This window comes from Struthio camelus, chromosome 4 (genome assembly GCF_040807025.1).
Source record: "Struthio camelus isolate bStrCam1 chromosome 4, bStrCam1.hap1, whole genome shotgun sequence".
Lineage (NCBI taxonomy): Eukaryota > Metazoa > Chordata > Aves > Struthioniformes > Struthionidae > Struthio > Struthio camelus.
Genome location: NC_090945.1, coordinates 77918969 through 78207326, shown reverse-complemented (window position 1 = coordinate 78207326; position 288358 = coordinate 77918969). Strand labels below are relative to the sequence as shown.

Genomic DNA, 288358 nt, shown 5'->3' with positions numbered 1-288358 from the left:
GGATTGAGAACTGGCTGGATGGCCGAGCTCAGAGAGCTGTGGTCAGTGGTGCGGAGTCAAGATGTTGTCTCCCTGATGGAGGCCTGTAGGTAGCGGTGTCCCCCAGGGGTCAGTGCTGGGTCCAGTCTTGTTCAATATGTTCATCAATGACCTGGAGGAAGGGACAGAGTGCACCCTCAGCAAGTTTGCTGATGATACTAAACTGGGGGGAGTGGCTGGCACACCAGAAGACTGTGCTGCCCTTCAGAGGGACCTGGACAGGCTGGAGAGGTGGGCGGAGAGGAACCTCCTGAAGTTCAGTAAAGGCAAGTGCAGGGTCCTGCACCTGGGGAGGAATAACCCCGTGCACCAGTACAGGCTGGGGGTTGACCTGCTGGAAAGCAGCTCTGCCGAGAAGGACCTGGGAGTGCTGGTGGACAACAAAAGTGAAGCATGAGGCAGCAATGTGGCCTTGTGGCCAAGAAGGCCAATGGTATGCTGGGGTGCATGAGGCAGAGTGTTGCCAGCAGGTCGAGGGAGGTGATCCTGCCCCTCTGCTGAGCCCTGCTGAGGCCTCCCCTGGAGTACTGTGTCCAATTCTGGGCTCCCCAGTACAAGAGAGACATGGTGCTACTGGAGAGAGTCCAGCAGAGGGCTACAAAGATGATTAGAGGACTGGAGCATCTCTCCTATGAAGAAAGACTGTGAGAGCTGGGCCTGTTCAGTCTGGAGAAGAGGAGACTGAGAGGCGATCTCATCAATGGGTACAAGTATCTGAAGGGGGAGTGTCAAGAGGATGAGGCCAGTCTCTTCTCCGTGGTGCCCAGTGACAGGACAAGAGGCAATGGGCAGAAACGGAACCACAGGAAGTTCCACCTGAACCTGAGAAAAAACTTCTTGACTGTGAGGGTGACAGAGCATTGGAACAGGTTGCCCAGAGAGGTAGTGGAGTCTCCTTCCCTGGAGATATTCAAAAGCCGTCCGGATGTGATCCTGTGCAATGTGCTCTAGATGATCCTGCTTGAGCAGGGAGGTTGGACGAGATGATCTCCAGAGGTCCCTTCCAACCTCAACCATTCTGTGATTCTGTGTTACATCTGTGCAGACGGATGAAACATGGGCAAGGATGACAACACCAAAGCCCATCCCTACCAAGCTTCACGAGCTCAGCTCTTTTTGAGCACAGTGCGAATGCTCTGAGCATGGTTGGCTGCTCTTACCTCCTGCACTAGTTTAGCATGGCCTGGGAGTCTGAAATGTGCTGAACGTATTCTCGGTAAGAGATAACTCCTGTTTCTAAGGAGTTTATAGCCCAGATGCACCATACAAAGGGTGAGCTTCATACCAGCATGCACAGCAGGTCCATGATGGGAGGTTACATTAGTCAAGCCACAGACCAGACTCCATCCTTGAGGTCACACTGGTTCTCCAGAAGTGCAGTAACTCGAGTAGATGAGATCTTCATCCCTGGGGCAAACAGATCTTCTAAGCCGAGATCTTCATCCCTGGGGCAAACAGATCTTCTAAGCCATCTAGGGACAGATTTAGATATATGGAAGAGGCAAGGTCAAATGTAGTAAATCAATGTACCATTTGTGTGGCTATGAGTCAAAGCAAAGCAGCTCGTTCTCCAAGCTGGGATATGCAAAGTGACAAACCTACCGTTACACCCAGCTATCCTGGGTGTGAGATGAGCCCTACATACGATATTACTGAGCAAGCCCTTCAGACACTGTGTGCTGTGTGTGGCTTAGTCCTCTCCAGTCTCTTTGTGCTGGGGCCAGAGCAGGTATGTTGAGGAGGTAGTCACTAAGGAAGCAAAGGAAACTCTGGGGGTTTGAATGAGGAAAGTGATAGAGTATGAGCTATTTACAGCAAGCATCATCTTTTTCCTTTGTATTTGTACAGAATAGGGGACTCTGATTCCTGACTGGCAAATGTAACCATTTGTACAAAAGAATGAGTGTAATAACAACAGGTTATAGCCATTTTAAGGAAACTGAATGAAATTTAGTACGTTTAGGTTGAGTATCAGCCCCAGTTTCTGCAGTTCCATTCATAATGGAATAATTTGTCAAAGGAAATGTGAAAATACATTTCAGAAGTTTTTATGGAACACTGGATGAAAGAGGACAAAATATATTCTTAGAGACAATCCTACATTAATAGGAGAGATTAATGAGAAATTTTCTCATTTCTAGTTTCTGTGCGTGCTCAGTCTTGTGCAGGTGGATCCAGGTAGATTCTCTCTCTCCTCACATGTTCACATTAAGACTGCACACTTCTCTGAAAGATACAATTCAGTCAAGCTTAATAGAAAAGTAAATGGGTGAAATTGTGTGACCTCTATATTTTTTAAGGGGTGAGACTGGATGACCTAATGGACCTAATGGACCTTTCCACTCTTACTGTCTGGAATTCCATCAATGAATGACTTTTTGGAAGTGTGGGTTTTTTTTTGTTTTTGGATCTTATGCAATTGTTTTTGCATCTTTACAAGGAGATAGAGAGGTTTAGGGAGATCAAGTTGAATTAAAGGTCCATATATATGAAAACAAATAAATAAACATGCAATGTTTTTCTGGACAGATTGAGGGTATCATGGATCGGCAATTTTATTATCGTCTCATAGAGAAAAGATCAAAAGGCGGAGCAATGCATAAGCTTTTAGTTGCTTTTGGACGGTACTCTAAGGGATTAAAAACTCAAAGGATTTCCCTTCCAATCTCAGAGAGTTTCCAGAACATGTAACCGTTTTAGGTCAAATTATAATAATTAACTTGAGATAGCGTGTTGACTGGAGAGGAACTTTGCCAAAAATAATTTTGCACATCGCTAGATACTGACATTTGAATTCAGAAAGGAAACTCACTTTAGCTCACCCACAAGTTTATACAGGTTCAACTATTAAAAGGGAGGTGGGTCTTTGCAGAAAACAAGAACTGAAAGTTGTAACGTTTTCAAAATCAGATGGGGAGTAGTCCCAAGAGCAAGATGTATAAGGCAACAGAAAGAATTTTAAAGATACATGAGATTATGCTGCCGTGCAGATGGATATGGCCTCTTAAAACTCCTGCAATTAATCAGCAACAGGACCATTAATCAGCAGTTCTAAGTTCTTAAGAGATCCCTTGGAAAAGGGTAAATGTAAATGCGAGGGCTTATTTTCAGTAGGCAACTCCTCTGTGATAATGAATGGATGGACGCTTGGCAAGAAAAGAAAACACAGTCCCAGTCCAAAGTCGAAATTTTACATTTTCTTTAAGCAGCTGCTGTATCTCAGCTAGGTATGATAGCCTTGCTGCAGAAACCCTTGTGTGATACCACACAGCCTGCATTAGATAGTGAGCAAAGCTATGTTAAGAGAAGAAATAATTGGTTTTAAGGCCACGAGTAGCTTTTTTAAATAGAAAATGTGCATCCCCTGTCACTTCATATCTTAAGCAAGTCAACAGAGGTGAACTCAAATATCTATGCTGGACAGGCTTAAGTTGTGTTCAATGTGATTTCAACCCACATTCCTCTAACTTCAAATTGTCATTACTTTCTATCGTCCCTGTTGGCTGCTTTCCCCCTTTAGAGGAGATGAGGCAGCTGGAGAAGTCATTTCATTTAAAAAAAAAAAGCAGGCATCTAGGCTGCAGCTTGAAGAATTAGACAGTCTAACAATTGCTGGATCAATTCACATTAAGCTGAACAAAGACCAGACTGCAACAAGAAGATGAACTAAATGACTTGGTAGCTCCTGCCTATTCCTAATTCTCTGTTGACTTTAGGGAGAGCCTTGTCAGAGAAGGACGGTAGCATTTGACCCTCTGTTTCCAGGCACAGGGAGGGAGCTGGGGACACATGCAGCAGCATTAAATAAGCAACTTCTTTCCCGCGTGCCCCGGCCCTGCCATGGGTGACTGATCTTCCAAGTTAGCCTATCAGGGATTTATTGCCTCTTCTCCATTACCCGGCAAAGAAACTGTCACACAGATGTTGGCATTGTAACTCATTCAGTGTCACCGTGGGGTTCTCCTCCATTGTGTCCCCGCACAATGGGGCAGCATTCAGCGAAGGGCACGGCGGGGTTGTCGAGGTAGCCCAGGGCCGAGGCCATGCTGACTCGTTCTTTGTTACCGCCCCTTCTCCGAGGGTATCAACTGCCCTTGTCCTCCCGTGCACCGGAGGAAAGGGCTGGAGAGGAGCTGGCAGGAAGGAAGGATTTTCTGCCTTTTGTGGGCTCTTTCTGTGTTATTTTTGTTCTCCAGGCCTGCTTTTGTTGCCCAAGGTAATGATCCTTGGCCCTTATTCATATCTCTGCTTTTGTCCCAGGGCCTTCCTCGGCAATGCATCGCGGGTAAAAGCCGCCCGAGGCAGACAAGGGCCGGCCCCTCTGATGAGTTAGATCCCACAAAATAATCATCGCCAGAGCACCAGCAACAGCTGTCAGCACGGCTGCAAAACGCAGGGGAGCTACCAGGAAACGTCCCTGCTGAAGTCCTCACGGAGGACTTGCTCTGCGAATGCACAAGGAGGAGACCTGCCCAGAGCATCTCAGCAAGGTGACACAGCCCTGAGCTCCTGGGAGAAGAGCTGACACGGACCCCCGCACGCCCGATGAGATCTGCAGTTTGGGCAAAGGGTCTCACGGATACCTGGCGGCTGCAGCCCTGAGACAGCCACGCCGAGGTGTCCCCAGGTAACGCACCCTGCAGAGGGTCGGGGTGACCAGGAGTGTCCAAAAGCCTGGTGAGCACAGCCTTGCGTTTTCACAGGCCATCCCACAGCCATGTATTGTGGTCCCTGGTGGTTTTCTTTTGAAGTGTGCTCACACACCTACTCGTAGGCACTGCCAAGAAAATGGGCTTCCAGAAGTGATATAAAGCAAAGCCAAACTTTCCCCTTTGACTCTCTGTCTAACCTCCCGGGATGATCCTCTTGCCCTGCTGCGCGCTCCTGGCACGGGCGAGGAGACACGCCAACAGGGAGCACGAGGCATGCTGCTTTTCAGGCGCATGCATGGATATAAAAAACAGCTACTGCTCATAAGAGAAGAGCGTGCTCCAAGGCAACATCTGCCCTTCCCGCTAGCTCTGCCTCCCCGCCAGTACGGCAAGCGCTGGCGCCTTCCTCACCCTACTCAGGTCAGGAAAGCCAAACCTGGGTCCCTCAGATGGGAGCAGCCCGCGCTGGCACCGCACCACATTTAAGTCTCTCCCGAAGCCCCACTCAAGCCTTGCTCTGGCTCCGCGCGCCGAGCTGCACCCCTAGGCTCCAGACCAGCAAATGCTTCTGCAGGTTCCCACATGCATCATATTAAGCATGTTTTTGTCTTTTCAGGTTCAAGGCCTCAGAGTGTAAGCTCTGGAGGGTAAGGAGGCTCTGCTGTTCAGACATCTGAGGCACCACACCCAGCCACGAGGAGGAGGATTTTTTAAATATATATGTATATATACATATATATATTTTTTTAACTCCCATCCATCAGCTCAGCAGCAACAATGGTGCCAAACGGAGTCCTTTCACTCTTACAGTCTTTGTGGTCTAAAATTCACCATGTGTTTAACCATAACTCCTTGGCCCGTCCCTGCAGCACCCAGGTTCCCAGGTGGTCCCCTACCCCAGCACCAGCCAAGCCTGCAACTGTTTAGTTTCTAAGCTCAGGGCAGTCAGGCCAGTGTGGATATAAGCCAAATACAATAAAGACACACACAAGCCTATATTATGTAAAATACATACACACACTTACACATATTTTATATGTGTATATTTATATATACATATATATATATAAAAGTATATAAACTCACACACAATGTGTGTGTTTAAAATAGAACCCCCTCAACCAGAAAATAAAATATTTTACTGTAAAGTGAATGGATTTTTTTTAATGCTTAAAAAATGTATTAAAATAAAACTAGAGCATTAATGAATCCTTGTTCAAATACTGATGAAATATAGTGCTTCACATTGACTGTACAGAAATTTTTTTAGTGTTTATATATATCACTGCTAATAGGAAAATCTCATTCTGAGTGAAATACTACACTTGGTACAGAAGGGGCCTAAGTCTTCATTTCCCACCAAGCTGTCCTCAGCGGCAAACCCATGGTACAGAGGGTCTGAAAACCCCGTGGCCTTGCTGAAACAAGCTTTGAAATCAAAACTGAAATGCTAAACATAAAGTTCACCCTCCTGGTGGGGTCCTTCTGCCCTCTGCAGACTGAGATTGCCCTCACGAGACTCCTGAGCTCCCATTTTCTCTGAATTTCAGCTAGGGGAAAGTTTGCCAGTTGTTCTGGCCCGTTTTTAGCTTTCCACTCAAATGGGAGCCTGCTGCTGCAGACAGCTTCCCGGGGTCCCCAGGGGCCGGGTAGCCTCCCCGGATAAAGCTGGACCTAATGTACTGTTGGGGATGCTTGTGTTTGGAAAGAGGAGCATCTCCACTTAACGCACCCCCAGTTAGGGTCTCACGCAGCACAGAGAGGGTTTCGTGGTGGAGCTACGCTTTGAGCGTTCATACCTTCAAACAGAAGCCACGAACTGTGTGGGCAGATTTCCCAAATCGTTACACCCTGTTATTAGGGTATCAGCTGGAAAGGGGAGAGACCTGGACTGCTCCAATGGCAATTTAATTATTTTATACAAATGGGAACATCCTTAAAAGTTTTAGAGCCTGGAAGAGGCCTTGAGAGCTGGGTTTGGACATTTCTTTGAGCAAAGGGATTTCAAGTCCCATCAAGCAGAGGAAAATCACTTACATGGGAGTCTCTCATATCCCAGATGAATAGGTTAATTATTGGCCTGGGCACAGGGAGGAGGGAGAAAAAGCACAGCAGTACCTCTGTCTCTAGTTCTTCTGCTGAAAGAAGTGATTAACCCTTCTTGGGCACAAATTAAGTCCAAGCTTTTGGCCTTCAGTCATAAGAGGACCTCTAGTCCATACAGAGCTAACATCCAAAGCCAACCTGAGATACTTATCTGAGGTGGTGAGGCTGGGATAGGAGCCACATTAAGTAACTCCCGTGGTCAGTGGACACAGAGGGGCATCTCCAGAGGGCAAACACAACCACTAAAGATGCCAATTCCCCTCTAGAGGGGTCTGTCTCTGCTGAAGGTAGAGGGGTCCCATGCAACAAGGGTCCTAATGCAAGCACTTTCTCCGGCACTGAAAGGAAGTGGGATGAAGCCAGGCACAAAACCTCAGCGTTTCCTCAGGAGTTCCCCTCCTGGAATTCATTAATCCCATCCCGATAGACTGCACGGGTGCTCAGTTATCCCACATGAAGATTATTCCTGCAGTGGCCTATAACTTCAGCTAGATGAAAGAGCTAACATATATATAGGCCTGAGCCAAGCCCTTAGAAGCTAATGGGAAGGAAAAGGAACTAATGTGCTGACATGGTATGCCATAATATGGAGTAATCAGGAATAAAAGCAACGCTATCACAACTTAACCAATATGCTAATTAACTTAATACTGACATTGAAATACCCAGAAAAACTGTGGGAGGAAGCCCTTTTCCTCTCAGCTGAGAAGGAACCAGAACATGGTGCCCTGGACTAGCTCAGAGCTGCAGCGGGCCAGAACAGGACAGTGGACCCCTTCCAAGACCAGTGGGTGACTGGTTTTCACTAGGTTTAATGAAGAAAGCTTTTATCATGTAGATATAACAATGGCACAAACCAAAGAGATAAAAGGAGAGGGCCAAGGCAGGCTGGTCTGAATCAGTTGCTTATGGTGGATGTATCTACGCTCAATCAAATATGATTTTGAGACTCTTCAGCTAATCCTGTGCTAAGCATCAGCAAAGCTACCTAATGGCTGTTTTTGTGTAAGATGTGGTTCATAACCACCATCTTATCTTGAGGAAAAAAAACATTAAAACTCATTTTGCCCTTATACACGCTAGTTTAGAACAACAACAACGAAAATACTAAGGGTGCTCAGGGAAAAGCAAAATTATCCAACACTGCCTGCATTGATTAAGCAACTCCAAACCCCAACAAAAAGTCTAGGGGAGCAGCTCAGGACTGTAGGTACCACTGCTTCTTACCAACAGCTCTTACCCAGAACTGTCCTGCAACCAAGGTTCGCTCAAGGGGTGTAAGAAGAGCAGAGGATGCCCAACCATGATGTGAGAGACAGTCCTGAAACTCTCCATCCATGACCAGATTAAATATCGACTGAGTTGGTGGAAAGAATCTCACTCTCTGCAGTGGTCTTTGGATCCTGTCCCAAAGGGGAAAGCAATTTCCGTCACAGAAATATGCCTACCACCTTTCCCATTTATTGCTGCTTTGTTAAATGTACTATAAAGAATCACACAATAAAATTGCAGAAATCATCCAATATCAACAGGTCTCAGCTGGAGTTATTAACCAAAGCCCAGGAACTTGGAGAGCAAGCATATTAATGTCTCCTGGCCACTAAATCTTTCTTGCCAAGCAATAAAAGAGCCAAAAAAAGCTAAGTAATTAGGAAGTTAGCATAATAACTCCAAATCCCAAAGTGGGTTCACTAACTGTTTACAGAAGATAGACTGCAACGAAGGGATGATTAGAAATACGTCAGCTGCAGGACTCTGATAGCAGCAAATATGTCTTAGGGGAGGGGTGGGAGGAACAGGCAACCAAGAGCAGTTGTAGTCAAATAAGTAGAGTGCAAACCACTAGCAGCTCGGCCTCTGATATTTATCAGTCCTGAAAATGTCTAGTAGGTCAGCCTAAACCTAGGATGGCCTTGAACGTCATGCAGGGTTGTCATTTTGCAGGATGGGAACAAGTTCAGCATCCAGGGCCTTTGCTCAGCATCATCTGCAAATACAGTGAAGTGAATTCTGCATATAACCATTTCTTTATGTTTGGGACTGGACGATATATCCAGACTGAAGCTTCACAGCCCTGCCGCTTGCATGGCTGCAGCCCAGTGGTAAGCGTATATTAATGCCTACAGCTTTGTCCCACATTGTACGAACTGGAGCACAGGAGAGGCCTATGGGAGCGGGTAGAGAATCTAGGGCCACTTCACCTGTACATGTAGGGCAAAGAAAAGCCGAGAGCAGTGATCGTTAGTCACCCGTTGGCCTCGGCTGTCCCCAGCCCCTGCACATGGAAGCTCCAGGAGTCCATCCATTTGCGCAGCCGAGCAACTGCATACACGCAAACTTTCCTGCACAGAGAGGCTGATAAAGCTCCCTATTTATCTCCCTTCCACAGCCTCCAGGGCAGATTGGCTCTGTTTCTGTGAGATACTTCATTTTCCTAATTGTCAACACTGCAAACTCTGCCTAGAGCCCATGAAACTGTGCTCTTACACCCCTGGACTCCGGGCTGTTCCTAGCAGTGAGGCATGGGCCCTCAAGGGAGGAAGGAAATAGGGATCGGTTGTAACGAACACTAACACGACACTGCATTGAGGCCCCTGGGCACAGGTCACTGAAGCACTCTGCATCTCAGCCACGCTGACAGTCCGTGTCCCCTCGACCAAGCAGTCTCTGGACCTCCAGTTAGCTGTCAAACTGGTCGGCCGAACACAGGAAACTTTGCTTTTCTCTAGCTCCTTCAGATGCACGGAGCTCGTGCTGCTGCCTGGAATTTCTGCCAATGACTTCAAAGAGGGCAGGATCCAACTCATCTTTTGAAACCCAGCCCCGTTCCCTGTCCTTAGGCAAGCAGAGCCATGAGAACAGCTCACAAACCTCAGCATCTTCAAAGTGCTTTGGCCTCCCTTGGGAATTAAGAAGCGCCCTAAAAACACACCTCTCCTATGCACCTGCAAAACGCTGGCTACCAGTTCTCATTCATTGACTGAGAAGAGACAAACCCCTCTGCCCTAATTACTAAATGCACAGTCCTAAAATGTCTCAGTCCCACTTACTTCAGATCTTACTTCAGTTCCAGCTCTTCCCACTACGTATTGCCACAAAAGCTGGGCTAGCCCAAAGCCTTCGCCTAAGTTGAAAACCCCTTCACGAACAAGTAAAGACAGACTTCTGTCTCAGTATACTGGCTGGAGGGTTCACTTCCCCTGAAAGCAGTCACAAAAAGGCAGCATAGATATGTTTTGTAGCATCATGACAATCTATTTCTTAATTAATACTTTACTGCACTAAGCCATCCAGCTCTGCTGCTTAGAGTTCACGAGTATGAAATCACTCATTCTCAAAGGTATGCATTATTCAGATGTTTTCCCACGGTGCTACATCCCCCTCATCCTGTCCCACCCGAGGGTGAGGACAAGCAAAGTGCCCACCTCCCCAGGAAGCCGACATGGGCACTTTGCAAGTGGAGTGATAGGGTGCCTGGACAGCCAAATACAACAGGGCAAAGGGCCACTGTCCAGGGATGGGGCACACAGAACAGGCTGGTAGAGCGCACGCTCTCCCCATCCCAAAGGCATGAGCTATTGGACATAGTTCCGGGCTCACATGTTCCCCTGAACAGTGCTAGAACGTCAGCTAGTAGAGTGCAACTAGCGCCATCCAAACTGGTACCAAGGAGCTTGCTAAAAATTAAACTATGTAGATGATCAAAGATCGTGCCCTGGCCATGTGTGTTTAGTAATGGCCACGGAGCCCAGAACCTCGGGGCCCTGCCCACGCTGACCTTGTGCTGCCAGGTCAGTGCCTAGCCTCGTTTAGAAAAGAAAAAGCATCAAATTTTCTCTATAGAAAAGCCCAAAGGAAAATTTAAAGCTCTGAAGGAAGCTCGAGACACCTGATGACTCTTTAGAAGAGCTGTGCTCAAGATGACACTGCATGACAAAGCACATAATCTTTGGAAAACGACTTTTCTTCTCTGGGCCTTGGTTACCTGTCTACCAAATGGGAATAACAGGATGTTCTTTTCTCACAGGGCTGTTGTTAGAGTTCATATATCAAAGAGCACAGGGTGCCCAGATACTAGGGGGATGGCAACCACAGGAGCACCCAACCTGAGATGAAAACAAAAGAAGAAAAGCATTTTCAAACAGAAGTAATAAAAGTAAAGTCATTTTGTCATCTCCAACTTCAAAGATACATGCTCTAAATGTCTACTGTCTGTTATTTTTACCGCTCGGGAAATTTTCTTGTCCAATACAGACTTGTGCCGACAGCAGCCGAAATTTTGGCCTATTGAATTAATTAACATCATTTTTAATTGAGGTTCCAGATTTCACCCAGCCTGGCTTAGGGCATGTCTGCGCAGATAGGTGCAGACACATGCAGGCTTCTCTGTCTGCATTTCAAGCCAGCTTGACACAAGCTGGCTTCAGCATCGCGCCATGCTCACATGAGCTATCTGGCTACTTGATGAGAGCTAATAAGTGCTCCTAAGATAGAGGCTGTATTTTCATCCCCAGCACGGCATGAATATGGCTTCATGGCTTCTGTATGAAGCTGGCTAGTACCCAGTTGGCTTGGTGTGCAAGAGAGGAGCTCACATCTGGTGTATCCATCCATGCAGACATGTTCTTATATGCCAGTTTTCATGTTTACTAAATATCTTTTTATTGGGCCACCCACTAATGGGAGTATTTTCATGACAGCTTTTAGAAGCTATACAGCTTTCCATTTTACTGTTTCCTCATACTGTGCAAAGCCAAAATGTTGTGATGTTCATGATAATCAGCAAAATCAGGAATAGAAACATACATACTTATGACAGCATCAAATAGCAACAAACTAATTACATTTGTAAAATGTTTTTGTTTCTGATAATCACAGGTGCTATTTGCAACACAGGTTTTATTTTGCACGTGGGTGGGTGTGTGCAGTGATCTATTACTTTGGCAGATTCTTTGAAAAAACACATTCATAAATTCTTACTTCAATAAAATACTCAACTAGAGTAAAATCTACTAGACATGGAAGTATCCATGGAGCGGATGCAGTCACAGGAAAACAAATCATCCCCATTTCATCTGTCTTAAGGTTCAGCTAAGCTCATAATAAATACACACACAGAGCCACAGCTGAAATAATCTCAGAGTATTTACAATAGTCAGTTTTTGTCATATGCCACAGATACATTTTGACTGAACCCAGTCACTGGAAAGAAATTCTCTGGAAATGGAAGAATAGGAAGTTTCGCTGAGTGCACAGAGGAAAATCTTTTTCACAGAAACACAAATAATTCAGAATGCACAGGGACATAATTTACAATGAATGCAGCAATTTACTTGGGGAAAGGGGGAAACTTGCAATAATTCATTTGAAATGGCTTTCTTTGTGTAAACATTGACCAAGATAAAGCTTATCAGAGGCATTCTTATAGCTGTTGTATGCAATTGTAGTGGTCCATGGAGCATTAGTTATTTGGCAGTTAACGTGTGTTATTCAGCTATAAAGCACACACAACCCAATTAAGAATATTTAATCATTTACTATCAACTGCTGGAAAAAATGTCAGCCCTCAAAGTCTTTGCTCATGACATTGGTATCACTATCATGCTGCCAAGAAACACAACAAGGGAGGTTCCTAAAAAGGAAGGTTCCTTTTTGGAAGGTTCCAAAAAATTATAGTCATTGGAGAAATGAACTATACTGGGAGACTTGCATAGTTTCACCTGTTGAAAAAAGCCCAGAAACAAAAAAAGAACACTGAGAGTTTCTTCTGAGCAGCAGAAGGTTTCATCCCCTGAACCACAGACAAGCTTTAGGTGGAAGCAGGAGGTGTTCCTGCTGCGTGCAACCCTGCCATGGATCTCAGCCTTTGCAAGAAGAGGAGCAGAAAGGCATTGTGTTTAGTCTTCTTACATGTTTGTTATGGGCCATGTTCACTGCAGAACAGAATCAGTCAAAATTTTGGGCATCCCATCACCTCCCTGCCCCCAAGAGTTGCACATCCTCGTTTGTGTGGGATTGATTTGCCCTCTCCATGCTTTCTCCAGCAAGGTGAGGGAGTCTCTCTCACCCAGAAGACCACTGTGTATCCTGCAAACCCCGCTGCAGCTGACCTGAGCGAATATGGCAAAAGTTGACCCTGAGACATATGAGCAGCTATCAGGCTGGTGATGTCGAGTCCCTAAAGGCAACACATGTATATCCAGACCACTTCTTGGCATTTAATCAAAGCTCTTCAAAGCCCAGAAATAAAAAAAATTAACAAGACTGGATGCTGCAGCTGTCCAGCTAAAAGATTGTTCTATGGTTATGAGCATTAAAAGTTAAGAGTCCTTCTAAGTTTAGCCAAAACGTCTTTTAAGGGGCATAGATTTTCTGAACATCTTTCAGAGAAGAAAATACCCCATTCTCACTGTTAATTGTTTGCTACTGCTTGTTATAAAAGGGTAGAGGAAGATCATAAGCCAAGGAAATAGCAGGCTCTGGTTAACCAGGGAGTCACGTTTGACTTCAAGGGTTTAGCCTGAAGAGATCATTGATTTCTTGCTTATAGGTGTCTTGCAGAACTGAGGGTTTGAAGAGCTATGGGGCAATGCAGGCAAGAAGACTGTGAGACAGTTAAACCAATAAGATGACTGTGGGAACAGTTTTCCTCTCCAAAGTTTAAAGTTAAGTATTGCCTCTAACTTCCATGAGATATCTAGTAGGTCTGATGAATTTAGACTTCTGACCTTAGGCCCAAAATGTTAGAGTTTACGTGCAAGATGAATGAGGAGACATTAAACAAACTTCTCCTCTGAGGGTCTATCCCATGGGTCTTTCCCAAGCACACTGGTGTCAGTGGTATCTTGTCAGTGGTTAGTTTAACTGATCTTTTAATCAGGTCCCACATCTATGTTTCGGCAGGATATCAAGCAAGGGATGAAGCCCACACAAGCCCAAGCTCCTACCTGTCTTCATTTCACTGACTCCAGCTCACTTTCAGGTTCAAGATAGGCTTGGCAAGATGAGGCTCCAGCGCGCAACCGCTGTGTGAACAAACTGGCCACAGTGTGCTGTACTACCTGCCAGCTTTTACCTCTGCAATGAAATCATTTGGCCTCAAGGGTCTCCACATTACCTCTTACTTGGGCAGCTGAAAAATGTAAGTTGATCTGCCCTTATACAACTTGAGCGCTCACATTCACATTGCAGGCCCTGTAGCTGCAATATGGAGGCGCAGAGTCAGGCAAAAAAACAATCCAGGCTTTGCTCATAACTTGGTCCTTTCCCAAAAGGATAGTACAGCCTATCCTGCCTGCTCAAGGACCACACATTTATTGAGGATATCTTCAGTGCTGGCAGATGTTTCCTGCTCCTTAAACTTGCTACTCAGGCATAAGCAAGGGAGACTGATACAAACGGAAACATCATCTGGACTCCTTTTCTTCATGGAGGGAGACAAAAACAGAAGAATAGATAACGCTGTCAATACGGCATTCCCACACACTTTTGCAACAAAATACTGTAAGTGATTGTTAGTTTGGATTAATTCTTCAAATAAACCTTTGTGAGATGAACACTCTTTGTGTATCAATAGCAGGTGGCAAGAGGAAGATTATTTGGATGTTGCATTTCTCTTTGAGCTTGATGTTTATCGCATATGAGTACCTAAGAACGGCGTGAGCTATACCAGGTTCTGCAGGTTTTCCCACTCAATAGGTGGGTGAGGAGAGAGATGATGTCAACACCCAACCCGTAATTGCCTTACTTTACTGTCTCGCAATAAAAAATAGCCATGCCTTGTCTCCTAAAGGATCTTGCAGGAGTATATCTGACATGCACAAGTTATTACACAGTAGAAATAACTCCCTCCTTTCTGGCACTGAATACAACTCTACACTCCCTGTTAGAGTCTACCCAAATCTTCCACTGGGATTAATTCCACTTAGAAAAAGTAGTCTGCAATTTTCTGTCTGCTGTCAAACTGGACTGGGCATCTAAGAAAGTTTTCCCTTGGTTTTAGCAGGAAAATCTTGTCCTTTCTTCTATGGATTCCATCCATCGCTTTCACCAAACAGAAGGAAAAGGCCTGGATTGAGTTCTCAGGAAAATGATCCGGTACTATCCCATCCAGGCAGCTCTCTCCAGATCAGGAAAGATATGCAATATTTACAACTGGAACATTCGTTTTCTCTTCACGCTCCACAGTTGCCAAAATAAACTCTCCACAAGATAGAGGCAAAAAAAGTCATTAACAGAGTGAGCTTATGCCCTGATTGCTGCATTCCTCGCAGCATTCCCTGGGGGCTTGCTAGCTGCACAGCCCGGCTAGGAAGTGTGCTGCATGCTGGGTTTGTTTGTATATCCCTTTCAGGATTTAACTCTATCAACACCTTCAGGCAGTTCATGAATGAACGAGTGAATTAATGAATACAAAACATGAGCCACCAAAGTGCACTCAGTGCAGCCCCTGACCTGCTTTATCCTGCGCTCACTGGGCTATACTGAGAGGCAGACGTGTTTATGGTTCATCCAACGATGCTGGCCCCCCACTTGTTCAGCGATCCCTCCTCACTTGTACTACCCCTTTGCTCCCTCCTGGAGGGAACAGGTTGTTGAGAGAGATGGTGCAAATCGGAAGTCTTGTGGTAACATGCAGTCTGGATGCATCCAGGGCACTCACGCATGGACTAAGCCTGAGGGAGCCGGAGGTAGCTGCCCTGGGGTGTACGATCAGCCTCACTCTTCTTACCCAGACCCGAGGTTGTTCAGCTGTGTTTCTTATCTGGAACACCTCCAGACAAGAGAGGAACCAGGGAGCTCTGCTGAGCACGGAGCAGGGTACAGGCGACCTCCTGTCTCAGACTGCGCCAGCTCCTTGGCATGAGCCGGAAGCGCTTTCCAGTACATGGCAACAGGACAACCTGCCTCTCACATTATAAGTCTCTGCATCTCAAGCAGTTAGACTGACCTCAGCCCTGAAGCAGGAGATTTAAGGACCCATCTCCCCAATTATATCCCTTCCAAATCAATTATATCAACTATGGAGATTTTTTTTTAACGAAAATCCGATCCTTTTTTGAAGCAGAGTCGATTCTTGGTCATCCCGGGGCTGCAGCTCCATGGGCTTTCTCTGCGCTGCAGAAGAACAACCCCTTTCCTGTTGGTTTTGAATGCCTCACTGTTTAATTTTACTAAATCCATCCTTATTTCTCTTTGCCTGCACTGAAAGGAAAAACAAAAGCTCTCTCATGGCCCTGAGGTACCCAACCACCTTCTCATTCCTCCTTCTTCTTAGCAGGGTAACTTACCTCGGTCTCCTCTCCGAGGTGCACGGCCAGTACCACGGGCTCTGCGGTATGTGAGGCCGTGCTGTTCATCATAACAAGCTATGCAGTATTCTCCTGTTAGTCTTCACCTCGCTCCTTTATGTCTCTTCTGTTTGTTTTCTCAACTGATGAAATGCATGGAGTAAAGTTTTTGCTTGCCTGCAACCCTTTCCTGGTTAAAGTAGTTAATTTAAGCCTTTTTTATGACCTACACAAACCAGACCTTCTCATATCATCATACTCAGCTGTTTCATTACTGTGTCTTTAGTCACTTTTTCAATCTTGCTGTTTTGCTGCTTTGCACATGCAGAGACTTGGCTGACTGGTTCGTACATTCCCAAACCATCCTTACGGTCTTTTTACACAGCAGTAAAATTTGGGCCTCACATCAGTCCTCTGGGGTGGCATATTTAAGGACAGACTACAGGTGCATTGCAGTTGGCATCTCACTCTCAGCTGCCCTGAAAGCTTCCAGGCCGCCCAAGAACCTTTCGGTTAATCAGTTTAAAACTCCAATGGCTTGAAAGGCTGCCCAGATGTTTGTGGGATATCAGCATGTAGAGATGTCCCAGGTGTATCTCCCTTCCAGTGACCAAACCTTCTGCTCTGAACAAATCTTCTTATGTCTAGATTCACTGTATTTTATGGAATCTCCTACTAAGAACATAATTCAGACCCTCTAAAGACCTAATCCCTACAGCCATCACTCCTCTGTGAGCAGCAAGTTCACTGCATGTTCAAAAAAGGTCAATACAGGCAATTCACTACTATCAAACAAATACTAAAATCTACTTAATACTGGGCAAGAACAGAGTCCTACCGCCCGGATGCGACAATCAGTCCCTTGCCACAGTGACATAATATCTTTGGCACATTCATGGCTACACCTATAAATAATGCAGTTCTTCTACAAACATCTGTGAGAAACCAAATGGAAAAGCACATGCTTTGCACTCCCCTTCTGCTCTGTTGTCATTTCTCCATGCTGCACAATCCAGTCCCAGGCTGTTGTCACAAGGTGCTGGCTTGGGACAGACTGAAGCAAAGATGGGATACTGGGAGGCCTTTAACTGAACTTTAGAGACCATGGCTTGGGAATACTCACGCCTGTATGCCTCAGGGCTGCTGACTGCAAGGAAGTTATTTCTGATCTCTTGTATTGTGAAAACTTGCACCCCTCCATCAGTTGACCTCATCCCCTCCCTCTCACTCTTGCTTCCAGCTACTTATTCACCCCAAACAACTTTGATGGGTGGCAGGGAGAGGGCAGCCTGCCAGGGAAAGCAAATCATCCTATGCGTGCCATGTGCTGGGTGCAGGTCACCCCTGGAGCACTCACTGCAGCAGAGCCATGGTTGGAGAAATCTGGGCAGAGGCACAGGGATCAGGAGAAAGGATCCAACCCCTCAGAGCCACGCTCAGCTTCAGAGTGGGTCTACAGGGTACACACAAGGGACACGGTCTGGAGAAAAGCATCGGTGCACGCTCCCCACCCAAAGCCTGCCCATGTCTTAACCAAAAACTTTGCTCTCTGGAAAGTGCTTGCTTCCCAGCTGGGAAGAGTGGCCACGTCCATCCCGTGCGAGCCCCCTGCTGCCCCGCTCCCCGCAGAGCCCGGCTCCCCAAACTCGGGATGGCTGCTAGGACAGGTGAGCTGCATCCTTCATCATTTGACCCGTGCTAAGAAAGAGATTGTAGCTCACGCAAATATCTTCACAAATGTTTTTAAGGGACGAATTCTCCTTCCCCTGTAAAACACACACACCTTGAACAGAGGGTCAGCTGCTTTAAAGGGGAAAACAGTTGCTTGCTTTTAACTTTGCATCAAAACAGTTTATTTATTTCCTCTATAGTACTATTATACCTGTAACCTTCCAGAATGACACATTAGTTTTTTATTTGATAAATTTAAGGTAATTTTAAGGAATGGATGGCACGATCTATATGAAATCTTAACCTACATCAATAAGTTCCAGGGTGGGAAGGGGGCAAGTTTTTGAGCTGGCCGAAAACAGCAGAGCTGAATTAAATGGAAAGTCGTCAGAGCATACAAGCACATGGAGATATCTTTGCTGCTCAAGATATTCCTTGATATTATGTCATATCAATGTAGACACAAGTAGGAACCAAAATCAGCTTCATCTGGTCCATAAAGACCCATCGTACAAACTTCTCTGGTAATTTTTGGGTTTTGAACAGAAAATACTTACAGCAGAAGCCCATATTTTATTTCTCAAGGCTCATTTTCTTCTGCCAACAGAGCTTCTAAGTGCAGGCGTACGGCTGCACCTGCAACGTGTCAGTGGCTTCACTGATAGATTATGACGTGATAAACGGGGGTTAAGAATCCATTTCTAGAGCCAACAGAATAAAAATGAAGCTGTTAAAAAATTCCTGCTTCTAAAAAAAACCACCTTCAGTAGTAGCAAAAGAAATGCCAAAGATTAGAATGTAGACGTAATGGTACGGTAGTAGTGCTAGTAGTAGTAGTAGCATTTCTAGTAGCATAATTTGTGCTGCAGGAGCTTTTTGAGTCATCCAAGGATTTCAAGAGTTTTGCAAGGCTGAGCTAAATGAGATATTTCACAGTGTGAAGAGACAAATCACTGTTAGTCTAAATGGGCATGTGAAACTCCTGCAACAGTCACTGCCAGAAGCAATACAGTTTCCAGCACTGCGTTTTCTACTCAAGGCATTAAATAGAGCACTCAGGCTATTACCCCAGTTCTACCTAGTGTGATAGCTGGGCTATGATATTTGCTAGCTGATCTGATTTCAAGATGAAGAAATATCCTGAGTTTCCAGTGAAGACAGCTGTTGAACACTTCCATGCCTGGGATCTGTGTAGGTCTAGTTTGGAGAAGCATCCTCCTACAAGCCAAGCACAAGCAAAAATGTTCCCATTTAATCAGTATGCAGAGACTGTATAAATTAGAAAACTTAACCAGGGCAAACAAAATGAATGGGAGACAGCAAATAAAAACAAATACAAAGTTCAGCTTCTATAGTTCACTGGAAAATTCCACCAGCTCAGATGTCAGGATCCAAATTTAAATATAATTTAAGTAAAAAGGGTCCAATTTTCAAATCTGCATTCACTGCTTTTACCATGTGAACATTTCACTTGATTTAAATTACGTTGCTAAGAGCAGAATAAGGCCCATGAGGTAAATTCTAATTGGCTTTGATATACTGGGAAAACCACCAAGTGCACAACTAAGTCTATTGCACTGTAGCAGAATAATGGCATTAACTTTATATTAATGCCTCACACCTCCTCAGTGCCTGGCTGAGCCCCAGTGCAGGAGATCACTGTTAAGCTGCACCTAGGGACACCAGCAATCCAGAAATGCAATCTAATCACTTGGTTGGGAGGCAGAGGGGTGGGTCCCAAAACTGTCAGACAAGAGATTAACTCATAAAACTGTTTCTTACAAAAACTGTGTGCTTAAAAAAATACGAAATGCGCGGGTCATTATTAGCAACAAGCCTTTGTTGAGGGTGCAGCACAGAAGGCCATGACAAGCCCTTGAGCACCAGTCGCCCCCCCCCCCAGCTCGTACTCCATAGCAATTACTAAAATAAATCTTCCATATGAAATCAGCCGATAATCCCCCCAAAATATCTAAGTGTTCAAAGAGTCAACTTTGCAGGCCTGCAAAAAAAAAAAAAAAAAAAGACTCCAAAACGGCAACAAAGAATCCTTGAACTGAGAAGAGCAGCAGCAGCTTGTACGAAAGCAGCATCCGCAAGTGGGACGTGTTTGGCCACGCTGCTGGAACAACCCCTCCACACAGGGGTTACCTCATACGGCAGCGAACGACCCTCTCGAGACCATTTTGGGGGATGAGAAAATGTTCTCCTTATCTTGCAGGCTGCGGAAGGCACTCGATGCAGAGGCTCGTGCAGGGACTTTGGCACTGGCCTGAGGTACCCGATGTAAAGCCAAAGGCACGGCACAAAGCAAGTTATCTCTTACTTTTGCTCTACACAGAATTATTCTGTGCATACCTTTAAGGAAGGAGCTGTACTCCAGAAGTCATTTGCGGCTCAGCTCGGGAACTTTCCTATGCCTGCAAACGTACAATGTTATAACAGATTCACAGCACTCTTCTAACAAAAAAAGACACTTCTTTGCAAGGGCTATTCCCAGACCGCATTTCAACTTGTAAAACCATCTGTTTCAGCCTCAAAGAAGGAATTCTAAAAAATAACAATAGCAGAAATATTTCCTATCTCTCCTTAGATGCAAAGACAACCTAGTACACTTTGGCTTAAATATACGTACATACGTATGCTTTCTTCCATGTGGAAAACAAGCACAAGAAATTTCAGCCCAAAAGCTGAAAAACTCAACAAATTGCTAACTGAAAATGAATCGGAATGGAAACCATTGTGCAACTTTATCTTTGTTATGCTAATTTACAGTTACTATTCCCTTAGGCCTAGAATAATGCCAAACTCTAGTTTCTTATCAATTTCTCCCTAGGACAAGAGCATCATGTGGTGTCTCATATTAAAACATTACGCAAAGAAGGTGCTGTGTATTTTAGTTCAATTTTGCAACCCTGTGTCTTCTACTCCTGTTTCTGTACCGTGTTTCAGAAGAGCAAGAGACTGTGCTGGGAATGATCTTCCACAATAATTGTCTTTCCCTGAATTCATGAGTCTTAAATAAAGGCACACGTGGGTATACTGTGTGGGTCTGCATACAGAGAGGAAATATTGTAAAGGTCGGAAGCATGCAGCATGCCACATTCTTACCGTATATTTTGTATTAACATTTTGGTAGCTCATTCTCGTGACAGAAATTGCAACGAGAAGGAGAGGAGTAAGCGGAAGCCCCTTGAGATGGCACACGCAGAGAAACTGAAGAAAAACAAATCCTCTTTTGTCACAGCTGTGCTGGTGCCAACCCAAAGGCCCATCCGTGGTACCCTCCCACAGCACCTTCCCCCACCTGGGCTCCTTTCCCGCCAGCCCAGTGCTGAGGATGCAGAACACCTCTCCCGTCCCTCCGCTCCCTTGCATGGGCAGAAGCACTCTCCATCAAAGCAAACGCTATTTGCTCTAGCGGATGAGTTAACAGGACACGGAGCACCCACCATGGCTCTCAGCCCCATGCTCCAAGCGTACGCATGGAGCGTATGCTGGTACGCAATGGGGCAGAAGATGCTCCAAGCTGAGCTTCCTGAGGGGGTTCCTGCTATGACAGCAACCATCAGGTTTTTCTAAGCTCTATCTTCTATTGCCAAATATATAGTTGTGTGCATGGAGTTGTATTTATGAAAAATGAGTGAAAGGTAGAGTGCCCGTATCAAGCTCAGAAGAGGTGAGGAGCACCATGCTGGCAGCCTCATCATCCGAGGAAGCAGAGAGTGAGTGCAAACGTGAACGTCTGCCACTCAGGAACGTGGCTTCCTCCTGAATCAGCGAGTTTGCCTGACGATCTGTGGGAATGCCCACAGGACATGGTTTGGAAGGGCTGGTTAACAAGTGTGAGCAGCTGTACACTCTCTTTGAAAGCACAGCCTTTCCTTTCCAGGACTTTATACATATCAAGATTTAGCTCCATCTCATAATCCACTTAACGGCTCTGAGGACATCCCCCACTGGCCTTTAAAATAACCATTTGCTATTGTATAAACACCATGTTGATTCATTGCAAGGGATTTAACTTGTTTTCCACTCTTTTTTCTGCCTGTTGAACACGAGAGAGTTATTTCCTACTCATAGCTGCACAGCTGGTGAGTTATCAGCAATGTCCGACCCCATCTGTTTGGAAACCCACATGCATAAAATCCAGTTCACATGCGTCCAGCAGAGCTCCATTCAACAGCGCCCTCACTGTGTACGCTGAATATGACTTCCAGGGGCTCATCTCTTCCCTTAACTGAAGCTTCTTTTTTTCTTTTTTTTTTACCCTCGCATGTGCACTTCAGGCCTACAGTGGCTCATCACACATCTGATTTCTCTTGCTAGCGGTGGTCGCTCGATAATCCTACTGCCAAAATTGCAGCCCGCTGTTGCTTGGCAATGCCACATCTCCCTAATTAAATCACTTGAGTATATAGACGCCTGTGAAAGGCCTTTAAATAAAGCTTCCTTCACTCAGTATTGAGTGCCCGACCAACTATAACTCGCTCCAGTTGTTCTACGCCACTATAAAAGTGGAACAGGGGAGACACGTGAGTGCTTCCAGGGAGGGCCAGTGGAGGAAGGGACCTCAGGCACTTCTCTGCTGCAGCCTGGATGCCATCCCTGCAGCCCCTTCGGCGGCCCGCCCAGCTTCCTCAGCTTTCCTCTTTACCTGGCTCTGGTGGAGGGCATGTGGAGGCGAGCCGCTCTGGGAGTCAGAGCAGCGGCATCAGGTCAGCTCTGGCGCAGGAAGCCACCTCGCAGGTAAGTGCTGTCCTCCGGGTCTGCTGCTCCCTCCCACTCAAAATCTCCTCTTGTTGCAAGTCTCAGAAAGATGCTGAAACGTATCACCCTTGCTGGCATCTATACGCTTGTGCTTTGGGGGAACAGCAGCATGGGTTTACCAAAATATACCAATATTACCAAATCCCAGAGAACTGTTTGTAGTGTTTTATTTTCCCTTTAAAGCCATCTGCACGTACCTTAGCAAAAACCATAGCGCTATGCTACCGGCTATAACACCTTTGTCCAATACTTCACAGCTCTGCTCAGGTCCATTAAAATCCCTGAGGCTGGAGCATGCTCTGTGCCCGCAGGGGACTCTCTGTGGGACTAGATTTCTATATTTAAACCTCTGAAGACAGAAAGCTGGTCACAAATTGTCTCCTAGAGGACCCCAGCCTGCCCGAGTGTTATTCAAAACGCTGACAGCGCTGAGCTCGTCTGATGGGCCCCACCAGTCAGTTGTGTCTATAGATCTTCTCTATAATTGTTACCCCAGCATTGGTAGATATTGCAAATTTTAGCTATAGGTGCAACAGCTATTTCACTAGCCACATAAAGAGCAGTGTCAATTTGGGCTCTGTATTGTGTTTGTGGACCAGCAAATGCTGTTTTACAGGAATTATGGAAGGTGGGGCCGTGGTGGAAGATCATCAGGCCGCAGGGGCACACGCGTAACTCAGAGGGCGAGTCATAAACTGAAGGACATTTCTCCAGATCTGGATGGGCCCTCTGATACCATGTGGAGGTCAGAGCTCATGAAACGCTGTAGCACCAGGACCTGCCTAGCACATCCAAGCTCCCGTACAAGCCCGTTCCTGCTTGCCTGGGGCATGGAGAGCGATGCTTTGCCTGGAGGACATCCCGTTCCCGCAGCGCTCCTGGGAGCATCTGACACTGAGGACTTCTGACAGGGCACAGCTGTTTGCACAGCCAGAGCTGGGGGACCGTCCGCGCCTGCAACCCATTATGTAATGTGATATAAACAGGTTGTAATCACAATAATCCTGGGAATTGCTATTGATTTATTCACACGGATGATCCTGCTGCACTTCCACACAGGCAGCTGCTCCCTGTGAGTCTCCATAACTGCCAAGGATTTGTCGCACACCAGAATCTGATCTCTTTTAATAAGACAGGGACTCCAAACCCAACCTGTGAACGACACTACTTGTTAGTCTTTAATTTATACATGACCCACCGACATGTAGCACGAGGAAGGGAACTGAATCAGAGAAGCTGCCTGACCTTGCGGGAAAGATTTACCTTGCTAAGGACTACCAGAGATACGGCTGGTATCCTTTCCTTTTTAATCCTTTTTTTTTTTTAATATGATGTGATTAGAGAGGCCTCTCTGAATAACCTCGAATTTCTAAATAAACCAATCCCATCTCCCTCACACAAACCTCTTATCACTCTACCTAATTCCTGCAATTTTTTTCTCCCCTAAAAAGTCAAATCAGACTAGAAAGTCATAGAAAGATAGGGTTTTTTTTTTTCTTAAGAAACCAGGTTTGCATCATTTCCTAGCCTATATTCTTTCCTTTCTCTCTCACATTTCAAAAAAAGTCACTTTATTATCCCTGCTGCTGCCAACCTCCTACTTACAAGAGAATGAATCCAAAATAAACCCATTAATTTCAGCAAAGATGCTTCGGAATTATTTCATTATAACTCCAAGTATAATTTTTTCCCGATCTCTTTAATCACTGCGCAGATTCCTGTTATGCACTCAGATTTCATTCTGTGTCTAGCACTCTTAATAATTCAATTAACATCACAAAAACACAATTAGACTATCATTTAAGGCAGAAACAGAGGCATCACCAGGTCTGGCCAGGCCACAGTTTCTTATCTTGGCTCAGGCAACAGCTGGCGTTCAACTGGAGGAAGGTGCAAGACCTCTTTTTTCTTTTTCTTTTTAAGAGGCACTTATGAAATAAGTCATCTAATGAAAAAAAGAAGATTCTGCATAACTGCCCTTAGATCTGAGGTTTTCCTCTGAATCATGGCAAAGTGACCCGGGGAGACTCAGACAAACAGACCGTGCTGATGTCAGGTTGGTATTAGTGGAAGAAATACCCTTTGGAGGTGGGGGCTGCACATTTCTGTGTCCCAGCTCTGGAAATACAGCTAGCAAAGGGAAATATTTAAAAATGACCCCTATCCCCAGCCAAGGGGTTTTTAACTAGACTATTTCATTCATTGGTTTTATTTTTACTGTGAAAAGACGTTAAAAAATCAGGCGAAGGTAACAATCCATAAGGCCTTTCAGTTCAACGTATTTAACTTATATTGTCCTGAAATTTCCTCTAAGAAAAGCCAGACACATTATTCATTCCTGTATTGGCAGGGGACTCTGAAACGCTTGTTCAGTTCTGTTGTGTAAAATGATTAGGAACTGAAATTCATCTTAATTTTCTTTAAGAGCACAATATACTGCAATGCATGCAGAATATCCAATACCTACCACTCTCAGCCACGTGGTCTCTATGGAAAATGGGATTGCTTAAAAGGAGGACATGTACGAACATAAAGTCAACAGCATTTTTTCTACCTAATTATCCACCCGTATGCAGGGTGTGTATATCGGTACATCTCTGAAGTTTGGCGAAGAGGTAATACCCAGGATTAAAATCATTATAGGCACGTTATTTCTTGCCATACAACATGGAAATATCAGAGTTCACACCCAGCTATTCTGAAGGATCAAACCAGGTGTGGATGGCAGAACCTGTCTGGCCAAAAAGAGCCCCGGCCCATCGGAGGCTCACGCTAACCGTTCCGAAGCACCTGGATGGGTTTTTTTGCCCAGTTTTTATTCTTTCAACTTATTTCCATGATGTGCACTAAAATGCAAGAAACTGCAAGGTATGTTACTGCGGTGCCTGCAACTCAGTCTCAAGGTCAGACATTTAGTTCAATTTTTATAGCTATTTGCCCTTTGCAGGCTCAGAGGTCCTGCTCAGCCTGCCCGGAGCGACGATCCCGACGTCTCCCGGGCGGACGCAGCGGGACGCCAGCCCGCGGCTCGCACCGCCGCCGTGCCCAGGGCTTGTGCCAGCTTCGCTCGTGGCCGCTCTCAGGGGAAAGGCCAGCAGGGGAGAGCTCGATACCCCTCACTCCCCGCTGAGGGACCCCTGGAAAACAAATCTAAAAAGACAGAAAAAGGGGAGGAAGCAAGGGTGACGAACGCGCACGCTCGGGGAGAGTCGAACGCAGTGCACGGCATTTCTGTTTGAGACTGCGCAGCCCGTCCACAGCTTCGGGAAGAGTTTTATTGCCTCCTTGCAGGCTCTCCTTTCCCACCGAGAGCAGGTCTGACCTCACCCCTTCCTCGCTGCTCGGGTGATTGAGACCAGCTGCACTCGCCTCAGCTGCTCAGCGCCTTCCTCGCTCCTAAGCAATAACATCCTCTCGAATTCCCCCGCGCCGATCTTCCCGTGGGCCCTGCAGCTTCTGTGCGCTCATCCAAAAACAGCCAGATAATAAGGGTGAATCGCTCTTGCTGGCAGAGAGCAAGGGATGATTCTTTTCCCTCCTGCTCCTTCCTTAATGGATTATTTAAATCATCCTAATCAAGCGATGGCAAGCCTTCACTCAGTGAGAGCGATTTTCCAGTTTCCCACTTTCCCTGCTTCCACTTTCTGAAGCTCAGCACATTCTGCATGAGGGTTCAAAAGGGTTTCTGTGTCAGTGCTTGCTTCCCTGCCATGCAGCAGGCAAGAGAGACACCCGTATGGCCAAGTTAAACACAATTAGTGACTCCTGCGGTGAAAGTGCCAGCACTCTGTACACGTGCTCTGTTTCCGGCACCTAACAGGGAGAACACCTTTTCTACTCATATGGCATTTTTTTCTGTCAGCTATGATAAAAGTTCAAGTTGGAGACAAGCTACGAAGATTGGGCTGGGTAGTTCAAGTGCTGATAGTCAGGTTGGTGGAGATGCTTCTCCTGGGAGGAACCTGGGAGACACCTGTCAGAAATAACCGTTCCCTGGTGCCTTCTTGGTAGTTTTGCTCTCGTTTCTCCCAGTGCAACACCTGTGTCTCTACCTGGATTCACCCCAGCCAGAGGAAGAGGTGGATCTGAGGAGAGAAGCCGCAGGAACACTGGTGGACATCATACATTCTCCAGTGCTGCGAGCTGGAAAAGAAGTTTCTAGCCTTTTTTGGATTGTTGACCCTGACCAGGTTTGCACTGGAGTTGTGCAGTCCTGCAGAGAAAAATGAAGTCTCATGAGCCTTCAGAAATAACCCGTGAGTGTGCTGATGGCCACCAGCTCTAAAGGATAAGCTGTAGCTCCAGCAGCAGTTGTGGCTGCAGGCAAGGCTTTTTGTCAGCGTCAGGCTTGTTGCGGCAGTTTTTTCTGCCTTAAAAGTCTATAAATCTCCTTTTCTCTTTTGCATTCCTCCCAAAACACCAGTACCAGTGTTGCCTATTAGACCCTTGCAAGCATGCAGCCAGGCTGCTGAGCCTGTCTGTCCAGCAGCAACCGCAGCCATGTTCCTTTCCGCAAACTGAGGAGAGCTCCCTGAGCAGTCTGCACGGACGTTGACAAACGGCACTTTGCAACTTAAGGAAAAAACAGTGTTTTTCAGAAGCAAATAGGAAGCCCCCTGCCAGGTGCCTGGGGAGCCTTATTGTTTTATTGCCTGTCTAATCCTTTTATCTGCCCTGGAAAAATAAAATCTCCCATCACAATCGGAAAGGTGCCCAAGTGGAGCAAGATGGGCAGGCCAGCAGCAAGCCCTGGGCAGCTCCAAGAGCTGCCCCTCTTTCCCATCCCACATCCATGGGCTCTCTGGCACCCCTCCAAGAAATTTTCCAAACTGTGGCATGGCCTGCCCTGCCAGGGACTGCAGTAGAAATGCTCTTGCAGGTGGAGGCATGTCAGGAAAACTACCAGGCAAGGTGTTAAACACAAAATTACAAGCAAACTAGAGCCCAACATGCCCACCAGCTGCAGGCGTGAGTGGTGCCAAGTAGCTAGTGGTGCTCTGCTTGCCCCTGCATGTCTCTCTGACCCATCTGTTAAGCTGCGTCTTAGATTTTGGTGTCCTAGAGGCAGGATTACCTTCTCGTTTTGTCCTGGTGTGACATCCCAAGGTCCTGGAAACATTAGAGAGTGAACAACGGCCGATTCCCCTCATCCCAGCCGAACACGTGGCTCGCAGACAGCGTGACGGCACGCGGGCTCGAGGGGAGCAGCCGCAACATCCGCAGTGAGGCTCCCCATCCGAATCAAATAATCCTGAGAAACAAATTGTTTTAATTAGGAGAAGCTTATCATGTCAGTAAGAGCTTTCCATAAGGAGCAAAAAGGAAACAGTGCTCCCGGCTCCTCTCCTTCCTGGGGGGACACCCGGCATGGAAGGTCAATGTGGACGGTGGCTTCTCCCCAGGCGACCAAGAAGGAAAGGTGTCCAGCCACAAGGGAAGAGATGCTGTGATTTTAATGGGACATATACAAACACAGTTACTGATGCCTTATCACAGCCTCTTCCTTTAGCCAAAATCCCAGTGCAGACAAAGCTACTGGGTGGAGAGCATGGCAGCATCTCAAACACCAGCTGCAAGGCCTTTTGCACCCCTCTGTGGATGAAAGGCCACCGGCTGCCCCAGGCAGGCCCAACAGTGCGGCTGCAACACCACTTTGCTCTCCAAATCCCCCATTGCCCAGTGATCCTCAAGGAGCACCAGCTAGGCTAACCTGAAGTAGAGCAGCCCAGAGGCTGCTCTAATCTGTGTTCAGCGCTGAAGCAAGGACTGAGCAAGATTCCGTTGCTCCCACCGGCTCTCTTCAACCCTTGTGTTTGTAGCCTGCTGGCCCACTCCAACAGTAAAAGGGAAAGGGGAGCCCAATTTCATCCTGACTCGCAGACATAGCGACTCACAGCTGGCCCTGCCTTGAGCAGGAGGCTGGACACTAACCTCCTGAAGTCCCTTCCCACCTGAATTACTCCATGGCCCTCTGAACTCCCTTATAGGCTTTCCACCCTCTGCTGCAACCTCCAGCACAAAAAGCCCGTCCAAACAAGGATGGCGACACATGAGGCCCTTTTCTCTACACCTTCATCATGTAAGGCAGCGCCTTCATCACACCCCTGGCTTTTAGAAGCCTCATACCTTTCTATTAAACGCTAATAGTTTAATCCCTGCTCATATGTGGTGAAACTGCCATTAGTAAGAGCTTTTGGGGGGGAGCTGTTTTGTTTCTTTTTAATTTTATAAGGACTTTAATTTTATATGCTCATAAATCAACTCTTCTTCCTCGCTCTGCCCCATGCCTCATGTCTGGGAGTGGCTGTAAGCAAATAAGACCACTGAATGAAAAAATAATTTTTTTTATTTTTTTGCTGCAGAATTGCTCATGTCTCCTCGCAGCCTCAAATATTTCATGCAGGTTGTGCCATGTATTTCATAAGCTACGCCAAGCAAAACACCGCCTTCCATATACATGGCAAAAATGTTTTCCAGGGCTCAAAGCATTTCTGTCTTTGGCAGAATCTTTTCTCAAAGCATACTGAGGGGAAAGTATGGAAATGAAATACAAAGAGTGGTTAAAACAATATTTTGGGTAGAGATGAGCCCAAACTAAACCCTGCATTAGAAGGCCAGATACCCCCATAGATACCGATCCCCAGATGAGGAGGGTTTGTTATGATACCTTGAGAACAAGTGGGAAACTTTGTAGGTCTCCCACTAAGTTTAATTTATTAATTGAACTCATAAATTTTAACCCTTAACTGTACCTTCTGTTAACATAAATCCTACATTACAAAGGCTGGGGAGCCCAAGGGCCTGGAGGCACCTTACCAGCCACCATGGAGAAAATCCATCTGCTGCTCCAGCCACATGCCCAAGACAGAGGGCAAGGGGAAGATGAGATACTCTTTCTTTTCTGGTATCAGATATTTGGATTATAGTCAGCGAGACCGGCATCCCGGTGGGTTAGGCCAGGGTCCCACACGGGGCTGTTTCTCACGGGCAATCGCAGCCCACCAGCACTTGGCACTGGGGCGGGAGAGCCAGAGTCCCTCCAGGTTCAGTGCGGTGCTATTTGCCATTCAGATCCAGCCTATCGTTGAAACAGGCTCCAGCTGTGGTATAATTTGGGGTTTCAGATCCAGGGTTTAGGATTGGCTCCACACTCAAATGGAAGAAATTTGGGAAAGAGAGTTTTAAGAGTTTAATTTGAAACAGAGAGCCTGTGAATCTATTTTTGCCCTGGTCTTTAATTGAACTTTTTTTTTTTTAATCTTCTAGTATGTCTGGGCTGTTCAGTCATCCAACAGCAACTTCTCAATATTAAATAGGAGGCTTTATACTATATGAATGATGAGCGTATGACAGACTCAGCTCCGTGTGTACCCACTGCTAACAAACAGCATGTTACGGCTCAGTGCGTTTACTCAACAGCAGCCAAAAGGAAAGCTAACTTTAAACAAAGCACATCCTGACGACAGATTTCAAGGGGATAATTGCACCTACTAATTCATAAGTATTCTCAGATACTGCGAACGTAAGTCTTGGACTTAGAGGAGCCTTTACTTCTTGTATCCCAGCAAAGAGTCTCTGTGTGTGACTCTGCAAAATGAATATAGTTTAATCACATAAAGTACATTTTACTCTCTAGTTTAATGGTTTTTTTGATTTTTTGTGTTTTTTATAAGCCTTAAATACCCTCAAAAATACTCACCTGAACACTTGACAGGATTTGGTTTTGTTTTTCCATTGACTTAGTGGTTGTAATGCAGGTCTAGAGATAGAGAACCCGGGGGAGGGAGAGTGATTTTTTGCTCCAGAAACAGAGTAATTAGGCAAATACCCAGAAACTTAGTGTAGGCCCAGCCGGGTGGTGCAGTCCATGCGGTATGCACCATGGCTCGGGCAGAGCTCAGCCCACGCCCCACCGGCGAAGGGCAGAGGTGCCCCGGGCCCCAGGACCGCTCTGCTCCATCCTGCTGCTGCAGTGCCACGTTGGTGCCCACAATGCAAACCAGAAAGGGGCCAAACCTCCTTGGTGCTTGATTAGGGCAATTAGCTACTCCTCCACTTCCCCGTTTGGAAAACAAGGGCAAAGATTCACTGAAGGGCTAGGCCCTTGGCAAAGCACGCTAAATAAGGGGAAGCCACTCACTCTTAGGCAAAATGAAATGTTTCAAGCATGACGGGTTTACGTGGCAGAAGAGCCAACTCCTTAAAAATCCTTCTTTTCATGAGAAGTGGCATGCTTTCTTAAAGTTTCAAATTATTAATTCCTGGTCCAGCATGGCTGGACATGCAACCAAGCACTTTTCTGCCCATCGGGGTCTTGCCTCTTCATCGAGCTGAACCTCTCTCCAGCACCATACATTGGCAACCGTAGCCTTCTGCCAGCATCCCCCTGGTGCTGTCCCCACATGCATGCCAGGCCCCTGCCCCTCTCAGCCTTCCCAAGCAGTTTTGGGGACCGTTCTCAAGAGCGAGCACCGGAAGCCTTGCAGCAAGCGGCTTTCGCCAACTCGATCAGCTGCATCTTCAAACTCTGTCACCTAAAAAAAAAAAAAAAAAAAAACACACAACGAGCACCACTTTCGCATACGTACATGTGCGCGCAGAAACACTTATTAGCTTAATAGGGTGAGTATCAAAATGTAACATTAAATTATCTGACATCTTTATTGCTTAGAATGACAGATTCAAACAAAGCTAACCCTTTAATTATGTTTATATAATGTAATTTGGCATAAGTCATAAAGCACCCCTTTGGCAATGCCAGATTAAATATTTTACATTTGCTTGGGCAGCACATTACAAGATTGTAAGCGGTACTTTTATGCGATGCTCCAGAGCAAGGACTACACTACCATGAATGGGAACAAAACCCAGCACACGGGGCTTTCCCAAGCGGGAGCTCTGCTGCAGGAGCCGTGCCCCACTTGCAGGGACCTGTGGCCGCGCAGCACCCTGGCCACGACACCTTGCTTTGCAGTGATGCCCTTGCCAAGCTCTCACCCAGGACATCAGCATTGCTGGCATTTGCTAAGAGTGAAACGATATGCCCTGCTGACGCTTATGCCAGTGGCACCACAGATGCCTCCCTCGCCACTGGCGGCGCTTCTTAGGGCAGTTACCGTTCTGCCTGCACCGAGTCAGGCTGGGGCTTCTCCAAGTCCTCCTTTCGTGTATGCCCGAGGAGAGAGACACTTTGACAGAAAGAGCTGACTTGGCTTGTGGGCTTTGAGAGAGTTCACATCTGAGGTTTCGGGGAGAGGATGAGGCACCTCATGCTGCGCAATAGGGCTCCAACACCTAGCTTCCTTTTCTCCTCACGGTCCAACTTTCCCCTTGCTCTTAGGTGTTTTTCTAGGGCAAGGTGAGTTCCCCATGCCAGATTTGGTATCTGGGTTGCCCAATACGAAGCTCCTACCTCTAGTCTCCGTGGCTTCAGCCTTCACAGTGAGCTAGATACTCGCCTATTTCAAAGGGATGCTGAAAGATAAACATAGCACTTGCTCCTGGAAGAGGTCCCCTGAGACCACCGCTCTATCATCAGCACTTCTGGCAGGTAGATCCGGTTGAAGTGTAGGATAAGGTCCTTGGATATTCAGGATGACCATTTCACTGGCCTCCATAGATTGGTTGCCTTTCCCAAGGGTCTGTGTTTTCTGCTCATCACCATCAAAACTCTGGGGACCTCAAGCCACTCTCAGGCCTCTGATACACACCTGCTCTGACCATAACCATCTGCTCCAGTAAATTCACCACTTCCAAGGACTTGTTCACTTGAACACTTGTTCAGCCTGACCGCAAGAGTCCTCCAGGGAGGGTTTTCCGGCCCAGTTCCACTACTAGAATTGCACGGTAGCACAAAACCAATGTTCATAAGCAAGTGCAATGTAGCAGGATCTAGGAAGTCAAGGAAAAACATGGCTGTCCTTGGTAGATGCTTGACTGTGTCTATTATATTGTGTTCTGCATTCTCCTAGTAGCTTTCTTCTAACCTACATGCTTCAATGGGTTATTTACTCAATAAAAATTGGAGCTTGAAAGCATGCATGCTCATGCTAAACACACTGTCAAACTCCAAATCTTAACAGAACTCATTCAAATTTGTGTACAAGACAGACAACATCACACACCAAACATGGATGTGTTCCAGGCCTGCACATCCATACTACACAAGACTTCTTCCATGTTAAAAGAAGGGATGCCACAGGCACCCTGCCTTTGTTAGCCCATAAGCCTGCTCTTCGCTGATCTAGTCAGTTAACCGCACAGGCAGCTTAACTGCTTTTTCAGGTGGTATGTGCATTTCTTACTTCTGACCTATAACATCAGGTTGTGGTTGAGACGGTTCTGCTTCCCATTGCCCTAGCCTGCCTACCTGACCCACTCCTTCATATCTCAGCTTTGACCTGTATAGTACTGCTCAGCCTCTGCCTTCTGCCCTACCATGAACCCTTAAGTTATTGCTGTCCAGATAGACCGAGGCTTCACGTCATTACCTCTGCAGGTAAAAGTAACGGAGGAGGCAAGGCAACAGTCTTAACCCATTCTTTTGGGAGCCCAGTGACTCCTTCAAAACTCCATAGAAATGCAAAAAGTTGGGGAGGAAAGACTTTACCCAGCCTCCATTCTAATCTCATATGAAGTAAGTAAAGTCTTTCTAATGTAAAAGCACAGCGATCAAGCTTCATAGAGGAGGGCCAAAGACTTTTTTCACTGACATCTATGCAACATGAGACTGCACTAGCCCTCTGAGGATCTGCATCTTTCTCAAGCTGCCATCAATATGCATAAAAGAGATGCTGCATTACTGAGGGAGAAAGAGAAAAAACAAAGCCAAAACACAAACGTGCCAGTGTTCAGCCCTGCAAAGAACTATCTGCAGACCTGGAGATGGAAAGCCACATCCACATAGTCTGCCGAAGCACCTAGCATGAACTCAGGGTAGCCCTACTACTTTGCTTAAGTTCCGACCTTGCTGCTCTGAGCTGTGACATTGGTTACACACACACAGACATACCTAGACAGTCATTGCATAATGTAAAGTAGGCAGCTTTTGAACCGTTCATTGCCCGCATAAATTCAGATCCTGCACGTAAGTACTTCTTCATTGTTATAATAAGTGATATCTGTAGAGACATCAAGAATAAATGAGTTTATGGCACAGGCAGGAGCCTGAATTTCTATTACAGTAGCATCTGGAGACAAATGGTGAAGACAACATCAAAATCTTAAAAAAAAAAAAAAAAAAATCGAGCTGTCCCAGAACTAATCCACAATGTACAATTCAGGGCAGAACATTGACTAATAGAAAGAGAAGAGATCATCAAAGCATCAGGCAGAGCAGTGATTTATAGATTCTGGAGTATGCATGTCTGTATCAAAGTGTTTTAGTTATAAAGTGAATAAGCCTACCCAGGCAAAGTTTCCTTGGCTTCTGCAAAGACTGTATTGACTATTTTGTCAGATTATTTTCCCTTTTCACCTTCAGACATATTACAGTGTGCAAAAAGAAAAGTCAGTGAAGAGAGAACATGAGCTATGAAAAATATCCCTGTGCATAAGCATAAAGGCTTGCAAATCTCATTGAAATTCTGTTCAGTTGTATTGACCACACAGCATGCAAACTTAGTGAAAGCCACACAAAAGGCTTTCATCCCTATTATTTACATAAGCATTTTGGAAACAGGGTATATTTTGCTACACAGAAGACAGAGACAGGAATGAGATGTAGTTTGTTGAGCTAATAAAACAGCAAGACTTCGATTTGTTTCTTTAGTCCTATAGAGCCATTTCTGTTTAAGAATATGCACTCTGGTGTTAGTCAAACTGGTGACAAGCACTTGCACTGCAAATTGTTAAAGTGTGTGGGCTGGTTTAGTTTTAACTATGAGACTATTTCCCAGCTATTCTGAATGCTATTGCCTCAATTCATGATTTAAGTTGAGATATAACAACAAAGGGGAAGACAGCCCTAGAAAGAATGGCTATGCCATTAGCCAGTGAGGTTAAACTCATCTAAAGACTTCAGCAACCCTAGAAAAATGTATATTAATGTCAGTTCTGGGGCTTCTGATGTTTGCAATGAACTTGGCTGAAAATAATCAAACTATTTTCATATTCCTTTACATAAAGTTACCCATACTGACTAATTACATGAGTAATAACAGACAACAAAGCATCCTTTTCGTATGTTCAGAACTGTGGAAACACTCTTTCATGCAGGAGGGAACTGTATATATAAAAATAATTAAGATGGACATCAATGAAAACAAGAAGGGGCACGAGCTTCAGAAAATCTGCCAAACCACTGGGGCTTCTGGCAGAACATCCTGAACGTCTATGATCTGCTCTTTCAAATGTGGGTGCCAAATATCTCCTTAGCTGAGACACCTAGCACAGGTCAGTGTCACACAAGCTCAGGGGACGCCAGCCACCTCCTGCTGCCCTTACCGGTCAGCTTGCCTGCCACAGCAGGAGAGGAAAGGCACGGTGGCTTGGTCTTCCGAACCAGAGGCATTTCAGCTCTAGGACAACGATAGCGAAGGAAATGAGAATCAGTAAGACAAGTTTTGTAGCAAAAAACTCTGAAATCTGTCAGAGATGCCCTTTCCTGCACCCTGGCCTTTGTGCTGCACATTTGCTCTGGCTCCATCCCTACGTCTCTGGAAGGCATCGTTTTTGAAGACACCGGCAAACACAGACATGAAGAAAAGCCCATGTGCCCAAGAATTTGCTGGGTTTTTTCCTCCAAATATTCAGGTAAAATGAATGAGGAAAATTACTCACCCTACAAACCTTGCTTTCCTTGTACCCTTAGACCATCATGGCTGCAGCACCCACGTATTGTTCTGCGTGCTTGGTTGCTGTGGCTGTACACAGTCCTAAAGGCAGGCAGATCTGGGCAGACAGAGCTGGCCTGCAATACATAGCTTGAACAGGGAGGGAAGTTTCCAGCCCTGCAGACCCTGAACAGCGACATGCAGGAGATCCACCAAGCAGAGCAGCTGCACCATCTGCAGCACGGACAAGCAGGGGTGAGAAAAGCAACCTCTGTGCTCAGTCCAAAATTATGGATGAGAATTTGACTCTTCATCTGTAGGGTTTCATGCTTTCACACTCTCAGTTCTCAGACAAGTCAGCCGGGTCAGGACAGACAGCAGCAGCCACAGCACAGACCATCTCTGCAAAGCAAACAGGGTGCTGGGCAGCGAGCAAAGCATGACGCACAGAGCTGACAGGTCTCCTCTGGGAGGCCCTCTCCTTCCCAGCCAGGCCCACAGGCACAGCAGTAAAAGGACCATCCCAAAGTCAGTGCAGCTCCAGCTTGAGGCACATCTGCCTTGGACTGAGACTACTGCCTCACAGCAGGGCAAAGCCAGCTTACCTAAAGCAGCTGAAGAGACTCACCAGGGAGCCAAAAACACATGCAAGAGATGTGGAGAGGCCACCTAGAAGGTTTGCCTGGGTAGAACACGGAGCTCTCCAAAACCAGAGGGAAGATTTCATCCTTCAGCACACGTTTTTCTGGTGTTTGGCTCCCATACGGCTCTGGAGGAGTCACGCCCAAAGACCAGCCCCAGCTGGGGGCACCTTCTTAAAAAAGCAGTGGTCGCTGTGCCTCAGCTTCTAACAGTAAACCTTCACTGACCTGTGACAGGGTCACAAGGTGTCCTCCTGTTGAGTGGAGAGGGCTGAGGGCTAGGTGCCAAACTATTTCTTTTGCCCCTCGAAAAGACCACTTTGTCTCTTCACTGCTGAAGGAGGGGGAAGGCATAAATGGTTTGATCTAGATCTTTAGTTGACTTCCGTAGGGTTGTGACCATCTACAATAAGGCACAGTGTCAGCAACAGGTAAACTCGCGACTTTGCTGATTTATAACAGCCAAGGATGAGATTCACTAGTAATATCAGAGCCATCAGGATGTGGATGAGGCCATTTCCAAGTAAGCTTTTCAGTGTGATGAACACACATGAAAAGTCTGCAGCTGAGCTGGTGAAGGTCATTAGGGGTTAACTTTACAGGCACATAGACCGTGGAGCACGACTCGGCAGCCCTCATCAGGAGCCATTTTTCTTTGGTGTGCTGGTGCAGACTGCCCGTCGCTATCTTCATGCTCCTAGAGCTTCATGCCAGGCACAACCCACACAGAACTGGGTGTCTGAAGGAACAAATCTTTTTTGCTCAGTCCTTGTTTTTCTCACCGTGACTCAAGAGTCAAACCTCCGCTCTCATGCTGCCTTTCTCACACATTCACACGGTGTTCCCCAGGGGTTTGCGCTGAGGTTTGGCCACGGTGATCTCACACGAACGGTCACCTCCTGTTTGCCGCAGACCGCGAGCTCCCATGCCTGCAGCCCTTTGAGTTTCTCGTTTTCTGGCCCGCGCGCCAGGCACGGGCTGCTCAGCCAGCTCAGAGGCTATCGGTGAACTTGCAAACCCGAGCGATGAACTGCACAGACTCCCTGGGGAAAGCACTTTTGGCACATGCACACTTACGCAGCTGGAATTAAAATCAGGTCTCATTCCCCTCTTGGTGTCACTCCGAGTAAATCATCGTTTGCCCTATAAATAAATAGCCTGGGATAGCCACTTCCCCAAGACCCCGGAACAAGCCTTAGTGACAGAAATACATAGGTAACTGTAGTGGAAGAGCTTCTTTCAGTTACAGCATAAGTGTTTTAACTTGGCCCTTCTTCCCCAGCCACTGCATGTTTCTGCTTCTAACAGCTACTTGCTTCATAGCTGAAGGCAGGATTTAATCCTGCAAGCAGAAATTCACGCATACAGTGATGTGATCAGTGAAGTTTGCAGGATTAAGTCCTCGGGTCCAGCAAAAATTTTCACAGAGCCATAATTATAAGCAGATGTGCAGCTGCGTGTGCACTTGAGCACACGCATAATTGCTTGCAGGAGCAGGGTCTGAAAGGACCAGTCTTTTGGAGCAGGAGCTGTAGGGTGATTTGCTGCTTCCTTGTTAGGACAGTCCCAGGGAGGGCAGAGGAGCCGCATGGGGATATATGCTGTAACCAGAAAAAATACTCCACATCATATCGATGTAGGAAGCCTGGACAGACATATACAGCACAGAGCTGATCAAAGAATAGCCTTTTTAGGGATCCTATTGTGGGTTCTTTGCCTTGTCCTTCCTCCGTTCCCAAATCCTTTCCCACCTGGTGGCTTTCTCCCCTCCAGGCAGGACTGGCCACGGAGATACAAATAACCAGCTCCCATTGCCTACAGCAACGGGGGCCATGTCCCACAGGCCTGCCCCTTGCATAGCAGCACTAACGCTTCTCTGTCTCTATTGGAAGATCTGTGACGTCCCCTAGACCATATGTCCTTTTCCACAGCATAGCTGGGGTTCACTCCCCCCATACTCTCTGGGTGCCTCATCTTCTCCTCCTCAGAAACTCTCAGGTGACTATTTCCCAGAATTTTGAACCGTTTTAGTTACTACGCAAAGTACTCCAGACCACAAACGCTTGAATTTCATCCAATTTCTGGTGCACCAGCATATTCATCTCTCAGCTACCTAGTTCTCCTGCTGTGATACACCAGTTCGCTCGGAGGCTGCTGATGCTGCCACCCTCACACAAGGAATTCCCACTAACAAACTGCAGCTTTTCATGCCAAAAAATTTCACTAATAAAATCATTTATAAAAGCCCCATCCCCTGAGCAGCTCCTTTTGCAAAGCCTCCTCAGCCAGACCCTTTCCCTCGTCGTTCCCGGCTGCTGCAGTCCCATCAGCTGGGTCCTCATGGGCTCCACAGCTCTGCCACCAAATCCATCTTTCACTTCTTAAACTTCCCACGTCCCTGTCGTAACTCGCATGCTTGCAAGCCCGCATCAGTGCCAGCCCACGCCTGGGCAGCCGCGTGGCAGCTGCGCCGTCCCCCATGGGCTTTCCACCCGCATTCGCTAACCAGCACGTTCAGTTCGCAGCAGCTTCAGGGCTTTTCCCGTTAAAGGTTGCACCACAGAGGCAACCTGGCCCTACTAAACCCTGTTAGGGCTCTGGGTTCAGAGTTGAGCTTTTTCCCCCCGAAGCCTGGGTGCAATTTGGAGGGCGGATAAGCAGTTTCAGCTGAGTACCCAGCTGCATGACACTACTCTTAGGTCAAATTCTCGCTGATTGATGAGTGACGTAACGCCCTAACTATTGCGAGAGACATCTGCCGGGTGGGACGGACTGAATAAAAGGCATAAAAACAAATCTTAAGGTCCTTTTCTCCAGCCCTCCCCCCCTCCCACTCAGCCCCACGCTTGCGCTTCGGACCAGCTTGCTGTTCACCCCCACCTCGTATGCATGCACAAATAAAACAGCGGTCCTGCCAACAAACGAAAGCTGTCACGGATATAAGAAAAAAAAAAATTCACCAAACCATGCAAATCAGCCTGCCTCAGATTTGGTCCCCTGCTGACGGTACCAGTCATCAGTCTGTTTCATGGACTGCGGCTAAAATCTTTAAATCACAGAAGGAGCAAACTGAGTTCAATTTCACATCAAGCAGTTTGCTTAATTAAACAGAGTGCCAAATAGGGAAACATTACTTAGTCCCCTTACTAAAAATATAATGCTAATTAAAGCAAGGGTAATGAAAGAGGAAAACACATATTTAAATTTTCTCCATCAGTCTGAACAAAAACGGTACACTGTTTTATACCTTTCTAGAGATATTTGCTCCCTTCGGAATGTGCACGCTGGGTTTTGAATGCAAATGGACTGAGATGATCAGTTAAACCTCTATCCAGAAGGTTTAATGCCAAATAAACAAGACGACCCTTAAATATTACCTCTGCAGGTATGCACTGCACAGAATTAGTGCTTTTTTTAAAACTGGAAGTATTAACTTCCGTGCTGAACGACAGCTGCCTGAGCAGTGGTTTGTAGTGAGAATTTGTGCTTGGTCCAGGCAGAGGAAAGAGCCTGGAACTGAACCCTTGCTTGGTGCTACCATTAATTACCTTTGGGTCAGCATAGCACAGACCAGGTGTAGCGCATCCGGCAGGGCTCTGCCATTGGAGGCGATAGCATAAATCACCATGTGACAGCATGAAGGGACAAATAAATCAACAGGAGAGAGATGACATGAGGAAGGATAAGAGCTATAAGCAATGCAAACAGATGAGTATATGGCCAAGGCCGGTCGTGCTAGAGCTATTTTGGGTGGCACCAACTGAACATCTGGAGCTGAGCTTGGTTTATGGTAGTATCTCTGCTCTAGAGGTAGGACAAGTGAAATACAGAGAAGTTCAGCTTGGAGTTTTCCAATATTTTGCAGGAGCGCAAGGCACCCTCTCCAGTTATAGGGGCCTATCTAAATAAAGTTGCTATGGTAAGTTAGTGCCAGAGTTCAAAATAGCATGCAGTTTCCCAGACTCTCCTCTTTTAACTTCAGCATAACATATGTATTTCTTCTGTTACTATTCAAATATATTACAAGCACTTGTATAGAAAATGAGCAGCAAAAAATACCTGATGTAAGATGCATGGCAGATATCAATAAGATGTCTAACAGAAATTCTTTCTCAGAAAGTAGTATATAGAATTTAATGGGAAGAAGCTCTTCTTAAAACTATATATCAGAGTCGGGGGCATAAAAAGGAAATTTATTTTTATATTTTGTTTTGTTTTTAAGGAAGAGAGAATGAGCAGGAGAGAAGGATTTGGTTTTTTACTCCAGATGTGACAGTTACAAGCAGGAGGCAAGGGCATCTGTATTCCCAACGCACGCTCAATGAGATGCCGTGGTCAGAAGGAAAGTGAAATACATGCAGAAGTTTCCCAGAAATCAGTTCCCAAGGTTTTATCTTTAATCTCTTTCCCCTCACCCCTAGTGTGGACTATATTGAGAAAACCCTGAGCTCAGCAAAGCAGCCTGTGCACGAAGCTGGAGCGTGTAACCACGGCCTGGCCCAGCTCGGCAGAAATGATAGCAAACATCTAATTTCCTACATGAGCTTGAACGGGCTCCCGGCTTTTGTTACATCTTCATCAGAGCGGAGCCACAGACGCTGCGCGCAGAAATATCTGCTTTAGGTTGCGGTCCCCTGGACGGGGAGGATCCGAAGGGCAAAGCTGGAGCCTCTCCACCGCAATTCAGCCAGGGAATTGGGCCGGCACACGCAGCATTACATACGTGATCAAATACCTTGATGCACGGGGAGCTTTCCCAGAGGACTCTTCGCTCTCTTAGGCCTCCCCCTTTGAACTGTTTGGACCTCTCTATCCTGGCCCTGTCCATCGCCATCGTGGTGGGACAGCTCCCGCGAGGCCTGGCACCATGGCCAGGCTGTGCTGACGCATCCCGGCCCTCAATAAAACCCCGGTGACTCAGTAACTGCTTTAGTAAATTCACTGCTTCTGATGTCCTTTTCTTTATGCTAAGCAGTTGTATATTTTAGTGGGAAAGTGCAACTTCCAGCCAACTTTGTAGTTAGCAAAGAGAACTTTTTTCTTTACCAGAAAAAGTGAATATAAGGGAATGAGCTTGCTCAGCTCCTGTTCTCTTATCCTAGTGAGGGAATTAACTGACTAGTTTTTGTATTATGAAGACCTTCGTTTTTGTTCCTGGTTGGGTCTTTAATCATGAACCTGAAGACCAGGACACACTTATATATGGAAATCAGCTAAGACAAAAGATCGTTACAAAGCTAGGAGCCACATAACCGGGATGAGAAATACAATAACTGCAGAGTGAAGAGAGACCATTAAATAGCTGGAGGACATCAGAACCAGGAGCCCTTAGGAGGCCAACAGGCAGTCAATGCCATTCAAACTGCAAAAAAAGAGCATATAACATTTTATGCAAGATTTACCCTTTGGTCTGTGTCCCATGGTGCTAATGAGGTCAACAGCTTAGAAGGGTCCTAAAAAGCATCCAGTGCTTGTAGCAGTGTTAGATCTCCGGAAGTTCTTGTTAATCAGGACTGGGAGGACAAGGTGGGGGAGAAGTTATTTCAAATGTGTTTAAGGAGCTATTGCCAGCTGATCTGAAAACGATAAATGCCAACACCACCTACAGTCAACCCTTACAGGCATTTATCGGGGATTCCTCAACACCAGGAAGGAGTAGATTGCCCTCTAGACGTGGAGGGATGGTAGGGTAACCGTAAAAGGTGCATTGTGCTGAAAGGTGTAGGGCTGGTGGATCTATAAAGCCACATTGCTTCAGCTCAGATCCTCAAAGGTTTGGGTTTTTTGTTTTTTCTCCACCTCCCCCCCTCCCCCCCCTTTTTTTTTTTTTTTACACCTAACTACTTTGAAGAAAGAATTCAGCCATTAGGAAAGAAAAGTCCCTTTGGAAGCCAATAGGATTTAAGAGCATAGCAGACAAAATCGTCAGGTGCTGCAGAAGATATTACATGAGCCGTGAGGGGCATAAATCCTTGTGCTTCAGGGAACAAGCCAATCATTAATGACGGAAAAAAGGGACATACAACGGTAACGAGAGAAGTTCATGTTATAGGCTGCTTGTTTCATCCCTGCTGTGATTCTTGCACCTTCTCTTGAAGCAATGAGGACCGGACAGCCTAAAAAACAGGGAAATCAGCCGTACTGAATTCCTAACCTGCTCCAGGGAAGCACCTCCTCCTACTTTCCCTCCAACTAGCATTTGATTTTGTAGAACGAAGTATTTGTCCAACTAGCTTTTTTTGTCCTCCCTCCCAATTTTCTAGGAGAAATTACAAAATGATAGGGTTAACAGAACACAGAGCAGCTGTAATATATTTGGATTTTACTGAAGGACTCAATACTGTCTCCTGAAATCTTAGGCTCCAAATTAATTCGAGTTGACTTGGGCAGGAAAACACTGTCATGCCGACTGAAAACTGCCTGGAAAGACTGTAAACACAGGGTAATGATACATGGCGATGTGTCTCGCTGTTGGGAGAGCCTCGCGGAGCACCGCAAGGCTGGAGAGCAGGCCTGCTCTGATTCAACCACATCGGTGATCGGGGAAGGGGGGAAGCAATCAAAGCAGCATTTACAGAAATTCACAGATGAAGTTAAAACAAAATGGGGTTGCAAACATCCATTTGAATAGAGGAATAAATCCCACAAGGTCCAGAGAGTTAAGAAACGCTGATAAAACATGACAAAACTCAACTTTTCGGCAGGAGGGAAAAGGGGAGAAGGGCTGAGCAACCTCACATATCTGTGCAGAGGTAACACCTAACAGGAACGAAAAATCAAGGAGGCAGCGGTGTTAACAGAGATCTAGAAGTGTTTTCTTTCTTCTTCACAAGCATGACAACAGCATGATTGGATTCATGAGCTCGCAGCCACATACCAGTCCCTAAAGCCAGGGGCTGTGCACGCTGGGTGTGTTCCCGCTCTGTACTACAGCAGGGATTTAAGGCTTGCCGATGCAGGGAGCTCGACCAGAATAGCTATTGCAGAATAAGCTATTCCACAATAACAGCTTTGGAAGAGCTCCCTGTACAGACCACTCTATTCCACAATAAGAGTCGTTTTACAGTGGAATAATTAATGCTGTCTTCCAAAGCAAAATAATTTCTCTGGAATATGCCCCCTTTGATTCCCAAATAGAGCTCACAGGAGCAGCGAATTCCTGAATAACTCTTGCAGAATAGATTATTCTGGTCCATTTTCCCCGGTAGGCAAGACCCTAAAATCAGAAGGCTCCTGATCCGTAGGCAGAAAATCAATGCGGTGACTGAGGAAGGAGTCTTGTAGCTCATGCAATCAGGAGTCCGCTGCCCTGGTGACCATCAAAGTCTGCTGAGTGCCTGCTCCAGAGCGACTGCATACAGGGGATTTGATTATGGCCAGCTGAATTGTTTTCAAGGAAAAATGGCTTTTTATTGAAATTTTTCCCTCACTTTCAGGTTTACTTGTGGATTTCTTTTTCCATTTTATGTCAACAAAATGAAAGCACCTCAGCTTTTAGAAGGGAAGAAAATGTGAACTGAAAGATAATTGAGAAGAATTAGGAAAAATTTTGTAGGGGTAAATTTAAAGAAATACAGCTGTGGAAAAATAGCTGGCACCTTCCGAGCAGTTTTTATCCTTTCTGCCATCTTTGCAGGCCCTGCTTCTTCACAGTCAAAAACGAAGTTCTCCAAGACCGTTCCCCGTACCTTCTGGCCAGCACTCTCCCTGCCACGAGCACTGAGCTCGCCTTTGGACTTCAGTCCAAAGTTTTACAATGCCTATGTGAGACCCTTTAACATCCTCAACCTCCTCACTGACTTCCAGGAGGAAACCAGTGCTGTTCTGGAGAAATCGGTACCTTTTCTTGCTCCCGCTTTGAAATATTCAGGCACTGCGGTGAAGGGCCTTTCCCAAAGCATCATGGGTGGCTGGCAATGCCGATCATTCAAATTGCTTTAAAAATTGATTTGGCATTTAGATGTTCATGTCCCTAAGGCTCCTCTCTCTTGTGCCTCCCAAGTTGTCACCTCCTTCCTCACCACCTTCCCAAGAAGCGGGGCACGGCTCTTATTTCTATTTTGCAAGGAAGAAACTGAGGCATGGAGCACCTACCTTCTCCTAAATGGCACAAAGTGGGTGGGAGGTTGCATCTGGATATCCAGACTAGCACCTTTCCCTCCAACCATCACGGATCCCTTCACAGCTAGGCTTCTGGTGCAAGACCTAAAAACACAAGCAGCCCTTCCTGCATCTTGCTGTTCCCCGTGCTCACCGGAAAAGCCACCACGAAACAGAGCAACCCCCCAGTTCCCCACACGCCAGGAACGCCAGTGACCAAATGGGGTGGAGGAGGGAGGGAAAAAATCACAAAACTCCAACAGATAAGCCCGATTTCACTGCTTTTCCTCAACGGCAGCTGTTTCTTGATTGTAGATATGACTCGGATTTGGCTGGCAGAGCATCAGGAACGAGCAGGCTGCTAGTGCCACCTCCTCCTCAGAGCAGGGAGCATTTCCTACCGCGGGCACCCACTGTGGGAAGCTGCTCCCACCCAGACCTCAAAGCCCAGGCTTAGGCCTGACCGCATTTACTGAAGGGGAACGAGTCTGGTTTCTCCTTCAAATACCCAGGGCAGAAACCTCTTTCCCATTTCTGCCCACATCAACCATAGGCATTTCAACACGACAGACGCACGGCGCAGAGCGGGGCAGATGAGCTCCACGCAGCGGAGCTGGGAAACTTCCCAGGCACCTTCCCGGGGCTCCATCATGCCCCGTTTCACTACTACCTTTCACCGTAGCTCAGCTCCCTCTACTCAGGCACCTCCAGGGATTAAAAACAACCTTAAAATAAAGTTTGATTTCTAGTTTAGTGTTGACTCTTGTTAATAAGGGTCACTAGGGACATGAGATTCAGCCTTCTTCACCTGTCCCTGCTTAATGTGAAGCAGAAATCTTCTATTAATGAACTAATTGCTAATTAGTAACCACTTCGTTTCTCTTCCATCAGTTTTCTTCTTTACACAGAGAGGGCGGGCTATGTGAAATAAGTCAGTCCCCATAGAAATGCATTGCACATAATGCAGTCTGAAGGCAGCAAGGTAGAGGATGAGCAAGGCAGTGTCTCTTGCTAGACAGGCCACCAGACGGGGACTGGGAACACTCGCTTTAGCACTTGACACTTCTGTTGACTTGCCAAGTTGCTTAACCCCTCCGCACCTCGGTATCCCTCTCAAGCCCTCACATGCCTTGTCTATTCGGATTATAAACTCTAAACAAGGGACAACCCTTCTCTGATTTCAGCGCTTAGCAGAAAGGGGTCTTGATATTTCCCAGCATCTTGAGAGACTATAATAGCGCAAAATATTAGAGCGGCCACAAGCGCGCACAGGTCAAGCCGACCCTGCGCTCCTTAACTTGTGCACAAAGCTCACCTTGCACCAAATGGCCAGGCGCAGCCCGCATTTGACTGCAGCTGTGCTCACACCGGGACTTTTGCTAGCACAGTTTTATCAATGAAAATAGAGTTGCACCGCTACTTGGAGCCAGGCTCTCAAAACTTAAAAAGCAGAGACCACCTAGGCTTTACTTCATCACCCATGGGACACTTTGTGGGGTGCCATGAAGGTAAGTACATGAATGCCTTTGCAGTCCTTCTGCGGTCCAGCAGCCGAGCGTCACGCAAGCGTCACAGATGTGGGATTACGTCACTCCTGATAGCCAGATGGGATGTCCCCTCTATTCTTTATTCACCTTGAATTTTCACAGGAAATTCAAATATCACAGAATCCCAGAATGGCCGAGGTCGGAAGGGACCTCTGGAGATCTAGTCCAACCTCCCTGCTCAAGCAGGGTCATCTAAAGCATGTTGCCCAGGACCATGTCCAGACGGCTTCTGAATACTTCCAAGGATGGAAACATCAGCCCTAAAGCTTTCTGTTACAGTTACGTCACTCTAAGACAACACAGACACAACTCTGTGAGTTCAGCTCTAGTCAGTAAATACTCCACTCACTGTACAGAGACTAAAAATTATCCATGGCAGAATGTCTCCAGCTTTCCTGCTGGGTGTGGAAATATGCCTGGGACAACCCTGGAGGCCACGGCCCTCCAACATGCATCTTGCTGCAGCTCCTGAGATGCCTCCTGCTCCCGAGCGGGGGCTCACGCAGTGGCCCGAAGACTCACCCTCAGGGGACCCCGAGCTTGGGACTCTCAAATTCCAGTCCACAGAGTTACGTCTCGGTTCAATCAAGAGAGATTATTTCCCTCTGGGCTCTGCATTCAAAAATCCAGTGAAGCTTATGCATTATTTATAGAAAAGGGATGACATTCAAATTCTGTCTGGGTCCCGGCCACCACATTGCATCTTTCTAATGGTTTCCCAACAGAGAAAGATTCCTGTTCTGGCGGCCTGGTTCTCCTCTCCCCTTTCCCCCAGATACTAAGAGATCTTAAAAGCTTAGAAAGTTATAGCCATGCTAATTTTGTAATACACTGGAACTCTCCTTTTACATTGTCCTAAGGGGCACTTACTGTAATTTGGTTCTTGGAAATAATTTCTCCCCTCATAAAACACCCCAAATTGTAAACCTTCCAATGAACTCCCTCCACGAAGAGTTTTTAAAGTTTTATTTCAGTAATCATAATAATAAACAACTCCAGCCTGTACAGAGCCTTTCACCCCAAAGGATTCCCGAGCACTTTCAACCACTGCACACCAACTATATACGGGGATGAATTTATCCTCCTGCACACATGCAGCTGCTTCTGGGACAGCAGCTAGCAGCACATAGCAAAGCTCTACCAAAGCGTTACTAGCGGGAAGGGAAGAACAACATCTCAGCCGCTCAACGGGTCCAACCACGCTGGTATGAAGTTTGAACCTGGATAAAGCGAAAATGGCCCATATCCTCCTCTTTTGCAAAGTGTTGTGAAATTAAAAGGCCAGTAGCAGGTTACAGAGAAACATACTGTGCTTTTAACGTTAATCTAGGGCCTTAGTTAATTAATAATTAAGATTACCGATTGTACAGTGATAGGGCAAGAGGCAACAGACACAAGTTGCAACACAGGAAATTCCAGTTAGATATAAGGACAAATTTTTCACCATAAGGGTGAAAGAGGTTGCCTAGAGAAGCTGTGGCATCTCCATCCTTGGAGAAACTAAAAATTTAACTGGACAACGCCTTGAGCAACCTGACCTAATCTAGACCTGCACTGAGTCGAGGGTTGGACGAGAGACATTAAGGTCCCTTCCGTGCTGAATTTTTCTATGTTATAATCAGGCACAATAACGTAAAGCATGAGTTGTATCACACGCTAACTTCTGAACTGCAGAATCTGTCATAGACTGGTATTCACTGTTAGTTATAGGCCTGGTAACTTCCAGTTGACAACCAGAAACTGTAATGCCTCAAACAGCACCAGCAAGATTCTGCAGAAACTCCACTGTTTCAATACTCCAAAAACTTCACTGAATACTGATTTTTTTTCTTCTCATCCTGTCCCTGCCTCTGGCAGTTGTGGAAAAGAGCAGATCACTGGACCTTGTGTACCAAACGTTTCCATACCGTGTGTTCCCCCCCTACAGGGAGAAAATATAGCTGTTATTTTCTAGATTAAACCAATGTAATTCTGTTAACTGTTCCTCGTTGCAACCGATTGTCTGTTATTCTGGTTATCCCTGCCCCTCTCCAGGTCACCAATATTAGTGAAGTGCAACAAACCTGGAGTCAATATATTCTAATTAACACCTCAACGCCAGTGTAACCACCTCTCTCTTCTTACATACCGCATTCCTATCACAACGGCCCAGAAAGCTCTTACAAAGCAGACAAATGGCGTCCCACCTGAGTTACAGTCTACTGTAGCTCCAGACCTTTTCCGTGGCACAGCAGCCTCACCTGTTGTTTCTCCCTTTTCGTGAATTTGTGCACTGGATTGCACCTTCTGCAGCACGGCACTGCTTGCATCTTCGCTGAAATTTGCCTTGCTGATCCCAGGTTCGTGGTTAACTCCTCCTGAAAAAGCATTTTTTTTTCCCCAAGGACTCATGCACATAACGCAAGCAACAACACCTAGAGCTTGTCTTCTCAGAAAAGCATACAAGTCCTGATTTGAAGACAACTAGACAGGAAGACTCTGTCCTGATGCTTATTTCTATAGTTAACTTTCAGCTATTCATTTTTCAGCTTGTATTGGATGCTCAAAAGGAGTTAATATGCAGGCAAAGACTGCAGTACTACATAAAGACGTGGTAGCTAGACAGTCAGCAGCTACAGGCAAAGTCACTGCACAAACAAAGCCTCCCGAGACAGGGGGCCAGGGAAGTTTGAGTATGGAAGATATCATTCCTTTTTTTGTTGTTGTTATCATTACATTTTATATTCTACTTCTTTATAATCTGAAAATATTTGGTAATCCCCCCAACGCCGTTCTCACTGTGATTGGCAGTCATCCTGTTATCTCCTGACACTGATTCCACTCCGTGACACTGTGCCTGGATTCAGGCTGAACTTGGACATGGAAACAAGCAGACAATTCAGGTTGTTAACCTATTTTGGTATAGCCCTTAGATAATGTTGTGAAAGAAACAGCCCGACAGTCCATATAACCACACAGCACTTTTAAACAAAAAATAACTGAACTATAAAGGCAGCATTTTTCTTGCTGCTGCAGGGCAGGGAGACCTGGGGCAAAATAGCATAGATATCTATAGCCCAAACAAAGACCACATGACTCATTGACTTTGGACAGAGATCTAGCGAGTTCCAGTTCTGCTACATAGCAGCTTTTAAGCTGCAGCTACAAGCAATGGTAAATATGTTGAAAGATTCTGTACTGCTATTATATAGCTTAAATCTAGAAGACATGCAGGTCAGAAAACATGCAGCGCACGGGTGACTCAAAGAATTTTTTGTTTTAAGTTTTAGTCCCACGGAGTTTTAGCAAACAAGTCATTTATAACCTGTAAGTTCAGTATGTATGGTATCACATAAACTTTTTAAATTATAATGTTTCACAGTGGTAGGAATTCATTATTCTATTCATCACAGCAACTGAACACACGTAACTGCTTAAAAGAAGTGGAGGAAAATAGAAAGAAAACTTCCCACCAGAAAGTAATGAAGACAGGTAATTGCAGTACTTCTGAAAAAAATAGTGGTTGGGCATCAGCCAAAAAGTATTCTATTTAGACCTGGTTAAGTCTTCCTAAGGGAAGCATTATTTTTTTGATGCAGAGGTTCAAGTCTCTATTTTTAGAGCACATCGCAGTCAATGAGTTTAGCACTTTCCCATTTGAATCAACAATCTATTAATTTTTTTCAGATCTTCTGTAACACCACATGGTACCTTGCTCGCTTTATAACAATTAAGTAAACCATCATCGAGTCCATGGCTGTCGTTAAACTGTTTTACCCCGCATAACCTCTTGAATTTGGAAAGTGAGACTTAACTCTTCTACCCTGTGTGTTAACCGTACGACCTTCCTGTTTGCATTTCAGTCCTTCCTTCGTACCCTTCAGAGCAGTGAGTACGAGGAAGTGCAGGGCTGCTGCGCACAGGAGCACGGCAGCCCAGAGAAACAGGCTGATGAACCTGGACACAGTCCTGCACTTGGGGAGCAACAGCCCCATGCCCCAGTACAGGACAGCTATCAACCAGCTAGAAAACAGCTTGCAGAAGAGGACCCAGGAGTCCTGCTGGACAAGCTGAACACGAGACAGCAACACGCTCTCGCAGCAAGAATGGCCAACAGGATCCTGGGCTGCAATGGGAAGCGCGTTGCCAGTAGGTCAAGGGAGGTGATCCTTCCCCTCTCCTCAGCACTGGTGAGACACATCTGGAGCCCTGGGTCCGGTGCTGGTCTCCACAGGACAAGAGAGATATGGACACACTGGAGCAAGTCCAGCCAATGGCTGCAGAGATGAAGGAGGGCTTGGAGCATCTGACATACGAGGAGAGGCTGAGAGAGCTGGAGAAGAGAAAGCTTCAGGGAGAACCTTATTGCTGTCTGCAACTACCAGATGAGAGGGTGTGGAAAAGACAGAGCCAAACTCTCCTTGGAGGTGAACAGCAATAGGAGAAGAGGCAGCAAACACAAGTAGCAACACAGGAATACCTACTAGATTTTAGCAAAGAAACTTCACGTCGAGGCAGTCAAACACAGAACAGGGCTCCAGGGAATTTGTTTAATCTCCATACTTGGAGACATGCAAAAACACGACTGGACAAGGCCATGAGCAACCTGATCTAAACTTGCTCTGAGCGGGAGTTTGGACTAGATGACCTCCAGGACTCCCTTCCAACATAAATTATTCTATGATTTTATGCCTCAGATCTTTTCACCAAGCTATTTTTCTTTTTTTTTTTTTTTTTTAAACTCGCACAACGCATGTGAAGCTTCACATCCAAACCTCTGAATCACATGTGACTAATCCTCTCTTAGCTGACCTAGCATTTGATCCTAAAAACGGTTCATACCAAAGAAATTAGAATGGACTTCCAGTTTTTGTTAACTAAGTGTTCATAGTACTGAGTACTATGTCTGATAAGCCCTTGAGGCTGGAGATGAATATGCCTTTCTCTTCACAGCGCAGCTCACTGTCACTACAGTTTTTACAGCAGTCAGAAAGTGATGGGCTCTGCGAACAGATACAAGTCAAGATTTTAAGGCAGTTCACGCGATTGCAAAAGCATGATGTGCTCAGAGCTGTTTAGCACTGACCTGTAGAAATGGAGCCAGACTGACTTCTCTGGAGCCACACGTGAAAAACCACAATGCACCCTCAAACGCCTTGGTCCAGGTGTCTACACCGAAGAGCTTATAAGCAAATGTTACACAAAACCAACCCAAACGGAAGGGCTCCGAGTCAAGGAGGATACTGGTCAGTAACAACAGAATCTGGAAACTCTTGGAAAAAGCAAGCAACTTCAGAGTTACACACACGTCGACGCATCCCACAAGCAGCAGGACAAATAAAGTGTCAGGTGAGCTTTTTCACCTAGCAAACTGAAGTCAAATGACTAGAAATTGACAAATGTCACTAGAAGCAGCTTAGGGTTTTGTTACTTCATTTTTCAGGTTGGGGAGTTACTTTATCATCATCACCACCTTTTTTGTTAAAAAAAAAAAAAGAAAAAAAAAAAGAAAGATTATTTCCCCTGCTTCCTTCCTCCGCAAGAAAACCCCCACATCCCAGAGAGCGATAGTAATACACCAGTGTGAGAGCTCAGAGGACTGAGGTAGATTCTCTTTCGCTATCAATTTTCAAATCAAGATTGGAGAACTTCCTAGAAACAATGCTCTCTTTTAAAGAGGAATTAATTTCGAGGAGTCCAATGCCACTTCCACTAGGTCAGTGGGACCTAGCGGCAGAGGTCTGCAAGCCAGCGCTGTCAGGTCAGCAAGCGGAGAGGAGCCCAAGTCCGAGACACGGGGAGGGAGAGCCTGGGGAGATCCAGCACCCAGCTGGGAGCGCGGAAACGGCCACACATTGCCTTGAATGTTACAGCAGCCTTACTGGAAGAAAAGCAAGGCACGACAGGCAAAGAGCTGGGAAATCGCCTGTGAACGCAGGACAAGAAGCTGGCTAAAAATATAAGCCAGGGAAAATCAGGAAGAGGATCAAATGAGGGAAGCAAGGTGCTGCAAATACGCAGAGGGGGATGTTAGCAGCAGTGTTTTAGCTAGATGGCGGCACATGAGATGGCTAAAGACCACAAAGCAGCCACCCCGATAGACACATTTAATAATTTCGCAAGCGGGCCAGGGACAAAGTATCAGGCCCTGGCTGTGACAGAGGATGGAGCAGGGTGGTGGGGAGCGAGGGGAACGGGCTGTTCGAGCCAGGGACCTCACGCGCCTTGGGCAACGCCGGTCCCAGCCCCACATCTGCGTGCAGACATGCAGCGTGATTTGCTTGAAGCACCCAGATTTGGGCTGGCCTGGCCGAGCTCTCGGAGCGGTCGGGGCACGCCATCTAGTGCAAGGCGAACGCTCGCTCACTCGCTCGCGGCCAGCTCCGGCGCAGGGGCGCTCGGCGAGGCTCGAACCCCCCCACCCAGGCCAGGGCTGGCCTCCACCTGCTGAACCCCCCTTCAGCTTCATAGGCACGGACTTGAAATAAGGAGTGTAATCCCTTGACCACAGTATCAAACTCAAGGGCAAATTACAGGAGAGGAAAAAAAAAGAAAAAGGCATATCCAAAGCAACCCCATCAGATCTACCCACCTGCACAAGGTGCTTTCGTTCTTGACACTACTACAGATCTTCTGTACGATCGTGGGCAGTTTATCTGTTTTTCACCCCTAGAGCTCTCTTGTCACAAAGATATTAAGAAGTCCAAAGGTAGTTAGTCTGGGGTGGGGGAGATTGCTAATGTTTTCTCCCCTTGCAATTTATTTCAAGAGTTTTTTTCTGGACTGATCTCAGTTTAATTCTTGCAGTCGTAAATGTGAAATACCCTACAGGATCTCATTTTCAGATTGAGTACGCGGCATTTTTTTGGGGGGGGGGGGAGGGAGGAATCCCCCAAAAGGTTTAGAGGTACCCCTGAAATCGTGCCAAGTCACGATGGACCACAGTGTCACATTTATCACAGGATTTGGATGCATAACTCTGCCTGCGGATGGTAGGGCTAAAGATAGGGATGTGCATGTCTTCCCTCCCAGTGTCACTCTCATTTTGAAGGCTAATCCTAAGAGCATAATTTGTCCTGAAATTGTGCGGCTAGGGAAAGGGCATATAATTTCCTGTGGTAAGGGCACGCTACATTCAAAGGGAATGATAAAAGCATTCTGCTCGTATGAGCCCGACATACAGACGGCACTGGGGGCAAGGGTGGACCTGGCATAATTATCACAGAGAAATGCGTTCAGCCTGGTGCAGGCTACTAATGACTGAGTTCATATAGACCAAGCGCTGAAAAATGTCTAGCGAGGAGATGTTCTTTGGGAAGATTAATGGTCATTAATGATTTCAAGTCTACTTTCACCAGTGCAAAGCAAGGTACTGGGAAACTAAAGGGTAACATGGTGTCCAGACATCTTGTGTCCTTAATCCTGCCTATTTAACTAGGAAGAGAGAAAAGGGAATGGTGGGGGGAGAAAAAGGAGAGGGGAAGAAAAACATGCTGCCTTTCTTCCTTCTTTAGGATGTATTACCTGATTAAACCTGGGGGAAACAAAAAACTTACATTTTAAAGCCTGAAGTAGGCTGCAGAGATTCCCAGCTTTTCTGCATAACAGGCTGTAATTCCCCTCTTATTTTGGTAAGACACCACTCAAGACCTTTTTTTTTTTTTTTTTTTTAAATGTTGTTGCTTATCTCCAAGTTGCAATTCAACTCCTTCCAGCAGCTCTCCTTAGGACAGATTCTGAAGATCTCGCTTAACCAACAATCTGAAAAATGTGGTTAGAAAATACTTTGAAGGAACTCTTGATTACTCTCATGCTGGAGTTAAGACAAGAGGGGGAGGGAGGGAGGGAGGGAGAATCCACAGACTCTCCTAATGCGCACAAGAGACTTGACATCTTGAACTGCTGGCTGCAGCATCCACCAAGACATAAATCAGGCCATTCATGAAGGGGTCTGGTCTGCCAATATACATAAAGAGAAATACTAGACGGAAAGAGGCAAATCTGAATTAGATCCATCTCTTGCATAGCAGAAATCCTTTACGCCAGCTAGATGAGAGAAACTGATGTTTGCAAACCACAGAAGGCTTGGCAAGTGTAAAATTTTACATGCTAATGAGCCCCCAAAGAATTTTGACCTGTGAAGGATATTCAACTACTGAGAAAGATTTATATCCAATATTACAAAAAAAATGGAAGTGAGCAGAGAGTACAGGGAATTAGAAACATACTACAAACATCCTCCTGTTCACATCAGCGTTGGAAAAAAAAAAAAATTAAGAAAATACTAAAAACACTTTTCAGTACATAACCAATGAGAAATGTAAGATTCCCCAGCCAGGGAAATTGTTAAGTATGGTCTGTCGCTGTTTGTATTAAGCATCTAAAAGCTTCATCACTACAAAATACTGTAATAGGCTTTGTACAAAGAGACTCTTTGCCCTGGAGGACTTGTAATCTACCTAGTCAATGTCAGGGAAGTTTTATGTAACTGTAACTGCGACACAAGAGCCATCCAATCTTATTAAAAGGAGAGCCATTAACCAAACACAGATACCTTTCTCAAGCCTTGTGTCAATGACACAGTCACAAGACTATCCATCTTTTCTCCCTGCAGGTAGAAGAATCTCAATGCATGCCTACACAGCATTTATATATCACCTCACTGAAATAGTTTGCAACAAAACTCCTTCTGTATTAATAAAGATCTGTATTTCATGGAGTCTAAAATCACAAGAGTGGATCCACAGAACTATACACGTGCCCAAAACCTATTCAAACGCGGCCAGGAGACTAAATACTTCTGTGAGCGTAAGCCTCTGCAATACGATCTCCAGATCTTTTGGGCACGGATCATCTCTGCTATGCGTTTCTGTAAGTGTTCAACACAGCTGGGCCAAGACTGGTGTTGAAGCTTCTGAAAACAACTGCAATACAAATTACATTTGAGATAGTTCAATTATTTCCAAGGGATGACACGTGTATTAAAATACCTTTTTGACTTGGACTTCTGTCTTCCCATCCCAGGCTGCCAGAGCTTCTAGAGGAGAGACAACAAATCACTAAGAGCTTAAAAAAATAGTAATAATAGAAAAAGCATATATTTAGGTTTACTCAAGACTTACAAAAAAATCTCACATACTCAAAAAAACACCTTCCCTCCTCACATACACATTCTAAAGATTTAACTTGTCCTCTTCCAACCCGAAAATGTCAGTTAGGATACTCAGCCCATCACTGACCAGCTCTGTGCCTGGCTTGTCATTTGAACGTTGCTGAACGGGCAACACTAAATAATCAAAAGCAACAGGAAAGCAGACAGACAGATTAGGTTTCAAAATAATACATTTATTCAAACCAAACAGAGGACACAAACTCCAATTAGCTTAAAATTTTATACGACATTATGGCAAACACAGGACCAGGATGCTCAGAGCACAGACATATGATTTACAACTTAAAATGGTAACATAGGCTGAAATTCTTAAACTGAAAAGCAAAACTTAAATACATATCAAGAATAGAATAGGGGATTTTTAATTAAGTGTACCCAATAATTTGATATAAACAATTAAAAAGTATTTCAATACATGCTAACGTAGCTAAAAGTGTAAATGATTAGCAAGATATGTAGATATAAAATTACAAGAAGTACTTTGGAGTGCTATAAAAGATGCAACTTTGTCCCCAGACAAAGTCTACAATATAAGGTACTAATCTTGTCAAGAGAATATTTTCTACCAACACGCAGTCCAGCTGACAAACTACCTATTAAATTAGCTCTCTGGTATTTTAACTCGCAGACAGATTTACTTACATAGCATGCATTCAGTAATTAAAATCTCAGTAAAACCACCTTTTGGGATAACATGAATTGCAAAGAAGTTCTTCAATAAAATAGGTCTTTTAACCTGATTGTTTTGAAGGGATGATACAAAAGGACATCCTATTTTACTTCTCTTCCGTTAAACGGAGTTTTATTACTAAGCTTTCTCTTTATTTCTCCCCTGAACAGTTTATCATCAAAAAGCTGATATTTATGCAAATCTGAAACAACCCCAACGATGGTCTTGCTGGTTACCTAACTCTGAGCTTAGAGGTTTTGCCTGTGTAAGTCACAAGGTCATCCAAATTTCACACATCCTTTAATTATTGTAATAAATATTTACATCTCCTGACTAAATATTCATTCCGGAATAAGTTCTGACCAGTTACTGTACACCTGGACATCTTCATTTCTCTGAAAGTACTGCAGCTTCACCATTTTTGGTCAACGCAAAAGACAAAGCACTTGACTTGGAGCTAGTCCGCAAGCCAGTGATTCGCTTAGGTTGTCTTTATCACCTGTATAGAGCTGCTCAGGAAAGGTCCAAACCTGGGTGAACGAATCACTGAGTGTCCTAATCTTTTTAAGTTTGCAGAACATATGTTGTTAAAGTCCAGCTGTCGTGGGTTTGCCTACTTTCCACATGAGAAGGCAGATACTTCCCGCTAAAATACTTTGCGTGGTTGACACATAGCTAATTTAGATCCTTAGGTAACAGGGGGAAACGGAATTTGCAATTAAAAGCCATATAGTTAAGTGTATTTCATATAGCCTATCCAATTTGCACAATATACTAAGTTTCAGGCAAACTGAAAAGCTAAAAATGGTCAATAAACATACAACAATTACTTTAATCAGGGCATTCTTCATAAAAAAAACAGCTATTTTTGGCTCCCTTCTTATTTATTCCACAGAAAAATTCACATGAACAGTAAACACTATAAAACAGCAGCAGCAAAGTCACAGATAATACAATCAGATCCTTTACTGTCAGGCCAGTTAAAGCTGTATAGAGCTTAAATCAGTAAATCTTTGAAAACGGCTTCTTCTGATATTTCCCTGTTCTAAAACTAAATGCATTCAAGCCCACTCCATTCTCAGACTTCTGATATTGCATGAAAGCTAGAGGACAATTTTAGTTAGAATACCTTTATCACATTTCAGCCAGCTGACCTTATCTCTGCACTAAAGATCAAGGAATGTCAAGTAAGACTGTTATACTTTTTTTCCCCAAAGTGAAGATATTTTAGTAATGCAAGATTGAGTGTACTTCAGAGTCCACATCATACAATGTAATCATACAATGGCAAATTAGTTTTAAAATTGTATTCTAGTGAAATTAGTTTTATTCTTGCATTTTCATCTAAGGTAAGTTTTGGCCTAAAAAGCTTATAGTGAAGTCCTGTTTTTTAAAATCCACAAACTGATTTTCCATGCTGAAATCTCCAAGTTTATCTCAACTTACAAGAAAGAAAACAATCCCCTAGGACTATGTTAACTGCAAAGATCATACTGATTTGAAATTTCAGCTTCGTCACAGCAATTTTACTCATAAAATTACAGTAACTCTCTGGAGGATCAGTAACGTAACAGTTTGCAAAGCAAGCTGCTTACAGTACAAACTCAACACTTGAACTAAACACTGACCCTTTTTCTAAAATTGATTTTACTGTACAGCTTGCTTTGGAATAACTAAATGCCATGGTCCATCATGCAAGCCATGAGACTGTCCAAACTCTTTTTTGTTCCACTAACTTCAAATGAGTTTTTACAAATAATTTAGCCAATCCATATTAATATTGGGCATAAAATTATGCTGAAATACACTTGAGGGTCAACATTTTCTAGGATAATACGCAATTATTACCATAAACATTAGGTACTAACTGCCCACCTCAACATCGCTGTGCACAGCACCATCATAAAATGTGCTCTCTGTAGAGTACATAAAATCAAGAAGGTTCATATACTGGGAATTATGGAACATTCTACAGTTGATATCGTTAAGTCTTAAAACTGGAAAATTTACTGCTGAAGACAGACTTTAATGAGTAAACCTAGACTGTTACTATTTAATTGCATGGTTAAAGACAGTCATGATAACAAATTATCTAGAAAACCAAGGATGTAATCAAAACATTAGCTGTATCAGGTGTTACTTGGTGACTGCACAGTCAGCAAGGCCATGAGATGAAAGTATTTATGTACTCCAACTGTACTTAGTTAATGAATTTTATACCTGAGATGAAAATTGAGAGGTAAGAGACTCTGTGGTGTAAATAGCCATCAGGTGAACAAGAAGAAACACGCCTTCATAACTGTTTTTTTTTTTTTAAATAAATACAAAAAAGATCACAACTGACATTTTCCCCTTACAACAATTAGTTTCATTTTACTTTCTAGACAAACACAAACTCATTTTATTGTGTGACAGATTGTGCTCTGAAACTATTGTAAAGGCTCCTGTGTTTCCAATACTTTAGTAATTCAAATGGAATTTTAAGTAGAAGCAACATCCTCTAATCCCCAGTCTTATGAAATTTAAGGCACCCATAAGAAGCAAACTTCATGGGAAGTTTCCATTCTAGGGAAAAATAAGCCTCATTTTCCCCTCAGCAGAAAAAATTCACGGATTAAAAAAAGTAATCAGAATGCCACATTCTCTGTCAGTGAGGCAACAACTTTATGACATTAAGCTTAAATAAAAGCAAACTTAAAGAGCTGCTACTGAAGCCACAGAATCTTTACAAATGTCACAGAAACGTAATATTTTGACGGAAGGGAAAGTTTGCATTAAATTCTGGAAAAGCTAAAAAGTAGAAGCAGAGCAAAGTTGGGCCCTATGTAAAGATGAAAGAAAATAAACGAGAAACATTCTTCCATGACAGATACACTTAATTTATACAGCAAACTCTTAATTTAATGAATCACTGTACCACAACAATGAGTGCAAATACATGATTTTGTGGGCAGGAACACTGATAAAGAAGCCTATTTTGTTTTCATCTGTATGGAATGACAGTAAATCACTTGTTTGATGAATGGAAATTTCATTCCATGTGTCAGAAAACATATCTATGATTTATTACTAGAATCAGCTCAAAACGCTTTCCATAATCACAAGAGCTCGACTAATATGAAGCCATTAGACACAGAAAGATATATACGGTTTTGGTTAAATAAAGTCGGGCTTTTCTTCAAATTACGAAGTTTAATTCTTTGCTTCTGCAGCTCCTTTATCCAGTTTTTCCTTTGCTTTCTCTTTCTCTTCCAGTTTTTCTTCTTTCTGAAGCAGTGCCATAATCTCAGCAACCTGACTGGTTCCAATATCAATGTCTTCTTTGTCAATCAATTCTACTACCTACATGAACATAAAATGAAACAAGAGAGCAACATGTAATTTCTGAAGCATTTTAACAACTTCCTGCTCAAGAAGATGAGAAAAAATTTATTTAGCAGCACACAGGAAACCTTTTTAAAAATGAACATGAAGCTGACAGAGGAAAGATGAGTTTGTTTGTTTGTTTGTTTTAACCTTGGCATTTTTTTTCCCCCTACATGAAACAAATTCAAACCATAACCAATGCCTCAGGCATACTTGGAGTACTTAAGAAAAAAAAAGGTTAAATTTTAAAACAAATAATTTAAAACTTTTGACCTCTGAACACAGAGAGTCCCATTTTAAAGCATTTAATAAAACAAATCCATTTATTGTTTCTGTTTCAATGGAAAGCTCAGATTCAGCATATAATACTGCTGAAATAGTATATATAACAATACCTAAGTCATAGGCTTCTTTTTATTGAAAAATCCTACTGCACTAAATACAGGGCATAAAATTACAAAAAGTTTAAGTGAGGGGAGATGCCTTTTTGAAAGCAAAGTGGGGGAAAAAAAGTTAGCAGACGCTTCCAAATTCCTTTTTGCAGCTTACTGTACAAATGTGTTCTCAATATAAGTCAGTTCCTAGAACTAAAGCACTATACACAGAACTAATTCAGTAATATATTTTATCTATGTTGATAAATAAAACTGAATATCACAGCTGTTCAGAGCAGCAGTGAAGATGAGTGAAAACGTGTTTCAAAAGGCCAATACCATATTCGCCAGCTGGCCACCGTGTCCTATTTTACTTACATTATTATGTCCATATTGGGAAGAAAACTTATTTGCAAGGGAGTTTCATGGCATTTCTAAGTTTACCTTGTAGAACACAGGCAAGAAAAGAAGAAACGCAGGGGAAGCCTGAAAAAAATCTGCAAAATGAGAAGACAGGACAAAGCAGGCAAAGAACAGGTGCCTGAAGGGACAGTGTAACACAGGCAACAATAATCCCTAAGCAGCAAATGCCTCTGAAAAGCATTGAGAGGGAGCAGAAAGGCAGCAGAAAGAGAGAATGGCCAAATTATCAGAGGCCCTTCATGTCTACTAGCAGAGAACGCTTAAAACTTACAGGAGCTGAGCTTTCACACTCAATCAGTCATTTGCCTAAACACCTGAAGAACACCTGACGGTCTAATGTCTTTCAAGCTTAGGAAATATAGGTCACAATGAAACATCTACGGTCTACTGGTGGGCAAAGTAGTTATTCCTTTGTATTGACATAAAGTGTGCATATATACATACATATACACACACACACACACACATATATATATAGTCAAGATTTTGGCTAAATACTGGCATTCCTCCAGTTCCTTTTCCAAAGCTCCTTTCCCCATCTTCCCTCCCATCTATAAGTAGCATAACGAAATTACTGTATTTTACAGCATTCGATGTATGCATGAAGGAGAATCTACGGCTTGAAAGATAACATGGATAACAGACATGGGATTAAAAACACCAAAAAACAAAAAACAATTTTTCCCCCAAAATAGGCACAGAAATTCTGAAGATGCTAAAGTGTATTACAACCTCTGTTTACAGTCCTTTCCCAAAAAATCTCATCCTTATATCAAATAAAGACCCTGTGAAAAAGAAAGTAATATGAAATTGTGTCAAAATAGGGAAAATATTTGAAGTCTGGAATATTTAAACCAAATACGGCTAGCCAGACTTACCTTAACAACATTATCTATATCAATTTTGCCATCCTTGTTTTCATCTAGTGCCTCTGCAATCCTAGTTAGCTTCTCCTCTGGAATCTTCTGAATTTGTTTCATCACGTTAATAAGCTCAGCAATACTGATGAGATTCTCCCTAAAGAGGAAACACAACCTGTATATGGCAAGCAGTTACTCCAAAGGAGCAAAGGCGATAGTACTGAAACAGACAGTACTGACCGTCACCACATTGCAGGTCATTTATGAAACATTAATAATTTTATTTATAACCCTGAACAGAAAGCAAAAAAGCAAAAATGAGTTACTGATCAGCAAGCAGGTTTCAAGTGATCTTTTCTCTTTCCATAGAATCTCATATTTCAGGTTTCCACATGCTTTACTGCACAAAAGTAGCTAGCGGCTTCTGAAATGATGTTTGGCACAGTTTCTGCCATATATCCAATGCCCTTTCCCCTCCCCTGTTTATCCAGGGTGCACTGCCAAGCCCCAGTCCTTCTTTTGGATTTAGAGAGGCTGGCCTATAGAAAATAAAGCAAGCAGACTAAAAAATATAGATACGAAAGTCAAAAGGTAAGAGCTAATCTCTTTAGCCACTTAGCTACTTTTTTAAATAAAAAGAAGCTTTATTTGCTCAAATCGAGGAATATACTTTGTAGAAGAAAGGCCTAAACTTCACACTGTGACTAGCAGATTTCAGAAACTGCCCATTTCCACTGTCTGCTTACTGATATCACAAAGCTAACACTGTATTTTCTGCACGCTGAAGACTGCTTGCCTACAAAACTTCCTTAATTCAGTTTTATTTTTGAAGAACCACCTTCCAGCACAGGTCAAGCTGAAATGCAGGAGACTGTGAACTCAATAAATACTAAATAGAAGGGCTTTATTAATATAGTCCTAACTTCATACCTGCCTAACCTCTGGATACAGACTGACTTTTTTTCAGGGAGCATTTCTCAGACTGCTACTAAATGTCCTGGACTTCTGCTGTTCCTACGACTCTTGCTTTGATGGCTTGGCAATGACTGCATCGACCAGACTGAAATGGTAAAAGTAACTTGAATAGAAAAGAGGGGGGGGAAAAAAAAAAAAAAAAAACAGGCATCATTACATAAAGCTTGAACACTTCTCCTTAAGCCACTGAAAATATAATGCACCTTATACAGTAATTACATGGCATAAGAATCCAAAGTAAACCTAACATTTTCATGCAGTAGCTTGAAAATTCAACTAGTGACCAGCAGGATTTATGCAAGAAGCAGACAGGAAAAGTTGTTTCAGTCTTCCCAAGGCAGGGAAACGTACGCTCACATACGCAGAGACAATTGACAGAATCTGACCAGAAGTTTCAAGGCATCCTGGATTACTCTGTGCGCACTGAAGCTCAGCTGTAGGTCAGTGGTAACTGCCCACTGAATAACATCTATGGCGGATTGCTGACAGGCCTGTTAAGCATTGTCAGTGCAATTCATGCCAACATATGGTAATTTCTTCCCACCTGATCCAGGTCTGCCTCCTTTTGCTGATGGCTATATCACTGCCACACATCACTTCGATAAGCTGCTTTCCCAGTGGAGCAAAGATAAAGACTTCTGACAGACCAAAGGGAGGGCTGAAGATCACCCATTTGGAACATCAGTTTAAAGATATTGAGGAAAAAAATCTTGTTCAAAGAAACCTTTTCCATCTTTCACTGAAGATAACAGGGATCTTCCAATACATTTCAGTCGAAATCAGGTTTCCATACAACAGCAACTTCTAAACTAAACTTCTGAATGAAAGCCTAGTGCAAAGGGTCTCAGGACTGATATGGGCCTCTGAATTATGGTAATGTAACGTGAAGGTTAAAAAAATAAAAAAAAAAAGGGACAAACCTTTGATAATTAAACACTGTTTAACTAATTAATTCCAATCATTTGCTATCACCTACAAAAATTAGAATTTTTTTCCACAAAAGCCATTTTTTACATATCGTATAGCTACCTTCAAAAGAAGCAGAAGCAATATTGTGTTTTAGTTTACACATTTGGATGGCCATGATCAACAACTTACTTTCTCTGTAGCATCTTTCACGTGTCCTTCTTAATCTTATTATACAAAACTTGAAACAAATGACTATTTGCCATGGGGGACACGAAAAAAACCAAAAAACTTAAAAGCAACAGAAGCAGAATGCTTATTTTTGTTCAGATTATGTTCTTTAGGAGGTAGGAAACTCTCAATGAATCAGACAATAAAGTGGTGTAAGCACAAACTAGATTAATACTGTATTCATAATTACAAGCTGTGATAATTCCAGTCAGAGTTTATAGGCAACTCAGTGCCTATAATGCACAATGCAGGATTGTGTGAAAGATTCGCCAGTAACATCAAGATCTAGAGAAGTGCTGGTAAGTGATTTTGGCAAAAAAAAAAAATTGTTAAGAAAAAACTTTCTTTGGAAATCTGCAAGCTTGCTAAAACTAAAATGGAGCAAAATTTTGGAACAGGTCATGTAGAATTATCTGCTTATTTCCATTAGATCTGTGCACCTATTTCTCTCCAAAAAAGTATCTGTTTACAGCAGAGACAAAAATAGATTTTACTGCAATTTTTCTCTCAGACACCCACACTACTAAAACAGAACAAACGTGAATATGCTCATAATCCTGTTCTGCAGCTTGACAATGACACAGGGCAAACCTACTGCCTGAGGATCATGACTAAAGGCATGATTTCACCTGCATCACCTTCAGTGCTACAAGTGTGAAAAAGAGGCTGTGATAATAACGGACAACTTGACTCGCAGAACCACATCAGGACTTGCATCTGAGAAAGTCATACCCCTCTCTACCCCCACCATATTTAACAAATCTCAGAAGACACAAAAATCTATAGTACAATTTTGTTAATTTTGTTTTTAAATATATAAATTAAGATTCCTAAAAAACCCCTTACTTGCTAAATCTTTTATAAGTTACTTAAGGAAAGAAATCATACCTCAGATAAAAGACTAAAGGTGAGCAGTTTGAGGGAGATATTCACTGCTCTCAAGTCACTTACCCAGCAGGAGGGCTATCACCACCTTCGGGCTTGACATCCACCATCTTTTGACTTGTCTCTAACTCATTAATAATCTTGTCTATTTGACCAATCATTCGGTTCACCCTTTTGGTCAATCGCTTGCTTGCCTTCGACTCTTCCACTACCTCTTCTTGCCCAGTTTTAGATAGCTCCTTTATTTCTTGCAAATCCTAAAAGAAATAGTCATGAGAAAGAAAATCTTTTGTGGGACTGAATTCTCAGCAACAGGACATTACTGACTTAAGAGAACAGCATTTCCAGACAGGAGTCATTAGCAAATGAAGAGACATATAAAGCCATACTGACATTAGAACAACTTGCCACTGCCGCTATATTTATGCGCCTCTAAAATGTTACTTTCCACATCTTTCACCTATAACCACCTTGGCTGAGATTCATTTTTATCTAACTTGAGTTGTCTATAACATTGACATCTAGGTAAACATAAATTTAGTCACTCTGGGTTAAATAAAGCCAGCATTCTCACCTGGTGGGAACTACACCAATGATTTTAACTAGGTTTTAAATGTGTTATACAAACGAGGCCTGTATTGTCACATACAGCAGCATAAAGCCCAGCTTTTTAACTTCCAAACACAAGCTAACAGCCATTCAAATAAGATTATCTTTAACTGTGCGATTTGTTTATGCTAAGATTACACATGAACAGAAGTTAAAAAAATAAATAAATAAACAAACAACCATTCTTCACCTCATTATAGTCTTGGACATCACCCTTCAGCTCCTCAAGCTCCTCCTTTTCCTTTGTTAGTGACTTTTTCTGCTCCTGCAGCTTCGTGCAAGCATCGCTCAGCATGTCAATCTCCTCCTTAGTTATTTCCTCACCCTGTAAAGGAAATTATATACCAATCAGCGACAGATACATTCGTGATCTCTTCCTCAGATTGAGTCTTCTACCAAAAAAGACAGACTCAAGATTCTACGTCCAGAATCAGTATCACAGACTGGCATTTTGAGGCTAATAGAGATCTTAGGAGTGCTAAGGCAATTAGTTTCGTATGGTATGTGTTTTTAAGGGCATTAGTATCAAGTTCAGGTGATTCATTATGTGGGTTTTGGCTTTTTGAAAATCTGTACCTAATTTTCTCATTTTAAAATGTTTTACCTCCTTCTTTGCTGTGTAAAAAACTTAAAACAACTCAGAAATGATTCATTATATATGAAAAACAAATTAATTATATAAAAAATTTGCAGAGCAAAGTTTAAGAAGCTGAGCTGGAGGGAAGTGACCTTCAGCAACTCTTAATTAAGTGGATGAACGTTCCCAGCTCGTTAGCTATTTTTGCTTCTTGAAACATCCAGCTTGGAATAAAAATCTAATCCTCAACCGAATGCACCAAAAATAAGATTACTAGAATGATTCCTTGAAAAATACTAACACCAGCAGATGCTAGTGACAACTGATGAGTTACACTAATCTTACACATACAGCAGCTTTTATTTTGAATGGTAAACTCTGAACAGTCACATAAGCACCGTATAAAAAGATACACGCAAAAAAGTATGCCACAAAGAGGAGGACACTATGCTTCCAATAAACAACCATAGAAGAGTTCACAAACCAAGCATTCGGTCTCTGTCATCTCAAAAAGTTTCAGATTACTATTAGTATCTAGGCATTAACCTCTCCTCATATTTGAATGCACTATATCTCAACTTAGTCAAATAAATACACAGAAACAAACAACATCCGATAGCAACTCCATTCAAAAGTAAATTCCTCTGCCTTATAAATCAAACTGGTCATCTTCAGGAAGTCAGTAGGATTACATTTTTTTCCTAACAGGCAGTATTGCACATTAATGCAGAAAAAAAGTTTCAAAGAAATATTTAGTTCCCTTTATTATTTTACATTTAGCCATCTTTTACCAGTCCTGAAATAAATCTCTCTTAAACGGTTTGTTGTCCTCGTCTCTTGAAAACCGCCAAAAAAAACCAAAAAAACTTGCTGAGTAATACCAGTGCAGCTTATTCCCCGTTTCAATTTTCTGAAAAAGTATTCCATAGCATTTAAAGCCTGCACAAAACGTGAACAAGCATTTTAAAGAGCATAAGCTATGCTGCAACCCATGCTGCAGAAATAAGGCTGCACTAACTTTATTTCTCATTTCTCACATTACAGATTCCCACATCAAGATTGTTTAAAGAGCCCTACTTGTGGCCCGGTGTAATACATTCTCACGGTGTTGGTGACGCAGCAAGGCAGCAGTGCAAACTCTATTCCAGACATGGCAGCTTAAGCTGCAGTATCCCACGTCCTTGTCGTTTCCAAAAGAGATCATCCCAACCTTGCCTGCCTCTCTCCCAAGACATTCCTCGTGGCAGCACTACCACGAATCCAGCTACGCTGTCAGCCAAATCAGCTAACTCAACACACACAAAAATTTATGATTTCAGTGTGGATTAGTTTGTTCTGCTATTATCACTAAAACTTGTTTGGCAGCATTCTAAATTAAACAAAGGAGATTATAATAATAGCAGGTAGATAATGATGCTGTCTAGGAAACTAAAAAAGCATTTTTCCTACTGAAAACACGCATTTCAAATTAATGTTACTCTGCAGAATAACAATGGGATTTAGAAAAATTCAGATACAAGAATAAAGTGTTCAGCTATGAAAACTCAAGTTACAATTCAAACATAAAAGCACAGAAAAGGTGGAAGCAGGGCCAGATCACCCAGGCCCTGTCTGAGCACGCAGGCATGGGGTTAGGTAAGCCAAAGCCCACCTGGGATTGAATGCGGCAAGGGATGTGAAGGGCAATGGGATGAGGCTTCTACGAGTACATCAGCAGCGGAAGACAGACAAGGGAAAACACGGGCCCACGGCTGAACGGGGCAGAGGACCTGGTGATACAGGTCATGGAAAAGGCAGAGGTACTTAATGTCTTCTTCATCTTGGTCTTTACTTGTAGGACCAGCTTTCAGGAACCCCAGGCCCCTGAGACCAGTGAGAAAGACTGCAGCAAGAAAGACTTACCCTCAGTAAGAAGGAGTATCAGGTTAGGAAACATTTAAATAAACTGGACACACACAGGGCTGTGGAACCTCACAGAATACAACCACAAGTGCTGAGGGAGCTGGCCAAGATCACTGCAAGGCCCTCCTCAATTATCTTTGAATGGTCATGGCACCCGGGCGAGGTTCCAGAGGACTGGATAAAAGCAAGTACCATTCCCATCTTCAAGAAGCAGCAGGATCAGGGGAACTACAGGTCAGTCAGCCTCACCTCTGTCCCTGGAGAGGCGACAGAGCAAATCCTCCTGGAAACCATTTCCAAACACATGAAGGACAGGAAGGTCATCAGAAGTGGCGCATGGATTTAAAAAAAAGCAAATCCTGCTTAACCAACCTGACAGCCTTCTACAATGAGATGACTGGCTTGGTGGATGAGGGAAGAGCAGTGACTGTTGTTTATCTCAACTTTAGTAAAGCATTCAACACTGTCGCCCATAAGAACCTTACAGACATGCTGATGAAGTATGGGCCAGATAAGTGGACAGTGAGGTGGACTGCAGATCAGCTGAATTGCTGGGCTCAAAGAGTTGTCATCAGCAGCACAAAGTCCTGCTGGAGGCCAGTCACTAGTGGAGTATCCCAGGGGTCAATACAGGGGCCAATACTGTATATCATCATTATTAGTGACCTAGATAACGAGACAGAGCAGACCTTCAGCGAGTTTGTGGATAAGACTAGTTGTGAGGAGTGGGTGATACCACCAGATGGTTTTGCTACCGTTCCGAGGGACCTCAACATGCTGGAGAAATGAGCTGACAGGAAACTCATGAAGTCTAGCAAAGGGAAGTACAAAGTCCTGCACCACCACATGTAGGGGACCAACCATCTGGAAAGCAGCTTTGGAGAAAAAGACCTGGGGGTCCTAGTGGACAAGTTGAAGACAAGCCAGCAACATGCCCCTGTGTGAAAGAAGGCCAACAGCATTCCGGGCTGCATTAGGAGAAGCGTTGCCAGCAGGTCAAGGGAGGTTATCCTTCCCCTCTACTCAGTACTGGTGAGACACCCCTGTAGTGCTGTGTCCAGTTCTGGGCTCCCCAGAACAAGACAGACATGGGCATGCTGGAGCGAGTCCAGGCAAGGGCCGCAAAAAATGATTAAAGGGACTGGAGCATCTGACATACAAGCAGAGGCTGAGAGAGTCTTCTCAGTAGTATCCAGGGACAGGACAAAAGGCAATGGGCACAACTGAAATATAAGAAACTACATTTAAACTTAAGAAAAAGCTTTTTACTGTAACAGTGAAGAAATACCAGAACAGGCTGCCAAAGGGTTGGAAGAGTCTCCATCCCTGAAGATGGTCAAAGCCTGACTGGACATGGTCCTGGGCAGCCTGCTTTAGCTGACTGTGCTTTGAGCAGGGTTGGTTGGACTAGAGAGTCTCCAGAAGCCCCTTCCTACCTCAACTAGTCTATGAATCTAGTTCTAGACAGAAAAATATGCTATTTTACTGTAAAAGTGGCACAACAATAAAATGAACATAAAAACGAACCTCCTTGATCTTCAATAGCAATATTCTAAGTAATAATTAATACATTCAATTTTAAAACGCTAGAGAGGTAGAACACATTCCAGACCTGAATACACAGGTACTTGTGCCACGTTTCAAACTGTGCAGCATGAAAGAAAATAGCGACAGCTAATAATAAGACGTTTCAAAACAACAACAAAAAAAGCTGCTACTAAGCAAGATGCAAAGCAGGTACTTAACAATCATCTAAAAACAAAACTACGAAACACACGCAACAGACATGCTCATGCAGGAACTGTTATTAGGAATATATCACTTTCTTTATTATGAGACTTTCCAGGCAGAAGGAGAACAAAACTCCAAGGACAACAAAATAAAGAAAATCTAAAGAGGAAAATACACATCAGGAAGTCCCATTTCTGGTATCCTCAAGAAAAAAGTCTACAGAAAAGTTCCCTCATCTCTTAAGTTCCCTTATATGTGACAATATTACTAGTAGCTTGTATTTTCAAAACACCTGTTTCACACAACATTATTGTCAATAATGGCAAGATTAAATACAAAGTCTAGTCACTTGTGAAATACTCATTTCACAATCTTAATTTCTAAACTGCTAAAAAATAAGTACCTTGATTTGGTTTTCATGTCTAGTGCTGAAAGAGCAACTCTTTCAAATAATTTTTTGAACTCGTTCTGAACCTATTTTGTTCTCGAATATATGCATAACTGTTCTGGCGCGCTATTTTATGGCAGCTTTCAACATCTACTTTGTGGAGCCACTGATATATATGAATACAAGCCCCCCCAGAATTTGTATTTCAAAATAACTTCAAATTAAGATTATGACAACAATAGCAAGGGGTTTTGTCAGTCATAATGGAAAACATTAATTTCTGTTTTTGAATTTAGCTTTTTCCTTTAAGTTATCTAAAGACTTCACAGTCTTTTGTAAATATTTGTTTCGGATCCTGATCCGGGGAAGAAAATTTAAATCCCTTGAAAAGTGATGTGCTTTAAACAACCTGCTACCTTGATGTCTAACCTGTTTTCCGATCATACACTACGTACCCCAGAGTATGGTCATGCTAACCTGGAAACGGAGGGAGATCTCTTGGAACGTATTTCCAGGCATTTGAAGGAGAAGGCTGTGATTGGGAAGAGTGAGCAGACTTGCCCAAGATTTATTCATCATGCCTTGCCAGCCTGTGTGCCCTCTAAGATAAGATAACTGGATTTACAGGCTAGGAAAGAGCAATGGATGTCATTTACCTCAACTGCAGCAAGGCTTCTGACACTGTCTCACAGGATACTCTTGGACACAAACTGTGATGCTATGGTCTGCAGGTAGACAATTAGATAGGTAAATAAAGAGCTGGGCTCAGAAGGTGATGATTAATGGGTCATGTTCTAGCCGAAGACTGGTAACAAGTGAAGTACTGCAGGGTTAAGCAGGTACTAGGACCTGTCCTGCTTAACATCTTTATCAGAGAGCTGGAAGAAGTGAATGAAGTGCGCTCTCAAGTTTTCAAGTGACACCAAACTGAGGGTAACAGATATGCCTGACAGCACGACTGTCATTCAGAGAGGCATAGGATGAAGCACAGGGCCAACAGCAACCTTATGAAATTCAACAAGGACAAACGCAAAGGCCTTTGCCTCAGAAAGAAGAGTCCTACGCATTGATGCAGGCTAGGCACTGACCAGCTGGGGAGCAGCTCTGCTGGAAAGGGTTTGACAGCCAGACAGCACGGTGAGCACGAGCCAACAGCATGCCCTGGCAGTAAAGGCGGCTAATGGCAACCTGGGCTACAATCAACAGGAGCATAGTCAGTAGACCAAGTGGAGTGATTATCCCCCTTTACTTGAGGCTTGTTAGACCACATCTGAAGACTATGTCCCTCAGTTTTCGGCACTCCCAGTACAGGAAAGAGATCAGTAAACCAAAGTTAGTTCAGCAGAGAACCATCAAAAGGGACAAGGGGCTGGAGCAATTGCCCTGTGAGTTGAGGCTGAGGGAACCGGGCTTGCTCAGCGTCAAAAAGAGGGGCTTCAGGAGAAACTTAACAGCAGCCTGCCAGTACTTACGAGGCAGTCAGTAAGACTGATTACAGTGCATGGTAGGAGGACAAGAGACGAAAAACACGAATGGAAACGCGAAAGGTTCCAAATGGATGTATGGAAAAACCTTTTCACTGCTGGGAGAGTCAAGTGTTGGAACACGCTGTCCAGAGAGCCTGTGGGATCTCCACCTTTGGGGGTTTTCAAGTCTCAAATGCACACAGCTCTGAGTAACCCGGTCTGATCTCATAGTTGACCCCGCTTTGAGCAGAAGATTGGACTAGAGACCTCCTAAGGTCCTTTCCCACCTGAAATAACCTATGAACCTAACAACCCCTGGGTAGATAAGGCACGATATGAATTGCCTGCAAGACTGAGAATCACGCATTCAATTCTCGTAAGTATTTGTAAGAGTCAGTAGTTCAAAGCTAGAGAAATGCATTTAAGAAGAAAGACTACAAAAACATTCAGCTAAATTCAAATGTTTCTTTGTTCTTGCATGAGCTACTTTTGGACAATTTCTCCAGCCCAAACCAAGCCAGCTAACAAATGGTTAAACAGAGCATGCTTTGACTGTGACAAAAGTATGCTAATCCTGCAAATTAACCTGTTACTTTAACTGTGGGATAAATTACGTTCACCATTAAACTAAAGAAACAGCTAGAGCGTACATAAAAGTTGCTGTAGGATATATATGCTTCCCATATAAGTAGGAAAGAAGTCAATACAAATCTAGTAGTCTAGTACAAACCTAGAAAAGTCTAGTTCCACAGTAATCCTTTGGTCTTAGTTTAATCCTTCGGTCTTAGCTTAATCCTTCAAAATAAAAATGTATCTTTTATCTATTCTTGCCCTCTCCCCTCCTCAAATGTTATTTTTATGCAAATAAGCATAGATCCACAAAGAGTCTACAAAGAGTGCACATACCCCCCTCCCCAGCTAGGCATATCAGTTTCAATAATAAAGACAGATAAAGTAGATCCTCATACTTTTTTTGTGCTGACCTCAATTTCTATTTTGAAGGTTAAGAAAATGAATTTAAGCCTGCTAATTATTTATAAGTGCTAGAACGTGGTGAGAAGGTTAAAACTGAAGGACAGCCCAGGCAACTTATCATTCTTATATGGATGTTTTGAATCTTTATGTTGAAAAGCATAAAAACAATTACACAAATTACCTTAATGCCTTCCAACACTGGTGCTGTATCTTTTAGTGTCTCCAAGTGCATTGCCATATCCACCCTTGCCAGTTCTTGTTCAGTACCCACAGCTAGATGACTTTTAACTTGCAGACGAGCTGCCTCAAGATCCACTGCGGATTCCGCTTCTTTCTAAATTTCAAAGCCGCAAGCAGTTTAATTAAAACAAAGATAACATTATTTGTATTAACATCAGTAAAGAATAGCCTCTTAAAATAGAAACTTTTCTGACAAAGTAGATGTGTAGATTTTATTAGAAGACAATATTTAAAAGCTCGCAACATATTGAGCAATTTCATATTAAAATAACCAGTTCCACTTAATGAACTATGCCTGTTAACATTTGAAGCTTAAATCACTGGTAAAGCAGGTCAGCTTTTACATTCAGTGTTACACCAATGGCATCACAAGGTAATGATAAGTGAAAATGGCCAAATACAAAAATAATTACAGAGAACATTTTAAATAAGGAAAAACTGAAAAAAAACCCACCAACAACAAAAACACACCCCCCAAAAAAATTCCCTTGGTGGAGAAATAAAGTTTCTCTTATTACTCTAATTAAGGAAAAAGAAGAGAAATCAGAGATTATATGAGCTACAGAAGGGTTCACTGCGATACATAAAAGACTGTATTTTAGCCCGCTCTGAGGTCTTCCAAGATTATCCATGTGGATTTAAAGTCCAGTTTCTTGCAGACAGTACCCAGAATGGAGGCAATAATTACCAAAGGAAACAAGCATTCATAACATGCTAATGTTTACACTCCTGACACACTTATTTCTCAATAACTACAAATAGAACTTACCATGGCTGCAACCTGAAGGGTTTCTCTGGCTTTCTCTGCAGCTTCGGACATCCTTTCCATCTCCTTTTCTTGATTTTCTTTTCGGATGGCTTCTTCTTCCTGAAGCGTTGCTTCCAGACGTGCTTTATTATCTACTTTTTCACCTTCAACTTCTGCCACTTTGACCTGAGCTTCTTTGGCCTAAACATAACATAAGAAATCTGCTTGTTATCTTATTGAGTTGGTACAGGCATGCCAGCGAATACACTCAAAAACCCTAAAACTACCACACTTTGGCATATCTCAGGAAGAAATGATTCTCTTTCTTTGAAAATCAGAACTTTCCACTTTTAAATGGCAAACATTCTTCATTCTCTTTCTCTCAAGATCATGAAGCTGCTATTCAAATCATTTCACTCTCAACATCACAACATTAACATTTGCAAGACAAAATAGTGAAAGAAATGGCGAAATTTCAAGACAAAAGGGTGAAAGAACGAACCTTAAGAGGATAACGCAATTTTATCTACACCTTCTAACTTTGGCCACAGTAAAACTCATATCAGAAAATCTACAGGATAAAAAAAGGAGTTGCTTTGGAGACTCAGTTAGAGGACCTTCATACAAGTAATTAAGTCCAACAATGGCAACTTCCAGGGCCAAAGAGAAATCAGTAGGTCAAGAGACACGTCACAACCTGTCTCACAGTCAATTTTCAATGGATGATTTTGAATACAGCGTGGACTTAAAAGACTAAACAAGTAGGTTGATTTCCACTTCTCTTGTCACAACAATGTAACACACTCTCCAATTTAATACAGAATTTCAGTCATGACAAAAATCTCATGAACTCTTCATGAAGGGGGGAAATCTGATCAGCAGTTTCTCCTGTCGTTCTGAACCATGGACTGAGAAATTCCATTTACAGGTGAAAAAAAGAATCTAAATTCATCTAGAATTTAGATGAATCATCTAAAATCATCAATATCTAGAGAAAAATAATGTCGATAAAGTAGCGCAGACTTCAGCCCCATCTGATATCAATCACAATTAATATAGCAACACAGTCTGTAAAGACTGCATACCTTAGCATCTTTATCTTGCTTGAGGTGTAGTTCATTTTTTATTTTCTAAACGGGTATAATTTCATAACAAAAGCACTTGCACTCTACCATCAAGAACTAAACCGTGTTAATGAGATTCTGCAAACACATACAGCAGGCCTAAAACACATTCAATACTTTAAATATCAGCTTCTTCCACGTTTAAGGTCACTCAACTAAGCCTATCCATGTTTGACCTTTTCAAGGGCAAGAAAAGGACTAGCAAGATCAACTGCACTGAACAAGTTTTCAGTGATAACATTGAAAGTTAGTTATAGACTATATAAATCGATACTTACAACACTCTCCGGTAGTGTCTGAAGTGTTGTTTTAAGCTGATCAGCTGGAGAAAGAGTATCTGGAAGATACATGGCTCTGGATAGAATAAGCAATGAAGTAGGGATTTCCTGGTTCAGGTGCAGATCTAGCCACTATAAATTCAACAGATAAAATAAAAATCTTCAATTTTTGGAATTCTTTTTCTTTTTATGGTTCAAGTTAGGCGCACACACAATGTAAAACACTAGCTTTTTCTTAAAAAAAAAAAAAAAAAAAAAAAAAAAGAATCAACTGCTTACCAATCACTATCCTAGCACAGGAACTACATACAGGTATAACAGGCAAAGAATTACAGTGATTGCAGTCATTCCTAGCTAGAGTTCGATTCTACAAAGTACTGCTCTACTGTGATCCCCTATTGCAACTGCTCCTTTGAATATTTCCATTGCCTGTCTTCCAAGAAAAAGGCCTCAGCCACAGTGACCCATGTGATACTGACAGAGATTAGGCAACTTACACAGTTATGATCTGTGAGGCTAAATGGGCTCAGTCTACTTTTGAGGAGGAACTGAAGAAGCAGTCATGCTTTGTTTCACATGCATTTTCCTCTAAACCAGGCAACACCAAAACACAAGAAACTGACTTACTAGGAGGAAAGTTCCTTACAGAGTAATTCAGTTCAATAATTAAGACGACAAATAGCCAACAACCAAAACCCCAAACATATTTTAGCTGTGTTTAAGTATTTACTTGCTCCATCAAAACACCATAGCCCAGTCAAAAAACAGAAATCCATTGTCACTATGTATTTGTACAGTACACGTAACAAAAGCTTTTTAAGGAGAAATACTATTTTATGAAAAAATTTGGATAAGAACAGAAGCAAGAAGGACTTGATCAGAATCATAGTAGAAGACAGAGTTGGCAATTGAATTTAGGTCTGTGTATTTGGTCTTGCAAAAACACACCTGTTTAAGCTGTTCCTTGAGACGCTCCTCTGTTACACCAAGAGCTCTCATACCTCGTGCACGACACGCTGCCTGCAGTTCTTTAACAGTCAGGCTATCAACTCCTTCTTCAGCAATCAGCTGTACGAAATATAAAATAACCTTTAAGGTGTAACAGCTCAAAAACACAAGAACAACTACGTATGCACACCCAGAAATCTGTATTTTTACAACGGCCACTAGAGGCTGCTGGGGTAACACAAAATAGCCTCCACTTTTTAAACAACAGTGAACATGATACTGCAGTTTTCAACAGCTCTATAATTGTCATGTCAACCTCTCTGTAAATTTATAAGTTAGATCAACTCTGACAAATTGTAGTGTCACAGAAACATTTTTCTTTTTAAGGTAATTACTTCCATTGCAATTAATGGTAGATAAAAGGGTTGGCTTTTTCTTTATAAATAAGACAATTTCTGATTTTAAGCTTTTCAAGCCTTTTTATGATTAATTAACACTTAATTAATAGTTAATTTTAATTAAGACAAATAAAAGGAAAGTGCCTGGAAAATAATTATATGTACGCATTACTCTTACATATAGGCATTATTAATAAAGTTCATTATTTGGAATGACTCACTTTGTCATCCGCTTTTATGCTTCTCAACCTCATAGTCAGCTGGAAGCGGAGAAAGTTATTTGTCCCAATTGACTGAAGTTCCAACAATTTACAAAGTGCCACCAACTGAGGCCTGGTTAGATTGTCCAGAGTCAACTCATCTTCAAATAGCTTAGAGAACCTTAAGATCTCCTCGTTACTGGGTCTTTCACCAGTTTCCCTGATCTGTAAGGAAAAGAAAAAAAAAAAAAGCCTCTCAAAGCAAGCGTGATGGTTGAACATTATTTTGAACAATAAATATTATTCTCCTCATTTGTAAAGTACCTTGCATCAATTCCGATAATAGGAAACAGAACCCAAGGAAGTTAAGGAAGGAGGTGGTGGTGTGGGGGGTACTGTTCAAGAAATTGTATGTATTTAGTATAAAAGACCAAGGTCTTGATAGTGTTGACAGCTGCCGAGTACACTGCGTAATATACTTCGGATAAAAACAATTAAAACAAATTAGATGCATCTGTGTTGCTATGAGAGACCTCAAAAAAACATCAGAGAGAAAAAATAGTTGCTCTAGAAGTGACACTGGCAAATATTCTTTCTGGTACGGTACTCACTAAACATAGAAGCATGCTAAAAGCATCATCCTGTCAAAATAGAGTGAAAAGTACATCCTCAGTTCCAATGGCAAAAATTTTGCAACATGGGTGTCCCTAGGAATAGCCAACTTGGACACCTGCATACCTCAGTTCTCTCCACAACCGCTTTTGTTACAATACTGTTTTGTTTGCAGTTCCTAACTATTCTGCAGCACCTCAGTGCAAATGCCCTTGTACATAAAACCAAAATTATTCCAAAGTATAAATCACTATTTAGGAAAGTACTCTGAATCCTTCCTGATGACAAATTCTATGCAATTGCTTATACCAATGAAAAGTTAAAACTTTCATGTTCCGCAAAACAGCATTTCACAGTAATTAAACCCAAATACCAGAAATGAAAATAACAGTTCCAAGAAGAAAAAAAAATTAGTCTTTAGTCTCATCAGGGCATAGTAGAACGTTATTTTTCATATAAATGTTGATTTTTCTATTTTAAGTACTACATCAAATCCTTATTAGTGATATTACTGAATCCAAAACCTACAGAACCTAATAATCAAATACTAACTTCCAGTCACTTAACACCCTCAGTCTAAATACTAAGTACGTAGATATCCAGAAAAGCACTTTTTCCAATCCCTCTATCTTTTTTAAGCCTTGAAAAGAAAATATAAGCTAAGTGATATCAAGTACAGTCTGAAATCCTAATATAATCTATATAACCTGATTTATTATGACTACCTGCTCTACTTGCCAAGTCAAGTCTTTCAGGCAACACCTATTTAGTAAAGGGGGAAAAAAAAAAAACAAAAAAAAACCACGAGACAAGATGGTCTCTTGAGTCTATTAACCTCCCGGGTACCCCTGTAGCAGAGAAACTAAAACTCAGAGAAACAAAGGTCAAAGACCTAGCTGTTCCACTTCATCAGCTCCTTCACTACATGAGGCAGAAGTAGAACTTTAAAAATAAAGAAAGCATTTTCTTCTTTATTAAAGCCAAATTTTGGCAGAGTCAAACATTTGCAGAGAAAAAAGAAAAAGAAAATCTTAATGTTAGCAGTTGTTTCCTTGAGAGCGTGAATCGCAGCTATTCTCATGTACAAAGCAAGACAGATTAAATTCTGGAATTCTGAAGCACGCCTCTTAAGCCCATAATCAATAACTCCCATAACATCAAATACGTCATTGCAGAAGCAGCTATAAGAACGACGAAAAAAGGTGGGACTCATTTAAGCTTCTTTTTGCTCTGATGTTTATTTTCTACTACGCCTCAATGAGACCAATAACTTTTGTCTATATGGCACAAGTGAGAAAGCCATAGCTGTAAAAAGCACACCCATACATAATGAAGGCAGGGCTTGAAACTTCTTTTAGTCATCACAGGAACTGGAGACTTCCTCTAGTGAATGTGAAGTGATACGTCATTATCTTCTGTGGAAATTAACCCCTGAATTTAAATTCTTACTAGGTTCTGTCAGTTGAAAATGAAATGTTCCAAACATGAATCACGGCAGCGGCACGCTCCCAGAGTCTGCAGACAGAGAAGCACCAGTGCTTCAGCTACTAACTGTTACAACTAGCCTTTTGATTTTTTTCTGCAAATGAAAAAGAATAGAAACTGATGGATGCATAGCAGCTTCAAAGTATATGCGACTTTGCAAGCAGATACTGACTGGCAAAACTTGCCAACAGCCAATACCATTATCTGAGGTAACTTACTGCCATCACCACGCTCCTCAGTACCCCACTCTTTTAATCTCTATGCTCAGCACTCACAAGCAGGAAAAGCTCAAGATAGCTAACAGGAGATGTAAACTTCAGGTCTGAAATCCCAAGGCTTACAAGCCTTTTCTCTTTGCGAAAGGCAAAGGCCTCCCTTCGGTTAAAGGGGAGCCATATACGCTCCTCCTTTCAAAAAAGCACCTGGAAGTGAAATACGATGGTGGTTGGTTTCCATCTCTTATTCAAGATCTCCACAACCAGAGAAGCCAGAAATGTGCGAGGACCAAGTTAAATCCTACCCCAGGAAGACTGAAATAGATATTCTCTAGAGAGATGAAAAATACCTTAGCTACAACTTCCTGGAAGGAAACCCTCAATCTTCTTGTTAAAACTGTGCAAACATGCACGTTTACTGACTATTCAAACCAAGACGAAGAGGAATAACAGAGAACGCAGTATCTAGCCTAACCGGCACTTTCTTTGGAGGCAGATATTTGTGATCTAGTCTCTGCTCCCGTATCTGCCTGTGAGTAGAAGAATTTCATACCAAACTCAGTACTTGCATACTAGCAAAACCCCGTATCATATCATATTCTAGTCAGTATCCCAAAGGATTTAAACAGTACAGAGATTGTAGGTTAAAAAAGTTATTTTTATATGCAGAATTAAGTTTGACAAAAGAAGCAAATAATTCACATTTTACATTCCCCCTCAATGTAAGTGACTTTTCATCAGTTAACGAGAAAAGAACTTACATTTCTCTGACTTCTTTTAACCAGTGTTTATAAAAACAGGGAAACAACTATACACACGTAATCTTTTTGATGTTAGAATCAACTCATGAACAAAATAAGAGAATGAGACAAAAATGAGCAGAAATATACTATTTCTATATTAAATAGAAAGTGCCAGCAGGAATACCAAACCTAAGAACAGTAAAACTTCAGCACACTGAAGTACTATTCATAAAAAACATGAAATCTATCCTAAACAAAATATTATATCCTGCCCCTTCAAATCCAGCAGAATAAAGATAACTGATAATTACCGCAGATCAAATAAAATAACTCAAGCTGTATTTTTTCCTGTAGGAACAGAAAGCGTTTTCTGAATTTTTACCTTTTGAAAGAATGTTGAAAAGTCTTTTGTGACGTTTCCTTTGGCTGCTTTATTTTTTAAGGCCATCTCCTCAATTGTATCTTGAAGAAACTTAGCCAATTCAAGCTTTACTCTCAACTGTTTCTTCAGTCTTTCCTCCTGTTAAAGAAAATACTTGGTTTAAAGAGTCTTTTCCAGAAATATGTGCACTAACACTGCTTTTGCTGCCCTCAGACAAGTTATCTGCATTACTTCTGAACTTCCGTTCCTACACACAGATCATAAGGTGACATTCGCTCTTACAGATTATCAAATCACACCAAAGAAGAGGATGATCAACTCAAAGCTCCATGCAGCATAAGGTGCAATGCTAACAAAGAGAAGTACAACATGAATGGCCTCACCTGCTAATACTAATGCTCATCTCCTGAATTAGTAAAAACAAAACAAAGACAACAAAAACACAAACAAACCACAAACAACTGCCAAAGTCTTATATCCTGCACATATAAATTCTGTTTTAAAATCTTAGCCTAATAAAGAGGAATTCATCATAGAACTAAAATTTACAGTTATCAGATGCAAGTATGTAATTGTGATTTGATTATACCTGTGACTGACTGGGAGCTCAATATGTATAAACTGCATACAAAACTATTTTGTGCTCTGTGAAAGTTTTTCCAAAACTCTAAACAACGCTGAAAAAAAATCAACTAAAAGAGTACAGTTTAAACAGAACAACGTATACAAACTCTTTAAAATAGTCAGTACACACACAAAAACCTCACATTAAGAATAAGGACTACAAATGTTAAAACAGTCCGCTCATCTCAGTGCAAACTGGAGAAAGGAGGTTTCACAGCTTTCCTTTGTGTTTTGTAAAAGTTACAGAAATTGGGCATCAGGAAAGCAAAAAAGTCAGGAGAAACTTTCAGGGCTGAGAGCTGAAATACTTATACATACAAAAAGGAAAATCAGAGTGGCACTGGCTCATTATTAGAAGTTAACAGCAAAAATCATCAAAACAGTATAAAGGAAGGGGGAAAACATTCCCCAAATACAGAAGAAAAATATTTTTTGACAGCACAGAGGATGCAAGTCATCCTAGGTGATTACAAAAAAATTTTGGCCAAGTAGCAAGATCTATACTGTGATTATCTGGACTGACCACCATAAAAATCCCCTTCAGCCTTAAATAAATGCATTTCAAGTTTTGACGCCCCTACGCAAATTTGGAGCACTATTTTCCATTTCATTTTCATTTTTCAAATAGAAGTTTTTTTGCTGTATTTATTTACTAAAATAAAGGAGTTCTCTGGCCTACATATGATAAAAGAAGAAACAAAAATGCTATTCTGTAAGCATTGCAACACTGTTTCCTTCAAATTACTGACAGCCCAACCCTACTTAAATGTGTAGCTACAAAAATCTTTAGGTGGACTTCTCCATTCTTAATCTATTGATACTTTGTATATCAAAGTATAAAGCATCAAGTTTAACTCTGGCTTTAAAAAATATCATCTAGTAATAGTATGTTATCAATTTATAAGGCAATATAAGTCTTTGTGAATCATGAAAACAACCTAGTGTCTGTAAACCGTCCTATACTCTTGCTGAAATTGTTATCAAACAAAATAATCTGTAAATTAAAACATCACCTGGACTAGCAAGATAAATGAGGTCAGTAAATACAAAAACAAAAGTATTACAACTTTTTTTCTGAACAGGTATAATTTTATAACAAACCGAAGCACCTGCACTCTACCATCAAGAACTAAATCATGACTTTTAATGAGATTTGCAAACACGTACAGCAGGCCTAAAACACATTCAAGTAATATTTTAAATATTGGCTTTGAATTTTTCCAAAACATCTGACTGGACTATAAATTCAAACTTACCTTTTTAGATTTTGTCTCAAATGTAGAGGGAAGCATATTAGGGAACAACTTAAGAGCTACTGGAAGCAGAAACTCCATAAATGGGACCACAAGAAAAACTAGGAAAGGGACCAAGCGGAAGAGATCAGCACAAATTCGAAGGAACTGAAAGAAAAAATATATAATCAGATGTATTGATAAGCAACACTTTAGACATTTAAAAAATACTTGATGTGAACATTCACACTACAGTTTAAGGACACACACATTCTCTCTCTCTCTCTCTCTGTATAAAAACTACAAAGGAAATTTAAAGTAATAGGGACAAAAAGGATGTGACAAAGTCAGTTTTCATTATCTTTTCTTAAAGTTGCCATACACTACAGAGTGCCAGAGTTTCACCAGTTTTCAACACTACAGAAAGTATTTCAAAAGCCTCACTGTGTCTCAATAAGATAATTGAGCAAGTATCCTATTTAAACCTCTTAAAAGCACCTGAAAACAGGAGGTGGTCGTTTGTTGCGGTTAAAGCTGCTTAACTTCTTTTATTCATCTTTATTTGCGCTCCGTCACTTCTTACATGCATGAGCTACTACGGACGAAGTAATCAAGAATAAAATGAAAGATCCCTCCTCCTCTGCCTTGCAACAATTGCAACATACATTGAAATCCAGTGTAATGTGCCCAGCTTGGGTTTTGGTTTTTTGGTTTTGGGTTTTTTTTTTTTTTTAATCACAGCTTTTCTAGAGCAGTAATCCTTTGAAGCAGGCAAATGCATTTGCTACTGGATCTTGAACTGCATGAACTAGTCTTTCTAATTTCTATACACTCACAAACATATGTATTACACAGTTCAGACTATAGTCAAATCTTTCAGCGCTAGCTGGAAGCTTAATAACTTCGTTTATATCAGGGAGCGGAGATTTTGCTTCACTCTACCTCATTTTACTAAGCAAATAACGAGGTATTAGGAATAATGTCAGTTTGCAAATCAGAGACCGAAGGCCAGATGTACACTACAGTCGGTTTTGCCACAGCACTGTCAATCAACATCATGACCTAATACACACAGTTATGATTGGCAAGAACTGGCTACATAAATGCTATTACCCAAGTAAAAGCATACCACCCCCTCCATTCCCTCCCCACAAAGCTCATGCCAATCCAGGGGAACAGAAGCAAAAGCCAGTATAAATTGCATGTCCTCTAGAACTGCTTTGCTAGAATATGAAACCAGTAAAACTTTAACTACAGAGTTTTCTTAGCATAAAACCAACCAAAGTCTAAAATGTAGTCTGGGAAAAGCACAAACTCCACTGTTCTAAAGTTAGTATTTTTCTTTGTATATACAAAATTCAATTTCACAGAAAGGAAATGTTCGTCCACTGTTTACAGACTCAAAGATGTTCTCATTCACCTAACAACAGAAGATAAACAACTATGAGATTTCAAAAGGATGCAAGAACGACTTGGAAGAAAATTCCAATGCCAATGCACAAAGAAGAACAGGAAGGTTCTCTCCCACTCTCCCCATTCAAAATTTATATAGAGCATAATACAGCGTTCGTATCTCTATACGTACAGAATGAGTGTGAAAGCACTTGTATGAGGTGAAATCCAAGTCTAAACAAGCAGTTTTACAACCAGATTAAGCCAACCTAGTGCTAACCTAAGATAACGTACAGAGAGTCATTAATGTGCATGAGCAGTCACACATCCTCAAGGTACATTACTGATCCAACTAAAACTAACCCATAAATATGTACACAGACACACAAAAGAAGAATTAGTGCCAGCCAAAAGGAGGGATGGAAAACTTGCATTTAGACACTGAGTAGGACTGGCCTTTTTCGCAGCAGCAGCGTCTTGATCTGCTTACACAAACCATGGAACTGCCGCTACGCTAACCCAAGAAAAACAGCTTTGTACAGGAACTTCATACAACAGTGCGTGATCACACACAAATTATTCGGAAGCACAGCATGAAAAGCTTGTGACTACTCGGTATCTCCTGCTACAGTTAGCATACCATAACATCCCGCTTTTTCCTCCTCCTCAAAGCAGGGAGTTTGTGGCAAGCGTACGAGCACTACAAGGTTAGCAGTATTTGCCATCTCGCTTCAACGTCCCAAACTATCCTGCTACAGAAAGCAGCACTCAAGCAATTGGTCTTTGACAGCAAGTATCATATTTTGCACGTTTTATTTCTTCCTGACTTATCTCCTAACTGCAGACCTGTGACCCTTCCGAATCCAAACCAACCAGCAATTGTACAAGCAGAATTTGGGAACTGATTTTTGGTTTACAAAAGTAATAGCTGACTTGCCCTAGCCATGTTACTCTTACTTGTGATGTGGTTAGATTACTCGGATATCTTTTCGTTATTGCCTCCAAAGAGGAAGGAAAGGGCAAGCAGAAATAACTCATTTCTCAGTCTGTGTAAAGATAAGATTTTTCCCAGGGACTGTCAGCTCATATAAAGTTTAAAACATTTAAAGCAGTATGCATTCCAGATTAATTAATTCTTTTTTTTTTTTTAAAAGAAGTTCAGCAGTAATCTTACTAAATTATGTCTATCTGGAGTAAAAATTTTAAGACTTCTTTAAATCAGTCTCAATACTACACTTTAAGGCTGAACTGATAAACACTGCACTGAAATAGACTTAAAATAACGTTTAAAATAAGCATCTATAAAGGGTTTTGTTCAGTTGTGAGCTGGTTTGCTTTCAAATGACCCTAGGTTCTAAGCCTATCATGACTCCATTCAAGAGATAAGACACACTCAACCTCCATATAAAGAAAACACATAACCTAGTACTAGATGGAGCGAGTGACAGGATAGCAGATGTTACAATTTTTTTTTTCCAAAATTACTACACTAGACTGCACATACACACGCATACACAAATCTAACCATTAAATAAGAGACATGCTACATCAGTGTAAAACACTAGTTTACATCTGTGCAAAAAAAATTCTCTTTTATTTAAGACAAGGGAATTGATATTAGAATCATACATTTGCAAACAAAAATAAAATTCAGGAAGGCCAAATGCCAGGCCACTAAGCCGCTATGAGAAAGATAGCTTTATTATCCCCAGATGGCAGTACTAAAAAACAAGCAAATGAACAAATTCATCTATTGATTGAATAGTGCACGCCTGTCCAAAGATAATGCAAATACTACTTCTAAAGGTTCGTGCATTCTAGAACACAGTACTGATCTTTCAGCAGAAAGACATAATTTCTCATTAGTATGGTTCAGTGAATACAAGACAGGCATGAAAACCAATGGTTCCATTCCTGCCCTGTGAGGAGCTTCTGACTTTGCTTTAAAAGACAAATTAATTTTTCTTACTTAGTTTTCCTAGTTTTTCAAAGCTGTTAAGTCAGCCAGCACAAGCTCTAACTGCTTCTTCAAAAAGTGCTGCCAACTTCTTGCCCTCTTTCCTGGCCCTATGTAACATCCTCTCTTACACCACTATAGGTTTATTTTTTGCTGGACATCTTTCCGGCTGGATCAACTGTCAAACAAACTTGTAAATCAGCATAAAAAAGAGTGCCAAAATAAGTATCATGAGGACACTAAGATCAAACACCATCAACCAGCACTGTTGTAGAAAAAGTTCAAATATCAAAACATGCCACATGAGAAATAACACAACATTTGCTCTTGTTAATCTTGTAAAGATAGTAAAAGAGTTGTGCCTGAACGTTGGCCACGATGTGATGTTCTTAAACTAACCATAAAAATGTTCAGTTATGTACTTAATTTGATCAAGAAATGATTAAAATGGTGAGCAAATACTCTTATTTTTGAACATTTTACATAATTTTTTTTAAAAAGATGCACATGTGAATCTAGCATACTGCCTGTCACAATTTGCAGAGACTGGACCCTGATTACAAGCAGCATTATTCACTCTTGCTGCCAAAACACAAAGACTTTCCCCTCTCTTATACTTTTTCCAGCAATAACCAGAAGAAAAAAAGAGAGGCAGAGACAGACTTGAATATTTCATGCGTGTAAACTACTTAAAACATCTTGTCTTTGAAAACAGTAAAATGAGAACTATTAAATCAGCACATTTAAATGAATACAAATAAACTGGCAAAGTTGAATACCAATGCATTCTTTCATAAACTGCTTTGGTTTGGGTTTTTTTTTTTTGTTAGACTATGCCAATTTTAAAACAGCTAACATTATTTTACAACCTTTCCATATAAAAACACTTGACAGATCAAGTCTTAACATATACAAGTATTTTTTAATTCTAGTTGAATAAACATATTTACCTCATGCAGGAACTGAAAGTACTACTGAAAAAATGTTCAAGTATTTCTGTCCTAGTAAGAAAGCACTCTTATTTTGCCCGCCAAGTTTTATTTCCACCCCCTCTTCCCTCTCCCTTAGAATTATCAGTAGCATTCCTACAGTAGCATTTCAGAGAATGTAAACTAGATGCCATAAGGAGAAGCAAAAGTATAAAACTAAGAATTTTCTCAACTCTTCTTTTTCGGAATAAGGTTATCTGACAAATGCTTTTATAAATGAAACAGCAATAAAATCTCCATATCAATCACACAGTTGAGTCTGCAGCTTTTCTTCTGTTGAAGAAATGAAACAAAACAAAACAGAATTCACATAAATCCAACCCTTATTAGAAGTGATTTCCCTCTATTTTTCCAGCTAAAGTTAAAAAACAGAGACAGTAACCATGTACACACACGTAGAAGGACAGCAACTTGAGAACAAATCACAATTGATGACCACTCCCCAAACAAGAAGAATTCTCTACTTTTCCGTGAAGCGTTCTGTGAACTAATCTATGTCAACTTTTTAAAAAAAGATTAGGTGTAATTATAAGCAATAAAAATATATATGATCATGTATCATTTACAAACAGATTAGTCACATAACTAAAGAAAATACTCTATTATTTTAATTACAGGTTCCTAGATTAATAATGGGAAACAAGAGTTAAAAATGGTTTGGAGTCCAACCCAAAACTTTTAGTGTCCACGTGACAGGGGCAGAAAGACACATAGCAACTTTAATTCTAGGAACAATAAACTGAGAGAACCAATTCAGATGAAATAAAAATGGAACAATCACTCATGATAGTAAATTAAATTGATACTTATTCAGTACCTGCCTACGTTCTCGACGAGACAGAGCATGCCCATGAAGTATTCGCCAGAGCATCCTTGCAGCTATTTTTGTGTCAATCCACAGTAATCGAAAACCATGATAATAATGCTTCATCTCATCCACAATCCTCTGTCCAAGAGATTTTTTAACAATTTCCACTTCTGTTGGACTATATATAGGACCTCCTTCTTCCAACTTCTTGTTTTTGTCCTTCAAGGACTTCAGTGATTTTTCAATCATGGAGTCATCTTGAAGAGGATGAGAAGAATGCCACCATCTAACTGGAAGATACCGGGGACCTAAAACAGCCACAGCTGAAAGCGGTGTCCATGAGCCAGAGGAGCTCGTAACAGAAAAGTACATTCGTTCAGACCCTTTAGTCCAACAACAGTAGTGATCTTTCTTGGAGTATGCGTAAAGAGGAGGCACACTAGCGCAATGTTTAAAGCGTACAGTCCTTTAAAAGAAAAAAAAAAAAGCATTCAAAAATTAGCAATAGATGCTGCATCATTTGAGAAACATCTAGCACGTATCTAAGGAAAAAACTAATGAAGCTCCAGACCAAGAAGTCTACTCCTGAAAAGGCTGATTAGCTTTACTTCATGACAAAAATAACCTGTTTGGTATTTTCTTTTAAATTATCTGTAAGAAGTAGCTTATTTTGCCTGACTTAAAGACTACCATCCAAAAGTACGTTCCACTTAGAAAGCTAAATATAAAAATAAATCTGTAAATCCGTGAGTAACAAATACCTTTCTATTAATTCTCCTATTTGGACAAGATACTTAAAGAAAGCACAGGTTACAAATTTGGGAAAGGTGCTGGGTAAGGGGAAAGATAACTTGTGTCAGAGAAATCCCCTTTGATTATAGTTCCTCCTCTGTTATCTCACTGCCTCTAGTTCTCCTCTTTCAACAGAAAACTTATGCTCAAACTTCCATCACGGTATTGAGTTGATGCATATAGGGTCCACAGACTTCTACCTTATTCTGTTCTTTAATTAAATGTAAACCAAAGTTAGAAGGAAAGCATTACTCAAAGGCTAGCTAGGGTCTTTGTTCATCGAGCCCTTGTACTAGCAAAAAAGAAATAAACACTTGAAGCCGAAAGTGTACTTTTCTTCAGTGAGTAAAAAAACAGGTTAAAAGTAGTTCTATAGTTCTGAAGAATACTGTAAAGAAAATAAAAGCTTATTGCACACTTGTAAGCACTACCCTCACTCACTAAACTTTCACTTCTAAATACTTCCTAAACTTAATTTTTCCCTTTTATTCAATTAATCTTTAGTTTCTAAAAGAATTTTTCTAGCAGTTTTATCCATTTAATGTCTTTCAAACAGAGCTTTGAACAAACAGAAAATACTGATTAAATTAGTACTATAAGCTAGAAAAGAATGAATAATGTTTTTCTTTTAAAAGTAAAACTAAGTATCTGACCATCCAATGGTCAGATAAAAACACACACAACTTAACTGGTTTTGCAGCTGTGTATGTTTTCCTAATTCGCTGTAAGTTCTACCAAACTACACGCTTGAACCGATATTAACTAGCGAGAATTACAATTAAAAAAAAAAAAAACCACACATTCAAAACCAGATTAACACCCGTATAGATCAATCCACTCTGTCTCTATATAAAGGAATTTTCCAACAGCAGAGCTCCAGATCCACAGACTAAGTTCCACCTATAAATTCTGGAAGCGGAGAGGAGAGGAGCTCTGCAGCACAGGTTCAGAATATGCAGTAAAATATATTCGCAAGAAATGCCTGTCTCTGAACACACTGAAACTCTCACTAGCAGCATGTAGCACATAAAACTCGTATCCCAAGCCTCTGAGAGTTGTGAAGGCGGGTTTCTTTCCCCGTCTCTTCCAAACTGTACAAAGATGAACCTTAATAACGGCCTGTCTGCAGATGGGACAAAGGACAGGCAACATTTAGACTTTACTAAGTACTTTTTAAAGACAAAATAACATTTTTATTGTAGCACCAAAAGAGGAGCTATTAGGGCACAAAGAGACGTCCATGCAATAGAACTACCCCACATCACAAGTATATTCAAATATTTTGTGTCAGAGTGAGTATCTCATAAGTAATTATGGATTAGTTATTCATTTACATTACACTATCTTCTTCACCAGTTACTTTTGGGCACAAAAATATTAAGTACTATTTTTTCTCCTGATTTTTTGTTTTAAAATAGCATGCCAAAGAAAATTTAAGAGCATAGTTCAGCAACAGAGGAGAAAGAGCAGGAGTAGTTCTTGTAAGCAGAGAAATAGAAAGGTCAAGTTTCCTCTTTAAAAATGGAAAAATAAACAAAAGAAAAAAACCGCTGCTGTCCTCAGTATCCTTAGAGCCCCTTGCTTTTGGATCTGGGTTAGGTGGCGACACTAGTTTGCTATAGTTAAAGCAACAACGTTATGTTAACAACAGCTTTTGGCTAAAGAACTTCTCATAAAAATAACAAAGGTTTCTATCTCAACATTTTTCTCGTGTTACATACACTTAAAACACTAACTTCCTATTTCTCCAAGAGTGAGGCCCAATACAATAACCTAGTTTAAAAAAGTAAACCATAATTTGAAAATGCTTTATACAAGCTAGCTTCACTACACATACACTAAGTTATAAAAGACTGAAAAAGAAAGGAATTACTTTTATGTTCCGTATCAAAAGGTGATCTCTAGAGACACATCCTTACGTTAAAGCAGAAGCTTAGGAAATCTGAGAACTGCTTCCTGCGCAGTTAGACTGTAAACAGACTAGAGAATGCAGATTTTAATATTCCAAGGACGGGTTTTAGGAAGTTTGTATCCACACACACGCCTTTTTGAGCCCAGTGTCAGAATGGATTCTGTCAATATTCAACTGCGTAAGTTTCACAAAGCATGCAGCAGCTGGACTTATTTTCAGAAAAGGATATCATCTTCTAGGATAACCTCATCCAAGGCTGTAACATACAGTAATCTCCCTTGGAATATTAGTGATACAGCTCAAACGATATACCCTTAACTGTCAGTTATGTTCAATACCGGTTTTGATCAAATGTTTACGCTACCATGGAACTCTAAGCAGAAAGCATGCAAAATTCCCACGATTTCCCATGATGTCATGTGGAATCACTCAAGAACAAAAGATTAACGCACTATCGCTTTCAGATCAGAAATAAGACAAAAAAAGGAGAAAGTGGGGAAAAAAAAGAAATAATCCACTTTCCTTCTCCCAGATAACCACCAAGCAGATGAGCAGAGTTATACTCAGACTTCCTTTCATCTGTCAATAACACAAGCTGAAGCTAACATTTTCATGTTTTGTCTGGAAGACTGAGAAATTAAAAAACATAGTGGACTGTTTAGTACACTTCTGAGTTCAGAAAAAAGTTCATATTTACTTACATACTGTTTGACAATCTCAGAGATGTACAGGTAAGACAAGCTCGATCCCCCAAGTTACCTAGGGAGGAAAACAAAAAAAAATAAGAATTAGCATTCACTCTGAAATGCAGGAAAAGAATTCTCTTTATAGTGATTTATACACTGATATATATGACTGGTTTTAAAAGGCTGATCTTTTCTTAGAAATGTCTGCTACTGAAAGTGCAAAAAAGAAGCTCCTTAACCAAAAACAGAGTTCCCGAAGATGCATTTTTTGTATGCACACTCACATCTGGATGATTGCACATCTTAACCATCCAACATTGGAGGGTTTTTTTTTTTTGCCTTAGTAGTAACCATGTGAATTACTCACGCCCAAATACGTCATCCTATTCCAGTATAATAAAGCAATGCCATATTCTACTCATTTATCCCAATCTGTAATCCTCTGACTCACAGGATAAAAAGGAGAAGGGTGGGAAACAATTTGGTAACAGCCAACATTTCCAAGAATTCCATATACGCAGGCACACCTTCAGATAAGTGACTATCTCAGAAAAACTGCACTCAGAGCAATATAATTTCTGAATGGTTCCATGATAACATGCTATTACATGATCCAAATGGAGCACCAACCAAGTGTCTAGGAGAGAGATGTTCTTTTGCAGGACAACAGAGGAAGTTTGAGTACAAATCTGAACACGCATCACCAGAGAGGTGGAACCACAACGACATTCTAATACATTACTGTCCATTTGGATTATCACCAGGTAAAAATAGCCATACCTCTGGATCTCTCTGCAAAGGATACAAATTGTCTTAAAGAACAAGAGACTGATCCAATAAATATAAATAGTTGACTTTCTCAGCAAGCAGGATGTGCCACCAAATGAATTCTAACTGAAACAGTAACTCAGATGCCATTATAATAATAACCAGGATTAGCACCAAAGTCCACAAGGAGGACTCAGATCTAAATGGGCACCTTTGTCCAGGTACAGACCCAAGGAGCACCGATCCTGGCAATAAACCGAGGAGATCACCAAATGATAAAATCTCTAACTTGGATCACGTGCCCCAGAAAAGGGTCAAGTCTGAAAGAAATATAAGTTTGAGAAATACTACATCAAAGCACCATCAGCCACATAAAATGCTACCTAACCACCGCACCCAATCTACAACTGCTGTAAATCATCCACAAGTCCACTAGAAAAGAATCCAAACCACCAAACAAACTCACCAAAACAATTAAAAAGACTTGTACTGATACCTTGTTGCTAAGACTCAACAGCTGGCCAATACTAAGTGCAAAAAGAAAAGACTCTTACACAGAACTGAAGATGGCCCCATCAGCAGGACTCCAAACGCCTATGCCCTTTTTTTGCCAATTTTTTCAGAATTTGCTGTAACCACAACAAAAATGGCAGGCTGAAGCAAGCATACTGCAATTATATTTCTCCCATCTGAAACCTACTATTTCTGATTAATCCTAAGACACAGCAAGGTACATGGTACTGGCAATGTTTTCCATCATCAAAGCTAGGGTATAAGCTACGACAAAACCTTAAGTAGCTGTTTCTGAGAAAAATGCATCACCAAAACCACTTGACAAAAACCCTCCCCAGCAAAATAACCTATTAGAGGAAAAGAGACATCTCCAAATCACAAGGGGCAATCAGAAGGTATTGTGGAGAGGAGGGGAGGGGAAGACAAGAAGTTAGACTGCCAAAGAAACATCTCAATAACAAAAGGAGGCCTCCCCCCCCCACCAAAGCGGGCAGGAAGCCTACACAACCTAACCTGTATGAAAGATTCCAGTGCTAAAAATGCAAGTCCTACCCGGTAGGGAACATTACCTGCTACAGACAGGTAGAACAAAGATGGAAGATCAGGAAAAGGTAAAAGCTGGCTTAGAGCTCCTTAGGTAAAATCCCACAGCAACAAGAGCCTTTCTCTTCACTTATCTCTGCTTTACAAGCAGGACTCATTCACGCTGAAGAAGGGGCCAAAGAACAGAACTCCACGGTTGCCATAAGGAAGAAAACATGCTGACTCAAACATTTATTGTCATACTGCCACTCTGAGTGTGAACGGGCACACAGAAATACAGGTTTTGTTGAAAGATTCCACAGGGTAACTACTAATTTCATCTGTGTTAGTTCTGAAGACAAGTACTTTTTATGTTTTGCGGGGTCTACGTTATATCCGTGTACGTAAGAGCAAGCCAGTGCTAGATTAAAGTATGTATTCCCTTTAGAAAGATGAGGAGGAGAAAAGTGCACAGTTCTTGCTTCTAGGATAAGACTGATATCCAAAAGCGTCTGAACAAGATGAACGCACCTTATCATACTCAACACTGTCCATTTAAGAAACTTGCATCAGGATGACTTGTTTTGGAAGTAAGAAAGGCAATAGTGCCAGAAACGCTATAGGTAAACATATGTTTCATGGAAAGTAAGTCATGAGAGTCTTTATTTATAAACATAACAAAGCATCGAAACCAAAAATTTAAATATAAAACAGCCGTGTAGTGTTACTACTTTTAAAGTTCTTAAAAATAAAGGGCTAACATGAAACAACTCCTTCCAGGAGCATAAGCATGCAGTACTTAATAGCTTGATCTTTACTGGAAGAACATTTAGGATTCTCAGAAGCACTTAGCATTAACTTAATCTTAGACTACTTACACGTAAAGCAAAGAAGATGAGTTAAGTAATGTAAAAACTTTATTTAACAGTATAAATTCTTGTATAATTGGTTAATAATGGAGGCATATTCTAATTAAAAGCACTGATTATACCATAAGCAGTGTATTACACCACACAAGTGTGTTGATTTTATCACAGTCTTTCAGGAAACGAAAATTTTCATTTGGGGTAAGGTTTACAAAATGCAAGAACGTAGCAGTCGGAAGCATTTCTTCTTACATCATGCCACAAGAAGAGTCAAAGTTCCCATTTAAGGTACATGAAGGCCTTTGTTCACTATTTGAATAAGCTGGATGGCTAAAATATGCCAACTTTTTGTTCAGGCCACCATACAAGTTCAGCTTAAATAAATGTCTCGATAAGAGCGGCAAGAAAGCCCACCACAAGTCAGTGATCATCTGTAACCAAGAAGCTAGCCGAGTTATCAGAATGAACGAGCATCCACGTGGTCGACACTCAGGTAGTGGCAGACACCCTGCTCTGCCCTGTGGCACTTCAGCAACAAAAGTCAAATCTGAGCGTCAGGGACAAACCACTGGCAAAAAGGCCCTGTTAAGCCTCCCCTCACGGCACAGCTACAGCCCTCACCGTTCGGGATCCCCGGGGCCCAAAGCAGCCACAGGGCCTCACTTATGTCACCAGTTATCAGCTGCTTCATGTCATTAAATGCCACTGCCCGAAGACAGCGTAAAGGGCCAAATTCTCTCGACGACTGATGGAAACGCTCCCGTGCGCTGGATTTCCTTGTGTCCCCGAGTTTTGAAACCTCGGGCCACGCGCGAGAAGTCAAAAGCTGGCTTTCTTCATAGTAGATCGGCTGGGTAAGTAAACAGCCTCCCGCACCTTCTCAAAGGATACCGAGGAGGGCACGGCTCGCCGGCGCCCAGCTCCGCGGCCCGGCCCAGCCCGGCCCGGCCGCCGCGCCTCAGCGGCCCCCTCGCTCCGCCCGCAGCCCTCCACAGGCACCGAGGCGGCTCCCCCCGCCCACGGCGGGAGCCCCCGCATGCGGCCGCCTCCTCCCTCCCTCCCTCCTGCCGGCAGCGGAGGCCTCGCCGGCCGGGCGGCACCGCCGGGGCCGAGCCGCGGGCGGCGCCCCCCGCTCCCCTCCCCACAGAGCGGCCGCGCAGCCCGCGGCGGGCCTCACCCGGCGGCTGGGGCGCGCGGCGCAGCGAGGGCGGCAGGCGGCAGACGCGCCGGCCGCAGGTCTGCAGCAGCATGGACGCCATCTTGGCGCGGGCGCGCGGCTGGCCGGCGGCGGCGGGTTAACGGCGGCGGCGGCTGCTGCTGCTGCGGCGGAGGCAGCGGCGGGCTGCCGGCCTCGTCATGTCCCGTCGCCCAGGCCGCACGCTGCGCTCCCCAGACACCCAGAAGCGCTGAGCCGCGGCTACCGGCCGCGTTTGCATAGCGCCGCCTTCCTAGAGCCGGGCACGCCGGGAATTGTAGTCCTCAGCGGCGCACGGTAAGCCGCCGCGGCCGGGCGCGCGGAGCACGCCGGGATCTGTAGTCCTAGGTGGTGTCAGCTGACGTGATGGGGCGGTACCGGCGGGGAAGTGACGAAGGGCTGGGACGCGGTGCGTCCTGGGAGCTGTAGTCTTCCCTGAGGCGCGGCGACCGTTTAACCGTTTCGCCTCTCCGGCAGCCGTGGTGCACGCAGGGAGGGGTCCTGCGGGGGGGGGGGGGGGGAGCTCTCAGAAACCTGCCAGCAAACCCTGGATTAGAGCAGCAGTTCCTGAGCTTTGGGGGCTCCAAAGGGGGCCTGTGAACCGCCATGCGGGCAGAGCAGGGGCGTTTACCTGAGGGGAGAGCAGCAGCGGCCCGCGCTCGCAGCCTCATAATCCCCAGCAATGCTGAGGGCAGCGGAGCCGCTGGCAAAGAGAAGGTCAAGGAGGGCGTCTGCCCTGACAGATCTGTTTTCCAGAGTGGACCGTACTATCACCCTTCATAAAAGTGCCCTAAGAAATTAAGGCCAATACATAGGGCCAATGAGTACCTCAAACCTTAAGTACCATATCAATAACAAGACCTATGTATAATGATGTTCTGCAAGTAGCAGCTGTTTACAGGAAGATTTGGGGCCAAAATCTGGCATATATGCTAGCATTTAGCGCTGTTTAGCAGCCCTTCGAGCATGGTCTGTTTTCTGCCTGCATGCATACTGCTTGCTGTTTTCACAGGACATGACAGAAAAGAACCCTTTTATCCTGGACCTTTCAGATAGATATTTTAGATATAAAATTGTACATAAATTATTCAATCAGCAGCATATCCTTTGGTGGTACTGGATATTAGTTTGCCTACCAGTAGCATGTTATACTTCAAATATCAGTCTGCTCCTGACCAGCATTATGATCTTTTATCAAATAAGCGCTCAGTTAATACAGTATCAAATACTACGATTTATTTTGCTTAGCTTTTAATCGTATAGACAGACACAGGGAATAACCAAGGTCAAACTGCAAAAAACATAATTTCATCTGAGAATAGTGATTTTAAAAAGCGCATTTAGGTACATGAGATTTGGGTGACAGTGAATGCCTGCCTTCTTCTAAAAAATGGGGGAAAAGCTGCTGCGAATATTTTTCCACAAGATGGCTGACACCCACTTTCAACAAGATGGCTGCCTCAAGAACAGTGCTAAAACCACAATTAAAGAGACTGTGGTTTTAGACCGCTTAAATTTCACAGGCTGTTTATAATGCTGGGCATTTCATCGCCTATGCACCCACCTCAGTCCGAAAGAAAAAAGGTGCTGTTTTAATTTGTCTTTGAAGGGGAGCACAATCTTCAGGTTTGACCCAAAGCATGAACGACTGAAGCAGCGTCTTATATAGCAGGGAAAACCACACTTGTTTCTTCAGTCATTCTTTCACGCTTGATACTTGGCAAATGCAGAAAATTAATTATTAACCTTTTGAAGTTCTTTTATGTATTTAAAGAATATTCTCAGGTATCTTCTAAGTATGAAAAATCTAGGATAAATTTATACTACCTTTATTTTTTATTCGAAAGAATACGTGAAGATGGGGTATTCAGTTGACCAAATTCTCAGTAAAATCAAGATACTACATTTTTTCACCTATGTCTTTAGATAATCATGGCTACGAAAAGACTACTGCTTTTTAAATTTAGTGCTTATAACAATTTAATTGGTATTATTACTTACGTGCTTATTAGAACTTGTTCTAAAATATTAAGCTCCCAAATGTATCGCAAAATGTTTAGATAGCTCTGTTTGCTTTATAGTGCTTAAATATGTAATACATTCAAGTGGTTAAAACTGTTTAAAATATGTAGTTTAACAGTGGTGCTTTATGTTAATATGGCAATCTTTACAAAAAAAAAAACAAAAAAAAACCCAGTATCTTCCCAATCTGCACATTTCTCTCACTAGGCTGAGTTTGTATCCTTCTCTTGTTATTCTTTTTTCTTTATGGTTGGCTGACAACTAAACCAAATGAAGTGGGGCAACTAATGGCAGATCCTTTAACAAAGCTGCTTAATTATGTAGAAACGTTATAAGAAGTCTATACAACATGGATAACGTGCTCTGAAGTCATTAAACTAGTGACAAGAGATATCAGACAGCAAAGACGTGATTACAGAGGACTCAGTACATTTAAGCATGCAAGTAACCAGACTTTGAATAGTTTCATTAATTTCAGTAGTATTCAGTGTGCCAGACAATGGGCATACATGAGCCTTTGCAGAACTGAATCAGTTATGTTTTTATACATCCTTTTGTTCCAGGTTTGTTTATTTCTGGAAATTATAGTTTTGTATCGTAGAAGGAATCGTGCATTCTGTGAAAATTCACTAAACAGATGTACAGTTTCAAACTACTAATTGGTTTTGTACGCTTACCAAGTATGGTGGAGTAATGCTTAAAAAAATTAAGTAATAATGATTTTAAAGTAATTCAATTAATTGTTGCCATATGAAAAAGCCTAGTGACTGTAGGTTATACGTAAGCCTTCCATGCAGGTCAGTTTTTGTTTTAAAGAAAAACATCTTCCAGTCTGCTCGGACCAACAGTCTTAAGAGTTCACACAGAAAACACTCACTCCAGGAATAAAACGTGATACACATAGTTCCTATAGTTTGATTTTGAAAACCTTTAAGTTGTTACAGCCATCTTAGACCTAATTCTTGGAGCAACCATCTTGTTTGAAAAAGTTGTCAGCCATCTTGCCAAAAATGGTGTGTTTTGTAGCAAGAATAGGCTGTGAATCTAAAAGCAAGAAATACAAGCCCTTCTTTCCAGCCAGATTCAGTATGGGTCTGAGAATGATGAAAGTTAATGCAGTATTTAACAAAAGCAAGATTATTATTTCAATTACACATCTTTTTCTTTCTGAATGTTAAATAGAAACAAAAGCAAGTTGAGAGCTGTCTAAACAGGTACAAAACAAACAAGCCCCAAACAACAGCAAAATTATGATGCCTGTAATAATCAACTGGAATATCAAAACATGTTTCACTGATACATGAACAAAGCCCAGTGATAGGGAAAAAAATGTATTTCTCTAAGAGGAATGTGTGCATAAGACCTCTCTCTAAAAGCACAGAATAGGCCTATACTTGTATATTGCTTGTACAGAAATGAAAAAGGAGCAGGTGAACATAAAACTCTCTTCGAGGAAGTTAGAGATCCGTCCAGACTTGAGGGGCAAATGTTAGTGTGAACAGGGTGCAAAACTGTAAGGTAGCTAGCTAAACCTGCCCTACTTTCTTTCAGAAAACCTCCCATCTCCTATTGCAACGGACTTGCAGTAGTAAATAATTCTAAAATACTCTTAACTGCCATTGTCTCTTACTCCTTCCCACTTCACAACAACCCCTAACGGGTGGTAGGCAAACGCATATGGGGAAGACGAAGAATCTGGGAGGCTAAAATTGGAGTCCCTTGTGGCCTGCCAAATACCTGTGCAGTTAGAGAGGGCATCCCTCCATTCTCACCGTGGTTGTTGCCTCTTCCTCAAACGCTTCCTAGATCATTTTCCTGTTGATTTTTTGGAGGATGGATACCAGGATCCTCACTCCCAACTTCAGATACACTGTTAATTGCCCTGTAACTTGTGACAATGGCTGTGTAGCAACCAAGCTCCTTACACTCGGGCCAGAGCCATCACAGTCATTACACAAACAAGGCCTAGGTTCCCCATTACACCCAAATGACAAACCGAGCTGGCAGCGGAGGCAGCAAGGGATCAGGGAGATAAGACTCAGTGGGTGGAGGGGAAGGAGGTGACAACACATGATGCTTTGGTCTGTGAGAAGAAAGAGGTGGGAGCGTTGGCGGGAGATAGGTTTGCTACTGCTCTGCTACAGCATCATGTTCACATGCACAATTGTGACTCTAAGCTGTGGAGTGGTACAGGTCCATATACAGTGTTTAGAGGTAGGATTAAGCTTTTAGTCTTTAAAATCTGTTTCCATGGCAATCCCCATATTGTCTCTTTGAATAGCGTTAACTATATGGGATTAACCTCATCCTTATTCACCACTATCCAGTGCAAGTTTGAAAAAAAATGACATTACTGTGTAGGAAGTTGCACTGTTACCACACAAAACGGAGGAGAAAAATGATAGATTATTAGTAGTTCTTTAAAAAATACTCCCATTCCTAATCACAGATTTTTGGAGGCGATGCCCAGGAAACTAAGCGTGTTGCACAAAGGTAAAAGTTCAAGTGGGAGCTGCATTACAGACTTGCTCTCTGTGTATGACCTTGTCGCAAGTTCAGTCCTGCCTGTTTATGTGCTAAATCCAAGTGGCAGTGCCTACACATTAGCAACGGCACAGAAACAGTCTGTATTGGGTGCCTTTTCCAATAACATAAAAGCTATTCAGAGATTTCCATGGCACTAGCAATGTGCAGTAAACAGTCATTCCAGACTTAAGCAGAATTACCTGTTCAAGTTGAAAAGCAATACCTCTAAGAGATTGCATAGGTTTGACCCAGATTTGCCCCATGAATTAATTGAGTAGGTTGCCAGTAATCAAATTTGACATTTAGGCAGATCAGGAGAACACAGCTGAGGGAGTGCAAACAGATAAGGTATAAAATCTTCCAAATTGAGGACAGAGTATTGGCAGTTCACAGGGAAAAATCGTACAGATGCTAGTTTTAACCAGCAGATGGAGCTTATGTGAAACAAACAAGAGGAAAAGCTGCCTAATCATTGCACAAAGCAGTCTTTTTGGGTGCCGCTGTCTACAGGACTGGAGGAGGAGGACAGGGGGAAAAAGCTAGAAGGTTCTGGCTAAGGTAGGACAGAACAGAGGAGGGAGGGCAGGCAGCGTACCGGCTAAACGCAGAGCAAGAAAGGAAGAACGTAGCTATAACGATAAACTGATTTAGACCTTGAAAAATCGAGGGGAAAAAAAAGACGAAAAGAGCCTCTAGTGTTTAAAACGCACCTGTTAATTCCAGATGATATGAGAAAGTCTGATGCTACAACAGTGTTGCCAATGCTATATTTCAAATCACCTATCATGTCTCCGAAGTCATCAGTTTGATTTTATGAATGATGGGCTTTAAAAATACATATTTTGAGTTATTCTTTGCCTCCAGGATTTTTGGAATCTTTAAGGTTTGCAAGTTCCTCTCCGCAATTAGAAACACAGAAAGCTGACAGTCTCATGCCATCATCTGCCTCTCGGAGTTAGGTCTTTGAGAAAACACCAAATGTTGTGTTACTGTCAATAAAAGCCTGAAATCTGCCACCTCTGCTTTCATAAACCCACCATGAAACAAGACAAGAAAAGCATGCAGGCACAGGAGCACCCCCCTTCCTCCTGGATCTAGTAGACCTGATCCTGCACCCCTGCACCTCAAAACTCCCATTGAATCAGCCTGTATAACAGGAGTGCAGGAAAAAGAGGAGGATTCCTGCAAGCTAGAGGGACGCCACCAAGCTTGTCCTGGTTAAAGAAACAGCAGTGGGTCAGCACACCATTTTAGGACAATTTTTACCTCTGTATTCTAAAAGACAGGGAGAAAAATGGGCTACTTCCAAGGGCTGTTTTAGTGGTGATAACTTAAGGCAAGAACTTTCTCTAGCAGTTTGGCACGTCTTAGGCTGGTTGTGATAAGCCCTGATTTAGAGGGGAAAGGCAAGACGATTCTGGCCAGTCCAAGTACATGCCCCAGTCGTACGACAGTGGAGCAGGCACAAAGCTTCATAGTCCCATTGTCCCCTAGCTGTCCTGGGGCTTTGTCTGCCTCTAAAGACGGGAGTATTTCTGTTAAAAGAACAAATGAGAGAGATATTAAAGATGGATGAGTTGATTTACTGAAGTCTGATACTTAAATTTTCTGTGCAGAATTTAGCCCTCTTGGGTCTTAACTATTGTTACCGCTTTCTTGCTGGCTTTGCTGATGATATTATCACTTCTGGCCCGTATCTTTTCATAGCAAGCATCCGAAATGACCCTTGTTACCTGACAGAATATGTCTTTCCAACCTTTGAATCACTCTCGTTTACCTTTTCAGATTTAAACTTTCTATCTCGTATAGTCCAGACCAAGCCTGTAACATAGATCTCACACTTTTTTATCCTGTTCTCCTTGACCTGACTAACATTCCTGTCCTCCGTGCTGCCATACAATGACCTCCCATTCCAGCCTGCAAGCCCACAACCCCTCCTTTATTCAAGTCAAAGAGCTGCTTTTCTCAAGAGGCCTCCCCACAGAGATAATGAAAAGCAGATTAAGAGATTTTTAAAAAGGAGTTCGTTCCTTTGGAATGGTCAGTGTGCTTTCCCTTTCTACAACTGTCTCCCAAACTGTAAATTTTCTAAGTTAGTGTTTGCCGGGAAGTTTGTGCCTTGTGCTCAGGAGGACCTGAGCTGTTGGGCCCCAGTCCTACAAATGCATATGCATGTATATCCTTTTGCTGTTGCTGACATTAATGGACCTAGAGTGGTAAAGGAATATGCCTGACTGTGTATTTGTAGAACCAAATCTTGGTGCTTGCCAGATAATATCATAAAGCATTAGAAAGGGTTGAAAACAAACATCTGTATTTTTGATCTTGTAGCACAGACAGAATGGCAGCCTCCAAGGCAAGAGAAGCTGTAGCTCTATTGACAGCACTTGGTTTGGAATGATATGTAGGTATATGAGAGTATCGAGGGGGAAATACCTGGTAAAATCTGATGTGAAACTATGGAAAAATAACAGAGAGTGATGAGCACAAGCACATGCCAGTGGTGCTTTGCCAATACCCTTCCTTTTTCTTATGTGGCTGGATTTCAGGCATCAGAAACAGAGGATGCTTTGTCTGGGCTTTCCCCTGTAATCAGCAACCTCTCTCCTGCCTGTCTTAGGCCTCTATTCACTTTATTACTATTATAGTATCCCTTAGAGACAGGCTTAGGAGGCAGTCACCCCCAAACATCCTGTTACCTTAAAGCGATTACTTACTTTCTCAGTAATGCATTACATGCTTTAATCCTGGTTATGTGATTGTATGAAGCGTAGCTAGCAAGTTATATGCTTGTATGAAAATACAAAGTTGACATAAAAGAGCTTTACTCTTGGGTTTGAACATTATCCAGGGGAAGTAAAGTCCCCCAAACCAGGCACTCTTCCCTGAATGCAACTTCAGGAGAGAGCTCTGTGCGAAGCCTCCGCTGGGAGATTGCAAACACCTAGCAGTTTGTCGGCTGCGCTGGGCACAGCAAGAGTAACAGTTAGACTACTGTAAGTGATAGGTAAAAGGAAGCCATCCAGAACACTTGGCAGTCAGGATGACAAGTACCACAGCCCTTCCAATACCATATATATTGATCATTTTCTTCTTTAATCACTAATCCAACAGATACCAACAGGAAAACTCCACTCTCTTTCAGCTCAGGCAACAGTGTTTTCCTGTCATACTAATGAAACCACCTCCTCCCCTTTCCGAGGCCTCTCCTCCCGAGGAACAGACATCTAACTCTCTTGGAGCTGGAAGCCTGTTTCAGTGTGCCAGCTGGGAATCAGGGCCCTGGGCTGAATCCCAGCACCTGTGCCTAGCTTTCTTACGGAGTGTGGCCAGCTGCTCTTCCAGGTCCTTAGCTGTCCTGTACACCCTATTTCTTCTCATTTCTGTGGATTGCTTTGGATGGGCAATGCAAATGTGTTGTTTATATTTGGATTTTTGTGAGTACGCTGTCTTCCATTCACCTTAGCCTGGTTTATGTTAAGGATCCTGTCAGGGCACACACACAGAGCCATTCTGTGTTTTTGATAATCCTTAAAACCAGAGTTGTTAAAGGACTCTGCTAGTACCCAGAAACTCTCTACTATTTTGGAGGAGAATTTGGAGGTGAGCGGGATATAACTACAGACCGTTTGGGAAACTAGTAACAGAGTTGGAAAGGAAGAAGTGTTTTTGATGGCTGGTGTTTGTCAGAGAACTTTTCTGGCATTCGGCATGGTAGTAGAGAGTTTAGTTGACCCTGAGGGTTCATGGGCCTAAGATAATTGCTTTGGCTCTGACTTAGTTCACAGCGCGTTGGACTAGTCATTTCTATCTGTGACACCGGACTATCAACTGCAAACTTCCTGTGTTTCTTTCTTGCAGCGTGTGTGGAAATAGTTATGCATCTTTTCTGAGTTTGTGTTACGTACTTATTTATCCGGCAGTTCTAATGCAGAGAGGCAAGGTTAGAGTTGAGAGAAGACTGTTATCACCGCTAATAGCTTGCCTCTGAAAAGCCCTCATATCCTTCAAGAATCCTCGTGTAAACTGGGGCCAGACTGGGGCCTGCGTTCTGTACCACAACAGGAGGGGAAACACAGAGGTCTGGAAAATAATGAAGGTGGGTGGAAAGTGAACAGAGAATGGTTATTATCACTGCTCATAATACCACAATAATTCAATCAGTTTATCAGGGAGCAGGGCTTAAAACAAACAGAAGGAAATACGTTTTCATGGAAGCTCGTTGCCACAGGATGTTATAAAGCTCGTAAGGATAAATAAATACATTCAGAAAGAAAACAGGTAAATTCATGGGAGCTGGGCTTAACAACGTCTCTTGACAGATGCTCATCTAGATACAATATCTGGTTCTGGAAGCCCCTAAACTACTGATTTCCACAATATCACAGTATTCCACAGACACAGCAATGGAAGAGCTGCTTTTCCTTTGCCTTATTTCTGATACTAAGCATCCATTGCTACTGTCCTTCCTGGTTTCCTTTGAGGATAGGACATGCCAAAGCCTGCTTTGAAGTCTGGGAGCCTTCTCCAGTCTGACAATAAAGAGAGGTGAAAATAAGGGAGGGTAAGTGAATGCCCAAGGGCAGCTAATGAAAACTGGAGGATGCAGGGTCCTAAACTGGGACCAGAAAGAAGGTGTTTGAGGTGGCATGAAGGGTCATTGTAGGTGGGTTCCAGGCCACTTGACTTCAGGTGGGTCTCAGGCTACTTGCCTTCAGGCATGCATGGCTAGCCCTACGCTGGGGGGCTATGAAAGTTTAGGCAGTCCCAGATTGCATGGTGACAAGCACAACACTGTTTCTGCCATCCTTACTACTCCAGGGATTGCTATCATCAACAAAAGAACAAATACATTGACAAAGATGGAGATTTTTTGAAAAAGTGCAACAAAAGCTAGGCCAGAAAGGGGAAGGATTGTCAGTCCAGTTCAATTAAAGTAAAGTAGGTAAATAAGTCAGTAAAATCCAGTTAAGTTCAATCCAACTTACATACACAGAATTTTGCAGCATGAAACTCTGCCAGGGTACGGAACTTGTATCTTCTTTGGCTTTCTTACTACAGTGCTTTCTCCTTTGAGATCTTTACAAAGTCCAACTTCTGCTATAATCCTCCTGGCAACAAGTTACAGTCTATCTCCCTCTAGTGGGTTAGGGAACCCATGAAAGCCATGAGGAGACATGTATTAGAAATTTGCCTTGCACTTGCTTCCCGTTGTCTTCTTTCTTCAATCTGTTTCTTCTTTGTTGTGTGATCTCCCTCCCAAATCCATTCAGTGTTTTCTTGATACGCTCTTAACGTCATGTCTCCTCTTCACAGAATCATAGAATAGTTGGGGTTGGAAGGGACCTCTGGAGATCATCTAGTCCAATGCCCCTGCTCAAAGCAGGGTCACTTAGAGCACATTGCCCAGGGCAACCTGTTCCAGTGTTCAACCACCCTCAAAATAAACACGTTTTTTATTATGTTCAGATGGAATTTCCTGTATTTCAGTTTGTGCCCAAATTTTTGCCCTCTTCCCCCATGCTTATGCTATGTCAGGATTTGGGTTATTTGGGTTTTCTGTTAATATAACTCTGATGTTAGTGGAAATGAAAGTAAAGAAGCTCCCCAAGAATGAATTTTAAATAAAATGTTCCAGAGATCATTGGTCTTCACATAGAGGCATGTGTGCATCCCCTAATACTCCAGAGATTTAGAAATCTTGATAAAAGAAAACCCTAAGACCCAACTTGAATTGGTTCCTGAGGTTTATCATTGATTTTTCTATCTGGAGTCAGTCAAAAGAATTTTAACACTCAGATTTTCCTATCCTTAAAACTGATTTATTTGGGTGGAAGATCTGCATTCTGCCTAGTAGTTTGTTTGCTTAACATTTGTTGTTCCGTTACCAAAAAAATTAACAGCAAAATACATAAGCCAGCTGTGTTATATCTAAAGTTAGCTCTCTAACAGCAACAGTTAAACACCAAAGAGTATTCCCAGAGCAGAGCTGACATTAATTGAGAAAGATAGTGCTCTCAAATATGTCGAGACAAGATTCTATAGAAACTGATTTAACCAGAGCGTGCCTTTTGTCAATGGAACTGCATTTCTATCCTTGCAGTCCATGTAGGCTGGATGCTATTGCCGTTACTCCATTGAGATTAATGGAAATATATTAGGGATGAATCTCAAACGTGTTTCCTTTCTCGGACTACTCTGAATTTTTGTCTGTTTAAGCACATTTCAAAGAAAAAGATGAACAAGCCAATATTTTCCAAATGGAAAATGACAGATCTAGGTGGGGAAGATTTTTGTGTCGGGCATTGATAAGAATACATTTCTCCAGAGGTAGTAGACTTTTTATTAATCATTATCTATTATCTTTCTGTTTAAAATTTTGAATTATCTGAATAAACCAACAGGAAAGACATTTTTCTCAGATCCAAGTACTTTCCCAGAGTGCTTGAGGCGCTGACCTTCTTCTCAATTCACTGTTGTAATGGTGTTTCTCAGAAACCACTGATTAGAGCCCCAGTAGAGTCTTTATTATGACACACTTAAGTATCACAAGGAGAATCATTAAATGGAGATAAGATAGAAATTAACTGAAACAAGGTAACATCATGGATTATTTATGCTGAGCAAATTCTGCTCCTACTGACACCTAGGCAATCCATATATTTACATTATTTTGCGGAACAGAAAGCATCGTACGAAAATAATTTTGGTGCATAACATAATCACGATTATCCACAGAGTCATTTTACTTACATCAGTAAAAAATATTATAGCTTTTGTTCCCTTTATTACTGAGATGTCAACATAACTAATTTCATATTGCCATAATAAAGATGAAATGAATTCCAATCCCTCTCATGTATCAGTAACAACATATTTAATTCAGTTGAGACATTTCATAAACCTGTTGGAGCAAAGAGTTGCAGATGCTGCCGAGACAAGATGTGAAGGTAAGGGGAAGGTACTGCAGGAGAAAATTGCAGCCGCTGCCTCTAGAGCTTTACGAACTCGTGTTGAGGTACAGGAAAGTAGGACTCCAACTTGAGTCTCAGCTTTGAAGATGAGCTTGTAGCGCTGACAGCAAGCATATGTTCCTTTGCTTCCAAATTGAGTACGTTTGTTCTGGAATTTATGAAGACACTGTAAACAAAGAAACTTACAGTGCCACAGCCTGTTCTTTATTTAGGTTGGATGAGGGCTCAACTTGGCATTAAGGAAACTAGAGCAACTGTACTAGGCTAGACCAAAGGCCCGCTTGTCCCTTTATCCAGTCTCTGATCACAGCCAGTAATGGGTGCTTAGGGAAAAAGTATGAGAAACAGGGCAAGCATAGAGTGTTGTGGCCATTAGCCTACTCCGCCTGCAGCAGTGAGTGTTGTGTTTCATCACTGCAGATAAAGAAAGGTAGAAGGTAGTCTAGTGGTCTGAGCACAGAGCTGGGAGCTATGAATTTGCATGTTTCAATCTTGGCTCTGTCACCAAGGTTACATTGCTGCATCCCAGCTCATGTGCATAAGTGCTTGTGGCAAACCTGTCTTCAAGCCTCCACAGTGTCAAGGCACACTGAACCCACACTCCTGTAGCCACATTCGAATTCACACTGTAGTTGACTAGTTTTGGTATTAGGATTTGGAGAGACTTGTGCCTGCCTAATGAGCTGCTTAACATCTGTGTGTGTTTCCTGGAGAGCTGCATAATATGCCAGTGCACTTCTTATTGGGCCTCTTTATCTCTCCCCCATTGCTTCTGGTTCCTGTATTTTTCATCATATATGGTCTTTGTGGTCCTCGTGCTTTGTCTTAAGCTTGTCATCCCTCAGTTCTTATGCTCCAGAACAACAGGCTCTGAGCAATGTAAAAACGGCGCAAATGTTCTCCCTGGACGGCTTAGTCCTAGTCAAGGTCGGTCAGTCTGGTAGTGTGGAGAGGGTGTCTCTTTCAAATGTCCCAGCTGAAGCTGCTGATAAAAAGGTGATACTGTTAGATTTCCAGTACAACCAGAAAGGTAATGTTTAAGGCCCCCTTAAAACTTACCATCAAAAATTTTGTTTAAAAACTATGCTGAAGCAGGCCACCTTGCTTCAGGAGTACTTTGCAGTTCCCAGCACCATGAGATCATTCCTGAACAGATCCTTAGAAACTGCGTCCATCAGCCGTAGGCCCACTTCTGGGCTTACAACATCACAGTCTGTTACTGAAACTCTGCCTCTTCCATCTCCTCAGCTGTCTTCTCCAGCGCAAGTGTTGTTCCCACCTCCTCTGGCCTACTTAAAGCTATCTTTCCGAGAAACATGATCATAGAGGACTGCAAGCTCCACGCTCAGGTCACTGCCCTGAGCATCGTGAACAAGGCAGGTAGATGGAGAGTTGCTAGAATTATTGTTTCCATCCTTAACCTTGCAGCGGAGAACCTTTAGCAATTCAGTGCATGACTTGCCCCATATAGCCACGGGGCATGGCCCCATCTCTACAAGCTGGATGGATCAAAGGGCAGATGGGAGGTATTTCTCCCCAAATCCTGGTCCTCCCAAATTCTTGCACCTGAGGTTAAGCAGAACCCTGGAGAGCTCCTCCTCCTTGCGGTGGCCTCCAGCTGTCAGTCAGTGCTGGGCAGGGGTGCACAGAAACTGGAGTAAGCCACATGCAAATCAAGGTTGCTGTGCATCAACCAGCGGAAAGCTGATGGGAAGTGCAGAGTCAGTAAAAAGGAAGTGAGCTACTAGACAGGCTGGAACATGCAGGCCCTGGTATATTAGCATGTCAGTGGAGGGCTGTGTAAATGTATAATAAAAAAAAATACAGGTACACATGTTCTGGCTATTTCCCTAGGGTAAAGTGTGAGTAGGACACTCCTTTGCTTTACACTGTCCTGTGAGCAATATGCACAGTAGCAAGTATTTAAGAGTTGTACATATAGATGATGGAGGAATTTAGACAACAACATGAATAACATACATGAATAATACACACCAGATCCCACCACTCTGATCCTAATCCCGAGTCCCTTAACTTCTCAGCATTACAGTTCCACAAGCCATTAAAATAGCTACTATGTTATGTTATCGTAAGAAACAGCGTTTGTCAGGTAGTTTGAGTATGAAAAATGATGTTAATTGTTAGCATTACTACCTAATGTAAAAATTACATGCCAATGTTAAGAATTCACAATGATTTACTCTTAACTTGTTTAATAAGATAGCTTTGAAAGAGTGATATGTTATTCTTTTACATTTCTACTACAAGAGTTTCGTTATTACTTTGATTATTAAAATTCCTCCTGCAATAAAGGTGATTCAGTGGTTCTGCAAACCAACCTCATCTCTAGAATGCTATAATTTGACAATTTCAAGGTATTTCAACACAGACCCTTATACATATGTCATATATCGCATTGCAGATTTCATCCAATAGCAGAAAATGTACTCTGAATGCAATATCATCTTATCAGTATTCTAGCACCATAAGCTTTCTCACTGCAAGCAGGGTACTGTTCATTACAGTGAAACTGAAAATGGAATAACTGAAGGATTGATTTATATGACCTTCATTCAGGAATGTTCTAATTCTGACATAATCTCTCTGACTGAAATCCTAAACGCTGTATAATTTCTATTTATTACCCTTGACGGAAGGAGCTTAGATTTAAAGATCAACAGAATACCTAGCATGAAAAAGAGTGGTGCAACAGCTCAGGAATACTGCAAGAAAATGCAGATTGATCATGTGACTCTACTCCAAACATTGTCTCAGCCAGCAAATCCAACAACAGGGCTGAGAGCAAGTGGGAAAACGTTATGCGGATATTTTCACAAATCCGCTCTCGCTCAGAAATATCTCTTGGCTCTATACATTTTTACAACAACAAGAAGAGCATCTTAGTACGTTAAACTATGGACCAGTCTGTTTACTAAGAGTTGCAGGAGGTGTTTAGTGAAACAATGAATTTATGGCAAAACAGGGTCAGATCCTGATTCCCGATACACTCTCCAAAAGGCTGAAAAGCTGCTTTAGCAGGCAGCTCCTCCCACACAGCACTATAACCTATTCTGTGCTATTCTGTCCTAACATCAGCTTGTCACAGGGATCTGGAGAAGGTTTACCTATGGTGGGAAGGCAGGTTGGACATGTCCCTGGCTGCTAGGAGGGGAAAGTTAGAACGAGAAGCCAAAACAATGTGCTTCATAGAAATAATAACTGATATCTTTAAAGCAAAGTAATTAAGTCTGAAATGAAGTAGAACTCCTGTTGGACTGACAGGTGAAACAGGTTGGGTTTGTTATCTAGTGGGTTTTTTTTGGAGCGATAAAGAGAGCAACTGAAAGCAAGCATAGATATGAACTATTGACAACGAGAAGACAAACAGTTGATGAGTCAGCATTAAAAGCCTAATGAACACAGCTCTTCTACCTTACAGAATAAAAACTGATGGATCGTTTAATTTTAAGCAGACTGAGAAACAGAAATCTGAAATCCGTCCCCCCAACCTTTTTTCTTGTCTTTCAGTTCGGTGAAATGAATGCTTGCCTCCTTCCCTCCCACATGCTCCGCTCACAGTTCCCACTTAGCCGTTTCCTAGTCCTGTTTTGGGCAAATCTTTATCTTATCCTTCTCTTCCGAATCCTTCTTCTCTAGAGCACTTAGCAGCCTCCTCTTTCACAAATTCCACCTTTGCTCATCAATCTTACTTTATCCTATCTGGAAAATTAACGGGTTTATTTTAGAAATAATTCTTTTTATTCAATGCATTTTGCAGCTGGTATGAATACTTTGTCTAATTCTAACAGATGGTAGTCTTCTCTTAGTGGGAACATTGCCTGCTCCAGTGTATTGCACAATGCTAGTCCAAGTATATTATTCTCACCTATGAATGGGCTTGTTCATTATTCCTCCCAAAGATCAAACATTGCACAATTCCTCCAGCACTTGTCCCTTATGGACAATCTGAGCTACAGCTACTGCAGCCAATGTGAAAACACAACAGCCTCAAAGAGATTTTTCCTTCCTTCCTGAATACGTTAGAGTGGATATACCAGGAACTAAATTTGTGCCTAAGGCATAGCAGGAAGTGCCTGATTCTTTTTATGTATTTGTAGAAAGGAAAGAGGAAAAAAAGAAAAGGGGGGGGATCAAATTTACGACGTTTGTTCCCTTTAGCTATAAGGACATGGTTTTCAAGCGTAATAAAAGAAATTTTTATATGACAGTGTTTTCTACTAGGACAATATTAAGACCTGTTAGCACTGGATAAAGGAGAAAAAACAGTGCATATTACTTTTATAATTAATTATCACCATAATTGCATGCGGTACATAACAACATATATGAATACGATACAGACAGCAGTTGATTCTTTGGCCTAGAGAACTTAATGTAAAGCCCAGTTCTGCAAAAAAATCCTGGCACGCTTGAATTTCAGCATGAGTTGTTTATTGAATTCTCAGATGAATGCATTTATCATTAGGAAAATCAAAACAGCAGAGGAAGCAATATAGTCCTAGATTTCCCAATATGAATTCATTAGCGGAGTCAATTCTGAACTCGGCTTGGCATCTTATCCACCAGACAGCACTCCCTTTCCAGCAAGATGACAGATGATCGTAAAAGCTTAACAGTGTTTTGCTATGCTGATAGAGCAAATAGGGATGCGACTGAAGAGGAAGATGGTACTTCTTCAACCAACAACAAACCATTAAGCATGAGAGATTAGGACTAGACTTTATTATGGTGACTGTTATCATCACATTCAACAGCAACTATAAAAAGCTCAAAGTCAAATGGTTCTGACTCATTTGCTGAAGCGTGCTAGCATCTGCGGAGGAAATTTGGGGCATGGGCTGCTGTTGGTGGCTAATCCCTGCAGAACAGGTGCAAAGCAGTTTGCCAGTCCCGCTTCATAGCAGGGCTGGGAGCCAGGGGATGCGGCTCATAAAAGGGATGCCCGTTTGGAAAAGAGCTGGACCCAAACAAGAAAGGGCACTGCCTGTTTTGGCATGTCTTCTGAGTGGCTTCCGCTGGTGAAGTTATGGTGACTCAGGAGAATTTGGAAGTCTTGCTTCCCTCAGCGCACCTCAGTGGTGATACCCTACTTGTCTGTGCCCAGGATCAACTTCTCCTGTGGTACAGTAGCAATTCTTGGGTGAAGTAGTTTTGCAGCCAATATGTTTGTAATTGTAAATTTGGTTGATTTTCTATAAACTGGTGACTGTTAGCATTTTAGAAAATCGCTAGAATGCTCAAGTCAACGCTCAATGATCAGTCTAACCTAAGATCAAAGAATGTTTACGGGGCCCTTTCAGCCCGGAAGGGAGAAATATTGCAAAATTGACTTTCAAATGAATGACCAAGGAATATAGACTCAAAATCTCAACTTTGGCAGATGCTCAACCCACAGTCATTTCATCTGCGGTGGCATTTGGGTGTCTGAGTAGATCAATTCAAGCAGAAGGAAACCCATCCAAAAAATTACTGCTCCTGCTCAACTAGTCCAAATTGGCTTCTGAATGGGAGAATAACATGCTTTTTACGTTAAAATTCTTTTTACTGCTTCAGATATACCTATACAAATGTACATATTTTAGAGCTAGAGAGGACCTGCTAGTCAGACCTGCACCAGACAGGCCAAAAGACTTTTCTGAAGGGAATTTTTATTTGAAGTAGAACATACTTTTCAGTACAATATTCCTGCCTGATTAAAATATTTCCATTGATGGAGACTCTACCAAGCACAATTTTATTATGATCACAAAAAAAAAAAAAACCTATTTCTGTGTGTTCATTATCAACCTGAGCTGTAAAATGTTAATATTAGTGATTATGAAACTTGAGAACAATACCAAAAAAGATAAAGAAAATAGGAGGGAAACAGAGCTGCTGAAATGCCTGGTTCCCATTGATTGTCAATAGCTGCTAGTGTTAAATTAAGAGGTTATTTCATTGTCCCCTGCATTCTCCAGCTCAGCCATACTCCATTCAATAACCAATAATTTAGGTCTATGAGTTAATAATAATTACAATAAAAGTATTCCCCATTTCCTGGCATGCTGTGTTTATTTTAGGATGTTAACACAGCAATCCAAACACAACACATAAGACTCCCTCAGGGCTTTGTCTCACATCCCAGACCTTCTGTTTCTTCATCAGCTTTAACAACCACAGTTATAAGAGATATAAATAGTCCGAAGCACAAGAGAATCTCTTTTCCGTGACAGACTCTTTATTTACAAGCTGTACCAACCTAAACAGGTCAAATAGTCCCTTGCTGGCAGGTTGGTAAGGCCCACCTGCCAAATAAACCCACCACTGAACTCCATAGGGCCTGCATAAATCCAAAAACTCTGGACAAGACAAGAGTTTCTCCCGAGGAACCAGGCTGAGAGGCGATACTTATCGTTCAAGAGGGATTCATCTTATGAATTCCAGAATGCTTGTACACCTGGTGCATGCTCATGAAAACAGGGAAATGCAGGGTTCCTCCCTTCAGAAGACACCATTATTTAACATTTATATTTCATTATTGCTTACAGGCCACCACCACATTGAGAGCTATTCTACTGGTGCCATACGAACACGGAGGACTGCTAAGTCCCTGCCCTTGAGAATTTTTAAAGTACAAGTATAGCTGTGTCATAAATCAAATGTTTAAAATGATGTGAAGACTTAACATACAATTAATTTGCCTACAATGCCATGAAAGGGAAATGGAAGAATAGGATAACCGATCATTTACACTGGCCTGGAAATTAATTGTTACAAGCCACAGCGCATTTTTAAATTAATATTGACTACTGTCAAAGTGGAATTCTGTTCCAAGACCGTAATTGTTCAAATGTTTAGTCACAGCTAAGTGTTCCCCACTAAACTGATGGCTTTTAACGTGTACCTTCTTAAACCAGCTAAGCCCAGCCCTAGCAACTGTCCCAGCGTGGGCATATCCACAGATCTCTCTGGAGGCATAGTCAGTATGTTTATATTACATTGCAAAAAGCACTCCCAGAGTGTCCTTCAGAATCGTTATTTGTTGCTTGTAGGGGCAGCAAAGCTGTAAATTATGAGAGCATGCCTCATAATTTACTACACTTTTAGGATGGCATCAGGCAGATGAAGACCCTGCCAGACGCACGGCAGTGGATTATCACTGGCTGGCAGAAGCGGTTGGCACCACAGCCCCTGGGACTGTCTGCGAAGCAGGAACCTGCAATCCATTCGTGGAGTTGCTTTACCTTTGCATGCCGGGCTGAAAACTGCAGCCGTTCCCCAGCTGAGTCACAACCAGATCATGTGTCCCTGCCACAGAGGTGGCAACAGCAATTAGAGAGGGGGATAATATGGCTGGAGAGGTGGGGGGGGGGGGGGGGGAAGGAATCGCAAGTCCAATTTTAACTAGCCAGTGACAGTCTGATGAAGTGCTTTCATATGTCGTAAGGCACAAGTCCTTAGCAGGCCAACAGGCTGCCTGCAGGCTGCCTGCAAAAAACCCTTGGGGACGGGTGGCAGGCAAATTGGGGAGCACATCAAAGGCCATGCAGCTATTCCTTCCTGCAAGTCTAGAGTGGACTAGAGCAGGCCTGGATTTTACACAGTACTTTTACACAGGTACTTTTAGGCAAATGCAAAAGTGCCTCTTCTAACCTCTAAAAGAACTTTCAAGGTGAAAACAAAGTTCAGGCTTAGATTCACAGGTTAGACTTAAGCTTCTGAATTCTCCGTGAGTGCTACTGTTAAGTGCCTATCTCCTTCTTTGGACCTGTGTAAACAATTTATTCCTGTGTTGAAGAACCAACAGTTGGGAGCGGTACCAGAAGGCACTATAGCAATTGAGAGAGTGAGGGTGGTGGAGAGCAAAGACAGAGCAGGTGAAGTCTCCTTGCAATGAGAAACGGCATGGTCAGAAACGGAAATGTGCCAGAATGATGAGAAAAGCTGATGGAAAAGGAAACGGTTGAGAGTCAGAGAAAAGGTAGGAGAAATGAAGAACACGCGGAGGGAGAGAGATGGAAAGGTGAGATTGTCCTCTTTGTTACAGCATGGATAACAGTCTCATTATTTTTGAAGGACAACAAGCGGCCCATCCTAATAAACATGGCACACATACCAAAAGCGGCTCAAACCCAGAAGAGATGCCCGTAACCTCAGCCCTTCAGCAAATGCAGCATGCCGAGTTGCTGTAGCAGTTCCAAAAGGAGAGTACTAAAAGCCCTGGGACCGACACACGATGGCTTGTGTCCGTGGGAATGATGCTATTATTAGCACAACGGTACTACGCCCGAGCCCAGCCTCAGGGCAGGACAACCTAAAGCGGGTGAATCTTCATGTCGGCTGCCTCCTATGGACCAAGCAGGCCCATCACCTTTTCTCTGGTGAGTACGTCCTTCATGTGAATCACAGCTGAGTTCAGCTGCTGAGTAAACGCAGCTGAGAGAGTGTGACGCTTTTGTGGCGTGCACAGACTGGATGCAGATTCAGTGCTGGAGCCAGAGCCACCACGGCGGGACCGCTCTGGCTTTTAGGGTAGAGCTGGTTGCGGCAAACAGCAAGGAAGCTCCTGCAGGCAGCTCAGCAGCCGCCCTGCCCTCTGGGCCAGGGGTCTGCTCCCCAGGCAAAGGTGTCTCCTTGTATGCCTGCATAGATTTGCAAAGTGTAAGCTCTGGCTCATTAACAATAACCGAGGCGAACAAATATAGCTTACAGGAGCTAACATTTCAGGTTCGGGAATGGTGTAAGAACATGGTGAAATGTGCAAGAAACACATCCTACTCATTTCAGTTTTCACAGAAAAAGAATAAACAAAAAGAGCCTAGGTGACGATTTAGCAGTAAGGCCTGCATTTGCAAACTGCTCATCCTGTGCCTCACATCCAGTTGTCTCAGCCCTCGTGCATCAAGTGGATTTGCATGTACTCAGCCCCGCTGCAAAACAAATCTTAAAGTCCCCAAACAGTGCTGAAAATTAGTGGATACTTCTCAAAATGTCTGTCAATGTGCATTCTTCTCAAGGCGTATATACTGAGTAAATGGGATATGATCACAGCTACAGTTTCTCAGTACAGGAAATTGCCAGCCACCAGCATAATTAGAAACAGTTCATATGATCAAATTAATCATTCAAAAAAGAGCAATTACTGTTAACAGAATAATGGCGTGGCTGAAAGAAGAATGAAATTAACCTTTCGGACCGACATAGTTACCCTCACCATTTTGCATTGAGGCAGCAAAGATTAATATATGTGCAAAATAAAACATTGCCTTAGAGTCTGCTGAAAACAGAAGTAGCATTATCTATCTGGCCTATTCAACCCTTAACAAACTTTATTCTTTGGCACTGGCATACAGTGGATATATCAATGGCCTCTTCTCTGCCAAAATTGAGGAAAAAAAACATCTTCAAGACTTATTTTGATGTAAAATTTACTGAACTGTACTTATTGCTGGACAATGGTTATCTGAAGATTGAGCATAAATACCAGTAACTTAGAATGCAGTCAAATCAACCTCAAAAATACATGATAGCTCCTCAAAATTTGCAGTTAAATTTTAACAATCTAAGAGCTAGAAGCTCATATCAAACATACCCCAAAAAACTGTAATTTTGCTGTATACTGATAACGACTAATTCCGATTATTAATGCATTTTTGTCTTTGTACTTTTTAGGTTACGTTTATAAACACAGTAATATATTATGCTGTCAATAGAGGGAAGAGTTAATGTGTTTTGGATCCTCAAGCTGTGTATTTCTATGCAGTTTAGATTTATTTTATTCGATATGTCAGTAACTTTTAAATTAAGTCATACTGATGTTGAAGACAATTAGAGACATATAGCTTCTATAGATAACTTTATCAGTGCACCAGAGTTACTTTATACCAGGCTGGAGCATGTTAGCTACTTAGCCTTGGTGTACAGCTGTTTTTCATCATCCCAACACTAGAAAACAGCAGGGATATTCTCCTCACTTTTCCTCTTTCTCCTGGCCTCTGCCTTCCCCTGAAGATGTATCCCACTCCCTCCTGTCTTCAGCACTCCTCCTCCCTTTGCTCCCTTCCTTCTGATCAGCAGAAATGATGCAAGCAGAAATAGGTATTTGGGAGAAAAGTGGCATTTACTCCATTATTTTCCTCACTGAAAATTATCCGCTAAACGGACCGGTGCATAAATCAGCATGAAAAAGATTCACATTTGCCTTTGTATTTTCACCAAGGGTATCATTTTTTGTTCAGAATAGTACTTAAGCTATAGGCTGTAGTCTCAGTTAAGATGTCTCCCATTATAAGGCTCTCCGTATAGCTCTCAGTTAAGATGTCTCAAAAATTCATTTAGTCCTGCCCTTTGAGGATGAATGTGCAACATTTAATATAAAGTATACTGAAATACTGATTTAATACTCCTGTCTTAATTCTGTATGAGCAACTTGCTTTCCCCTTAATAAGCAGAATGCAATAGGTTGCATAGCCAAAGATATAAATGCATACATGCCAAGGTGGATTTTTCTTAGCAGTCATGATGGCACATGGACAGAACACACTGGAGGATCAGGGCCTCTGTCTAGCTCTACCTAACGTAGGTCCAGGCAGGGTTCAGGCAGGCTGGAAACTGCCACTACTCCCTGCAATTCCCTATAGAAAGGAAAAACATGGGCTGCTGGCTGAAGTCAGCGCTCAGGGGATGGGTTGCCAGCTGACAGGGTGAAAGGAGGAGCATGGTAACGGTAACTGATATAAGTGACAACATTGGGGAGGTATTTCTGTGTCACTGCTACAACAGACCAGGACAAAAGCTAGTATTAACTTTCCCAGAGAATTCACGTTTTGAAGTAAAACTCAATGTCTTTAGCCTTAGCAGCAGAGAAACTGTAGGTCAGTGAAACAAGAAAAAAAAAAAATCTACATTTGTGGATTTTGCCTGGCCTAGTAAGCCCTTTATCTCATTAAACACCTATAGTACAATAAATACTATGGATAGGCTTTACTCTGAAATTTGGAATGATCCGATTAACTCATCAGTTGCACTCACATAACTTCAATTTACTCTACCAGTAGTTATAATTACATTGCCATTGCCACCAAGATGATCTGCATTCAGGAATATGTTTACTGAACAGATTATTCTATCAGATCCTGAAACAAAAAATAAAGGACACAAGAAAGGAATTCAAAATGCCTAGGATCTGTACAGGAGAAAAATGTAATCAAAACATGAAACTTCTGCCACAAAGATCTACAATTAAACGTGCTTTCTAACTGTACCTGCATTACGAATGGCATTTGCCAGCAAAAAGGCCTAAGGATCTGCCGCCGTTGCAGTTTTAAGCTTAAGCACGGGGACTGCTGCTCTCCATTATCTCTAGCAGCAAGAGATACCCCAAAATTTGCCCCTACCCCTTGTCAACCGAGCTGACCAAACTCTCAGGGGAGAAGTTTTTGCGCTGCTGTATGGAATAGTGCCATGCACACGCAATTTGTTCTGAGCACTGCCTACAGCAGTGAAGCGGTACCAACTGCAACGCAGGCCTTGGCCTTTCAAGCACTCTTTCACTGTTTCCCTATGGTAACAACAAATAAATCTTCTTTGAACTTCAGAATTTCAGCATATCCTAATGCATGCCTAAGGCCAGGAACACTTAACAACCATTATTACTGAATAAATAGCGTAAATCATGTTGGAAAAGTGTTTAGGTTGTAAGTTATCTTTTGGCCTAGTAACTAATTGATAATCTCTAAAATATTTAAGTGTTTCCAGAACAATATGCAATTACTACATTTATTTAAATTCCTATATTGAAGTGAACAGAGGGGTATTGATCTTGAGTCTATCTGTTAATACAGTATGTCCATAGAAGTTGAAAGAGCAATAAAATCTTGGAAACCACTTGATACAGTAGTCATTAATAAGTGAATGCTATCATCTGCGCTAGTTATACATCATTTGGCTTCAGTGATCTGTTCTTCCATCTGAAAAACATCAAATGGTTAAAATCTATTGGCCAATTCAAAACCATAAGAATAAACCTCCAAGAGCTTCAATCTGGAAATTACAGGAGTTTGTAACTATTAGATTATGGGATGTTTACTTCAGTTATTGCAAAGCCATCCCTCAAAAATAATGCAATGTGCATCTTATTTGACTGTCGGCACAACCTCATTTTCCACTGCATGTGCAGCCACTTACACCTGTGCAACGTAAGTTAAAAGTTCTCTGAACTCAGTTTTCAAAAGTGTAAAATAACTATCTTGTGAAGAATCAACCTCTGTGTGTTGCAGTAGAAGAAATGGAGTCTGCGCTCAAGAAAATAGACGTAATTGGTTTTGATATAAAAAGCTGCGTGTACAGTTTCTATTTAAATAGGTTATTGCATTCTAGAAATGTTAACCAATGTCTACGACAGTATAAACTGGCACTGTTCCAGTTAAAGGTGTTACCCTTCCAGCATAAGTTTTGCTGCACATTTACACGGTGGGTCTATCAGGATGCAATTACGTGGTTGCAAATCTAAGTAGCATAGACAAGGCCAATGATCGATACGAACAGAAAAGAGTAAGGAAGATTTGTTGTTACCTTGACCACGATAGCAAAATCCTTCCACTTAGATCTTAAACAACTGACAGGGAAGACAAACGTAAGAACTGCATTATCTGGAGGATCTTATGCATTAGTAATCAAGTACAGAATAAAAATTTGACTCTCTCTTTTTTAAAAACTGCAGATGGAGATGGATTTATATTATTATGCTTGAGCACAGAATTTGTTCCCAAGAGCGAGTAGATAATGCATTTGTAGCATACCAGTTACTGATAACTAGTCTGGTTTCTTAAGTATATTTCTGTGGGAAACAGCATGCACCTCTGCAAACGTGTCACGCTTGGTGCTTTTATATGTTCGTGTTATTGTTCAACTATGGAAGAAAAGCACATCTATATATACTATGACATAGAAAACAACACAGCGGAGTCACACATTTGCACTTAACTGCTAAGTTTTTGTTGTTACTCTGCCTGTAATTATTTTCAGCTAGAAAACATTTTTTTCTCTGAAAATACATATTGCTGAACGTTAGAAAAACTTGAAAAATATAAAATTGTCAGGACACGTAGCCATTTTTAATGTAATGGTCAGCTTTTACAGCATTAAAGAAACGGGTAAACAAAGCACCTTCTGAGAGTAAATCCTCATGTGTGTCTAATACCTTAAAGATAGTGTATTTTTTTACAGAAAAGCTATACAACAAATTATTAAGGAATTTTCATTACTACAGACAGATTTCCTTTAGCCACTTTGAGATTAAAGTTTCAACCAGCTCAGGATTACATTTTTCACTACTGAGTAATCAGCACTTAAGTGCAAACTGTTTAATTGTCCAGTGCCGTTCTCCGAAAGATGCGCCTACCCTTAGACACATATGTAAAAACACCCCCAAGCCTTAACGTGCAGAAGTTTAGGATTACCTAACAATAACCCGAGCCCTGCTGTAACAGATGGTAGAGCTTCACCATTACCCAGAAAGCCCGATGGCGGCACGTCCTCCGGCTCCGTCACCTTCGGCGTGGCTGCCGTAGGCCCATCGCCGGGCCTTTCCCTACCGTACGCCCCAGCGCCCACCGCTTTCAGGAGCTCAATTCCTGGCATTAACGTGGAAACTGCAGGTCCTCCGTGCTGTGAAAAAAAGAAAAAAAAAAAAAATCGCTGTTCAAAAGCGCCAAGAGCTCGGAAACGTTGGCCGCTGCCTGCCGTACGCGACCCCACGCCACAGGTCATCGAAGCGCTCGTTCTCGGTGTAACGCGACGGCTTATTTTAACAATTCGGCCCTAAAAAAATAAGCTGTGCTTTCAGCTGGCGAGCCGCAAGCACGTGTACTTAGCATTTCGAGGCAAGTAATAATAAGAACAACTAGATAAACAAGCGAGGCCCCCCCCATCCGGGGGGCGGGGGGGGGGGGCAGCCGGGCAGGCCGGGGGTCCTGCGAGCGCACGACAGCCTCGAAACCCCGCGCGGCTGCAGCGGCAGCCAGAACCTTCGGCGTAAATCAGGGTTTTTAAAGGACGCAGGCGTGCGGGTGCCGGGGCCGGGCGGCGCCTCGAGCCGGCGGCCCGGAGCCCGCCGCGACCCCCGCGTCGCTCCGCCCGGGGACGACGACGCGGCGGCGAGCGGGGCCCCCGCAACGGGACCGGTGTTGGGGGGAAGGGGAGAGGGCAGCTCCCGCCTTCGGCCCCACCTCACCCCGCGGCCTCCCCTCCCTGCCGGCGGCCCTGTCAGGCCGCCGCCTCCCCGCTCGGCTCCGCGCGCGCCGGGCCCCGCTGCCCGCTGCCCGCGCGAGGCAGCGCGGCTGGCGCCGCTCCCGGCCGCCGCCTGCGGCCGCCGGGCCGCTGAGGCCGCGCGTGCGGGCGTCTCCGTGCGGGGGGATTTGAAACAGCCGCTCCAGGGGCAGCGCAGCGGCGGCGTCCAATCAGCGGCGCGGATTTTTCGCGCTGGTTCTGGCCGGAGGAGGGGGCGGGGCCGCCGCGCAGGATCGCCGGAGCCGCCGCCGCCGTTGCCGCCGCCGTTGCTGTTGCCGTGTCGCCTCGGCTCCCGCCGACCACCGCCGCCGCTCCCCGCCACCGAGCTACCGCCTCCGTCTCCGCCCGGCCCCCGGGGTGGGGGGGGAAAGGATGCGTTAGGGCACAGGTCAGTAGGCCGGGAGAGCACGGCTGCGTCCCCCCCCCCTCCCGCTTCTCCTCCCCTCCCCTCCCGCGGGAAGGGAGGAGGCACCCGGGGCACGTTCCCGCAGGCCCCGGGCCGGAGGCGGGAGTGGCGGCGGCGAGGCTCCCTCGCCCGCGGGGATGCTGCCGCCCGGGCCCTGCGGAGCCCCCCCCCCTCCCCTCCCCGGGCCCTACTCGGCAGCGTGGGGGCCGGGGTCCCGCCGCCGGGCATCCGCTCCCCCCCCCCCCAGCCCACCCCAAATCCCGCGGCTTCCCCCCCCCCCCCGTCCACCGCCGGTGCTCGGCTGCCCGCCGCCTCCATCGCCCTCCCTGCCCGGGCCGCCCGCTCCCGTTTCCCCCTTCCCGAGAGGAGGCGGGTTTTTTTTTTTTTTTTGTTTGGTTGGTTGGTTCCCCCCTCCCCTTCGCTACCTGGGCCTCGCCGAGACCCCCCCCCACCCCGTGTCCCCTACCCCCCCCCCAAAAGGCTGCCGCAGGATTTCTGCCGCCGGCTGGGCCTGGCTCTTGGGTGGCGGAGGAGCGGAAAGGAGCGATGCCGAGCCGGAGTCCCGGCTGTTGCAGCTTCATCCTTCCCCCCCGCCTCCCCCTGCCCTCCTCCTCCTCGCCGCTGCGGGAGGTCGGGGGAGGCATAAAGGGGCAGTAAGGGAGCGGTGCCCACCGCTCCCCCCTGGGGAGGGGGATTAAAAAAAAAAAAAAAGCGGGGAGGGGGAAGGTAATCAATCAGTGCAAATCGGACAGAAAAGGAGGGGGCCAAAAAAATAAAAATAAAAAAAGAAGGGGGCAGGAAGGAAAAAAAAAAACCACCCTCCCCGAGGATTTAAACGGCCTCGTCGAGGGTGGGGTGGGTGTAGGGGCCCCCCGGGGCGGCGCGGGTGGGGGGCGGCGGGGGCCGCCCCTGCCCCTTCCCTGCGGGTAGGACCGGGATCGAGCGGCAGCGGGAGCGAATGTAACTCTGGAAATGTATGGAGGGGGAAGCCATGTTTGATTTATTCCTCCACTAAACACTGGTGTGATGATCCTTCCCCTTACACCCTTCTGCAGTCCACCCTGGACCTGTATGGGAGGAGAGCCTTGCTAGAAAAACGGAAAGAAAACATTCCTGCGAGGGCTCACGGGCTCCGAGGCTCAAATCTTCATTAAAGTAGAGGAGGATAGGGCTCTTGTAACTTGAATTGATATTTGTGTGGTAAAAGAGCCTGGGGAACTTGTATTCCCAAGGCCATAGTTACAGCTCATCCGCTGTGGCTTTACCGCTCTGGGGGTGGAGAAGGGAATTTGCCACACTTCTTGAATGTATTTATACTTGCTTTTTTGATTTTGATTTTTTTTGGGGGGGGGGTTTGTTTTTTTTGAAATGTGTCGGCTGAAAGGAGGAGTAAATACTAGAAGTGTAGAGATGGTAAACACTTTAAACAGATTTCAGAGAAAATGGGCCTCTTGCTAACAGCCATTAAAGAGGCAGGAGGCTGGTATCAGTCACTGCCCATGTTTTTTTTGTGTGTGTGAATAGTTTCCTTATTGGCATTTGCATTAAAATTGGTATGTAATGTTTTTTAAATTTAGGAGCTAATTCTGCCTGTGCTGAGTAAGCTAAACGAGGTTTCTATTAGCAAAAGGAACATAGTTTGCCTTTCAAGTCCTTTCAGACATCTAAGGAAGGTAAATGTAAACGCTGTAGGATGGCAGTGAAGTTTGTAATAGATTTTGCAAAGTCTCCTTGCTGGTGGTTTGTGTGAACATACATGCTTACTAAAATTCCTTAAACGTGGAATGTGTGGCTGAAAGAATAAATTGGTTCTTCACCAGAATCTTCGTATGTGAGTAGAATCTCTGTCAACTTATTGTTTAAAGCTATTATTTACTTATTTTGCTGTGGGAATTTTACTCAGGAAATGCAGTATATCAACCTTAATAAACTCCTCAGTTTCACAGTGCGGAATTACTTGACTGTTGGATGTAATCATCGAATAAAACCACTGTTTTGCAGTACTACTCAGGGCTCACTGCTTATAGTATATGCATTTTTGGATTTTTTTTTTTTTAAAGTAAGTATCTGTATCTTATTTATTAAAACAGGTACTGGGGTTTTGATCTAGTTTGCAGCCATCAGAAAATATGGTAATTTTTCACAGTATTTAGATATAAGATCTCTGGATATTCCTGGATGCGATATTGCTAGTTGCTGTGAAGGTTATAGAAATATTCACTATCATGTATGCTCAGAAAAATTCTATTATTAAAAGTACCATCAAACCTTCTAATTTATCAAATATTGTTTGAGGATATCAGAAGAAAACTAGGCCATTTTACGTTAAGGGCGTGGAGTTAAAGTAATTTCTGCATTTGAAATTAAATGTAGAATATATTTTGCAACTCCTTTTAGTTCAATATGAATCCAAAAAATAACTCTTAAGAATAACATTTTCTTAAGAAAACGTTGTGTTTTAATAGCTCTAGAACTACATGCTTTATCTGCAAAATGACAACGGGCTTCAGAAGAGAATGTTGCCTTTAAATTACAGTCTGCTTGTAAGATACTGGTTATTATGACACAAAATTTAACTTTTTATTTAGATTGGAAGCAAAAATGATTGTTGGGGAGGTTGCTTTCTAATATTTGGCTGCTGAAATTATTGCTGCATATGGAGAGAGATAATTTTTGTATAAATATATGATACATATCTGAGCGTGCGTTTGAAATAACGCGCTCGCAAAATAGCATAGGCATGGAAAGGAGGGATTGTTTTTCAGTGTCCTATTGTTTGTGGCCCTTTCACCTCTCACTTTTGCTCTGAGCCTGCTTTTTGTTCTACTGGTGTCAGTATGTTTCCAAAGCGAGGCCTTATTTCTACGGACTGATAAATGCATGTGAATTCCTGTGGTTGATCAAAGACTATTGACTGCACTGGAACTCCATGCATATATAAAGGTTCACCTGCTCTGGTCAGATTACTGAATCAAGGACATAGTTTATGATGAGGGGAGGATACATACGCAAGTAATGCAGCGTTTAGGTCACCACTGGTCACTCCTCCTTTGAGATGCTTACATAACTACAAAGAGATCTTGTAATGTTTTAAACGTAGAAGATTACTGCATGCATGACAATTTCAAGCATCTCCTCTGTAGAACAAGGTAAAGCACCTTGCTTTTTCAGAAAACAAAAATTTCAGCTCTCCGCAAGAGCAGCGCACTATGGGAAGCTACTCCTGAGTGGTATTGCTGAAAACAACAGATATCCTAACATTCAGTCAACAAATATCAATGAAAAATGTCTGATGGAACTCATAATAATGCAGTAGATGATGACTGCCTATTTTTGTATTAGGTTTGTGGCTATCCTATTTGAGTTCTTCCGTCATTTTTCTTCAAAGACGAATGAAATAACATTACGGTTGACTAAATAATCTTATGATAGACCTGCTGTAATTCTGGTATCTAGCCTTTGCACGAGGGAAGAATGGAAATTCTGAAGTGGATCAAAGTGGATAAGTAAGTCCACGTTTCTATGAAGCATCATTTCCCAGCTAGGACGTAGCTTTGAGACGCGTCTTCGCTGAGGATGTACTGGCAGCTTGGTAACATAAATGAGAAGGCAGAGATGAAATATGGCGACCAGGATAAGTGATCAGGTGACAGGGTGGAGAGAAGAAATAATTTCCCATCAGAGCTTGAGGCACGAGTCCAGATTTTCTTTGGTGCATAACTGTGGAGGATTTGAGTGAAAGAGGGTTGGGGGAAGGTGAGCCTTGTTAACGTGCTATAGTCGCCCTACAGTTTGTCAGTTCACATAGCCAGTCAGATGGGTCATTTAGGTATTTTGTAAAATAAATGGTTACTTGGAAGGCTTGGGTTCTGAGAGTGCTTTTGAAGGAAAAAAGATGAGCTACCTAACTCCACCTTTTGCTGCCACTTCAAGTTAGCTCCTTTATGAACTTCTATCACTTGTGGCCATTGCAAGTAATAAGACAACTATACAAATGTGCTTATTTTCCACTTTCAGTTTATGTTGACAGAAGTTATACAAGTGATGTATGCAGTACTATTTTTAACACTTTTATTAAGTTGTTGGTGTCCAGCATAGTTACTTCATGTTTTCTTGCATCAGCACAAGGGGAAGTTTTTAAACATGTGTTACCATAGGAGAAACTTGGGATAAGTGCAATACAGTTACAAACTGAGTAAAGAGCAAGTGTCATACTCCATTCTGCTGCCCTTCTGATAAGTAGCAAACTACAAAAATACCCAAGATTTCTGGAGAACAGATCATATACTGTAATGCCCTGTGTCTAGCAGTGATAGGTTAACGTGTGGTCCAGTACGCATTGCTCTGCTCACGAGTGACTCTGTACTTTAGTGCCACGTAAACTATTGAGTCTTTGGTACCTATGAAAAGCTGCTTCATTATTTGAAGCTTATAAAGCTATTTCATATGTTAGATCTTTTAACATGTGTTTTGTGTACTACAAACAAACACCTGTTAATCATGATTGAGCCAAAAGTAAGGTTTCTACTATCCTGTTTGCTTAATGCTAAAAATAATGCCGCTGTGTGGAAATTGTTCTGACAGCACAGTGGTGTGATGAGCTGCACGTGGAAAGTAGGTGTTTGAAAATCTTTCTGAATGTTTCATAGCAATGAAATTAAATTGACTAAATATGGAAAAGTAAAGCGCTAGCCAATGCATATTTCAGAGTATTCTTCTGCTGGGCAAAATTACTTTACCTTCGGGCACCATTGATGTAGGTTATGTAGGTATTTGGCATATTTTGAAACTAATAAAATATGTAAGTGCTTTAAAGTATATGTGAAGTTGCAGGGGTTACTCAACAGGTGATGGTTCAGTTTCTAGTTTTGTCCCCATCCTTTTGACTTGTCCTGTTTTTAACCTAGTTCAAGATGGCAGTTTGATCTTGATTCGAACTTTAATATTTAGCTTCGCAGCACAAATTGGAACTATTTTCTGTTCATCCATGTTTGGGAGAAGGATGCAGGTACGTATGTGGCAAGTAACTGAAAAACTATAGCATGCTGTGCTACTTTCCTTGTAGCTGTAGCCTTCTGCAGCCAGAGTTACATATACTTACTTGACTTACGTAAAAAATACGTATTTTTTTAGAGCCTATTCAGCTTTCTTTGAAGGAATTCTTAACTTGAAATAGAAGCTTTAAAGTTTTTCCTTGTGCTGTCTGTGAAAGATAGTGTCAGTATCTGTCAGGTCAGCAAAATCTTTGGGGAAGTGTGAGGTGGTCTCTGTTCTGTAGGTTTGACAAAGACTAGCCATTTAACTTTGTCTTTGTGAAATCTGTTCTGGTTTGTACCCTGTATCAAAGTGTTAAGATACTGACACCTCATATCTGTGTTGAAATGCACACAAAAAACTGAGAAACTTGCATTTTAGAATAATAATTACCTTTAAACATATTTGGCCTTAAGGGTTACGGTCAGAATTCCATGTCTTCTTTGTCACTGTCAAAAACAAAATAGGGAATGAATGTTGTCCTCTTCTCATAATTCTGCCTTGTTAGGTAATAAATATACCGAGGAGTAGAAGAGGAAAGTTGTTGTGACAAAAATATTTTCAAGAAAGAAGGTTGAGGTCAGGCAAGATTTTTATTAAAAAAAAAAAAAAAAGTGATCTAAAATCCATTTGAAATATTTTGAAAAGCTCCTGATCACATAGTATAGAAGAAAGGGTACGAAAGAGATGCAATAAAGCAGCCTCTTATAGTAGTATTTGTGACCCGTTTCATTTATTACAAAATTGATAACAGATCGAATGTTTTTACATGTAAATGTTCCTGCTGTGGCATGGATTAATCTGTGGAGCTGAGGTTTGTAAGATTGTCTGTCAGATGAACGAGCTGTGGAACTTGCCAGCCTTGATAGGGTGCCACTGGAGCAGAGAACCTGACTGCACTGGCACTCAGAAATATCTAAATTGGGGAGTTATCTCTGTAGTAAAGAATGCCCAGATTCTACACTTAAAATAAAGCCAAAGGGATTTAAGCCAAAGTATGAACCTTGGAGAGCAGTGTAGGATGAAAGATATGAATATGGATTATTTTACTATATGGAGCAGTTGCCAAGTACTTTCAATCAGATGCTTCAGAAAGAAATTGATGTTGTGATTTTTCTATAGACACAAAATATAGACTATTAGAAGCTGTTTTGTAGTAGCATTCCTGAATAAACTGGGAACAAGTGCTGTGATTAAATCTGGAACGTGACTGAAATTCAGCAATAGTACAAAACCAAGGTATATAATCAATGAAATTAAAAGCATTAGGTTTAAAATGTGTAGTAGGAAATGTGTACACAATATGTATTCAGCAACAGAATGCCTGGCTCCAAAGCGGTAGTGAGAGCTGGCTCTTCAGAAACTGTGGAAGTAGTGATAGCAAGTACAATTGAATGATGAGGCTTATTTCATACATTCAGAATTTCTTACGTTTTCCCATAAGAAGTAGCTATGTCAAAATCTGTCCAAAGAACTAAATTGGATAGTGTAGTGAACCAATCGACATAACTAATCGGTGCTGACAGAGAAGACAGCAAAAATGGCAAAAAAAAAAAAAAAAAAAAAGCCCACCGTCCCCATTGCAGTCCCCTCAGTATAGAGGTTTTGGAAAGTGGGGAAGAAGGCCAAAAGAATTGGGCTTTGGGGCTGGAACATGTTTTATTCTTTTGCCCCCCAGTTAAGCAGGTATGCTACAAAATATCCACTTTATGAAAGATCATAAAACTTGCCACAAATTCCAGACCTCTAACAGTCATACTAATCTCTATTCTGGGGAGAGTCGTGGTGTAAACATAGTGAAAGAAATGGAAAGGGAATCAAGAGCTATGTAAATGATGGTAATGCATTTTGGCCAAAGCATGTTAAATCCCCAGCGGAGGGAGATACTTTGTACTTCAAACTACTGTCCTTACCAAAAAGGCCATTTGTTAGCAAGTATTTGGAGAGTGTCTACCGTTCCAAGTCTCTTGTGAACTCAGGCCATGTTTGAGTGTTCCTGGCGTGTGTCTGTCAGTTGCGTGCATTAGTTTATATTTCAGGTAACACGTTGATAAAATAATCAGCATAATTGAGTGCATGTAGTTACAGTTTATGTTTAAAAACCATCAAAATTAGCATAATTTGGCCCGGATTACGTTGTAGTTATGTTGATCCGATGCAAACAGATACGGTTCTTGATGGTGGACGTAAGTATATCAGCAAAATTCTGTAGTGCAGTTGAGTCGGGATTAACTATGTCTGAGCCTCCTCAGTTCCTTTATCTTCCAGTTTGTTTATTCATGTTATGGAATATGTATTTTAATGTACTGGATTTTTTAAAAAGTTACATTTTTAAGTGTTACCTGTCTGCAGTAAAGTGCTTTATCAGTCCAATTTATTGGTATTTTCTTAAACAGCAGACAACATAGCCAAATACTGCTCTATGCTAAAGATTTCATTACTGTACTGTATATACATAAAGCTAAGCTTTCACGCTATTGACAAGGCCTCGTATATCACTGGTGTCACAACACTGCTTTTTCGGGATTGCAGTGCACAGAGTGTTTCTGGCATCTAAATCCATTTGCATAGGTGAACAGGTTTTAATGCAGTGGTCGATTATGATTACAGAGTTCCAAAAGGTCCAGATAGAATGGTCGTACCCTCTTTATTAAATCAGTTGCTAAGTAGTCTGAGCTGGGCAACATTGTTCCTTTGCTTAGAAGTATAGCAGATTAATGTTTTGTTAATGTTGTGATTGTTTCATTACTTATCTTGATAACTTATTTTGTGATATCATCCCAGATTTGATCTTCCCTTCCCAGAATTTGTACGATCAGAATTTTCATGATACTCGCACTGACGCTTCAGGCAGTTGCCATGCTGTCATCACTACATATGGGAGTAAGGGCCAAATCATTGGCCACAGTGAAGAGGAAGCAAACAGATTTTTAGTGCATTAATCTGCTGCAGTGAGTATTCCTTAGAACCAGAGGATCCAGGTCCTGAAGATGTGGTGCAAGGAGTAGAGGTAGGAAGCCGAAAAGGAAAAGTAGTAGTGTTAAAGAAGGGATGGGAAATTAAAGTAGTTTGGGACGGTTGCAAAATATAAATGAGGAGGGAGCTCTGGACCAAAGGGCTGAGTTATTTGAGGTTATATTTGGTTCTTCATTCCCAAGATAAGCTGAAGCTAGAAGCATATAAAGAGAAAAAACTGGCCTTGTGAGGAAGAGAGACATCATTCAGTTGCTGAGTAAATACGTAGCCTGAACGAGCATTCTGGCTGTACTGTCCAGTCCTGTTTTGCTAGAGAGGGGCCTTCTCTTAAGCAGAACCACTGGGAACCCTCACAGGCAGAAGGTCTCAAGTATGGATGTGAAATGCAGCTCTTGGGCTTTTTTGCCTTTATTTATTTATTTTTTCCTTCTCTCGCCTAGCCATTTGCCAAGCAACTGTTGAGGTCCACCTTACAGCGGTTATTAAGTACTGGTGTTAAATCCAATGCAATTTCTACCGTTTTAGGTATTAACGTTCCCTTCTGCTTATTTGCAGAGGAGACAGCAATTCTCTTCTGTTTGCTTTGTGGTCCTACCACAGTTATCTGTAATCTCTCTTCAGCCAGAAGTACAACACTTGACAATAGTCTGAATTTACTCAAATCTGTCTCCCTTTACCACCCACCTTCAGCAACAGGAGTGAAACTGACAAAATTAATTTCTTCAGCAGTGACAAAAAAAAAATTTTTTTCTGATTTTGAAGAAAATAAGTTAAGGGGGAGGAGTCCTGCTATAGAATCTTCTAGCCTTATCCTCAACAGCAAGGGTTGGTTGCAAAAAAAATTCCTGAGGAGGAACAAAATTAAGCTGATCGGTTTTGTGAGCTTGCTTTCTGCAATAGCAAATAACCTCTAGAGCAAAGAAACTCTTTGCTTGCCATCTGCAGTTCACTACTGTGAGCTAGTGTCATGCTTCAGCAAAAGGCAGTAAATATTTATTTTAGTTGATGAAAATATACAGTTATAAGTTCTGAAACCTTATCCATTAGAAAAGCAATACAATTAGAAAGGAGGGTGCTACTGTTCTTTTAAAGACATTTGGTGGCAACTAACTGTAACTGAAAGTACATTGGTTATTTTAATTGTTTTCATGCTATTTTCAAAATACACTTGGTCTTTTTGGGCAAATGCAAATTAAGTCTCTATTCAAACAGTATTATGTATGCTAAGTTTACAGAAATTTTCATGTAGTCATTTAAACTTCATAGGCCAGCCTTGCCAGCTGACTGATTAACTGGAATCGTGATATCTCTACTGCAAGATGCATGAAATCTTTACTTCAGGTGCTTTTAAACTTAAAACATTTTTCCTTTAGACTGAAATTTCCTTTTTTTTTTTTCCCCTGAAGATTGGCAGTAGATTGTTAGAAAGTTTTTGTATAATTCTTTTCAGGTATCTATTAGCTACTATGGTAACGTTTTTCTCCTCGGAAGATAATGCTTTTGAATTTGCTGGATGGAGCTGGCTTATAGCAATTCTTGGCAAACCCACAATGCAGTTTTCAGTTATGCATTTTTTGCTAAAAGTAGATTCTGTTTAGCTCCTGTAGTAGTTTTTCATTATTTAATACGGTGAGGAACAGTCACAATATATTGCATGACAGAATATGTTTGTACTCCAATTTGATATTCTGGTTTTGTATACAAGATAATGTGAATAAGCATACTCAGATTTTCAAATATATTAGCAGAATGCATTATAGCTTTGATAATTTATTTTGTCTAATTACAATGTCTAGAGTATTTTTTTCTAATTCTCATCTTAAAATAGGAATAGCCCTTAGTCTTAAAATTGATGAGCGGATGAGAAGGCTGTTGTCATAATGTTATCTTTACCTTGCAGAAGAAAAAGCAGCAGCCATCTCTTAGCTTTTCCAGTGCCAGCTGAAAGCCTGATTCATAGATAGTAAAAATAGCTTATGTGGGTAAAGCTCTTTCAGTGTGAATTCTTACTTGGTGCCGCGCCCCCCTCCCCCCCCCCCCCCCCGGTAATTTACCTGAGAAATGGCTTTAAGAAAACCCTTAGACAAAACAGAAGTGGAATTTAATAGTGAAGCTTGTTGTTGATTACTTATTCTGTTCACTCCCTTTGGCAGAATTGGAAGGAATGGACTACTCCATTATTTCTGACACACAAGAAAAGCATCTCTGAAATTGCAGCAGATGTGGAAGAAATGAATAATAAGTATCACATAAATGATAGTGGCCTGGACAGTGAAGGAGGAATCTGACATGCAGGCTCACTGTATTTGGCACATGACTCCTGTCAGATGATGGACCTTCAAGTAATTAGTAAAATTGTTTTAAATGTCTGCAAAATAATTTGCCTCAGGTGAAGCTTGTTTTTAGTATAAAAATGTATACTAATCCGTTGCAGGGACCTATGCTTGTCCCATTAAAGCATCTAGAGACCTTTTCTGATAAGTCAAATCTCCGTTTGCTTATTGAAAATTATTTGATCACAGGCCAGAATATCATGTTTATTCAGTAAACTACTTAACTCTCATGGATTTTCTTCTTGTTAATGAAAATGGTATTTATTGGGTCACTGGACAGTTAATATGGGTAGATACTAGCTTAAGCGCATTATTTACCCTTACAGTGTGTGGTACTTTTGTGCACTTTCCTACCCTTCCCCCAGCTTCCTTTTCTATAGATAGTCATCTAGAAAGAGATAAGGGATTGCATTTGCTTCCATATGATATGGCTTTCCAGCACAAGCACAGTTAAATTAACTACCAAATCTAATCATACACTCAGCTGCTTCAGGACCTTACTTTACAAACTGTAATTGACCTGATCTTTTCTGTGGTCCGTCTCACTTCATTTTTGTGTGCCCTCTATTCTAGATCTCCTTGTGTTAATTCTGAGTTCATAGCACTGCTTGCTTCTCTGTTGTTGATCATTTTCCTTCCTTCCCCTTTCTCTGTGTTTCTGCTCCATTGTCTTCCCTTCACAAAATGGCTAGTCCTTTTTCTTGCTTATGGTATTGTACTACCACAAATATTAGATAGCAAAGATTGGGCAGAATTTAACTGTAGCTTTAGTTTTGCCCCCCTTCCTCAAACCCTCCTGTGACTACAGGTTTCCTAGCTTCTCATCAGACCTTCTAACAAAATCCCGCAGCGCTGCTTATTTTTTAAAAGGGGGCCTGGAAAATGCATATTGTCTCTTTCCTCTGGTGGTGGTCCTGGAGATGGTGGCTAACCTTAAGTGGCTCTCTAAAGAGATCTTATCTCCCAAATGGGACTACTTGACTGTATTTGCTTCCTTCCAGGTACTCATGTCTATTACTTTGCCCATTATTCTGCCCTTTACTCTAAGCCTCCACTCATCTGGCTCCGTTAATTCTTTGTACAAGCATGATGTATTTTTCATACTCTAAAATCTGTATGCTAACAGTTCTGATGCTTTCTGTCTCAAATTACTGTCTTGTAGCAAATGGTAAGGTGAGGACCTGGCTGCATTGACTTCCTTTGGCTGACTGTGCCCCTGAAATTGCTCTCTCTCTAGAATCTTCAGCGATTCTGGAGGCCTTTTCCAGTGTAGTGACCTGTATTGGTGAGACTCATTCACTGACAGTTCTGAAATGTGTGTTGTGTATCTTCAAATATATTAGTCAAATCAAGGTAACCCATAAAAGTTCTGGGTTTTCCATCCTGTAATCTTGTTGTTCCTCTTATTTTTATAATATTGAATTGCTATCTTTAGATTTTTGAGCTAGAAAGACAATAACTTGATTGCTTTAAGCCATGTCTCTTCGCTTAGGTATTTATTGGTCGTTGTCCAGACAAGGCCCTGAACGGCTTGGTTGGAATTGGCCCTGATTCAGGCAGGGGATCGGACCAGATAACCTTGGGAAGTCCCTTCTAACCTAAATTATTCTGTGATTCTAAAAATATTTTTTATTTTTTGAAATTCTTCAGCTCTTGCTTTTTCAGTGCGTCTAATGTTTTGATATTGAGTGCACTGCTAACGTAGTCTAATTTGATTGAGTTGTAACTGTTGCTTCTTTGAGTTGTCCAGATGTGCTTTCTACTAGACACCTGCTAGAAGACTTTCTAGCTTAAAGAAATAAGTAATGAGAATAAGAGTTCTTACTGAGCAGGAGAAAAATACTGGCAGAACTAGAGATGAAAACAAACAGAACAAATGTTATAAAATGTAGCTGTCTTGATCCAGAAACCCTGGCAAGCAGTTAGTGGAACCATATTAAAAATATTTTTAAGCTTACTGAGTAGTTCCTGGGCAGGAGGCAGTTGCACAGGGCATTTTTGATGCTGCTCCTCTTATGAGAAGCTGTGATTGACAGCAGTCTCTTAGGTGAGGAAGCTTGCGAGTGCAGTGTCTTGGGTGGTTCGGATAACCACTGGAGGGCGTCCGCAGCTGCAGAAACGCTACTGTGGAGACGGTATGGGTGGCTGCTCGTTTGTAGGCTTGCTTCTGAAATGGAAGGAATCTGGATGTCTAACCGAAAGCTCTGTTTTTGTATTCTGAATTACTACAGTAAAAATCTGTTGGGGGCAAAATGCAGGTTTTGCCACAATTTGGTCTTTGTGCGTGTGTATTTTAGTCATATCAGTAACTGTCAGCCTCACTTGTTCTATAATGGGTTTGCCTTTCTATAGAAATTGTAGAATTTGTCATGAGTTGTTCCTTAAAATAAGAGCAATTTCAGTTAAGAAATCTGCTGAATCAGAGCTTGAGACACGGGCATGTTCTTGATTTGATCTAGAGCTTTTCTTTTTAAAAATTGTCCATAGTTTTCAGGAAATTGCTGCTGCAATTAAATGAGTTCTCTTTGGGTTTAGTGAGTTGCTTTTTTTCTGTTCTGGTGGAGTTTTGGGGTTTCGTATGACTCCTTTCACAAAGGGTAGATGCCGTTATTGTAGTTGACCGATTTCCACTCATTTTATCAGCGACTTTGTTGATTATTCAGACTTCATCTGGTTAAAGACAGGCTAGAACCTTCCGTGTTGCAGACTCCCTTGGAGTTCAGGTATCCTTGCTGTTTTTACCTTGTTAACGGTTGCTGTTTGTTTGTCCCTGGAAAATGTAACTTCCTTCGTCCCTATGCTGTCATCTCTCAAATGAGTGCGTGCAGCTGGTATGGAGGGACATCCTTTTCTCTTGTGGGTACATTAGAGTAGTATATTAGGCAGATGGGAGCGCTTGTCAGCGACTGATGGTGCAACAATTTTTAGGGTTGGGGTTTAGGGCTCCCCCCACCCCCCACTCCAAGCCTTTGTGCATGAAAAGGTTTCATGTTGGTCAGTTGCTTCGAGGTCTGACCTGACACCTTTGCCGAGCTTTTCCAGGCTAAAGTAACGTTCGCTTAAAAGTATTTGCGTACATTATTTAAAATAGATGTATGCTATGCTGCTCCAGACGGAGAGGTAGCAAGTATATATGTTCTCATGAATGAGACAGTTGTACGCATTATAACATGTTTAGTTTAATAAACAAGGTGGTGAGATTCAAAACAGACGTCTTTTGTAGGGACTGACAATTCAGTAGTTATTAGTCTTTACTGTACTCTTGGAAGCATCTGAGATTGGATCTGATGAAATTTTGATGTGACAGTTCTTGGACTTTTCATTTATGAAACTGACTACCCCGAACATAGGTTGATTATTATCCTGAGCTTTGATAATATTACGGTGGCGCATTTCTCTATATCATGTATACTAGACCTGCTAATATGAAGAGTTTGTGTATATGAGTTTTAAAAATAAAAATAAAAAAAAAAGACATTATTTTCTGTTGTCCGTGCTGCCTTACCTAGGAGGCAAAGCCAGCATGAAGGAGTCATTCTGCCAGGTGCATTTGTGTGAGGGGTTAAGATCGTACAGTGCTGAAATGGGCAGGATTAGCCCTTGGATAATCTATCTAGAGCAGATAATAGTGTAGTTTTAGCTGTCTGGATGTTTTCAGATCTTTTTGTATGAAAAATAGGTATTCGATAATGTTTGTTATTACAAACCTAACACTCAAGCAGTTGCTTCGCTTGGTTTTATTTTGCACAATGGGGCCGCTGGCCTGTAGGGAAGCGCTCTTATTGGTGCTCAGCTCGTTCCCAGTGGAGAGGCGTTCATGATGCAAAGCATCACCTTTTATTCACTCTCATAGCCAGAAAGCTTTGGAATAAGTCTGAAGACTGACCTTTGTTTTCTTTCAAGGTGTGCTTTAATGGAAGAGTTGTAGAATTAGGTTGGAGAAACCTGTGATGCTGCTGTCCATGGTGTATTTGCTACAGTAATGCAGCCTGTGTGGTTTTTACTCTGTTTTAAACAGCGCAATACCTTTGAGTAATTAATGTGGGCAAGACTCATGCTGAAGATTATTAAGATGAAAGCTGTGATTTTGCTCTGTCTACGCTCTTATTTTAGTGAAAGTGACGATTTATCAATAAATCTATTTTTCTTGGAATTTTTCATAATACATATTAACCGATATTGAAGTGTTTTGGTTATGAATTTTGTAAGTAAAGCTTTCATGTTTTTTAAAAACTAGAATGGAGTACGTTCTGAGTGCTATACCAGTGGGGAAATATATGTCTGAATACTTACTAGCATTTCGTGTTTCTGTATTACTAAAAATGTTCTCTATTTTTTTCTTGTCTTAATATAGCATAGTAAGACTGGAAACACCTGGGCTGAATGGACTTTAGCATCAAAAGAAGTTCTCAACTGTTAGCTCGAAAAATTAACTACATCAAAATGAAGCAGGTACCAGAGATCCTTGGAAATACCAATGGGAAAACTCAGAATTGTGAAGTGAATCGTGAGTGTTCTGTCTACTTGGGCAAAGCACAACTTTCTGCCACTCTACAGGAAGGTGTCATGCAAAAATATAATGGCCATGATGCCCTTCCATTTATTCCAGCTGATAAATTGAAAGATCTAACCTCTCGTGTGTTCAATGGCGAATCTGGGGCCCAAGATGCCAAGCTGCGTTTTGAGCCCCAAGAAATAAAAGGAGTTGGAACACCACCCAACACTACTCCTATCAAGAATGGCTCTCCAGAGATTAAGCTGAAAATCACTAAAACCTACATGAATGGGAAGCCACTTTTTGAATCTTCAATTTGTGGAGACAATGGTGCAGATGTGTCTCAATCAGAGGAAAACGAACAAAAGCCGGCAAATAAGGAGAGGAGAAACAGAAAAAGAAGCATAAAGTACGACTCCTTACTTGAGCAGGGCCTTGTTGAAGCAGCATTAGTATCAAAAACTTCAAGCCCTACTGAAAAGAAGGTAGTACATTTTTTGCGTTCTTTCTTTAGTTAGGTTTGTTTGTTAATTATATCGATACTTCGTTTGTTACTATGCTGATCTTTCTTTTAGGTACTTGAATAGGTGCTTCCCCCAGACAGGTCGCTTACAGTATTCTTACTTCATCTCAGCTGGGGACAGGTGCGCTCTAGTTTTGGTCCATCTTGTTGTCCAGACTAGGAGCACACCATAATTCTGTTTCCATGCATATAAAGCCAGTCCTCAGAGGAGATCAGGGCAGGGTAGGTATGAAGCGGAAGTTTCATCAAGACATGCAGTCAAGACATGGCCAGGATGTGCCCTGGACATGGGAGCAAGGGAGGCCTCTAAATTTAGACAAAGCCTTTAACTTTTGGAGCATTAGGTCTTCTGGCCTCCTAGTAACCCAGGAGTTTCAGAAAAATAATTATTTCTATATTCCTGGTTCTGAGTTAAAGACAAATGGCACATATGCAGCTCGCAGTTGACTGATAAGCTAGGATCTGTACATTTAGATTTTTGGCAGTTCAATTGTAGTCCCTTCCCTTATTTGTGAGAGCTATTTTTGCTCACTATAACCCAGTGGACTGTATTCACTGAAGAGCTCTAGATATTTTTGTTGGACTAGATGATCTCCAGAGGTCCCTTCCAACCTAAACGATTCTGTGATTTTTGTTGAATGTCATTACCGTCTATGATCAAATTCTCCTAGATTTGTTGTTTTTACATGGATAGAAATAGAAGGTTTACCTTTTTTCTTTTTTCCTTCTGCTTTACCAAGTAGAAAATGACAATGCCGCTAGGAGCTCTTTTCTCCTTTCTTTAGTTTTTGTTGCTAGACTCCGTTTAAAGGAACGGAGTTTGCGCTCATTCCATCACAAAGAAACTTACATAGCAGGGATATTTTCATATATATAAAGTTTCTCAGTGAGTAATCCAGAACAGTGTTATGTAACAATCATGGTAAAACTTAATGGATGATTGAACACCTACTATTTTTAAACCCCTTCAGTGCAAAATGAATGTTATTATTTTCTGTCAGCTGAAGGTTTGAAAGTTTCTGTCAGCTGAACTAATTAATGTTGATTTTTATTTTTTCTCAAGGTCACACGTACAAGGAAGAGCAACACACTGCTGCTGTTACTTTTTTTTCACTTGTTAAAGACAATGAGTTTACAGATCTGTGTGAGCATTCTCATAATAACCTGATTAATATTTCTGGTATTTTAAATACATTATTCATCCTAGACCGTTTCCCTGCTGATATGTTTAGGAATTTTATAAAAGAAATAATGGATGCTTTAGCACTAACTGGTTCGGGCTTTCTCAACTTACTACTCGGAGGTAAAAAGTAAAAAACAGCTGTAGCGATTCTTTGTCCTGTTCATTGTTCACGACCGTAAATTTGAGCAAGAAGTGGTATTTTTACTTGTTAACATTAACAACTTCAGGATGTATGCATTTTTTATCTTATCCTTAAGGAAGAGGAGGCAACATCTAATATGCAGATCTACACAGTTTATTCTGAGCGACTGGTCATTCCGTTTAGGCCTTTCACATTAGTTGACAATTCAGAGTGGCTTTTATTTTTCCTGATGAGTGGTTCATTTAAGATCAAATGGAAGGTTGATTTGGGTTCTCCGAGTTGTCTCTTGGCCAGAAATGGTCAGGAGAAAATCACGTGAACAGTTCTTCCCAGGTTCTTGAGACTTGATGTCTGGACAGCGATAGGTTATTTGATCTTGTGCCAAATCAGTGGGTGGCCAAATCAGTGGGCTACCAAACCAGAACAGCTACTAGCCTAATCTCAGACTTTGCAGGATTACAGCCCTCTTCTTCTCAGAGTACTTGAAACAGAGAGTCAAGCCTCTGGCTTTTTTTCTTGCATATTGCACTTTTACAGCACAAAGTTTTTTGGTTTTTTTTTTTTCCCAATTTGACGATCACAGGATGTTTCATGATCTAAATCCTTGATTGTAAAAAGTCTAAGGCTTTACTTTCATTCAGAAAGAGGATTTGCAGCTGTGCAGGTTTAACATAAAGGGGAAAAAACCGACAATAATAGGGAGCATGCTGAAAGAGGTTCTTCAAGTGTTTGTCTGCATGTACACTAGTGATATACATGTATCCTGTGTGATCACAACTGGAATATTTTACCTATTGGTGTTCTTTTGGGGTCAGGCCCCTGCTCTTAAGTATTCTTTCATCACCAACATCCGAAGGCTAAATGTTACTACACAGTACTTTGGTTTTATGTAGCTGATTGTGGCTGTTAAGTGGAAGTCAGAGAAATGTCCCTGGAGTAAAAGCTGATTAATTGTGCCCCAAGATACTTATTTATTGTAGGTTACAAGTTAATGTAGAACCTGTTTGTCTGGTTTTGTTTCTGGGTTGTTTTTCTCTTTGTTTCTTGTTGTCCAAGCTTTTATTCTTCTGATTTAGCAAAAATTGCCCTGGTTCAAATACTGCCTTTTGTGTAAGGTAATTACATCTGTTTGATGGACATACTGGATTACTGTCCTGCTGAGGTGAGAGGCATATCAGTTAACAAATGTTCCACTGCTCTGTTGTAGGGTTTTCTTGTTTCAGCGTTTTTTGTTACCGTAAAGGAAGTTTGTTTGTTTGTTTGTTTGTTTTATCTGCAAGTCAGTTTTTAATCTGGAATGAGTGTGATCTACTCAGTTGTGGCTTAAGTTAGATTGCTGTTGATACCGTAGCCTTTCCGAGGCTCCTGAGAAAGAAATGTCCTGCTTTCACTTTCCCAATTTAAAGTAGAGGAAGTAAGGCAAGCTGTGGTTCTTCCCCTCTCTGCCCTCCTGCGTTTCCCCTCTCCCCAGCATGTCACCATCTGAGGAGTTTGTTTTAGAATCCAGGCTTCATTTAGCAACTCTGACACCAAAGTACATTGGTATTGTATGTTCTGTGCCGCTGGTGTTGTGTATCATATGTGAGATGTTAGAATCAACACCAAACCCGTGGCCTCTGAGAGCTACCCCCTCCGTACTGCTGCTTACAGTGGTGGCAGTGCGCTTCGGTGCTGGGAGGTTTGGCAGTGACTGCCTTCTGAGAGATTGTTTTCACTGGTCATAGTGCTACCAGTTTTGAATGAAAGAAGAAGAGTGAGAACTTTTCTGTGTTATTTTCCCACTACCAGTGCTTTTGTTAGAAGTGAAATAATTGTCTTCTGCATTGGAGGATGATGAGAGAGGTTTATTTCATGTAATAATACAAAGTAATTCAGATCCCCTGAAGTAATCCAGAGTCCTCTGCAGGAGATACAGAGGATAGATACCTCTGCAGCTCTCCTGCTGGTGGTCCCAAAGTGCATCTGTGCTCTCTAACTGTAAGAACAACTGTGTGTGCTCAACTGGCACGTTTGAGCTCGTTCGACATAAGCCAGATTGGGTCTAGAAGCAGCGGTTCACCCTTTTGGCATAGCTTCCTGGCATGGCTTCCTAACATGGGCAGAGTAGCTCAGGAAAGCAGCAGTGCTCCTCCCGGAACAAACCTGGAAGGTCCACGCGCTGCTGTACTTGGTTGTTTAGGGATTCCAGCTGTGCAAGTTGTACATGATCCAAAAGCTGCATCTTCAGCAAAGCTTCCTGTCTCGTTGTCTTGCAGCCCTCATCTAGTGTTATACCAGAAACTTGGCAGTTTGGTGCTATCTCTCCTCACTACAGTCTATAATGATTTTGCAGCAGCTACCTGAGGAGCAACCGCAAGTTGGTGGAGGAGTTTCATTAGTCAGGATAACGTCTTTGTGTTGCCATTTCATCTTCACTGAGGAAAAACTCAACTAACTCCATTATATCCAATGACTACTTAATCTTATAATGTTTTTCTCTGTGAATGGCAATGGATCTTAAAACCCAATCAGATTAGAATAGAAGTAGTCTGAAGATTATTTGCTGATTTTTATGCTTCTCTGATCAATACTGGAAGATTGGGGACCATTGAAAGTGGTGATGTTACTCTGACCAGTGCTTGCATCTAATCAGTAGTGATGGGCAGAAACGAACAAGTTCCTTCTGTAAGATTGGAGAGTTGTGCTCATCCAATACTTGATTATCCTGTTACAGCTGCTACTCAGGAGTGGAGAAAGCAGCCACATCCAGAGATGACCTCACTTGTTTTAATTGGGGGGGGGGAGAGAAAGTCTTCCAATACATGGCTCCTTTTCAGGAGGCGGACGACTAACTTTGTTGTTTTTGATCACCAGTTATTAGGAATTCCTGGTCAAGTATGATTATCTAACTCATCAAAAAATGTGCAACTTGATATCTAAATTACCGTGGGATTTGAGAGCTGTAGTTGTAGGGTAAAATTATATCTTGGACTGAATTTTTTTTTTTTTTTAATAGGCTATTCTTGAAGTATCAGATGCAGTCCTCAAGCTGAGTGATAAGACAGGCTTTGTGTTGTCATCAGAATCCCCAAGGAGTAAAAGTTACTGAAGGGATCACCGAGAGGAGATTCTAGGGTGACAAGAGAAATGACTTATCCACTATCAAAGAATTCCTGAGCTACTATTCAGGTTTAGCCCAGGAGGAAGCATGTTAAGGCTTCTTCAATCTTCTGCTGTGTTTCATGTTGCAGATATCTGAACTCCGTAGTAAAAATTCACTGGAAAATATTTACCGTCTTGTCAACAACAGCAAACCCAGTAGTCCCCTCAGAAGTTCTAAGTTTAAGTGAAGATTGCCCCAAGTCTTAACAAGAGCTGTTTCTATTCCTTACCTCTTTCAGGATTTTTGTTTTGAGATGCTTGAACTTCAGCTTGCTAGTTTCCTGGAAATCACTGAAAATGAATATTTGGCTTAATTTTGTATTACTCTAATTCCCATCAGTCTCTCATCTTTCTTCTCAAAGATTTGCTTCTGTGAAAGATGGTTGCGCAGGTGGTGAAATCTTTTCTGACTTGAGATCAGAACTTTTGGAACTTGTAATCAGTGAAGACAAGTCATTCATTCTTAACACCTCACAGGAAAAGTATTTTAAAGAAACACTTGTAGGTTAAGCAGGACCAAAAGCATACAGCGTCAAGAGTATACTTGTTTTGGGAGAGGTCAGAGGCTATGGGGTAGTCTCAGAGTGGCTACAAAATTAATTTCAAAAAACCTGAAGTGTGTGTTCATGGCGCTCCGTGTCAGACTTCCTGTTCTTGTGTGTAAAAGTGGCTCAAGTCAGCATGCTTTCTGGGTAAAGCTGTTGATTCTGTGTGTGAATATGGTTTTCCTTTATTTACTCATAAATATATTGATGTAAGAATCCAAAACAAATATGAAAGAGTAACAAAAAGGCAATATAGGAACAGCTTTAACAAGTAGCATCAAGAATGCATCTAATGCAGCATGCTAGCTTTGGAGGTGGTCGGCAGAGGATGCACAGGAGAGAGTACAGACATGGCAAAGCGTACAGTGATGCTTTATTTGAATACGCTCAGCCTCAAGCAGTTTGTGGCTCGGAAGTCTTTAGAACTGGTGGTGGTGACTTTGTATTTAACAGCAGTAGATGTCTAAATTCATGGGAGAAAAACTCAGTTTCTTTTTGAGCTAATGTGAACTTTTTGCGTACATTACCTTCTTTAATAGACCGAGATGTATATTATGTAAAGGACCAGGTCTTTTTACTTTTCACTCTGCCACCTACTTGTTCCACTTGATGCTTTCCTAATAAAAGGTAGGAATTGTGACCAAGCTTCTCTATTCCTAATGCTTTTATAAAGTTCTCGCTACCCTGCTCAGATTTGTCTTTCAGCTTGAAGAGTCCTAATCTGCTATTCTCCTTATGGAAACCATTCCATGCTGTTAGTTAGTGTTATTATCCTTTTTCTGAACCTGGATGCCCTTTGGATTCTGCTGTCTTTTTTGAAAATGAGAGACCAGCAACAATACAAGGTGTTCATGATACAGATCTATTGTAGGTGCACACATGGACTAATAATGGATTCTGTATTGTTCTCTATTTCTTTGCAAATAATCTTTACCACTTAATTGACTCTTTTGACTGTTTCTGAGCACTCGGACAATTTTCCATGGAATGTGTGTTGAGAACATGGTGGCAGAAAGAGCATTTGTCACAGAAATGCCTAAAAATCTTTGACCTGGCTCTCTCCTGTATCTGGAAGTGTTCCAATATGTTCTTGTGATTTCTTTACAGAATAGAAGAGGTGCGTTTTGAGAAAGTCAGTTGGTTATTTTTAGAGGTCACCCTACTGTTTGCAATAATAGACAGGAATCCTAAGGTGGCTGAAACCTTTTTCCTCAGCCATCCCAGCACAGCCCAAACTGGGCCCCATCGGGCAATGAAGATAAGAGACTTAGCTTTAAATTTTCTTGTCCAGCACATCTGTGTATCTCTGAACTACGGAGCTGTTTGAAACAACGCTCAAGAGCTGACCAGATACAAAGAAATCTGGCTATGGTGTTTCAACGAACATCACCAACTGTTGCATTATTTTATACTCGTCAGTGGTTTGTATGTGCGTTCCAGGATTTATTTTTAGGGCTTGTGGGGGTTTTTGGCGCTATGGTGGAAATGATAGAATAAGCAAAGTGGTAAACGAGCCGTCTTCTGGAAAAACTAACTTCTTTTTACGTCTTGACAGCAGATGTTTGCCACGACACAGCTGAGAGGTTAATGACACCTTAGGTTTTTTTGTTGTTGTTGTTGTTGTTTTTTTTTAAGTTGAACAGACTTAACAGTCATGTCACTGGTAGTGCCGTAACCGAAATGAATGCTATCACCTCAGCAGCTCCTCCAAAAATAAATACTGTCATCTCAGCATCTCCTCCTCATGTTATATTGGCCATTATAGGTTTGTATGGCAAGGAATTAGGTAACTTTCGTAGCCTTCCTGTCCAGGGAACGGTGAAACCCTTCTGGTCTGCTCAGTGTTCCGCTTACCCAAAATAATCCACATCTGACTTTCAGACTTAACTAAAAGTTAGGTCTGCAGTGCAGTTTTATGTTACTCAGATGAATTTACCGGCAGATTTTAGGGAAACTAGTGATCTACACCAAAAGTCATTTCTGGTCCTCAAAAGCCCCCTTTTGTCAAGATGGTTAGTAGTAACCCTTATGCAAAATAACAAAAGGAAAATTTGTGAGTTTCAGTGCTCTAGAATGGATTTTGTGTAGAACATATGAACTTTAGGACTTCCGGAAGAGGTGCAGAAGCTAATTGTAGGTTTGTCTATTAAAATGTTTATTTATCCTCCTGTGTAACAACAGAATGGAAACTACTTACCTGGAAACCTCTTGTACCTCTTTTTAATCTACGGGGATTGGATTGAAAGGTCTGTTCTCAACAGCAAAGTAGTGTTTGGCCTATATCAATTTATTGACTAGCTAATTGAGAGACCCTTTATGCCAAATCAGTATTTGTTCTATTTAAGCCTAGACAGCTTCTTTCAGAAGTGTTCTTTTCACAGAAAAGTGTGGAGATTGGTATCTGCCTTCACCAGAAAACAGTATTGTGTGACGCTAATTAGTTACTCGTTGGTGCTATTATCTGGGTTTGGGCTTTTTATTTTCTACCAAGATGATGAGGATTCAGAACATCCACCTGTGCTACCTTGGATGTTTGTCAGCTACCAAGAAGAGACTATCTATTAAGAAAGCGCTTTGGGAAAACTCTTGCCTACTAAATTCTGTTAGCGCATAGGAGAATGCTAAGGATGAGGCCCTGGTCCAGACAGATTCTGATCTTGAAAGTATGTGAAACCTTTGTACATGCAGATAACAAGATACATATGGATGTGGCATTTTGAAAATTCATAGGTATGCTAAGATGATTTAGCTTGCTTTCTGTTATGCAACATGAAATTCATACAGAAATTCTTCAGAAATAACTGTTTCCTGTGCCAAGCCTCCTTCATGTTCTGCAGTCATGCTTTTCCAGGCTTTTGTAGCATCTTGTATCCATAGTGTCTTATACATTCAGATACCACGTTATCTAGTTTAAACTTTTGAGGGCGAGTAAAGACTAGAGGAGTTGGATGGAAGCAGGAATCCTTTTATAATACTCTATAAAATAAGGTTTCATTCCTTCTGATCAAGCCTTATCTAATTTAAATACTGATTTCTGAAATATGGAACCTTTCAAAACTAAGCCAGCAATTTATGATCTAAGAGGTCATCTAAATGTAAATTTCAGTAAAGCAGCTGAAAGAAACTGCTCTCCACATTTGCAGAAAGATTGAAGGCTGGGACGTGTTCCAGAACTTGCATCTTACTGGATCTATCTGTGAACGATTGAATCTGTTTCTCTTCAACTCTTTACTCTGAACAAAGGATTATATCCTAGTTACTAAAATGCCATGTTAAGTTTATTTCTAAAATACTTACTCATGTAGTGTTTGTATGAAAGATTGCTGATTTGTATAGATAGATTTGTTTTTAAATGTGAAAGCATTTAGAAAACTCATGTGCTGCAGATCTGATGATGAGAGAGCCAAAGCTAGAAAAAATAATTCAAATGTAACCAAAAGTAGTGTATTTGATATAAAATCTGAATTTGAGCTTTTATCTTGCTTTATGAATAATCTGCATTATGAAACCTTGTCTAAACTTAAATGGTCTTCTACTTTCCTTCCCTCTTGGGAAGGAAAGTCCTATATGATGATATTCAACATGTTGTCCATGAACTGCTTCAGATAATTTTGTTGAAAGTAACCAGGGAGACAAGCCTCTTGTCACTAAACTGACCCTTGCTTTTGAAGACCCTCAACAATCATTGAAAAGTTGTTAGCGTATCTGCAAGTAGAGCATTGATTTCTTAGCCTTTTTCTGTCCTCTCGTTTGATGGCTTTACTAACTCAGCAGATTGCGGGGAGGGGGGAAAGTCCTGGTTGCGGCAGGAAGAATCGAACACCTAGTGTCATCTGCAAAGGTAAATCTTCACGCTGCTATTATTTGACTTGCCCTTTTCAAGTGCTTAGTAACGGAGTAAAAGAAAAGATAGTTTGAAGAAATACCTTTAAAATAGTTATCTAGGAATTGACCGTGGAAGGGGTTGTAGTTACATCTCCATCTCGGTATAGAGTAGTCAGAAATTTGAAAAACAAACAACCCCCCAACACGGTTAGTTTGTCACTTTTACTCGGCTTTTCACGTCATCCTCCCCCTCCGCCTTCCAACCGATACACAGCATCATATATGTTTTGGGAGGGTGCTGCAGGTGTTCAGAGCAAGTTATAACTGCTGAGGTCGATGCAATGGCATTTTGAAGACTGCAGTCTTTCAGTGCTCATTTAAAAAATTTCCTTCTGTTCTGCTGAAAATGGAATGCAAAACTTTGTCAACCCATTGTTTCTTTCTTCCTATCTCCTCATCCTCCTGCATGTTGGCAATAATTTTCAAATAAAGCGGAATTATGAGGGTCAGGCTTACTCTTTTAGCCTTCTGCCTGAAATATTCTTTCTGTAGGCAGTGGTCTGTTTTATGTCTTTTTATATATCCACATACAGAATATGTAATTACATGACACTCTTTAGTTAGATGATAAACAGTATATAACAACATGAAGTGAAAAACATGTTTTTATTTTTATCACATTCGTTTAGTTGTGAATCACTACCGAAATATATTCCCCAGATCCCAGTGAAGGTGGGAGCTATTTAGATAAACTTAGAGCCTCTCAGGACTTGTCCTTCTGGGATGAACAGATTTATTTTAAATTGTGAATTAGGATGTTAAACAGAAAAAAAAAAAAAAAAAACACTAACGCAATTATGTTCTGCAGATACTGTATTTTCAGAGCCAGAATTATATAAAGAAGTGACCACAGTGTTCATTTTAAATATTTAAGTTTCTACTCTTTTATTTGATGCAATAGTGTGCATTGAGAATTTTGCAGTGGTTTTAATCAAATGCAGTTGAAAGCTTTGCTTTTGAGGTGATTTGACTTCATGAGATCTTTTTGCCCTCAATCCCAGAATGAGAAGAAACAATTTCTCTGTCCTGAATGACAGGACAGAATGCACTTGGAGAGATAGCTACACCTCTCTGTTCCTTTGCCTGAAGATTAATTGAGTCACCTTATGTCAGATTAAATCCTAAATTTTTCAGCAAGCAAGAGCTTTAACCATGACTGTAATGGTCATTGCTCAAGGAAGAGAACTTTGGAATCTTTGTCCTATCATATATATTTTTTGGTTTGTTTTTAGTGGGCTTAGTCATTGGTGAAGTCATGTGACAGAACGACGTTTCAAAAATCTTTTCTGTTCTGTTGCTCCCTGTTCCTCCAGACAAACTACCATCTCTCATTAACCTGTGGACGGATGGAGTTTGCTCTACAGCAGCTTCCGTTAGTTCACCCTCTCTTCTGACAGGAGAGGCAAGAGAAGACAATTCCCCATTACAGAAGTGCATGATAGCAAATGGGAGTATTAGTGGATGAAATGCAGCACAAGTAGATGGCAGGACCAGAAAAATGTGATCTTGGTTAGCGAGCAGTGTTGATCTTGTTAACATGGAAGAAGCAGGTTTGACTATTTGCATGTTCTGAGTTTGATTCAAAGTGTATTTTATCTGCTTATATTCTGTTTAGGGACCTTGACCATTTTGTTTTGGTGTCTTTGTATTTCTAGTTGATTTTTATTCTTGACTGCAAGTAGACCTGCAGCAGCCTGTATTTGTAGCCTGGCCTTCTAGCGTAGGGCGCTCTAGTGGAAGCTTGGACGTAACTGAATTGAAAATAGGAAGGGAGATATCTGCAAGTTGTTCCACAGCTACTTCTCTGTGGTGTTACACAGGAGAACATTTGCTATCTTCATCTATCTTAAATGACTCTTTTTCCTTGTCCAGTACTAAATTCTGGTGGTTTGTTCTCCACCAATGTTCAGTATTGTTCTTGTCCAGTCCCTTTTTGACAATCTTATCTGTAAGTTGCGTTGCTTGGGTTGTACCGTATTTTATGTTGAGCTCTAAAAAATGATGGTTAGATAACTCTTTTTTTTAATGATTTCTGTAGCTCTCTAAGTTTGTGTACTAATATATTAGGTTTTTGATACTTTAGGTAATTTGCAATAATTTTAAGGGGTTGTAATTCCTCACACAGATATGTACACGTTTACGTATGCAAAACAGATAATGTTAATATTAACGTCTTTCCTTTTTACCGTTGATCATTTTAAAAGAGGATAACTTACCTCAGTCTCACAACAACTCCTATGCCTTTCAGGTCTGACGTTTTTTGTTTGTTTTTTAAAATGCTCTTGTCCCTTGCTTGCTAAAAATTTAGCATAATGTTTTCGTAACACAATGTACAAAAAAATGTAAAGCTCTGAATATGGTAGAGATGCTGTCCTTAAATGCATTTGTTCCTTAGTCATTTTGAAGCAGTTTTTAACTTGAAATTACCTGTCATGCACAGTAAGTTGTTGTCCAGGGTAGTAACACTCTATCCAGTGTAGTTTCCAGTCTTGCTTGCCATAGGCTACGTTACACAGGTTCTACTGAAGTTTGTAAACAGTGTTTTCCTGGTGCACTGTGAAGGAAAAAAAACCAAAAACCAAAAACTATGTTCGTTAGTGAGACCAGAACGAAACGAAAATTATCTTTTGATCAGTTGTAGGTAAAGTTAATTACGTACCAATGTTTTCTATGTCCGGTCCCTCACGTTTCACCTCTTTGGGTGAGCGGGTAGAGTGCTTACAGCACTGTCATAAATTCTTGTCAATCTACCTGTCACTCATTGGTCTTGAAAGTGCTGAGAGAAATGATAAACAAGAGCTCTGAAGTGTTAAGGGGAGAGACAAAGCTTGTTAAGTTTGTTCTTTGCCTCTCCTCAGCATGTTGCAATTCCTGGCCGAGATGAGCTTTTAAGGATGTTTTTACTCCTAAAGGTATAATTTCTCACAAAAAAATTCAGTTGTGGAAATGAAATTATTCTGTTACACTCCCACACCTGCCAGGACAAAACGAAATCTGTTTAGATGCCTTTCAGAGCAAATCTTTGGTTAGGATACTAATTGAGAAAGTAAGGGAGTTTTGCTGAAACTGACGTCTGCCTTGCCGACCTTAGTCTTGCAAAGACTGACTGATGTGTGCTCCTCTGCAACACAGCAAATCCTTCCAGCTTTCCTTTGTGGACAGGATGTCTAACTAGAAATGGGAAAAACTTCAAGAAATACAAAATGTCACCATATTTAGGTATCATCACAAAGAGATTTGATCTGCTATTGCAGTAGCAGATATTCCCTGTTTTCTAGTGCATTCACACAGACCGCCAGCAGTGAGAGAAAGGGAGGGGGGAAAAAAAAGGCAAGACAGATTACTTTTTATTCTACTCTGTTTCTTGCATGGTGATCTCCCATTCTTAAAAATTACAGAGAGTACAAGTTAATCATAAAGAAGCTGCAGCTCTGGTCAGCCAGTAATGTAGCCTGCCATGAGGGGTATTATGTTGATAGAATTCTGTGCTGTATTTTGCCACTCTGTTAAACATATATTATACATTTTATCAATAAAAAAGAAAGGCAGCAAGTATTGTATAGATCAGCCTTGCAGGTATTATCAGAGGGTTGTCATTTTTGAGTTTTGTATTATTAAATACGATATAAGAATTCCTCTGAGCAATTTTAAAACGTGTAGAATGTTTGTAGATATGTTGAAAAGCACTAGTCACCCCCTTCCTGCCACCCTTGTGGATTGTGCTGCCATAAGAAGCCTTGCTAGAGCTCTTTAATTATTCTGACCGCTCCTTCTCAAATTGTAGTTGCAAATCTTGGGCAGCTTAGTTCCGCTTTTTGGGGGGAAAGGTGAGGGAGGGCACTGAAATTAAAAATGAGATTTAGAATCCTGAATAGCGTTCACGCTTTTGAAAATTTTACTCATTTCAAAATATTTCATCCCACCTATTCAGTTTAAGTGCTAAAGTGGGTTTAGGTAGTTCTAGGATTAATATTTTTCCAGGATCTGTTCTTATGATATTTATATTCTTAATTTTTAGCTAGAAGGAGCATTTGATTTTTCACATCTGCTTGGACTCTTTTAGGTCTTTTGAGATTTCTGGACTTGAGGCAAGCTCAGTGGGAGGGATTTTCTGACAGTCTTACAGAATCCTTAGAGAGCCAAAAGCCTTGAGACATGGGAACATGGCTCTCGCTGGAGGCATATGGATCAAGTCTGAATTCATCAGAAAAGCTGAATCACTGGCTGAGTAACTGTCCACAACAGTCAGATGACATAGCATCACATGTGTTTACGAGGAGCAGCTTTAAAAGCTTTGGGGAAAGAAGGTTCTTACTACAGTAAGCTTTAGGTTTTCTGACTTGGTGTACCTCTGTGTTCAAATAGCAAAAAATGCTTTTGCAGTGTGTCAAAGATATTGGTGGTGGTTGTGTATGGAGAATAATATGCAATTAGTCTTGTAGTGCTTTCTGCATTGAAAAAATCTATACAAGTAATCTGATCTGTTCTGACTCAATGTAATGCTTCAAGTACTGTATGCTTCTGCGTTCTAGGTTTCTATATTTTTTTTTTCCCCCACAGTATTATCTCTTCCGTCTCCCCAGTTTTACTGTTTAAACAACAGAATTTTGTTCCAGCTCTAACACTGAATCCTCTGAAAACATGAAACTCTGGTCTGCCCTCTGTATGTTGAGCTGATACTACAAAAGATGAATGAGCTAACACATTGCACACAAAATTGGTATAAGAATACCAGAAAAGCAAATCAAAATATGTAATTCTTTTTACAGGTATCTGTAATGAGACACATTCTGTGCTTTCTTGTATCCGGTTCGCATAGATAAGGCCATTCATTGTTCATATCAAATAGATTAGATGAAGTTAAAAGGATGTAATTTAACTAAACTTATAAAATATGAAATAGTTCTAAGTGTGTGAATAAATGTTTTTGTTGCTGGACTGCATTACGATGCAAGGAAAATGTGTGTGTGTGTGTGTGTGTGTGTATGTGTGTGTGTGTTGTAGGAGAACAGAAAAATCCCTTTTAGTAGTTAAATCTATCCCTTGAAATGGAAGCAGTTTTGTGATCATTTTCTAAAGCTATTTTAACTATTGGAATACAAACTGGGCACTCATAAGCTTTTACTGCTAGAGTTGGAAAATTGGAAGGTGGGGCGGGGGGGAAGGATTCATTTCACGCTTTCTTAGCACATTTAAAAAAACAATGCTGAAAGACACAGAATTCTGATATTTTTTTTGACTAGTAATTTATGTAGAGTAAAATTGAATGTCTACAATTTATGTAGACATAAAGACTGTATTTCAGTCTATTTTAAGTTTGAGGGTTTTTTTTCTAATCTGAGTACACATATATGTGTAGCACTTAACTTGATTAATAATGTTCAGTACAAAGGGAGGTTGGCTCTTCTGCATCTACATTCTATGCTGCATTAATGTGTTTGAAATTAAACTTTCCTGATGATTTCTCAATAGTTATTCAGAAAGATAAAGGCAAACAGCTTATTCACCAGTATTTCTAACCACAGACAAACACAGAAATATAATGGGAATTGTTCCCTCACAGGGGAAATGTGATTTAAAATTTTTGTTTATTACAGAAGAAATATCATTATTGTTAGCAAACGCTATAGCTCTTTATTCTAGCGTACTAATTCTTACTTCTCTCCTTTCATTACTGCTGCCTGTGTTTTTGCATCTGACTAGAATATTTAAACAGAATACTAACTGTAGTCTGTCATCTATTTTTGTGTGCTATTTAGTAATTCCAGTGTACCTCTGAAGGAGAAATATGGTGATGGGGGTTTTTTTCTTTTTTTCTTTTAAGGCTCCTGCTAAGAAAGATTCAACTCAAAGCACTGTCAAAGAAGACAAAGTCCATCTGTTGAAGTACAATATAGGAGATCTAGTGTGGTCAAAAGTGTCTGGTTTTCCATGGTGGCCATGTATGGTTTCTGCTGATCCTGTTCTCCATTCCTACACTAAACTGAAAGGTATGTCAGTGATGCTACAAACATGCAGATTTCTTTTAGGTATATGAAAACATATTTGGGGGGAAACTATGTTCTTAATTTTATCTATTCAGTGGAATCAGTAACTGAAGCAGTTCGCTGTTATCAAGAGGCGTATTAAAATCCTGTAAGCCTATTCTTGACCGTATAGCAGCCTGAGGTTTTTCCGTTCACGTTAAGATTTTGAAATTGTGATTTGTGAAACTATATGGAGTCTTCCTTAAAACAAAAATCATCTCATAGCATGTGCTTTCTGCTGTTTTTACAGAGACTGTTTGAAGTATAACATTATTTTACATTTTTTCCAACAGGGTATATAACACTTAAGAATGAATTAAAAATAACTTTCACAAAAGACTCGGTATAGATGTTTTGAAAGTGATATGGGGCTTAAAATTTATTGAAAGCTAATGAGAATTAAATACTTCTGATTATCCTTTGTGAAAAGCGATTCCTATTTCAGGCAGCTAAATTCGTGTGATTTCTAGAGTCAATAATTATCTGCAGACAGAATTAATTGATTCTAAACGTAGGGGCTACCAAATGTTAATCACATTCATAAGTAGGTATTTGTGCCCATTTCTTCATCTGATTTGCAGTTTCTTATTCCGTTCTGAAACTTCTAGTGCTGATCTGTACTGGTTATAGAAGGATAAAATAATGTAAGTTGGAACCGACCTCTAGAGGTCACATGGTCCATCCCTTGGCTCAAAACATCTAAGTTAGAGCAGGCTGCTCAGGGCCTTCTCCAATCAAATTTTGAATGTCTCTGAGGATGGAGACTGCACAGCCTCTCTGGACAACCTGTTGCAGTGGCTGACAACCCTCATGGTGAGAAGATTTGTCCTTGTATCTACTTGAAATTCCCTTTGTTTCAACCCGTGTCCGTTGCATCTTATATTTCCAGTGTGTGTGTCCGAGAAGTCTTGATCAGTTCTCTATACCCTCCGTTAAGTAGCTGGAGACAGCAGTAAGATCTCTCCAAACCCTAGATGAGTTTGCTCAGTCTTGAGAAGAGAATGATTTCTGAGCATCTGATTGTAAATCATGTGCTCCACCTCCCTAATCACCTTGGTGACCCTCTACTGGACTCCCTCCGTATGTCAACGTCTTTGTTATACTGGGGAACCCAAAACTAGACATTACATTCCACATGTGGTTGCGCAAGTGTTGAATAGAGGAGAATAAGCATGTTCTTCCACCTGCTGGCTCTACTCTTGCTGATGCAAGTACGTGGCTTTCTTCGTTGCAGGGTTGTGCTATGGGTTCATGATCAGTTTGCTGTTCACAGGGTCCACAGGTCCTTTTTTTTGCAGATCTTCTTTTCTAGCTAGTCTATGTCCATCTTATACTGCTATAATCAGGTTGTTCTGTCTCAGGTGCAGGGCTTTGCATTTGCCTTTTTTGAACTTCGTGAGGTTCTTACCAGCCCATTTCTCCAGCATGTGGAGTTTTTCCACATAGCAGCAGCGAATTGTCTGCTTCTCCCCGTTCAGTATCACCCCCCAGCTTACTAAAGGTGTACTATCTGCCGTTGTCTAGGCTATCAATAAAGATGTTAAACAGTATCTGCCACCATATAGGCCCCTGAAGGACAATGTTAGTAACAGGCCACCGGCTGGACTTTGTAACTCGGTTCAGAACACTTTGAGCCAGTTTTCTATCCACCTTTCCAAACCAACTCTCAACAATTTGGTTATAAGGATACTGTGGAATGCCAAGTTAGTTATCTTTGTTAAAGTAAAGTTAAACAGCACTGCTCACCCTTTGTCTCCTCATAGAAAGTAATCAGGTTGGTTAGGTGTGATTTGCCCTTGGTAAGTCCATGCTTCTGTTTCCAGGCACCTTGTCTTTCGTGTGCCTGGATGTGGCTTCAAGGAGGCTTTGTTCCATAATTTTGTAGACACAGAGGTTGGGCTGACTAGCTTGTAGTTCCCCAGATCGTTCTCCTTGCCTTTCTTGAAGATAGGTGTGATGTTTGCAATGTTGGCCTTTTTCAGTCATTGAGGATCTCCCCTAATGGCCAAGACCTTTCAAAAATAATAGAGAGCAGCCTTGCAATCACATTGACCAGCACCTTCAGAACCTACTGATGCATCCCATCTGGTCCCATAAGCTCATATATCTCCAATTTACTTAAGTGCTTCCTGACTTTATCTTTCTCTACTGTTTGTGGTGCCTTAGTCTTCCAGCCTGTGTCACTAAGCTGAGGAACGAGGGACCCTGGGAGGCTTGAGGGCAGACCTTTACAGTTACTTTTTTTTTTTTTTTTTTTTTTAAATAAAGAAGGCATTGAGTACCTCAGCCTTTTCTGTATCCATCATCCTGTAGGGCCCTTGCCCCAGTGAACATTCCTTAGCCTTCCTTTTGCCTTCTTGCTGCCCACTACATCCCTCACTAACTTCAACTCTAGCTGAGCTCTGTAAAATATTTTTTACTATATTTATGTGAAACCATACCGAAAGGTATAGTCGGAAAGTGAGTGGAAAGCTGCATTTTTGCAGAAAGACCAAAGTCCCACTGACATATATGTAAATAGTTCTTTTTCTTAGACATATGAGGTAAACCCCTTGCTTTTTCAGTGGTTGCATGCCTCAGCCCGAGTACTTTGTTCATTTAATCCATTTTTGGGCCATCTCATTTCAAGAGATGAGGATCAAATGGAAAGAGTTCTGAAAACAGTAGAGAGCATGAACAGGAATTTAGGAGTCTTACCTGTGAGGATGGACTGAAGGAACTGAGGTTTAACAAGGAAAAGCAAAAAGAGGACATCTTAACAGGCTTTAAATAAATAAAAGTTAATTGCAAAGAATAAAAAATATAAGCCCTTATCACTCTGGGAAGAAGAGAGCTTTGTAGCAGGGAATATTTAGACTACATATTAAGAAAAACTTTGAAAAGATAAAGATGGTAGATGATGGGAACTGATTGCCTGGAGAGATTATGTTATCTCATTCACAGGAGGTTTTTTTAGGAACAAATTAGATGAGGACCTCTAAAATTATAGCTGGACTCAATGTTGGTAGTGAACTAAATCGCTTTTGAAATTCCTTTCAGACTTCTGTACAACTTCTAGAATGATTTTGTGAAACCTATTACAGGTTTCTCAGATGAGTTTTTCTGATAGCAGTTTGTCAGAGTTTTGATCAGGCAGTCCCTGTGATTTTAGTCTTTGGGCTGCTTAGGTCTATTAAGACGTAGAAGACCTGGACGTCAAGAGAAGTAGAACTAATGTGTTCCTAACTGAATTTCTGCATTCCTTGAAAGGAGCAGGATTATGCTGCATTATCAAGAAACTATGTGGTAGCTTTTTATAGGAAACTATGAAAACAGATCCAGTTCAAAAAAAAAAAAACAAAAACCCATACCCATGGAGTACTAACAGAAAGAGGGGCCCATGTACTTTGAGACGTTGACTTCTCTCTCTTTAAATTAATGTATGTATTTCTGTAATTTTCCTTCAGGAAGTTCTCCTAGGTGCAGGCAGCCATCGTAACTGATAAGTGCATGCTGATGGTGTTGTTCAAAACATCAGTATCTGACTTCACTCTTGTCTTGTCTTCTAGTTATCCTTTACTCTTGATAGACTATTAAAAGTTCCATGTTCCAAACAGAGGAGTTCTTTTATCTGGGAGCTGTAGAGAACTAAAGCCCTAGCTGAATACTTCTAATTTCTAGGATTAGTATCAAGAGTGTATATAAACAATCTCAGCTTTTTGAGATATGATTTCATCATCTGTGTTGTTTAGGCTTGAGGAAGTTTAAAACTTTCAGCTTGCGGGATGCATGCTTTCATATAAGAAGGTCCATGCTGCGTCAGACCAAAGGTCCATCTCATTCTGTATCCTGTCTCTGACGGTGGTGAACAGTAGCTGCTAGGGTAAAGAGAAAGACAATGATAGTGATGAGTCCCCAGAATTACTTTCCCAACTTTCAATAACTTACAGTCGCAGGATTTTGTGAGCCAAAAATAGTGTCTTTGTATTTAATAATGGGTTCCATTATTTCATCCAGGAGTGCTGATATGAATTCAGCCCACAGAAGATAACTGAAGATTCACAAATAGGTTTGATTATTCTAGTGCTAGGCACTATTATTTAGACTGGTTAATTAGACAGCCACTGCTATCCAGCGTTATATTGCAAAAGAAAGGGAGCATCTGTGTCTGCTTAGAGCTGAGCTGTTGGCTGCTCAGAGGCAGATCTTAATGGGTGGTGGCAGACATAGTATGTGTCATCATCTTCCTGTCTGCAGTTAGGACGTCCTGGTGAAATATGAAAATTATACCTTATTTCGTCATAGACAGCTGAAATTGTTGGAACTCAGTTGTTGCTGGATAAGTCAAATTTTCTTACTGAGGACAAAATTATTTCTGTGTGATAGAATTGCAGAACGTTACTGGAACATGTATTAGACTACTGGATTGTGCGTGCATGCAATTGTCACGGGTTACCAGGTTTAACTTCTTGCTGCAATCTGCCCTTTGTGAGAACAACAAAAGAGTGAGGAGGATATGATTCTGTAAGTAAAAAGGGTTAAGTTTAGTTTCTTCCAGGATAAAAGGCTGAAGCCATCCATGGTGTGCTGCAGTTAAGGGAATAGGGCTGGTAAGTGCAAGTTGTACCTCAAAGTGCAAAGGCTTTCAGCAGACTTTGACTAGACTCTTACTGAAGATCTCCTTATGTAATTGATGTCCGTTCTTTCTGTACCTTAGTAGGTTTTTTTCCTTTTTTTTTTTTTTTTTTTTTTTTAACTATAACAGCTCTAAGTTAAAGGTACTTGGTCTAGTGAAGGCATCTTTAATTAAGGATGCAAATAATCTTTAATTAAATTTAAAATAATTTTATTAAAGAATTAATTTAATTTTTTTTTAAATTAGTTTCTTTTCTTACTGTTGCCAGAACCTTTCCCTATGCCATTCCCATATCTGATCTCAAATGAGAGAGTCATTATCATTCTTGTAACTCATGTATGGCCTCTGTGGTTTCCAAAAAAAAAAAAAAGTTCTGCCCATATCCATTAATTAGACTGATTTCATACTACTGGTCCAGATGTTTCATCTTGACCCAGAAATCAAGTCGCTTTAAAAATACTCTTGCTGACTAATTCTCAAAAGAGACTTCTTTCTAGCCCTCGAAAATTTACTAGTGGAGCATGAAGTGATTGACTAGAAATATTTTCTGATGAAAGCAGAAGGCATTTTGTGTATGAACAGCCTAGCGAAAAAGCTAGACCTGGCTGGACCTGGAAGACATCTGTAACAAAGAGCTGTGACTGTAATTTGAGCTTAGTCTAAGTCTTTCACGTACTAATGTCGCCACATCTTGAAGAATCATAGGTACTGTTGGGTGGGTAACTGATGCTTTCCCAGCAGGGCTGAACTTATAAACGCAAAAGTGCACGTCTTCACAATTGAAACTTCTTTAAAATCAAACCATAATTTGAGGAGCAGAAAACAAATCTGCATGTTTTTAGGGAGTAGACTCCAGAGGGCGTCTTAAGTCTTACCTCTACCCTTTAGGAGTTTGTTGTTAACTGTTGTCAACTGTTACCCCTTTTGTGGATTTTGAAGGCATTGTCTTCCCCCTTTCACTGTGGAATAACTGAAGCCTTTAGAAGGGGAAAGTTGCATGCCAACTGATTTTTGCAGTGAGCCAGTATTCCTCTTTGTAATCTTAGAAGGATGTTTCTTATTGAGACTTCAGAATTGTTCTCTCATCCCCCCTCACCCTTCTTCTCCCTTCCACCACACAAATGCTTTTCAGTTCTTGCTTTGATTCTATAAGAGCTTGGTTAAGATCAAGTTATGACTGCAGTTGTTAAGATTAGCTGAAGTATGCGTTTCTGTTCAAGAATATTAAAAGATAAGATTTAGGTGACTCGGAGATGAGGCTGAGTGCACAGGCTATCCAAGCTTTGGAAACTTAATTTTGAATTCATTTTCAGATGTAGCATTTTAAGAAGCATCTAGGCTTACATGTGAAATAATGTACACTGAGAGCACTGAGAGATGATTGCAACTTTAAGTTAATTTAGCAAAGCCTGTCTTTGTTTGGATTAAAACAGTGGGTTTTGTGTCAAACTTCATAGATTAACTCAAAGACTTTCAAACGAGTAAGTGGGTTTTCAGAAGGAGAAACAGTTGTACTGCATTTATACCTGTTGTAATATAGCTGCTTATAAAAAGATTTTAAATTTTAAAGTACAGAAACAACCTAAGTTATATCTTAAATATTGTTTTTAATTTTCAGGACAGAAAAAGAGTTTTCGTCAATATCATGTTCAGTTTTTTGGAGATGCCCCAGAGCGAGCCTGGATATTTGAGAAGAGCCTCGTGCCTTTCAAAGAAAAAGACCAGTTTGAACAATTATGCCAGGAAAGTGCAAAACAAGCCCTCACTAAAGCAGAGAAAATAAAGGTAAGAGGCTACCAAATAAGGCAAAACTTGCAATTTCTTGTTTTACTGTTACAGGTCTGTTTCTCAAATACTCTGAGATAGATACACTAGAAAGCTTTAAAGATGGCTTGTTTTACAGAGGCTTGTCTTACATTTCACTTACAAATGGAAAGCCTGAGGTGACTTATCAATGTTTGTTACTTTCTAAAAACGAGTGTTCTTCTACTGTGTTATTGATTCATGCATGGTATCAGTGCGATCAAATAGAATTCCGTTGGAATGTCTGAATTGCAATTATACAGTGCACTTAACCTCTTAGAGTTGTTTTGCCTTAGTGTTGGTGGTTTGGAATCAAAAGCAAGCGAATGCCTCATGCTGCCTTCTGTTTTTTGCAGATGTTAAAGCCTGTTTCAGGGAAGCTGCGGCCACAGTGGGAGATGGGTGTTAAGCAAGCAAGTGAAGCAGTTGGCATGACAGTGGAAGAACGGAAGGCCAAGTACACCTTCATCTATGTTAGGGACAGACCTCATCTTAATCCTCGAGTGGCAAAGGAAGTTGGCATTGCTGTGGAACCATTAGAGGAGATAGATGAATCATCTTACTCAAATGAAGAAACCACTCAAAATCTGAAATTGGTGAAGGAGTCTGACATTCCCAGCAAGAGGAGGAGAAGGACGTCAAAATTGTCTGCCGCTGTTGATACGCAAGAAAGCAGTCAGTCAGGGACTAAGAATACTACTCCTCTAAAGTCATCTGAACAGGCAGAATCCAAAAGAGGGATAGGCTCCCCTCTCGGTAGAAAGAAAACTCCAGCATCTACTCCACGAAGCAGAAAGGGCGATGCAGTATCTCAGTTTTTGGTCTTTTGTCAGAAGCACAGAGATGAGGTTAGTCTCTTTTTAGCTGTTACTGTTGTTGTTTGCCTTGTTCCCATTTCTATACTTAAAGAAATACCTTTTTTACTTTAGCTAACAAAAAGCAGTTGTTACTATAGAATTCGTAGTACTCGGAGTTTAGGCATGGAGTTTGCCTCCATCAAATAGTAGTCTAGACGCAAACAGAAAAAGGTGGAAATGTAGATGGGTAACGTAGACAAAATGGTGATAATTCCATTGTACTTTCAGGAGAAATCCCAGTAGTATCTTCCTGCATAGTCTTAACAGTCCTTTTTAATAGCCATAGTTGTTTTTTTAATGTATGTAAAACATAGTACATACATATGCTGGGACAAATATAAACAAGGTTTTTTGCTGCTTATGGCTATCCATTTACAGTTAACTCGTATGTTCTTGTAGGTGAAGTGAATTAATTAATTCAGTGTGTTCCCTTGTCTCTGAACTCCTCGATTACTGTATTAACCTATGTAAAATCTTCTGCTGAGCTTCAAAAGAAGCTTCAGCAGTTATCCAGAGCTTATGAAAGCCACAGTCAGTCAGTGTGTTTACCTGCTGGGATAGGAACTACGTGTTCTTGAGAAGACTATACTCTAGAGAAAGGTAGATCTAAAAAAAGTTTAACATCATGTTCCTTAGGAAGTCTATTAGAGGTATAAAAGCAGTGCTTCTGTTCAAGCCCATTACTTTAAATCATGACCATCATTTATCTTCCTGTCATCGTTTATCTTTGCAATGCAATTCTGTGCACTGAAAGAGGCGTGAGTTTCATATTTTCTTGTGTACTCTTCTGTAACACCCATAAAGGGATGAGAAAGTGAGAGGTGGCTTTAATTCTGTCACTCTCTTTAGCTGTTGAATGTTTGACTTTGTTCAAGTTTTCTAACATAAAAATCTTTTTAAAAATATGAAGAAAAACTGAAAAACAGATGCAGCTGTGTAGAAGTAAACTAGCTGTAGTTCAGCTGAGGACCTCTTTAGCGCGTTGCAACTTCAGCTAATAGGTATTGAAAGTATTGTGCTTCCTGTAGGTCAGCCACTAAAAATGAACACAGTGTGCATATACTTTTTAGTGGCTTTGGTTAAATTGAGAAGAAAATTGGCAGTTTAGTTTGCTGACTCTGTAAATGAGAGGGTTTTGTAGCCAGACTATTAAATACAGATTTGACACACTCATTTTGAAAAGCTGCATGGATAAAAATATCTTTCTCACATTTGAGACCTGAGTTCTATTTCCAGTTCTTCTATAAGTAACCTTTCTGCAACCGGTATATTTTTCTGTAAGATGGCAGGGGGTTGGGGGGGGTGTATTTCCTTGGCCTTTAAGGTAGATGACATGAGGCCTTGTGCGATAATGAGGGATCTGAAATTACTAACTCTTCTCTAGAAGAGATGAAGTTATGACTGGTATTACAGATTCTTAGCCAAACACATCTTGCCACAGGAGAGATGTGTTGCATCTCTGATGTTAATTTTTATTATCAAGTTTTGCTCCATACTATGGATATAGTGTAGTTTTTAAATTAATTGGTGGAAAATAAGAGTATGGTATTGTTTGACATTGAAAAAATTGCTGCTTCTTCAGTTTCACTTTGGGAAATTGAAAATTGGCTTGGACTGGGAGATCGCGCTGATCGTAGCGGCTAAAATTCTGAAGAGTTATATCTAGAGGAAAATGTTTCAAAAAATTACCTGTATTTAGAGATATACCAGTTCCACCTAGAATATTTTTTAGTAAAATTGAGCATTAAAGAACTAAACCCTCATGATTTTGATCCGTTATACTAGCTATAGAAACAATTCTGTACGTAGAAGAAAAATAGGCTATGAAAACTTTGGGTAACAGATTGAGGAATCCCTTTAATCTAGTGGGAGTATTAGAACCTGTCCTTTCTTTCTCTTGATGGGGAGTTTCCTGACAAAGTAGGGAGATGCTCTTTTAGATATTTGTGCTTCTTGCGTTGTTACCTAAACTTGGATAACTTAGGTTCACTTCAGACCTGTCATGTCGCTTTTAAAATGGCAATTGTGTGTGTTCAGTAGAAGGTGAAGACCGTGTCCAGTCTAGCATCCAGTGTTTCCCTTCTGTTAGGTTTGTCTGGTTCAATTTGTGTGGTTTGCTGTCCATCCAAGAGTTGGGTTCGTGGCTACTGTAGATATTCAGATGCTCCTGAGAGAGTGATAATGTTGGCTAAAAAAATCAGACATCTTGTTGAGTCACTTATATTGCTGGCATTTGAGCGTTTAGTTATCGCATGTAGATGTTTAGGTGAAAAGAAAACTATGGACCCGAAAGAGCTCTCTGGCTCCCAGGCTTTGGAGGGGAGGAAGTGAATGGAAAGGAAAGACTAAAGACTTACCTTCCTAGGCCTCTGCTAACCTTGAGGTGTCTTAAAACCAGAGCGGTGTCTTCTGTGTCTTCCTTGGAGTTTGGATTTGTGAGTAGTGGGATTCTTGTATCCTTTGGTTTTATTACTTTTTCCAGGCATAGGAGGGTGGGGAATAGTCGAAACTTCCAGATACGAATGGTGGCTTCTTGAAGATTGGATGAGCTATTGGAAAAAGTTTTTAGTGATTTATTAGGCATGCTTTCCTGAGGGGGGCATTTAAGGCTTGGAGCGCTTTCATGGTTGTAGTGATACGTTGCGCAAGTGTTTTATTATCAAAGAAATTCAGATATATTTTGTACAATTGGCATTCTTTGGCACTTTCTTTGTGAAATAGGATTGTTAGAGTCATTAGAAGGGAATATCTGACTTGGGATCAAGGTATCTACGTTCAGTGAAAGCAAACTATACTTTTTTTTTTTTTAATTCATTGGCCTTGCATTTGTTTTTTGAGATAAATTAAGAAATAATTTCTGAAGTAGGGTTTACAATTGAGGATTTCCCATATATAAGTAGTTGCTGACCCTCAAGACAAATAGGAGTGAAAGTTATATGGTTTGCTTGGGTAAGACAGTAATAAACTGGGCAAGTAGCATGTTCTCCAGCTCTGTAGTAATATTAACTCCCGGATCCAAGAAAAGATCTTCCACATGTCCTTGTAGCATAGTTAGATTTAGAAAAGTGCCTGCGAGAAGTGCATGATTTTTATGTACATAAAGATATCTAATGTATCCTTTCCGCTACGTGTGCCGGGAATTGAGGCATTATAGTATGAAGACTTTGGGGAGGACTGCTGGGCAGTTGCCTTGGATTTCTGTTTTGCGGGGAGCCTTTAAGAGCTGTGGGTTTCCCTTGCCTGTCATTTCGTAGGGCTCTAATTGATTGAGAGGTTTCTTTTGTTGTTTGTTTGGCTTTGTTTGTTTTAATCCATATTTTGGTGGAACTAGAGGTGGCATTAAACTGCTTCTTGCTTGTACACACAAAGTGCCTTGTTTGACAAGAGGAAGTGCAATGTTAAGACACTGAATTCAAAGAAATTATTTGCACTTCTTAACCAAAAATTTTTATTTCTGGTCTGTTGAAAAGCGTCACCGTTTGGTTTTAGTGGCCTAGTTTTTGTTTTGCTACATGATTGGGGTGTTGGTTGCATCCATCCCATAACAGTTGGGATTTTGGAGAACGTTTGGTAATCAGATTCTGTTTTTAAAAAGTTACTGTTTCAGTTCTCTAGATTCTAGAATCTGATGGTTTTCTGACTTCTGTGATTTATCGAATCTGATTTTCCTTAAATAGAATTCTGGAAATACTGAAGGAGTTGCTTTTTCTTTAATTTCAGTATTGGATTTTCTATTTGTGTTGAATAGATTTCCTAGAAAGTTTCTTGACTTCCACGTTGACTGCTGTTACATGTCATGCTCATGCTGTTAAAAAAGATGTACAGCTTTCTGAGTTCCTGATATTCAAATAAATAGTGTAAAATATTGTATTAATGAGGTAATTTAGGAAAACGTTGCATAAGATGCTAACTTGTGTAAATTTTATCTGCTAAGTTAGATATAATGAGTTATCCTGTGAACTGATGGACATCCTTGAAGGCAAGCCTATATTTATTCCAGTATTGCTCGCCTATTTTCTTTATTGTGGGATAGATTGAAACTTCATTAAGAAATTATATGAATCTTTTGAATGACTGTCACAAGAGTTACACTTACTCAGTTTTCTGAATGTTAAAAGGCAAATAGATAGTTTAAAAATGATTTATAATACTTTTAATAATTCTGAAGAGAAAGGTATTTCTTCAAATAAACTGGATACACAGTGTTTTAATCTAATTCTGTCTACAGCAAAAGCTTTAGGTAACTCATTGGTGTCCAGTTTTCCAAAGCAATAAAAGTATGTATGCCATTCTTTTCAGTGGTCACCTTTTCTTAATACAACCCTATTTCTGCATGTATAGGTGGTTGCTGAACATCCAGATGCTTCAAGTGATGAGATTGAAGAACTGCTTGAATCGCAGTGGAACATGCTTAGTGAAAAACAGAAAGCTCGCTATAACACAAAGTTTGCCATAGTGACCTCTCCCAAATCTGAAGAAGACTCTGGTAAACGTAAAACTGTGCTAGTGTACTCTAACTAAATTTGATATACATAGTGGTGTTAAACTAAGCACATATTTCAGACCTGTAGGGAAAACAGCTTTCACTGTTTTCCAGTTTTAATTCTTGGTGTTTGTGCCAATAGCAAAGGAATGCCAATGGTTACAATAAAAGCAACCCGTGAAGTCTACATTTCTTGCTCATTGTTCTGAAAAGTTGTTATATGTAAACCTTTTGCTGTTTAGAGATTGCTGATTTCTCATTCTTCTTCTGCCCAAAAGCAGCTGCCATTGCATCCACTGCCTGTTAAGGGTGGATGGTGGGAAGGGAAGATGGAGTATTATTACTAGTGTAAACTCTTGAGGTTTTTTTTTTTTTTATAGAATAGTTAGGAAATGATTTATAAAGTATAATCAGTACTACCCCCCTTTTTTCATATGAATACCTAAACTGTGTTACCTCATATCATCATCAACTCAGGAAGAAGTATCCCAAACTTTATTCTGAATCTTTCATTCATTTGGCATTTTATTGTGCTACTCAAAGCTATTAGGACATTGTACAAGAATGCATGTATTTTTTTTCTCCCTTTTTTGTTGCTGTTGTCTAGAATTCAGTTTTGATGAACAGTCTTAATTATTTTACAAAAGATTTGAAGTGGTTTGGAGTCATTTCTCGGAGAAAGAAGAAGGAAGATAGTTTGGCATTTGCATGAACTTTATTTATCAAATTTAAATAGCTTGCATTTATCAAATTTAAATAGCTTTACAGCACTGTACGAAGACCTGCTATGGAAGTATTAGAAAACAACAGGTGCTGCTTTGGGCAATGACAAGAATGAGAGGGAGTGTTTGAAAGTTTGTGAGACTTGGAAAAAAATGTATAAAAATGGCAGTCAGTTTTGTTACCTATCTGTGTGTGTGTGAAATAACATCATTTTGTGGAAAATTGAAAAGTTTTTAACTTTAAAATTTAAGTGTCAAATATTTGGATATCAGTTTAAAAAAAAAACACATTCTGTATCTCTCAAGGTTCATCATTGAAGAATATTGGAGAGGCCAAACGTAAAGTGTTTCAAGACTCACCTAAAAGGAGATCAAGATCCAGAAGTAATTGAAATTTGTGTTGTGTGCAAATAGTTCATCATTATAAGTAGCTACTGAGTGTATTTTTTTTTATGTAATCGCCCACGTATCATAATTTCTTTATTTTATCTCAGATGTTGTCTTCCTGGACATTAGAATTTTAATGGATCCCAAATTAAATATCTAAACACTGTAGTGCTGAATTTTGTTCACCTTCCTCAGTGTCATATTGCAAGAAATGTAATTGAAATTGTACCTGTACCAGGTGTTTCTAGTACATATATTTGTGTACACTTATAGTTCTCTATGAATGAAAACATGTCAGTTCAATCATTTCCCCACCCAAATCTTCCTATCTTTAACTTGGAAAAACATTGTGGGATTTTTTGCTGGCTTTTTGTAAGTAGCAGGTTCTCCTGGAGCCATTTCAGTCTGTTTTGTGGATTCAGAGTTTGTTAATAGACTATGTCCTAGATTGCTTAGATGTGAACATTAATTTGAAAATAATCCATGTTTTTAAGTTGCTATATTTTTAATATTTACAGCTGTTTGTTTCCATTGAGGTAGAATGCTTCTAGCTGTAGGGCAATTTTCAGTTAACCTATTTGTGCCCCTGGAGCTTGTAACCCTCTCATTAATAATACTCCACAGCTTCTAAACTAGAGAGTACTGGAGAGTGTAAAAACATCGTCATTTCATCCTGATGAAGCAGACCACTTCCTAAACCTTCATTTATCTTTTAGAGGTAGAGTGAGTGCAAACAATAGCTGAACTTATGGGAAGGCTATGTAGGCTAGTCACTGACCTTTTGTAACTCGGCCAGCTGCTTGAACTTTACAGTGAATGATCATATAAATGTGTGAATAGTTCGTCTGTTGGTTTAAAATGACCAAAGTGAATCTGTTCTTAGGATTTTGGTTCACAAAGAAAGGGGATCTTACAGTCTCCTGTAAAACATAAGCTTGTTAGAGAGAGTCTGGAACTGCCATACCAGAAAGAGACAATTAATCTATATGGTTGGTGATATCTTGTCTTTTCCAGAGGCCTCTTAATAGATGTCTCCAGTATCTTCATCTGTATCATTTGGAGAACTCCTGAAGGAGACGTAAAAATTCGGTTCAGTGATAAGACACTGTTACAAAGTGGCAGAAGAGTTAAAAGCTGTATAGATCAACCATGTGCAGTCTGACGATATGAAACAAATGTGGGGCAGTAATATTCAGATCTTAAACTAGTGCTTATACAGGTAGATTCATCTTTCTAAAATAAGTTGAGTATTAAGCAGTTAGTTTGGATGTGTTCTATCTAGAACTAGCCTTCAGCAACCAAAACCAGACCTTAAGCGTTAAGAGGTCATCAAACTGTTAATGTTTAACCATGTTTTAAAAGTAATGATTGAAAGAAAAGTAACTTAAATAACTAGATCAGTTCAAAATAATTTCAAAGTGGGTTTTAGATTATTTTTCATGTAAGTTTCCCCATCCCCCATCCCAAGGTAACTTACATGGAAATAAAAGAAACCAAAAAAAGAGGACAAAGGAACCTACAGAAGATTTTGAAGTTCAGGAAGCACCTAGGAAAAGACTCAGGATGGATAAACAGAATAATCGGAAGGTAATTATATTGTTGGTTTGTTTGGGTTGATTTATAGCAGCACGAATCACATTGCTGTAGTTAAGTTTGTCAGCATTTCCGTTTTCAGGATTTAAAAAAAAAAAAAAAAGTAACGTGAATTTTTCAGAGGTATGTGAGCTTATTGCTGTGGGGTGGTTTTTTTCTTTTTTCTTTAGTTTTGAGGAAGGAGATAAGACAAGTTGTGCTTGCTACTTATACTGTGGTAGAAAATATTTGCTGAGAAAGTTCAGTTCCCAAAGGAAGAACGCAGAGGCATGACCTTTCAGGATCATTATGCATTATAGTTCTTTTTCCCCCATGAATCAGAATTCAGAGATGTGTACAAGAATATAAAAAAAATCTTTAACATTTTTGTCAATACTTGATTTAAACAAAAAGGGGGGGGGGCAAGTAAAGCAAAATAGTAAAAACTACTTTTTAAGAACTGCATTGAAGACTGTAAAAGCATTTTAGACTGGCATGCTGTCCGACTTTGTAAGTTAGGAGATTGCAGTACAGATTACAGTATATTTATCGTGCAAATCACAGGCTCCTTTTCAGATTCGATTGCTTGTGAGAATGAGAGATTTTTCCTTACGTAGGTCACTAAAACTGTATATATGGACGACGACCCAAATTTTGTGGACACTCTGGCATTAGGCTTATGTAGTCATGCATGTAGACCAGTGAACTAGGTGGGTTTTACGTGTGTACGAAGTTTAGCTCGCAAGCATTTTCAGGTGTGTTACTACAATATACTATTGCAAACCCCATGTCAGGACTTCAGTGGTACAGCAGTTAAATGAAACTAATCCAAGGAAAGGTAATAGACTTAATTTTAAACAAATTACGGAAGTCACGTTTACAGATGTCTGTGTGTTTGGTAGGCTGCTTATAGGAGTCAGCTTTTTATTAACCTTTGGTATTGTGGATGTCCAGGCAATTCATTTAGGGTTCAGTACAAACAAAAATAATAATGAATGTAGAATTTCAGATAGCTCTTAGAGAAGTCTGTTACCTTTTCAGAAAGAGGGACCAAAGCCAATTTTTCGCACTGTTTGTTCTAAAAAAATTAGTTTTGTTGAACGTTTGTTTCGTGTTGTAGGAGGTTTTGGACCCTTTCTAAACTTGCCTAATTGGTTTGAATTAACTGTAATATACCAGACCCAGGTAACGAGTAGGTTTATTTACTGTAATTACTTCCTTATATGAAGCCCCCATTTTGACTGTCACGAAAGCTATTTCTTTACTGTCCAACTGGAATTCGGATACTACACTTAACCTAGATTATCGCAAGTAGAAAAAATGGTGGTGGTAGCAGCGTAGTTCATGCCGAGGAATTTCTAGTATCTTTAATACTATAATTCAGCTGTGAATATTAACAGAAAAATAAAAATTTAACAATAATCGAGACAAATGGTCCTGGTAAGATGAATAGCAGTAATGATGTTTGCTTAGTAATGTGCTAGGTACATTTAAAAAGAGAAGACCTTCATCTGACCAGTAATTACTTACAAGAAGTCTAAAATGTGTAAATATTAGGTAATTTGGAAGCTCTATATGCTTATTGGAGTGTTGTTTGCCCTTCTGTTCACAGAAGGGTCAGTCGTCATAGAATGGTTGCTTTTCCATTTCGTTTATGAATTACCCTTTAGTCTTCTTCCTGCCTTCACCAACCCAGAGTACTTCTAGCTATACGGGCTGCTGCTTAGGGAAAAAAAGTAGTGAATGGCAGCCAAAATGTCTACGCAGTAATTCTAAAAAGCAAACACTAACAATTCACCTTCCTTCTATTAGTTCCAGTTCACTTACCAACTTTTATTACCTTCCTTTTGGATAGTGAGAAGTTCTAATATTTTTTTTTTCCTAACTTTTTACTTCTTGCGTGAGAATTATGCATTACTCTTTCCCTTTTGTGTCTTTAATCATTACTTTGGAAATCTGAATGCTGTGATACAAAGTCATAAGGATTGCCTATAGGAATGTTCTGAAAAATTCTTTAGTTCATAGGTGCTCATTAACACAATGTTAATCCTTCTGTAGAGGATGCTTTAAACTAAGAGTGAATTATACCATACATTTTTCAGTCATTTTAACACAGAAGTGTAGAAGTAGCCTTACAAAACTGATATTAGTAGCCTCCCGTGTCATCAGTGATAGGTGTCTTAGTCTCCTTGGAAGTCAGTAAAAGGTCATTCATATTTGTGACGTTTAAGGTGTTTACCTGGGCATCTTTTGTAAAATTGTATCAAATGAAGAATATGAAAAAATAAGTATGTGGAATCTTCTGTTCTGTGGAATTTTTCTTGTTGATCAGGTGAGCATTTGTCAGGGTTAGGCATTCTTGGCTATAGTTTCAGTGACTTCTTACTTTAATGAATCTGTAACATACAGAGAGAAAAAATAATCCATGAGTAACAGTAGTGTGTTTAGGGAACAGTGTCTTATTTTGACAAAGCTTAATGGGAATTCCCCTGCTTTTGGCCTGAATATTTTATGATAAATTATCAAATGGGAGCAAATTTATGCACTACATATGCTCCTTGGAAAACAGTGTTTTTATTTTGGAAATGCTGGAACAATCTTAACCATAGTAATAAAAAGAAAAAAAAATGACACTGCTATAGGTTGTGAAGTGGAAAGAAATATCTGAGACATAAAATTCTGCACAGGGTTTATTCTCAAATTTATATACTTCTTGAGGTTTTAATTTGACCAGTCTAGACAAAGCATAGTAAGGATACTTTAAGTGTTTTACTTTCATATAGAGCTCCCCTTTTTCATATGCTGAATTTGGGATGGATAAGTGGGATGCTGGAATACTGTGTACTTTAATTATTCTCATTTGTTTACGGGTTTGTACCCTGTGCTGTAAATGAGTTTTTACAATTACTAAAATGCGGCTAGCTTAACTATATTACCATTCAGATATTTGTAAAGGCACTTTCTTTTTAATAACATAAATCCAGAAGTAATTGCCAGTTTTATCCAACCACTCATAAATTAGGAGTTTTTTTATTTTTTCATATTTTTTTTTGTGACAGAGGGAGACAAGCAATGACAAAACAGCAAAAACAAACTCTACTAAGGTCACAGAAACCTCCTCTTCACAAAAGAACCAGTCAGGTAATGTGGTCAGAATAAGTTTTAATGTAACTTTTTCAGTTAAATAATTTTAAAATAAACAGGTTGTCTTAGGCAGCCGGCTAAATTTCGTTGAAGTAGTAACAAGTTACAGCCACTGAGCCACAGGTGGGGGGGGGATTGTGCCCTCTTCCTTCACTACCACCATTTTGCAACATTATACTTGATGGAAATTGTGTATTGCTGATTTAGAGCAGCAGTTCACAAGTTCACCATTTGATGGCACCAAATTAAAGCTATTGCCCAGTGGTCTTGGAGCGCAGTGATACAAATCCTACTGCTCAAATTTGCAATTGCTCATTTGTCCAATAAAACAAGCGCAGTGATCATCAAACTAATCAGTTACCGTGCGATCTTAGTCCTTTTAAATGATGCTTGATGGGAGGCAGTGTGGAGCATGAGAGGGAATTCTAAATAATCTTATACCAAAAGCCAAAAGTCAGCCTTGCCTAGTGATGCTCAGTTTAAGGTAACTTCTGTAACAGCACGTGTCTTTAGGTGTTATAATGAAATGCCAAAGATGAGTAAGCTTCAGAAAGTTCTGAGCAATGTAGAAGTGGTGACGTGCCATAGATAATGCCTGGTACCTGGTTCCTGGATATAACCCTTCTGTTATCAAAGTATTAGTAATAGTACTTAGATTGTGATGAGAACACACAGGCCTTCTAGTGGTTATCTGAGGAGATGACTGTTACCTCTGCTCTAAAGAGGTCGTAAGTCAGAAGATACCTCGATTTTAATAGCAATTAATAAAACAATTTGGGGAAAACATTTCTTAACCATTTGTAGTACGTATTTGTTTAATAGAAACGTCTTTATTTTTAAAACCAAACCAAAACACATGGTTTCAGAGACTTATTTCATGTTCTCTCAGGCCTATGTAGGTGCCCAGAAGACCTACCTAAATCATTCCTTCCTTTATCTGAAGGAGTATTTTAAATGGCTTCAGGGAGATAACGTTTTAAAGTTCCAAACTTCACTTTGTAAACCAAAATTATTTTACAGCAACGAAAAATCTGTCTGATGCATGTAAACCTCTGAAGAAGCGAAATCGGGCTTCAGCAGCAGAATCTTCAACTCTTGCTTTTAGCAAGAGTTCATCTCCTTCAGCTTCCTTAACTGAGAATGAGGTAAAAAAAAAGTGGTGTTTGCACACAGCCATTTAATTACAGAAATTTTCAGGCGTGAATCTTTTCGTTTAAAAGCAAAAAACAAAGGCGAATTCTCTAACGTTGGTGCTCTAGACAAGTTACAGTTCTGGCCTCTGTGAAACCTGTTGATGTGTGCATTGCAAATTCATTTATTGTAACAAGAACGTCTGATTTGGGGACGTCGAGATATTATTGTGGTTTTTAATGTATTTACCAACAAAGTTTTAGAATTGTAACCTTCTATTAGAGGCAAAGTAAAATGCCGGTGTGTTCTGTATTTTCTTCTACAGACTTTATGTAAGTGTACTACATTAGTTACATTATGTAACTCAATATTGTCATGTTGCCATAGCTTTTATATTGAAGCAAGTTTCCTAATCCTCTGTTTGATCTAGAACTGGACATTTTTCTGAGCAGAGCCCCTTTAAGCTCAAATTAGTTTTCCGACTGTTTAAGTGCTATTTCTCTGTGATGCAAATAGCTTCATCGCCAGTAAAGTTAAACAGGCAGTGAAGGATGTATCTTTTTGATACTTACTAACCATAGTCTTAGCTCTGCATATTTGGTACTGTAATTCTCCTCAATTGACATACAATAAATGAAGTGTATCTACCAGAAGTGTATTCTATACAATCAATCAAACCATTCTCTAAGTCACCTGTACTATTAAAACCAGTCGGCCAAAGAGCGGCAGCATGAGGGTGAAGTATGCATGCTGTTTTGCAGGGGGGTTCAGAAATCTAGTTAGTAGGAGTTAGTAAAATACCCATAGACAGACAGCTTCAAGCAGTTTGTATTACAGAAGTTGTAGAGGAAATATTCTCCTGCTAACACGACGGTAGGGCTTCCAGCTGTCCTAGAGATTCATCTCCCCTGTCTAACAAAAGCGTGGAGTGCTTAGACACTATAATGAATGCAGTTAAAATATCTAGACTATGTTCATTAAATGGTTTTACCTTTTAAAAAAGAAAATTGCATGTTAATGGCTGCATATCTTACTGTGACTTTAAAAATGTTTTAAACAACACCTCAAATTCTCCCTCCTATGCCCCAATAAGACAAACAAAACAAGCCCCATAGGAAATATTGTCTAGGGCAGTAGTCAAGTAATGTAATACTTGTTCTCATTCTTCTGTTTTCTCAACTGAGAGATTTCTGTCTATTGACATAGCAGCTCCTGCTTTTTTGACTCCTCTATTTGGTCTTGCAATCTAATGGCTGTGTTTGGGACCATCTGTTCAACCAGATCCCTTTAAGGAGGATATTATCCTTTTGACTGTAAATGTACATCTCTAAATATTGTAGTCTTGGGAGAAAAATTCTTCTGTTCCAAAATATCATGTTTAAAAAGTGAGATCTCCAGAAATCTCTGTATAAAATGCTCATTTTTTGTAGGACTTTGGATTGTGACATAACTGTTCACATTTTAAAAAAAAAAAAAAAAAAGCGGATGATTATATAGTCTGAGCTGGAAATTATAAAACTTAGCTCTTAATTTAATTTACTCAGCTACTCTTAAAGAACAAAAAACGCAAGCGAGAAGGAGGAAACTTAGTATATACACTGCTCACAAAGCGCAGATACACGAGTTAGGGAGTGAATTAATTGTTTCTAAGGGGTGAAAAGGTTTTAAAGTATCAAAACGCTTCTTATCAACGTAACAGCAAATATACCATGTCAAACAACAGAGATTTTGGAAGGGGGGATTAGTTTACGATGGGCTGGATCCTTAGTTGGTTTAAAGCTACACTGACTTGAACTTCCACCAACTAAGGACTGGACCCAGTGTTTTCTGTGATATTAGATATATTTTGCCCTTAACACAAAAAAAGGCATGTGTTTCTGAACTTATTGGTGATCCATTCTACAAAACAAGGAAGGATAAAAATAAACTTTCAGTCTTGTAGGTGGCTTTAAAACCTTTTTCCCCCCTCTTTGGTAATGTTATTTAGCAATTGTCTAAATAGCTAAGCATGTGTGTGGCCTGAGAGCGTTCCTCCAAGGAGAAACCTTCTCCAGAGCGATAAGGCAAAAGAGTTTGGAAAAAAAAAAAAATAAATAAACACAGAGATGCAGTGATGAAACAGTCTTGCTTAGCTAATTGAATAGGATGTAATTCTTTTCAACATTAAATACATTTGATAATTCACTTCTATATTTTTGTTTTCACTATTATGCTTCTAAATGTTGACTTAGATGCTGTCTTAACAAAGAAAAAACATACTGTATATCCCACAAGCACATACACATCCACAAGCAATATTAAGTGGATTCTGGCCATTTGGTGCTTTAATTTCACATTACATGTGAACAGCTGATTCCAATGATTGTTGCTGGTTGTACACAGGTGGTCTTAAATGTCAATCCATTGGAACTGAGTTTTAGGAAGGGTGTGTTCAACTTTTCCTTGTTTGAAAGACACAATTTGATAAAATTTTCAGAATTTTGGATGCTTTCTGTTGTTGTTAGGGGTTTTTGGGGGGGTTTGCTTGAAATGTGGGAAAAAAAGAGTTGAGGCCAAATTTTCAATTAATAAGTCACTTTGAGCATCGAACTCGTGGGAGGGAAATAAGAGGCAGTGATCTTCTGCCTTAAGGACTAACATTTGCAGAGTTGATGTATCAGAGGCTAGATAGGCTTTCTCTCTCTTCAGAAAATTGGGCTCTTTTAAGGTGTTTTAAGATGGATGGGCAGACTCAATAGGTTATTTTTGTTTTGTTTTTTCAAGTCGGTAGGCAAAACTTAGCAGTATCTTAATTCTTATTCAGTACTTAACCATTAAATGAATAAATTCCATACTTGCATTTAATCATGAGACAAAATAGTTAATTTTACATGTAGACACTTAACATCAGTAGTGCTTTCCTCCCAAACCTTCTTTGAAATATGATTTTGCTTAAAATCTAATTCTTAATGAGCAACTGGTAGGTTTAAGTGTGAGAAAGATGCTCGGCACTTGTAAGTCTGCAAAAACTCAGAATAGTTCTTTATTGTCTATATAAGGCTTGGTATAACCCTCTGAAGCCTTGTGGTATTTTTGAGAAGAGATGCAGGTGGTGTATTCCCATTTTGGAAGCTAAACCAGTGGTGTGGGGTTTTTTTGTTTCGTCTTTTTTTGTTTTTGTTATTTTTTGTTTTTTGGGGTTTTTTTACCTTCTGCCTCCACACCCCACCCCTCCTCCCCCAGTAACGTAGTAGGTGCCAGTAGAGTGTAACCAGTATTTTTAATAAATATAAAAGGCTTTGCATTACCATTACTGATGGTTTATTGGCACACTTTGTGTGTTTGCATGAGACGAATCTGCTTTAGCTTTTCAATCAATTTTTGTGGTTATTGGCTGGCTTCATTAAATTAGATGGAGTTGTTGACAGCAGATAAGTGTCCTAATATCCTGCAGGGTCTAGATACTACTTCTGAACTTTGTCAAAGAAATTGTTGTTTTTTTTTTTTTTTGAGAGAGAGGACAAAATAAAGAACACGTAATACTCTAAATTCTTAGCTAGTCTGTCATTCATCATACCCACATTAAATATGAGTTGACCAGCAGGTGGCAGTTTAAAGAAGCCTGTGAAAAATTTTGAAGGTATTGCTTTTAAGGTTTATATCCTCCACAGAGGGAATTTTTGCTTCTTTCTGTAACATCCAGCGTCAAACAGACTTGATTGCTGGTTATAGCTACAATTTCTCATGGTTTCCAAAGCCTAAAAATCAAGACAATGGCGTAAAGTTTGGCTGTTTTTCTGCACATTAAACAATGTTTTTGTCATCATCAATTTGAGGCAGACTTGTTAACAGCTGCATTTTACAATGGGTATTAGCTTGAATACAAAATGGAGAAAATATACAAATCTTAAAAGGTAAGATAATTTGATCAAGAAGGCAGTCATAATGAGACACGTAGAACTTGCAGCTAAAAAGTAAATTAGCTCCGTTATTGGCACTGGAGTCTCGTTGTCCTACAGTATACAACTAAAATCTTTTAGGTTGCAATTCCTGAAGGTAAAAATAACTGAGATCCTAGGAACAGGAAGGAAGAAGGAAACTCACAATATTTTAAAGAAACTAGTGCCCTAAAGGAAAAAAAAATTAGCTAACCTTGCAGTTTATGAAACAAAATCAGTGTGCTTCTAGCACTTCATTTTAGCTTCCTTCAAAGGTAATTTTCTCTACAAAACAACACTTAAGAATAATTTAATATACAGTGTCACTTTAAATCCTCCGTGACTTATCAGCCAGTTGTTTTCTGTATTTGTTCCTGTATGCCTTGCAGATTTCTATATCCTATTTATACCACCAAGCAGTCAGGAGAATGTTTTTGTGGAACATTGCAAGTAATTAGACTTGTTTCTTATTAAACCTCTACTAAAAAAGCCTCTAATAATCGAGATGACCTACATTGCCCACCAGATCATATTGTTTTGTTATGGTGTTTCCACTTTCACATGGAAAAAAAAGTTGTAGGCTTGAATCTTGTTCTTTGGCAGCACGTTCTGTGTAGAAAATTAAGTTTCTTATGTAATTATTTTCATCTTGTGTATTAGGCTTCAGAGTGCAGAGATTCTGTTTACTGAATGTTTACATAATGTAGGTTTTTATTTCACATCCCGTACCAAAGTATCATGAGTATCTGTAGGCAATTTTATAATGTTTAAAAATGTTCTCAGTTATAATTAACTTTCCAGGCAAATTCAGAAATGCATAATATCCTTATCTGAAACGTCTAACTACTGCTAATAATAAAAATGAAACTTGTCCCAGGCCGTCTTTTTGCTATTACAGTACTGTGTACACTTGTGGCACCGCATACTTAAAGAATTTATCTAGTCTAGCAGTTTGGGCCAAAAATATCATTCTTCAGTTCAGGAATTCTTATACTGAAATAAAGGAAATGTTAACTGTAACTCAATTGACTCTGTCAGTTTTTCTGTGTCCGTGTGGGTGCACAAGAGATTCTTTTGAATACAGTCCGACCTGTTGTTTGTATGTTGCTTAATGACCTATCCTTATATAAGTTGTACTTAGATTAAAAAAAAAAAAAAAAAAAAAGCCCTCCAGTAGTTGAGCTATTTTGTTAATATGAAAAAAATTGCAGTTGATGTTTGTCTATAGAAAAGGACTAAAGAGTTTGCTGCTCGGAACATTTATACCCCAGTCTGTCTATAGAAAGCTCTTCCTCAGAGCCGACCACTTCCTGGGTTATTGCGGTATAGAAATCGCTGACTCCAAAGTCACTTCAGGAAGTCTGAGCTTGTAGTTGTGTCCTTAGTTTAAGAATAATGGAACTTATTAGCCTCCAGCATTTAGAAGTCATGGAAACATGCTTCTACAACGCTTACAAAAAGGTACAACCTGTCTATAAAAAGATAGCAGATGACTTGAGAGATGCTTTAATGCTGCTTAAACCAGCTGAGTGTCTTGAGACAACCCAGAAAGGGTGGCAGGTTATTTTTTGTTTGTGGGCCCTTTCTCTCATGAATCCTGCTGTAGAGGTGACTTCCTTACCAAACAAAAAAGCAGAAGCAAATAATGTTCTGCCATGCTCTGTTTTTCATTTTTATATACCCCTAATTTTAAAGTAAGTACACATAGTGGATGTTGTTTCCGTTTGATGTTCTACAGCAGGGATTATAAAACAAGAGATGCTTGAGTAAAACGAGGGGAAGCGGGAGGATTGACTGTTTTAATTCTGGGAAAAAATGCCCTTTAATCGCTTCTGTAACAGGATAAGCGCAACATGACAGAAGAGCAACATTGTCTTGAATGTGGCTAAGGTCAAAGTTTGTGTTCTTGATGCTTAAGTGCTGTTAAAAAAGCACATTAGTAATATAAGAAGCGTTTGTCTAAGACTGAGTTAATAAAGTGTTCAGAGGAATAATGTACATGTTTTAATGAAAATTGCGCTTTGGTAGCTAGAAAAATCTGAGTAGGTATGCGACTGGTGGAGTGGTCACTGTTGGAGCCCATTCTAGTGTGTGCATCATAGGTGGAAAACAGTAAAAATGTTAGCAACTTTTTTCACTTCAAATTTCCAAATTTATTTTGAACCTTCATACACTGGAGAGGGAAAGCTTGTCTGAAATGGATGTAGGAGGGGAGAATTCATAGCGAGTCCAATAAGCACAGAGTACTTAAACCTTTTTCACTTTGCATTTGCTAACACACAACGGACAGTATTTGAAACTTGCTTCTGCTTCCCAAGGCATTTATGTTTGCCTTAACAAACATTGATATCCTAGTCCCTTGAATGCCAGGAGGTAGTTTTGGAGATCAGGAGGTGGGAAGGAAAGAAAACTCCCCTCAACTTAACAAATGAGCCACTAAAGATGGTTTTATACATCATCATTTAAAAATGAGTAAAGACTTTATCCTAAACTTGGAACAAAAAGCATGTCTAACGGCCGGGTGAATAGCTGATTGAGGGCCAGCCTTGAAAAGCAGAACAGTTGGGTTTTATGTTCTTACTATTGAAACATTTATTACTATTATTTATTACTAATTCTTGGGCCGCAATTTGGATATAAGGATTTTTTTCTCAAGTGGTTGGTGAGTGGATGGAGCAAATGTCTGCGTAACTATTTTATTTCATCCTCACCCACTTCTTTGAAACGCAGGATCATTTGACTTTTTAAATTCCAGCCTATACTTTCTTGTATCATGTATCCATGTGGTTGGATGCCAGCTGGGAGTATGTCAGTACTTGTCATTCTTTTTGTATGTGAAATTTCAACCATCCAGATGTGAAACCTATGTTGCCATTTGCAGAGTTTATCCACATGATTCTAGAAATAAGCAAAGCTGAGCTTACCTGCTGGCTTATATCTAACTACCCAAAGAAAGGGAGGGGGGAGGGGGATGAGGGGTGGGGAGGGAAGGGGAAGAAAAAGGCCAGAGGGAATGAAGAATTGGCTTGCATTTCTGCTGAGGCGTGTGGCTGAAACTGGAATCAGGTACCTGGTTGCAAAGAATACTTAAGATGTTGCTGCTGTTCTTGTTGTAGAGTTGCACTCGGCATTCGGATGACTTGCTGAATGGTGTATGTGATGTTTCAGTATGTTAGTGCTTATCTTTTCACCTCTGAACACCGTTATTGATGGTGCAGTGAACTATGCTGTTAACTGAAAATCACAGCATTGCAGCTAGGGGAAGTCTTGTAATAAGAAAAAAAAAAAAATTTTTTAAAGTACACGATACTTTTGTCAAATCATCTTCCTACCCCAGAAAATCTTTCTGGAGAGCTTCGATCAAGAGACAAAATTAAGAACATACAAAATCACCAAATAACATAGCCAGCTCGGTTCACTTCCTGTTAACGTTCTAGTGTCTTGAGTTTTAATTTAAATGTGCAGAGGTGCACGCATTTCATACTCCTTGTTTAGCCTGCTCAGCAGCCTCCATTAAAAAAGAACTGTTACATATTTAGTGTGTATCTTGAGAAGGAAACTACACTGCACACACTGTCTTTGCATCTGCATGCACATTGTATGTCCCTTTTGCACAAATGTATTGGGGTGAAGTAGTTCAGGAAGCAGTAGAACATCTTGTCCTAGCATTCAGAGATTAAACAATTATCCAGTATTATTATGGAGCAAATTTCAATGTCTGTTGCTGTGTAGTCTAGCTCAGTACGTCAAATATTGACGCATACAAAGCATCATTATTTAGTAATGAGTTAATGCTGAAGATTGCTTGTATAGGCATTCTATATAGTCCTTCTAAATGTAGGTCTGTATTTGTCTGAAAGAATACATTAAAAACTACTTTTGGTTATTATGAACAAACGACTTTAACGACAGGAAAGGCTTAATTCAAAAATCAGACTTTGGAGATACACAGTCTTAAATCTGTTTGTTCCTGTGTCATTGTAAGCCTGAGTACCTACTAGCAAAAAAAAGTTGCAGTAGCGTGAGATGTACGATCAAAATACCATGAGTCACTAGATCCAGTTCTTAAAAGACTGATGATGCATTGCCACAATTGGTATCTTTCTGTTGCTAAAGCATGGGGGGAAATATAATGCTGAACCCAAAGACTATACAGAAATGCCTCAAAATCTTATCTCAATTTGACTCAATACTAAATATTTTTCCAATAACAAAGCTACAGAGAACTTGTAAAGATGCAGTCACAATTCCTTACATGTTCTCTTCAAGTCTTTTTTGTTGCTTGTGTGAGTAGTGTTTTAATAGCTCATATACTTGAGAGGGGAAAGATAGCCGTGAGGATCTGAGGGTGAATTTGTCACTTTTGCAAGCAGCTGTATTCTGAACCTCATTAATCCATGCATTAAGTACTGACGCAGCCAAAAATCCTGTTGATTTCAGTTAAGACAGATGTTTTTTCCTTTCTCTCATATGTATAAGCAGATGCAATATCCAGTTTAAAAAAAAAAAAAAGAGAGATTCGAATCTGAAATATCAGCTGGTTGCTCGCTGTCTAGTCAGTGCAATGCTGCAGTATACAAGCCTTCAAAGGCAATTGCTGTAAAAATAATTTTGAAGTTTCCTAATTCAAGTAAATAGGCAGGAAAACCCTGCTTGATTTACCAAGTATGAAGTTCTGTGGTGCTTGTGATGCAACATCTGCAGATTAACTTCAGCAGAAGAACAGTATCTTCTAAGTATTTTTTTAACATTGCTGATTGTTAATGAAAAATGCAGGTGATTGCAGAGTTTGGGTATGGTTACACTGCACCAGCTTGCTAGTTGCTGTCGGTCTGAAGCCAACAACTTTTCCATTCCTTCCCCCTACATTTTCCCTCTTAACAGCAGTATTTGTCTTTATGGGAAATAATTACTCAAAATGTAAAATAGCACAAAATATCCAACTAGCAATAGCTACAAATTACTAAATAACAGGTTTTGCCACTAATCTAAGCGTTGGTTACTTTGAACCTTGGCCTAAATATCGGAAGAGTTAATTGTATGCAGTTTACCTTGCTAGGAAGATCGTATTACAAAAATAAGGACAAGACAGGCTCCAGCATGATCACGAGGGAGAGATTTACATTTATATCTCAACAGCAATAAAAAAAAAAAACAAGCTAGGAAAGACCTGTACCAATCTTTATGGAATGCTGTGATTTCTAATATGAGCTATTGGATCTTTCACTGTGTAACTCATGAGATGCGTTCACAGACTACAAAACTGCTACGTTTAATTTTGGAGGTAGTTGTGTTTTGTTTACATGTGAACTGTTTTCCAAAGACTGTATTGTATGTCCTCTCTAGTTAATGTTTTTCAGTCAAAGATTCTTTTACTGTGAAACTCGACAGTTTCCTTGGTGAGTCCAAACCCTTTTTGTGCTGTTGCAGGTTGCTTAGGGCACGAGCGCCGTTCTCCCGGCCTTGTCCGTCGTGGGACGCTGCGCGTGTCGTTAAGTTGCAATGAGAACTGTTAGACAGAGATTCTCTCTCTCGGCCTCTTTTAGGCACGCCTGGGATGTCAGGTGCTCCTTCTACTGCCCTGATGTTTTCTTCTGCTTTTCCTGGATAATTTCAGGAATCGTTGAATTCTAGCTCTCCTCACGGAAGGAGATTACCCGAAAGGTGGTTAGAGGGGATGGGGTTTCTTTACCAAGGGAGGTGGCTGCTAGAGAGACTTTATCACCCTGTCTGGATGATAGAAGAACATGAGATTAGGCTCAAACTCTTGATTTATCCTTAAAAAGTACTCCCTTTTTTAATTCAAGGGGGACTCTGCTGGCCTCTCCCTTTATTAGCCCCCTAAAATAAGCCGATATGAAAACAATCTCAGATGATGATGTGGTGGGTATGAGTTCTGCATGGTTTACATGATATGTGGCTCTTGAATGTGATTGCTAAACCTTTGGTATGTGAAGCAGGGATCAGTTTTGTAGCAATAGCCTGCCTGAGGCAGTAAAAATACAACACTGACCTTATTATGAATATATTGAGTCTTAGGAATTTGGACAGTCAGTGAGCAGATATCTCGCTTATCTATTCAGGGCAAAATTGGTGGGTTAATAGAGCGTTTGATTTGTGAGGCCCATGAGGTTCCTGACGGTGGCAAAGGAGAGGCCTTAGTCTTACTGAAAGATGCTCTAGGTCTGGTAGCTGTATAGTTCGTCTGCTGTAGTTATTTTGTCGGTGTTATGTGCGTTGGTATCCACAGTCATCTCAGCTGTGAAATCTGGCATTAATCTATAGGTTGGTGTAAATTCCCCAATTTTTTCTGAAATAGACTGGTAGAATTTGGTTTTGTGGTTCTGTTTGTGATGCAAAGTTTGATACTTTCCAGTGCGCTCTTCTTTGGCTCAGTAGCTGTTTAATTTAAATGAACGGCTCTTACATTAAGTCTAAGATGGTAAAATTTCGGTCCTGTAGGAAGATGGTTTTCAACCTGTGGTTCACGGGTGTCTGAGATCTTGTGATCTAACGGGTTTGTGAAAGACTGTCATTTGTCAGCAGGGTTACCTTTCTGTGTAGAGGTCCACAACTTCATCTGAGTGTTTTTCCAAGTGCATGAACCAACGAAAAGCTAGTAAGCCATTGCTTTGCAACAAACCTTATTCTCCTGTGACTTAACGTATTTGTCAGTGGACTTGTTCTGTTTCTGTGCTCTGCCCTCAAAAATAGAGAGCTGGGAGAAGTGCGGTGTTTCTTAAGGGCAAGACTTCATATAGTTTAGCTTTTGCTGCAACAAAGAGAAGACCATCTTAACTCTTCAGGCATGCTGCGCAATGGGATTTTTTTTTTTTTTAAGGGTTTTAGGGATACTTTTTGTTGGGGGGATACCACCTTAGTATGAAGTTAGTACAGACGTCGTCTTGTTTATAACATAAAGCTTAGGTTTTTCTAAAGAAAAATAAACAGATCTGAGAGCTCTTGCCTTTTTTTTTTTCTCCTTTCCCCTCCTTCCTAAAAATGACTAGTTTGGGCTGGTTGTAACAGGAATATAATGAGGTACTAAAAAAAAGTTGGAGCAGTGCACTGCTCATACTAATTAGTGTTGCTGTGGGAACAGTTTGAACAGAAATAAGCATGCGTGTGAGTTTACTTAAGCCATAAGGGAGAATGTTTTTGGTTTTTTTGCCAAACTCCAATACTACCTTTCTTAATCTGCCGCTTCTCAGCAAAATGGCTGCTCCTCACAACCCACTCAGGTGGCGTTTGCAGTTTGCTGTTTCACCGCTCCTTCCAGATGACAGAGATTTCCTGATGTCTGAACAAGTAATCATTTTACATGCGGGTTGTTTTTAACCCATTGAATGCTAACGCTTCTGAAACAGTCAGACGGAAGCATTAGATCACTTCAATTGTAAAGATATGCATAGGTGAAGTGTAGATACAAATCACTTTGATAGTGTGTATTTGCAGAGGAAGTGCATTTAAACCGTTGCAGGTAATGCAGCAAGCATCGGTATGATCCAATTTACAGAATAGTTTCAGATGTCAAAGAAAGTAGATGTTAAATGGAGGAAAGCAAACCAGCTGCAACCATAGTGAGAAGTTATCATTCAATGACGATGTTTCTAATGGAGTTTTATAAAGGCTAATTAATACTAGGCCCAATATGCCTTTGCATTTTTATCTCTGATTTCAAAATCTAATAAATTTGCAGATGACATGGAGATTGGCTGGTGGGGCAATTGCACATAGCCATCTCCATTACTTGGTAAACTGGGCCATTTTTAATGTGTTTTATTGTAGATTAACATAAGATCATATATCTGAAAACAGTACAGAAATTATTCATATGGAGTGAGGGTCTGTAGCCTGACAAACAGTTACTGGGAAAATGTTCTCTTGAGTGCTCTGGCAACTTCACAATCAGTTTCAATGCCGTATGGAAAGACTTACGGAGTCCCTTAAACAGGTGAACAGAAGTAGTGAAGAGTAGTATGTTGGTTTTACTTTTGGATATTGGACTTATGAGACTTGTCATAGAATATTGCCTCTATTTCTCATGCCCAGTTTTTCAACAACTTTTTTAAAACACAAGAAAGCTTTAGAGAAAACCTACCAAAATTCTCTTAAGGCTGGAACAAATTCTTTAGTGAGAACTGTAGACGTCGTTTTGGCTTGCCAAAAAGAATTGAAATAGGCTTGATTGCAGCATGCTTCCACAGGAAGAAAATATCTGGTTCCAAAGGACTCTTTAATATAGCTGAAATACGTGGAGAACGCATCATCGACTATGAGTTGCAGTTAGACAACTCAAAAGGGACATAAGGCACAATTTTTGATGGTATGTTTGAATAAGCATTCGAAGAACCTTCAAGAGAAGCGACAGATTTCTTTTGCAATTGCAAATTGTGATGCTCTCATGGAGAATGTGCTTTAGCCAAAAACAATTTATTGGGTTCAGTCTGAGGGTAACAGTATGGAATTTGTTTTTCTGGTATAACAAGAGATGAGACTAATGGCTGAATTGCCCATTCTGGCCCTAAGTTCTATTGAGCTGAAAACAGCCCTGTTTTTTTCTGAATGTTGTTTGTTTTTAGAAAGAAAAAGTAAATTATGAATATTTTCTAAAATCCTTTAGCTTTTTAATACATCTGTATCTGTAATACAAAATTAATCCATCTTCTGTGATGTTTGTAATTCACTGTTAGCTGCAACGTTCCCTACACGTATTCGGAAACTGGCTAGGCGTTTCTGCCTTCTGTTACAGAATTGAGTAGAAGTAAAATGCCACATTACAATGTTTTGATGTTTTGTTTTGACTGCTGTTGAGTTTGTGAAAATAATTGTTACATAGTCCTGTTGATGAGACTTCCACAAGTGCATGCTTTCAGTTTTTAATCAAACTTTATTTTAAAGGTGGGGAAATAAAACCCAAAAAGTATGTGGAAATCTGTTTATTTCCTTCAGTCGATATTTTGTACAAAATTTACCATGCATTTCTCTAACATGTATGTTTAATCTTCAGATCTCCGATGGCCAAGGGGACGAGCGGTCAGAGTCTCCCTATGAAAGTGCTGATGAAACTCAGACGGAAATGTCTATATCATCCAAAAAATCTGAGCGAGGAGCAGGAACAAAAAAAGAATATGTGTGTCAGGTGAGAGATGTTAGCTGGAGCAGTCACCTGTGTTTTTTGAGGTCTGCTAGAAAAGGTTGGCTTTCTTGTTTGTTTTTAATATAAAACATGACAATATTAGGTCAGCAACAAGCTTACTGTGTGTGTATCTCATGGAAGAGATGTATCTTAGTGATGAGACCAATATACCAGTAAACCAGAGTTCTTCATGCCTGATTTTTTTGCTTGACCTCGAATGAATCATTTAGCCTTTCCGCTTTACTTTCCAGATCTGTAAAACGAGCGTAATCTGTACCGGAGAATAAGTGCATGACTGTTGCTAGGGAACTAGCTAAATGATTGAGAGGAGCTGCTTGCTTATCTGTTAATAAAGAGGAGGAAGCATAATACAGTGAGGTTTATGCTTCTGAGTGAGGCCCTCAGTGTAGCAGCGATTGAAATAACGCTTGCGTTGGTAGCAGTGTTTATATGGCATGCTGATTGAAAGCAAAAAACTTTCTCAAACTATTCTACAAAAATTCTTAGATCATGAAATGATAGTACAGTTACATCTGTGCAGATCGAATTTGTTTGCGGCGGACTAGACAAGCAGTTATATTTTCATTTCTTCTTGTATATAGTGATAATGAGGTTGTATCTCTCTTTAAATGTTGGTTAATAGCTTAAATGCTGCCAACAGTATTGTTAGGTTCATTTTTAGTTATGCTTGTGTCATTGCTAACAGCTCGGACATGGAAGCATCGTTATGCTACCTGAATTAATTTTTTTTTTTTTTTTTTTGCCAAAGAAAAGGAAAATACGGATGCTTTCTGACCCTCCTCAGATACTTCAGCGTGCTCAGGGAAAATTTCTGAAAGCCTTTTGTTCTGTTCGTTTTTCTATCAGATTGTATTTAGTCATGAATCCTGGTTCTGTGAGCAATATTTCTAGCTGTTACGATAGAACTGTAACGGTTCTATTACCTAGTTTAACTGGAAACAAGGGCACATGATGATGCTTGTAAAGTTATCATTCTTTCACACTGGTTAAATTTATTTCAACAACAGTAAAGAGATTTTGAGGAGAAATATATGAAAAGGAATAAAGAAAACAATCTTTTCCACATATGAAATTTTCTTTAACGCTCAATGCCTTTGTGTTGTAAAAGCTTTGTGAAAAAACAGGTGATCTCCTACTGTGTGAAGGACTTTGCTATCGAGCTTTTCATGTAAGCTGCCTTGGGCTCTCTGGAAGACCAGCAGGAAAATTCATTTGTAGTGAATGTACATCAGGCAAGTTTGTCCCTTTCTATTAATTAAAAAAAAAAAAAAATTGTAGTTTTCCCATATTTTATTCTAGGGAATCATCTTGAACAGGGTATGAAGAAACCATATTTATCCTTGGTGCCTGACAGGGTGGGAGTTCTTTGCCATTAGTGGTGCCGTGTCTTAGAAATTTTGCTCAGATTTTAGTGCGAAGCCTCTTGCAACTGGTTTAGTTTACTCTGAGTTCCGCTGCCTTAGTAATTGCAGAATGTTTGCTCCCAGTATAGTTACAGATCTAAAGTCTGTCACAAAGACCTAAGAAAGCCTAGAAACAAGCAGAAGAAGCAAGTGCAACTTTTTCAGGCCTTTTCTTTTTCAGTCCTATATGTGTCTGTATCAGTCCTGCTTCTCCAATTAAAAGACTACCTTATTGCTATTAATTTTGCTTTTAATCCTGTAATAACTGCTTGGAAGTTCTTAATCTCAAAACATTACACGTAAGATTTTGCGTTCTTGCTCGTAAGCTGAGTTCAGTACACATGACCAGCCTCCTTGGAAAAAGATGGCTTCAGGATGAAGTTGTCCCAAGCAGTCCAGAGATGCTTAGAGAATGCCTGTCCTTGGTTTGTGGACCTATATCAAATATCACAGTATCACAGGCAACCCGTAATCCTGTTTTATTAATTTGTTATTTTATTAACTTTTGTGCGTGTGTGGTGGTTTTTTTTTTTTATTTTTGTCCTGATGTACTGAGGCTTATAAATAAGAATGTAAAAGCAGATCAGTAAAGCTTTGGGTGTTGTGTACAGTTTAACTGCGATGGTTTTGCCCTGTAGTTTTAGTTTATTTGTATCTGAACAGATGGTTATTTAAAGGTCTTAAAACCAAAGTGTTAAAGTAAATAGATTGCTACATCAAATAATAGTTTGATTTGAATTTATTTAACAAGAACAAAACAAGCCCACAGAAAAACCCGTAGAAGGGTTTTAAATACACAGGGTCGGATGAAAAATGAGTTACGTTATTTGTATTACTTTTACCACGTAGGTGTGCATACCTGTTTTGTGTGTAAAGAGCGAAAGGCAGATGTGAAACGCTGTGTCGTATCCCACTGTGGAAAATTCTACCATGAAGCTTGTGTGAAAAAATTTCACCTTACTGTGTTTGAGAACAGAGGTTTTCGATGTCCTCTCCACAGCTGCCTAAGTTGTCATGTTAGTAACCCTTCGCATCCAAGAATTTCAAAAGGTAGTTTCATGTTTTCATATTTTTATGACCAGTAAATTAACTGTTTATGGTATGCTCATACCAAGGTAAGGAATTTGTCCATTTAGTTGCTTGTAGTTGCAGTTTTTCAGGCATACATATACTATTGATTGGTTTAGATTTTTTTTTTTTTATAAAAATGCGTAATCTCTAATCAGCATAAGTATTTACCTTGTTTGTGTTCTTTATCAAATTATACTAACCAGCTTTCAATTATAGTTAACCATGTTTTCTAGATTTCATTCTCTTTTGGGAAAAACTGATATAAGATGATTAGTGAGAGAGAGGACAACGATCGGAGTGAGGGCAAGAACTGTGAATGTACATATGTTGTAGCAAGGCTCCTTGAATTTGAAGTCATTTGATTCTGTGCGTATTTTTAGCTTTGAAACATCTGTAGACAAAATTGCATGACTGAGGAAAGCTTGTCGATCCTGTTGTGCCTAGTTAAAGCCTTTAAATATAGTGCTTTAAACTCGAGATTCTTTCTTCTTTAAAAACCTGTGTTAGTTCAGTATTCTTGCTGAATGTAAACGTGCAGAATTGGAAAACGTAATTGCTATATTTTTTGTGTATATAGGCGCTCTCAGGCGGTAATAGCATTTTTAGATGAAACGATGGATCAGTTTAGTTCAAAAAATAACATGGCAGTGTTCTGCTTTGCTAGGAAAGATGATGCGTTGTGTTCGCTGTCCTGTTGCATACCATGCTGGAGACGTTTGCATTGCTGCAGGATGCGCAGTCATCGCTTCCAACAGCATTGTTTGTACGAACCATTTCACTGCCATGAAGGGAAAAAGTCATCACGCGCATGTCAATGTGAGCTGGTGCTTTGTGTGTTCAAAAGGTAAACTGATGTAAAACTCTTACATATATGCAGCATCTAAATGTTTTACCCTTCAATTTAATTTTTACCTTACTAAGCTGTTTAACAAAAATCATTAGAAATGTGGCATATTAAGTTAGGTTTCTGTAGGTATTGAAGTGCCTTCAGGTTGGCTTGTGCTTCAAGTTCTTAAGTATCTCTTGTTTGCAGATATAATTTATTAAAGAACGTTTTGAATTGGACTTTGTCCAGCCATCAGAAGCTTAATTTAATTCTCTGCCAGAGAAATGTAATGAGAAGTACTTCTGTATTCTTTCCCCTGTGCTCAATGTACTGAAGCTTTCTGTGTTTCTTTATTGCTAATACCTAATATTAAAACATAAATATTTTAAGAGTTGCTCTTAGTTGAGCAGCATACAGCACGTGGAACCCGTATTAGTGGTTGCTGGAACTGCCACTAATTAATGTTTTGCTTTATACTGCGTAATAAATTTTTTACTTATTGAGAACCACAGAACACACAGTGCTGATTAATCGTTAGAGGAGACAGTCTACCTGATTTGCGAACAAATTAACATGCAGCATAGCAGCTTGTTAAGCTGCAGCTAACTTCCCACTTGGTAATTCATGAAGCAAACTAATGATCTCATTCCCCGCCCCAAAGAAGAAAAGGTAGAAGAGAGAGATCTGATGAGGGTTCATTTTTGTTGTTAAAATTTAGCATCCAGTGAAGTATATTTATTAAACTATGTTGAATGTATGGTGGTAGTTAAAACAAAACAAAGTAATGGTAATTTGTGGTGCATTATTCTGGCTTTTTTATTGTTAGCTTGCTTGTTAGTTTGTATAAATTACTAATCTGAGTCTGCAAGGCCTTCAAATTAGTGAGGCTCTCCTGGTTTTTGTACACAACTGAATGATATGTATTTGTTGCAAACCAGCATGTTTTTAACTGCTTTCTCCTAACTGAACCTACCACATATGTATCATGCTGCTTTAAACCTGGTTGGAATGCAAAACTTTTTTTTTGTCTTGATGTTTTTCAATCTTTTTTTTTCTGAAGGAGGTAGCTTGTTGTGCTGCGAGTCATGTCCTGCAGCGTTTCACCCAGACTGTTTAAACATTGAAATGCCAGATGGGAGCTGGTACTGCAATGACTGCAGGGCAGGGAAGAAACTCCATTTCCAGGATATTATTTGGGTTAAACTGGGAAATTACAGGTCTGATGAACAGATTTATTTTGTTTGTTTTACAGTAATATTGGCATGTTTTAATTAATCGTCACACCCTTGGTTGCTTCTGTAGGCCAGCCTTGCTGCACACGGATTTCTCCTTTTCCCCTGAGCAAGGGACCCCATCTCCCTTGCAGCTTTTCCTGTTCTTAGCACCCCTATTTAAAGCACTGAAAGCTTCATAGCTGCTCTCTGCAGCCAAGAGCTCCTTGTAGTCTTCTGACCGAGGCTTCCAGTGTATGAGCCTTCAACCCTTTTTGTTTCAGAGATCTTTTCAAATAATTAAGCTTGTGTAACTTGTAATTGGGTAAATTGCTACCTTCCTGTCTGAGAGAGAAGTTGCCCGGGTTGTCAGTGTTTTAGACTTCGTTAAGATTTGAGTGCGATAGACGTGGGTGGAGTTTATCCTAGAAAGCATTAATAGCTATTGTCAGCTGTTTTTTGATCTTTGACAAGCACAGTAATTGCAGACCTTGTTAAAGATGTTGATCAGGTTAACCAGATGCAAGGAGCTGTATATGTATGCTTATCTTGCAGGCAGGCAAAAGTCCTACAAATCTGAGTGCTGAGCTTTGCTTTTCCAGCCCAGTCTTCTCTCATTGCCTACTGAGTGGGGGGAGGAAGGGATTTTAAATCTGCTCCATGGTTTTTTTGATGAGTGACTTCGTCTTGTTTTGTTCCAAGCAATGTGTGTTTTCGTCTTATTTTTGGAAGTAATAATCAATTACTGCAGTTTAAGGTGATTTTTGTTAAACCATCTGTTGCAGAAAGAGCTTGACTAAACTGCTGTTTTGTTTATTTGTACTTCTGTGCTAGATGGTGGCCTGCAGAAGTGTGCCATCCGAAAAACGTTCCCCCAAATATCCAAAAAATGAAGCATGAAATCGGAGAATTTCCTGTGTTTTTCTTTGGTTCTAAGGATTACTATTGGACGCACCAAGCGCGTGTGTTTCCATATATGGAGGGAGACAGAGGAAGTAGATACCAAGGAATTAAAGGAATTGGAAAAGTCTTCAAAAACGGTACAGAACTGAAAGTAAACAAAAATAATCTTGTGATATTAACTGCTTTGCTTTCATCATACATAGCCTTTGGCCTCTTTACGCAGGTTTGTTTTACAGTATTCAATAGAATATGGGTTTTAGCGTCCAGGGTGCTGCCAAGTCTTTAAAAGACCAGCATCTAATTGAAGTTCTTCCTGATGATTTTGGCTCTCTGGAAAGCAAATGATGAGAGCACCTGGAAGACAGAAAGAGTAGAACTGATAAGTCTATAAAGATCGTTAACACTCTAGAAGTATTGTTCGCAATAAAATTTAATGGTTTAGCTAGGAAATAGAAGATACTTCACTAGCAGACTTGCATGGGAGTAGGCAGGTCTGCCCACTGGGAGAGTAATCCTCTTTCTAGCATTTCTGTTGATACAAATATCTTTTTTTTTTAGCTTTGCAAGAAGCTGAAGCTCGGTTTCGAGAAATAAAGCTTCAGCGAGAAGCCAAAGAAACCCAAGAAAGTGAACGTAAACCTCCACCCTACAAGCATATTAAGGTGAGGTTTGAGGAGGTTATGCTGGATACTCGAGAGGTCTAAGCTAGCGCTGGAGAGGTGGGATAGGGATTGTAATGATGTGTTGGTAATTGTGCTTCCGGGGTCATGACAACACTAGATGCTTTCACTTCCATTTCAGCATCTAGTGTTGCAAAACCAAATTAGTAGCCACTGTAATAACTTTTTTTTAAATAAATTCACATGTTTTCAAGTGATATTTGAAATATTTTAATTTATTATCCAGGTGAATAAACCTTGTGGTAAAGTTCAGATATATACTGCTGACATTTCTGAGATTCCCAAGTGCAACTGCAAACCCACAGATGAAAACCCTTGTGGCTTTGATTCTGAGTGCCTAAATCGGATGCTGATGTATGAATGTCATCCCCAAGTTTGTCCAGCAGGAGAACGGTGCCAAAACCAGTGTTTTACAAAACGTCAATACCCGGAGACAAAGATCATCAAAACTGATGGGAAAGGGTGGGGTTTGGTTGCTAAGAGGGACATTAAAAAGGTAGGAATTGTTCTTGCCTAGCAAAAAATTGATAACTTGTGCTGCTCTTTGTGGGTTTGGTATATACTTTACTAGTGGTACCTTGTATCCTTCAGGGAGAGTTTGTGAATGAGTATGTTGGTGAGCTAATTGATGAAGAGGAATGTATGGCAAGAATCAAATATGCACATGAAAACGACATTACTCACTTCTATATGCTTACTATTGATAAGGTAGAGTATTTTAAATTTTCTTCTGTCACTTAACTGTAACATAACCTTGATCTTTTTTCCACCTTTTAATTGCCTTGGTAGGGTGTATTAAGTGGTGTATTAAGGTCTGTAAATTTTGCTTTGCTGCTTGAAATGAAGTACAGCAGAAGTATTTATCTGCCTCGTCTTAAGAGAAAGTATGAACTTTTGTGAAATAGGAAGAATTCAATTTATGTGCAGTTGAAACAATTACTGTTAGCAATTCTTTTACTAAAACTTAAAAATAAAATATTCTCATTTGAGAGTAGTATGAAATATTATGAGACTGTATTCTGTTTTGGGCATTTAAGCTATTTTTCAGCTACCTGTCCCTTTGTTTCTTTATAGGATAACTAGGCTTATGCTTTTGTAGAAACCCTTTCCTGAAAGTACTGTCTGCCTTAATAGCCAGCTAGCACTCCAAAAATCGTTTCTGGCCAGTGCAGCAAATTAATTAAGGTCCTGTGGTTCTCTGTGCACCTCTGAGTATTTCGCTCCTGAGAAAGAGAAGAAAATGGGAAACAAGAAGAGCAGAGGGGTATTGACTACATACGTGTCGTTTTTGTATTGCTTTAGTCTCCGAACAGTTATTTAAGAGAAAAAAATATCCCCAGGCAAACTGGAACTGACTGGCAGTCCTGCATATTTTTGCAATCCCAGCCTCTTTTCTTGTGCCCAATATTATAGTGCTGTGCATGCATCTCTAGCTACTGTTGTCACTTGTCCTGTAGCCAGGAGTTTATGACCAAAGAGACGTAACACCTTGTCTGCTAAACTGACACACAATGTTAGTGTGTTAAATATATGAACTGAACTTGTATTTGACTGCTGCTGTAGTTAATAAATGATTTCTGGGATGCAAAAAGTAGCATAATTGTTAACAACAATTTAGTATCAATTCTGCATCCACTGTTGAACCTTCCAAATGAACTGCAAAGCTGTTGTTCTGGCTAAAGGTAGAACGGTGCTCTGTTTTTCATAAATAAGCAACACTTTCTTAAGCAGCGAAGAATCACATTTTCAGATCTTCTGGCTGTTTTACGTTTGTTTTTGTTTTTTTGGTCAGGTACGTTTGGTGGTGAGAGGCATTAAATGGCAATTGTGTAGAGGGATGGGGGTTTTTTCTTTTTTTCTTTTTTTCTTTTTTTTTTTCTTCTTTTAGCTTACCAAGAGCTTATTTTAGTTTAAACTAGGCTGGTTTGGGGAAGGAAAGCTGTTGAGAAACTGCACGTAATCACATAGTGACTTGAAAAATGCCATAGAGCATAGTACTTGTAAATGCATAGCAGTCTTTTGAATGCAAAGTAAAAGTAGTTTGCTACCTTTGAGTTTGAGTTTTGAGGCTTTTTGGAGGAAAAGACATTCTTTAACATCACCACTACAATGCTCACAAGAACGTTTATCCTGCCATGTGGCTGAGATGGGTTCTGGGAAAATGTGAGCTAGATCATAAGTATTGCTTTGGGAGTGTCGCATTCCAGGCCACATGAGACACTACAGTTTTCAATACAACATGTAATATTGATTTGTTTGTATGCTTCTGCGTAGCAACACCATGTCTGTTTTGAATGTAACTACTGAAATAATTTATGGAAAACTTTTTTTGTAAGGGGAAAAAAATATTCATTCTGTTGCTGATTTGATCTCCAGGACCGTATTATTGATGCTGGCCCCAAAGGAAACTATTCTCGTTTTATGAATCACAGCTGCCAACCAAATTGTGAGACTCTAAAATGGACAGTACATGGGGACACTCGTGTCGGCCTGTTTGCTGTGTGTGATATTCCTGCAGGTATGTAAGCTTATGTTGTTTTTGTTCTAATTCACCAAGTTAAACCTTTTATGTGCTTATGTTAAAATGAGTCATGGTTTAACTGATGCAGTGCAAATGTTTTTGCAGAGAGCTCTGCATGCAGAAGAGATGCTTTGTAGTCTTCCTTTTACCATAATGTTTCTTAATGGTGAATTTCTTCATAGTGAGTCGTATGGCTGCTCTCTATAGCTTGCTTATAAGGGAATCCAAAGAGCCCCGGTTAGCGTCTGTGCATTCATAGTGTGTTGTCTGTCAAAAGAGGTGAATATAGGTTTTGTTGTAAAGATCTCAAGCAGTATTTCTGCTTTTTTTTTTTTCTTTCAAGTAAAGATGATAAACTTAAGGAGTGGGTGAAGGAGGATGTTTCAAAATACATATATTCTGGTTTCTTTGTGTGTATATACACACACACATGCATATATATGTGCATGTGTGTGCATGTAGACCATACACATGCACAGTTTTATGAAGTCAAATCAATTTATGTGAAAATGCATAAGACATGGTACTGTACTGACATCCAATTAGTCATTGTCAGTGCTTGTGAGCTGTAAAGGGAGGGGGGAACCCTCTGATGATACTGACTCAACCAGAATACGGATGATGAAACCTTTATTTGTGCATAATAATTTTGGATGACTTCCTTACCTTGTCCTTCACTTCCAGTAAAAGGGTATGTTTTATCTCTCACTCAGGGACAGAGCTGACTTTTAATTACAACCTTGACTGTCTGGGCAATGAGAAAACAGTCTGCAAATGTGGTGCCCCAAACTGCAGTGGATTTCTTGGGGACAGACCAAAGGTAAGTAGTATGTCTAGAGAGTTTGACAGTGTCTTGTCAAGCCACTAGCTTTGTTTTTCTTTTGGGGGGATGCGTTGGTACAACAGTTTTATGTTCTGATAAGGGCAGCTACAGCAAACAGAACCACCTCCTCCTTTGGTGTTAGAGAAGGGTTAACGCTGCTTAAACAGATGCTGTCTGCCTGCTGAGGAAGAAGATTATTCCGTTTCCCTTGCTGGGAAGGTGGAAACCTTCTTTAGTCAACAAATTCTTCAAGCATAATCTTAGTACTAAAGCGTATGCCCATCTAAAGGAGAGGTATAATGATGGAGCGAACTCTACCACTTTTTGGAACACCCTAAAATACTTTTCCCCACCTTCTCCTATGGCTAATTAATAATCTTAGGTTCTGAATAAGAAATATTGCTAGCTATTGGCACTAGCTTTTGGAATCAAAAGCATGAAGAAGTAAGAGGCTGCAGAGGGAGAAACCCTTCAGCTGATTCCAGTCCCCTCTGAAGTGGGACGGAGGAGAAGGGTTCTGGCAGCTGGTCGTTGATGGAGTAAGACCTCTGGCCGCTGGTGCTTGGGCTAAGCTAGAGTGAATTCATGGGGAGCACAAAACTAAATGTTTATTTGGTAAATCCTATCCTGCAGAGCCAAACTATAACCAAGGAGGCTGTTCTGCCATTGCCGTTTATGCTTCCCCCATCTGAACATTAAAATGTGCACTAGATTTGTTAAAGATCTTTCAACTGAAGTTCAGCTGAAAAACAAAAAATTTGAATTTTGAAATCTAAATATAAGGAAAAAAAGATGTCAAATGATACCAAGAAATGGCCTATATGGTTCATGTCAGCCTAATGTAAAAACTAATCCAACAGAATTTGATGGGGCTTCCTAAAGAGCTGGCATAGGTGTGCAAGGGAAAGTACAAGTACATTCCCAAGAGATAAAAAATCTCACCTGAGGCTATAGAAAGGCTGCACCTCAGTATGTCCCTCACACTGCTCAGTATCAGGTGCTGCAGAAGGTGGACTTATCTCCAGGATTCACATAGCTGTTTTTTCTTGCAGAAGAGAGGCTGAGGTGGGCTTTCACATAAGCTTGTCATCAGTTTATGCAGACAGTCATGAAGAAACAAAATGTTACAGTTCAGTTTTACAGGGCTGTTTGTATTGGTAGAAAGAATGGGCTAATTTTAAAGAAAGTAGGTAATAATTACTGGGGTGAGGGGGTGGGGGAGGATGGCTGAGATGTTGAAAAAACTTCCAGAATTAATTTTGTGTGATTCAGTGAAGGAAAATTAAAACGCAAGCAGCAGAATATCAGATAGAAATAGGGATAGGGTTTGATTTTATTCTTTGTGGCATTATGGGCATAGCCACAGTTCCTGGAATTCTGCTGTCCGTTCCTCAAAGAAGAGAAGTAGATGCTAGTTTCAGTAAGTCCAGCATAAGCCTGTACAGGTGGAAAAGAAAAAGAGATATTGAAGTGACTTTTGGTGCAAGAACAAAATGGGGGTGAATTAACCATAAGTAAATTAGATTGGGCATTGGAAGACCTTTCTTCAGTCATAAGACATTGGAAGAGCTCTTCAATAGGAAAGAATTACAGGGACAAGAGCTGGTTTCAAGATGACTTTTAAAAAGGTCAGTGTGGATAAGGCCCTTGGCAGATCTGTACCAAATCAGATTTTTGCCTATGTGCCCTATCTGCAAGGCATGCCAACAGTTTTGCTAGTTTGTGTAGTATTTTTCAAAACTGGCATTTACAGATATGCAACTTATTCTTTTAGAATTCTTCCACTAATGCCTCAGAAGAAAAAGGCAAAAAGACCAAAAAGAGAACAAGGAGACGTAGAACGAAAAATGAGGGGAAGAAAGAATCTGAAGATGATTGTTTCCGTTGTGGTGATGGAGGCCAACTGGTGTTATGTGACAGGAAATCCTGTACTAAAGCTTATCATCTCTCCTGTCTTGGTTTGGTGAAACGTCCTTTTGGTGAGTAGGTTTGCCTCTTAAATCTGTCTAAATAAATAACTTGCAGGTACCTAATCTATTGCACTGGAAACTTCTCAAGAGTTTCTTTTTGAAAACATATTTTTTTCTCCTGGTAAGAACTTCATTTCTGCATAGTGTAGGAGCTGTTCTTGAGTATGGAGACAAAATGATGGCCTTTGTCCTGCCTCTCTCTGGCAAAACGAGCCTTTGGTTTTAGGAAGACATGTAACTGAGTACATGTCACCCAGTAGGAGCACTGTGGCTCTGTCACAGGAAAGTTGATTATGCCTGCTAAGAAATGCATGACACCAGTTGAGTTCAAGATCTTTTGCTAAAAGAATAGCAGCAGCATCTGGAATAAGGTGAGTAAGAACATTTTCAGGGCAGTAGACAGTCAGGCTGCAGTTGCTGATACTACAGGAGCTACCTGGTTCCACAGCCAGCAATGTCAGGTGGGATGTGCAGCAATGTCAGGTGGGATGTGAAGAAGTGAAGTAGGCAAAGCCTGTTATCCCAGAGGCAAGTTAAATGATGACCAGGAAAATACGCTGGGACAGGAAAGAGCATCAGTAGAATAAAGAAAATGAACTCTCCTTGAGCAAAACTTGAAACAGGTGAGTGGTGTAATGACAGGCAGCAGATCACTGCATACTTGAATATTCTACTAGCCCCCAACTTCTGTAAATTGCTATGGAGTAAAGCCTGAATAATTTCTACTAGCTTGACTTCAGTGCTGTATTTAAGTGAAACAATGTCAAGTCAGCTACTTTATGCTGTCAGTTGTGCTTTACAAGTATGATGTAGCATTTTGATTTTTGAGATTAGCCCACAGTAGTTGCTGTCTCATCTCACTTTTGTCAGGAAAGTCAGTATTAATTGTTCAGATGCTAAAACTGAACACTTGTTTGAAAGATCATGACTTTTTTTCTTCCTGGTAATTTTTTTTTTTTTGTTCTTTGTCTTTAATCACAGGAAAGTGGGAGTGTCCTTGGCACCATTGTGATGTTTGTGGCAAACCTTCTGTTTCTTTCTGCCACTTCTGCCCAAATTCTTTCTGCAAGGAACACCAAGATGGGACAGTACTAAATTCGATGTTAAATGGACAGTTATGCTGCTCTGAACATGTTCTTGGGGTGGATTCTGTTGAAACTCAGAAGCCTGAGAAACCCCGCAAAAAACTGAACAAGTTGAAGCCTAAGAGAAAGCAGAGGAACAGATGGATGAGAGCTGAATGCAAATAGTAATGGACTGCAGTTTCTACTGCCAACACTATCTTGTAGATAAGTTGTGAATATGACCAGGGAAGGACACAATTTTACATATATTCTGTAAAGGTTACGTGGCGGGGGGGAGGGTATTTTGTTTTTGTTTTGTTTTATAAATCCACTGAGCCAACCACAGCAGTCTTCTGCTGCTTCTGCACTGATAATGAACTGTGGCAAGCATAGTTCAGAAAACTTCAGGACAAACCAAACTTACTACTCAGCATTACAGTTACACTTGAATTGTTGCGAATGTAAAAGGTTCCCTCCGGTATTCTTTCAGATTGGAGGTAGGTTAAAATCAAACCAGTAGGCATAAACATAGGTTTTGAGATAGTATTTGTCAACCAACAGATGTTTAAAATAGTATATCCTTGAAAGAAGTTATTAGCTCTCAAGTTCTCTTTTAAGTAAAAAATGGCTTGGTCTGTGGTCCCAATGAGATTTGCTTGCCTTGCGTGTTTTTGAGCAAGCGCTTGAATGCCATTCACAATCCAGGTGCGTATCTCTCTATAACCACACACATAACAATTTGTTTGTGCTCTTATAAAATAGCTCTCCAGTGATTCTTAAACAAATGTTTTTATAACCTTCCACCAAGAAATATAGTGCATGGTGGGAAAGGCATACCCTGTACCAGAAAGGGGAAATCTTACGTTGTAGGAGATTTTTTTTCTATACTGTTTTTTCCTGTATTTCATTCCAGCAAAATAGAATTGACTTGATCTTGATCTTGCAGAGCTGTACAAGTCTGGATTAAAGGGACGTTGTCTTGCAATCTAGGCCCGATACTCTAGGATTTTTATGTCTTAATAAAAATAAATCGTACAAAACCTGTTATTTGAAAAGATATTTGATTTTTTTTTTTTTTTCTTCTCAATGTCAAGTAAAACTCCGAGGCAAACATTTCTTTGGAATGCTTGAGATCCAAGCATTGCAACATTGTGATAATGTAAAAAATGCACAACAGTGAACAAAAAAGCCCACGAATGAAACAGAAGGTGAAACTTGACTAGCTACTGAAGTGCAAAAAATAAATCCAAAACAACTAATTAAAAGATTTTTTTGAAGAAGCATGTGAGAAATAATTGTAATGTGAAATTCAGCCTGACTGTTTTCCTTTTTACACAGTTTATATAAATCTGGCTACTTGACTTGGCAGACTGTTTGAAATCATTCTTTATTTTTTACAAGCTCTGCTCTTGACTATCTTATCGCCACTGTCTTGTTTCAGCAAAGCTGAAATTTCTGATGCTGAATTCTTTGCTCCCCTTAGGTTCTCACGCTTGCAGTGAGATAAATATACAAGATTTAGTTAAATGGAAGTAATACTAGAACTAGGAAAAAATGGTAAAGAAAAATGTCTTTACCTGTTTTCTTCCCAGTGCATGACGTTGGTATGTGATTAGGCAGTGTTACAAGTAAGTTTTGACTTGTGCCGTTGTTATCTAGCCTATGTAAGCACAATGTGCGCCTTCATGTCCATTTAGTAATTTGTGTATGTTCTAGCTTAGTTCGCCTTTAATAGTGCAGAAACTCTGTGTAGCCCTTTTGAGAACGAAGCCTTGCTATGTCATAAAAGTGTATGTTTTTTTCCAAAATATTTCTTGAGGATTTGATTGCAGATTTAGATTTCGGGTTTATTGAAATCCTCATTTGTTCCCAACACAAAAACTTCTGGTTTATTAGAAAATTTTGCTTGAAACAGGTTTCAAATGTACCATTACCATACCCTAAATTCTTTGGTTTCTATTTTGTAACCAAACTACTACTTTGTTCTTTTAACCAACTTCTTATAAACACTTTTGGAAGCAGAATTAATTTTCATAAAATAGTCCAAAATAGGGGGAAAGTGTTACGGATATGTATTTTTAAACAAACTGGTATGCCAAGCCTTGCACTTGAGGAAAAAATGACGATTTCGTTACTGTATTTGAGGGAAATCTTCCCTCTGCTACAGATGTTTGTTTATACCGAGGCTGAACCATAGGCCTGTGCCTAAAATCAATGCCAAAAAATTGTATTATATGTGTTTCTCTTACATTGATTTTTTTTTTTTTTTTTTTTTGAGAGAGGAGGAAGGTGAGATCAGGTAGCAAAGCAGAAACATTTTCCTAGTCACTTTTAAACAAAATGAAGGAATTTGATGTCATTGGGACCATTATTTGTTTGGGTACTATACCATGTAAGGAAGGGTTTCTAAGAATACCTTTAAATAAGTTATTATGAAGTCTTACCTTTACCACTGCCTTTATAACGTGTTACATTTTCAGTTGGTACGTAGCTGTAACAGCTCTGGCACCCTGGAACAGTTATGCCCCAGGCCCTGGCAGGCAGATACCAACTTCCAGAAGCCACCAGCACAAATAGTTATTAACTGGCACCGTTGCAGAAACGCCGTCAGTTGTAAGATCGATCATGGAGCCTACAGCTCCCCGCCTGCTTTTGAGGTGGGGGCTGAAGCACATTTAGTACGGCAGGAGGGAGTACAGCCACCCATTTTGTATCCGTCTGTGGGCAAATAAAGATTTCAGTGTTCAAAACAGTCATTCGCAGCGCTCTTGGCATAACGTTAAGTTTACACGCACAGATCTTAGCGAGTGGCTGTGTGACTTTCCCCTTCCTTCTACCTCTTCTCTAGCCTTTGACTACTGAAATCTTGGGGCCAGTGAAGCCTGGCGTCAGCACCCTGCAAAGAGAGGTTTGCTTTTGGCTTGATCGGGAATTCATTCCTTCTGCTGATCACGTACTTCTGAGATTGATGCTTCAGAAAATTACGGACCATGTTCTTCCTTAACACGGACGGCCTGTGCAATCTCATGAGCTCAGCTAGGTCACTCGGAAGGGAGCCGGTAGAATTTTAGTTCTTCGTTCAGGAAGGGGTTTGGGGGGAGCCTTTATTGAAGGTTTCCACACCTTACTTGGCAGCACTGGGAAAACATGCTGAAGCTTTTTTTTTTTTTTTTTTTTTTTAAAAAAGGACAAAAAAAGAAGCTGTTTCAGTATTTCCCTTCTCCCATTGCTCAAACAGGAGGGAAAACAACCTTGAAAAAGCAAGCTTTCTCATGATGCAACTCAGTACTTTGTAACAGGAAAGTCTGTAAGTAAGTTGTTGAATGCTAAAAAGTCACCTCTGTAAAATCCAAATAAGACACATCATTATGTGGCATTAAATTATGTACTTAGTATATTGACCGCTGAAGTAGAAAAGATGTCTTTCCTTTCCCAGTGACTGCTTCAAAACTGGTATACAACAGGTAAATTCAACACGTTTTGGTGCTTTAGCACATGAGAAAGCATGGAAGTAATTTTCCGTTGAATCTGTTAGATGTATTTTCATACAATCAAGGAAGAAGAATCAAATTAAATGGCTGTTTTGTTCTGTAACTTTGTATTCACGGTCAGTTTTTAGGGGCTTTTTTATTTGAATTACTTTGAAAAGCAAAATATCTTGAAAGACACATTAATGGGATTTTTTCCATGTCATTGAGTCACATTATTCCATGTCTGCCTATCTGCTTGAGAAACTTCAGTGTTTTATTAAATATTAAAATTTATTCCTAGCTATTTCAGAAGTTGCCAGTTCTTATTTGGAAAACCAGACCTATATAGTTATTCTTGCCGTAATCTTAAAAAAAAAACAAAAACAAAAAAAACAAAAAAACCCACAATGAAATGATGCATACTATGCAAGTGTGTTTTTGTTTTGGTAGTGAGGGTGCTGGATGTTGCTCTTTCATAGTGAAAGCTTATGCTCCAGGGCTTTCTAAAAGTCACTGGAAATTCAGGCTTATGTACAGGTGAATAATGATTGCGCTTTGGCTTGTTTTCACAGCTTTATTTTCATAACTATATTGCCATCTTAAATGCTGATATCTTTTGCAGCCCAGTGTTTCCTGTTAAAAGGCTGTTTTCGCTTGCTCATAATTTCACAAGCTTTAACTATTTTGAGTTGCAATCATGCAGTCGCATCAGTTCAGTTCATTTGGTTTCATTTAGCTGTCACTGGTAACTGCTCTTCTTTGGTTCAGGGTTCAATTCAGCTGCTTTTTTTTTATTTTTCTTCTTTGGCCGGTTTCTTGCCTGGGTCTGGTTTGACTTCAGATGTGAAATGTTCTGTCTGGTTTTGGGGGAAGGTTGGGGGTTCTTTGGGGGTTTTTTTGTTTTTGTGTTTTTTTAAAGAATGTTTCAGGAAAGTGCTATGATACCATTAGGAAAAACAACTTGTTTTGTTCATGTTAAAACGAAAACAAAACCCCACACTCACTGCTCTGTTGAGGGAATCTGGTGCCCTGTCTCAGGATTGGATCCTTGTGCTGCTCTTGTGAAAAGCTATGGGTTTTTTGCCAAGTCTCTGCCTGCATGGACAGTGGGAGCGTCCACGGGCGCTCTGGGACGCTCTGCCTGCTCCACGCATGCTATGGCCTGCAGCCCTCAGGGCTAAACGGAGGAAGAGGGCTGCAGGGGTCATTCCTGGCGGTCACAGGTGCTGAAGGGAGACCCTGTTGTCCCCCCCAGGCGGAGGAGACCCCACACCAGTGCCGGGTTTCTTCCCAGAGCTGGGAAAAGCCCAAGAGCCATCAGCTTTCCAGCAGGTAGATAAGGTTGAGAAGGGAAGGAAGTGTGACACTAGGAGGGAAGCAGGATTCGGCGAGAAACCGGGCTTGGAGCAGACGGACAAATCTAAGCTTGAGCGATACTTGCAGGGCAAGGACAGGGCAGCCCGGAGAGAAGGGATAACGAGGTGGCTGGGCTACAGCCAGGGTCCGGTGAGCTGCGCTATGCAGGCGGCTGCTGCTGGTCTAGGTTAAACAGCTACTGTCCACGTTCCTGTTGCCCATGAGGGATTACGCACCTCCCCTCCTGCCCCTCATTCACCCGGCAGCTCCCACAGGCACGAGGAGGTGAGCAGGATCAGCCCAGGGCAGGAGCCACTTAACCCCTGGCACTGGCTGCACTACCCCAGCTGCTGGGCCAGCAGCGCCAAAAGACGACTGAAGAGAGAAGTAACACCTGCTTCCACTTCACTGCACAGTAAGGGGAGTGCTTTAAGAGCATGGAGCTTGCACTAGTAAATACTGTTTTTACGGGTGCTTTCACAAAGCACAGCACTGCACCAAAGCAACACAACTGCCTGGTCTGTCCAGGATTGCAGCACCTCATATGCCCATGAATGTCACTTTAGGAGAAGAAGGGAGGCAACAAGATGAGAAAGTTAATAGAGGCCAGGTACTAATTTCTTGGAGCAGCTGAAGTTGATGCCATTGCAGCTGACAGGTATTTCTAAGTGCCTGCTCTGATGGCAAGACCTCAAATGGTGATGAAGACAAGGTGCAGAAAGCTAAACCGAACAGTCAGAAAGACCAGGATAGGGAGAATATAGCAAAGCAGAGCTTTAAAAAGGAGAGAGTAAACTAGCCTACATGATTTGAAATCATGCCCACAAAACACAAATCAAAACAGTTTAACAGATGGCACAGTCGTCTGGACCGACTACATTGGAACACGCTTGGAGATAGGAGCGGCTGCAGCTCTGTGCTGTGAGAACAGGTACAAACCACGTATACTGCTGTAAGGGGGCATTGGCTCATGATGAATCAGTTGTCTGGGAAGGAGTCAGGAACTTTGTCACAGGCATTTAAGCAATGGTGTCAAGTACGCACCCATCTCCCGGCTGTGCAGAAGCGTGCAAGGCACCTTCAGTGACTCACCTAGGCAGCAGCAGCATGCTGCTCCATGTGGCTCTAAAGGGGTGTGTGCAGGCTCATGGCTTATCCGTGGGGCTTGGCAGGGACCAAAACAGGTGATGTTTGCCTACAGTTCGTAGTTGCTTCTCTACTAATAATATAAGGCATTGCTTTAAAGATTGCAGCAGAAAAAAAGGACATATTTGTCCAAGAGTTAACCATTATTTTATGTGCACGTATTTTCCCACAGCTGAGAGGAAGGAGAAATTTCCTCGATTTACTCTTGCTTAAGGTAACAGTGAAATTTTGAGGCTAATGAAAAAAGAATCTGCACATTTTTAAAAGGAAGCAGGTTCATGTTAGTGTTTGCCAAGGTGGAAAAGACTGTTTGACATAATAGTTTTCTCTCTTCCTCAGGAATAAATACGCATTTGCAAGTGAAGTCAGGAATCGAAGGGAGAGAGAATTTTGTTATTCAGTCTATTTTAGAGCAGAAGTCTTCTGGGTTAGCAGATAAATGATTTCTTTGCACTTCTGTGTGCCTGTGGTTAGTATAATTAAATATTTTAGCTACATAGAAATAGGTTGATCGTGGTTAACATTTTGCCCATATACACACATCTGCATTGCCATACAGAAAAGCAAACAAAGTTTGTTGATAACGTTTCGCAGCCTCCTACCAACCAGCGTATACTGGTTCTGTGTGCTCCGTTACACCATACGTTGTGTGTTGTCCTGATCCTTTTGGTAAGAGTAGGGACTTCAAAGATTTCTTCCTACGTTCTTGCCTTCTCTTCAGAATTATCAGCAAGACAACAAGGAGTCCACCTGGAACGTAAGGAAGGATAATTACCTTCAGGTGGGAAGGTAAAATAGCAGGTGGTGTTTGCTCTAGGACTTCTTGATTGAAGATTTACCAATTTTCTTTCAGTAAAATGAAGTTTTATTTTCCTATATATTGTGCACAGAAAAGTTTTGGATAGCTTTAATACTACTCAACTTTGGCATTTCAGCTTTACTCTGAAAGCTGTTGAGAAGAGCAGGTTTTAATGAAATAATTCAGTTACTTGCCTTTGTGCTCTGTTACTTCCCTCCCTGTTTATTCTTTGCTCTGTTGAACTATTATTTTCTGTCAGACATCTTCATCAATTGCAGACGACTTGCATTTGTGCTATTCTACTGAAGGATCTTACTGAGAAATTAGTTTGCTCTGCACAGTGCCTTATAATGAAGCCTTATAATGAAGTAACTGACCTAGATTAACTTTGAGTCTAGACTGAGATGAGGACTGTCAGAAAAAATTACTTTTAGGTGGGGCATAGGCATGGAAATAATTGACAAATATCAAGTACTGTGACTTTTTGTGTTGCTATTTTTCTGGCATAAGCATAATCAGAGAAAATTGATCTTAACGGAATAGCACAAATCTGTCATTGTAATGCAATATGTCCAGACAAATATGTCCAGATTTAGATTGCGAGAGCAGACAATCTCATGGTAAACAATTGATCTGTTATATCAGCCGTGAATTTGATCTCTGAACTCTTACAAAATACTTACTCGCTGGTTCTCGTAAGCATGGGCTGTTTCTTTTACTCCTCTTCTTAGCAAACTTTGATATGCAGGACTTAGCTAAGAAACGTTGTTTTCTGACGCTCAGACTTGGCTATCGGAAATGCTGGTTACGTAGGCTTTTCGTACAGCTCATTTTAATCCACTTTTTCTGATACCTGTCTTGGCAGATTTTTGGAATATAGCTTTGCAAAAGTGGATAAACTTTCACATGGTTCTAGTCATGTCTTGTGAGAATAACCCTTGGAAGCTCTTACCCTGACAACACTTCAGTTGTCTGAGGAAGAGCAGTTGATCAGGGTTGCTAAAGCTGTAGCTCCTCCTCCAGACTCCCTACTGTCCTTTCTCCTCTTATGTATCCATATAGTCGTCAATGTCAAGAGAGGATTTTGATGACAGCAGCTAATGCTGATTCGTTACCGGAGAAGCAGCTTTGCCCTCGTTCCTCTTAATTGCAGGGAATAACAGGTTTGCCTCTCTTATCTTCCCTTTGCCTTTTGACAACATTGAGCCTGGCACAGACAGCCACTGTTCAGGAGGCAGAGGGAAAAGAGGTGCAGAACTGTTGAGCACAAGCTCATGGATATCTGTCCTTAATCCCTTAGACTATCTGGAGGAGATGGAAGCCTGGTGTCAGGAGAGCTGCTAACAAACAAATCCCCCAGTAATACCACTTTGGTACCTGTGCATAGGAGATCTGTCCTGGTTTAAATATCTTTCTTCCCAGCTTGCACTTCTGCCCTTTTCACCACCCATAGCAGTAAAAGTTGCTGGTGTGCATCATAATTGTTAGCTTTGGTCGAACCTACTCCCAGACTTTGTTTAAAAACTACAGAAATCTTTTTCCCCCCCCTCTACTGAAACTCCAAATGCTGCATATTCATTGTTTTGGAATCGGTATTCACCACGGAATCTCCTTGTAGAGAAGCTCATCTGCCTGTTGGCTTCTAGCCTTTTCACTAATGAACCAATTTTATAGCAAGTATCATCTTGGATTGGGGGTGCCCCACCTGGTGAGTCTGTGCAGATGTCTTTCATTCTGTGCGAGAAAGCTGTTGGTTACAGGGTGCACCATTGCCTCAACACAACCAGCACCACACAGGCTGACAACACCCACTCCAAGAGGCTCTGCTGTGAGAGTTTGCCATGAGCTAATCCTCCCTCTAGCAATGAGGGTGTTTGCTCCATCCAGGAAGAGTCAGGTACAAGAAAGAGCAATAACGAGGCACAGAGAACCTGTTGTCTTTGCATCTCCTTCTCACAGGGGACACCAGCAGCTGCCCAAACATTTGTTGCAGGTGCTGCATGAGCTGCATGTAACACATAGGGCAGGAAGAGACCTGATAGCCTGTACCCCCCAGCTGCCTCATCTTTAAATAAGTATTTGGAATATCGCAAGTAATCTGGAACATCTCAAGATGTTTCTGTAGCACATTTCCTTTGGCCTTCCCTTTGAAGCCTCATCAGTGATAGGAAGTTGTCTGTTTTCCTACTTTGGGGCAGGCAAGATACTCCACATATACCTTTGGGGCAACCCAATACACTCTAGACCGAGCTGAGGTTGACATCTTGAGATATAGGTTTAACCAAAACTTGCTGGGGTGCCACGATTCCTAAGTTCACTGCAGCAAAGTAACAGCATGTCACATTTTAACGCACTTGTACTCCAGTATTCTTATAGCTAGGCCTTCACAGCAGCCACAGACCTAGCTGATGCATCATGCCTAACTGTAGTGTCTCTGTTTGAGCCGCTTTTGAACTGTTAGATCCAATTCCTCGATAGGCCTGAGTCTGCAGGCTAATTCATCTCACAGGTCGTATATTTCTTTACAGCATTTACAGACATGTCCCACACGTTCTTTTAAACCAAATTTGACCAGTTAACCATGTTATTAAGGTCTGACTCCAACATTGTCTTTATATTTGTGACACCATACTTCACTGTGCTTTTGGGCAGTAAGGTAAGAATATGGGAAAACTTAACCAAGACAGGGCAACTGAGATGAATTAGAGATCTCCAGCCATTTCCAGGAGAGAAGCAATGACGTCATAATAGATCAAATATTCAAAGAATCCATCATTAGAAATGCAGATTTCAGAGGGGTGGCTGGTTTTACCAGAGCACAGCAAAGACGGACACTCACCTGCTGCAAAAACAGCCAGGAGGATGATCAGAGGGGCCAGCTGGCATGAGTCTCCTGCCTTGTAAAAAAACACCTCCATGCAATACTCAGGCTCGGCACTGCCAGCGGGGCAGAAGGCGTCAGCAGGGCACTTGACTGGGTTCACATCCGGGCTCTACCCAAAAGAAAAAGAGAGTTACTTGGACAGTGAAGACTGCAATAAATCAAGCACTGCCTCTGCAGTAAGCATAGTCTGATAAAAGCCTCTTTGAGCTGGGGGCAGGGCAGATACATGCTGGGAAAGACTGCTTTATGAAGTACCCTCTGCCTTGCTGTCTCAGAAGGGAGATCTTAGGAGTGACTTCCCACATGAAGGTCTTGGAGAACCGAGACAGGGCAGAGGCAGGACTAGAGATGGGCTGCTACCGCAGCAGTCTGGCAAACAGCAACCTTACAGTATCAGCACTTTTAGGTGCTGGTGCTACTGCTACTTTTCTTTTTCCCCCCCTCACCCTCCTGAGCCGAGGTGGATCTGCCTGTAACCTGGCTGGGGACTAGAGCTGGGCGACGTTATCCCTCGCTCCAGCAAACGAGTGGAGCCAGGGTTGCTGCATGCAGAGCTGAGGGCTGTGCTGAGACCAAGGGTTTTAGATGTGTAGCTGGGCTCCATGACTACCTTCCCCCATTGGAGCAGGGATTAGCCTTCAAACAGTGCCAGTACCACCTTGGGAGAGGGCTGCGGGCACGAGAGAGGTGCGTGAGCACCTTTGCGGACAGCATCACTGGTATTGCCGGGAGGTAACACTTCAGCATTGAAAAAGAGAAGAAAAATAACCAAGAAATGGTCAGCCTGTCTTCACCTGTGGTGTTATTCAGAGTAAGAATAGCAGCAGGGCTCCATATACAGCATGTCCATGCACCAAATAGCCTAGCTAATGGATAAACCATCATCTAACCTTCCCCTGACGGCTCACTGCGAAGCTTGATGTGCAGAACAAAGCCCAACTCCTGCTATCACAATTTTAACCATTCCCTCTATGTAGTTAAGAAAAGAAAACAGGTTTAGATGAAAATGGTGTTAATTAAAGTATATTTAACTTGTTACAGGACAGCTATATTTTTTAATCCAGGCTGTCAAATCAGCTAATGGAGACTCACAGGACAGTAGTGATTTTCTGGGCATAGGTCACAGCTTTCCTTGCCTTGCTGTAATTGGTATTCTCCCGCCTTGCAGAGCTTGCATCTGTTGTCGCTGGGACCTTTGAACATACCTAAACAGCAAATAAGCACAACATTACAATGTGGGGCTAGACCCTGGGGCCTTTGCAATTGCATATGGACCATCTGTCTTTTAAAGTCACGTGGAGAAAGACCATCAAATACTTCACGTGCATCACAAAACCTGAACGTGGAATTTGGTCCTTGCTCAGAGGCAAAGGGGCAGGAAAGTGCAAGGGAAGAAATACTACTGTGTGGTTTCAGATCTGGTGAATAGAGCAAGTTGGCGTAGGTGGGTAGTCAGTAGGTACGTTCAGTACTGGGAGGTGGGTTTAGTACTGAGCTGTGGTTCTAAAACAGAGGGAAGGTTGGAGATGGAGGTCAACAAAATATTTCATCCTCTCTAATTCTGGATTCAAACGCTTTCGAGCTGTTTGAAACGTGCTGAGTGAAGTTTAAAGCCCAGCTTAGTTCTCACCTCTTTGCAAGGAAGATGGGTCACTAAAGCTGTGGGTCTCAGGGTGATTAATGCTTTTCTGCATGTTTAAAAGACAACTTGACTACAAAAACTCTTTCTAGAGGGGAGGCTCCACATCAGCAGTTGTGTGGGTGGCTGGATCATGCTGCCGTCTCACTGCCTCACCGTGTGCAGGGTGATGTTATTTAAGACAGCAAAGAAACAAGTCAGTTCCTCATTTTCCCCTCACCAAGTCCCCCCTTCACCCCAGCTGTTTCCCAGCCTCAGACTATGCCTTGCCCAGGAGCCGTGGCCGTGCAGAGCACACGCCAGTCCCCCACCTCTGCAAGCACTCCTGCAGCGCTAACACATCTGGTTTCATCAGCAAAGCAAACACCACTGGCAAAAACACAGTTCCTAGAGCGGTATCTACCCTGGGCTCCCGACAGCCCTGTCCCACAGACAAAGGGCGTTCCTCAGAGGAAGTTAACCACGCTGGCAGGAAGACCTAGCGCAGCTGTGGCCTCAGAAGCATTTTGAGTCCACGGCAACAAACCCTGCAGCCGCAGGCAAACAGGCCCTCAGCTGACAGTGACTCCAGCAGCAGGCCCTGGAGAGCTAGGAGGGACCAAAAACTGCCAGTGCTTTGCCATCACTATGATGGCAACGGTTTGCTCTGCAGATGTCAGTGGGGCGTTCACGTCTGAGGAGCCTCGGACGTAAATCAGCCCTTCTGCAGGCTCTGGTGTTGAAGTGGTGTGTGCTCAGCTAGGCTATCGTGGTCCCCCACCCTACATTCGTTACCTGGGAGGCAAGGTGTGCACTCCTCGGATGCCTCGCGAAGAGCCTCCTTCCCACCAGGGCAAGCCAGACACACGGTGCAGCTGGTGGTGCTGGGGAGAGAGGAGAGACAAAGCAGTATGGCAAGCAGCTCTGAGACGAACCCAACCTACCAAAGCCCACTTATTTATATATACACTTATTTATTTATTTATGCATACGCTGAGGCTCAGTTCTCTGGTGTCTACCAGGAGATAAGCCTCTGCCATTTTGTGGTCATCCATGAGGTCTCTCTCCAGTGTGCTTTCTCCCATAACTATCAGGGTTGAGCACATGATGGCATTTCTGTCCTCCCTTTAGTTGCATGGTATCTCTGAAGTTCCTATCCCTTAGCAAACTTGACTGGAACTGGTCAACGGATGCTAAAGTTAGTTAGGAGAGATGGACACACAACGCAGTTGCATAAGCCCTGGAGTATGGCTTTGTAGCAGTTTCACCGTGGTTCAGCAGAGATCCATTGTGGCACAGGCAAGCTCCAGGTAAGGTCAGAAGGAGGATAAATATTCATGAGTTAGCTAATCTACTTTGAATTTAAAATCTGCACCCTTAGCACAGGCAGCCTTACCATAGCAGGGTGCAGACTCACCTCTAGGTACCCCCACTGGCTGGGAGGCACCTTCTCCTCCATCACGAAGATGACTGCAGCCAGGAGAGTTTAGCTACTGCTTTCTGCACACCCTGACACATCTGTTTATCCTGTTGATAAACAAACTATCAGCTAAACCCAAAACTAGAAGACCCAGAGTGACTCCCAGCCATACCCGTATCCAGTGTTAGCCTGTTTAGGGCAACCGCCGTGCCATGTAGCAGCGTGGGCACGGGAAGGTTTCTGAGGCTGGCTCTGAGCTGCAACTGCTGCATAGCACCTGGGCTGCCTCCGTACCCAACCAGCCTCCGGCACAGGTACAGGGGTCGGTGGTGCGACTGATCCCAAAACACACACAGGCTAACGAGCCTAAAAGTCACTCTTCGTTCATGCAACGCTGTATGTGTCGGGATCTTCTCCCCCACTGCCCGACCCCCTCTCCCCAGGGCTCGGCAGTGATAGCTATTCAGCTGGAAAGTCGCAGTAACCTTCCTTTTGCCAGTAAAACGGATCTTTTCAGCTCAGTGACTGCTACCAGGAGGAAAATATCCCTCTCCAGCCCACAGACCTCTGAGGTCCCATGTGGATTTCTTACTTGCAAAATGATCCAGGCAGGCAAGGCAGGCAGAAAGCTGCATTTTGCTGGGCGCTGAAATACCCTGAGAAAAAGAAGAGTAAGTTTTCAGGATCTTCCCTCCACACTATTAGTTATTTGCTGATTGCCGTTTTACAAGCAACCAAATTAACACTCAGATTTAGGGTGGCGTTTCAGGGGCCCATTCGGGACGTTTGTTTTTTCCCGTTCGCCGAAGGCCCTGAAGGAGCAATAAAAGTGTCCCAGGGACCTCTGCCATGCTGATGGGAAGGGCAGAGGGCTCCGGCAGCAACCCCTGGTGCTCCTGCTCACTCCCTGAACGCCGCCAGGGAGGCCGACCATCAGCTCTCCCAGCACGGAAGGCCACGTGCAGACCCTATGGGGAGAGTGGGTGGTTTTTAATTTTGTATTTACTTAGTGAAGACACAGGGACTGGGGTGGAAGTTGTTGGGAGAAAGAGGAGGACAATGAGGTACCTGCCGCTGTCGTGAGCGGGCAGTTCCCTTCCACCCCGATAAAAGCTACATGCGGGATGTTTTCTACATAGCAAGAAAAGGAACCGGTAGTTCAGGAGAGCTGTAAACCAAGGATGGAGGCTCCTCTCCACAGAGTAAACTGGAATTAGGCTCAAATCTGTGATCCCTGTGCTACCTCCTGGCTTAACTCAGCTGTGGCTGCCATTTCTGCTCCAGCCAGGGGAGACCCCTCGGTCACCCCAGCCCTGGCAGGACCCGAGCACCCTTTTCCCCCCATCGAGAAGTCTGGGGGCACCCTTGTCCCCCAGGGGGAAGGGCGCAAGGCTCGTAAACGGGAGCAGCTCTGCTCGCTGCAGCAACCTGCTCTTTGCCTTCTTACCCCTCGCTGCGTCGCCAGGACCACGAAGGGCAGGAGCGCGCAGAGCCCATGGGCACGCGCAGACCCTTCCCCAAAGCACATCGAGACATCATCACAGCCGGCCACAGGGCCGGGACAGACCAGGCTCACGCGTCCCTGCACAGGACTGGGAACCGCTAAACGCTGCACACCACCACCCTGGAGGGCAGGTGGGCACGCGGCTTTGGGAGGGTGCCCAATTCATCACGGCACCATGGGGAGGGGACAGGATTAGGGCGTCTGCATTCGGAGAGGAGCTGGAAGTGGGGTGGGCAACAAGATTTGCCAGGCACCCTTGACACTGGCCCAAATTTGGAACAAGCGCCATGCCCCACCGCTGAGCAGGAAGAAAATAGAGCAACCTCCCTCACCCTGCCAGCAGAAAGCAACTCATTAATTTATGAAGGCATGATTAACGAGCCCCCCTCGTGGCTCCTCTGCGGTCCAACGGGCAGCGTCTGAATCCGCGGAGCGGAGGAAGTGGCACGCTGCATCACTGCCACCCAGGAGAGTCTCCGACTGCTGTCTGAACGCTTTTTCCTCCCAGACTTAGCCAACGACAGACAAAGATTTAGCCATCAGCCAACCCGTTGGGTGGGAGGATTTTCAAAAGAACAGTTGTGCCTGTGCAAGCAGCGCTTAATTTGTGTACAGAAGAGCTGCCGTGTGGCATGTGCTAATTAGGCTTTTGCATAAGTAAACGCTGGTCTGTTTTGAGCGTGTTGTTACACCGTCTGGGAACGCAGCGTACGAGGCTCATACCGCCTGTAAGGAGGTGCACAAGACGGCTCGCCGAGCCGAAAACCCCCGGCCTTTAATGGCTGGGGAGGAAGGAGAACGTTATGCTCAATCCTCAGACTGTGGAAGATAGACTAACCAAAACAAGATGTGTTAACTAACTTTTTATCATTGAAAACATGGGAAACGCTACTCTCCTCTCCCCCCACCCCCCGCTTTATGCTACAACTGAACCTTGGAACATTTCTTTCCTGACTTTCTGCAATGGACTTCGATTGTACCATTAGTATTAGCTTATTGCAAGGGGGAACACGACTAGGTGTGAGATCAGTTCTCTCCTTTTTAATAAAAACGTCAATAACGGAATGGGAAGGGATCTACTACGCTATTTTTGGCCCAAACAAAATAACCTGTTTACTCTTCAGCGCTTTTAAGTTACCTGGCAATTGCATCTAGCTATGGCAAAAGCATCGTGTATTCTGATGAAAACGTGTTTGGATTGAATACAAATCCAAACCTACCTCTCTGGCAGGCTCTGCAGGCTGCAGCCCCAGACTCGTTAGCGTAAGAGCCAGGTGGGCAGGGAGAGCATGTGGTGCTCCTCCGAAAACTGGGAAGAGAATTGAAAAGAGGGTTAGTGCTATTTTAGGTCATTGCAGCTTCTATTCTGTTTAGCCGCTTCAGAGGAGACAGCAGAACATAGCTCTTTGTTTCACTAAGTCTAGAAATAGAGTAATTACAATGAAGGAGTTCAGGCAGAAGAACAACAGCTGGAACTTGCCTGAATGTTAAAGGTCCAGTGAAAAAATGAAGTTTTCTGTGTTGTTAATGCCAGCGACGTCCTGTACGCAATACGGGCTCTGCGGAAAGTTACAGGTTTCTGACACTGAAGTTCTGGCTATGAAAAACTCATTGTAACAAAGTTTTAAAATTTTGGTTTCAAGTCAGGCTCTTAAACCCACACGTTGGAAAGGTGCTTGATGTTCAGCACCTGTTGTCAGTTTTAAAAGGAGCTGCTCCCTTGTTGAAAGTCAGGTCACTTAATGGTCAAAAAAAAGGAGCCAAACCCATCGGCACTGATGCGTGAGAGTCCTGACCCGAAATATTAGGGACTGTGCGAAAGGGGATGCAATGTGCTAGACCTTGGGGAGGATGGGAGAAAAACAGGGAAGGCAGAGGAGGAGGAAAGCTATCGCATTCGTCACCTATAGAGCCAGATCCCCACCAACAAGGAGTACGTGTGTACGAATCTGTTAACGTACCACGGGATGCTTTGGTGGAAAACACGGACGTGCTCTTTAATTCCTTTGGAAACCCCAAGGCTGAGTGAGATTTCTGGAAAGTCAATTGGAAACATAGCAAACGCTTTGCTTAAAGCAAACCAATGCAGGGCTGGCATGAGCCGGAGCTGCTCAAAGCTCAGGGGACGTTGCATTCTCCAAACGCCGCAGAAACGTTCAACGACCCAATTAGAGCCCTGCACAGCGTGGCCAGCTGCCATGGTGATGGCCACGCACATGCTGTGCCCCGCAAGATAACCCCACTCCCTTCCCTTCCCACCTCAACCTTCCTTCTTGCCTCCCCCACCCCTCCTCCGGCGCACGTAAATCCAGCCACTGCTTCCCCTTCCTTCCTCCTCGGCAGCAGCAGCCACCCAGCCCTCGGCTCGGCTGTGCCCTCTCCCACGTCGCAGCAGAGCTGCTCACTGGGGATTGATCCATATCTTTAAAGCACTTGGAGATGTGGAGAGAAATAAGGTAACCCCAACAGACGCAGCAGATATCAGGTTAATCAAGGGAAAAACATGAGGAAAAATCACGTGCGCAGTAAGCGCAGGCATCTCCGGAGCTATAGGACACTTGTATAGCAAGAAAGGAGCCTCCGAGCATCCTCGGCGCCAGCACCCAGGTTTGCCACCTCAGCGAAAGTCAACTGCATGAGTCTGCCTCGACCAGCACCATGCAGATGTTAGCCCTTGGGGAGGGCTCTTGGGGCTTCATATGCTAGGAAAAGCAGCATCTCCTTGAGCATTAGCAGCTGCTGAGCCCTGGTGCGCAGGGGACAAGGGCTGCCCCAGCACAGACAGAAATGCCTTCAGCAGGACATCCAGAGCCCAAGGCACCACGAATCTCTGTGGACTTTTGCCAGACACAACACCTGCTTTCCATCACGGCATGGGGCAAACGCTCAGGTTACGCTGGGCAAAAGCTGAGGAGCCTGCAGGACTGGAGGTGCATCTGGGTGGGCTGTGCAAAAACCCGTGGGGCCAGAAAACTAGGAATAACAGAACAGTTGAGGTTGGAAGGGACCTCTGGAGATCATCTAGTCCAACCTTCCCTGCTCAAACAGGGTCCTGGTTAACCAGGAAGCCTGATTAAATTGCAATGCCGGGCTTCTGGCATTGATACAGTTGATACAGTACAAAAAAGCTAAGAAATAAAACAACCAAGTGTGTTGCAGTCAGCTGTGACTAGAACATAACAAGAGCCTTACAGTAAAATAGGAGATAAGAAAATCAATTTGCGAAGCACGGAGAGGAAGCTGGTTGCTCACAGGAGGAAAGTCACAGGTGAAAGCTGAAAAGCTAAACCCCATGCCTCATTCCCAGACATTATCCCTCCGTCACAAAAAAACTTGTTTTCCCCTTACACATATGAAAGACTGCAAAAAGATGTGCGGCCAGCCAAGAGACAGCCATTGGGATGCAACACGTATTCGTGCTGGGGGTTCCTAGTGAGGAACATTTGTCAACACTGAAAGGGTGCACCTCTTCATACCTCTGCCAGTCCCACCAGGGATCTAGTCTGAAGTCCAAACAAGAGGCAATCTAGAGCTTACTCCAGAGTAGGGTTGTTTGGACTAGTTTAGCTGGGGTTTAGCTGTTTTTATTTGGAGTGAATGAACAACCTGATCCAGTTTACCTGCTGGGGAACGCATGGCCCCTCTCTGCCTGCCACCAAGCGTTTTACAGCACGAGGCCGCCACGGCAGAAGGAAGTCGGACCAGCAAGGCGTGGGCTTCTCTTTCTTTCAGGGAAGAGAAACGTTTGTACTTTCCACTGAGAAATAGCCATGGCAGCACTTTTCCCACAGCCCAAGGGAGGAGATTTTGCAGGGAAACGTTTCGAGGGAGACTGTGCGCAGTTCCTGCTTCCAACCGCATCGGCCACCCCAGCAGAGGCTCAGTCACTCACCTGGTGTAATACCCCTGTGGACACGGCAGACACGACTGCTGTCCGCTCAGGGGCTGGTAGTGACCCACCGGGCAGGGAACGCAGTCAGCGGGGCCCGTGCAGGAGCCCTGCGAACAGCACGAGCAGCTCAGGGTGCCTAAATTGGAACAAAAAGGTCGAGATCAGGACTGCAATACTTCACTTAACCCTCTAATGCAACCCTTCTGCTCATAAGTACCAGTCACTGTGAAGAACACAAAAGCATTTGTCTTGCTGGAACAGCTGGATCCAATCTTAGGGCTGGAAAACCACAACATTAACACTAATGATGCTGTAGTGCATCATTAGGAAGCTGAAGAACAGCCATAAAGCAATCTAAGGTCTCAAGTTCATCAACACGGATTTCTTGGTGATTACCAAGGCTTCTTTTTCTTCCTTTCATCTGAGGGAACAGAAGAGTTTCTCCTTGTCCTCCTCCCAAAAGCATAGACTTCTTTTAATTTCTGATTAATTTAGGCTTATGAAAAGCAGAACTAAAACAGAAAATACCAGAGCAGAGAATCTGCCTTATCCAGAAACAGCCTCTCTTTGAGCACAGGTAACACAGTATTCCCACCGGACACAAGCTCTAGCGGTCTTTGCTCCACAAAACAAGCTTACCACCCCACTTCTTGCAGGAACCAGCCCCTGGTACTGCAGCAATGGTGCGTGAGCAAGAGGAGGAGATCCTGCGATAAGCGCCCAGCACATGAGGGCGGTGGGAATTACCTCCTGCCTTCTGCAGAGGTGCCCTAAAGCATCAGATCTGGTTATTCCTCTCTTTAAAAGTGCCCTGCATGGGAGGAAGTAAGTGCAAAAAGCATTGCTTTTATTTTATGGTCTAAAACCATCTCACAATAACCTCTGAGAAACATAATGCCATGCACTCCTGACCACAACAGAGTGGTAATTGGTACCAAATGAGTGCTTTCTCGAGCCCAAGTGAAAAGGCTGTTTCTACAGCAGAGAGTCTCTTTCAACCGTTTAAGACAAATACTTGGAAATTTTTCTTGCATTTCATACTGCACATCAAAACAACGTCCTCCTTCCTGCCAACAAATCAAGTTGTACTTCCATTACGTTTCGTGGTCACGGTCCTACCACTTCTACATCCTACTGAGGAAACTTCAGGAAGACCAATCGATAACAAGCCCAGCAAAGTCAGAGTCTTTCACTTCAGAAAGCTGTAACAAATTAATTCCCATTCCTGCTCCCTGTGCAACCCTCCAAGACAAGGACACGCACCCTTTCTGCCTCCCTTTACTTTCCACTTCTCCATCTAACACAAGGAGCTGGGGTGAGCACAGACTCCTACCATCGTTGGGAAACGTCCCCGGGGAACAAGGCTCGCACGCTGTCACGTTCACCCTGCTGCAGCCCGAGGGCTCCGAGGTGGCGAGGAACGGAGCTGCTGATGGGACGCCAGGAGACGCAGTCGCAGCCGGAGAGAAGGACGGGGCACCAGTGAGTGCTGCTGTGGGCACACGAGAGCTGGTCGCGCTTCCAGAAACGAGTGCTGTCACGTCCAGGGAGGTGGACAGAACTGGAGTTGGCGCTCCCGTGCTCGGGTCAGCAGACAGCGCTCCCGCAGACGTGGCAAGGGTTGGCGTGGCGGACGCCGCTCCAGCCGAGCGCGTCGCAGCAGAAACTGGGGGCGCAGAGGCTGAGACAGTGGTTGCACTAGGGGACCCTGGTGTCGAGGCAAGAGGGACCTGGGTGGCCGTTGCACTGGGAGGCGCTGGTGTTGAGGCGATAGGGACCTGGGTAGTGGTCATCTGGCTTAAAGCAATACCTAAGGGGGGAGGAGAAAAAAACAACACATTGTCAGCGGCCGAGTTGTTTTCTCCCTTTCATAGAGGTTCCCCGCTAGGGCTTTACCAACTATTTAACCCATGTTTCCTTGTTTGGTGTCCAGAAAGCCTTCTCTGCCACATTTAACTAAGAGTAATACAGAAACAAGGAAGCAAACGTCACCGGCACATGAAAGACGTAACAAGGAAATAAATTAGAGGGTCTTTGAGGCTGCAACTCAGTAGATGCCAGCGTTGAGGACATCCGACTCTCTTAGATTAAAGGTTTCGAGAATGACTCAAAACACTTGATTGTGTTAGCAGCAGCTGTTTGAGACATATGACAATCTGATTTAGGATGCTTGTCAAGTAGCTAATTGTTTTATTCCATGTCAGTTAAACGGATCAGAAAAGAAAAGTCATGGGTTTGGGATTTTTTTTAAGCTTTTCTAGAGATCCATCCAGTGACCAGAGGGGGTCCTGCCTGCCGGCCTCAGCTTCTTTTGATTCTGTGAAATTCCTCCTCCTGTAAGAGCAGGAGCGCTTTTTCTCAGCCCAGGCTGGAAAGCTGTAATCTTGAGAGAATTGGGGGTAATACTGCAATTTGAGATGTTTTGCTGCAAGGGGTAACAGACTGAAACGTTGCCTGCTGATGAGAGCGAGATCTCGTAGCACACAACCATGGAGGTTGTTTCCCAGTCTCGGGATGGGAGAAAGCCTCATAAAGCTAGAAGTGAAAAGTAGCGAGTCTGCTTTAGTTTAGCAATACAATACCAAGCGAAAAAGAAAAAGAAAAAGAAAAAGAAAAAGAAAAAGAAAAAGAAAAAGAAAAAGAAAAAGAAAAAGAAAAAGAAAAAGAAAAAGAAAAAGAAAAAGAAAAAGAAAAAGAAAAAGAAAAAGAAAAAGAAAAAGAAAAAGAAAAAGAAAAAGAAAAAGAAAAAGAAAAAGAAAAAGAAAAAGAAAAAGAAAAAGAAAAAGAAAAAGAAAAAGAAAAAGAAAAAGAAAAAGAAAAAGAAAAAGAAAAAGAAAAAGAAAAAGAAGAGCCAGCTCCTGCCACAGGAGCTGTCACATCGGTTGTGTTCAGGAAGTCAGGGCAGGGGGTTATTTTACTCTGTGCAATGCCTGGAGCTTCTGAAAACATGCAACTTTGGCCGTAAATGAGGTTTTTTCCCCCCTGCTTTTTCATCACATACCTTCAATTCTTTTGTCTAAATTTTATACTGGAAGTCAGAAGTCACGGACAGAAGATAACACCCAGCCTCTCTCTTGGAAGTAATTGTGCTGGTGTTATTATTTTCAGTGGCCAGCTGAAAAGCAAGCTAAATAGCAGCTCTGAAAGTAAACGACCGACCGACGCGCTAGGAACGCTGATCTGCGTAAGGCAGCAAACTTGGCAGGAGATCTAGCAGGCCGTGAAGCACGTCCCGTAAGGACTGCGAGTTGCATCGGTTTCTGTTTTCAGACCAGCGCGGTGACTCCGGCTGGGCGAGCGCGTGGTCCCGGGGCCGTTGCTCCCCAATAAACGCAGCGTTTCTGCGCTCTTCCGACCCACGCATGTTTGCTAGGCCCCCGCGGCAAGCGGGCTGGCTGCGTTCAAGCGGCCCTAGCAGGGACAATCAGAGGGCTATTTTAAGGAAGGGCTCTAGGGCCTTCAAGGGAGGAAGCAGCAGGCACGAGACCAGCGAGACAGGCGAACAGGGTGAAAGCCTGCAGACTCGGAGAGGCAACGGGGGCTAGCGGCTGCGGCACGAGCGCCAGACGGCCATGAAAGCTCGGGTCGCTGCAAACTTTTTCGCAAGCGAACTCCTCCCTGAGCTTTTGATTCCTCTTTCTCCCTGGGGGCCGTGTCTGCTGGCTGTCCGCGCAGCGCTGGGCACCGCGGGGATCCGCGCATAGCACTACGGTGGTGTAAGCGAGACCATGCCACTGACTAGGGCGGCTGCTAACGCTAACTACGTTTCTAGCAAAATCCAGACACTGAATAAGAGAATCCTTACAAATCTGCGATCACGTGGAAAAAGCCTGTTCCCAGCACTCCCTCCTACGCGCGTACCAATGGCTCTGTGCTTAATTAAGAGCTTAACCGCCCCCCAACCTTTCCATAACTGCTCAGTATAGCAGCAGATGAGCAGGCAGCTGCCTGGGCCACTTACCGCATCTTCTGGCTGTGGCCCCCAAAACCATCATCCTTTTGTTGCATGTTTGTTTGCCACACGTCCAAACCTAAGTGACCTGGAACCCCTCGTGCTGGTCCTACGTGGGCAGAGCAGCTCTGTAGCACCTACAGGGCTCAGATGTGAGATGCCCCTTTTTGGGCTCGCCTGCCTTAAGGGCTGAAATCAACGTGTTTCCCCTTTCTCATGCCTGGCAAGAAGCCAAGTTGGTCTCTCTCTCTCTTTTTTTTTTTTTTTTTTTTATTAAACTAATCTCAAAGTAAACATTAGCAGTAATGGAAGGACACCATAAAGTTCTCCCAGGCAGGTCTCTCAGAAGAACCACAATGATCACAAAGTCTCATCTCCCACAAAGCAGCTGGTCCCCACCATTTGCTCAGCTGTCAGCCAGAGACACCGAGGTGGATTTAAACACCTTGGACTGTCCAAAGGTGGCTGAATATCTTTTCTAAACAAGATTTCTTTTTAGTTGAAAAGTGCTTCTTCGTAAGCTTTCATTATTGGCTTGTTTAGTTTTGGTGATAAATCATGGTACTGTTAAGATGGATTTTTTTTTTTTTTAAACTGAAAATATCTTTTCATAACATGTTACTAAAATAGTTTAAGTTCAAGGGAGTGCCGGACTGAAGTTAGTAGTCTGCTATACGCTCAGGCGGTCCTGGATACACATGGCTAAGATAAGGCCTGCCAGGTGATAGCTCGGAGCAGTTTTGCCCCGTGCCAAGCAGCGCTCTGAAGCGCGCTCGTGCCTGTTGCAGCCAAGCAGCAGGACTGAGGGGCTCGCACTCCAGCCGGGGGCAGCCTGCCTTGCCGAGGCCAAACGCGAGCACGCTGCTATAAGGGGAAGGAGCCGGACAGCACCATACCTACAGACTTTCCAATTGCACACGGCCAGGCACGTCCTGCAGCAATCATGACCCGACATCTCAAGGCCATCAAGTTTGCAGACCCCTACATAGAGTCACTTCCTGGATAAGCAGTATGAGTGGATGAAAGAGCCAAGAAAGAGTAGGTAGAGGCACCATTACAAGAAGGTTTCAGGCATTTTAATGTGCCTTACTTTCCCTTACACCTCCAGCAAGTGAACACAGTAGGGCATCCTGTTCCTTTGTCTTTAAGGCTCAGCCATGAAAAGGCCACTGCAACTCCTCAGTTTGCAGCAATTGGGTTCTTGGGGGCGGGGGGTGGAGGGGGTTGTTTTTCTTTCTTTTTCTTCTTCTCTCGAAGAGCAAGCTTTCATGTTCAACCCACTTTAAATGCTGCCTGTCTTTAATTTAGGTTCAACCGCAGATTTCCTTTCCAGGGGTCTCCCCTTCTCTTGCCCTACCCTTCCACAGCACCCAGGCAGGGCGAAGCCGGGTGGTTTCACCAGCACATTACAGCTTTACCCAGCCCCGGGCTCAGCCAGCGAGAGCTAACGCCGTTCCAGGAGGACTTACCTGTCAGCCACACCATGGTTAAGCTCCAAAGCAGAGGAGAGGGCCAGGCACTCATTTTTCTCTGAGGAGCAGCACAGCTTGTCAAAAGGCAAGATCAACAGCTAATCTCCTAGGTCTCACTGTTTATTCTACTCCGTTTTTGTGCCCAGTGTTGTCACCTGACTCTGATCATGCGGCTCAAATCACACCCCCCCCCCCAACAAAGGGGGATTTATATTCAGAGACTGACAGGTCTTAAGGAGAAGTTACCAGCTTTTCCAGGGTGTAGTGCAAACTAAAATATTGGGCAGAATCAAAATCTAACCCTCTTTCTGTGGTGAACAGAAATACATGCGAGAGAAGCCGTCCTGGAGGAAGCAAGGGGCTAAACGGGCAGCGTGGGCAAGTTGCGTGGAAAGCCTTGCGCCTGGCTGCTGGCCAGCCTCCGTGATCTCGTCAAAAAAAAGGATTTCATTTCTTGGCATCCAGGATTTCCTGAAAGGAGAAAAACAAGAAGAAAAATAACCCAAGAGCCCACGATTCAAAGCCACTCCCACTTTGACTGAGGCTAATTGTGGTGTAAACCAAAACTCATCCTCAGGGCAGTTCAGAGCGTTCCCAATTAGCCTTCCCAAGACGTCAGATTTGATGCATCCAGCTGTTGTGACCAGGATCAAGTTCATTGATCACCTGCCTGGATCAATTGGCAAGGAGGTGAGGTTGCATTCAGTTAGGTGCCATCCCCTTTTCCGTTCGCCAGTACAGATGCATGTTCTCTTTGCTGCTTATGCCCCAAGGCCAGGTCCTGCTGTTCGCACCAGCTTGCTCTCTCTCCTGGACTCCAGCCCCTCTTCCTTCGCTTTTAGATGTTTGCACATCGCTCACAGGGCAACCGCTCTGTCATGAGATCACAGCTATAGAGATTTTGCTGAAAAAGGCATTGCCTGCACAATCTGAAAATTGAGTACAAAGTGGTCACCCAGCTTGAAACATCGTGAACCAACAGTTCATAGACTTTAAGCCAAAACCCATAGCATCCCTCACTGCCACCCGGGTGGCCTCCATCTGGCATCACATGTAGCACCTTGAGAGCATTCATGCTGTGTGCGTGGCTGCTCACCCATGCTTCATGGTCGTTGCCCGTGCAGGCCGGAAGATCGTGCAAGGGAAGGTTTCTTAAGCGATCACTGTCTCACATGGTCCAGCACCACTTCACCCATGAGCTGTGCACAAAGATGTGTAGCCCCTTGCTAGGGGACGCAGGGCTCCCAGCCCTGGGACAGCCTGTCAGATGCTATGCCAACGCCTTTGCTAGCGCCTGAGCTTTTCAGCTCTGCTGAGAGTGCTCCTCGTCTTCACATCACCAAGAGTAAGACTGTTGATGCCCTCGCAGGACTAACATGCCTGGTGGGAGCTGCAGGAAGAGAGGGCAGCACTGCCCATTCCCTCTGGCTGCAGCTGATTTACAGCTCAGCTGTGTGAGCCTAGCCTGCACCTGCAGGCACTGCTTTGGGGACAGGGAGCTTCCCCCATCCAGCGGGTGGGAAACAGGCAAGTGCTTGAAGGTGTCCCCAGAAGGCTTTATGCAACAGGGCTGTGCTCTCGTTTGTCTTGCCCTCCGGGGACCCGCTCTTCAATATCCTGATTTAGCTGGCTCAAAGCTAGCTGGCTTCCTGCATCAAATACACCCTCAACCTGAATCACTTGCTCTTAGTAAGCAAAATACTAGATATGGAGATATATCCCCCAGGCCCAGCACTCAGCCCCAGCAAATTTGCAGCTCCATACTAGCAGCTCCTTGCAGAAACACTGCTTTTATACTCTGGGAAAGACAGTTTCAGAGGTCTGGCCTTTCCCTGCAGGTAGGTGAGCTTTCAGCAAGACGTTTCTCACCTCAGTTTTATGGGTTTTACAAGTTTCTGTGCTGCGTTTTTGATTCCTTTCCATCTCTGTCTTCATAAGCAACTCTCATCTGTTACATAGATCTGCATGTGGCTGTCCAGCTCTTCTCCTCTTGAAGAAAGGAAAGCTGCATGCTTGTCAGCTCAGCTGGTGGGATGAGGCCCTGCGCTGGTGGGCAACGTCTGCAGAAAAAGCATCACAGAATGAAGCAGCTCTTGGTAAGCAGCTCTTAGCACATGGTAAGTTATCGGTTGTGATCAGATGAGGTCAGCATCTAAAAGTTGCCAGGGAATAAACACCTCTGTGTACAATAAAACACGCTATCAGCAACTATCCTGTAAAGTGAGGTTTATTCTAGTAGAGAAGAGTAGCTGATGACAGATCAGTACTCTTTATACCATGCGTTACACAGAGCCCCCCCATTTGTGAGGGATCTTCCCTCTCTATCTCCAAACCCCAGGGGCAAGTTACCTGTTGGTCAGCCCAATACTTGGGAGGGAAAGGGAAATTTAGTCTTAAACCCCTTTCCATGCCATTCAAAGAGTCCCTCTCAGATGAGCTATCTGAGCCCAGCTAGCAGGCAAGGCAGGCTGGTTTCTCTCAGTTGCTTTAAACAACGGGAGGGAAACTCTGATGCAGCTTCAGTGCCAAGAAGTACAAATAGGTTAACTTATAAACTTCTGGCCTACCCTAGCTCGTCTCTGTTAAGATTAATACTTTCACTAGTGGCTTCACAGAATAAAAGTGTCACGGCTGATCAAAAGCGACATCCTAGGCCAGGACAGGGCTCTTCTCTCATCAGGTCCACTGTGCTTCTCCAGGCTGTGAGCCTCGCGTCCTCAAACCAGGCAGACACTGCTTCCCTACCCAGGGGGCTCAAACCTCTCCTGGCTCCTTCCAGGCCAGAGGCAGCAGCAGCGACGTTTTCTCCCAAGAGCGCAGCTTTCTGCATCAAACACGCCAGCAGTTTGTACCGACTTGCACACTTTGCGCAGCCTAGTGAAGCAAGTCACAGAAGCGTTTCAGAAGGGTAGCAGTAAAGTGATAGCTACTGAGGCATTACAATGCTAAGGGCCACCCCAGGACTGTGCATCAATTGGCTGCAAATCACCAGGGAGGTAGACACTCAAGTGACCTGTTTGTTTACAAGGAAAGTGACTTACTAAACAAGAGAGCAGAGAATCTGAGCAGTCCCTCTCCAACACTGGCCTCCTCTGCAGTGTCAAGCATGAGCTGCCAGCATGAGTAATAGGGGCTGCAACCACCGCGGCCACCCTGGCTCTCGTTAACTGGGATGTGGGGGGTAAAAATCCCAGGTGAGGTCCCATCCACAGTGAGGATGGTTAAAGGGAGAGGAACTGCACGAGCTGAGAGCAGATGGACACACTGATCAGTATGAAAATGGTAACTGTCACTGGGGGAAGCTCTAAGGTCAAGAAGTCTATTAACTGCCAGCAGGAGAGAGCAGTAAATTAAAGGATCACTTTATTCTTGTGTTTGTAGTTAGGCTCTTCTCTTAATTATCCACCACTAACCACTTTCACTGCTAGGATCCTAGACTACACAGTCGCTTGCTCTGATGCCGTATGACTGTCATGGCTCCAGGCTGAGCAAGCTACCACAAAACCATGTTGGTTCCACTTTGCTGGGGGAAATTGTGGTCCTTGGTGTAACGCATCCAGCTACTTAAGAAGGTTACAGCTACAGTCCTTTGGGAGCCTATTCCTGATCTGCACCCTATCAATGGGCTACTACCAGAGTGGGGCCTGGGGGCAGGGGTGCCTGCAAAATGATCAGGTATGAAGTTAAGAGGGCCAACCGGCTTTGACAAGTGCTTTTTAATAAAAGAAAACTACATTTCTTCAAGCAAGGTAGCCTGCAAGCATATTGCAATGATACCACAACCTGGCTGTGTACAGAGGAGGTGCCAGCCAGAAGGTACCGTTTCTTTCTCTGCAGGGAGAAAAGCACTTAAACATGCCTGACAGCCATGGGAGGCATTATCCCCATTTTCTAGACCGGGAAGCAATTGGGAATCTAAAACATCTTTCAGATGCAAGGTCCTTTCAGAACCTAGGACACAAACTGACCCTCACAGAACAGCACAGGAATTCAGGGTGTAGGAACACAGGCCATTTAGTCAATAACCTGCAAGTCAGCAATGTAAATTCAACCAAGATCTTAAGTAACTATCCTCTGAAGCCTCTTTGGTAGCTTACCTGCAAAACGGTAATGAACATCAGCAGCAAATGAGCTTCCCAATCAGGAAAACCTTTGCTGTAGAAGTATGAGCAGACTCCTCGCCAGTTTGGATCTTGACCTCAATGAGCAGGAAGGCAGCCACTAGGAATTTGCTTCATTTCAGGGTGGGGAAATTCTGCCACACTGTCCTGCTCATAAACAATACTCAATCCAGTTTTGTGCCCCGAAAAGAGCCAAGACACTTCTACACAGGTAAGAACAAGCAAAAAGCAAGACAAAGCTGTCAAGACTCCCAAAAGAATGTACACAAGTTGTGACGTGTGTGTGTGTGGGGGGGGGGGTGTTCGGAATAGAGACACTGAAACCTGTGTCTGCCTGGACAGCCACATGATGGCACCACAGCTTTAGAGAGCAAGGACACATGACTATGCCTCAGGAAGGAAGGGGAAAAAAAAGCCACAAAAGAGAGACTTAACTGGAAAAAAAAATTGTAGCATTTTTTTCAAACTGCACAGCCTTCAGAGTTGTGCAAGTGGAAGAACGAAATCCACAGAAGGGAAACAAAGAATCTAAGAGTTATAAAAATCATCCCGCAACAAATACCTCAAAACTCTTCTTCTTAAAGACATATATCTTTTGGGCTTGGATTCAGAAAGGATTAAAACATAGAATAAAGACAGTCAGAAAAAGGTGTTGTCTGCAGCAGAGAGAGATGGTTTAATCAAACTAAAATGCATGACCGCATATGAACTGAGTCCAGCAGGTACTGCCCAAAATCTGCACAGAACATTTGATTCTTCAGTCAGTCCCGACTAGTTAAAAAGGGGTTCTTAACGTGACATGTAGGGTTTTGAAATGGAACAGTGTCAGTCTCTCAGCTGTAGTCAGTATTAAGGACGCAGGTCAAACCTGTCTGGTGCTCTAGGCAGAAAGGAAGAGTTAAACACACAGCTGGCTTGCAGTGGAATACATAGAATAAAAGCATAATAAACAGAAATCCCCAGAAAAAGGGAATAAGTATGTTTATCTGAAATGTTTTCCTACTAACCCACTGCGTGCAGCTCTCTAGGATCAGCCACCACTGAGACACCAGGAGCGTTACCAAGTTAGGAAGGTCACTGGCAGCTCTCCAATACATTCTCCCTATTCTGATAGGCCCTGTGGGGATACAAACCCCTGAACATGTAAGCTGAAGACTTCTGTTGCTCCAGTAGTAACTGCCAGGGCACGCCCACAACATGCCTCCTTCACAAAAAACAAGCTGGTATAAAGGGACAGGGCTTTCCCTTTCCCTCAGGGCTCCAGCTCTGCTGGATTCTTACCATAATTCAAAATATTAAAAGGACTCTGCAGAAGGGGAGATGCATTTGTCAATACACAGCTCAAAGAATCTCTTGTTACTGGTAAGGTGCCTTGCTTTTTCTGTCAAGTCGTTGCTCATCTGTATGTTCATGTTGGGGGTGGCTTTGAGCCACCCAAAAACAGCACAGAGAACTTACTGCTCTGGCAAGGCTTCTTATCCAGACTGCTCAATCATGATACATCACCTAAGCACGGCTACAACTCCAGCTATTGGTTCTCCAGGCCTCAGACTTGTGAATGCTGAAAGTATAGCTCTGGGTACCTCCAAGTGGGACCAAAAAAATTTAGTGTAAGGAAGATAAAGATCTCTGTCTCCAACTCTCCTACATGAAGGAATGGCCAGTCTAAAAAAATCATTTTTACTGAAAGATGAAAAGGGATTGAAGATGAGGGAGACTATGGACTTCAGTGACTGATCCATCAATTAGCGTCATTAAAACCAAACATACACGCCACTGAGAGTTTGAATCAACCACACTTAGACTAATGGCTAACGTTTTGCAGATGGATAAAAAACAACACACACACACACCCCTTGAAAAGCAAAGGGAATTCATATAATAGATTTGCTTGCTGAATGAACCTGCACCACAGAACCCTTCAAATTCTTGAGGTTGGGGGCACATCCCAAAGTGATATGGAGTATTAAGAGTTCCTGAAGGATTCCTCACAACGCTTTTCAAACACACTCAGTAGGCTAAGATACTAAGCTCTACAGATATAAAATTGTTTTGTGTTGTTCATGAAATCACCAGGAAGAAGCAAGCATGTATTTTAATACCAAATGCCATTTAGGGACCACACTCTGAGCACGAGATGACAGTATCTTCCAAGTTCCTCAGGAGAAGGTCTGGTACCATGCAAGTGCCTTGAAACAGTTTCTGAAAACAAAACTGCCTCATCTACTTTGAAACAATTATTTTGTCTGCTTCCTGCCTCATTTTCCTTCCCTGCTCTCAGGGGAGCCTGTATGGGTGCACCTGTTTGTACATGGGGTGGGGGAGAAGAATGAACTCTGAGACGTTTTAGATTCTACCTAATCGCATCAGGAATACCCTGTTCTAAAGCTGTCCTGTATCTGCCACTAGTTTATCTGAGTCTCAAAGAGGTCGATGTTTGGCCATCATCAGTCACGAGAACTGGTATTAGAATAGCATCTCAGAAGCTCCACTGCCTGAACCAGTTAAGCCTGTCTGAAACGTCCAGTGACACTGATAGATTGCTAGAAACAGATTGGTCTGATTCTTGCATAGGCCATTCTGAGAAGACAGGCAACCTGGCACATCTCAGATCATATAAAGCATAGTAGTGAGTCACTCACCCCCTGCCCGTGGCATGAGGAAGGAACTATTGGCCTGCATCCTGAACTGTTCACGTCTGACAGACTTCTGGGCGTCAACAAGTCTCTTTGACAGAGCAAATGCCCTATGAAACAACAAAACGTGCATTTCAACCTACCCTCAGTTTGTCACAAGTGTTCTAATCGAGCAGTTGACCTGGAACACGTTCTCTTCCAGGCTATGTGATAAGGTCAATCCTATTACTATGTCTGGCACCGTACCAGCATAGGCAAGTTTAACAGAGCTATGTCACAAGGCTGTACATTTAAAAAACCAACCAACCAACCAACACTTCCACAGCAGTATAATTGAAAGAAGAGGCCGTTGCTCAGAATGCAAAGAAAGGCTGCAACTCAGCCAAAGGAGGCATTGAAAGAATAGGGTTTATTCAGCTTTCATACTATGTGTGCCAACCATGGAAGCAGCACACAGGCATACCTTCCTTGTACCACCAGGTCTGGACTATGGTTTGAGCCCTAAAGCTTATGGACACCCACACCCTGTGGAAGCATACCACCCAGGGTTAATCAACTGTCAGTGAATCTGCCCAGCAAGCAACAGCAAGTACACCTCCTACTCAAAGCTCCTAAACAGCAGAACTGGCATAGGCCAACTTTAAAATACATTTACATGAAGCAGCAGAAGCATTGCAACATTCATTTAAAATAGGATACACATCATCATGCAATTTGTCCACTTGGTCTCAGGCTACTGGCTCTCATTGCTAAATCCATTGTAAACACAACAACTCTAGGTTCCTTAAAAAAGTATCAGTCCATTTCCTTAGAAAATCTAAATTTTTATTATACATACTGTATTACACTGAAAATACGTACCCAAAGATGGAGTATTTTGAATTTACAACTGTACAAAAAAAACAATTAATAGAAAACATATGGGCTATGCTATAGATGTAACATTTTACAAAATGACATTTCTTGTTAAAGGCACCAGATTCCCAGCGGGCTCTGGCTTAACATTTTTTAGTCTTTTTTTTTCCAGTCAGATCTTACTAGGAAAGTGTGGTTCACTCTTAAACTGTATAACGTCAAAGTCTCGAGCTTCTTTCATCTAGACAAGTGGTCTGCGCTTTGACACGACCTAGTGAGAGAAACTAGAAGTTTCACATGGAGATATCAATCAGCTACTGAAGGCCTCCTCCCCACCACATCCAGCATCCTATGGCATTTAACTGAAAGATTAAGTGGCAAAGCTACCAGTGAAAACCAAGTTAACCCACAAAATACTGGCCCAAAACTAGCCTAGACAGCTTTGTAAGGAGATAACTACAGAGCACTACAGTAGGAAAAAGTGTTCTGTCTAAAAGGAAGGAGGAATCTATGATCAGAACTCTTGCTCAGCATCCCCCCGGGCTCACCTTCTTTATTAAACTCATCTCACTTTCTCCGGTCCTCACAGCGTTCAGATCGAGCCTAAAGAAACCCAGCACTTTGCTGTGGGACAAGTTGTTCCAAGAAGCTTTGGTATGAACGTGTGTGTTCTTTCTCCTCCAAGCATAAAAAGTTAAGACAAGACAAGCCGCTTTCATTGCTTCTTTCTCCAGTATTCCATACTCTAAAAGCAAGCTAATTCTTCATGTCTTGCCTAGACTTGCATATCAAATAGATGTCTCTTTACCAGCAAGGACAAGAGAAGCTGGGACATACTGCCTTGCTGAGGTCCAAAAATGCACTTAGGAAGCTTGGGCTTGCCGTTTCCTAAAACTTCATGGTTAGACAGAGGGAAGGGAAAAAGGATGCAAACAAAACTTGAATATTAAATTTCTGAACAACTTCTCTGGTCAGTCTGTTGATGCATCAGCAAATCATTCTAGAGTCAACTCTATTTTCCATTTAATTTTGCAGCATACATTGAGCTCCGTTGTGCAGAATCCAGCTAAGTGACTGAATATTTAAGACAAAAAATATCAAGCTCCACGGCCAGGTTTCATTTTGTATCCTACTATGCCATTACACTGGAATTCGAACGTTAGTGTTGCCCTTTCTGAATTGTCCGGCACTATCCCTACTCTCAGTCAGGCCACTGGTTCAATGATTTCATTGTCTGAACTGAAGAGCTCCATGTAGTTTTATTTCTTACCAGTATCATTATTTTAAACAATATTGAAAAGGCTTCCCTTTCTTTAGTCATCTTAAAAAAACTCTCTGACTACAAAGATCAAGTTGAAATAATGCTATGGTATTGAGGGTCATAAAGTCGCTTTTAAAAATAAATTATCTTTGGATTGTTAAATTGTTTCATTCTAATGACCATAACCTAACTGAATTAAAAATATACTATTTAAGATCTCAGTTTATTGCATGGGACTTCTTTAGACAAACAAGCCTGGAGACCAACTTTGTCACACAGCAAAAAAGAACAGGTAGCAGTATAGGTAGTAGTAGGTAGCTTCCCATGGGCTACCTCACTTAAATGACTCAACTGCATTCTAGAAGGACTTCTTGAAGGCTGGAGGGAGAACCACGTCCAACCCAACAGCACAGATCTGAAATGCAGACCTCTGTCCAACTAGTGGACCAAGTAAATTTAGCGAGTAGACCCCCATTAATCACAAGCAAGCCAAAGAGCCACTGCACAGCAACTCCTGATCTCTACCAAACTGCACCAAATCTTGAATCAACAGTTTGGAATGAGAGTACATGCCCCTTGAGTCAACCAATTCTCTAAAAGTTCTCTTCCTTAAAAATTAAATTTGGTACTTGCAGCTTATCTAGCAAGCAAGAACACGTAAGACAGAAGTATCATACATGTTTTACTTTACAGAAAACTGATCACAAAAAGCTGTTTAAAAATCTGAATGCAGACAAGAAAAGGAATGTCACTTTTCTTTAAACCTTTCTCTAAAAGATGAATACTTTCATATGCTATTGTTAGCCCTTACTGTGTAACATACTATATCAAATAAGGTATAACCATTGTGAAATGCATTTATAGTGAACTTACTCTAAAAACTAAAACCCACTAATCATCTTTGTTTGTCAGGCTGATTTTTAACTGTTTAAAGAAAAATTGCCACTGAAATCGCCCTGCTACATGAGTTAGAACAGTCTGTATATTTGCTCAAATAAAGTTAAGAAATCTATACTTTTGGTCACATCTTAAAATGCTGTAAAACACAGATTTCCTCATTATTTACGCTCTCCCTGTTCTGATGGATAATTAAGTTTGAAAAGCTAAAAACAAAAACGCAATAAAAAATCCCAAATACAAAAGACTAAACGATCATCTAAATGTCTTTGTTAGTATATAAGTATACTTATGGGATTTGGTCTGATTTCTTTTTAGGAAAAAAAAGAAACAACAAGAAGAAAATCCAGCCTCATACTGCCCTAAGAGTTCGACCAGCCTCTAGTCAGCCCAAAGTAACTCCTCTGTCCCAGACAACCATTATGCTACTCATCTTTGTGTTTCTTCCTTCTGAGCACTGTTCCCTAGCAAGTGCAAGTCCACACATAAGCACTGGCAGAAACTGAAGTTTTAATCCAAGTCTCCATTGAAGGATGAATCCAAGTCTCTAAAGGATGAATCTTGAACTATGTATGTAAGCCCTGTCAATAAATGCAAGCTATACTTGTACAACTAAAGCAGGATTATACCAGTGGTGTAAACACCGTTAAAGATAAAAAACGTGCTTCTACTGGAGGGGGACAATATAAGGCACATTTAGATGCCTGTATAATTGCAGCCACATTAGTGATTATACTGATATAACATAACTACACTGGTAAGAACCACAGCTACACTCATTCAAATTTCTTTTCAGATTAGGACTTGGTTATCAAGCACCTCACAACTGCTCAGCCAAACATACATTAACACCGCCTCAAGACAACAAATCTTTCCAACCATCTACATTCAGAGACATGTCATTCAGTCACTACTAGGGCCTTTTTTTTTTTTTTTTTAAAATAAGCTGCAATTGGTCTTGAGATGTACAAGTTTCATATCTTCTCACGTAAGCTATGTTGTTTAAAGGGCTTGCTATGCAAGAGCCATATATCAACTTCTGCCCTAAGACTCATAGGGCAAAGAGCTATCACCTCCTGATATAAGCCGCTGCTTGCTTGCTTTCTTCCGGCCATTTAAAATTTGGTATTTTTTTCTTCAGAAAATTATGATACTCAGTTTCTCTTTATCTAGATAAATTGTTATGCCAAATATAGGTTAATTCATGCTGGGCATGGACATTCACAATATAGCAAGGTTAACAAAGCTGCTCAATCCCATCCTATGGCCCAAGCATAAATAAGCTAAACATACAGTGGGTACCATTAGACACTAGACATCTACCACCTGCAATATTTAGTCTCACTGCAGCTGAATTACAAAATAATCAAGCACCAAGCTATGGTGCTTTAAGTGTCCATTCCGAAAATAGAACCCACATAGCCAAAGAAAACATTTTTACAATAAAGATCTGTGCCCTTGTTTAATGGTAAACTGTCAAAGGATTGCGCCAGCAGTCTTTTCCTCAGGTACTCGGAAGTAAACTGCTCCCATCTGTAATCTTTCAGTTGTGATCTCCATTTCTGGCATCTTGAACTGCAGGAAAACAAAACACAGCAACAAAACCCCCCTAAGATTACCTCTCCCTTTTCCCCCTTCCCCGATTTAAAAGGAAAAAAAAAAAGTGTGAATTTGACACCTTCTTCTGTGTTCACTGAGCCCATTTAGGTTGAAGAGCCGCGACTTCTACTCTGGAGGGTAATAAGAAACGTACACGTGAATGCCATTTTGTACAGTTGACATACTCTACGAGCTCGTTGACTCTAAGCTTGATTTGGTCCAGTCTGCTGTTGCTGCATCTCTTAAGAAACATTAGTTATAGGTTTGTACTTCTTGAATCTGGTCCATTCACCAGTAGCATAGTTCATTTCAAAGACCGTATCAACCAACATAGTGGTGCTGCCAGTGCCATCTGCCTTTGGTAAATCTTCTGTGTGCTCACTAAGTTTAATTTGAATGATGTCACCTTGCTCTTGGCAAGGGTTCTCTGCAAAAATAAGAATAAAAATGAGTTAAACACATTGCAGCACTATGTATGAGAACAGGTAAAAAGCACTTAATGGAGATTCAATGCCTTATACTGGGGTGAGGGGGACGACACAGAAATCTGATAGCAAGTATACGCCACTAACACATGTGGCTGCACAAAGATGTTCTTGCTTCCATGCCTCACTGAAGGAGTTTTAGGTTTAATAAAGAAAACTAACTCCAAAAAGCTGAACCACAAGGCTGAAATAACTGGAAGAACAACAACATGGGGAGCAACCATGCCAATGTCATTTCTATCTGCCTTGGAAACTGTAAGAGAAGCTTTTATGGAATTTATTTTAATTTTATGGAATTTTATAATTTTATAATTTTATGGAATTTTTAACCAAAAGTTATTGTATTTGGAACATGTATCATAGTTAAAAGCCTCAACAATTTTCAGTGGTTCTGGAAACCCAAACACAGCTTCACTGAAACCCACTCCTCCAGAAAACTTGGTTCCACTCCAGCAGGAGTATTGACTGCTACATTTTAAGCTAACAGGGAAGCTCAGGTATATCAAAGTTGGCAGTCAATTACCCACTTTTCAGAAGATGTCAACGTTATTAGTGTAGGAACATATATGTGCATGTACAAAAAACAAAATACACACACACACATTTTAAAATAATATTTTACTTTGCATTACAAAAAGACATCCATGTAGATATTCAAGTACCTCTTTTGCACTAAACACTAAAAAAAGTTTAGTGTACTTTTTTTTAAAAGCACAGGAGCCATCGCAGTAACTTTACCTTGGTCATCTTGAATTATTTACTTTATTGATCCAAATGCATGGGCCACACTTAGGTTCCAGCACTCCAGTGACAGAGCCCTCAAATACCAAATTAGAAGCCAGAGCTGGTACAGATGAGAGTTCACTTAAGGACTCCTGTGCCCATTCTCCTCGTACATCCAATACTCTTCTGGGTAAAATGCCTTTGGTCTATCAAGGCCAATAGACAACAAGATCTAGCTAAGTGACAGCTTATCTCCCTGTGATTCACAGCACCTATAGTTATCCATGGTCTCTGAAACAACAGTTGCTGCATTTCTAATGCTAAGGAATTAGTGAAGAAGCTCTGTACTATGAACCTTGCACCTCCGTTTGCCCTGAAAGAATCTGCACTCACTGGTCTTCTAGATAGACTACCAGAACCCAACCGGTCTGTTCACTCCTCTGACTGGCTGCCTTGTTTCTCCTCAGCCCCTTATCAATGGTACTACGTGTGTCCGGTTACACATATACTTTGTGCACAGTAGCTCCTTTGATTGTGTTTGACTTTTACTGGAAACAGGCCCTAAAGACTCCCAGTAGTTACAGCTTTAAAATGTAAGACTAAGTACAGTCCAGAGTACTGCTAAAGCAAGAGACTTCCATTCACATATACACACATAGAAGTGCTAGAAGATATTTCAGATTTAGGTATTCAAAAGCAAACTAATTTAGTTTCAATACATGCCTCTGGATCCTGCCATGAATCCAAGTATAAGAGCCTTTTCTGGCCTCGTAACTTTGTTTGCAGTCTTGAACATTTCCTGCGCAGCATACATTTGCTCCCTCTGCAACAGATAACAAATATGAACTCCTCCACTGGAGGAAACACTGCCAACATGTACTGATTAATACTCAGAGACGGGCATATAGGTCTACAAACTTTCTCTTTTTTCTTGATACAGAAAAAAGAAAACAAATCAAAAACCTTAACCTCAAGGCTTTCCCTCTTTAACGCATACCCCTGCCCCTAACTTACAGCACGGGCAATTAAATTCTGAAATTCAGACAGACGTTTAAACAAACGAAACAAACCCCACACACCATTTGAATAGACGTAATGTTTCTACCAGTTTTTTGTTCTTTGTGATATTAGCGGAAAACACAAACACACACACACCCCCACGCACACAATGCTTCCTGTTGCAACCCAGAGTTGCACTAATTTATAAGGGAGATTTTTTTGATAAATGAAGCAGAGCTACTAAAATGTAGCAGAGCTACTAAAAGAGAGTCCCATAGCTTCTTAAGGTTCAGATACTGCAAGCCAGGCTCACAGATGAGCTTAATAAAGTATCTGAATCAGCTTTATCTTTAATTAATTACCTGCTTAATTTCAAGCAGGCACATATATACAAACATACCAGCAATAAAAAGCTTCAGGACATTAGGAATTACAGTTCAGTGTTTAGTCTCCTTCTCACCCCCAGGCTTTAAAACTTGGGAAAGAAAAAGGAGGAGGAGAAAGAAAAGGAAAAAAAAAAAGCTTCCACCTTCAGTTAATCTATTGATACCTTCTCTCCTACCACTGTAATGACAGGATCATTTTTAGCAGCTTAGATCATATACAATTAGCTGGGCAACAGCTCTGGTGGAAACATGCCTTTCTCCCATTCCATTCACCTACTAGGTAATCTTAGGAAATACAGTGAAGTTATTTGTACTGAGGAACGCAACATTTTATGTAACAAAGCAGCAGTAAATAAAGACAACTTATTGTAACATTAACAACGCGTAACTAAAAATGTTGTGATTAACATTTACAAGACACTAATGCTAACAAAGCTGCAAAGCATTTTAATTATCTTTCGTTATAAATAAGCAGCCTCAATCTCCACTATCTAAACGCCAGGAATTGCCAAGACACCGAATAAGATAAATAATAAAAAGTCGTGTTTTCATATCTACATCAAAAGCAGCATTTGTTTTTGGAAGTCAAAAAGAACCTATTTTTACTTACCGTGAGAGAGAGGCTTTTTTTCGGTGGTGGCTGTTGCTGAGTTTGGGGAGCCACTTGCGGTGCTTGTGCTGCAGGGGAAATGGCAGGAGGTGTGGTAGGCGTTAGGGGTGAGGTAGGCGTAGCTGCAGGTGGATTAGAGTTACTATTGTACATGGGTGTTCTTTGCTTGAACTGTGCAGGAAGAGTTGTAGCATTTGGAGCTGCAGGCTCTTCAGTCTGTCTGTTAGTCTGCAAGGCCTCTCGTGCTGAGCCAGCTGCAAAAACCAATCAGGATAATTAAAAACATTATTTCCACAGACAGGGATCTGTATTACCAATGGCCTTCAAAAAGATCTAGAAATTCCAGCGCTTTCATTTTAGTAGCATGATTCAATATGCCATCTAATAGCTATGTGAAAACGTTCAGAGCCAAATGCTTTTTCCCTTCAACTATCTTTACCAATTATTGTCAATTAAGTGACTAATTGTCCAATATATATTATACTGTACGCTATAACAGCAAACATTAATCACCCAATGCACACTCTAGGCAGTTACATTCTTTTGTGCCTCTTACACACAGGTACAGTCACTTAAAAGCACCGTTCACAAATCTCATGACGCTTGAGCTAACCAACTCCACTTTATGCTCACAGTAGACTAAAAGGTAGATACAGACTAGAGCTCAGCAGATGCCTTTTAGATCAAGCTTTAAAGAATTTGGGGTCGGGGGGGGGGGTTCTATCACTCTCCACGATGTAGGCACAGACATAACACTGGTTTTAACAATACAGCTCTTATCTAGTAAGATGTGAAGTGCAATACGGAGCACCTGAAGATAAACATTCGTAACAATTAGCTATCTCTTTTGTATGAATCTACCTATGATAAAAAGAAAGCGTACAATAAGTAACTTAAAATATCTCCCGTTAACTTCTACTAAATCATCTTCTAAATCCATCTGCTAGATGGATTGTTTAGTTTTATATCCCAACAGTTTATTTCAAACACAGGAGACACACACAGACTGGCCTGCCTTTTTAAGGTGAAACTCCAAAACCCAGTTCTGATAGTTGTCCACGTTTTTAAAACACTGCAGGATTATTCTCAAGTTTTACTGCAGTCCTGATTTGAAAAAAAATGAGTGCACTACTTTGAAGCTTTGCTCACAAAATACAAAATCAAATCACTACAGACTTACAGATCTGAGCCATGTGATAATGCAATAGTGCAGTATGCTTTAAATATATGTTTTAAATAAAGCAGGAGCTACCATATCCTTAGGAAAACACAACTAATGACTTTAAACACACAGAACAGAGCATTACAGAAAGCACTCTGTAACCAGTAACTCTGTAACCATACTCGAAATGAAGAAAGTGACTGTATATGGGAATCAGTATTTCTAAGTCTTATTACCGGCTTCCTCTCCTCTCACAATAAGTGACTTGCATAAAGTAACAAATGTCTTAATTATGCCACTTCAGATGACAGGAAACCAAACCTCTGGATTTTCTTTGCATGTCTTGCATCAAGAAAACAGCTTTATATTCCTTGTCCATGAGGAGAGCAAGATAGCCCACACTCCAGAAGGAAAAATTAAGTTAGAAAAATTAAAGATAGAATTTTAAACTAGGCTTTTTCTGCTGTCAAATACAATGCCAATGCTCTGGAAAATAATACTAGCTGCTGACAACACTGATGTGCTCTTGGCTGTGCTCTTTCTGGAGCTGTCAATTTTCTGCCCAAGGATGTGCAAGGACCTTCAGAGAGGTTTGGAACTTTGTTTCAGAGCCAAGCTAGCCATCAGTTTTTGCATATGCCTCTTTTCTATGGAGACCAACTTGCCACATCTCAGGCTCGCAAAGACAAACGTTGTTACAACCAAATCCCATACCAAACCTTGTTACATACCAAATCTCAACCAGCAAGAGTAAAAATAATGAATTAAATTGCAACATCGATTCTGTTCACTACCAGCTTTGGTAACGAACCCCAGTCAGGTATGTCTGCTGGAGCAAACTGTTAGGTTCCTTTAAGACTTTACATGCAACAGGGAAAGAAAAAAGTAAAAGTAAATGTGTTAAATAAAAAGGTGCAGAAATAGAGGATTTGCATTAACGCTCTTTATTTTACTCTTGGAAAATATTCTAGCATTGAAAGTGTAGCACCTTTCAAAATAGGCAGGCAGTCAGCCAGCTATTATCTGCTGGACCTTTATAAAAAGGTAAAAAGAAAATGCAAAAGGATGAAGGGAGTGTCTGATCCCAGCCTGAGTGAAATTTAGTAGGTACCTGACCGTAGAAATGTATCTGACACTTGAAAGCAACCATCTGGTTTGCAAGTGCATGCATACGGATGTGTGTATATGAAATGTATATTCTATACCTATGTATATTACTGGTGTTTCTTGGGGGATGAAAAGAAAGCAGGATTTCCTCTAGTAGAGCAAGAAAAAACAAACAGAAAGGAGCTTTGCTCGCTTGACTTAACTAACAGTCATTTTAAGACCTAAAAAGAACAAGCCTTTTCTTTATTTAGACTAAATAACAGGTCTGGATACCTAAAAACAAAGAGCTTGGTTTCCTCACAATTTTTTTAGTCTGTTATGGTCAGTTTGATTAGAATCAAGAGACAGTATGTTTGTAAATAAGAGCAGAGCTAGACAGTAAAGCTGTATAGACTCAGAGGTACTGAGCCCCAATAGCACAAAAGACTCTTTACCTGGCTGTGTTTCAGAGCTTGGGATATATGAGGAAGATGGCACCACACTGGGGGTAGCAGGTAAATAACTTGTAGAAGGCAGTGCAGGTTCATTGTTCAAAGAGCCAAGTTTCTGTAAAACAGGAAAGTGTTATAGCCATACTGCATAAACTCATACACTGTTTTGGCATTTCAAGTACAATTTCAACATTAGCTCTGCTAGGATGTTCCTTCTGGGACTTAATTATGGATGACTGCTAGGGCAGTTTGCTATTTCAAACTTAACTTACTATACAAACTTCAGATACCAGAATTAACCTAGGAGAAAAAAAGCAGCTTTTTTCCCCCTCTAATACAGATCAAAGTTGCTTCCAAAGCAACAAACTGAGCCAGGAAAAGGTACTAGTATAATGGAATATGTACTTCTACAGAGAATCAAGCTGCTGTGGTTGCAGCTGCTGAAATTTGCTTCCTACCCTGAACACTGCAACTTTCCTACATAGGTAAGCTTTAAGACTTTAAAAGGCCCCAGTGATGCTTAAGTTTTCTATAATCCTGGAAGGAGTCTCTGTGATATGTGGTACCAACAGATTATTCTCTACAGGCAGCACCTCTTTTAAATAGCGTTGCCTGTGTGAGCCATACCAGCAAACCAGGAGCCCTTGCAAACATCACAGTTCAGCCTGCAAAGTGTAGAGCGACCTCAGATTGCCCTCAATTCCTTTGCCCCATTTCTCAGCTAGTAGCACAGAGACGGGATCATGGAATTTTTGCGGATGGTACACTCTGAAGAATTACAGTTACTATAAGTGACCTTCTGCCTGAGTACGCATTGTGTTTTTCTCCTCTTTATGATTAGCAAGCAAAAACTTGTGTTCACACATGGGCAAAAGTCCTACAAAAATATCACTTGAAAATATGGCCCAACAGAATGCGAAGGCCCCTGGGACATACGTAAGCAGCAGGCCTAATCAGCAGTAAAAGCACAGATGAACTCATCTCAACTCAAACTGGTAGTCAACACTGACCTAAGAGACAGATGTCATCTAGGCTCAACCCAAAGGAAATGCCACGTTTTATACATAGCAATTATGCATGATGATATCGCACAGACAGTGCAAACACAACAGCATTGTATTTTTATGGAAATCTCTGCCTTCAATCCAGCCTTACTAAACATAGGGGGATGGGAGAGGAGAAATTTGAGGGGAGTACGTCTAGCAGACAGAGATCATCTAAGGTAGCTTTACTGGACAGAAACACTGGGATGGATGTTCCTGTAAAATGTGTTTCAGATGGTGTCTGTCAAAAAGATATTTTCTTTTCCTGTCTTTCTGCAGAATGCTAAGGCCTACACTCCTGACACACGCATACCAGCATCTGCCCATATGATGTTTTTAGTATGTGTGCCGCAGGCTGCTACCCCCAAAACCATGAGACCAATGTTGCATGTGCTTACGATTAGGTTCTAGAAGTTTGCCAGCTGAGTCATAGAGAGCACGTGTAAACGGAGCGCTCTCTCCTGGCAAGCATCAATACGTGGACTTATAAAGGAGTAAAGAGTAATGGCAACTACTTTGAATTTTGGCCAAGTGGAGATACTGAAGATTTGAGACAGATTTCTGTCCTCCTGATAGGCATAGGAACAGTAAGCAGAGCAGCCTCAAATTATCCACTAGTACCTCAAGAACCTAGCTGTTCAAAGTAATTCCAGGCAAACACTTCCTGAATAAAAACAGGCAGTTTCCAAACTCAGAAAGAAGTCAGGATAGAACCTAATATATATATATATTTTTTAAATAAGAAAAGGTCCTAACTGAGATATGGTTATAGAAAAGATGAACCTGCATCATGGTCTTTCCAATAGGTCTTATCCAAAAACACATACAAAAACCCACTGACTGAATTACGTCTAACAAGATAGCTTTTTCAGCAGATCAAGACAACTTTTAGAAAAAGATTGCTAAGAGAAGGAGCGGCCACCTCTGAACCTTATGGGCTTTATGAAGAACAAACTTATCACCTATGGGTATTTTGGACAGAGATCATTTCCACTGTGTTTCTCCTTCCCTTTCAGTGAAAGTGGGACTTGCTGAAGCTAGTTGTTAGACAGGTTCGGGGACCTCAGAAGACCCTGCCTTCTGAAATAAGCATCAGTTCCCCAATGAGGGGAAGATTGCAAGCTTTTAAACAAAGGAAAAAAAAAAAAAGAAAAAAAAAAAGACAGACAACCACAGAGAAAGATATTAGCATACAGGCTCTTTTCTTAAACCAGAAGATAGATGAATTCTAAAGATCTTTCTCACTTGGTTGCATATATACTCAGCTCTCTCTCCCAGGCACAGACAAGTGTTCTTCATCAAAACTTCTGTGGACACGGCTTCATTAGGGTTTCCCCTGCCAAGACTGCCAATCTTGGATCAGGAATGTACTTCTGCAGTGACTGTCCTCAGTGTCTCCACTAGACTGCACTTGTTTGCATCACAGAATGGTCTTAAGCATGCAAACTAGAACTCTTCCAGTAGAAACTAAATGAGAAGTACTAACAGAGGACCAGATCGGAGAGATTCCAAAGTAAAAACTGTCAAAGGCATACAGTTTGGATGTTTGGTCTTCAGCATCAATTGTTTCACCCTGAGGGTCCATTGTAAAGCTGCACTACTGGCTAACTTGTGCTCCCCTGACATGGTTGAGAAGAAAGTCCATACCTATAGCCTTATGTGCTCCTAATCAGCTCAGTGATTCAGAGCAAAGTCTCTTTTATTTTCCCTCAGTTGTTTAACAGCGTAAGTTCAACAGCTACCTCTAAAACTGCAGACCTCTTCAGAGATGCTGCTGTCAGTATGTGCCATCCAGGTTTCATATTTAAGGCATCAGGGAGATCTACTATTTGAACAGCTGCAAATATAGCTTCCTCATCCAGCAAGCACTTCTCTATGAAGCATATCTTTCTCCTAGATGGTACTTGGATAAGACTCAGTGTTTAGTCCCTGAAGCTGGGACTTGGGAGTGGACACCTAGAGTCAGTAACAAGGCCTTTGCCTTGCAAGGGCTCTCCCTTTCCTTAGTGCTCCTCCATCACAATAACAACAGAGCAGCGCTAACAGCTGTACTTCTGAGCCTAGAACAACATAATGGTTCAACAGGGAGTGCCAAAAGGTATCTGCATACCCAGGAAACATGCTAGCCTTGGACCACCTGTCTGTGTGTACTTTAAGAAAGTTTTGGATGTAAACAAAAATATACACAAAGCTTAAGCATAAGGGGTTCTAGTATTTGTTACCACGAAACACAATAACCATAAATGAGAAAGACTTAGCTTTTGCCTATTTTAGACCTTTACACAGGTGGAGAGAGGAAGAGAAAGAAAGAAGCAGATAGGGAAGAGAAGGAGAGAAGGTCATCAGGCTTCAAGGAATAACTTGTTTAAATATAAACTTGGATCTACACATTGAAAATAAAGCAAGCAAACACTTTTTCTAAACGTTACAAGATGGAAACGGATGTACTGTCTTGCAATCAGGATTACTAAGAAGATGTGGCCACCGTGACCCTTATGCCTCTAGCCACTCTGGTTAAAAAAAAGTTTCCAGGACCCACAGACAGTCCTAAAGACAGCAATAATATCAGAAATTGCAACACGGAAAGCAATTTCAGTCACATAAGAGATGCAGACAGAGTGGAACCTGTAGGAACTCATGAAAATGACTACCTCTCTAGTTTCAGAGAATGTTCGTTCCTATCTTGCATCTCTGATAAGAGAAAGCAACCCTCAGTTGCATAAATACCACCACAAACTTATTTTTTTCCTAGAAAAGCAGTAACAAAAAAACCCCAAAAACCTTACCTTCATCTTGCATTGAACTTTTTATCTAGTTTGGTGAATTTGTAAAAAATCATAATTATTCCAAAATTCCTTTTTAATGTTTACATTAAGAGGCATGTTTCAAAAATTTAGAATAAAACATATCATTACAGTGTTTAGAATTAAGTATAATGTGGTTTCTCATCTCATGGTTTCCTACCTGTGTAGACACAAGGCCAGCAGCATAATCTGGAGTAGCATTTTCTACTACTGTTTCTTCTTTGGCTTGCTTTTCCACAACTTCTGTATCTATTGGATAAAAATAGAAGTCAATTTAAGGAAGTTTTCCTAATTATTGAATTAGATTTATTTTAAACAAAGATATAAACCCTACATATTTCAAAGTCTGCTAATATACTTAAATACAACTTGAAAGGTTAGCAAATGCACTGATTTTTCATATTCATATGTGTGTGTGTGTATATGTTAATATAATCAACCCAATGATGAAATGAACCACAAACTATATACGCTCATCAAGATACAACAACTAACTAATCAGGTAGTACTGGCTAATTTCATGATATTAGAAAGGATCCAAGAAAAATTAAGCAAAAAATATTTAATCGCAATTATGATTTTGTTCTGAGATGGCATTCATTTTTTGTTAAAAAGGTTGTTTTGGGATAGATATACTGCCTCATACAGCTTCCTGTTACACTTGAATAGAGCACCGTACTGTCACTTGACTTAATAGCAGTATAGAAGGTATTATTCACTTGCTAAGATCTCTCAGCCTAAATTTTGGGGAGAGCTATACATAATTTTTACAAGATGACTTTACATTCATTTACTTGGCTACTCAACCAGTAGAAATAAGCATACCAAAATATCTCTGAATAATTTTAGTACTGAAGCTATTCTCACACTTATCTTCGTTGTGCAAAGGGCAAATAGCTAGTTCAAACCTCTTATGCTGACAAGTCAACTTACTTCCAAGGCAAATGGCAAAACGATTAGCAACATTGAAGGCAGGTTAAAAAAAAAAAAAAAAAAAGTAGAACTCCTTTTGTTCGTTGGTTTCTTTTGTTTTTTAAACTTAGCTGAAGATGGCAGTTTTAAATTTGAGAATTAAATGATGCTATAAACCTAGATCCAATCTGCAGGATACATCAACAGCCTTTATAAGTAGCATTCTATACCAACCTAATGTCTTTCTTCTTCTTTTAGCTTCACGGCCAGCACCTACCATGTCCAGCTCAGAGATATCTAGAAGCTACAAAGAGAGAGCGCAGAAATCTTAATAATCATTACTGAACTTAGACAGCAGTTGGTATCTAAATATTGTCCTTAATTTTTTCTTAATATATTGATACTCGATTCAAATAGCAGCATAAATTCATTTCGATCAGGGAGGAGAGCTGAGCTGAGCGAGAACACAAGAGATTAAGAAAGAGTTCACCTACCTTTACTCCTCTTTCTTTACGCAGAGGTGTTCGTGAAGGAGGAATAGGAGTTCTGTTTCCAGAAGGACTAAATACACTAGGTGCTGAAGTACTTCTGAATGGAGCTTGTTTTGGTATTCCTTTGAGTGGTGCTTAAGAAAGATCAAAAAAAGCATTAACTGAAATATATGTTTACTTATTTACAAAGAACAACAATAAGGAGGTCTTAAGCTTTCCCGTTCTTTCTTCCTCCCTTCAACTTCATAAGTTTCCTTCCACAGAACTGTAAGAATATAATAAATGTTCTTCAAAAGCCAGATTGGGTTTTACCTTCAAATAAGGACTAAAACAACTTTCTAGGCTAATGTTTGCAACTCTAAGGTTAAGTAATTTTTATTATATAGTTGTATACCTTGAATATACACATACACTTAAACTAAGTAATCAAGGCATGCACTCCTATCAAAATACACTTTTCCTACCAATGCTTTCCCTACCTTTAATAAATAATTCAAAAAAAAAATCATAAAAAGGTATTAGACATGAATGTTTTGAATCTGATTACTGCCAAGGTTACTCTTCAAACTTTTAAGATCTGCAAATGCAGTAAAAACTGCATTTGTCAAAGATTTTGGGTACAGCTAGTTGCGATGTGTGCATCAGAGGCCTCAAGGTACCAAAGGCTGCAGTGGGACTGAAAGGGGGAGAATAAATTCTGTTTGTGGATAACATGATGTCAAAGATAGTAGCATGGCAAAAGATTTGCAATGCACTGGTGGAGTACAAACTGCTCTAGTGCAAGGTTAAGTTTTTGCAGCATAACCAACCTCCCTACCTTTATGAACCACAAACCAAAATCTGCCTACAGCCAGATGGCAGTGCACACACCCCAGAGCTCAGACAGTAGGAGGGCTCTGGCAGCAGTTCATAGCAGAAGGTGACAGTGACCTCCTCACCAGGGGTGCCACCACGCTCTCGCAGTATGGGGAAGCTGGTGAACTGCCAGCCTCCAGAGTACCCAGGGTGGAAACTTTCTCATCTGCTGAGGTTCAGGAATTCTGAACGCTGCAGAGCTCCCACCCTGAGGTAGCTCAGCTACCGGTCAGACATGGGAGCTACACCTGAACAGTTCCGAAGTGGCAGGGTAGCCACTCCAGCTTATTCCAAAGTGTTCTGAATCACCACCCCTATTAAACATAGCATAAGTCTCATTAACATTTCATTTTCTGCTTCCCCTACAAAAATGACTCTATACTTTGAACCTCTGAACATAAAAGCATAAATCTTTACATCCAAGGCTTCCAAATCCCCCGCTCCCAGTCTTTTAAAATAAAAGGGAAGGAAAACCCAATGTCTTGAATTTGGGAGAAACGGAGATAGAGTTCTAAATTTGTTGGTGGGTGGGCTGCTGCCTCAGACAAAGATGATGATCCTATTTGGCTAGTGCTGTTATCTTGCAGCTGCAGGAATAAGAGTTCTTGTAACTCACTGGTAGGATAAATTACTGCCTCACAAAGGGGTTTGAAATTCTGGAGCTGTTTGCATGAGAAGGAGGATCCAAATTGTTTCTACACTGCAAACAGAAAAAAAGACACTTCTACTACTCAGTGGAAGCTTTTACACCCATAAGAAGCAGTTTTCCTCCTGATCTCAGGCTGTCACCCTCTATTTCCCACTTCATGCAAACACTGCAAACAGCATTCTTTCACCAACTGCTAAAAAAAATTAGGAAGACAACTATATTTATCTGTCAGGCCTTTGAGTCTCCGGACAAGACCTTATCTTTACCCTGCAATTTGTAGAGTTACATTTAAGGTCAAATAAGATTCTTGTAGACCTTCAAATCTAGAAAACAAGGTTAGATATTCTGCATCCCTCTAAATATCATACTGAAAAAACCGTTTTCAGCCTTGGACAGGGCTGAAAGGTGTCTAAGCCTGACCAAGGTGTCTAAGCCTGAGATATTTACAGTGGTATAAACCACAACTGGTAATGTTTCTAGAGACCTCCTGGTTTCAAAGGACAAGTCCAAGGGCCAAGTCGTTTTCTACACGGGGACAATTTTTAATTCAAATTACAACTGCACCTTTCGCATTTCATGTGTGAACATGTGGCTAAAAACTTCAGTGCTTAAAACAATGCATTTCATATAGTATCTATACAAAATATTTCATAGCTTCTAGCCACCGCAGTAAATAATCACATCAAATTTTATATCTCAGCATCATTTTAGTGGTCAGAAAAGTTTCAGCTATGCAATGATTTAAAGTGTGTCATTAATTTGGAGCCCTTCTCTTGTTCCCAGTCACAACCTTACTTGAAAAAATTCAGGCAGTTCACGAACTTCAGTAAGCAGCTGAAATTAGTTTTTCAACTCAGTATCAACTTTTATACATCTCTGTCATGTCCATTAATAGAAACCACTAAAGAGCTTTTACAGCAATGGTCATACTGTCCCACTAAAATACTTTGTTACTTAACCTTCAGAAAGCAATTAAGATTATCACAATGATTGGCTGGCTCTTAACATGCTTGAAACTGTTTGATAAGAGATTTATTTCTCTGTACTCTTCCTACCTGTTATTTCTAAACTAGCCTCCTCTAAAGAGAGCACAAGTTATTCCACGTCCTATATTTATCATAGCATTCTGCCCCCTCAGACCCTTTCTCTACACGGAAATTCTATGGATACACGACACTTTCAGTCTACTTCACAGTATTTAAAAGACCACAGGAAGTTACTGTGACCCACTCACTTTGTTCCCTCTTGGAGCAATATGTCTTAGTCAGGAGTTATTCCTGGAGTGATGAAAATTAACCTCTTACCAATGTCTGTAGGCATGGTCTAGCTGCATTTGTTTTAGCATGACAGATATACTTGCCAATTAAGAAAAATCTCTTGTTATTTTAGACGAGACATGTCAGAAACATTTAAATAACAACAGGGAGCGAGGGAAGCAGAAGGGGAGAAATCCTTTCCTTTGATGGGAATTTTTATAAAATCCACCTTTGCAATTTTACACTCTCTCTATGCTATTTTATCAGATTTACTTTCAGCGCAGTAATACAAATGAGTCATACTTGTTGTATCTATTTTTTTGACCAGTCCCCTCCCTTTGGCATGAAAAGGCACTCCTGCAGTCTTCTTGAGCTGCTGTGCAGTTTCTGTTGCTAAAAAGAGAAGGGCTTCAGTTATTACAAAATCTGCACTGGAAATTTACAATATATTGCTTCTTATGTTAAAAAAAATTATTAACTAATACAGAAAAACATGGGAATAACCACAAAATAAGAAATACATCTCAGCTTAAAAATAGGTCATTTAAGCTTGGTAAATGCAATATTTGGGGAAAACACAAAATCAGCATGACTACACAACTGACAGAATAAGGCTATTCAGGAGGCCTGATTAAAAAAAAAAAAAAAAGTAGACAATTTATTCAAGGGAAAAAAAGATTACAGAAACTTCATAAAATATAAAAAGCTAGAAGCATTATATTAACTACTCAAACCATAAGCAAGAAAGCAGCAAGCTGCTGCAATACAACGGTAGGCACAATGAAGTATTTTAAGATCACTAAGTTAATGCAGCCACCAATTTATACGAGCATATTATGTTTTGCCTTTGGTAGTGAAAACCCTCTTGGCTTTCACCCTCTATAGCCATACTGAGTAAAAGAAAGCATGAATTAGCAGCTCTTGCTCCCTGTTACAAAACCTATGGTAAAATAAAACTAGGTTCTCATTTCAGTTTTGTTGCAAGAGCTTTAACCAAAGCTCTCTCTCACAAGTCTTCACAACTGACTGTTGAACACTGACTGTGACATGAGAGAAACTATCCGTGCTTTAAAAAGATAGTTTTGTGTATGCCCTGAAATCTGGACAGCATTTAAATTATCAAGATGAGTATTATACACAGTCATAATTATGTTAAAAAGGGGGGGGGGGTGGAAATCGGTCAGCAAAACCCTTATACAGAAAATTATAATGTATATTCCTATATGCTGGAGAACACAGCTGCACATAAATTTTCCTTTTACAATCTAATCCGTTACTCAATCTTATGAACTAGCTATAATTCTACTTACACTTTTGCAAGAGTTCAGCTCGGAGAGTAGCACTTTTAGGTTTTCTTTTCAGCTGAAAGTGTTTCACTGGGGGAGTAAGCGGCCCAGCTAGTGTTGTCAAGGCATTTTTGTTTAAGTACTGGCATTCCAACGGCAACATAGCTGATGTTTCACATTCACTTACTGCATAAAGAGTTAACATAGTAGACATGGGTATAAGCACCTGATTATAAAACATTTTAAAACTAGACTGCATAGCTGTTTTAGAGTCTCTATTTAAACATCAAGAGAGTAATTTAATTTTAATTATTAGGATTGACTAAAATAAGGAAGAAATCAAAGTTTTTTTTTTCTTTTTCCTTAAACAAAAAGTTCCATGTTAATTACACCTAGTTGTATTATAGGAATCAAATACATTATTTTCATAGAGAAGTTAAAAGTGATGGAATTCTCAGATTCCATAAAAATTACACACAAAAATGAAACTATCAAATAAAAGTCTCAAGCCAAAAAAAAAAAAAAGGATCTTTTTTTCTGTTGTAAGAGAACAATATGCCTCACCTCTAAGTTGTTCTATTACTGGTCTACCGCAAACTAACTCCAAGACCATTTCTGTCCATTGACACCTCAGTATTTTCTAGGCAATTTGCTAAAATCAATTGCATTGCAGTAGGAGTGTTTTTTTGCATCATTATTTACTCTATTGTTTGAAGCAGCAACTGTGCAAGTGCCTGAGCCAATAGTTTCAACTCCTGGGCACTCCATAGTTAGTTGGACATCAGCAACAGAGCTCTTCTCATGTTCATTCTCCCCTCCCCGTCCCGCAGCTCCTTTCACTTGTCGGCCAGAGGAAGACTTCCAGCAAACAGAGAGGCAGCCATCCGCACAACACAACTGTCTTCTCTAGTACTACATAACATTCAAGACACAGCAGCACATGAAAAAAGAAAACCCTCAACTTTATTAAGCTGCAGTAACTCAGTTATTACCCGTCAGTGTACAGTGCTAACAAAGCCACACTCACTTGCACGTTGCCTTTCATGAACATTTAGGATAATGCCTGATGTGCAAGTTCTGATGATTTGTGAAAAGATAATTTAAGAGGTTACCATTCTTCAAATATCTCCATTTACAGTCCCATAATATGCCAGTGGCATGCCAGGTCACGATCTGTGGTAGTTAAGACACGGCCTTATTGCCTGTTCTGATACCACTACTGTTAAAATGGTAAGACTGGCTGTGGAAAAAAAAAAACAGGCTATAAAAAAAGTATCTCATTTCTGTAATTTCCAACAACGGAAAAGGCTTACCTTTTTCTCTAAGCTCTCCTAAAATATCTTGAACATTGGGATTCTGTTCTTCAAGATCAAGGTTAAGGGAGCCAGTATCTGGAAAGGATTTTAAAATATCAGCTACCATTAAGACCCAGGGGTCTGAATCCAAGGTAGCGAGCTGGATAATTTCAGTCAGTGCCCCTTTCATCTAACAAAAAAAGAAAAAGAAAATCAGCCAATTGGAAACAGTTTTAAACAGGTTGTAGCTGGAAACTTTTTAAGACACCAAACATGCACAATATTTTACTACTGGGGAAGGGAAAAGGGAGACTGCTTCCACACGGTTATATATTAACTCTAGAACTAAGTAAAGAATGGCCTAAGATAATGTTTTTATACTGCTTTAGGTCAATCTAAATGAAGTTTGTTTAGAGTTTTTGGCAACTCAGGCTTATTTTAGCACTGAACGTTTCCCCCTCCTCCCCCCAAAAAACAAAACCAAACAACACACAGGCCAGATTCTTGCAGGAGCGTCTCCCTATGTTCTACACCCTGCTTACACTTCCAGTGCACCCCAACTTTCTATTCAGTGACTAGGATATTCAAATAGAATACAAGCTCATTTAAATTCCCATTCTAAATAAAACATGTCCCTTACTGGGCTACAGAATAAAACAGCAGACAGACCACATTTACATCATGCAAACATCATAAGCTCTCAAAATTTTAATTAGACTGAAATATACTGTTTCATGTTTTGCCAAATGATACCATTTGGCAAAAATCTACTCATTACGTAAGTACACCCGCCCCTCTAATATGCCACAAGTAACTAGATTTTTCCATCTGTTCAAAGCTTCTATAGTGAGAAAAAAAATCATTTAAGTATTTACATATTATTTACCCCATTTTAAGATGAGATTAACAAAGTGACATTTGTCACAGTAATTTTCTGAATTACTGATCAACATGCCTGCTGTTAGCATTAAAAAGGAAACTGCAGCTACAGTCAACTGATTTTACACAGTGAATTATGATTTCTTAAATTACTTATTTTACTTCATTCATAGGTAGCCAAACCCTGAATTAAAACTGAACACTTGCTTCCCCCCCCTTTTTTTTTTTTTAAAGAAACTCTTATGTAAGCATTAAAAGCATTAGTTTCACAGAACTAAGATGTTCAAGTAGTAATGCGTACGGATCAAGCCACAAAACATAGCAAAATACAATTTTGTGGCAAGCATTTAGACATATCCCATTTACTCAGTATTAGCGTTAAAGACTTCATGAGCAAGCATAAGAAAAATACTTGAATTCTGCCTTCTCACATCCCATTGGGCTTTCGTATTGTGTTACATACAGCATAATTTACAATGTCTAGAAGTTTCCAAACACAGTGAGACAAACAAAAGGTTGATCTTATGCTGTACTTCTTTCCCTTTATTAAGAACTGGCTTTTTCTTAGACAAACATAATTTAATAAGCTTACTCTATTCATGCAATTCTTTAAGAGAGAAAAGTTAAACTTCTGCTGTCTCTCCCCCAAGCACTTTTAGATCTCACTATTCTAAGTCAGACAAACATTAACATTTCTCAATTCCATTCACCCACACAAAGATGTTAATGTCCTGTCGCTTTAGTCAGGTATAGAACTGTGCTAGAGTAGCAGTTTGTCATTTACCTATTGCTTCTTTTAGTGCTCATGTTCACGCTCTCACAAAACAAACCAGACGAATTCATCTCATTGAAAACTAGGATCGCCCAATAGCATTCAGCCTGATCAGACCCTTGCCGCGGGTCTGAAGGCAGAGTGGAGGCAGAAAGAAGAAACACAAGAGTCAACTGACATTTTCAGTGGCACTACTGATTTATTTTGGATTAAAGTGACTACATAACTACGACCACACACAGTTTTAACTTGTCATCAAATTTAACCTATATTTATGCAACAGAGAATCAATTTCTAAGAGTTTTAATCTTTGTTGTCCTCCATCACTTTTTTTTTTCCCCTCAGAAAATGTCAGAGAACTCAGATTCCAAACAGAGCAGAGATACAGACAAATCTACGCCTAAACCGCCCACCACATGTTGCTTCTACTACAGTGCAAAAGGGTAATGTGAATACTCTCCAGAGTTCTACATTCTCCTATCTGTTCTACAGGAATTACAGAATGGATTTACACAAAATACCTGAAAATTTAAATAACACCTAACAAAATTTGATGAAGCTGCATTTTATTTATAGCTCTTACACTAGCTTTTATCTGGACACTACCAGTCCAGACAAAAGCACAGAACTGTTTCCCCCCCCCCCCCCCCCCACTCCATCAAAACAAACTTGGAAGGACAACAACTGGAAGAAAAATACCCTCCTGTATCCTCCCCATTTACCCCTATCTGCTCCACAAAACTCACATTTGCACCAGAAGTTCACAGAATTCCATGCCTATATCATGTATATTCCTACAGAGTTCTTGTCCAGGCAAGTTACATTGACGTTGCTCCGAGGGCAGTCAAAGCTCAGGCAACTTACTTATCCCACAACCCACTGCTTCACATGATTTTGGTTCCTTCAAGGAAGGAGCAACTCGTTTGCCCAGCACTGAACAAGTAACATTATCACAAGGCCTCATGGCAAATGGCAAAGGAACAGTCACTGTCAATACAGTTGAGCAAAGCATGTTTCACCATGCACTAGGAGCTAATCAAAGACCATGCCCGAATACAGGTTTGCATTTAACAAGCCTGGATTCGAGTTTTTACTCAGGTTTGTCTTCATAAGGCAATTTAAACATATGCTCCCAGGTCTCTGTTGAATTTACAAACCTAGCAGCTGGCCCAAACAAAAAAAAAACAAACAAAAAAAAAAACAAAAAAACACAAAAAACCCCACAACACTCACACACACTATTTTCATTTGTGGTTTGAGCATGCATGAAATGCAACTCCAAATAACACAAAATACTACAAATAATTTTACTGTTACTTTTCAGAGCAATAATCCCAAACTCTTAATTGTGCAAGACTGCAGCATTGGGTCAGTAAGTTGGAATCCCATCAGCTTCAACCAGAGTCTTGTTAAGCATGAGTGTCAAGATCTGATGCAACGTGTTCTGGCAGTACTCTCATTTAAGACTCAAGGATATTAAAGTGTTTTTCTCAGCCTGCTGGCACAATAAGGCACAGGGCACAACTAGAAACATTTAACAAGAACGGATCAGGCAGGATGGAAAAGTCTGGGAACAGAGACAAAGGCAGATCAACAATGGCTGTGCAGGAAGAATACAGGCACAGCACCATGGGAAGGCATGAAAAGAGGAAACACTGCTAGAAATGCACAAAATGATAGCTCCAATGAGACTTCTTGCAAAGAATTCCCATTCGTTTGCTTTCTTCTACGCCTAAGTTAACATACATGACTAAATCTATACACTAATGCATTCACAGTTGGCTAATAAACCTAATCACATTTTAATGTTTCAGGGTTCACTGAGCAGGTGATATTTAATAGAAATCTGTATTACTATAGAGTATTTGCATTACCCTGAGCAGTTTGGAAAGTACGCAGTATTATTATTTATGTGATACAGAACTAGGATGGATCAAACACACTGTTGTGTATGTTTTGTATTTTAATCGAGATAAACTAGAAAGTGGGCAAGAGTAATATTAAATGCACCACGTTACACCACAGAAAAATGAAAAATATTAAATGGTGGCCAAAAATACACATAGCAGCCTGCTCTGAACAGACAGAAAAAGGAGTATCGTGCACCCTCTCATTTCTTTGCACTAATATTGCACAGTTCCCACTTGTATGAATAGAGGGCTCCCTATTCACGTAAAGAAACAGGAAGAAGCAGTCTTGATTTTCTCACTTCAACAAAACTGCAGTAATAAAGCAGCACTCCAGGGATAGGCAGCATCTTCCTTTCAGAATATTTCAGAGCACAGAAGCATGCTGTTCTAATTCCAGACTTGATTATAACATCATAGTATAACCCTAAACAAATAAATGAAATGCTCGCCCAAAAAGCTGCACTTGCCTTTGTGAATCAGGTTAACAAGAGCATAATATACAAAGTAAATAGAAGTAACTGTTCTGCCAAATCACCACTGAAACGCTACTCAGCACTACACCAGCTTTAGGCATCATTTCAAATAAGCATGATTATCCAGAAAAGATTTAGCAGATAGAAGGCTGGGGAAGGGAGATTCAGGAGCTAGCAAATCCTACCTAGAGAATTGCAGCAGGAAAGGATATTTTTGACAACTGTCTACAAAATACACCTAAGCGTTAAAAAGAAAATGAGAGCCAATTATTCTTGTTAGTTAGTGGGAATGAACAGGCAGTAACCAGGGTCACAGCACAATTTAAAAAGGAAAAAAAAAGTAGGTTCATCACCTATCTCCCACATGGGTATTATGAGGATTAAGTCAATAGTATCTAGACAATATTTGCACTGTCAAATGAAAAAAAAAAAACACAGTATGAAAACTGCAGGATATTACATTTTAGAAAAAATGTAACACTTAAGGGACTGAGGATTGATTAAAGATTCACTTGTCTAGACTGAAGTCTTCTCAGAGATTTAGAAGGACCAGTAGCCCATTAACGCCCTTCTAAAGCAAACACCACCATACTACTTCTATATAACTTTTTATTTAGATATCTGCCCCTAAAAACATTTTCATGTTATTCTGACCCTCAGTTCAAATGCTATTATAAAGAGAATTGAAAAAAAAGGATTTTTGAAGATAACACAACTCAGTACAACTTGTTATCTAGATAGGCAAATATCATTTCACATATTACACAGCAGACCAGTAATACCTCTTGCGTCCACCATCAAGATTCACAAAGCTTTACAAAGCTGGTGCAACACAGGTTCAAATACTATTAAATTTTCAAATGCCAGCTCCGTGCTCCTCACATGTGATTGATGCAGCTGGCACGTAACAAGTCAGGAAAAATATACATATGACTTTCTGAACATAAGTACTTTCACAGAGACCAGTAACAGAGTCAAAGTGATTTCTGCCTGAAGGATTTAATTTCCAGATAGCCATAGGTACTCTATATTGGCGTACTTCTGCTAGCAAAAAGACTATGTCCAGCACTGTATAATATATAGTGCAGAGAATACTGCATAGAAGCACAGAGCACGAGGGAGAGGAAGAGAACCCACACATATATAGAGTGTGTGTGTATATACAGAACTGAACACTAGTACAAAACACTTAGCAACTTTATGGTTAATAAATGTGTCAAATATCCAATACCAGTTAGAGTATCCCAAACCACGAGAACAAGCTATGTAACAAACCTTGATAAACACAACCTTGTTTTAGCAAATTCACAAGATGAATATTTGAGAAGACAACGTTCCCTTTAGCTAGCAGTTTTGTTACACTGGCAGTTTTTACCACGTATAGAAGGAAATCTATAATGAAATCAGTCTATAACGAAATAAATCAGACTTGTTAGCAAGGTTAAAGGTTTCTACCTCATCATTTTCTTAATTTAACAAGAACGTCTTCACTGAGAGGAAAGTTCAAAAAAAAAAAAGTCCTTGAAATAATTTAAATAAATTTAAGGTACTTTGCAAAGGACTGGGAAAGAGAGCAAAACCCTAGCTCTAGAACAAGCATGCTCTGTTTACAGCTAAAAGACTGGATTTATGACTGACTTCAACTCTACCAGAGAACTGAAAAATCCCACAACACTCTTTTTTTGTTCTAGCAATAGCAGTAAAAGTGTTTACATTTGGAACACAACTGATCACTTTAACAACACATTAAAGGGCACAGAAACCAGCTTGCTCTTCTTCACATGACACTTCATCTCCACAGCTAACAAAAGCACAGATTAAGTAAGTGGCCTGCTGCCATCTTCCTTGATTTGAATTAGTCTTAAACAAATAACAACAAAAATTAGGTTTAGTGCAAGTCCAGTGAGCGCTCCTGCAGCATTTCAACCAAGTGTTTTAGTTGACTTGAACTGCTGCTCCCTCACCATAGAGCTGGCATTGAGTACTACTTATGAAGGACCCTAAGCTTTTTTAAAATTCCCTTCTCTTAGGCCTAAAAACACCACTAGTTTGTTAACTTTCACCAAATACTGCAAGACTCTTCTTCCAAGCTATGTGGATTTTCACAGCACTTGAGAAGAATTTTACATACTTAGAGTTTGTGGGAACTGAGGGGTCGTTCCCTACCCCCCTTTCCAGCCTTGGTTATTTTGTTTGTAGAAAACTAAAAAGCAAAACTGCATTTGTCTCGCCCAAATAAGAATGCTTGTGCACTGGACAGGCACAAGGCATAAACATGTTTTAAAAACAGAGGAAGCATATGCTGAGCAAAAAGTGTCTTTTTAAAAGCAACTGCAGTTACGCGTAACAGAGTAACAACCATAGAGATATATCTGGCAAGACAGATCCTGGCATACACTAACCTACTGCTTGGAAGCAATGCTTTTGCATTTTAAGCTTAGAAGTGCACAGAAGTAAAGCATACAATAATCTGAACTATGCACAGTCTCCCTACACTATGTCTAGTATATACTTCTATTAAGCGTAAGCAACAGAGGCACAACCTACCCATGAAAGGGACTGCTACAAGCACAACTGAGGATACTGTACACAAAAAGCTGAAGCCCAAACCACTCACTATCTCCAAAACTGTTATCAGAAACCAGCACCACACATGCTGGATAAAAGAACAGGAGTTCCTCCAACCTGGCTGAAGAAACTCAATGTTTCCCAATCCTTCTCCAATTATTACCCCAAATATCTGTATCTGCCTACTGGTAAGAACAAGGCAACGGCAGATGACACACGGTCCAGAGCCAAGCGAATAAACTCTGCTGGATTTATGCTGACTCCATGCAAAGTCAGATCCAAATCCGGCCAGCCAGATTATTAGCTGGGGTCACGGCAGTAAAGGAAAGAACAAGTACTTCCTAGAAAGGTAAGGGGAGGCAAAAATCCACAGCAATTTTCTCCAATAAGTCCTGACTACAAGAAGGTGGGGAAAACACTGCTCAGTGCAAACCCCAGATCTTCCATTCCCAAAGTTTCAGCACTTGCTGCTGTCCTTCCTAAATCCGAGATACTCGCCTGTGGATATCCACACAGCTGCCAGTATTAAAGAAAGCAAATGAGATCTTCTCCACGTTATTGTTGGAGGCCAATCTTCCCTCTGGGGCCTAAACCTAGAGCAAGCATTGGCTCAGAGAAGCCCTCCCCCCTCCCCAAAGAGGCACCAGAAGTCCCCAAACTCTAGCAAAATATAGTCCTAAAGCTACAAGTCTGCTTGGACACGTTAAGAAAGGTTTCAGGTTGAAACCCGAGCCCTGCTTTCGAGAAGTCTAGCGCCAACCACAGATTCCCTCACGAGCAGGAAGAGGAGCAGCAGCGACGCCGCCACTCCACTCCCGTTAACCGGGGGGGGGAGAAACCTGAGCACCTTTTTGAGGGCCCAGCCTCCAAGCAGGGCCTCAACGCACCGCACTACAGAGGGGGGGGAACAAAAAAATAAACAAAACTGCCAGGAAGGAGCGGGGATACCCGTGGGGAAGGCGGTAATTACTTCCCACCCGCCCTGGGGAAGCGGCCGCTGCCGGGCTCCCCCTCAGGGGCGGCGCGGCCGCGCTAACGGCTCGTCGCGCGCCGTTGGGGGGGGGGGGGGGGGGAGGCGGGCGGCAGCGCGCCCCGGCGCCACCGACTCCATTTAAAGGAGGGGGAGGGAGGTGGTGCCCCCCTCCTTCTCCCCTCACGCCATCTCCGACTCCTCGCCCCCCCCCCCCACACTCCGTTTCGGTTAAGCTTCCCGCGCAACGTCCTACCCACAGCCCTCACCTCATCCACTGCCCGGCGGGGCAGGTGCAGCATCCCCAGGAGCAGCTTGAGCTTGACGGCCGAGGAGAGGCCGTGGAAACAGAGGCGGATGTTGTCGATCACCGAAGCCGTGAGCAGCGAGGCAATGCTCGGCGGCGCCCACAGCTCGTCTGTGGAGCCCAGCTTGTTGTGCAGCCACAGGCCAGTGTCGCTCTCCCGCATCGACGCCATCTTGGGAGCGGGGCGAAAAAAGAGGGGATTCTCCACGGGCATTTTATGAAGACACCTAAAGGGAGGAAGGGGGAGGGGGAGTGAGGACCCCTGCGGGTCGCCGTCTCGTTCGTAACCCAAAATGGCGGCGCCCTGCAAGGGAACCTCGCTCTAGGGAAGGCGGAGATTCTTCCGTAACCTAAAATGGCGGCGCCCACACAGAGAAAACCACCAAGGCTCTTCTCGTGTCTCGCTCAGATGCAAAATGGCGCCCGCCATCCCCCCCCCCCCCGCCGCCGTATCGCAAGATGGCGTAACCTCACCATGGGGCAGCTTCTCTGTCAGCTCCAGCTTGCTGCTCCCGACGCCCTGCCCTAACTCCTCCAAGACTCCCCTCGGCCGCGGAGCGGGACTGGGGCGCCCGGCCAGCCGCGGAGCCGGGCGGAACAGCTGCGAGGCGGAGGCCAGGCCCCGCCCCTCTCCTCGGAGGGCGCCCGCCCGCCGAGCCGCCTGCTTGGCCCCGCGCGGCCGTTGGCGGCGCCGGGAGAAGGGCCGAGGGCCCCGCTCGGCCGCCCTGCCTCCTCCTCGGAGGGGAGGGCTGGGCCGCTCCGCGGGGTTGGCACAGCTGCCGGTGGCACCACGTCTCCTTCCCTCAGGCCCGGTTCCCCCCCCCCCCCCCCCCGGGCTCGCAGCCTGGCTCCCCGGCGGCAGCCGCTGGGGCCCCCTCAGCGCCCTCAGGGCCTGTGTTGAAAAAGCGTGTCCACCCCGCTCCCCCTTTTTCACTTTTCCTGCCAGCAGAGTGGGTTGCTTACTGCAGCTAATGGCGCCTTGAGGTGCACCCACCTCTGCGTGCGGGGTGCCTCCTCTCCTGCTCCTCCGTGTGCCCCTGGCTTTCCTCCCGCCTGAAACCACCCCGCAGAGCTTGCCAGCACGGTGGTGGATGATGAAATCTCTGTGTAACGCTATGATTTGACCAAAATAGAGCTAACTGCCCTTCTCATCGTTTTCCCCCAGGGACTTCTGGGCTGGGTGCTGCTGAGATTTAGGAAGTTGCCGCTGCGCCTGTAATGCTAGCAGTAGGTACTCTGAAATTTAGGGGTTATTGTGCATATGCTCATTCCCTCGTGATTCAGCTCATTGTTATTTAAATATGAAAAATTAATCAGTTACCTAAATCTCAGAAGATTTCAAGTTCTTCAGGTACAGCATAAAGAGTTCATTTTAGTGTCTTTGCTCATTGAAATGAAAGCACAAGAGCTGTGGTAGGAGTGCCTAGCGCATTCACTTGTTCTCTTTCTCTGTTTTAAGCTTTTGAAGGAAAACGTTTTCTTCACAACTTTCTTCCTACATCAGGAGGTTGTTTACAACCTGTCGAGCTGAGCAGTTGGTGCTGAGGAGCTTTACATTGACTCTTCAACACTGTTTTGAGGAGTAATTACTACATTCTTGTTGCCAACTCCAGAACTTTGCTTTCGCCAATCATACCCAGTTGTTTAAAGTAGGCACCAACCTTGCTAAGACTTAAGCTAAGCATGTGCCTAACTGCAGTGCGACATCCCACAGAGTTCATTGGAACTATTTGCTTCTTGGTAGGAGAGAGAGTTTCCGATTGTAGATTACCCAAAGTGCAGAGTGTATATTCCTGTACGTTATAGAGCCTCTGACAGAATTAGGTCTAGTTTTCAGAAGGTTATGGACTCTGCTAAAGTGTTGTGAAAGTAAAAAGTGTTAAGTGGCACAATTGTGACAGAATCCCCCAAATCGGCTGGTGAGGCATAATCTCAGTGTCTCACCTTTGATTCTGTTTTCTACCTCTGAAAATGTATATTCCATGGGATACTGCAACTAGAAAAAAATTAGCTAAGCAATGAAAACTTCAAACGTGAAGAGAAAACTAACCAACTCCTATTGGAGGTGGGCTGGAGAAAGCAAATCACAGAATACCCTGTAGTTTTTGCAGCTAATTGTGTTCAGGCGGTAGCTAACACACAGAATTAAACTGTTTCCGAGAGCTGGTATAAGTGTTTTTTAGGCATCAGAGCTGATAAATACTCTACAGCACCACAGTGCCACAAGTAGAATTGTACATCCTCTCTCTACCAGCTCATATAGACGGACCATTTCCTGAAAAGGTAACTTTGTTCTGGTAGACTTTGTATGGGATTAGGTACCGTCTTGCTCAGGTGATGCCAAAGCTGCACACTGATGGAAGGTAAGGGAGTACTTTTTACATACTTTCTTTGTTACATGCTCCCTTGGGGCGTCTATTTTTGCCCACTGTCAAGGGTGAAAGCAGTGGGCAGCGTGGCCATTTAGTCTGTTCTGGTGTAATTATTTTTATTTTCTTAGCTGAAGGGTGACCCCCAAAAGAGAGTCTATTCTCTGAGGTGTATCTGGAATATAAGGTTTTATATAGCAAACGTGGCTCCAGTCCTACCACCTGCAAATCTGTGCTTGTCAGCTGCTGACTTGAGTGGGCATGCAGAGCTTAGGGAGATTAAGACAAAACGCCAGCTAGTTATAAGATCATGGTTTTGTCCTGTCTGGTAACTAGTAGATTAACTTTCTGTTTGAATATAATAAAGCTTTATTTATTTTTCAGTTAGATTTTGTCTAGTGTGGGTAGTGATTTTCAGAGTAATATGGCAAATACCAAAGTGCTCATTCCTCATGGATGCACGAACCTGTAGGTTAATGGAGTATACTTGAGTTCTCTGAAAGTGCTTGATATCCCACATAACGTTGGGTTACGCAGATAACTGTCCGCAGATATTTTCTCCTCTGAGTTGCAAGTCCCTGATTCAAAGTTTGTAATACTGGATATTAAATTGTTGAGAAATATTAAGAGCATGCTATGAGACAGATCGCAGGGAGACAATCTAGATTCACTTCCCCAATTGTGACGGTGTTCACATAAAAGCAGATACAGCCAAAGAGTCACGTCTTCCAATCCACTTTATATTTGTTTCAAGAAAGGTAACTCTTTACCTCATACCAAAATCCGTGCTCCAGGGATTTCCGGACCTGCTGTTTTTCTCACTGCCTGTCCAAAAATATATATGCTGGGATGAACTAGTGCTGCATCAGTGAGGGCAGCCTGCTGTGTTAGCTATCAGACTCAGAATAGCTGTGTATATTCAGAAGGAAGTTACAGGGATAATGCCTAGAAGTTTCCTATTTTAGGGGAAGCAACAGCACATCTCAGCTGGGCACCCAAATCGAGGAGTGGAACGCTGACGGGCAGAGGGTTCAGAGCGGTGCTGGCATTGAGTTCTCAGTTGGGAAGCAGCAGCTTTTACTGTGTTTTAGAAAGCACTGAAGCGTGTGCAATAAACATATCATTAGCATTAGCAGTGGCACTAAGTTCCCATTGGCATCCTGCGGTTGCAACTGTGACAGTTTCTGAGCCAGCAGTGCTTCAGATTATGATTCATACTGTGATGACAGGGACTGACCCGAGAAGGTAGACAAAGCAGTTGGCTGTATAGCATAGTACTATATAGTACACCCAAACCCCCACGCACTATTAAAAGGATTCCATTAAGACTGAATAACTGAGCTTTTAAAAACTCTAATTAGGTTTGTAATGCTACTTTACATGTAATGCTACTTTAGCGTGCTACGTTATTTCCCCTTTGTGCAACTCTGGCGATCTGAACACTGCAAACGTTTAATACATTCAATGCTTCCATACTTTGTTTAAAGTGCATTTTTTTAAGTTTTAGAAGCATAATAAGAAGACAAATTTTATCATGTGGTATCAGGTTGACGCCTAAGTTTTCTGCATAGTTAAGACCTTTCAGTCTGTCACTGGAGCTAACAGAGTGACTGACAGTCAGGCTACTATCCTTTATGGCAGCCAGCGACAGAGGTATTCTGTCAGTGTGTTTCAGGTGCACACCGTCTTAAGGAAACACTGTATTACTTTCTTTACATATAAATTAAATTATCATTAAGCTGCACTTGGTTCCATAAAATGGTATTTATTACCATTTTTATTTTCATTCAGTTCATTAAACTCTGCTTTTTATAAGTTTCTGCATTTTCCTTTTGTCTGAGTGATCTCAGCAGATTTTACTTGTTAAATACAAGGGTGTGTATTGCTTTTTGGTGGCCTTTTCCCTACACACAAACAAAATCAAAACCTCTGTCTTTCTTTCCTGCACTTTTAAGCTAACCAGTCATTCAAAATTGAGTTTATTTGACGTGTCTTAAAACTCTTTGCTGTAGCAGTGGGATCTGAAAGGTGACTCTCAGAATTTACTCCATCAAAAACAGATTATTTGACTTCCTCAAGTCAAGTGCTCAGCTTACTTGTGGTAACCTCTTGCATCTGCTGTGACACAACCAGTTACCTTTCCTGCTAGGCAAAGTCTTTTGAAACGGATATGGCTCTATTCTATCAGAAATAAAAATAAAAGTACTTTCGTAGCTATGAAAAGTTTACCGGCTAGTTCCTCTCTTGTGAATTTATGTGACATGATGCAAGCTACTGCAAGGGTTTATCATCTGGTTACCTATGTCTAGGATTATGTTTACATTACCGTCCCACCCTCTTACTTAGGACTTCAGCTACACAATTCTATGTTTTTTCTTTTTTTTTTTAAATAAACTTCAAAATGGTGTAGGACTTAAAACCTAGGATGATAAAGGCCCATGAAGACAGCCCTTGAGAGGTGGAAATCAAGTGGTCGTTTGCTTTAAATCTTGTTCTAGAACAGTTTCACTTCATACACTGCCACTCGTAGGCCCTGACGTGGTAGTGGCTAATGAGGCCTGATAATTGAAGATTATCAGCAGTGATAATTTCCTTGAAGCCTCTGCAGAGCTGCAACAGTGGCATATTTATGTGCAGCTCCCATCCTTGAGGAAACGCAGCCTTCTCTGTTTGGAAACCTAATTTTTCCACATCCTCAGTTGTCACTATCAGTAGCTCATCAGCGTGGTGTTAGTGTGTCCGTTCCTAGAGTTGCCAGGACTTTATTTGTACGGACTGCTTTGATTTGAGGTTGTTCTGCCTTATTGAACTTTGTGAGGTTTCTGTTGGCCTAATCCTGAAATCTATTGAGGTATCTCTGAATAAAGTTCTGCTGTTCATCGTGTCAGCCGCTCTCCCTAACTTGGTGTCCTTAAAACTTGCTAAGGAAATGTTCTGTGTCATTGTCCAGGCCTCTGATCAAGACGTTGAACCATATGGGCCACAGCATCAGCACAGGGAGAAAGAGTAAAGAGGACTGAAAGCTTGTAAATGCTTTCGCATTGGTCCCATATTGAGCAGTAGGAGAAAGGCTCAAAAGCCCAGGAGGCAGAAAAAGGAAGGACACACTCTTACAGCCTGACAAGAATTACGTTATTTAAGTCTTACCATAAAGCTGTATTGTATCATACATATCCTGTTGCACTGTTTGAGTCTACGTGTGATACAGCTGGGTCTTCTGGGTGTGATTTAGGAGATTTAGAGATGCAGGGCTGAAACCCTTTCCAGACCTAGGAGTCAGTGGAGAACCTGGATTTCACAGTCCTCCTCTGCTTGCTCTGGATCCCGGTCAGCATCAACGTTGGGAGAGGTGCATAACACAGGTAGGTGAATTTACAAGCTCGTAACTCTCACAGACACAGTTTCCTGCTTTTAGTGGTAGCTGCAGATGCCGTGAACTTTCCAGAGTTCCTGCTGATGTGTTTCTTACACTTATTAAAATAGAGATCACTTATTGCAGTATTTGCTTATGTTCTAATCGTTTCCTTCATTTGTTGATACCTGCTTACGTATTTGTGCAGCATGTTGGGCAGAATTCCAGTGGGACGGCATGTTCTCCTTTTTCTGGGACAATGAAACCAGAACCTGAGTACTGTACCACACTGAAGCTTAAAGCTTGGCTGTGCAGGCATAGGTCTGCTCTTTGTACGTGTCTGTGGGAGTGCATCAGAAGCCAGAACACCAATGAATCAGGCTGTAGGAGCAACTAGTCAGTGTGATAGAGAGGAGGGTCCAGGTGGCCAGCAAACTGTGGGGGTTTTTTTCAGTGGAAGCACTTAGGGGCTTCAGGGTGGTGATTCAGTTCAAGCCAAGTTTGGGCTAATGGTCTTTGTTTGAGTGATTCTTTTTCCAAAGAAGTACTCATATAGAGCTAGAGGATTCACTAAGAAAGTTTCATTTATGGAAGCAAATCATTTTATCATGAAATCATACAAATTCACCCACAGTAAATTTCAGGTGCTGACAAGCTTTTCAGCTTTACAGAATAAGCAGATAGTAATTGTCATTAACGTCATTAGTGGCTGGCAATGGAGATCTCTAGCATTAGTTCAGATACTGCTTTGAGTACTGGAATCTTTTTTGAAAATACAGATTATAGTGGGGAAAAAAGGACAGAGATCTCCAAAGAGCATGATAGGATATGCATAACCTAGGAGTGCGGCTGAAAGCAAAACATATTTCATAATTTAAGAAATACTGTGAGCTTCAGCTATACTCGCTTAAAGAGAAAATGGACTAAAAGCTTTTCTAGTTCTTTTTCATGACAGTGAATTTTCTCTACCCATTTTTATGTTTTTATAATCACTTTTTCCAGTTTTTTATTTTGTTCTTTTCATGGCTGTGAGAAAAAGCCTAATAAACAGGGGAAAATTACTAGCTTTAAACAGTTTTAGCATTATATAGAGAACAATAAAAATGATTATAAATCCTCTAATCCCTTTCAGTATAAGTTATCTTAGGTTTTATTTGTGAAGGCAGGGTCCCAACTTGGTTTTCCAGAGTCCAAACGGACATGTTTTATTATGTCATTTCATATAACCATTTGTTTATTTTCATCAACCATAGTAAAGTGTTGTAAAAGCTTTTACTTTTAAAGTAATACAGTTGCAGTCTGCAAAAAAGGTTAGGTTTGTAGGAAGAGGTAATATCTTTTATCACATATAATGGGAAGAAATAAACAAGCCTTCAAGCTTAAAGTCCTTACATTTGGTCTGATTTCATCTATTAAAATATATTACCTCTCCTTACAAACTTTATTTTTAAACACAGATTTTGTCAGTGTGTCTGGATTTACTCCAGAAGAGGAGTAATAACTTAAAAAGTTGCAGTTTCTGCAGGCAAGCTTACAGTAGTTAGTACGTGACTGTTTATGAATTATTCAGATATTGCTGTTCTCAGTACCAACTGATACTGCACGTGCATTACAAACCCGTAAATTAACTTTTTAAACAGTTGTACTTTTCCACGTTTTGGGTTAGTATTATTTGTGTCACTCTGATGTGCTGCAAATTTTCTTACTTTTATCGTTACTGTTTTTATTATCATTTTAACAAGACTTTTGTTGTTATTTTAATAATTGAAGGGATGTCCTTATGGACCTGTGTGCTTGGAGCTTCAGAAGGCATAGATTTGATTTGTGTGTGCTATTTGTTTCTGTAGGTATGGTTCTAATTGCCGTTGTATTTCACCGACTGATGACCCCGATGTACAAATCTCGTAGGATTCTGTGAGAATACACAAGTAAGTGTTAGCCCGTTTAACAAAGAGGGAACTAAAGAGCAGGACAGATGAAAGACGACTAGCAGAGGCGAGTCTTTAGCTCTCTTCTCCAGCGTCTGACTGGTGACTTCACTACCCTACCTTTTTCCTCTTCTGAATTGTAACTGCACTAAACCAAGGAGGAGAATGCTAGAGTTAAAATAATGTTGCACTCATCGCAGTTGTTAATTATATTAATGAGGAGAATTTAAATCCAGCTTAATCTTTTAATCCCTCTTTTACTGGTCAGTGATACGAATTAGCTTGAAGGAAGATATTTTGAAATGGATCCTATTAATACTTGTATAGAAGACTTCTGATCTACAGACCTCAAAGCCCCTTTCAAAGGAGATATGAAGCGCTTAGATTTCCAAACTGATGGAGTAGGAGAGTGAGAAGAGCAAAAGAGAAGAAAAAAATGAAGAGGAAAGCGAAAAAGTAATGATAAAAATGCTTGGATTTCAATAAGTGTTTTGGATAATGTCAATGATAGCAATTTCACATATTTATTAAAATCTCTTCAAATCTTACTTCTTTTGAAGTCAGTGGGAGACCGTCACTGAGTTTGATGGCAAGACGACCAGGCATAATAGGAAGACACTGAAGGCAGAGGAATGTGGCCACCAGCTATAATTGACTTGTGGGTACTTGCGTTTTATAGGATAACTATTAGTGCATAATTTACTGTGTCTGGATGGAACAGATTGTTTGTATACTGACGTAAGCAAGGCCCAGTTGTGGAACTGTATCTTAATTATATATCAAGTGATACAGAACAAGGAAAATAATTTCACCATGAAACAAGGTATCCACTTCTTTGCAAACTGCCGAATGCAAGACTGCCAGATACCTTGTAAAGGTATCTATTTAATCCTCGCACGTAAAATGCAAGCCTTGACAGCGAAATGGAAATACCATAGTCCTAACCTGTAGGCTACACGGAACTTCCCTCTCTACCCTCTTATTTTAATTGCTAAAGAACACAGTAACTGGGGGAATTATGTGGTAAAATGCTGATGCTGTAGGAGCAGGGATAAACTAGTTGTTTGCACGTTTGACAGTATGGCAGGAAAATGCAGAACGGGGAAAGAGCAAGCAAAAGGAAAGCTGATCCCAGCCAAGCAGGGGGTAGTGATGTGCACCAGTGGTGGATTTGGGTTGGTTGGTTTGCTTGTTTTACTGTCACTCACTATTTGCTTTTTCACTGTTAAAATGTTCACAGATAAAATGCCAAGGTTCCTGATGATTCGCATACAAACCTTTACAAAATTGGGTCCAGAACCAACTTTTCAGAAGAGCTTGCAAGGCTCCAGGAAGGAAGCCCAGAGGAAGGCAATTCAGTTGCTGGTACGGCTGACAGGATTGATTGGATCTTCGCGTAAATTCAGTTAAAGCACTGTGGAAGAAGTATTTTTGGCACCTTTGTGAGGTATGAGGACAGAGGAAGGTAGACAAAGGAGGAGAAGATCCTCTGTGTAAAACCATAAACATGAAAAACCTTAGCATTCTAATAGCTAATAGGTCGTTTACAAGTGTGATCCCGTCCTCCTGGCTGATGCGCTCGGGTTGTGTTTAACCATCCACAGCTTGAACTAAAGAGTTAGGATCTGTTGTTGGCAGCTCAAACATTCAGTATCCTCTGTGGATCCGTACAGAGAAGTAGCTGTAAGACCAATCCATGGCACTGACACAGACCCAAGGTGGAGTGTGTCAACTTTATGCATCGGAGAATGGGACACAGATACCCAAATATTTTAGCTACAGGCATAATTACATCAGCGTAGTGCTGCAAAGGGAATGATTAGCTAAAATAGCAAAGTGTTTTATATTCATTTACACTTTCCCTATCTGTTTAAATGTCTGTGCCACAAATATATTGTTTTTGTAAGAGTGTCTATACACAGAGTTGCAGTGGTTCATTAGTATTTGGCAGTAGCTTAGTTAAACTAGTCCAGATCGCTTTAGACTAGTTTACAATTATAGTATTATGGTAAAGCTTGCAGTGATAAATGTGTAGGTATAAACCAATCCACAATAATTGAGGTTAAGCAATATGCTTATAGCATATATTGGAGTTATAGCACCAATACGTGTGCTAACAGAGATATTTACAGACCAAATTATTACCCCACTACAGTCTGTGTGGGTGTGATGCTGGCAATCTCAGAAATGTGAATTTTAATATGGTTTTAATCTACAGGGATTCTTTTATGGTTCTTACTGATTTATTTTACATAATGTGTCTTTAAATTCCACATAAAAATCATATTACAGCTTTTAAAGCTGCAAATTCAAGCATTCTGAAGTTAGAAAATGCCAGAATTCATGTTATTTGCAGAACTTTAATTTGCCTCCTCTTTTGTTTGATTGTAAGGTAGTCATTAGTGGGATGAGCCCATTCGGTGCACAGAAAGGATGGTAGTCACTTAATGAGCAGCTATTCAGTATTTTGTTCTCTCTTTGTGGCTTGATGTGGGGCTCCATGCCTTACTACTTACTGTTCAAACCTTGCTCTGAAGACAGAGTTACTAATCTTTTTATAGACTTTTCAGTGGTATACATCATTGTAGGAGCTGAGAGCTTCACAATCAGAATTCAGTGTAGTTTGATAACATTAACTAAGGAGAAGATAGCATTACAGCTAAGGTTTTGAGGCATAAAGCAGTTAAACTATATATGCTAATGTTTGGATGCCCAGCATGAGATGTTTAGTACTTGGTGTTCCAGAGTACCCTGTATTATATAGCACTCCATATGTTCAAAGCACATCTCACATTGATTCCAATGATAGTTGTGAACGCTCAGCATTTTTACCCATAAAAATGCAAGGTTTGAATTCAAGCTTTCAACTAAACCCACCATCCGGTTCATGGCCACCCATAAAACATTTGGTTTTAAGTGACTAATTTAGCAGTCTATGTTAAAGACAAAAAGAGAATCCAGTCCTACGGAGCAGCATACAAATGCCTCAGCTATCAACCATCCTTTTTCTTCCTGCAGTCACTGTGGTGTTTACTTTCTGCCGCAAAGGGAGCCAGGATGCTCTGGACAACATCTGATTCATTACACAGTCCTGACTCATCTCCATACCACAGTTCACCCTGCGCACTGAGTGTTATCACACTCTGTAGCTATATACAGCTCTGTAACGAATGACAGGCCAGATATGCTGCTGTGCAAATGATAGAAAAATTACAGAGAGAAAGAAAAGAAAAAGCCTATTCCTGGACGTATTGATGGCCCACCTATTTCCTTGCCTCTCTGACCTGATGTGGCTTCACTGAATGCTTTGGGTTACCATGTTTGTACTGATGCTGAGGGTATATGCCCTGTGTTTCCCAGAGGGCCTCCCTTTCCTACACCTCCTAGATCATCCAGCCCTAGGTGCACGAGAGCCAAGAAGTAAAATAGCATATTGTTTTGGATGGCCCGTTCTTGGATGACTTTCAGCAGTGTGGGGAGTATGTCAGCTCTGGCAAGGTGGTCACATAAACAGAGGTCATAGGTCTCCATTTTTAGCTGCCGGTCAAGCATGCATTTGTGTCCCTCTACCACCGGAACCTTTGCTTGCACAGTGCCAGTCTTCCATCTCCTCAGACAGCCTGCAGAGCTGCCACAGCAAGGCCATTGTAGAGACAGCATTGATCTGTCGCATAGTATTTCACCTGCTATGTTTCCTTCCGAGATCTGTCTCAAGGCAGCTGGAAGTCTTCAGCAGCAATAAGCAGATCGTAGTTACTACAGACATTTCTGTTTTTCACTAGAAAGATGGGGCGGCCACCTAGGCCAGTAGGAACAGGCCCTACCATAACTTTTAGGAGAAGACATGGCACAAGGCTGGAAGATGAGTAAAAAACCTGTTCCTGGAAGAAAGGTAAAAAATGCTTTTCGAGGTGTCTGGAAGATGAATGCTGAGATGGGGAGAAAGAAATCTGGATGCCAAGAGGCGCAGTGGGATTTACTGGTAGGGAAAGGAGGCCTCATTCACCTCTGGAAGGGTGTGTCTTGCTGTTTCCCAAGGTTAACCCAGATGGCTATCAGTGTGGTCCTGGCTAGTGAAAGTTTAAGATAAGAGAATGCCCTCAAGCCTAAGTGGCTAGCCGCTGCACCATAAACAATGCACCATCCCTCTCTCTTAAAGGAGTAAAACTAAGACAGTTTTTCTTTCTGTTCCTAATGGGTGATGGAGCTAACCTCCTTGAAGAAGTGGTCATGCACAGCTGGAGGATGTTTTGCCCCAAACCCAAAATTCCTATTAACAGCCTTGCTGTAGGTCGTCTTCAGCTTCTTGATCTTTATGTGACAGTGGTTGTGAGGCTATGAATGCCATTGCTGGGACTGCTAGTGAGTGGTCAGTCATAAGCAAGATAGTTGCTAGTGGTGGTCTTATACCTGTGGCCCTGTGGGTACTCCTCTAAGAGGTCTGTGCTCTTCCAGGGACTAGGGCACTCTCAGGCTCCCAGCTTTTGGAGCATGGTGCAGCAGACTCAGTGTAGGGTGGCATCATTAGTATATTAGAGATCTTCCTGAGGCAAGGATATTTTGCATAAGCAGCCATGCGTGAAGTGTAGTGACAGCACACTGGGGCATACGGGCCTGGTTCAGTTCTGCTGCACTGCTTTGCATCTGGTTGGTTGACTGAGGCTACTCCAGGTGGGGGTAAGCCAAAGTGCAGTCTGTCCAGCTTGCGTGAGCGGTGTCCTGCAAGGTGATCTCACGGCCAGATACCCTGAGGGTATGTTGTCCTGGTGTTCCATCAGAGGGACTCTCTGTGCACCCTGCTCAGTACTCCTGGAGCTCAATCTTGCAAACTATCAAAGGCTCCAGGACCAATGTGTCCGTATTATAGGGCAGTACAGTTCCTACTGACACTGCTTCAGTGGTACTTGGAGAACTCCTGTGCCTTCTGCCGTGAAGGCAGACAAGGTCTCCCTTTTCGTTGTCCTCATGCCAGCAGAAGAGGATGAGAACTCAGAGCCAGCGTTGAGAAACAGAAGCGAATCAAGTGTTTGGCAGATTTTTGTGCCCCAGGATGAGCCACGCTCAGTGAATATGTATGAACACTAAATGTAAGGAGTCTTTGGCAAATAGGAGTTGTGAGTAGCAGAATATTCCTGGACTTGAGTTCACAAGCTCCCCTAAGTCTTTAAAGAAGATCTTTGAACTGAGATTTTCAAAGGCTTATCATTTGGGCCAAATTTGTGCAGTGAGTCATAGGAGCAGTAAGAAGCACATCCCCAGTGCAGGAAACTCCCCTGTTAAATTTCAAGGTTCTGCTTCAAAGTAGAGGATGCGCAAACTTCTTAACAGAACAATCTTGCATTATTTTATTAAGATGGGCATGCTTCTGTCTTATTATCATAGACAGCTAAGCCAACATTTTAAGAAACAAGCAATGAAAATATCCTTCAGGTCCTTGGCAGTCAGCCAGCATAGAAAATCTTGACCACAGCAGTTAAGGTTAAAAGTTATAAGCTACTGATAACGGACCTAGTAATGAAAGTGTCAGGCTACTTTAATTATATGTGTCTATGTAAATAGCCAAACAGGAATTATAACATGCAGTAACTTACTTTTACAAGTTATTAATTCCTGAGGTCTTGGATTCTTCAATTTCTCCAGCTGTGTTCCTCCAGTCGGTTCAGTGAATCAGAGCTTTAGTTTTAGGTGATTGGACTCATTGCATGTTTTAAATGAGATAAATTATTGATGATTTATTAATGATTATTAATTATCACCAGCAGCTGAACAAATCTGAAATATATGTGCAAAGTTTATAGGACCAGTTCAGAACATGAAAGGATGCTTCTTCCACTATATGGACTTTCAGCTTGTTTCATTGCAGAAAAAGAGCACTGACTTCTTTTAATTTCCATTAGATAGATCTTTCTAGATAATACTTGTTCTCATTTCTGTAACCAAAAGGTGGCAGCATATTCTCTACTTTTCCTTTTCACCCATCCTAGTTCTAAGCCCCTAAATAACCTTACTCGCTGAGTTTGTAGGGATGCCAGGAAATCCAGAACCATCATGCTGACTAAGGAACATTGATGAAATCTAATGTGAATTCAACTGTTTATCACCTTCAAATAGAAATATGGGACTAGATCAAGGACTGGTGATTTTATTCAGTTGTTTCAATGACAGCCTGATTTACTTTTGAAAATGTGAAGGGTTAAATTTCAGCTCAGCATGGTATAACTTCAGGAAGAACACCTACCTGGAGTCTAACACTATTATTAACATTAACGATAGCTAAGAAGCCTGTGCCCATAGTATTGATCTGTCAGACTTGCACTAAATTTTGTTCCTCCTTACCGCTTCTGGTCACTAGGCCAAGTGCTGGAAGGCATCAAAAGGGGCAGCAAAGGGAGGGGAAGTACTTTATGCGGAGAGAATACCAAGGTGAAAATGATATGAATGTGCCAGTTGAGTTTTGCTGCATGACTGCATCAATTTAGAGACTTCTGGAAAGATGCCCAGAGACACCCATTTGCCGTTTTGCCTGGTAAAGAGATTTGGAGGAGGAGGAGGAAAGTATTCTAAAACATTACCTGTTCTTAGATCTGCAGGGATACTGTATGTTTGGCAGGATGCCACAAATCCCCTGGAAACACAATGCTACAGAACACTGCAGTATGTGTCCTTAACAACTCAAGACACCCACAAGCATATCAAACTGATTCTTACTCTCTACACTGCTTTTCCATAGAGTATCCAGTCAAACTGAGGGTCTCAAGTTATCATTCCTCAGCTGCTCCATGGCCTGAATTGGGGACTCTAAATGACAGAGTTCTGGGATGTTGGCCAAAGTTGATAGTACTGTTCCCTAGACACTATGAAGCTTCTTAACAGAAGGATAAATAAAGCTTGTGTGTGCTGGAGGCAGTAAAGAACTTCAGTTATCCCCACCTTCCAGCTGGAGATTAGATGCAGAGTAAGTATAAGAATATGTCTGATAGTTATGGTTGACTTTAGGGTCACCTTCAATCTCCAACTCACCAGATGCCGGTACAGAAGCCTGCTAAGTATAAGCCTCAGCACCCATCCAGACTGAGTCCCAAAGCTTTTCTGAAGTTACATATGATATATTTAGTTTATCTGGCTGCGGCAGCCTGCGAGTATGGGTAGTTGTGAGCAGCAATCCCACAGTTCCACGTGGCACTATACTTCCTCTCTCTGATGTCCATAACTAGGGACAAGACTGAAGGGAGAGAGAAAGTTGATTCATAGACACGATTGGCTGGTGGATTAAGAAGAATGATGTGGAAGCTTGTGCTGACAAGATGCAGATGTGGGGAAGGTCGCTCAGATCGCTGGGAGCGTGTGATCTTCGGGCTCTATCATAACTCTCACTGTAGATGCATTTTTTGGGAATAGCTCACAGACTGAAGACACAACTCTTCCAGATACTAAGAATCACCTCAAATTATTATTCCTCCCTCCATATGTGTCTTTACATGGCCTCATCACAGGCATGTGTGGAGGAGGATTCCCATGCTTTCGTCTCTGTCTGTTGTAAGCAGAAATGTCTTTGGGGAGGCTGGAACTTTTTGACGTGGTTGTTGAATCAAGATGCTCCTGTGGAGCACAGCACTGGCTGGTTTGCTGGGGAGTACTTCCCCATTGCCTGAATGGATGCTCTTGGTCTGTCAGTCTTGCAGTTTACTTTCATTTTTAATCTGTCCTCAGTTCAATCACCTTTACGCAATGTCAGCATTGCCTCCTGAAGGAGATGATGACAACAGAAGGTGGCACACGTAGTGAGCCCCAGGCATTGTAAGCCTGTTGCTCAGAATGAAGCATGTTCCTCGCCAGTCACACCTTATTTAATGTCTAGCTTTGGAGAGACAGGGAGAAGAGACTATAACTTATTATCTTCTGTGCACTTACAAATGCACAGGTAGGAAAATCCTCTGAGAATTGTCCTGTCTTTTACATGGTGTCATCCAAGAGATGAGTTAATACAATTCTGCCATGCCAATATGAGCAGATTTCAAAGCTGCTTGCCTGTTGCTCCCTCCATTTCCCACCTCTTGTCGAACAGCTGGTCTCTAAAACAGAGGAAATTTTTCTGTTTGGAGATTTCAAAACCTGATTGAAAGATCAGGGACAGAGGGTACCTCAATATGTTCTCTCTCTCCCCCAGTGTTAGGTGCAGCCAGAAAATTGTCTGTATGACCAGTAAATCTCAGACTGTTTTAGACCTGGGACAGACATTCAGCACCATCTCTGTTTTGAATGGGAATCGATTTTCCTCTATCCCTTATTTTAAAAGCATCTGTAGTTAACAGCTACGCTCAAAACTGACAAGTCTGCACGTCAAATGGAAATGCCAACATAATATGGTGTGACATGAACAGCATCCAAACATTTTCTTATGACATTTCTTGCTGGTGCAACAAAGGTATTTTTCAGCATTTGTCTGCCTCAGATGAAGATGGGGTCTATATTTTCTTTATTCTGGCGAGTTGCCATTTCGGCTGCCTTTATACTCTCCTCTTCTCTGATGACATTTGCAATGTAATACTGTCTTTCCTGGTTAGATAGAAAAGCCAGAATTCATTGATTCATAAATTTCCCACACCACAATATCCAGTCACCTCTCCACCTAGATAAAAAGTGCTAGCAAAAAAGTGCAGCCTGCATGAGATTTAAATGACTATCTCAAGGTAAAAGGTTGCTCATAGCAAAATTGGTCTTCAAAGCCCATTTTATGCAAAAAGCAATGTAATCCTCCTAACTAGGTGTTTGGAAAGAGGTGGTTTTCCACTGCCTCCAACTTGGAAGGAACTAAGTATCAACACGGGATCCTACAGCATGAAGATGGGATCTCTAAGTAGACTGTGCGCCTAGTGCCTTCAAAGATCCTTTTACTTAGATCTAGCTGTAGTCCATAAATAAAAACCTTGTTTCAGTGGTTGCTTTTAGTTAATGGAAAGCAGCAGATTTTTGGATAAGCTAATCTGTGCTTAATTATAGCCTTTCTGAAAAAGGCATTTGACAGTTTCTCCAATAAATAAAATAGTTGACTAAGTAAAACAGTCTAACTAAAATACATGATGGTAAAACAGCAAATATTTTCCTTTCTGTAAGAGTTTTTAAATTTCAGAATATGCATATACTTTTCTTTGTTCAGCAAGTCTGGAGTAGAAAAGCAGCTCTATAGGCCTAAGTGATAATAATGAGGAGAGGCAATCCTGCGGTCCAGGATAGAGAGGGCTACGCTGCTAATCTGGAGGCACTTCACGTTTCTGTCGTCCAGAAGAAGGTACATATTCCTGTAGAAACCTGGCTGAAACCAGGAGATCTGCTTGTCAAGGGAGTAAGATCCTGCAACTGGTCAGCTGGTGGGAGGTACCTTGCTCCTCTGGAAGGCAGTGGCTCTTGCTGAGCTCAGAACTCAGTTTGAACCAGGAGCTGACAGCTGCTGCCTCTCACAAGCACCTCTCTTGAAGATGCTGTGGCTCCCAGCTCCTTCCTAACAACATGCTGTTCCTGTCTGCCCGCTTGCCATCTTGGATGTCCTGCACTGCTGATCTGTCTTCTAAACGATGCGTAAAGGCCCTCCAATAACATCAATACAACAGGGCAGTGAATCAAATCATGCGCATAAAAATGCTGAATACTTCTAGCTTGAAAACTGCCAAACAGATGTTCCTTGTTTTGGACTCAAAACCGTTCAAGTTTAAATACAAAAAGAACTGAGCCAAGTGTGAGTGCTTCAGGCTCAAAAAAATATTGGAACCAATGAGGAGTGGTAACCTTGTTTTGTTCTCGCACCAGTGTGCCAATTCTGTTTAAAGTGCTTTCCCTAAATTCGCTTCTGTGCTGGGACGGTGTATGAAAATCTACAGTTCCAAAGACATCCTTTTGCAAAAGTTACGGAACAAGTGGAGAGGTTAAGTGGGGATCACAGTAAAAGCTGGAATTCAACTTAAAAAAACAAATGCACCTGAGCCACGTTTATCTGCCATGTGTAGTGCATACTTTTTCAAACACTGTACAGAGTCCTGATACTTCTTTTTTAAAAGGATTCTTCATCTGAATGTAACTTGAAATCCTTTCTTTGCCTCAATTATATTGTAAAGTTGACATAAATCCACTAGATTGTGTTAAATCTTGACAAATGTTTGCTTAAATTTCAATTTTGCCTTTTGTAGAATCTCCTTATATGACAACAACATGCCATATATGTGAATCCATTGTCCCATAGCTATTCTGGGTTGTATTAGATTACGCTGTAACTCTTCAAAGGTGGCTGCCTGTGTTTGAAAAATAGGAACTTTTAAACTCTTAATCATAATCATAAACATAATCTCTTTTTTCCCCCTCCTGATGCAATTTCCAGAAGATAGTGGGGAAGCTAGTTAAAGATACCTGCCTTCTGAGAAAAGGATGCTGCTCTTTCGGGCTAAAAATGCAGGATGCCTGCCCAGAGAAGATTCCTTGGCAAGAGAAAAGTATTCACGCAACTGAGAATTCTGCCTTTTTCCGTTTTTCCTGTTGTGACATGTGGAGATGAAAAGTAGTTTGTGCATGATCACAGATTCAAGCATAGCACTTAAAATGATACAGGATGGTACTGTGGGGGGCCCACATCCCTGGACAGAGGGAGCTCCTCCCTCTTGCAGGTTCCTCATCCAGTAGCAATAAACAGGACTAACCAGGTGGTTACTACTATGTCCACAGTGTGGAAAAGGTGAAGAACCTCTGTTTAGGGCCTTTGCAGCCCTCTCAGGGCTTCCTGCTAAAGACTGAAGGTTTAGCTCTGAGCCAACTGTCGCTCTGTGGGAGGTGGGTTGGGCAAATGTTTGTCCCTTTTTTTACTCCCAGCCCTCCTCTGCCTATAACTTTCTTTTTTAAAAAGTGTATGTGCTTGTCTTCCTGTCCCAAAATAGCTAGTATGCGCTGATTCAGCACAGTCTCAATGTCTGCACTGATTTACTGACTGATCTTGGGGACCTATGCCACTGACTCTCTGTAATAGCTGAGTGATTTCTATGCATGTTTGAAGTTCTCAGGGTGATTACATGACTTCTAAACCAGGCATGTCTCTCTCTTTTACACTAATGTACATCTTTGTTTACAGTCGCCACTATTTGGAGCTAGCCGTGTTAGGAGCAGCCAGCCATCTGAGCTGATGCTAATTCTGGCAGACTGGACAAGCGTATAGTCTTTTAGTGACACTCCATGTTGCTCTTTACAAAGCACTCTGTGATGCATTCTGGCATAGCATGCCATAAACTTTCAACTACAAGGGGATAAGAAGCCGATAGGTCTGCCTCAGCCATCTTTCCAGGAAACAGTAACATTTTGGCAGCGGGATAAGGTGGTTGAGAGGGGCACAGACAGCTACTGCTTCTTTGGAGGTCTTCTAAACTGCACTCAGACAGCTGAGGACCCAAACCAAGGGTCAGCATTCACGCACTGCAGCTGAGTTTCAGATCACAGGAAAATTATCAAGGGCTGAGAGAACAAAGGGTGTCAGATGGGGGCAAAGAACTAAGAGACAGAGGCAGATAGAATGAATAATTATAGCAGAAGCTGTATAAGAGACAAGAGGAAAAGATGAAAGGAGCAGAGGCAAAGTAAATGAGAGAAGAGTTTGGCTGATAGATGCCTCTTTCCTTTTCTCTCAGCTGCCCACACTGTCCTCTGCACTTCTCTGAGTGTCCACTAAAATATCTTCTATGATTTCTCTTCTTCTTCACCTTGAAAATTTGGCTGCACTGTAAATAACCTGCTCCTGCTTTTAAACATAAGCATAAACATAAGCTATTAAACTTGTATAAGCATCTGTCCAACTTTCACTCAGGCAGTGCTGAGTTTTGGAAGAACTATTCAGCTGTTTTGGCAGGCAGATTCATCTATCAAACAGACATGTTTAAGGCTTTTTGACAGTTCTGGGTTCCAGTAACAGTGAAAGCCCTATTTTTCTTGATTCACTGAAGTTCAAGCTTCTGAAAACAGTAATGCACAAAAGTCACAGTAATGGGACATGTCTAGACAGCATCTTATACAATGATTTGTATGAGGGCATCTTGTTCCTCGTGATTATTATACCAATCTTGTCTGAGGACCTGGAGGAAGGTTTAACAAAATGAGTCTTTCCTCCACATCTCCAGCTAAACTAGCCTTTCTTATTTTTTCCCCTACCCAGCCTACTTTTTTGCATGGCTGCTATGTTAACTTCAGCTCCCCATGTTTTTCTGCATCTTGCATGACCATACTTTTTTCTCCACAGAGGGAAATTTCTCTCCAGTATGACCTCCTTGGTGGTTCCCTACTGTCCTTCAAATTCCTCAGCAAGATTCAGTTTGTCATTATCTCTTTCGCATATCTGTGACCAAGTTATAGATGTACGTCCGCCCTTCCATTAAAAAGGATGGGATCACAGGGAGGGTGTTCTTCATATGGATAGGAGGCTTTTTGTCCATAGGAAGAAAGCATTCCTTTTCCTGGCTTTTCAGTTTCCTAACATCTTCTGCACTAACCAGCTTGCAATTTGTAGCACTGTAATTGTAGAAAGGAGAAAAAAACTCTTAAAAGGAGAAGCCATATGTGTCAGCTTGCAAATACCTAGTATGGATGAACTCAGGTTAAATAATGCTGTTTTCAAGCTTAATGTGTAAAGGTGCATCTTTAAGCCACTGAATCACAGAGATCTTATTGTCAAAACTGCTGATTATCAATGAGATACAGGATTTTCTGTCACCAAAGTAATTCTGGATCAGTCTCAGGTGGCTGGCCACAAAGAAGTTGTTTCCTAGAGAAGGGAATGTATTTGGAGCCCCCTGATTATGGTTCTTCTGGATTCTGGAGTGTCCCTGTGTGGACTTTGGGTAATAAACATCTTTTAGGGGAAAAATGGTTATTGATCAGCTTTGAACTTTAGCAATCTCTTTCCTCTGATTTCCTCAGTTCCCATTTTTTAAAGTAGCCTTTGCAAGGAAACTGGCTAATACCGTGCTGCTTCTCAGCTGAGACATCTTCCCTTTACGTGTCTATGCCACCCATGTTAGCAGAGGCCTCTGCACTGTGAAGTCCAGTTCTAGAATGGGAAGCTTGCAAAAACAGTCGTTCACTCCTCTCCAGTTTAAAGCACAGCCCATTTATATGTATGCATATTTGTGTAGCTGCTGCAAAGTACTCAAGACATCCCTGTGGACTTAGCATACTATTGCCAAAAAAAAAGTTTCAACCATTATGTACCTAGAAATAGCTCAACTACAGCTTGGAACATGAGAACTTTTCCCCAGAGGTGTGTGTGCAGGAGAGCAGACAGGGACAGTGCAGTCCACGGGGAGCACAGTTAATGCTAACCCTTCCTGAAAATTGCCTTGGGATTTTTAAATGCCTCTCAGCTCCCAGAGAGAAGCTGAAAGATTTGACCTTAGTTTAGCGTCTCATCTAAAAAGCAGTAATTACTTCTGACAGTGCAGGTCTCCCTGAAAGCTATGTGGAAAAGTCAGCGTTGGACGTGAGCCCAGTCTTAGTGTTGCACTGAAACTCAAGACTTTTGGGGCCTAGAATAATTTCAGTTGTTGGCCATACTCTGACTGATAGGGGTCTGCAGGAGCTGGAGTCTCTGCGTTACAGACGAGGAAATCATTCCTAAAATTACTAATTGGGAAAATGGAAGAAAGAACAATTTCATTTGCTTAGCTGCTCACCGAGATATGCGAGACCTGTTCAGGGAACAAAAGGCTTCATTTCTTAATCTGGTCACTCTGACACTTTCCAAGAGCCTTAAATTGGAAGGAAAAGAACAAGAGGTTTGCTCTATGAATAGCTCAGATGTCAGCGTATGGGACAACGCAATCAGCGGTAGGTAGTTTGACATTATTATTCATCATGCCTGCCTGAAGGACTCAATCAACACTCCAGGCCTTGTGGTGCTGCGCCAACAAGTGAGAACACAGCTCCTGCCCTCGAGTGTTCGCAGCCTGGGATTATGGCAAGAAGGGAACTCAGCGAGAGGTGTGAGGCCGTGAGATACTGGTATAACGAGCATATTTGCATAACAGCAGCAGTCCCGGCCAGCTTTCTCCCCAGGCACTGCCAGACAGCAGCACTTCACAGGAATCATGGCAGAGGTAAAGCTTAAAAGGAGATTTCATGGAAGACAAGATGGTATGTTTGCGGAGAGGTTTTTACCAGGATTTAGAGGGCAGGCTGTGAGAAGGCATAAAAGTGTCTGCAGGAGAAGTGACAGAATCTGTTATCTTTAGCGAGGGAAGAAAGTTATCTACTGTGACAGAGTATTAAGATTTAAGAGGCAAGGAAAGATGAAACAGTGAAGGGGCTTAGAGGTAAAGACTTGAGCTTCTTTTCTCCCAGCTCTACAGAAATATTTATAATACCAAAACACGTGCTACCAAATCAAGATGAAAAACTGAAATCTCAGCAACGGTGCTTTGATGCTTTTTAGCTGTTGGGGAGCTCACCAAAAAAAAAGCCATTTTGTTCAACTTCTTCTTAAAAAGGAGCTACGCAGTAAATTCTCACTGCTCACCTCATGAATGATCCCACAGGGCAGCAGGGGAGTCAGGACCTTCTAACTTTCTTCCACGTCACTTTTCTTGCAAGGCCTGAGTTGGCACAAGACTATCACTGCAACTTTGGGGACAGGCAGTGAAATCCCTGCTGAAGGCCGTGTGCAGGTGCTGCGTACTCCCTCTCCTAGCGTGTCCTCCCAGTGCTGGGGTGTCCTGGTGCCAGGCTTAGGGCTCACATTTGCACTACGCAGGCTTTGTGCAAGAGGGAAATAGACTTGGAAAGATTTTATCAGGGGCTATAAAGTTCTGGTGGGGGTCGACCAAGATAAGAGTTGCTCCTGCTCATAAATATTTCATGAACTGAGAATTAAATGTATTTTTACTCTGATTAGCTTAGGTTTAAAAAGGAAATGACTTTGAAACAGAAAGCCAGAATTGTCAAATGGAAAATGTCAAAATGATTTTTTTCAGCCAACTGGAAACTTTTCTTCAATAGATTTTTCAAGTAAAACTATCCTAAGAGTGGGGACTCTTCTTTCTCTGTGAAAAATTTCCACTTTGGTGAACTGATGTTTTTCAGTTGAGAAAATACTAAGTTTAATGAAGAGAAAAGCTGTGCTCAACATGGCACAGAATGGGGAGAGAAGAGCAAAGAGGAAATGTGGTTAAAGCACCAAAAAGGAGGTTGGTCCTGGTGACCACATGACAAGTAGATTTAGGTCAAGACCAAGCAAAGGAGGTCACAGTAGCTGGTAGAAGATGTTTAGAGGAAGGACTTTGGTGGCTGAGAATGGCAGAAAGTCATCAGATTTTAAAAATCTTATTTAATGAGAAGTCAGAATCCCATTGTGTGGGTGTAGAAGAATGACTCAAAGGTAACACCCAACCTACCAGGGACTGGCTGCTTGGTGTTACTATTGCGATAGCGAAGGGACAGGACTTGGGAGAGTAGGGAAAGATTTACTGGAAACGGTCAAGAACACAGGTTAAGAAAAGGCATATATATACACACATATATACACATACATACATGTATATTTACACACCTACATACACACATAACTATATGTGTGTGTGTGTGTAGGTAAATGTTTATCTGCATATGTATTTTATTTATCAGGAAGACCAAGGCCAAGATTTGAGATTAATGGCCAAGAACGATTATGAATAAAGCTTTGCATTTGTAATTTGTGTATAGGCAGATACTTAATCAGACCAAATCCTGTATTTTTTATCTCTGCAAGAACAGTGCTATATCTTTTTTTTTTTTTTTGGCCCAAAAGAACAGTCTCTAAGAAATATTTTCCTTATTTTTCTCTTTTTGTGATGTATATGAGCAGCAGTACTGTAATTAATCCTTTCTTGACAGTGCTTACGGATGCCGTAACTTTAGATGAATTTCAAAATACACAGAGTTTGCAGCACTGTCAGAAGGCAAAACTTACAAACGGAACAAACTGAAATTTTAGCATCTTACTTGAAAAGTTGAGGTAATAGGAGCAAAACATTCCCCTATACAGGACGGACAGCATTTAGAGCATGTTGAGAAGAAAAACATTAGGCAGCAATTTAGTCATAACTCTGAGTAGGTGTTTCTGCTCATGAGAAAAAGGCATTGCATGCCTGACTTTCCTGGACGCTGAGTGCCCCCAACTTTCACCCTGAAAGCACTGAAGATTGGGTCCCTATTGAACTGGCTAAAAGCAAACAGAGAGCATAGTTCCCTTTAAAGTTCTGTAAATGCTTCTTAATGGTGTGCCTACCCTCAGCTGCGCTCATTTGCTTTTGAGCAGGAACTGATAGCGTCTAATTTGTGAGAGGAAATGTATTTGGGAGGGGAGATGACATGCTTGGACTTAGTCTTGCTTTGACGAGGGTACTTTATCTATGCTACCTCACTATATTGCATTCGGTGTAAATGCTGGCAGTGTACTGTTTTGGACTATAGCTCATGGACTATTAAAAGGGGAACAGAGGTGCAGGCTGGAAAAGGAGGGTGAAGTTTACTCTGAATTCAAACTCACGTTCCTGCTCAGGCTTTCAGTGCCTGCTGTCTGGCTGCTGCTCCTGCCCTTCTGACAGCCCTGTGGCTGGGGTCACAGCTCTGAAGACACGTCCAGGAAAGCAGGCAGGTTTACAACTGCTTTAACGCGGAGCCATTCAAAGGGCAGGCCGTGGGCTGAGCAATTCCCAGCCTTCACCGAAGTCTCCGCTGTAATGTGCCCTGCAGTATCTGGGTGCAATCCCATAGCTTTCCCTGGTGTCCCATAAAGCAGCTGCAATTTGTCACAGCTGTTTTCACGCACTAGGAAGCAAGCTGCTTGAATCACGCACCACATCCCTGAGCAGGGCTGGGGAAAACCACTCAGTGAACTTCAGAGAAGATGAATCGAATAGCCTGGCTTTAACCGAGCGTTCAATCCAAACCTTACCCGGAGCAGGTAAGCCACTGCTGGAAATCACATGTCACAGCAGAAACATCTTTCCTCAGCCCTGGGAGACACAGCCTGTTCCTCTTTAAATCCTAGCTGTGTGCTGCAGCGCTCTGCATTGTTGCCATGGCAGAAATCTCCCCATAGTAATAACCTCTTTCAGAGAAGGTTAAAAAGAGACAGCGCACATGCTCAGAAATGCTGCACTTGTTCTGTTAGCAGTTTGCAGCGGCCATTTCAAAGAGACCATCACAAAGACGAGAGAGAGAGAGATCAGGTACTGATATTTTTTCCTTTGTTAGAGGGGGTGACTTTTCTCTTTCGCAGAAGTCCATGCACAGATCTGTCGCTGTTCCCAGTTGCACTGCAGACAGGAGCCACCGTTGAAGCCTGTCGCGATCATCCCATGCAGGCAGCTAATTGTCACAGAGTAACTGAGAGGCAGTAGTTAGATGTGGTGTGAGGTGACTGCTGCACCTGGAGAGCAATTATTTTGCAGCAGGGCTCACATCTGAAGCTGAGCTGAGGCTGGGGTAAATGACACGTAAGGCACCCTAAAAAAAGTTTAACAGCATATCTGTGTTGTTTTACTGAATCTCTATAGCACTGAGTCAGCTATGGGGATAGCCTCCGCTCCTACTGACCATGAAGGCGTTAGCGTTGTATTATCCTCATTTACTGATACATGAAAACTCTGCTGCATCCCATTGCAAAGCCTGGTGTCTCTGATTGTACTCGTTTTGACTGCAGATCACCGTTAATTAAAACAGAAAAAAAAAAACCCAAGCCACTTGTTATTTTTTAGTCCCTTAACTTTATATTAAGGATTTTAGAAATAAGGATCACATCAGCTCACATCACTTGTAAATATTGGGGGGGATAAAGAACTCCGTTCTGGGGTTTTAGGAATTACATTACCAGATCTGTTATTTGGTGTGAGCCCAAATATGTTTATGACTGTACATGTGCATGTGTCTTTCTTGCCTCTGAACCCTCCCCTGCCCTTACATTTAGGGGGAGGTGCGCAGGAAGGGAACGTGTGCAATGCTATTCCTTCCCCAGGTGAATTGCTGGTTTGCACGTGCAGCAAGTGTTCGTACAGAATTCGCAGCTGCAGGTTAGCTGTGTCTGAAACGGTGGCTTTGCACATGCTGAACAACAGACCTGTTCTGCTTTTGTGGCAAGATGTGGGGAAAGCCTTTCCTTTCGTGCCTCCCTCCATTGCCCTTCCAAACACGAAACACAGGCTGTTTAGAGGAATGCTGTACTTCTACATTCAGTGCGCGCTGAATTGATGTTCTTATGCAATGTCTTTTGTTCAGTAGGCACTGACTTAAAAATCAGGAAGAGATGCCTGTCATCCTGCTTTCCTGAGCTTAGCTAAAGAGAATCTTCATGTGGATTCTGCCTTCTTGTTACAACTTAACCTTATTTTCTCCTTTCTGTTTCCTCCCTTTGAACATACAGGAAGGGATGCTAAACTTGGCTGAACTAAGAACCACCCTTTCAGTGTGCCAGGTTCCTTAAGGATTGTGATTGATACCCGTAATAGGCAGCTGCAGCCTGAGGCAGTCCCAGTTTCCTCTTTCCTCTTGATCTCAGTTTACCCATTGAATCAAGGAAATACTTCATTTTGAAACCTTCCTTGAAGTGTACTTCTCAGAGACTTCACCTCTGTCTGAAGGGGAGGTGTCGCTGGGCGAGACTATACCTAATTTCGGGGAATGGCGTGGCCTGACTGTGATGTTCAGGAACAAATGGATGGCTTCAGACAAAGATCTGAAGCCCAGAATAGGAAGTGAAACAGGGTCAAAGAGTTTTGATTTAGTTGCCACTATAAATTCTACCTCTGAATTTGTGGAGGTTTCACAAAAGTCTTTAACTTCAGCTGCTTTCATAAAGGAATAAGTTTTTATAATCAGTGTAGTAGGTAATTAATGACAAAAATTAGCTTTAGTTATGTTTGTGAAAAGATGGTACATCAAATAGCGAGAGCCAGTCGGTAAAAACCTAATTTCTAGGTTCAGGTCATTTCAGCCAGGTAGCAGAGCTCTGTAATCCCTACAGGTCTGATCTCCAGGTCTAACAGTGAACCAGCTTTCCAGGTTCGTAAGTTGGTCTGGGGTTATGTAGTAAGACAAAGACTGCAGTCACCATTTGGGGTCACAGTTGCTGGCATCCCGGCTTGCAATCCCAGCACATGAACCCAAAAACTGGTTAGGCAACTGATCTTCCCCTTTGTGTCTAGGGACATTCTCTCCAGGTCAGGTTTTATGTGCACTGCTGTAAAAGAATAGAAAACTTCTGTCTATGTTATAGTTGTGCTGATTTTTTTCTTTAAAAAGAGACCTGTCAATGCTTTAACTGTCATGAACGTTAAGTTCTTTGCAACAAAACCCTTGTTTCTGTATTGTTTCTCACTGACTTGTTTGTGTCTCTTGATAAAGGGAGAAGCACCCGTTCCCAAGATGCTGGCACCCTGCCTCCTGAGAAGAGCTGTCCTTACAGTTCCTTTAATTTTTCTGGTTGCACTGATCCTCATGGAGCCCGTTAGAGCTGATCAAGAAGCAGGAACAGCCATACCAGCTGAAAGTATGTGCCACTATATCGTTCTTGCATACAGCTTGTATTGTAGGTTTAATATTGCAGGACTCCAAATCATTGAAGCTTGTCCAAATAATTCAGTCTGTTCTGGAAACTTGCTCTTTTTGTTTTAAAACTGCATCTTGACAGTACACCGATGGCATTTTCTTCATGCATTCAAGGCTCTTCACCCTCCTCCCATGGTCTCATGCCTATTTCTTTCTTGCTTGCACCTGAAATCTGCCACTGTCGTGCACCTTTTCTTTTGTCCATCCCTTCCATTATGTTTGTTCTTTATAGGCCACAAATCACCCTGCTTGCCTTTCAGCGACAGTCTTGAGACTTGCTTTTTTCAACTGAAATTGGTCTTTCATTACAGCTTTCATTCTTGGTGCTGTCTACCATATTAAATTCAGTAGTTTTTAGTAGAAAATAACTCAGTGAAGATGCCAGGAAAGCACACCATGTCAACTCTCAGCCTTGCTGCCTTCAACCACCTAATAGTCCTTCACTGATCTGTATTGAGTTTAATTTACATCATAACATAATGACAGGTCCTTGCATCAAGCTGTTGATCTGCAAATTGCTATCCTCTCCTATTGCCTGATGTATATATGTCATAACACTAGGGTTAGGTGGTGCTACAACAGTGGGAGAGGAGGTCTTTCATGCTGCTCAGTGTTTATTTTTTGCCTCTTTTTTTTCCCCCAGTCAGTTAAAGAATTTGGCAGACTCCTTTTCCCCAGTAGGTGGGATTAGTTTCTGCTGGTTGGCAAACAGATCGTGAGCTGTAGGTCCATGCTTCAGCTTACCAGAAGCATGAAGTGATCAGTTCAATATCAAGTGTTTGTAAAACAGACTGACAAGCACCACAGGATTTTCCAGCCTCCCTCTAGGTTTTATCCTTTCTTCCTTACCAGGCTTCAAAGAGCAAACTAGCCCTACACTCAGAATTCCTCACTTGCACAGTATTTGCTGGGAAGCTGCCAGAGACTCACAGGCATTGAGAAGCAAATAAAAGCATACGCAGAGCCTGATGATTCTAAGGCATTTTACCATGTCTATATTTGTTCTGTCTCTGTAGTGCTATTTATTATAGAATAGCTTCGTGTTACATGATGATCAAGGCAAAGCAAGCCTTGTGACCTTCAGTCTGGATTATCTAGATGTGGGAATACAGTCTTAAACGTTGCAATTAGTCCAGAATGCAGCAGCTTTCCTTATCAGCGATACCCAGTAATGATAGGGCATTGTGTTTATCTGCTGTTTGCTTCACTGGCTTTGGACAAAGCTGTATCAAATTCAAAGCTGCAGCCCAAGTGATCTGTCTTTTGATAATGATCTCAATTGCATTCCATTAGCTTTCTATTTAGAGCTTAAGTTTGTGAGATTAGGAGACAAGATTTTTCTGGGAACAGATCTGTGGTTTCAGAAACCATTTCTGGTTGAACATGTGCTCAGGGCTGGTAGAGCAAAATGGAAGACTCATGTTATGGGTTTAGTGTTTCCATACTTGTATGAACTGTGACAGAGAAGAGAGATGGTGTAAGGGAGGAAGGGGGAAAAGATATGAAAGAGGAAGGGAAGATGGATTTTTTAATGTAAATTTGTTGAAGCAATTCTTTTGTCATTGAGTCATTAGGTGGGCCATCTTGATGGACCAGTTATAAAAACTTGGATTGTTCAGGAGTAGATCCATCAGTACTTACTCTCCCCACTCTTGTCTATAGCTCTTCATCATGCTCAAAATCCATGTTTATTCCTTCTGCTTTATACTTCATGCTGTTTATTCATAATTCTCTACTAAACATTCTCCCAGGCCGTCCCTGTGTCGATTGCCATGCGTTCGAGTTCATGCAGAGGGCTCTGCAGGATTTAAAGAAGACAGCATATAATCTAGACACACGGGTAAGGAAACATTTGACTTTTTTTTTAATGGAAGAAAATGCTTTAGGTAGAAGCAGATAAGCTGGATGGATCTTGCACAAGATGCTGTCAATTGACTGTACTGTCCTATCTTCAAAGGTGATGTTTGGTAACTTCGTTTCACCACTCAAGGCAATAATGTGTGGAATTCTTCTGACTTGGCTTGCCAGGGACACTAGGGAGCTTAGGAAAGAATGAACTAACAGTCTTCAGCCCTCTACTCTTCCCTCGCCCAAGTCAGAGTGTGTTATCTAAGGACTACCATTAGCCCTGCCGCTCTCATTCCAGATGTTGAGTGCACACCTTTCTTTCTATGTTAGAGTCAGCAAGATCCAGAACATCATTTCTATTTACTGTCCATAAGAACGGAGCCATCTCAAACGAAAAACATACTAAAGTAGAATGCTCCCCTGCACATGCTTCTACCCCAGTGGAGAGGCTAAGGGAGGAGACATCATCTGACAGATGCTTTTTACATTGCTCTGATTCCATAGTGATGAAAGTGCCACAAAGTAGAACAGCATGGAAAAAGAAACTTGGTTGGCTTGCAGTCAGTATGGAGAATTTGCCAAGGTTGGTATGTTCCTTCTTTGAGGGAAGTTGAATCTGCCTCTTGCTACTGCAGCCTGCAATCTGTGACTAGCTGTATCTCAGCTGCTGTCGGATAGTGGTGTCTCAGGAGGGCGGCTTTTCCCCTCCTTCCCATGTGCCCTGTAGCTCAGATGTTACATCTACGCTCTTGCAGAGATTTTTCAGCAGAAGGCACTCAAACTTTTTTGCTATTCTCAGGTATGGTCAAGACAGTTCACAGTTCAAAGCCGGCAAACTGGCATTTTTGAAGAATGGTTTGAGGTGACTCCAAGCAGGGTACATGATACTTAAATGAAAATGCAGCTGTAGGAATGAAGATGCCTTGAACTGTGGGTTATTACAAAAACAAAAAAAACCCCACATTCCAGCCGAACCAAACTGGTATATAATAGATTTATAGATAACCAAGTTCTGTTCAATAAATGCAGGTCAATTTTGGGGCTCCTTCATGAAGAAATCTGGTTAATGAATACATCTGCTGAGTACGGTGTACAGACAAAACAAGATGTTAAGACTGTGCTGAAAAATGGTTCTAGAGCACCTTTTTCTTCTATCACAAACTTTTGAACTTTCTGCTAGAGTTTCTAAATCTTGCTTCAGAAATGTCTCAATTACTAAAATCTTCTCTGGTTGTCTGGTTGTGGCAATGACTTTTACGACACCTCTAGCTTGCAAACCAAGAGTGAAACTTTATAAAATATAGATGTCCAAAGCAGGAAGGTAGCTATGAGGACTGAATTGCTGAGTCCTAAAGACAGCAACTGTATTTGAATATTATTATTTTTTTAAATAAAAATAAATAAATAAATAGAAAGAAGAAGGATAGGAAAAAGGTTCAGTTGAGAAGAACGTCCTAGAATTGAGTTTTGCCATTGTAAATTTAGCAGCAGGCCTGAACATGTGGCTCCATGATATATTCTTGCAACAATAAACCTATCTCTTTTTGATTATGTTAAAATCTAAATAATTGAATCCATATTGAGATCCTTCAGTGCCTCTGGACTAAGACAGGCTTATTCCAGTCATTAAGCTAGGAATTCTGTCTGCATTTTCAAAAGTCATGGAAATGTTTAATGGTTGAGGACTGCTTGGCTCATGGAACTGCCTTCTACAGTGTTTCAATTCTTAGTTTTATTATTTAGCTGTGGTCCAATGTGATGCAAACTGGGAGTTTTAAGACAATTGCTTTTGGCCACATATATATTTTACATTTGACTGTTTTCGTCTGGTTTGCTACTTAGTGGGGCAAATGTTACTGTCCCCCAAAATACAATGCCCTTTGTTAATATTCCCCCTAGAGACACTTATTTCCTTGAAAAACCCTCTTTTGTTTGCAGGCCGGATTTTTAAAGGATGACTAAGCAGCTCTTAAGTGTGTTGGAGGGGGAAGGATTCCCAAAAGCTTAGAGAGCAAATTCCCATTTCATTCCTTCTGGAAATCTCACCCTGCAGTTCTGCACCAGAGAGGCTGTATACTTTTACTACATGAACTCAAGAGTTTTCATGGTTAATTTGGCCTTATGTTGATCTGTATGGTGTCTGGAAAAGCAAATTGGCTCTAGCATAGGTTATATAACCTTTTATGGGGGCCATCGGCTGTATCCTCTTCATTTTAAAAGACTAGGTGTGCTTGTAACCCCCCACTGATGTGAGGATCACTTACTGCTTGTCAGGCTGGCTGCATATTACTCATGTGGTAAGAGAACAATCACAGCCCAGCTCTGAGAGGCTGCCTACTACCTGTGCAGATACCAGATCTGTTTGCCCCTTTTGCACACTACTTTCCACCTTTTCCTTCCTGCTGGCCCCTCAGATTGGGATGCAGGCTGGATTAATTATTGTAGCAGCAGTAGCCAAGTCTGGGCAATCTTTTCCGGGGACACCTCTGTTCCTCCCTCACCTAACCAAAGGGCAGTAGGTGTACTATAGCAGAGGCAGCGCTGATCATGAGCTGCAGGAGAAGCCCTTGTACTGCCGGGAGGGAGCTGCTACCGTCAGACCCGTTCATCCAGCCTGCAGCCTGCTCCCTACTGCATCTAAAGGCTGCTAAAGACAGAGGCCAGCAGAGAGCAGACCATGAACCAAGTTCTATAAAACAAATCCAGTCCACGGGCTACATAGTTCACTATATGTTGGTTTGCGAGACACTTATTTTCAAAATTCCAACCCATTTTTCAGAGTTACCCAGTGGACATTGCACTACAACTTTAAAGAGCCCAAGTAACTGCACTTTTAGCTGTAGCTTACAATCTTTTGTGCGGGTTAGGAATCTGGACCCTGCCGTGGGGTGTTTTTTTACTGTGCTTAGACCTACTGGGGGATACTAACAAATGTGCGCAAATGACTTTGTGATCATACTCACAAAACAGTCAGTAAAGCCATTGACTGCCATTCATTTTGTTCTTTATTCCTTTCTAGACTGTCAATAGTTACTTGGAATGTTCAAAGCACATTGAGTTAGAAGTGCTCATGAAAGTAAAAATAAAGGCCTGGAAATATTATTAAAGATATATAAGATGGTAGGCAGCCTTGGGGCTTAACTCAGAGCTGTTGGCACGCTGTCAGCCTCCCTTATTCAAACCATTGTGAATGATGTCAAGGCAATAGTTAGAAGGTGGTGATTGAGTGTCTTCTAGATGATTAGCAAAGTCTGATCAGATCTTTCCAGTCTTGCAGGGTAGCTGAAATGATCAGAAGTGATACCTGATTTAATGTAGTGCCACACGGCTGTGTCTAGTGATTTATCAGCTGGAAAAACACCTAACCAATAGCTCTTCCTGTACTAAGAAAGCAGGTGGTAAGCAGGATGCTTTAGCCTACCTCTGCTCCCAAGTGTCTTTAGCTGATGGGTGTCAACGGATAAAGCAGCTTTTAAAACAGTCTTTAATCACATGGTTATCCCATTTCATATGACAGAACACAAGACAGGCAGATTGAGGATGCATTTCACTGACATTTTGAGTTGGCAGTCTTAATAATGCCCTGCTCTGTGTAACTGGTTACACCAGTGGAGATTAATTTGCTGAGTGGAATTTCCCACAGCTAGTGTGTCACATAGTAATAAGGATGAAGTCATCTCTTGGGTCCAGCTGATTCCCAGATACAGCTTCAGTCAAGATAGACAAACTGAAATGACTGTGTATGATAGATGAAGACCTGATGTTGGTGCCAGGCAGCTCTGTGCTCCACTATGCATCTACTGAAGCCACAAGTGCTCCAAACAGCCAGGAGAAGCGAAGTCTCTGTATGCTAGAGAGGAAGGACTCCTGTATTTCAGTTATGCAGCCCTGCTTTTCCTTCCCTTGTTTTCAGCCATATGTAGGCTGAGAAGATGCAGGCCATTCCAGCTCTGCAAAGTTCCTGATCCACTCTGGTTGCTCCAAGAAGCCCCTGGGGAGGGTAATGAGTTCTTGCTATTGATGAACAGCAGTTTAGCTGGGGGACCTCTGCTCTCATGGATTTGGGATCCCTTTCCATAATGAAGCCAGCAATTCCATCACAGGTTTGACCTGTGATAGTTAATATGCCAGGACAGCGCCTACTGTCTATTTTAAAGGCACTAATAGCATATTAATAATAACAGTAGTTAAGCAGGAGAAGAAGTTAAAAAAGGTAATTTACGCCTTACTTTCTCTGTATAACTTCCAACAGTGAATCCAGCCCGTAATACTCTTGATTCTTTAAAATTTTTGAATCTTTTTTAAATAAAAAGGGAATTTCTAGTAGGTTTGGATGTTTTTTAAAGCCTCTCCCATAAGGCAGCTTGAGCAATTAAAGTAAGATTGTAAGAAAGACAAGTAACTTCAAACAGAAAAAGACAACATCCAGACACACAGTGAGGGTACTAATGTGAAAAACACAGACGTGCACTAGACTGAACTTCTCCGTGTCACAGGAAGTATTGCCACGTTGGGATGCCAGTTAATCAGGAAGAAGCTAAATTACTGCACGGTGCAGTAAGCAGTAGGTCCGATTGTTACCTCAAGCCTCATCTCGCAGAACCAATCCCAAATCTTAAAATAAAAGTAAAACAAGCTTTTCTTTGGGAGCTAATTAGTTTTGTAGTACTGACACTAGTGTTTCGATGTTGCTTTTGTTTCCTGCTCTATAGACAGAAACACTGCTTCTTCAGGTGGAAAAAAGAAATCTGTGTGACTGTGTAACTGCAAATCTGCTAAACTGAATCCTGGAGGCCAGCCAAGGAGTGTCACCTGTTCAGCGGTTTTTAAAATGTAGCTATATAAAATACAGCTTTCTGGAGTTCATTTTGCAAGCATGTATGCCCCAATGTACTGAGGAAATTGGAGGGTTGTGTCTTATGTGTTTGTTTGTTCTGTTTTATGTTTTTAAATAGTCCTCTCTCTTCACATCCACTGGGTTGCCAGTAAAGGCTGAGTTCAATAAATTTGGTACTTGGTATCAGAATGGGGGAAACATCTACTTGCTTTGCTTTTTAAATCAGAGTTGGCCAAGCGTAACCCACAGGGTAAATATGGCCAGCAGTGTTCTAGAGACGCTTGCAGCTGATTTTTGTCTCTAATGTCAACGTATCTCTGTGGCAACATACCCAATTATGCTGAGAAGGGGACTTGTGGTCTCTGTAGGTTTTGCCTCTTTGTTAAAGATGACGGAAGTCCTCTTTGCTTGTTATGTGCACTGTGACCACATTCAGACATGTTGTGGGTCTGTCAGCTGTAATGAGGTATGTGTCAGGAGGAGGTACGTGTGTGGTACTTGGACCACAATGGCCTATATCCTAGTATGGAGTTTTCTGGTATCCTGGGTAAGAATATCTTCTTTTTTAATTAAAACCTTGCATTTCTTCCTCTTCTCCTCCTGGACAGTCCATTTTAAAACCACTGTATCTATGAACAGCTCTACCTTAGCAGGTTCAATGGCTTGTATCGAAAAGTGTGGAAGATATTATTGAATACTGGCTACGTGACAAGGGGCATGAGAACAAGTTCACAAGACCTGCTTAAGTGCAGCTGGACACGTAGGCAGGGCACGGAACAGTACAATCTAGGATAGAAAAATATGCAGCAGGAGATAGAAACAGGCTCTTGGCTTAGAAACCAGAAAACAATATAGATAACAATGTCTTGGGAAAAGTGCATAGCCTTCTACTGTATCCACTATAGCCTTCTACTGTAGCCACCTATAAGGAGCTTGGCTTTTGCCATATGTATGAGCTAATTAACTCTGTTATATAAGTAATAAGATAATTCTGAATAAACTGAGACTTGTTGATCATCATCGGATGTGCTTGTCTCCCGTTGTTCTCCGACAAATGGTGACCCCGACGTGATAGTGCCACGACGGAGCAACGAGTGGTCAGGTCCTTGCAGCGAGGACGGCTGAAAACACAGCGAAAAAAACTGTGTCGAGCCCCGGGCGTTCGCATCGGCGTACCCGGCTGAAACGTGCTGCCGAGACCTTGGAGAGCTGCAACAGCGCTGACGATATTCAGGTATGCAGAGGCAAGCAGCATATGATTTATTTACATGTCTCTTACAAAAGAGACAAATTAGGGAGATAGATTTACAAAAGGATCTTCCTGGGTTGTTAGCTTATGGGCACTCCCAGGGCTGTTTTCAGAACCCGCATACTGTTCACGAATTATCTGAATGGCGTAAATGAGGTGATAGGTTATGGGAGGCTGCAATTGATGGGGATAAGTTAGCCAAGAAATTTGGAAAACCATGGAGGGCTGTACATAATGAGTTATTCCAATATCAGGCAGAACAGAGGGCGGCTGAACAGGCATCTGCTGCTCGTGAAAAGAATAAGACGTACGGGATTGACTGGCCGCAAGGTGCCCCCTTACCCCCAAGTGTGTCTACCGTATACTTGCCTTCATCGCCTCCTCCTTTTACTGATGGATTTAAACCTCCTCCTTCTGTACCCTCAGCCCCCGAGAGCGAGTTTGCTCC

The 288358-nt window shown here is 41.7% G+C and overlaps 5 protein-coding genes, 1 long non-coding RNA gene and 1 other non-coding gene across 19 annotated transcripts; 4 read left to right on the top strand and 3 right to left on the bottom strand.

The window, feature by feature from the left end:
• Positions 1 to 54892: 54892 nt before the first annotated feature.
• LETM1 (leucine zipper and EF-hand containing transmembrane protein 1) lies at positions 54893 to 92972 on the bottom strand. 2 transcript variants are annotated; one of them, XM_068943567.1, is made up of 14 exons: positions 92690 to 92972; positions 88859 to 88916; positions 85463 to 85919; positions 80332 to 80475; positions 78452 to 78589; positions 75036 to 75239; positions 74417 to 74536; positions 73469 to 73600; positions 72088 to 72267; positions 71260 to 71412; positions 64230 to 64364; positions 63497 to 63687; positions 60452 to 60608; positions 54893 to 58752 (listed from the first exon to the last, which is right to left on the bottom strand). In XM_068943567.1, the coding sequence occupies exons 1-14, from the start codon at positions 92769 to 92771 to the stop codon at positions 58603 to 58605; spliced, it is 2301 nt and encodes a 766-aa protein (XP_068799668.1). In that variant the 5' UTR covers positions 92772 to 92972; the 3' UTR covers positions 54893 to 58602. The 2 variants fall into 2 exon arrangements, with proteins under 2 accessions (XP_068799668.1, XP_068799669.1); XM_068943568.1 differs by having other exon boundaries at positions 60452 to 60590.
• Positions 92706 to 196645, top strand: NSD2 (nuclear receptor binding SET domain protein 2). 8 transcript variants are annotated; one of them, XM_009686124.2, is made up of 25 exons: positions 126743 to 126968; positions 128201 to 128275; positions 129088 to 129276; positions 133622 to 134247; positions 149006 to 149171; positions 155441 to 155607; positions 155982 to 156473; positions 160824 to 160968; positions 161994 to 162071; positions 163543 to 163661; positions 166706 to 166787; positions 167811 to 167935; positions 180849 to 180980; positions 182107 to 182230; positions 183251 to 183451; positions 184137 to 184316; positions 185359 to 185515; positions 186344 to 186549; positions 186971 to 187074; positions 187319 to 187588; positions 187684 to 187800; positions 189469 to 189610; positions 190327 to 190433; positions 192211 to 192415; positions 193388 to 196645. In XM_009686124.2, exons 4-25 carry the CDS (start codon positions 133651 to 133653, stop codon positions 193654 to 193656), a joined length of 4185 nt encoding a protein of 1394 aa, XP_009684419.1. In that variant the 5' UTR covers positions 126743 to 126968; positions 128201 to 128275; positions 129088 to 129276; positions 133622 to 133650; the 3' UTR covers positions 193657 to 196645. The 8 variants fall into 8 exon arrangements, with proteins under 8 accessions (XP_068799661.1, XP_068799665.1, XP_068799660.1 ...); XM_068943560.1 differs by lacking the exons at positions 126743 to 126968; positions 128201 to 128275; positions 129088 to 129276 and adding exons at positions 92706 to 93004; positions 112306 to 112610; XM_068943563.1 differs by lacking the exons at positions 126743 to 126968; positions 128201 to 128275 and adding an exon at positions 118737 to 118906.
• On the top strand, positions 189202 to 189332 carry LOC138067290 (small Cajal body-specific RNA 23). The gene has a single exon (XR_011141171.1). It is a non-coding gene; the product is annotated as a small Cajal body-specific RNA 23 (non-coding RNA).
• A 3227-nt stretch (positions 196646 to 199872) lies between the features above and the next one.
• On the bottom strand, positions 199873 to 217156 carry LOC104151352 (multiple epidermal growth factor-like domains protein 9). Of its 2 annotated transcripts, none has more exons than XM_009686127.2 (9): positions 216981 to 217156; positions 212893 to 213369; positions 211560 to 211695; positions 208888 to 208976; positions 206756 to 206819; positions 205539 to 205627; positions 204218 to 204330; positions 203081 to 203234; positions 199873 to 200192 (listed from the first exon to the last, which is right to left on the bottom strand). In XM_009686127.2, the coding sequence occupies exons 1-9, from the start codon at positions 217033 to 217035 to the stop codon at positions 200041 to 200043; spliced, it is 1329 nt and encodes a 442-aa protein (XP_009684422.1). In that variant the 5' UTR covers positions 217036 to 217156; the 3' UTR covers positions 199873 to 200040. The 2 variants fall into 2 exon arrangements, with proteins under 2 accessions (XP_009684422.1, XP_009684423.2); XM_009686128.2 differs by lacking the exon at positions 216981 to 217156 and adding an exon at positions 216408 to 216565.
• A 7396-nt stretch (positions 217157 to 224552) lies between these two features.
• Positions 224553 to 253834, bottom strand: NELFA (negative elongation factor complex member A). Of its 3 annotated transcripts, none has more exons than XM_068943571.1 (12): positions 253689 to 253834; positions 252688 to 252952; positions 244865 to 245036; positions 243576 to 243737; positions 242569 to 242658; positions 239509 to 239639; positions 239249 to 239318; positions 238263 to 238351; positions 234259 to 234370; positions 231556 to 231809; positions 230284 to 230383; positions 224553 to 228779 (listed from the first exon to the last, which is right to left on the bottom strand). In XM_068943571.1, exons 2-12 carry the CDS (start codon positions 252937 to 252939, stop codon positions 228595 to 228597), a joined length of 1617 nt encoding a protein of 538 aa, XP_068799672.1. In that variant the 5' UTR covers positions 252940 to 252952; positions 253689 to 253834; the 3' UTR covers positions 224553 to 228594. The 3 variants fall into 3 exon arrangements, with proteins under 3 accessions (XP_068799672.1, XP_068799671.1, XP_068799670.1); XM_068943570.1 differs by having other exon boundaries at positions 253720 to 253825; XM_068943569.1 differs by lacking the exon at positions 253689 to 253834 and adding an exon at positions 253200 to 253402.
• On the top strand, positions 253817 to 260788 carry LOC104151355 (uncharacterized). The gene is made up of 4 exons (XR_695765.2): positions 253817 to 253952; positions 258327 to 258456; positions 260294 to 260374; positions 260643 to 260788. It is a non-coding gene; the product is annotated as an uncharacterized lncRNA (long non-coding RNA).
• Positions 260789 to 261711: 923 nt separating this feature from the next.
• LOC104151356 (NELL2-interacting cell ontogeny regulator 1) lies at positions 261712 to 287681 on the top strand. 2 transcript variants are annotated; one of them, XM_068943572.1, is made up of 4 exons: positions 261712 to 261821; positions 279773 to 279917; positions 281728 to 281816; positions 286537 to 287681. In XM_068943572.1, exons 2-4 carry the CDS (start codon positions 279794 to 279796, stop codon positions 286606 to 286608), a joined length of 285 nt encoding a protein of 94 aa, XP_068799673.1. In that variant the 5' UTR covers positions 261712 to 261821; positions 279773 to 279793; the 3' UTR covers positions 286609 to 287681. The 2 variants fall into 2 exon arrangements, with proteins under 2 accessions (XP_068799673.1, XP_009684426.1); XM_009686131.2 differs by lacking the exon at positions 261712 to 261821 and adding an exon at positions 277498 to 277602 and having other exon boundaries at positions 286537 to 286718.
• The last annotated feature ends 677 nt before the right edge of the window (positions 287682 to 288358 follow it).

Bases quoted from the DNA above. Each gene is read 5' to 3' on its own strand.
- NELFA (XM_068943571.1), bottom strand. From the start codon at position 252,939: ATGCCCGTGGAGAATCCCCTCTTTTTTCGCCCCGCTCCCAAGATGGCG. The intron at 245,037-252,687 runs GTGAGGGCTGTG...TTTTTTTGTTAG, and splicing joins CCCGCCGGGCAGTGGATGAG to ATGAAAGGGGCACTGACTGA. The intron at 228,780-230,283 runs GCATGTATTGAA...TTATTTTTGCAG, and splicing joins ATTCATGGCAGGATCCAGAG to AGAACCCTTGCCAAGAGCAA.
- LOC104151352 (XM_009686128.2), bottom strand. From the start codon at position 216,477: ATGGCCTTGAGATGTCGGGTCATGATTGCTGCAGGACGTGCCTGGCCG. The intron at 211,696-212,892 runs GTAGGAGTCTGT...GTTCCAATTTAG, and splicing joins GGGGACGTTTCCCAACGATG to GCACCCTGAGCTGCTCGTGC. The intron at 204,331-205,538 runs GTAACGAATGTA...TTTGCTGTTTAG, and splicing joins GTGCACACCTTGCCTCCCAG to GTATGTTCAAAGGTCCCAGC.
- NSD2 (XM_068943560.1), top strand. From the start codon at position 133,651: ATGGACTTTAGCATCAAAAGAAGTTCTCAACTGTTAGCTCGAAAAATT. The intron at 166,788-167,810 runs GTAATGTGGTCA...ATTATTTTACAG, and splicing joins TTCACAAAAGAACCAGTCAG to CAACGAAAAATCTGTCTGAT. The intron at 190,434-192,210 runs GTAAGTAGTATG...TTATTCTTTTAG, and splicing joins TTCTTGGGGACAGACCAAAG to AATTCTTCCACTAATGCCTC.
- LOC104151356 (XM_068943572.1), top strand. From the start codon at position 279,794: ATGCTGGCACCCTGCCTCCTGAGAAGAGCTGTCCTTACAGTTCCTTTA. The intron at 279,918-281,727 runs GTATGTGCCACT...ACATTCTCCCAG, and splicing joins AACAGCCATACCAGCTGAAA to GCCGTCCCTGTGTCGATTGC. The intron at 281,817-286,536 runs GTAAGGAAACAT...CCTGCTCTATAG, and splicing joins CATATAATCTAGACACACGG to ACAGAAACACTGCTTCTTCA.
- LETM1 (XM_068943567.1), bottom strand. From the start codon at position 92,771: ATGGCGTCCATGCTGCTGCAGACCTGCGGCCGGCGCGTCTGCCGCCTG. The intron at 73,601-74,416 runs GTGTGTTTTTGC...TTGAATTTATAG, and splicing joins TCAAGGAACAGCTTAAACAG to TGGCTAGATCTGCACCTGAA. The intron at 72,268-73,468 runs GTAAGTATCGAT...TGTTATGTTTAG, and splicing joins AGACACTACCGGAGAGTGTT to GCCAAAGAAGCTCAGGTCAA.